Source organism: Gadus morhua, chromosome 16 (assembly GCF_902167405.1).
Source record: "Gadus morhua chromosome 16, gadMor3.0, whole genome shotgun sequence".
Taxonomy (NCBI): domain Eukaryota; kingdom Metazoa; phylum Chordata; class Actinopteri; order Gadiformes; family Gadidae; genus Gadus; species Gadus morhua.
The window spans coordinates 24,164,486-24,452,843 of record NC_044063.1 but is presented as its reverse complement, the minus strand read 5'-3'; the positions used below and the strand labels follow the sequence as shown (position 1 = coordinate 24,452,843).

The following is a 288,358-nucleotide window of genomic DNA, read 5'->3' as shown; positions in this document are numbered from 1 at the left end:
GATCCATAGACATGACTCACAGACCAGTTTGCTAACAGAATACAAATTAGGCTCTAAGAGACACTGTAGCCATGGCCAGTATGTCGTGCAGCTTTATTTCCAACTGTCCTGATGAATCGTCTGTTGAGACATAAATAATGCATTTATTTATAAAACCTTGAAGCCTTGATTGAAGAGATGTCCTGTCCTGATACAGTAGGGCTTTAAATGTATCATGTCATCAAGTTGATTTGTTCAATCAAAGAATTCTGATTTGTTCACTAATAACCTCAGTAAGCTGGCCCTTTTTACTCTATTTTTTTTTTTTAAATAACCCTGCAGACATAGTGAATGGAGATGGGACGAGACGGCTGTCAAAATATAATTTAAGTTAACTTCGCTTTGATGCACAAGCTAATTTAAAGGCCACTTATATTTAGCAGCAATACCAAAATATCTCGCCAGATGCTTTCTCGTTTTCATTTGTTTCATTTGTTGAAACTATCCTTGTCAATATCGCGACAAAATCCAGTGGATCAATTTTCCTTGTGAACCTATGCCCCTCCCTACCCCTCGAGCACAGCTGCCTCTCCATTTGGTCCATGCTGAACTTAAACCCATCAAAACTAACTATGCAGAGAGGAATGTTGGAATGGACTAAACTGATGGACCTTTGGGGATTTTTTAGTCATTGTTAACGCTTATGGATTATTTTAGAAGGAGTCTCTCAGCGACAGCAGATTTCAGGAAATTTATCACAGTGCAACCATTCATCAATATCTGGATTTCCTCTTCCAAATTAAGTGGTTCTCCTAGAAATTTGACATTTTCATTATTTGATAAGTATACCGGGTGGTGAACTTAATATAGCATATTCAATTAAGGTGCCCTTTAAGCAGAAGCCTGTAGCGTGTTCTCTGTGGAATCCCTCTAATGACTAAGTGTTTTGGTTTCCTTCTCCATGTCCCATGTAGTGGGGCTATGTTTCACCTCCTTCTGTGTCATGTGGGCATTTGCGTGTGACACTTTTGTTGCATCAACCCCACATGCTGTGTTTATTTACTGATTTTAACAACTTATCTGAGCGGTTTAATCCTGCAGAATCATGTGCAATATTTCTCATACCTCAACCCTAAATATGGCAAGAGCCATGTGTGTTTTCTTGGGAGATGCTTATTTGTAAATCTTTTCACCAGAAACAGTGCAATGTAATATCCCACAACCATGAATTAAAATAGTGGTATATGGAGACAAGGGCTTCATAACCTTTAAACGTATCACCTTCTGCAGTTTGAATGAACTATGTCTGGATTTCATCCACTTTTTGTTCTACATTTTCTCACTCTGAACCTCCCAACAAGAAGAAGCAGTGGCGGGTTTAGCAGGTGTACAACACAAGAGAACCGGGTGCAATCATATAAAGGGCACACGCCTGCAATAGCAACGCGGCTAGACGATCGAGACATCATCACAGACCCTAAGTTCCTGTCTGGGATACTTTTCCAGAATTATCATTTCTCAGTGCAGACTCCCGGTACGCAAAAAAAATTGTGCAATGCTGCGTTTAAAGAAACTCTTGATTTTAATGTTTCAAAGAAAGAAACGATTATATATACATTGTTCTTTGGAGCCTTTGAATACGTGGAGACGATATAAAAATACTAATAAAAAAATCTCTTACCGCCTGTCAGAAGAATGAATGAATTTTGAAGAGGAAGATTTTAAAACATCAAATAGTTAAGAAGGCTTATTGTAAGTGTGACTGTAGAGGCATATTGTCTTGCAGGTGTGGAGGATGGAGCTTAACGGCTCATTAGTAGATAGTAAAGGTTGGTGGTTGAGGGGAAACTTAAAACATCTTTGCTTTCAGCTCTATTTTTAAGCACATGAAAATGCAGATGAAGTCAATGACCCCTGGCCAGGCCCTTTCGGACTTAACATCGGCAAGGCTTGGAATACGCTATCTCAAACTGGCACATGATTAGAATGCTAGTCTCTCTGCTCTTCCATGGCAATGGGAAGAGGCTTAGAGGTGACCACTTTAAAAAATAAACGCTGTCCCAAGCGCCTTTATTTGGCTGCGCTAAGTGATTTGCGAAGATGAGAAAAGTTTAACTTTTGGGTTTGTTTTTTTGGAACCAGGCTGCAAAGACATGTCTGTCTGTAAATCCTTCCATGCTTTCTGCAGCCATCAAATCAGCCACACATTGCACATACGATGCGAGCCAACATGTGCTCCCTGAATGCGTCGCCTCAGTACAAACTACCCTGCCTCCACACTCACTCACAAACCCTGATATAAGTAATAAAATGCAGTTAGGGGAAGGGAAAGAAACCAGACTCATTTTAAAAGAAAGTGAAACACTTGGGAATAAAATTCATTTCCGTCTGTACCCACTAGTACTGAAAGATTTGTCACAAAGCCAACAGCTCACCTGGAAGGGGAAGCATTTTGGTTCGGCTTCGGTTGCTCTAATATCATCAGTGGAATGCTACTATAATTGCGGAAACGTGTGTTTGGAGAGCCTTTTTACGATTTAAATCACTTGATAGGGACAATGTGCTTATTTGTCACTCTGACAGCTTGCCAGTTTGTCTAGTTTGCCAGTTGTATACAATTTGGCTAACTGCGTTATGCCGGAATAGGTTATTGAACATATAATGCTCTCGATGAGGCCTCTAAGGTGGAAGCAATTCACTAATGTAATGATTAGGGCTTGCGAGTGGGGCTGTACAGATGGACAGAAAACCCATTGCATTGGTACGCTACTGCAATAGTGCCTTCAGATCACAGTAGACGTGTGTGTGTGTGTGTGTGTGTGTGTGTGTGTGTGTGTGTGTGTGTGTGTGTGTGTGTGTGTGTGTGTGTGTGTGTGTGTGTGTGTGTTTGTGGGGTAAGGTTAGTGTATGTGTGTGTGTGTGTAAACCAATTGCAGTGGTATGCTCCTTCAATAGTACCGCTAGATCATGGTCGGGGTGTGTATGTGGGGGTGGGGGGCGGGGGGGTGGTAGTGTGAGTGTGTCTCTTTTTTTCCTCTACGGCGTTGTGCATGACCTGCATGAGCATCTATAGTGTCCTCACAAAATACCTAAAATGCCCCATATGTGTCCAAAGTACCCACTGTCGTAGTGGCAGCGGCAGCCAAAAATAACATCAGCATTACTCTATAACACCGCTGATTCCAGCCATAAAAGACAAAAGAGCCTGCAGACGCATTTAAAGGCATGAAACGGCTTGGGAAAAGAGCTGATATCTGCAAAATAAGCCATGGAGTGAATAAACGAACTCCATGGAGAGTTTGTTTTTCATAAACCCGACTAGCGCTATCGCTCCTTGCTTTTCGCCATCCTGCGCATCGCTGATGCCACCACCCATACTCCTTACATGGACCATTGTTTGTAGAGTATTTTGGTCCACTCATTATTCATCTGTCATTTCCGAAAAATTCTCTGGAACCCTTTTTTATTTTGACCTTGACTAGAACAACTTTCACCTTTACTTGAGAACTGCATATACTTTCACATGAGTAGCTCACACTTTACTCTTAACTCATTCTTCAGTCCAGTTATCAGGGAAAATATCATGCTCCTGATTTCGACATAGAATTCAAGGGCTTCCTGTGACAGAACATATATCAATTAAACCATGCTGGATTTCATCAATTACATAGGTGTCAATTCCGCTTCTAAATATCTCTGCAGCCAACCTAAAGGAGGAACAACAATGCCTTTGGTAGGTTTCATCCAGAAGGATGGCGGCATAATGCCACAACATTCCTGACTTGAGCAGGCTGTGTATGAGAGCATGAATGTGCATGAAGCCCCCCCAAACCATTTTACATGCAACACAGAACAAACTGCAAACCTCGTTAGTAACCAATAGCCTTGGGAATGGGGTCTGTCTGCATGTTCATTGTCACATGATCTACTCTTACCCAAGATGACTTGACCATTCAAACGAATCCCACGGCTCTCCTGTAGCTTTGCTCCATCCCAGGGGAAAGTATATATAAATTGATTCAGCAGTTTACTTTTTCCTGAAAACTCCTGGACAGCCAGCTTTGAAGACAGCATTTCTAAATATATAAAGCAGATATCGACAGCACACAGTCAATAACAGCGCTCCTAATCAGTGAATTGATGTATTGTCACCAAATCAAAGACATTTTGCCAAAGATCATTAAAAAACTCAGAAAATGTGACCTTTTACTGAAGTTAAATGAGATGAATATACATCAACATATATTTTTAAATTCTGGCATAATCTCAGAAAAAAATAAGTTGTTGATTAAGCTTCAAATATAACCACCATAAACATCCATCGCGTAATAATTATGTGTGTTGTAGTTCCTAAAACAGTTTGTCAATAATGCTGTGTTCTTGGCCTTGAAACATTATAAATCATTTGCAATGGTTTTAATGAGTCAAAAAGACATGACGTTTGATATTTGGGGGGTTATGGTGTTCTTCTTTTTTCGTTTTTGTGAGATAAATGTTGTAGTTTTATGTGTTTGGAAAGTATTCAGAAATGTGGATGATTCTAAGTCTTTGAGGCCATTGCGGTACTGTGATACAAGCAGAGCTCACAGAGCTATTTTAGTAGCATGCTCTGAATGTCTCCACAGAAACTCATCCAAAGAACGGCTACAAACTGAAAAAGATGAAACTGCAAAAAAATTTTACTGGTAATCACGACATACTGAACTCAAACCTCAAACACACACACTGACCGACACCACTCGTCACGAAAAAGCACTACTGTCATGAAATCAAATTGTTTCAACTGAAAGGAAGGCGCAATCCAAGTTTAATTTTGTTTTGACAACTTTGAATCGTGGACGTTTGATGGGAGTAAACAGAATACCCAGATAAAAAGGAGCACTTGGAAATGAATTAAAGGTATCCACTAAAAATAATTTGGTATGCTTTTCAAGCTAAAACAGGATTGATGGGCCCCACATTACTAGTAAAAAGCACCTGATGAACTAGCCACAACTAAAATTGAATTAATAGGCCAAGAATTTGGGACAAACCAATATAGTATAGAAGAGACTCCGAGTGAAAGTCACAGCCTTACAAAAGTCCCATCCTTACAAAAAAAGCGATGATGTACTTACAGCGTCTTAAAGAAAAATGACCATTGTCTACCGATGTCACTCTAACCTGGCCTTATCCTTATTTCCCAACCACCTTATCACCACATCGTACCACATCATATCACTGACACTGCCTGAGCTGCTGCCCCAACGACCCGAAAAGTGTGCGAAAAATCCCCGGCAACTGTCACTCTCTGACCTTGGCAATTAGCTTATTCACCCTTGTACCGTCTGTTTCATCATCAAACCCCCGCCCGCCTACCTAATCTCATCATATAATCAATCCAGCTCTCTTTTGTGTGGGTATTCACATTTGAGTCTGACAACTAATCCCCCAGACCCCCCTCCACTGAGCCCTTATGACGTAACAATTGGGCGGGGAAAGGTTCCTATCACGTCTCCACACTTGATCCTCCCCCGCAGTCAAATTCGGTGCAATCCCCCAGCGAAGTGCAAGGCATGCTGCTCCAGAACAGGCCTCTAGCTGTTCTCCCTCTCTCTCTCTGCCCCTATCGCTCTCTTACTGTGACTCATTGCATCTCCCTAGCCTCTGTGTGCTTCTGGGTCTCTTGTCTGTTGTGTGACAGTGAAAACACACACAACAAAAACGCGTGCCCATTCATTCAGCCTCCCTCTGTGTTTCTCTTCCCCAAAGCTGTTTTCTTACGTCCTCGTAAATCCTGCCTCACCGCTCCCTGCCTCCCTCCCCCTCCCTCCCTCCCTCCATCACCCCTCCATCCCTGCCTCCCTCCCCCCTCCCTGCCTCCCTCCCTGCTTATCAATATGCAATCAATCGGAGCTGTCACTAGAGCTGACGTGAGCCGTCGTTTAATCTGACAGTTTAAATTAAAGTGGCGTGATGCTCGCTATCAGCACTGGCAGGCCCCTGCGGTCAGCTCTGCATGCATGCGGCGCGCCACACCAACGACCGGACCAGACAGGTGGTATCAAGCACCAAGCTGCAAAGCGACCTCCCAGAGCCGTAGATGTGTCCTCGCCCAGCGTGTGAGGAGGAATGGAGGAGAGAAGGAAGGAGAGTACCATTTGGAAATTAATATTGAGCAGAGCTGGGAACCTGAGACTGGTACCATGGACAGCGCCAATGCCAACAGCAAGTTTTTAATGAGAGGAAATTTGTCCCAAGTGATTTTCTTTGGTAGCTTTTCGATGGCTAATCTGTGTTTCACCTGTCTTTCTTTGCTCTCATAAATGCTTAATGTGAGTCCGTACATTGTATATATATATGTATGTATGTATCAGAATTCCAATGTATCATTTATCATGCCCAGGCTGAGGGCTTAGTGCTTATCCCGCACTACAATATTTATCACACTTTACTCTGACGTGCAAATTTATGGGTTTTGGGGATAATTTATGTTTGTCTTTCCAGAGTTTTTTGTAGAATTTCGATTTTGTTAGCCTGTGTTGCACTATTCGATGTTAGGGCCTCCGTGTCTGCTCAACAGAGATGTCAAACTATTCGAACCAATTAATTATCTGTAGTATTGCTACCTCAGCTTATTGAACACGAGGGAGTGTACTTTAGGTGCTAGTGGAACCATTAGACCAGACATTTCTAAGTCTTAGGTAATGCATACTTTCTCAAAGGTTAGTTAATATTTCATAATTTCTTAGTTTTTTAATATGTGGAGGACATGGAGTATTATTTTCTCCTCGCTAGTCACAAATTGCTAGAACAAATGAATGAATAACCAAAATCCAAACTGACGGATAAGGTCATTATTACCGTATTATTCCCAGAAGTGATGTCATGGGGTTGATCCGCCGAAGAGCGTGTGTACAGCAGCTCCGGGGCCCTCTCGCACACCATCCCATTGATCAAATTGAGCAAGTAACCAGGATGCTCATGGTTGTGAATGGCTCATTAGCTAATTGGCATTGATAACGCCACACAATTACTCCACCATTGTTACCACGCGGGGGGACTAATGGCACTCAGTGCCCCGCTTATTATACACTACTCCGTGTGTGTGTGTGTGTGTGTGTGTGTGTGTGTGTGTGTGTGTGTGTGTGTGTGTGCGTGCGTGCGTGCGTGCGTGCGTGCGTGCGTGCGTGCGTGCGTGCGTGCGTGCGTGCGTGCGTGCGTGCGTGCGTGCGTGCGTGCGTGCGTGCGCGTGCGTGCGTGCGTGCGTGCGTGTGTGTGTGTGTGTGTGTGTGTGTGCGTGTGTGTCTGTGTGCTCTCGTTCAAAGCCAACCCAGGTTGTCTCACTAGTATGTCGAAGCACCTCTTTTCGATCTTTTCTCTCTCTCTCTAATGGATGAAGTGGTTATGGAGCGCGGCGATGGGAGCAGGGCCAGCGAGGTGTCCGGCACGGCCACTTCATCTGCCCCACATTAGCCGCGTTTACATGGCACATAGATGTGTCCATGTAAACGCGGCTAGCGTTGCTCACATATCCGGGGCGCCCGGGGCCCATTGACCTGGAGTTACTTGGAACTCACCTCAAAACTCCTCCCCCACATTCCCAGACCCGGCTTTTGGATTACCCCTCCTCCTCCTCTTCCCTCCCTGCCTCCCTGCCTCTCTCCCTCCCTCCCTCCCTCAAATCGCTCTCTCCCTCCCCCCTCGATCACCCCTCCCTCCCTCCCTCCCACCCTCACCCCTCCCTGCCTCCCTCCCCCTTCCCTCCCTCCATCACCCCTCCCCTCCCTCCCTGACTCCCTCACCCCTCCCGGCCTCACCCCTCCCGGCCTCCCTCCCTCCCTGCCTCCCTCCCTCCCTCCCTCCCTCCCTCAGACAGCGGTTCAGAGGAAAGCACCGTCTTACGTAACGGTGTTGATGGCAGTGCGAGGATAAACAGCTCCACTGCAACATACACAAGTTGTTTTTGTTTGTTTCTGGTACGCAAGCTGGGGAAGTAGGGCAAATCAAGGTAACAAAATTAGGGGAGAACTTTGCAGTGCTTTGAGCATGGGCTCTGTTTATCTGCTCCCAGAACACTGAATATTCTCTCGTAATCAAAGGCCTTCTAAACAGGAAAAACTAATTTGTGAAATATATTCGTAGCGTCAGCATGTGACACACACACACAGAAACTGTGTGTGTGTGTGTGTGTGTGTGTGTGTGTGTGTGTGTGTGTGTGTGTGTGTGTGTGTGTGTGTGTGTGTGTGTGTGTGCGTGTGTGACTGTACATGTGCATCTAGTAGAGACAATATCATATAGGTGTTATGGTAACATAATATTAACTCGCACTAATTCAAAAATAACAACGCACTTTAGGTCCAAATGCATTCTTCAAAGAAAATGTATAACTAATGAGTTTTAATTATGAATGGTCCATCAAATAGAGATATGAGAGAGAGAGAGTGAGAGTGAGAGTGAGAGTGAGAGAGAGAGAGAGAGAGAGAGAGAGAGAGAGAGAGAGAGAGAGAGAGAGAGAGAGAGAGAGAGACACACGGACAGAGGGCTGGACCTGCTTTGAGTCGCATCTGGCACTTAACCCACCTGCAGACACATTCAGACAAATGGACGACACTCAAGCGCTCCAGCTGGGACAACACTCACATGCACAGCGTACAATGGGATCCAGCAGCAGTGCGGCAGAGTAGGCATGGGGCGCTGATGGCCCCTCTGGTCAGACAGCTGCCAGAGCCCGCAGTCCCGCTGCTGTTTGGCTCAAACTTTTGGCCAAGCAGCGCCGATAACAATAGAGAGATTGTGCATATGAATGAGTTCTCAATAAGTTATTTCTTTCCCCGCTGTTTAATATTCTGTCCGGTCAGGGAAATATGGACGTGTGTATTTATTCAGATAATAATTGGTTCACCGATTTATTTATTTATTTATTCAAATATTTTTGTATTTCTCCTAGAAATAGATAACAAGAGAGGTGAATGAATTACTTTTGAAATAAATATTAATATACATGGGAAATAAAATGTATTCCATTGATTGATACTTGGTTGGACACAATAACAGAACAGACACATTAGATATTGAAGCAAAAGGTAAAGCAAAAAGTTTTATTTCTCTGTAGGGATCCTTCCCATAATTATCTAATATAATATGAGTCTGTCAGTGGCAAAAACAAGCAGTTAAGGATGAGGTAAATCGACTGGGCCCTATTTCCCAAAATTCACGGATGACAGCTGCAGCGTTCTCGCTCAATAGTGGGCCGACACCAGAAACTGTTGTCCACTTTCGTCCCTTAGACCTTAAATGATCGGAAAATAGGGTCCAGGTTGAAAAACCAAGAAGTTCATACGCGCCATGCTTTATAAAAGTGGAAAAAAGACAACGATATCTCCAATGGATTGTTGCACATTGCGTTTCAAGCCTCAAAGAGGCCAGGGAACCCCTTTGCCATGGTAGAGGAAGAGGTCCAAGACTCGGTCCCCAAACCAAAGCAACCTGGATTGCAGGCGCTGGTAACAGAAGCTATCGTGGGAGTGGTGGAGTTAGGCGGATAAGTACCTGCGTGACTTAGCAGTGCCCAGGGAGCAATAGAACCGCGCATTGCACCAGCAGTAAATGGGCCAATCAATCCCCAGCACAGTGGCACGCTTGTGTTTACCACCACACCACAATGGAGCAGGGCTTTTATTTATTTAGCGGTAGAAATATTTATTCTGTGGGAGAGTGTTTTGGTTTGTTTGAATTTGAGTGTGTGGCTGTATGCCAGCGTGCGTGCGTGTGGTTGTTTGTCTATGCGTGTTTATGTGTTTGTCTGTTCATTTATGAGGGTGCATGGGTGCATGTGTGTGCATTATCCGGTTAGGAATACGAGTCTGCACACCAACCGCTAGTGTGTTGCACTTCGTACTGCACTGTTTACTCACACACATGTGGTGGAGGGAGAAAGAGAGTATGTTTTCGATATTCCCAAGCTTCGGTCCCGTTTGTTGAATGAAACTTTAAAGAAATCCCCAACCGCCCACGCCACCGCAGTTACTGTCTCTCTGTCACTCTCCTCCTCTGCTTGTATCATTCCTGCTGCATCAATATGTAACTAGATCACAATGCTAATGAGCTTATTGTCTTCCTCTGGCAGTCATCCCCTGTTTAGATGCCCTGTTTCCATTCCTCTTGTTTCATAGTATTGATATTGCTTTGGGTAAGGGCATAAGGGACTTGTGAGTGCTTTGACAATGTTGAAGTTGTAAGTCATATTCAAAACCTTATTTCAAAGTGAGAAGCTATTACGTATAGTAGTATGCGATAATTTGATTACTGTTCAGTTTCTTTTGTCCTCTGTACCTCAAGGTACGATTTATCACAGTGCATAAAGTGTTCAAAGTCACATTGAAAAACCTTCTCAATGCACGTTGCAGATGATATAACCTCATCCGCCCTCTTGGACTGGGACCAAGATTCAACACAGAGGGTGGATGGACATTCGTTGCGCTAGACTCCCTTTGTTGTCTGAAAACACATTAAAGCAAGGCAAACTAGTTCTTGTTTCTTTTGTGTAAAGAACCCATCACCAAAAAAACATGTTACCTTAACAACTTGTCCTAACTTTCTGGAAGATTGAGTAAAGAAAGAATGTGAATAATTATATAGAATCTGCTAGGGGTTTGTTTACTGCATCTGAAGTTCAAAAAGCTGTTTTAGGGAAATGTTTATTTAACCATTATTTATTTATTAGGAAGTCTCATTGAGATCAAATCTCTTTTGCAAGAGAGACCTGAAATCACGATAAAATATTATAAAAAAAAAAAAGGACAATTATAGAGACATAGAAGGATCAATCAAAACATTCAAAGATATTGACAAGGATTTTTAACATTTAAAAGTCTCTCAGACTAACGAGTAATTAAAGATTCCGAATTTGGTGTAGCTCATTCCAGAGATAAGGTGCTAACGTGCAGGCGGGTGGTACGTCGCAATGATGAGGCTCTGACGCCCAGCCTGAGAGAAGCGAGTGGTTAAATGTGTGCTTCAGGGGAGTCACAGATACATAGTTGGAAAACCACTAGTTTTAGATCGACCGACCGCCGGCATACCTAGTGCCCATAATCTCTGTGCGAAGCACAAAAGAGACAGGATGCACACGAGTTCCCCTCACTACTTAGCGACTGCAGCAAGCCCACTCCGCCCTCGGCTTCTGCTCCGAGGCCTCTGAGCCGGTGTCACAGAGCCTCCACAAGGAGGTTATCACTTCACTTATTAACTGTGACATTAGAGTAGCTAGTGCCATGTGGGCGTTCAAATTGGATGAGTGAGTGTGCCCCGTTGCAATTTATAGCAAACCGCTTCCACTCCTGTACTGTACCATTTAATTCCAGTCGAACTGCTTTGCATAAACTGTGTACAGCTGCTCAGGACCATTCAAGTTGTAGACATTTGGAGTTGCCATGCCGTACAAATTGAAAATCAATGGACTTGAGAAATAGTGAAGCTCGCTACCATCGTGAGTCACCAGCGCCGTCGGAGAATGTGAAGGGTTCCCTGGAGTAAAAACGAAGGATAAAATAATATAATGGCCGGATACAAAATGTAGCAGTTGGAAAAAGACCTGCAGCAGGGGTCCCCTTCTGCTGAACTGGTGCAGCTAGGCCTGACGTGGTGTTATATCATCTGTTGAAAATGGAAATGACTAAATACCTGGAGCCAATGTAATGCATATCTCTGTGACAACACATCTCGTTAAAGTGGGCGGGACTTGTCATCTGATAGTTTTCAGGCAGAAATTAAACCACATGTACCTTTACTCATCCAATTCAACACTGTGACAAGAGATAACAACACATAAGCAAGCGTCCTGGCCTAGCATTGTGCCAGTTGGCAACATAACTCATTTGACCATGAAATCATTTCCATCTCAATGACACTTAAGTGTGCCTTTTCTCAGCAGCCCCTATGACATCTTCACTTAAGTTTGTGTCCAGTGGTCTTTGTGCTACTCTAATAACTCACACATGTTTGGTTGAGGAAAAAGAGTGTATGTGTGTGATATTTCCTAATCTGTGGGCACTTTGTGGAATAAAACATTAACACAGAAGCCCTTAGCAGCCCTTATGAAATCTTCCCTTAAGGTGTTGTGTCAAGGTTTATCCGAAGGAAAACCTACTGTTCCGCAAAGGCTTTGGCCTTATCCATGGTTTCACTCATCTGTTTGTGTAGGCAGCGTGGATAACAACACCATTATAAAGTGTAAACCCCCTGACGAATGGACGTGTGCATCCATACGCTCTGGCCGCTGAGCAGGGGGCCGGCCGACTGGTCTGATTGATAGGTAGAGATTATTAGGTGGCCTGCCGCTGGCACGTTCCGGCTTGAGATACTGCAGGGCTGCAGCTCATCAAGGGGATTGGCACTTTAGCCAAGTCTCTGCGATGTCAACTTGGCATGTCAGCAAGTCTGCTGGATGCCCTCAGAGAACAAACCAACCTCATATCCCTGCATATTTAAGTGTTGACATTGACTCGCTTGTCCCTTCATGTCTCTCTTTCTGGCGGACAGGGAACGTGTTCGTGGTGAGCCTGGCATTTGCAGACTTGGTGGTCGCCTTCTACCCATACCCTCTGGTGCTGTACGCTATCTTCCATGATGGCTGGTCCCTGGGAGAGACCCAATGCAAGGTGGGCGGCAAACACTGACTGCCAACTCAGTTATAACAACCTCTCTTAATCCTAACACTCTTTCCCCCTGATTAGATTGTCTTTTTCTTTCTCTCATTGAGCTATGTTTTGTCTTTGTTTGTTGTTCCCTCCTCGGCAGGTGAGCGGCTTCCTAATGGGGTTGAGTGTCATCGGCTCCATATTCAACATTGCGGGCATCGCCATCAACCGATACTGCTACATCTGCCACAGCTTCTCCTACGACAAGCTGTACAGCTACCGCAACACCCTGATGTGGGTGGCGCTCATCTGGGTGCTGACTATCCTGGCCATTGTGCCCAACTTTTTCGTGGGCTCGCTGCAGTACGACCCCCGCGTCTACTCATGTACGTTCGTGCAGACGGTCAGCACCTCTTACACCATCACGGTGGTGGTGGTCCACTTCTTTGTGCCCATCGCCGTGGTGACCTTCTGCTACCTTCGCATCTGGATCCTGGTGATCCAGGTGCGACGCAAGGTGAAGTCGGAGGTGCGGCCACGTATCAAGCCCAGCGACCTGAGGAACTTCATCACCATGTTCGTGGTGTTTGTGCTCTTCGCCATCTGCTGGGCGCCGCTGAACTTCATCGGGCTGGCAGTGGCCATCGACCCTGAGGCGGTGGCGCCGCACATCCCCGAGTGGCTCTTCGTGGTCAGCTACTTCATGGCATACTTTAACAGTTGCCTTAACGCCATAATCTACGGCCTGCTGAACCAGAACTTCCGCAAGGAGTACAAGCGCATCATCACGTCGATATGGAAGCCACGCCTCTTTTTGCAGGAGACGTCCCGGGGCGGGACGGAGGCCATGAAGAGCAAGCCCTCGCCGGGGCTCAACAACAACGACCAGGTGAAGGGAGACACTGTGTGACCCTCCCAACTACTCCCATCCCCCCTACCACATCCCACCCCCCGACTCCAACTCTTCCTCCCAACTCCTCTTCCTCCACTTGTCTGTCGTAATCTCAGCTCTCTCACATTGTGACTCCCCCCTCCCTCTCGGCCTCTCACTATTGTTTTCCAGCTGCCGAGCTCCATCCCTCTGTCTCTGCACTCGGCCGGCACCACGGACCGCCACTGCTCCACGGTGCTCACAGCTCGCCCAGCGCTCAGCAAACGCTGTGGCTCCAGGAGACAAAGGCAGAGAACTGATGAGACGGAACAGGTGGAGACACAGACTGAGGCTGAAAGGAGTGAAGACTGAGAAAAAAAGACCAAAAAAATGTTACAGACTACAATTACTGTGTTTTTCCACAATTTGAAGAGTGCCATTCATCAAAATATATATAAATATATATGAAGAAATGAAGAAATATATATATATATATATCTATATATATTTTAAGTTATTATACGTATCATATTATTATGTACACCTCAGGGTGCCTGCCTCCTCTGCTGCTTTTGCAATATGCATTCGAAAGTGGAGGCACCAATAGTTTATTTATATTTTTAACACCACAAAATACATGATGTTGGTCTGAAAGTACTTTCACTTTCATTATCTTCCTGGTTTGGGTGTACTGTAGTAGTATTCGGCACCCCAAATGTTGTGTATATTGTAAAACAACATCACATGTCATTATCTTTGTGACATGTGAAGTGTAGGTGAACATTGATTAAAGTAACAGATAAATCTTTAGCAAACTCCATTTCTAGTAAAAGTTTCAAATGCCTCAATTTTTTATGGGCATTTATGTGTCGTTGTTGAAGGTGCCTGATTCTTTGTTTTTTGTATTTCTCTGCTTATCGCCTCAAATATTTTGCCAAAAATGACAAGTATAAAACAAACATATTACAGTGAAAGACTGTTGAAGTATTTTAATGCTTTCTTATCAACATTTAAAACAATATTTTGATGATTGAACATTGTCAGGTTGCATATTACTAGTGTATCTGGAAAGTCTTCTTCAATGGGATTGTTAAGGTGTTGTGAAGCACAACCCACAGAAAATCCCAGTCATAAAAAAGAAAATAGAAAAGCACAATTCAACTGTTTAAACCCGGACAACAGTGTATGCAGTTTATGGAGTTAACAGGTATCTAAACGTTCTCTTAGTAATGACATGAAAATCAATAATACATTCTCTATGCATTTTACACTTCATATCATGACGGGAGGTGTACAAACATACTTAGTATTCTCTGATGTGAACGATGCTACTTTTTTATAAAGTGAAACTTAGTACAAACCGAGCAATGCGGTTCACACGCAGCCCTCTGCCCCGGGCCTGTTGTGCTTCTGTATTTGAATGATGTAAAAAAAATGTGCATGAGATACTTTTTTGTGTGTTTAAGTGTTTATTTTTCTTGCTTTGGTTTATTTTGTTTTTTAAATGGTCGATTGTTACAGCTAATTGTTCTGAAAAAAAAAGTAAGTTGATACGTTTCAGAGGCGAAACACCATCTTGAGCTCTTAAAGTGTTTAATTTGGATACGGCTGCTTAAATGAGAACAGGAATGTTAAAGATGGTGATAATTATTATTATGATACATAGTTTGACGCTGCTCATTATGTAAGTGTGGAGATGCTCAGGAGAAAGATTTATCACTGATAAGCTGCAGTCTTCACTTTTTTGTTCAGTTCTTTTATATTAAATAATACAAAAACACATCGAAAAAAATTCTACAAAAAAAGAATGATATGTGTATTTATTGCTGTGACTTATACAAAAAATATATGAAAACATTACTTTGGAAGGTTGTCGATGTTAATGTCGGGTTAAAACAAAAGTTAATAAAAATTATTTTTAAAATTGTGCTGTCCTTTTTCACAGTATCAAGGTGGTGTGCTACTTTAAATGATAAATCAAGCATTAAAGAAAACCATAGAATTTCTGATGGGTATCTGTTTGAAAACGGGACGTCAAAACGACTGCAGATATGTCAACGTAGCAGAGCATAGTTCTGTTGAAAACAGACGTGTATAAATCCCAACCGTTGGTAAGGATGCTCTCACTCACTACACACACACACTTCGCAACAGGGTACAAACACACTCCCGCACTCCCAGCCCCCGGAGGCGTTTCAATGCACACAGCTTTTGATTCTCCCTCTCTTCAGTGAACCTCGCCTCTCTCCGCTCATTATTTCTGAAGTCTGCTCTGAGGTGACTCCTGCTCCCCCCTCTTCACAAGCTCAATAGTCCCCACCGCCCCTTCAGGGAGACGCCTGGCTTCAGGTCAGTGTTTATGGGAACCTTACAAATGACCATATGTCGGGCCCTGTAGTTCAGTGGTGCAGCCTCTTGTCACGGAGTGAGATGAGCGCTGAAAGGAAAACCCAAAGAGCCACGGGCAAAGGGTGAGAATAAACACAACACTGTATGCAACATATGGATTTTTTAAATGGGTTTAGAGTGAATTGAATGGCCATTTATAGGTGAACCGACAGCCTGGCCCAAGAATGTTTCAATAAAACCCAAAAGCACTTTTCAAAGGTGGGGTCAGGGCTTTTGCTTCCCCTTCAAGGCCTTGATAGGTGCAGTCCCAAAACAACAAAAGCAAACCGTTAACAATCATTATAGGACTTCTTCCTCCTGCTTCCTGTCTTAAATTCTCTAAATGAACTGTAAGTGTGTGTGTGCGTGTGTGTGTGTTGTGGTAACCCGGTTCTATCAGCCCGCCTCCGATCAATTAACAAGAGTCTCTGATGCTCAAACTGCCAACAAGGCACGTTTATTAAGTCCAAAAAACAAAAAAAAGGGGATTCACCCGTCAATGCAAACTATAACTAAAGAGAGTCTGGGCTCCGTGAGCCACTGGGGATGCTGTGGTCGGATCTCACGCGCTGTCCCGGTATCCAGGTGAGGTGGTCCTTCCGTGTAGTCCCGTGGTCTTCTCTAGACCGGGTCCTGGGGCCAAGGTCCGTCCAGGTAGGGAAACTCAGTCCGCTCTCGGCTCCTACATGGGTCACATACCTCCTGCCTTAAGACTACGTCTCAGCTTCTCTTATATAGCCCTCACCAGGGTCTGATTGGCCTGGTACACAGGTGTCTCCCGTTGGCGTTGAGTGGGACCGTGCCAATGCGACCCTTAGTGCCCTCTGGGGGAAAAGGGTGGTAGACTGCTAGTATTACCTGCCCTCTGGGCTTCCAGGCCCGCCGTGTCGGGGCCGGGTTGCCACGGGTTGTGTGTGTGTGCGTGTGCGTGTGTGTGTGTGTGCATGTGTGTTCTCCATCATGGACTGTTTGTCCTGGCACAAGACCCTCAAAAACATTTAATTTTGCTTGCGCAAAAAAAATAATACTAATCTTGAAAATAGTCCCAGAAGTTGTCCAGCGGTCGTATTGCGACCACAGATTGCAAGTTTCACAACGACAGCCGTAAATTGCTAGCTGGAGGAAACTGTGTCTACGTTGTTTATGGTTGTTTGTTGTTGTTGTTGTAGTTGTAGTTGTATTGGGGGGAAAGCTGTGTAATAGCAGCTGTTACACTCTGGGCCCTATTTTAACGGTCTGAAACACAAGTAAGAAGTGGCAAGCGCAAGTAGCTTTGTGGGCGGTGCTATGGCGATGTCACTAGTTTACCGGTGCCAAAAATGACTCTTGCGCCCGGCCCAAATCTAAAAAGGGTTGGTCTTAAGTAGCCTAATTACCTGTAGGTGTGGTTTGGGCGTAACGGGCAATAAACCAATGAGAGTGCCAGCTCCCATCCCCTTTAAGAGCCATGAGCGCATTTGAATCTGACGAGTTGATATTTTGACAGCGCGTCTGCAGTCTCCGAGGCGATAGATGCACATGAATTTCAAACTTCAAATGGCTCAGTTTATGGCCAAATAATATGGCCTAATCCAAACATGGAATAAGGTTTTCTTCCACAACTTCAGAAATACTGAGTCCTCAAATAAATCTCGGCAAAGAAAACTTATATGATATAACATGCTATGCAGTAACTGTGGTTCAATTAAATGATCTACGCAATACATTATAAACATTGTTTCTTATCAGTATTGTATGCATTATCGTTATCAACTTGTGTTCCTAATATGCATGTGTCCCCCCGTTTATATACATTGCCATGGACTGTATTATGCGTGACGTGTTTAGTTTACGTGTGTTTAAACAGATCGACGCACACACGCGCGCCCGCATTCATTAATTATTTTAAACATACACACACGCGCGACCGCATTCATTCATTCTTTTTAACACTCACTCGTGGTAAAACAATGTTTTCTCACGATCAAATACTCATCAATCCTAAAAGTTATGGGCATGTCTGTGTCAAGAAAATATGTGTTTGCTGTATGGTGTTTGCAGATGCATTGATTTAAAAGTAAAACTTATTACCGCTGTATCAGCTGTTCTTTCCCAAATAATTTACCAAGAATGTGTGGCTAGGTAGATGAGAGAAGCAAAGTGTATGCGCGAGGTGCACAAGCAACATTATGCATGCGCCCTTAAAATAGCATCTGAACAACGCGCCACTGACTTTAAATTTCCTGGTTTGTGGCGCAAGTGGTTTCTGATACTGCAAAATAGCCCCAGGGAACATTTGCGCCAGAACACGCCTCCTCCTTTCGCCCAACCGCCTATTGGGGCGCATGATCAATCCCTAATTTACCGACGCGTGGTGCAGGAGAGAAAAGAACGCTCTGCGCCAGTTGCAAACTAGCAACGACACATGCGCCAGTGATTAAGTTAATTGCGCCGGAGCAAGATAGGGCCCTCTGTGTTTTTTGCAGAGCTGCTTATCCTTCACATCATTTGACATGTACAACACACGCATCAGCATCTCTATTGCTTTTTAATGCAGATCAGTTAACACCTGAGAAAACTAAAAGTTGACTCATCTGCTGCTATTATAATTGTTTTCCTTCTGGCTCCCAGCCTCAGTCTTATTAATCAGAAATGAAACAATTTTACGGTGGAAGATGTCATTTACTACTTTTTATTATTTATTTTTTACAATGGAATCAATTATCTGAATATAACAATTTAAGTACAAAAATAAAATAAACTAATCTGCACTTGGTTCACAGTTGGAAAGGCCAGTTCAAATAGTGTAATGGCCATTTTAATTAACACCTTGAGGCCCCCTCAGTCAGTGCTTCATAAATATTTAAACCACAGCCATCGGCTGGCTAGTTTGACTAATAACGACGATCCCTTCTTCCCTTTGGTTTAGTATTGATGGTCAAGGTTTTACAATATATGGTGAACATGCAGTGGCATACACATTATTTATAAAGTCTAGCCCCAATAATCAATAATTGGGCACTGATCCATCAATAGTATAACAGAAATGTAATTTAAAAGAAAAAACCTCTTGCATTTCAAACAACAACACAGCCTCAAATGTTCTAGTTTATTTCATTACAATTGTGGAGCTTTGTAGACCTTTTTATTTGCATGGAAAAATATTTTTCTTTTGTTACTTCTATGTGTTTCGAGAAGTCCCTTCCTTTGTGAGCCTCATATTAGACTTGAGTAGCTCTGCTTTTGCTGCACTTTGCTGTTGCTATTCCTTCATGAGGTTCTGCGAGGACAGATGAGACTTCTAAAGGCAAAAGCTGAAAATAGTTTTAGAAAATAACCTATTTAATGTATGCATACACCAGTCTCCTCTTTAGCAGAGTGAGCCCAAAATTCAGTTTCACAGAGCCATTTACTGTAACACAGTTTCACACCCCTCCTCGCAACGCAATTCCCAATAATCAAAGGAGGGAATGTTTTCCTACAAGACAGAACGGCCTGTGGTCTCGTCAAGCAAATGTATGCATCACCATACATGGTTTTCCCCTTGAAAAGGTTCACAACAAGGAAGCAAGATAACACTAGGAAGCAAAATGGGTGGCTTGATACCAAGCTAAAATAGATGAAAGTAAACAACATATAGATTGTTCATTGCAACTTCCTCCCAGCACAGCAGAACACTTATCGAAACACTTCATCTTTTTTTTTTCCTTGTCGTGTTTGCAATTTCCTGTAATTGTCTTTATGCAGCTAGCTCTTCATTGGGTTGACCTATGGTCATTACAGTCTTGGATGCTGCTTGTTGGTGTAATTGTTTAATGACAATTTTGCCTGTTGTAAATGGCTTTGGATGTGTCTGCTCAATTATTTAATGCTTATGTAATGTAGCAGGCACACCTTAGTACCAAAGGGTTACCTCAATGGCTGGAGTTGACCCACTGCACTGGTGATGTGTTAATATGTGTGTGTGTGTGAGCGTGTTTGTACATGTTTGTGTATCTGTGTATGTGTGTTTATGTGTATCTGTGTGTGTATGTGTGTGTGTGTGTGTGTGTGTGTGTGTGTGTGTGTGTGTGTGTGTGTGTGTGTTTGTGTGCGTGCGTGCGTGCGTGCGTGCGTGCGTGCGCGTGTGTGTGTGTTTGGGGGCCTAAAGGAGGCTGCTCTGATGAAGGTGAGTGAGCAGCAGAGCCAATCTTAATTACCAACAGGTGGACAGGCATGACCTGGCCAGTTACCACTAGAGGGGCGGTGAGGCTCCAGTGTCTTGGGGCTTCTGTCGGGGTCCGCCCCGGGTCTTTACGCTCTGTAGTACTTATCAAGGTGGATGTGTGCTCAGATCTTCTGAGAGCAGCTTCCTGGAAAGTTAAACGGTAGCTAAAACCCGGCTGAGCAGAATAGCAAGCTTCTGCCAACTTCCATTACACTGAGCATTGGGGAGCACAACCTTCATTGTCATCACTGTTTAAACTCAAAAGGTCACAATCTACGTTCTGGGAAAAATGTTTGAAGGTCATTTGTATGGAAGGATAATAGTGCCAAATGTCCCAAACGTAAAATGCCATGTGGAATTAAGAGAATTGAATAAATTTGCAGCGCATAACAAATGCTTGCATTTCTCTGCATTGCAATTTGATGTCTGAATTTTAATGTTCTTGAATTTGGTTGTTAAAATTCCATCGTCATTATTTGGATGGTAATATTCATCCCATTATTTTGCAACGCACCCAAATTCAGGTTAAAATTCATGTTGAAATTCTGCCATAACATTCACACACACATAGGAGGATGAATGATTGGAAATGGCAAAGTGCGCCTTAATAGCATCCAAGCTGACGAATAGCAAAATGAACGTTGTTGTTTCATGATGCTGCTAAGTCTGGTTTATATGATAAACATAAAAGTTTGAATTCAAGTGCCAGCAGCAGCAGTTACGGGATAAGGAAACATAGAAGCTAATGAAACATAAAAAAAACTGAAGACTCTACTCGTACCAAATGCTGTTACCCGCCGACCTTGGACAATACAGCTCCTCAAGACATTTATCTTAATGTCACACAATTACTACATCATACTCACTCATTGGGATTAACATTTTAGGGGAATTTAATTTAATCGAATTTCGCATTTTACGAAGTTTTCGATTAAAGGGTGGGTCCCTCGGCCCCGCCTACCAACGCTTTCTCATATTGTTCTTTCAATATGAGCATGTCCCAGGAATCAGGACAACTGCTTCCAAGAACTTCTTTCAAGATGCTGACCTTTTTGCAAACTCCTAAAAACAAGCACACATTGATATGTAAGCCATCTATTGACAGCTTGCCTGCCAGACTTTTAAGAAGTAATCTTCAGAGAAACCTGTGTATTTCGGTATCGCTACTACTGCGTGAGTAAAGTCTGAAAATAGGGGTTCAGTTAAAGTATTACTGCATACAATACATTTATATATCTATACATTAATTGTCATTGTGCTGCACTTATGAGGCAAACTGCAGAGTACACTGAACATGGTTTAACCCACTATAATACTGCATAAAGAAACATAATTTTCATGCTGCATATAGCCTATACACACTTCTTTATGTTACAATAAACATCATCGTTAAAGTATCTCTCTTGCATGTTCGTACTGCATTTATAAAATCTACTAGAATGAGGGACATATGAAACCTCCATATCAAACAATAACGACTTGTTGCATGTCGAGACACTTTATGTCTCATCATGCAATGTTATGTCATGAGTTGAACAAAATACCAAAAACGAAATTATTATAATATATATTTTCTATTTCCCGAGTAACCTCGGGCTAAAATTTGCAGGAGGATATATTTTTTGCTGTGGCAAAACTAAGGATTATGTTTTGTGCAAATATATTGTTTCAAGATGTGCATCTGTCTGTGGTTCTATGAATTAGCATGCAGGATATGAGGTCGCATCAGCGTTTGCACTTTTGGTGACCTCATAAACTTTCCATTTCTTTGAGGCCTCAAAGCAGAGAGCCCCGCCAAATGTTTTGGAGGGTTACGTCTGCTTGCATGACCACGCGCATATGTTCCCAGATTAATGATGGAGAAAATGTTGGAGTTTGCATCACATTTTAACCCTGCATTTTTCCCTATACCTATCTGTTTCCACGCCGCCTGTAATAAATGCAATCAACAGACTGCTACATTTTCAGTCTCTAATGAGGCATCTCAACTTCCTGCCAAGGACCTGGCTCAGACCTCCTGGCCCACGATGCCACGCTCAGGAAAAGCTTTATGGAGAACCAGCTTCATCAGTCGGCCAGTTCTACTGTAGCCTTGGCAGTATTTTTTTTGGATGCATGGGGCAGATTCATTTTAACTTATGTCCTTCGGCCAAGAAAAGAGAGTTGGCTATTTTATATACTAGAGTTTTCGCGCGCGCATTGTGCTCGCTCAACCTCTAGTTGTAATAAACCCATAGCAATAATGTGGAAACCCCAGTCGATAATGTAACACATTTCTGAGCGCATAATATAATAACATTTTGCCTATAATTTTACAACGTATAACATTCGTTCACCACAAATTAATATTAAATATTTTTTAACCATTCACTGAACAAAAGGGAACAGGCTGATTATCATTAAGGGGGCCACTGAATGACATGCAGAACGGTCATCAACACGCCCACTGAAGTGGTGTGAGAAATACTGACTTTCTACTCCTCATTCACATATAAGGTAATTTACATTTCCTACAGAGAAAATACTACCTCAGGGATGGTACTATTCAGGAGATTTTCAGGGTACAAATGTCAGGATATGTTGTTCACAGATACGGCCCATCAGGAGAATATCAGGACTTACACGTGTTTCTGAAAGCGGCTAGTGTGTGAGCATTTGATTACATTATAAATTTGTCAATTTATGGTAACAGGGGTAATTGTTCAATAGAAAGTGCAGTATACTATGCATGCAAATCAATGATTAAATAGCTTTTGCTGGTATTCAGGGTTGAAAAGTGCATTGACATTTTGAAATACAATGCAACTAATATCGGTTAGTTGAAAAATAATAATCATCATTGTGATTAAACATCTCTTCCAGTGTCCTGGCCAAGACAGGCAGCAGTAGCCTACAGTCACACATAGCATACAGACAAAACATAAGAAAAATAAAACAACTAATACAGTCCACAGGGGGGAGGGGGGACATCAATATCGCAAGACATTTGGGGAGGCTCAAGGAGGAGGGTAATATTAAGTTTGAGCAACAAAGTGTAAAGACATTTCGGAAGGCTCAAGGAGGAGTGCAATATTACCTTTGAGCAGCAAAGTGTAGTCTTGTGGTGGACTTAGACATAATTCACCGTACTGTGTTATTGACATGTTTTCGTTCTGTGTTATAGGGACACTGTCTATTTAAGAATCACGTGAATTCTGTGTTGATATACCTGTGTCGTTGCGATGTTTGAATTTAACGTTTTTTATATGACAAAATTAACAAAATGCCCGTTGCTTGTCATGGTGAGAAATTGTCTCTTCCCTTATTTTATCGCAATTTCTACTGTCTATAGACATTCTGTCTGTACATTCACCCCAAACGCGACGGGCGACAAGATCCCATACAAAGTGAACGTATAGAGACGCGTATCGGGCGAATTATTCGCTAGAGAAAACCGGCGACAAGTTTTGATTTGTCACGCCACACTTTCGCCCTGCAGAGGCTAGCGCGTTCACGAGGATTTGTGGCGTGACAAGTTGAAATATTTCAACTTTCTGTGCGTTCACATCAAACGTGAAATTTGTCGCCCGTTCGCGTTGTCGCCGAAGTTTTGTCGCGCCACACATCATAAACTGTCGCTGTGCAAGTTTTGTCGAATTTGTCGCGCCACAACAAGATAACCACCATTGCATGTCTTTACCTTTTGTGGAAGAGGGAGAGACGTCGGAGGACCCAACGCAGTATATTCATAATATTGTAATGACTACGGAAAAGGCAGTGAATGCAGTATTGAATAGACAGAGATTTATTAGATAGGCCTACCTAATAAACCGTTGGAACACACAAGAACGGAAACATAGCAACGCCGGTAAACAAACCCCGAGAAGCCCAATCCCTATGAGAGCTCCCCCCGCTACGGCCATCCGGAGGCACACATAGCTTTTGGCCGTTATATTATATATACAAATATTATATTATATACTATTATATTATATATAGAGCTCCGGGAGTCGCAAACGGCAACATTCACTTTCTCCTCCATGATGCAGTTCACCCCGGACTGCACTGCACTGAGATTTACGGTTGAACGCTGATTGGCTGTTACGTTACACATGTGACTCAGTGGCCGGGCTGTTGAACGCTGATTGGCTGTCATCACGCGAAAGTCGCGTCAAAGTTGAAATATTTCAACTCGAGCAAAATTTTCGCGCCACAAATCCTTGTGAACGCACTCGCCTGTGCACGGCGAAAGTGTGGCGCGACAAATCAAAATCTTCGCCAGTTTTCTCTCGCGAAGAATTTGCCCGATACGTTCACTTTGTATGGGATCCTGTCGCCCCGTCGCGTTTGGTGTGAATGCACAGTTTGACGCACCATTCGCGTGATGACAGCAAATCAGCGTTCAACCGGCAAACTCAGTGCAGTGTCGTCCGGGGTGAACTGCAGTATGGAGGAGATAGTGATTGTTGCCGTTTGCGACTCCCGGAGCTCTTTATATAATAGTATATAATATAATATAATTGTAGCTATAATATCACGGCCAAAAGCTCTGTGCGCCTCCGGATGGCCGTAGCGCGGGGAGCTCTCGTAGGGATTGGGCTTCGCAGGGTTTGTTTACCGAAGTTGCTATGGTTACTGGTCTTGTGCGTTTACGGTTTATTTGGTATCTAATAAATCGCTGTCTAATCAATACTTCATTCACTGCCTCTTCCGTGGTCATTACACAATATTTTGAATAGACTGCGTCGGGTTTTCAGACGTCTCACCCTCTTCCACAACAGGTAATGACATGCAAATGGTGGTTATCTCGACCATGGTTAAGAATTAATTGGCATGAAGCACAGTTGGCGGGCAAAAGATGTGTGTTAAAACTTGCACAGCAACAGCGGGCGACAAATGTGTCTCTCGTCTTCTCAGCTATGGAATCACAACAATGTTGCAACCTAGGGAGGGTGCGTCGCTTACGTGTACGCTTGTATTACAGCAAACAAAGATAATGTGTTTATCAAAATACTCATTTTAATGAAGGCACAATGGAAAATGTAATTGAGTAAGGAGTAGAATTCTCTTTAATTGAGAAGAGTTGTAAGAGTAAAATTATAGACTGAAAAAAGCAACGTGAAAAGTACTCGTTACCCGAAAAAAAAGTTTGCGTTACTTGTAACGCGTAACTACCCACCACTGTGTGTGTAGCGTGTGCGCATGTGTGTGCGTTTCCGTGTATGTGTCGCTGCCTTTGTGTTGAAGTGCGGTGTGTGCGCGTGCTTCTGTGTGTCTGTGTGTGTGTGTGTGTATGTGTGTGTGTGTGTGTGTGTGTGTGTGTGTGTGTGTGTGTGTGTGTGTGTGTGTGTGTGTGTAATGTGTGCGCATGTGTGTGCATTTCCGTGTATGTTTGTGCGCATGTGCGTGCGTGTGTGTTCTTACCTGCGAGTGTGCCGATGGCGGAGCCGCGTCTATACCTGTGCGTGTGTGTGTGTGTGCGTGTGTCTGTGCGCTTCCGTGTATGCGTCGCTGCCTTTGTGTTGATGTGCGGGGTGTGCGCGTGCTGTGTGTGTGTCTGTGTAGTGTGTGCGCATGTGTGCATTTCCGTGTATGTGCGCATGTGCGTGCTTGTGGTGTATATATGCGTTTGCGCTTGGCACATGCGCACTTGAGTAACTTGAGTAACTGGGGCGACAGGCCTGCTATTATAGTAGTAAGATGTTCAACAAAGTACACAAACAATAAAAGTCCATTATCATGGGATTTCTGCTCTCTTCCTTGTAAACCTGCGTCTGCATAAGGCACCACAAGTAAGGTGTTTTGTCACATGGAGGATAAAACCACATCCCTGCCACTTGACTCCTGAGGTACTCTCCTGTCTCACTTATTTTCATTATATTTAGGACAGCATAAATGTATTCAGTCCGAATATTGTTTGTGTGTAACGTTTGCAATAGGATGTCATAAATGAGAAATGTGTTGCACGTGTAGAAATTAATTACAGCATGAGGTAGTATCCAAATAATTCATCCAGCCCTTTGTATCCTTTTTGTCCACAATTCAGTGAATTTCTTGGCGGGAGGCGTTGCCCCCACCTGGGTGGCAGCCGGCTCTGGGCCGGGCGGCCATCTATCTGCCGGACACACAATGATCGATCTCCTCCCAGTACCTCCCCCGGCCTGCCAAGGAGCTTATTGAAGCTTATGCCAAACCCATTTTCTCTTCTTATAATAATGTGTGTGTGTGTGTGTGTGTGTGTGTGTGTGTGTGTGTGTGTGTGTGTGTGTGTGTGTGTGTGTGTGTGTGTGTGTGTGTGTGTGCGCAAGTGGGTTTGGGCGCAGTGTGTGTGTGTGCGGGTCATGTGTGTGCATGAAAACACAAAACATTTTTGCATACACACTCGCAGATACTCACACACACGCATGACACACCCAAACACGTACACACAGACACACACACACACACACATGTCATTGAAGTATAAATGCAAGACTCAAGGATAATGGAAGATATACATTTTTTTATTGTTTTGTGTGTGTGGGTGTGTGTGTATCTTCGTGTGTTTGTGTGCTAGTGTGTGTGTTGCAATTGTGTGGGTGTTGGAAATATATTGGAATTTAATTGGAAATCTATCTGCAGAAACCTCATTAATTTGCCTATTCGTAATGAGGGCAGAGCTGGTTTCCTAATCATTAAGCTATCTGGTTGACATGCAGTCCTTCAAAACAGAGCAAATGGAAAACAACCAGAATGGATTTAAAGTGCTAACCTACACGGCCTGACTGTGTTCCAAGGAATCTTGATAATTTGCTCTGAATAGGAATATGAAAATTATGACCAGTACCCACATATTTTTTATCTACTGCCAATTTCTCATCCTCTTTCGACCAAAACACGTCTTTATCAGCATAAATTTGAATTTGTGATCTAAATGCAAATGAACCATCTCCCAACAGTTGATTGCCTGTTGGGAATCAGCGGCACCAGCAAACCCCTACCACCTCCACCACCACCAACCCCGCACCTTGAATATCCCTTCAAACCTGAACACCTGTGCGTGCACCGGATCTGTGTCACCTGCACTTGCCCCACCCTTTTCCTCCGACCCCCTAAAGGTGCTGGTTGGACAGCACCTTTGATTAAAGTTTCCGCACCCTACGGACGACGTTCAGTCTGCATAAAAATAACCTACCTCACTATCTTTTTACAGGCATCCTATTCGCTTTAGGGCCGATTTCGTGTCTTTTTTTTATGATGACTTCCGGTGACACAAGCTTTGCGCTTGCCAGACTAAGGGCTTGAGCACCGCCGTGGTTAATACGCTCTGTGTTTAATCAAGGCCCCTAATCCAGGCAGACAGAAAGACGACTGTAGAGCTCTGGCATAACACAGACGATTAATATTTACTTTTTGCTTAACAACCCCTACCGTCAAGGAACTGTCACTTATAAAAGATGTACGGACGCCACCTCCACATCACTCACATAAGTACACATGATCAGACAATGGACCCAAGCAATTACTTTCCCTTTCCTCCCTTATTACAGCGCATGGTTTTTAGGGAAAGTTTTTTTTGATGGTGTGCTTTTAATAATACATTGCCTTTCCTGCTAGGGAAAAGGAAACAGGGTTCCAGTAAGGATGTTGATGTATGTATGAGTACAAGTTGTTATGATGTCATGGGATTATAAATTAAAATTCCTGCAAGTGTGCCTCTATCTCTGAAGCATCTGCAGCGTGTGTGTGTGTGTGTGTGTGTGTGTGTGTGTGCGCGTGTGCGTGTGCGCGTGCGCGCGTGTGCATGATCGTGTGTGTTTATACATGGAGACAGCGATGAAGGCTGCCTGGCTGTTTGGGTAATGCTAAGACCATGGTGCTGTCTCATGCACTACAGGCTGGCTGTGATAAGGAGAGCCAGTCTGCCAGTCAAGGCTGCAGACACTGTGGGCAGGCAGGTCCTCGGGCGGTGACACTAGCACCGTCTCCTTACTAGTCATTTCCAAGATCTTTCAACACCCAAGGCAAGGTGAAACTTCTGTTAGAGTACTGTGTGTTTATTTTCCCCCACTCCATAAACCCATTATAAGTCCTATTTGTGAAGCAAAAGCTTCAGCTGCTGCTTATCTAGGAGTGACCATCTCCAAACATCATTTGGCTAACTAGTTTAATGTTGGTTTAATTAACAGACACTCAGTTTTGAATCAGTATCCAATATGACCTTTAATCATCATTTAGCAGGGAAAGGCTAGAATATTATTTGTATTACATTTAATAGGAGCTGTAGCCTTGAACACTATAAACAATATAGCATGCAGTGTTATTCAATGATTGTCAACCAATCAAAGTCAGCGAGTTAAACTTTCAGTACACCATCTGAAAGTTAAATATGAAACATTGTTAAATAAACATGTGTAACATTGAACACAGAAGGCAGGTATTCACTGATGAATTCCCCTATAGCTGCTATAACCATGCACTAAGAATGAATGCCCTAACACATACAGACTTCAACACCGTTGCAGCTGCAAACAACTGATCCATACCTAAAACCTTGAGACCCATTTGTTAAAGGTCCCATGGCATGCTACTTTATGGATGCTTTCATATAGGTATTAGTGAGCCCCTAACACAGTATTTGAAGACGTTCCCGAAATTCAGCCGTGGTGCAGAATTACAGTCACTACGAGCCAGTCGCACATTGAGCTTTCTCCAAACGCGCCATTTCGGTGTCTTCAGCTTTATTGCAAATGAGAAGGAGAGAGGCGGAGGAAGGAGGAGGTTGGGGGTGTGGCCCTGAGCAGCTTGCGGCCACGGTACCATGCGCACTGTTTACAGTGGATGTATCACAATGGCGAGGCACACACAGCCTTTGGCCGTGTTCTGTAAATATTCTAGAACAATCCGAGTGCTCCAGCGGGAGTCCTGGAGCTCTATATCTGGTATCTAATATCATATTATACATAGATATCTATATCATATAATATATATTATCACGGCCAAAAGCTGTGTAAATATTCTAGAACACTCAGGGTGCTCCGGCGGGAGTCCTGGAGCTCTATATCTAAATAATATCATATTATACATAGATATCTATATCATATATATATATTGTGGCCAAAAGCTGTGAGCGCCTCCAGACAAATCTCCAACGACGCAGTCGTTGGAGATTTGTGCCTTCCCCGCCCAAAATCTCTGGGCGGGGAAGGCAGACAAAGGGGAGGTAACTTGGGCCCTTATGACGACATAAGGGGGCAAATTCGAAATCTGAGCTTTCATTTTCAAAGGCGGCGCTGAACACCTAGTGCTCGTTTTACACTTAACGCCATTTCTAGATACTGGGGGACCATAGGTAGGCTAGGGCAGTGTTGGGAGTAACGCGTTACAAAAGTAATGTGATTACTGTAATGTATTACTTTTTGCTGTAACGTGGTAATGTAAGGCATTACAAAAAAAAAAGTGTCATATTTTACTCGGTACAAATCTCAGTAAAGCGCGTTGCAATGCATTTTTAACCTGAAATTAACTGGTGTGTTGTTTTTATACAAATTCGCCAACACCGCGAGATTCACAGAGGAGAAAAAACCCGCGCAAATGTTTACTTCGTCTGACTGCTAGAGGAGAAGATGACAGCAGCAGCAGAGTCGGACTTCGGACTCTACATTTGCGAGATGGGCATGCTACAATTGAATCCAAAGCTGCGATACTGGCTTCCGTCTCACTGCCCAAGTTTAAGCTGCGCTGAGTGGTTGACGGGGGGGGGGGGGGGGGACCTATGGCTATGACCATAGCCATAGGTCTAGCTATGTCATTCATTATAATGTGAATTCTCTGTGAATGAAAGAAAAGGAAGGGATAGAAATGTAAAAAGGGTTGCATAACTGTGACCATTATATTGTACATTTGTTAGCCTTAAGCCTAGCTCAGTCATTATGCCAACCACATCACCTCCTGCTGTGTAATGAGCTGCATTGAACACAAGAAGATCTATTGAGAACACCAAATCCATATTCCATGTTATTTTGGTGAAAGTAATGCAAAAGTAATGTAAAAGTAGTGTGATGCCTTATAATTCAAAGACAGTAATACTGTATTAATGTGATAATGTAATAATGTAACTAATTACTTTGAAATGACAGTAACAAGTAATAAATAATGCATTACGCTTTTGAAGTAACTTGCCCAACACTGGGCTAGGGGAACTCATATTAATGTTAGAAAACCTCATAAAGTGAATTTTTCATGCCCTGGGATCTTTAAAACACGGGACCACCAGCTGTGGAGCAGAAATGCAGAAGAATACAAAGGGTCTCTGTGGGCAAAAGGCACCTTGTTGTAAAAACAAAGCAGACCTGATAAAGCATGACATGAATGGGGCTTCCACATTGCCTTCCTTTGTGGAAGTTGCATGGCATGGGCAAAAAAAAAAATCCTTTTGTCAAATTTGTAATCAAGCGTTTTTTCTTTTTCTGTTTTTTGTGTAAATGTCAATTCTCTCTTTGGACATTCGGCAACAGTCAACACCGGAGTGGTTTCAACGAATTTTAGTCCGGGAGTTTCACACACAAGACCAGCACACTTTTTTTGAAGTGGATAAATAAAGTGACAGTTCAGTTCTCACTATCCTGTATTTTTTATAAGGCTAGTTATATTAACAGGAATTTAAAAATAACTGACATTTCACTTCATTAATATGAGAATGGCAAAAGCTTACCTGATCTGTATTGGATTGTGTTGTACAAAAGTCTCAAGGCCATACTACAAAGGCACTTAAGTTTTATGAAACCGATTCTCAGAGCAGCTATTAATTACCTCAACTACTTCTGCTTCTGCCTCTAGGTTTTTATTACATTGGGTTTGTGTAGGCCAATGTGATATGAGCTGAACTGATTTGACTAGATTCATTATTTTGATCTACTTTATAGAGCTATGATTACCTTTGAATCTACACTCTGATCATCATAGGGGGTTCTGGACATCTGAATTTCATGTTGAAGCCATATATCACTTGTGCTTTGTGGGTGTAGGTTTTGCGTTTTCTAGCAAACTGCAATAACTCAAATGTATATGTAATGTTAACACTGGTATCCTCTCTACCTGTCTTTCAGTATTTCTATCATCCTCATGGCTAATGTCTGGATCAGCGTCAATCCCAACATCTACAAAGGCAGCTACAAAAGCATTTAAAGGAGTAAGGACTTTTTAACTGACTGTTTAAGGCAGGAATACCCTTTGCGATTGTCACGGTTAGCGGCTGGCAGGCAGGCAGGTAGGACCCAATAGCAGACACATCAGGTGGTACAAACACATTAGAGGAAGGAGCAGTAATCACACAGGAGGGAAACTTGACCGGACATGCAGAGAAACAAGACAGAGACACCAAAGTAAAACAGGAAACACACCAAAACCAGACAAGGAAAAAGACAGACCATGACAATCTTTTAGCAACGCACCCCAGCAGGCAATCACACTCACACCTGATGGTATAATAGGGGCCATTTAAAATAACAGACATTGCTCTGTCAATGCTGATTTACAGTGATTTTGATTGTTTTATCAATAAAATCGCAACCTTTTATTCTAGTTCATGGCACACTGCTGCACAGCCAGTAGAGTTGACAGACAATAGTTATTGGGATTTTTGGAATTCTGAAAGTCTCCGACCTACTAACTGGGAGTATTTCAATCTTACACATTGTGTCTTTAATGTATTATTTACACCATTTAGGCATTAATATAATCATGAAATTATACAAACAAACAATTAACTAACAGTTAATCAACAGTAAAATAATGGTTTAGTCACCAGACTTGAAAAACAATAACAGGCATGCATGAGTCCCCTTTGAATCATGCAGTAGTGTTCCCCAGAAACACTGCTTTAATGGCAAGTCATTCATGTATACTGTCTTAGCCCAACTATAGCTTATGCGTGATAGTTGGCACAACCCAGCCATTGGTTCAATTAGAGAAAGATGTTGAAGTTCCATTCCCCTTTTTGGAGGGGATCCAAGTGCTCCCACACATCATTTCCAAAAGCTTCTCAGACGTTCAGTCAGTATGAAGTGAACTGTGGATTTATTTCAATGTTTCCCTGTCCATGTTGCAATTTAATTTACTGCAGCAATGATGTCAAGAAACAATAAACTGCCTCTTTTCTCAGTGCCATTATAACGTGGGTTTTCTCAGTGCCATTATATCGTGGGTTTATTCCCTTTCATATGAGCAGCATTTTCTTCTGAGAGGATTTGGTTCCATTCCCATATAATTATATATAATTTTATTATATCTAATAGAGTGTATAATATTATTTTCCTACAATTTTACCAGTTATCATTTGCCAATTGAAGTCCAATTGACACTCTTCTCAGATAGAAGTTGGCTAGGCTGGTGTGTCTCCCCATTAAGGTTACTTGGGTCCCATGTTGAATATGCAATTAAATGTTGGCTGCTATTCGTGGCTACAGTTCTTCATTCTGCAGTCTACTGTTCAGTCTGCTGTTGGAGATACATTTAAGGGGCCTCTTAAAGCTAGAATGAGCCTCTCCTGTATAAGGATGGCCAATTATGGAATATATTATTCATAAGTGTGGACAAATTAGTGTATGGATAAAATATTCAAAATACAAATTTGCGTTTTTGTTACCTTAAAATTAGGACAATATATGTATACAGGGAGCGGGTCCTCTACCACAGAGTCTGACACGTTGCAATTCCATGGTTCTCCAGTAGCCCAGAACAAAAAAACTGCATTTTGTCTGATAAGTTCCAGGAAGGAAGGGGGGCAAGTACTCCTGATGGTTATGACCAACGGCAACTTTGTGATACTTTTTGGAAGCACCTTTTGGCAACTTAAACCAAACAAGCCAGTGTATGCCGTAGTAGCTTCGGCGACCTCGTTGGAAAGGGGTTTATTCAGTGGGTTGGAATCGCAGCCAGTTGCCACTAAATTATACACACTGCACCTTTAATCCGAAAGCAGACATAACTGTCAGGAGTCAGGACCAGCGCTGGCGGGGCAGAGGGGACAGAAAGGGATGGGAGCCAAATGCAGACAATCCCTCGGGAAATGTAACAAAAAGGCTTTTAATAAAGAAACTCAAAAAATGACAGTTCCGTAAACTGACAGAAATAAAACCAACAACGAGAGAACCACAATGAACCACAAGGTCAAAGGGATGTGAGAAAAACAATGAACAGAACTTGTATGCATGTGAAGAGATTGAACAGGGAATGATGTGCAGATGGGACGATAGTGACAAGGACACACAGGTAAGGGGAATGAAGTGATTGGAGGCAGATCTGTTTGGGAAAAGTTCCAAGGACATCTGGTAGACAGGTGGAGAAGGATCACTAAACAACATTAATACAAATTCAGACCATAATAACGTGTAAATATATACACATACACACATAGCTCACATGATGTGTTGATTCATTGATTGCTACAATAGTTGCTGCAAAATCTGCATGCCATTCCCCCCCTTGGGGCAATGTATTTATCCATGCGTAGCCTGACCCTAATCTCTGCCGCCACCTTGCAATTAATGTCCCTGAAGTAGCGAAGGATACGTTGGATCACCAAGATGGCCTGGTCCAATAAAACCTTCACTGAGTCTTCATCATAGTGACATGTGGTTCACTCATAATACTGATTATGGGTCCTAGGGTATATTTAAACATAAAACACATAAACTTTCAGTGTATGGTAAATAACTGTTGTTTGGTCAGCATGATAGCCAGGGCATGAAAAACAGGGAGGTCTTCCAAATACATTACAGAGGTCCAGGACAGGAGAAAATAGTGAGAAATGGAGAGAGAACTCAAATAAAATGGTGTCTGTCGTAAGTAGTCTAAGCTAACACATACCTGACTAGCCACTACATTGACAGTTGCATCTGCGGGAGGAAGTGCTCTTGGGTGCCCAAGTGCCAGCAGTACCATTCATGAGCAGCTCTGCACACTAACATCTATCAAAGGTCAGAGAGATGGAAATTGATTCCCTCAGAGGACAGACAATCTCCGACAATAAATTATCGAGACGGGTACGGGTACGGGAATGGCTGTTTGTTGTCAACAGAAGGGTTAGTCTTTGAAATGTAATTCATGTCTCAGTGAGAGTTGTAATTCACTCACCTGACCTGTCAAAGTGAACAGTGTAAGAAGCCTCATAATTGTAGTCGTGCTGATACACTTTTTAAATCGGTTTCAAGTGACCAGAAATCATGGTCACTGAATCAATCTTCAATACCTGAGACTAGTCATTCTCACTGACTTCAAAACCCATACTCATGTTCCATTCATTGCATTTAAATCCACTGCATGTCCCTATTATTCCAGACCAACCTCTTTTAAGCGATTGCTTGAACTGTTTTACATGACAACAACACACATTGACATGTGTTTTTTCCTTACCGAAATATGAAACAAAACTAACTTCAATAATCTAAGTCTGTGTACAATACAGCTAGTCAGAGAGCTTAAAAACAAAAGCCTGCCTTTTGTTATTATGTCAATATGACATTTTGTGTATTTATCCCACTATATTTATTTTTATGAATAATCACAGTTATATATAATCATAAATGCCACCAGACACTGAGATGATGCCTCAAATCCTGGCTCAAGTTTGGTCTCTGTAGTGTGTCTATTTTCCTTATGTCTGTGTTCGTCTCCTCAGACATAGAGAGATGAGGTTAATATCTTCCTATGCAGGTGGTGTGTCTATCACTTGGTTCAACTGTTAACTAGGATCAACTATTAATTAACATACAATAATTGATAGAAAGTGGATTTGAATTGTGCACTCATGTCATAATAAACTTTCCGATGACAACACCTTAATTATAAGTTGTATTTTTACTGTGTATTGGTATGATGTTACATTTAAAGTAACTTCTGTTACTTTGTATCGAATGGTTTTTCTTCTTTTTACTTAATATGAAGCCGACATCTGACGGCCATTTCCCTTGATGGATGACCAAGCACAGCTGAATTCTGCTTGGCTCACTCAAACCTGGACAGTGGACAGCGAACACAATGATCAACAGTGGAGCTCAAATGAGATGGTAGCGAAGGCAAACCGGGAAATGTCAAAACATTCCTTTTGAAAAGCACACATCCGTACATGTATTTCGAAGTGATTTGAACCACTTTGGGGTAGACCGTTCCATTGTATGTCTTTTGAAAGAGAAATATACAACTCTATGATGTTGGCATCTGAAGAGAAGGATGTGTTTGCCACACAGCACCAAAAGACTACTGGACAGTCTGGGAGTATTTTGGCAGGTTGTGGAATTGTGCTTGGCATTAGAAATGGTTGAGTTCCACTATTGTGCATGGCTCACAGTCAATCATTACCCCTGCCAGACGAGTAGTTTTCACCCAATATGGTTGTCCTCCAACTCTGGTGATTAATTCCCCACTCTGTCAGACTCCTGTTGGTTTATAGAGCTGTCGTTGGTCACTATGGCTACCCCTCCACAGCCAATAGCAGTTGTCATCCTAACAGGTGGACTACATAGTCCTACCAGCAACTGCCGTGTCGTAAATGATATAGAACCAAGTTGACCTCACTCATGTCAAGTATACATATCATATCCATCACTCATTAGAATGATCAATAGTCAATTTACAAGCTGTAATTTTTTTACCGAACAGAATTGTCCCGTGTTATACGGCCAGTCGGCATTCACTTCCTTTATGTCAGGGGATCCTGCCAGGGTAGGCAATTGCATTAAAGGGAGCAGGGTGAGTATATATATGAATGAAGTTGTACTGTGTTGTTATTATTTTATGGGATGATGACCACACCTTTGTTGCGTGCACTGGCGGGATGTTGGTTAATTGATTTATAATAACTTGGTATAGCTTAAAGGTGGAGCTTACCAAATGGGTATGTCTATTTAAGCCTGGTTGACTTCATTGGTAGAGAGTGATGGTTGAGGATGGTTAAATCTCAGGTGACTTAGGTCAAGAGTCAGGCCAATTATGCCAGGCTAATGATCGGATTAGCTAGGTCATCCTTGACCTCTATTTGTTTTAACTTAGTTTTTGTCATCATTCTTGTTTATCAGTGCTGCAGTTTTTGTAAATAAATATCTTAATGCAACGCAAACGTTCGGCTTGATCCTATACAATATTACCCTAAGACACTGAGCTATATGCTTGGCTAAGCCAAAAGAAACCTTTGTACGTTTTTTGTACTTCAACACTGTATTACATCTATATGTTCTATCTATATTCATCATAGTAAAAATCCAAGAAATAGTGCATTGATTTAGATCTTTAGGTCAATGGAATTAGGAGCAAGGCGATAGATAACAGGGTTTAGTAAAAAGGGCGTCATGCGGAAACTGTGAATGTGCGTCATGATAACAATGTAAGAGAGAGAGTTGGTCTTCTGCCTTGCTATGGATCAAAACATGATGCCCCACTGCCCTGAAGAAGGTTTTTCCTTGTGGAGGAGCCTTCTTCGCGTGACGCCTCGCTCACAACAAACTAACACAGCTTTCTAATAGTTTATAAGGTGAAGGTGTTGGAGTCATCCTCCTCCTCTGACCTTCCTCTGTGTCCTGGAAGGTTTAACCTACACCCAAGGTGACGTCCCCACCTTGAGTGCAGGTTGTCCTCCATGAACAGAGGAGACCCTCCACGAGGAGGAGCCTTCTTCAGGGCAGGGTGGCATCATGTTTTGATCCATAGCAAGGCAGAAGACCAACTCTCTCTCTTACATTGTTATCATGACGCAAATTCACAGTTTCTGCATGTCTCCCTTTTTACTTAACCCTGTTATCTATCGCCACACTCCTAATTCCATTGATCTAAGGAACTAAATCAATGCACTATTTATGGGATTTTTACTATGATAAATATAGACCATATAGATGTAATACAGTGTTTGAAATACAAAAAACTATAGTAATGTCAAAGGTTTCTTATTCTATGGCAAATTAAAGGAAATTAGGTTGAAATAAAATAGATGTTAAACCTCATGGTGTGTACACATGCAATTGTAATTTATTTTATTGTTGACATTTTCAGAGAGCGGCTAAATATCGTGTTAATCTCAATATTACTTGATGGTTGTTTAACAGTCCGCATACCCGGGTTTTCATGTTGTTCAGTCAATTACCCCATTCCGTGCCGCTCGGCAGCCAGGGCGTATCAATGGAGCAGAAAAAAACAAACAGCCAGGCTAAAGATACTTTTGGCTGTGCGGGCATCAGTCGCATGGGATGTGGCTGGGGTTCTGTTCTGCCGTTTTACTATTTGTATCATTGTTGTGCTTGCTTATTGATGTAAATGTCATGAATATTGTCCTTGGGTATTTCGAATAGCGCGTTTTAATAAAATGGATGAGATTGTTTTGGCTCGTGGCTACAGACTGGAACGTCCAGCACACTCACAGGGCAGCTCTAAAAGAGACTGGATTCAACATGTGCGTCCCAAACTAAACCGAATGTGAAGGTTGGAGCCTCTCCCCCAATTCCATCTCCACCATGGCTGAGATAACCCCTACTACGAGTCTCGTTGTGGAAATACCAGAGACGTCAGAGAACCAACAGCAGAACGTTTATCCAAATAACAAAGTGTACAAAACTTGTGTTACAGTGTGTGTAATCACACACACACACACACACACACACACACACACACACACACACACACACACATGTGGCGCTTGCACGATCATAGCTCACTGTTTTTTTGGTCGGGCCAAATTCTCTGGGCGGGCAAGGCAGAGAAAGGGGAGATTATTTGGCCCCTTATGACAACATATGGGGCCAAATCCGAAATCGGACCGTCTGAGCTTTCGTTTTTCAAAGGCGGAGCAGGATACCTAGTGCTCGTTCTACACCTAACGCCATTTCTAGCTACTGGGACCATAGGTAGGCCAGGGGAACTCATATTAATGTTAGACATAAAGACATAAAGTTAAATTTTCGTGCCATGGGACCTTTAATATAACTTCACACGTAGGCCAAGGTGCAATAATAAATCAGCCCAAAAAAAAGAAAACAAGCAATGTTTAATGTAAGTCTTTGAAACAGCTGTAGGTACGATTTGAGATTTATAAAGAGAGCAGAAAAAAAATTATGGTGTGTTGTTTTTTGTGTGTATGGGTTTTGGCTATGGTTATGTCAGCACAACTCTTACATGTGTCCGGCTTGGGCTGGTATTTTCAATGCTGCAAACCATATTTAGAGCATATGTTGTAGCCTACTCATTGTCTGAGCTCCTTATCTCCAAAATAAATTGGTGTTAAGCGCATATCTGCTGCAGTAGGTAGGATTTGAGAGTTGTAATGGAAAAAAGCAGAAGAGTCGGATTCTGAAAATAATCAACCCTCTCTGCTACCTCCCTTCCTTCACTCCGCCATTGAGAACTGTTTGATTCACGGTGGACAATGATTTGTGCGCACCAATTTCTATGACAGGAAAGACAGATTCATAGAACCAATAAGGGTAAAGATGAACTGATTGATCTGATATTAAAGGTCCCATGACATGCCACCATGTGTGATTGTGATTGGCCGTTACAAGCCGTTTCGAAAATCTGCCCCTTATGACATGACACAGTGGGCCTGTCCACCTAGATGTGTGACGGATAGATGAGCAACATTTGCTACAGTCGACTGGGTAGGCTGGTAGACTGATCTATTCAGCGTACCATGCGGCAGCTTTTCAAAACGGCTTGAAACGGCTAACCACACTCACACCTGGTGGCATGTCATTGGACCTTTAACAGGGAGGGGTCCAAAATGTATATGTTTTCATACAGAGTGAGGCACAGTCACTAGAAGATATATTAAAAGAGCATTTGACTGATGGTTAAAGGGCAGACTCAAATTGTAGCTATTAATCTCACCTCTGACCTCCAGCACAGCAAGGGCTAGATAAATATTTAATTACGTCTGTAATCTCCATGAGTGCCAAGTACTCATTAAACTATATAACATTATATGGTCGTTTTTCTGGTGAGTAATGCGTAGACCACTCAAATACAATAGTATTATTCCCACTTTTTTGTAGCTAAAAAGAGCATGCCAGCCCATAGATACCAATTAATCAGGAAGAGATTCGCTAGGTGTTTTATTACCCCATAATTTAAAGAAAGAAACTGAACAATAACAGTTCTTTATCAAAAACGATATGAAACCAACAAAAAAAGTTAACTTGCATCCATTGCCTTCAAGGAACTATTGAAGCGTCAAAGCATCGCCAGCAGCACCAAACATTGAGAACACTTCTTGATTTGCCGTTCATAAGGCCGGAGTGAATAAATGTTTCTTGACTCCTTTGTTATTTAATCACACATCGTTCTATTGGAAATAGACTGGTGTGAATCTTACCAACTTAAACGCTATGCAGCAAAAATGATACAGCTAAAATATAATACACGTTTGTGGGCTGAATCGCACGATTCATCTAGAGCATGCTCCTCTGGCCAACTCTTCCTGAGTGTTTTCTGTTCCCCAGACGAAAACACTCCATCTTCTTCAGTTTTGTGCCAATAACCCTTGGAATGTTTGTCATAGCCAAGCCTGATGATCCACGTCCACAACCTGGCTCACGTTGGGATAAAGCCGTCTGAGATGGAGGGACGGGCCATACCCTTGTCTGGCCTTCAGCAATGTTCCAAATGAAGTCCGTCGAATGGGCAAGGGCATTCACTTGAATCTAAATTGTATGAAAGAAAAACAAGTAAAACCCTATCAAAGGCGTTGTTCGAGGTTGACCCAGGTGTGGGGAGCAGGGGTGGTGTTTCCACAAGTTCTCCTGGACTCCTGCACACACGGCAGTCGTCTCGTGAACGCTCCTCTGTCTTAACCCATTTTATACAGTCTATGGTCTTGATTGACGTGGGAAGGTGGATTTGGAGCAATATGCAATTTAAGCCTTTTGTTCTGAGAAGCTGCTTCGACAATTGAAACGTTATGGGTTATCGTTATGACTCTTTGACCAAGTTTTTTTTCTACGTGAACATGTGTCCGGTTTTGGGCAGGGTAAAAATAAAATGTTGTTGCATGCTCATTGTCTGAGCTCCTAATCTCCTACGAAAATGTTAAATGGCATTCAGCGCATTGTTTACCTCCACGATGTGACGCATGTTCCATATGAAACCACCTAGCGTGGAATGTAGGCGGAATATGAATATGCATGATATGAATATGAAAATGGTTTGGGATTAGTTTGGATCACGCAAAAGTGACAAAACACCCAATGTAGATGTGTATGACTCCATTGCAGGCTTCATAGGAGGAGGGGAGGGGGGTCAGGATTTTCGGACCCCCCCCCCCCCCCCTCCTCCTATGAAGCCTGCATTAACAGCTGCCAATTTGTTCAGCACATGATCAAATACCTCGGCCTCTCTGACAAATAAGTCAGAGAGGTGCCACCACCACCACCCAGCACACCAGCAGTGGGGTGGTAATTAATTCTGGCATGGCTGTCGCTGAATGAATAGGCGGACGCACCTTCCTCTTTTGCATTGGCCTGTGCAGGCGGCCGTGCTGATCTCTTCCTCGGGGTCTCTGATCCTTGGCAGGGGTTAGTCATTTGTAAAATAAAAGGCACTGAACTCTAAAATCGCTCAAGTTTTCAGGGACTTTATAGGAGAGATAGACTGAGTAATTGTGTCACAGAGGATGAGAGAGAGAGAGAGAGAGAGAGAGAGAGAGAGAGAGAGAGAGAGAGAGAGAGAGAGAGAGAGAGAGAGAGAGAGAGAGAGAGAGAGAGAGAGAGAGAGAGGGATAAAAGGGGTGTTGATTTAACACAGGGACACGGCTGTGAGCCACGCTGATTAGACTTGTAGAATTAATTTCTCAGGAATGATAAACAGCAATTATGTCTTGGTGAATAAAAACTTTACAGTTAGCTGGAGGGGATCCTATTTAGAGGTAAAGATATATAAATATGCCTCATGAATACATGGCAGCTGTTTGATATTGGAGACGCAAGCTCCTGACTCTCTCCTGTGGGCCGCACAAGCTTGTTTTCATCTGACTTAACCCGAGACGCATTCAAAATAGGCTATTTTTACAATGTTGTCTTTTTCAGTCGGTTGTAATCTCCACGGAGCCCTGTGTGTTCAAAGTAGACAGCTAGAACAGTACATGTTTTAGTAAAAAAAGGATGGGAATTGGGCATCAAATGTGACGCTGCTTGCTTCTATAACAACAGGCCGAGGGCCAAGAAAATACGTTCAAAACACAAAGGTAACTGATGCTAAGGCACATTTGCTTTTTTTTCATCAGTATGGGAAGAAACAAAGACAGGGGCTGGAGGTAGGGGGGGCTGCGGTCGGGCAGTGGGTAGGGGGGCTAGCCGCGTCAGAGTATCGGCTCGGTAATCGGGTTAATCTCTTCAGGAAGGATCACAGCTGCCAACTGTCAGATAATGCTATAGTCGTATCATTCCCACAGAAAGTCACCTATGACTCTAATCCAGCTTGGCTGAAAATATCACAATCCATCCTCATCAGATGATTGTGTTAATACAGCCGGGGTACATGCCAGCAGACTGTTTCACTATCGAGATATGGCAGAGGAACAAGCCTTTGATTTTATTACACCCATTAATAAAAAGTTATCCAGAGCGGCCTCCAATATGTGGGAGGAATCACTGTTGTGTAAACGACGACAAAGGTTTATTAATTCTTGCATTGAAGGGCTAAATTCAATACTGCGAAGGTCATGTTTTCTGGCTAGGGAACTCAAATGTAAGAAACGCCTCCGCTCACGATACAAGCTGGCATTCCCTGTCAAAGGAATATAAAGCCCTGATAATGTGGTAAATGTTATTACTAACTCGATATGTGAGAACAACACTCATCTTTGCATGCCCTTTGGGACAATATACATATTTGGTGAAAAAATGAATGCCCATTGCTATTCAAAATAGCTCTTAGGTGAGGGAGCTTCAGGCTGAGGGGGCAAGGTTATAATAAAACAACACCGCACACAGGCACGTTGAAAAAATATTAATACACATTATTTGCTCCTCAGCTTTGCAGGTGTGTATGTATGTCTATGTGTCTGTGTGTGCGTGCGTGCGTGCATGCGTGCGTGTGAATATTTGTTCTTGCGTGTCTGATATAAGTTATAGCTTAGTTAGAAGTCTCATGATGTTATATTTGAAGTGCTTGCTAATAACATCTACTCCACGGATGAATTCACTTTTAAAACTCTTGAAACCTAAACGCACACTATTAAATAGGCAGTTAGTGGGCAAGAATATAAGCCTTCAAGTTTCCTAGGTCTCTCTGGCTTCAGGCCACTTAACATTGGTCTGTGTGTTAAGTATTAATGCAAATGTGGTTCTGGTCAATTAGAATAAATAAAGTTTGCCAAATGTGAGCTATCACTTGTTTATGTTTTTGGCCAGTTTCCCTGTAAAGACTAAATAATTATTATTAGCTTTTTATTAGCACACATTTCTCAGATGACACTGTACTGAAAGCTACACTGCCGTTAATACCAGTTGACTTTCTCTGGATAAGGAGATCTGAGACCACTGCTTGACATTTGAATGGAAATTCGATCATTAAAGCGGCCAGCGTCATTGATACTTACTGTGATTGAGCTAAAATGTCAATATCCCTGAACATTTAGGATGTCACTGTTCTATGAAATGAATGTCCATAAACTATGGAAGCGAAACCTGCCACATAAATAAGGTTTAGTATTTGTCATTGGCTGGACCACTTATGAATCAAACCATCTCTCGATCCAGGGCCTGAACACCTATCCCATTATTTCCAACTGTCAGATAAAGCCCCAGTGACCTACTAGCAGCGTCTCCCCTGCCTCTGGAAGGGAGAAGATATGCCTTCCTTACAGCGCTCATGCTTATCTCTTCATAAATGCTTCTAGTCACAACGTGGGGATGGAAACTATCAACAGTCACAAGGCCAGACGGGCACAGATCAAGCGGCCAATAAAAGGACACATCTGCAGAGGAGGAAGTTACACACCTAACCCTAACCTGTGTTTAGCTTGCTACCGTAGCTTAAGTTCTCTTTGAACGGTCTTGGGCATATTTCTTGGACTGTCTCAATTATTTAGACTGTAGTATGTCCAAATGCTAGCAAAGACAACAGCGTAATACTGGCACTTAAGTTGCCATCCAATTGCCATCAATTTACCTGTCAGCCCTCAGGAACTGCAGATAGCGCTGTCCTAAAAGATTATGTCATCAAGGTAGGCAGATCAGGGGTCGGAGCTGCAATGTGTCTTGGAGACATTTAAACATGTCAGGTGCCGTGCATAACCTTAGCAGAGCTAATAAATACGGAGGGGCGAGGGCGGCGCTGCCTTCCCCTTGGCGCCCAGCAAGAAAAATAAGTAGCCTTAAACAATCAAACCAATCCCCAACTAGCACAGCATTGGATATTTCTCCACTGCATTGGATCTATACCCAACAGTGTAGAACCATAACTAGCCTCGTGACAATAGAGAACATTATACAACTTTCCCTTTGTCCCGATGTGTCACCCTTTGACAGTATTTTCTGTCCTTCTAAACTCATTATTTTGCCAATTTTCTTTTTTGTCCTCTTTTTCTAAATACGAACAATGATTTGACCCGAGGAATGATTATTACACAAGCTACACCAAAAGAGCTGATTACTTTAATGTCCTCCAGATATATGTTGTGCTTTATACCGCCTCCTGGTAGTCGGTGTCTTTAATAGCACAGCTCATAGTATGGGATGACTGTGGGAGGCTGCCGCACTGTCCCAAACAAAACCAAAGCTGCAGGTCGTATCTTCATTACGGCTATTCTTTGGCAAGAACAAAGTTCATATCCAAGAGTGCTCCGTTGATGCTCCACTAGCCGTTCTGGGGTTGTGAAAAACCTTGCATAGCCTCTGCTTCCATTTGTAGTATGAATATCATCAAAAATGAATGAAACTGCTTTGCATGTACTCAGGCGGTGAGAGGATCAAAGTCTCAATTGGTAGATGGAATAAAGTGAACAAAGGTTTTCAGTTTCATGATAACTGATTGTTGCATTAATCATGATACAAAGTCTCTTAAACAGAGACTTTGTATCACAACGAGTGGATAGCAATTAAAAAATGACGATTCATTTAGGTTTAACTCAATATCAGATCTAGAAGATCGACAATGCTAATGCTGAACTTCTGGAGGGAGGCTGAACAGTGCTTGGGCCGGAATTAAGGCGGACTCATACCTCCAGATCTGGACGAAATCCGTCCGTCCGTACCAAACGTTGTCTCCGGTACTGCCCTTCATGCCTCCGTCCGTTTTCAGCATTGTTATGGATGTTACGCAATACATCCTCTAGAGGGTAGTGACTCTTGTGTCGCAAATTACCGGCATCAACAATTGCAAACATGGCATCTGTAGGGATTATTTTGCTTTGCGTCGTCCGAAATCGGCAAAAAAAAAAAGGCCCAAAAAGTGTAGGCCTACGCGGCGGTGGCATGTGACACCCCTCACCATCCCGCAGATCCTGAAAATGTTGCGCCATTTTTAAACGACCAGTTACAACTCATTGCCAAAGCAGGTGAACAATAAAATAAAAAGGTCAGGCATATAGTATAATATAAGTATAAAACATTAAACACAATATATAAATATCAGATATTATACTGCTCTATCTATTTTCGCGAATGGTTGGACTTCTGACTCTATAGGCTACTGCCGCCTCGATTTCCGGTGGTATTGCTCCGGTTCTCCCGGAGCACTCCGGATTCGTAAGCTCAGAGGCGACGGACCCATTTACGGACGAAACACCTCCGGGACCGGACGAAACGGCCGTATCCGTATTTACCGTAGGGTGTGAATGGGCCTTTAAGGGACGAAACAACCTCCGGGACCGGACGAACACCTTGTTCACACTACATGCGTCCTTCGACGGATGGTGGCTTTTTGACGTATCCATGTGTTCTTCCGGGTTGTATTACAAAGGCGATTTCATTGGCCAGTGTCCTTGCATATATTTGCATAACGCAGTCTGATTGGCCGACAGATCCGTCGCTGCCTGAAAAGAACGGACGGACCCACAATGCATTTCGCGAGCGCCCCATGTAAAGTCAATGAGATCCATTGACGGACGCATGTAGTGTGAACAAGGGCTCCTATCCGAATTTACTGTAGGGCGTGAATGGGCCTTTACACAGCTTTCCTGGGTGTATTAGTTCAAAAAATATACAGATTTGTTTCAGAAGAGGTATCAGAAGATCGTTTAATGGATGGAGAGATAAAGAAATAAATAAATAAAAATAACTCCCCTCCCTCTCCGCTCCCTGCCTTCCTACGTTTTCTACCATTGAGAAGTGTCGCATTTCAGGCACCTATGATAGAAGGCAAGATGTTTTCCCAGAACCAAGCACTAAGTCATGCTCTGCTTGATCAGAAATGAGCCGGGTCATACAGAGGCAGGCTCAGTCAACTCTAAACAGATCACCCACTAATAGCTGGCAGATGGCAATGCCATTTCAAACAAGTTACAATCAAATTATAGCTCTCTTACCTACAGCCCCTATTTTTATGTAACCTTTTAGATTTGACACTTAAACCAAAAACGATTCCTGCATGTGAACACGATATGACATTGCATCACAACGGATTTTCGCTATGTATGGTGTCGTTTAGATTCCTCAGTGAGGTAGCGAGCTGAAAAGCCTGACCCCTTGTTCAAATAACGTACGCTTAAAAGACATATTCACAGTTTTTTCACCAATATCCTGAGATGAAAGTCTGAAGAAGATGAAACGTCTCAAGAATTATCCCTGAGGATGTTAGTCTGTGCATTCGCTTTCAGAAGTGTGGTGGTTAGACTTGTGGGTGTAGGTGGAAGGTATCTGTTGCAAACCCCATCCATCCCCCATCCAGTACTCAGAGTTTCCTAAGCTCTAATTGAAAGTTTTGTGCTAAAAAGTATGAGGTGGCCTTTGACATTCAGCAGCCCCCCTGAGGGAGCTCCAGGTTACGGGTTTTGGGTTAGATGGGCCCGGCTTAGATGTAGTGAAGGCCTTCTCTTTCAGATCGGACCAAACACTGGAGGGGATTTTAACAAGATGGATATCACTGCAGCTGTCAGCTCGAGTTGTGTGTGTGTTTGTTTATAAACAAGTTTTGATAAAGGTCTTGAATCTTGAAAGTTGAATATTGATCCTGGGTAATTCACCAGTGCATCTGCCTCAGATTAGCTCCGGCTATGCCACCAGGCAGACATTATTACTTTGAAGACTCCTTCTTACTCTTGAAGGAGGTTCATTATGTTAACCGAATATGTGCCTAGTGCCCTGTGCTGACCTTTCCACATCGGTTCTTAGCTCATTAAATTTCAAGTTGCTCTGTAGATGACGTTTACAGAGCGACCAGTAAGGCTGTTTTTGAATCAATCTTTTGTGGGGGGTCTCTCTCTCTCTCTCTCTCTCTCTCTCTCTCTCTCTCTCTCTCTCTCTCTCTCTCTCTCTCTCTCTCTCTCTCTCTCTCTCTCTCTCTCTCTCTCTCTCTCTCTCTCTCTCTCTCTCTCTCTCTCTCTCTCTCTCTCGTTCTGGCTGTCATGCATAACCCTTACATTCAATTAATAGAAAGGCCCCCTCATCGCTCCCCTGGTGTCGCTGTCCGTCGGCTCACACCCGCTCAAATTAAATCTGGTGGAACTGTCATCATTGTCATCAACCCTTCCCCTCTTCTTTCTCTATAGAGTGGCGAAGCCACGCACCTTCCGGTAGAGCTCATGGGACTTATGAGATCGAAAAATATGAATGGGTTTCAATGGAGAGAAAGTAATTATTTTCTGGTCCCAGTCTTTATATGCCCTGGATTACACATATTGTTTGTGGATTTAAATGATAATGACACATCATGTAAACATAGTATATAAGTTCCAGCAAACTGTTTGCAGCTTGAAGCTGTTTGCTGGAAATAGCTTTTAGGAAAAAGAATCTCACCTACCGCTATTCCCCTGTTTCAGTCCCCTCAGAATGTGCTGTTTCTAGTGTCTGTAGCTTTAATGCAAATGAGCTGCTGCCCATTGACCCATGAGCTGTCAGACTGAACCACAGAATGGAGGAGAAGTGATTGTTCACATTTGCAGACTCCTGAAGCTCTATATCTATATAATATAATGTAATAATAATAATATTATATAATATATAGGTATTTACATAATATTATATCTAATATCAACCCCAAAAGCTATGTGCGCCTCAATGATATTATGAATCATAAAGACTGCGTCTGACATCTCTGGTACACTACTCGTAGTGGCGGTTATATTGGCCAGAATTTGGAAAAGTCAATGAATCATGACATGGAGGAGATAGGGATTGTACTCCGGGAGCTGAGCTGCCCGACTGCCACCGAGCTCCCTCCGCCGGACCTGCCGGACTAGCAGTTCAGCTCCTGGAGTACACCCACCGGAGCTGCCGGAAGGCTTCGGCGGCATTTCAGCTCCCGCAGTACACCGCCAGAGATTTGGCGGCAGTCCGGCGGGGGGAGCTCGGGAGCAGTCCGGCAGCTCAGCTCCAGGAGTACAATCCCTTTCTCCTCCATGACTCCTCCTCTGGACTGCCGCCGAAGCTTTCGCATTAGTCCGGCAGCTCCGGCCGGGGGAGCTCGGCGGCAGTCCGGCAGAGAAAGGGATTGTACTACATGAGCTGAGCTGCCAGGCTACTGCCGAGCCCCCCCCTCCGGAGCTGTTCGTCCGCTGGTCCACAAAATCTTAGCTATGCTCTGATTGGAGGGGAGTGGGGAAGTGGGAGGTAATAATCAAATGTCCCCTACGTAGGAGGGGGTGCCAAAAATGGCTTGCTCGTTTGGTAACTGTAGGCGGGGTACGTCCAGAAATGCATATCTCACTCAAAAAATCATGTATGGACTTTTTTCAAAGTTAGTATGTTTGTATGTGTGGTAGCACCAGAGACCCAAAACAACAACCCAAATCCCAGGAAAAGGGATGTTTTCATAATATGTCTCCTTTAAAACACTGGTGGGTGCAACCCAACTCTCTGCATACCTCCACCATAATAACCTTATGTAGCCTCACCAGTCAGGACAGGCCATCTAAACTGAGTCTGCCTTCCTTGCTGTCAGCGATTCTTCATATTACTAGAACAGCCTCCCTCAGCTCTGCAGTCACTTTGGACACAGGGAACCAATAAGCAATTGGATACTCAGGCTCTGCCCTTGCCGTGTTCACATCCTAGCTCACTGATCGCGCTTACAGGGGAACCTGGAAAGGATTTGGTTCAGATCATTGTGGTCCCACTGCTGAGGTCCCTCAGGGTTCTGTCCTGGGGCCCATCCTCCTTTCTCTCTACACCGAGTCACTGGGTTCAGTCATTCACTCAGAGGGCCTTCGTGACCACAGCTATGCAGAGGACACAGAGCTAGTTCTGTGTATTTCCCGATGTGACACCCAGGTAGAAGCATGAATCTCTGCACTTCTGGCCGGTGTCCCCCTCTCGATGTCGACAGACCACCTGAAGCTCAATCTGGACCAGACTGAACTGCCTTTCCTTCCAGTTAAGGCATCTTTCTTCCACAACCTCTCAATCAGTATTGACGACTCTGTGGTGCCTGCGACTCGGACGGCAGTGTGACATTGAATGATCAACTGCCATTCACTGCCAACATCTATGCGATCACCCACTGCAGATTCATTCTGTACAACATCAGGAGGATACGTCCGTTCCTTGCCCAGAAGGCCACGAAGGTTCTGGTCCAGGCTCTTGTCATCTCACACCTTGACCACTGCAACTCCCTTCTGGCTGGTCTGCCTGCGTCTGCCATTCATCCTCTGCAGCTCATCCAGAATGCTGCAGTCTGACTGGTACACCCTAGCGGGTCTAATATGCTCAAAAACTGCCAAATGGCTCACTACTCCCTTGATACTTCGTAACCTCAGCATCCGCTCAGCAAAGTCTCGATTGTTTGCTGTCTTGGCTCCACAAAGGTTCAACGAGCTCCACACTCATCCATTCAGACTGCATCTTGGACTATGATGAAATGCATCAAATCTCTATCTATCGTTATCTATATTGTGTCTTTCTATGTCTCTTAATAAATGTAATGCAATGTATTAAATATATGTGTGTGTGTGTGTGTGTGTGTGTGTGTGTGTGTGTGTGTGTGTGTGTGTGTGTGTGTGTGTGTGTGTGTGTGTGTGTGTGTGTGTGTGTGGGGGCCTGTATGCATGTGTGCATGCCTATGTGTGTGCTGGTCTGTGTGGTTGCTGCTGGCGTTCACTAGGAACGCCCCCCCCCCCCCCCACTACTCCACATTCTGATGCTGATCAACAATTACAACCCATCATGCCAAATGTCTATTACTCACATGGCCCAAACAAGGAAGATGAACATGCGAAGTGGCAGATAATCCCTTTGCATTTGCCTGGTGTCAAGTCAAGGTGATTTCTACTGCCTTTTATCACAATTACAGTTCGGCGGGGCATCACAGTCCCTCATCCTAATCAGCCTTGACAACTTATGGCCTTAATTCAGTAAAAGAAATCCAGTGGGAAGAGCAGGAAACCATGGGAGGGAGCCACCTTCTCTGACGGTTGGGGGCGGGCACTGAGGACGCCTGGTATAAGACTCTCCGATATTAAAGTAACGTCAAGACAGCTCACCCTGCCTTACATTACAACAGAAGAAAAGTAAGAAAATCTCTCCAGGGAATGATGTGTTGTCCCCCATCAAAGGCAAGGGTAGCATAGAAGGGGGAGAGGACAGTTCAATATCATTTGTACATTTCTTCAATTCCTTCTCCCCTATATTGGACACTTTGCGCCATACAGTACCTTGGTGGTGCCGATGAGCGACAGTGGTGATGGAACCGGCCACTGCTCAGGGATGCAGGAAGAGCTGCAGTCCAGTAGTCCTTGCCCTTCAGGGGTCATTGCCGTGCTCATGCAACATCCTTGCCAAGGTCTCACTGTGTGATTGCTCATTCAATCAACCACGTGCGCACATGACACAGACACACACACAAACACACACAAGAACATACACACCAGAAAAAAGCCTTCCCAGGTGTCATCTGTCCTTCCTGCCAACACTGCAAAAATGCACAAAAGGTTCACAGGTCATCCATCTTCACATCTACACACACACACACACACACACACACACACACATACTACATACATACATACATGCACACACACACACATCTTTGCCTCCATCCGGGAGGCTAAGATAATGGTGTGTGCTGATGTGATCATGTGTGTCTATCTGTCTCTGGTGTCCTATGAAGGTGCCTGGCTATGACTCTGTCATATCATTGATATGGTTGACCCCCTCAACACAAAAACACTCATATACTGACACAAACTCACACACACACACAGTGTTCAACAGTCTTACAAAGATACATTTAGGCAAAAGCAAAACAGGACAAGCTCTTTCAAGATTGGCTTTAACATGTATCGGGTCAGAAGACAGTGCTTAAGTGCGTGTGTGTGTGTTTGTGGTCGGCGTGACACTTTGGTGGAACTGTCATTGCAAAACAGGTCTAGTTTATGGGGTGACTATTTTCTGGGCAAGCTTTGGGGCAGGGACCGCTAATGTTCAAACCAAGTTTAAGCCTTTAACCACGCTTCATTCCTTCTCTGTTGACCTGGTTTTTGTCACTGTACACCTACATCCATGTAGAAAACAGTTTTTATTTGTAATCTAGACTGTGCGTAATATTTTTTTGTATCATACATCTCCTCTGCCATATGCCAGCCAAAAAGCCGAGATTTTAAACACTGTTATAAACAACAACACCTGTTGTGTTGCCATTTCAACGCCACGGTCACAGAGTAACGTGAAAATCTCTCTCTCTCTCTCTCTCTGGTGATCGAGAGCCCACCTCTGCAGCTTTTGCATAATTCATCTCATTATTCCTGGGCATGAGGTTATTAACCTGATATATTTCTCGGTCGACGCTTTAATTGGAGCAATCCTTCCGACATCACTGCCAGCCGTGTGTGACGTGGGGGGGGGGGGGGTGGACGGACGGACAGGGAGCAGGACAGGGAGGGGCTACAGGATTTAGCCGGGGCGGGTGAAATATAGATGGCGTGGCTAAGAATAGTGGCTCGTATAAGCATGCTACTCATTCAGAGGCGGGTGGCGCTCCTTCCATATGCGCACATGCATGAGGCTTTAATTATCCTTTCTTTCCACGTCCATTCTCCATTGTCAATTGGTGACCTATTATGTTCTGTTTAGCAGACAACTACCTCTTTGCTGAACTAACTAGCGCAGAATGCACTAAAGTATACACTATAGTTTGCGCGCCTCTAGTTGTAATTAAACCCAGAGCAATAATATGGAAACCCCATTTGATAATGTAACAAATTTCTGAGTGCATAATATAATACAATTTTGCCTATAATGTTACAACGTATAACATTCTTTCACCACAAATGACTCTTAAAAGCAGTGCCAACATTTAAATATTTTTTAACCATTCAGCGAACAAAAGACAACAGGCTGATTATCATTTAGGGGGCCACTCAATGACATGCAGAAGCGTCATCAACACGCCCACTGAAGTGGTGTTAGAAATACTGACTTTCTACTCCTCATTCACATATAAGGTAATTTACCTTTCCTACGGAGAAAATACTACCTCAGGCGTAGTATTGTTCAGGAGATTTTCAGGGTACAAATGTCAGGATATGTTGTTCACACATACGGCCCATCAGGAGAACATCAGGACTTACTCACTTGTCTGAAAGCAGCTAGTGTGTGAGCTTTTAATTACATTATAAAATTAGTCCATTTATTGTAACAAGGGTAATTGTTCAATGGAAAGTGTAGTATACTATGCATGCAAACCAATTATTAAATTGCTTTTACTCTTATTCAGGGCTGAAAAGTGCATTGATATTTTAAAATAAAAGGCAACTACTATTGGTAAATTGAAAATAATAATCATCATTGAGATTAAACATCTCTTCCAGTGTCCTGGCCAAGAAAGGCAGCAGTAGCTTACAGTCACACATAGCATACACACAAAACCTAAGAAAAATAAAACAACTAAAACAGTCCGCGGGGGGGAGGGGGATATCAATATCGCAAGACATTTGGGGAGGCTTAAGGAGGAGACTTATATTAAGTTTGAGCCACAAAGTGGTCTTGTGGTGGACTCTATAGTAGGGCTGCTCGATTATTGGAAAAATCATAATCAAGATTATTTTGGTCAACATTGAAATCACGATTATTCAAACGATTATTTTTGAGTTTGAAAACATGTTGTATTTATTCAGCATGTCGGCTAAGTAATACAAAAAAAAAGTAAACAAAATGGTCAAAAATAAAATGTTCCAATCTAAAATGATATACAGATATGTATCCCGCTGTCCTGCCCTTTTCTATAAAACCTTTATAAAAAAGAAAAACTCGATCATGTTAATACTGTGATCGTTTGACGCTAAAATCTAAATTGCGATCCAAATTCGATTAATCGCCCAGCCCTACTCTATAGACATAATTCCCCATACTGTGTTATTGACATGTTTTAATTTTGTTATTGCGACACTGTCTCTTTAAGATCACGTGACTTGTGTGTTGATGATATGCCAGCAATTGAACAGTCTATAGACATAACGGCCGTTTCTCAATTCGCGTACTTGTGCGTGCTCGTGTGCTCGTGGACTCGTGAAACATCATCAGTCGTTGCCCGAGCACTGTTCCAATTCGAAGTACGCATCAAGCGAGTACTGTCGTAAAACCCGGAAGTGTTCTTGATGCGTGCTCGATCTCGCCGTTTCACCGAGCATGCATCAGAGGTGGCTCGTGGCTGTATCCCAATGTCAAGGAAGCATGCTCAACGGCCGCCCTTTTAAGGACGCTACGTCATAGAACGCCGACAAGCACTGTTCCAATGTTGACGACACTCGAAAGCCGCGCCATTTTTGCGTCCTTTGTTTTTGAGAATTCCGAGATTTTTCAAGGATGCATCGCTGCATCCTAGACGAGCCAAAACTACCCACAATCCTCTGCGTTCACTGGGCGGGTTCTTGAAAATGACAGAGCAGTACACGTTCAAACGAAGTGAAGTTATATTAGTTTTCAGAAATATTTTGTGCCGTATTGCTTTTTATAGATTCATCATGTTAATGCAAATAATCAAGCCTAAAGACCTGTGCCACTTTTCAAACGTTTTTGCAACTTAATGATACGTTGCTATATTTTGCATGGACGTAGCTGCATGGTGTTAAACACCACTGTCACCAATGTCAATTTACTCGCTCACAAGATTACATTATTTATGTATACCTATTTATGATTGTGTTGAATCGTTTTTTTTAGGGTCAGCCCAGCAAACGGAGGCTTTTGTGCGCCTTAGGGTGGCGCACAAACATTTGTTTACCGGTGGAAGGGATAGTGCCACTATCCAATGTTGTAAAATTAATGCACAACCGATCATTTGCAATGTTTGTAATTTTTAATGAACGTATATAATTGTATTTTATATTATATACTTATGTGTTCAAAGCACTGGTAGATTGTAGGCATATATGAATGAATGAATCAGATCAGTTAAATATATCCAAATAAATAGCCAAACAAAGCTTTTGTGACTTCCCCAAAGAGGCTCCATGCGAAGGAGACATGACCGCATTCATAACAGACAAAAGTCAAATAAATATCGATCAGCTTGATTGCTGCCGTGTTTTATTCATAAGCGTGCTAGGAATTGAGAAACGGCCAGTCTTACCTTGGCAAGTGTGCCGCTGCGGTGTGTGCATGGGCGTTTCCCAATGGCCGTTTCTCAATTTGCGTACTTTTGCGTCAGTTGTGCGTGCTCGTGTGCTCGGGGACTCGTGAAACGTCATCAGTCGTTGCCCGAGCACTGTTCCAATTCGAAGCATGCATCAAGCGAGTACTGTCGTAAAACCCGGAAGTGTTCTTGATGCGTGCTCGATCTCGCCGTTTCACCCATAGATGTCTATGGTTTCACCGAGCATGCATCGGAGGTGGCTCGTTGGTACTTGCAACCGCTATAAATCCAAGAATGCATTTCGCACTCGCAGCAGTACGATGGCGGACAATATGGAGAAGACGCACAACTGTAGCTTAAAGGCATACTGTACGATTTCCAGTGATATGCACTTTTTAATATGTTGTTGAAATTGTTTTTTACATCCTGACAGCAATAAATAACTTATGGGCAATGAAAAAGAAGCGAAAAAAAAACGAAATCTGTATCGGCTATAAACCTGTTAAAATGCTTACCAATTGGAGACATTGTACCCGAATCTAAAGAAGCAATCACAAGCCTGCGCGTTCTCTCCCCTCTGTGTACGAGACTGAGCCGAACTGAGCGCGTTCACGGAGGGCAAAGAAAGCGTTGTTGTCATAGTAGTTCATGACAGTGGACTAGACCTAGTGAGCCTACAACGTCAACACGACGGAAGAAAAAAAACTGAAGTTACCACTGCCACCGTTACTTGCCCCGGTTCATCCTTTTAAAAAGGCAAGAAAAAGAAAGACAGAAACTTAAAAGGCAGCAACAAAAAAGAAGTTGGAGACTGCTCGAGGAAAAACGAGAATAAATATTGGATTAGCTTTTCAGCGATGGCGACAGCTGAGGGAGTTGAATGGCCTGAAAAGTGACGCAATGGTTGCCGTTGAAGTAAGCCGTAAGCAGCAGCAGCGCTCGTGCACGGCTCTGTGTCGAAGGGTGGGGGCAGGGAGTCCTGAAGGGTGGGGGAGGAGTTAAACGGAACTCCGAAGAGAAGCTAATTTCAAATCATGCTAGCTCTCTCACATCGTAAAGTATAGCTTTAAGTTACTCTTAACCTATATATATATTTATATAATATAATAATATAAGATAATATATAAATATTTATATATATAAAGTCGTGTGTGTATAGCTTATACACATGACAGGACACGCATATCTTTTCAATTTTTATTCATTCAGAATATTTACGTACTATTTGAAAATGAAAGAGGCTGGGATTTTGTTTTATATCATTTGTTTATATTGTTCAGTAGTGTATGCCTAAATGAGGCCGTAGCAAAGTTAACGGACGAGCAGAGGTGGTGACGTCATCGAGTCTGCTGCTGTTCCAATTGCAGGTACGTACTCGCGTGCTCGCAAGTCTGTGCTTGAAGTACGGACTTGCCAAGTCCGTACTTGCAAGTCATCGAGTCCGTAGTACGCGTGCTAGGAATTGAGAAACGGCCAATGTCAAGGAAGCATGCTCAACGGCCGCCCTTTTATGGATGCTACGTTATAGAACGCTGACAAGCACTGTTCCAATGTTGAGGACACTCGAAAGCCGCGCCATTTTCGCGTCCTTTGTTTATGGCCGTTTCTCAATTCGCGTACTTGTGCGTGCTCGTGTGTCCGTGAACTCGTGAAACGTCATCAGTCGTTGCCCAAGCACTGTTCCAATTTGAAGTACGCATCAAGCGAGTACTGTCGTAAAACCCGGAAGTGTTCTTGATGCGTGCTCGATCTCGCCGTTTCACCGAGCATGCATCAGAGGTGGCTTGTGTGTACTTGCAACCGCTATAAATCCCAGGATGCATTTCGCACTCGCAGCAGTGACGTCATCGAGTCCGCTGCTGTTCCAATTGCAGGTACGTACTCGCGTGCTCGCAAGTCTGTGCTTGAAGTACGGACTGGCCAAGTACGTACTTGCAAGTCATCGAGTCCGTAGTACGCGTGCTAGGAATTGAGAAACAGCCCCTGAGAATTCCGAGATTTTTCAAGGATGCATCGCTGTATCCTAGACGAGCCAAAACTACCCACAATCCTCTGCGTTCAAACGATGCACGGGATATTAATGAAAATGTCAGAGGGAAAGCAGTGCACGTTCAAATGTAAGCTATATTAAAGTTTTCAGAAATATTTTGTGCGGTATTGGTTTTTATAGATTCATCATGTTAATGCAAATAATCAAGCTTAAAGACCTGTGCCACTTTTCAAACGTTTTACTTAATGATACGTTGCTCTATTTTGCATGGACGTAGCTGGTGTGAAACACCACTCTGTCACCAATGTAAATTTACTCGCTCACAAGATTACATTATTTATCTATGCCTATTTATGTTTGTGTTTAATCTTTTTTTTTAGGGTAACCCCTGCAAACGGAGGCTATTGTGCACCTTAGGGTGCACAAATACAGTGGTAATAAGTTGTATTGAAATCAATGCATCTGCAAACACTGTACAGCAAACACATATTTTCTTGACACAGACATCGTGTACAAGCAAATAACTTTTATGCAGGGCCGGCCCTGTACACCTGGGGGCCCTAAGCAGGATATTTTTGGGCCCTGCTTTGCAGTTGATATAGTAGTTTTGCCACAGAGAACAAGCAACTGTCTGTATTCATAACCCTTACGGTTTTTATCCATACCTCTTTGAACATGATTAGCCGCAATTATTTTACTACTTATTAAGTATACTCACTGAAACAGTCAAAGTAAAGCTTACACACTTACCACATTTCTACATTTACTTTACTGTTTGAATGCCTTGTAAATTTTAATACAGCACTAACTATTTTGTCCACTAGGCTGCTTACAACTTTCAGGGCCCTATCTTGCATCCGGCGCAAGTGACTTAGTCACACACACTGCGCATGTGTCGTTGCTAGTTTACAACTGGGGCAGAGCGTTCTTTTCCCACCACCGCCACTCGCCGGTAAATTAGGGAATGATCTTGCGCCCTAAGGGGCGGTTCGGCGAAAGGAGGAGGCGTGTTCTGGCGCAAATGATATTTTGCCGTTTCTGAATACAACTGCGCCACAGACCAGGAAATACCTGGTTTAAAGTCAGTGGCGCGTTGTTCAGATGCTATTTTAAGGGCGCATGCATACATGCGCATGCGATTCATACGGATTGCTTGTGCACCTCGCGCATACACTTTGCTTCTCTCATCTACACGGACAGCAGTTCCCATTTTTGCAAACCATACATAATTACAAGGAAAATAAAATATTACCACGCAAGGAAAACCATTGTGGTGTCCATAAAGGCAATGCAAGGCAACTTTATTTATATAGCACTTTTCATACACAAGGCAGACTCAAAGTGCTTCACATATAAACATTGTCATACAAAAAAATTAAATAATAGATAAGTAAAAGAAAAACATATGCAAAGAAATGGGTAAAATAGAAAGTTAAAAAGGCATTTTAGTATTAAAATAGAAAATAAAGGCAAAGTTAAAAAAAGCTTTTTAGAAAGTGCAATGTATTTAAGATTTAGCAGAAAGCTATAGCAAACATAAAAGTCTTCAGTCTTGTTTTAAAGGTGCTCAGAGTTGGGGCAAGTCTTAAATCCTCTGGGAGTTTATTCCAGCTATTTGTTGCATAGTAACTAAATCCTGCTTTCCCATGTTTTGTGTTTAATCTGGGGATAATTAACAGATTGGTCTCAGAGCTTCTTAGTGGTCTAGAAGGCTGATGCAGTGGAAGCATATCAGCTAAATATGTTGGGCCTAAATCATGTAGGGATTTACAGGTTAGCAACATGATTTTAAAATCAATTCTCTGACCTACAGGAAGCCAATGTAACGATTTTAGAATTGGTGTAATGTGATCACATTTTTTGGTCTTTGTTAGAACTCTAGAAGCAGCATTCTGAACAAGCTGAAGCTTCCTCAGAGTTTGTTTTGGGAGACCTGTAAGGAGACCATTGCAGTAATCAAGCTTACTAGTGATAAAGGCATGTACAAGTTTTTGTAAGTCTTCGGTGGACATGAGCCCTCTAAGTCTTGCTACATTTTTAAGGTGATAATATGCCGATTTTGTAGCTGATTTGATGTGACTGTCGAAATGTAAATCTGAATCCATGATAACCCCTAGATTTCTGGCTTTGATTGAGGTTTTCAGGGACAGAGAGTGAAGGTGTTGGGTTACTTTAAGCCTTTCCGTTTTAGAACCAAATACAATTATCTCTGTTTCGTCCTCATTTAGTTGAAAGAAATTTCGCACATCCATTATTTTACTTGCTCAATGCACTGGCACAGCAGATCTATGGGCCGATGGTCATTTGGTGATAGCGATTTTGTAGGTAGGACCTGAACCAATTTAAGACGGTGCCTGAAAGCCCCACCCAGTTTTCTAACCTGTCCAGAAGTAATGTATGGTCCACAGTGTCGAATGCAGCACTGAGGTCAAGTAGCATTAGTATTGAGGTTTTGCCAGAGTCTTTGTTAAGACGGATGTCGTTTACAACTTTAATAAGGGCGGTCTCAGTGCTGTGCAGGGGTCGAAATCCTGATTGGAAGGTGTCATAGCAACCAGTTGATGCCAGGAAGTGATTAAGTTGCTGGAGGACAACTTTCTCAATGATTTTACTTATGAAGGGTAGATTTGATATTGGTCTGTAGTTGTTAATAATAGAGGCATCTAGGCTCCGCTTTTTTAAAAGGGGTTTAATAACTGCAGTTTTCAAAGCTTTTGGGAAATTGCCTGACTGGAGAGAGTTGTTAACTATCTGCAATATGTCTACTGCTAGGCAGTCGAAAACATTCTTAAAGAGGTTGGTAGGTATAGTATCAAGGCAACAGGTGGATGGCTTTAGTTGTGTCAGTTTCCACAAGATTTTGAGAGTCTATAACATTAAAGCATGCCATCCGTGCCACGTTATTTTTGCCTGAACAGGGTGGTATTTTTGTTTGAAGTGGAGATATTGATGGCGCGTCTGATACCTTCAATTATATCAATATAAAAAGCTGCAAACTCATTGCATTTCTGCGTGGAATGGAGATCAGGTGGAATTTCTGTTGGGGGGTTGGTCAGTCTGTCAACAGTTGCAAATAGGGTTTTTGCATTATTAGTGTTGGTTTTAATGATATTGGAGAAAAATGTTTCTCTAGCATTTTTTAAGTCTAAATTGTAGGCACGGAGGCTCTCTTTATAGATATCATGATGAATATGAAGTATTGTTTTACGCCAGATGCGTTCAACCTTCCTGCATTCTTTTTTCTGTGCTGTTACAGAAGCAGCTTTTCTCCAGGGTGCCTTTTGCTTTCCAGAAATCGTTTTAACCTTATAAGGTGCAATGACATCTATGACTTTCAAAATTTTCAAATTAAAGTTTTCTACAAGATCATCAGCAGAACATGGGTTTAGAGGTGGTAGCAAGGAGATGGCCTTTTTAAAAAGTACATTAGAATCTTCATTGATATACCGTTTTTTGACTGTTTGATTTTGTCTGTATGTCGGGAATAAAAGATATGTTAAAGGAAACACAAAAGTGGTCAGACAAGGAAGGATCAGTCACAGAGAGATCAGAAACATTGAGGCCCTTTGTGATAACCAGGTCTAGAGTGTGCCCCTTACAATTAGTAGCCTCTTTCACATGTTGAGACAGTTCAAATGTGTCCAAAATGGTAAAAAGTGTTTTTTGCACACTTGTCATTCAAATCATCAGTATGAAAATTGAAGTCACCAGTTATAACTAGACAGTCAAATTCTGTGAAGTTATCGAAAAAAATTGCAGAATATGTGGGTGGCCTGTAAATAATTAATAGGAGAACTCTGGGGGAGCATTTCAATACAGCACTAAGGTATTTGAACGATGGAAAATCACCAAATAACATCTGTTTCCCCTGAAATACATTTTTAAATATAGCAGCAACCCCTCCGCCTCTTTTTCCAGATCTACATGCTTCAAAAAAGTTATATTTGGGAGGAGCTGTCTCTATCAGAACGGTTGCACTGTTATTTTGTTCCAGCCATGTTTCAGTTAAAAACATAAAATCCAGTTTAGTGGTAATAAAATCATTAACTAAAAATGATTTGTTATTAAGAGACCTCACATTAAGTAGAGCCATCCTGATGGTGTTGTTGATAGGCTTTAAGGTTGTTTTTGGTTTGGAGGCAATAGATATGAGATTTGTGAGGTTAGCAGTGTGTCTAAGTTTCCCTTTGTTTACTCTCTTAGTGGTTACAGCATGAATGCGAAAGTTGCCCTGCTTTGACGTAGGCAACCTTGGGTTCAGCAGATTATGTGAAACTTCCTTTATACTGTGTCTACAGCTGAACCCTTTTTTGTCTCAGTAATACTCAGGACTACTATCAGTACAGGGGGGGGGGCTGGGGCGCCATCCTCTTGGGCAGGGGTGGGGAACCTTTTTGTCATCAAGGGCCGGATAAATTTTTGTAACTTGTTTGGCGGGCCGCACTTTTTTTAGGCCTATAAAAATAGCTCATGTCAAACAAAATTGTTTAATATATATATATATATATATATATATATATATATATATATATATATAGGCCTATGTTTAAATGTATATATTTTAAAGCTTATCCTACCTTTGACGTAATCCCAGTAGAAAAGTTAAATCAGGTATCATATCAATGCTCTTGAATAGTTACTTACCATTAACAACCAGTAGGCCTATCACCAGAATTAATCAGGTTATCATGCCTTTTATTTTCCTTAATGTAAAGGCATTTCTTAATATTAATAAAAACACATTTTGTGGATTTTGTAAACGGGAGTTAGCGGGAGACTTCTTCGCCACGCTGTGTCCATTAAGTCTGTAGAATTGTAGGCTACACCTCGACGGTCGTTATCCCTTAATTAGGACTTCTCCCATCAAACAACAAAAGCAAACACACACTGAAATAATAATAAAATTAATAGCCTAACAATAAACTAAGTATACGTAAAACATAGCCTGCATCAGGAATAAATGTGGCAAATGCAGACTGAAATGGAGTTAATGATCAAGGTAGATTTATATTAACATCAGCAATAGAGGAATTGACAAAAAATATTCCAACATTAAAAAAGAACATTACACCTGATTTTAACAGTTTAATTTGATAATAACCCTTGTAGGCTAAATCACAAGCGGTGGATAACAGCATGGATTGGCAGTGGCACGCACATTAACATTAACGCACATTCAGTGCGCAGCTGACTGAGCAGCACAGACGTATTAAATAAAGATACTTAGCTAACTTGTACACTGCTACAAATCATACTAGGCTACTACTAATACTAAAATAATAACAATAATCTTGAATTTTTTTTAATTTATAAAGAGGCGATGCATGAACTGACCCACTTTCCTATGGACAGCCCAAGCTGCTCAGTGAGATGGCTGCAACTGCTTCTGTTTCACTAGGCCTCTGATGTCGGATGGCGATGAAGATGAAGCTACCCGCAGTTGATTTTCGAGGTGTTGGTCTGTTAATCTTGAGCGGAACCGAGATTTTGCTAGAGTCAATTTTGAGAAGAATTGCTCACAGCAGTAGGTTGTCCCAAACACAGACGCAAATCTCAGTGCATGTCTCCTGAGAACAGGAAAATCTGTAGCAGGCACATACAGTTTTATAGAACTCAAGCAGAGGGAGATTGTTGTACTTTGCTTTGAGCTCGTCATTGCTTTGCAGCTCAATGATTTCTTGTTGCAGTTTGTCAGGCACGTCAGCTGGTTCCACATTAAATGGCGTTGCAAAAATTTTGAGTTTGTTTGTCTTACTTTTAATGTCCTGAAACCTCTCACCAAAAGCATGAAGGAGTTTTGCACACTCTGCTGCATATTCAGATGTCACAGCAGGCTTCTGCTCTTGCAAAGTAGGAAAGTGCATGCTGTTGCCCTTTGCCAGTTGCATTTGCCACAGCTTTAGTTTCCCTTCAAATGTCTTCACATTGGAGACCAGAGCACTGAGTAGCTGGTTGGGACCTTGGAGCTTGACGTTCAGCTCAGAAAGGTGTTTGGTGATGTCCACCATGAATGCCAAATCACACAGCCACTTGCTATCTCTGAGTTCATCGACAGGCTTGCCCTTCATATCCATGAATTGTTTGACTTCTTCCCTCAATTTGTAAAACCGTGCGAGCATCTCCCCACGACTCAGCCATCGCACTTCACAATGGTACACCAGATCTCCGTATTCCGACTCAAGCTCACTTAGAAGTTCCTTGAACTGGCGGCTATTCAGTCCTCTGCTTTTGATGAAATTGATGGTGGAAACGACTGTTGACATGACATGACTGAGCTTCAGGGAATGTGCGCACAAATTCTCTTGATGTATGATACAGTGGCATACAACTAACTCACTCGGATCTAGGTTTTGACGGCTCATTTCTCTTCTGATCAATGCGGTTAATCCCTTTTGGCCGCCGACCATGGCTGGGGCCCCATCTGTCGCAAGGCCACTTAACTTTTCGAATGGAAGTTGAAACTGGTTCATAGCTGAAATGACTTGCACAAATAAATCCTCACCTTTGGTCGTGCCATGCATGGCTTGCAGTGAAAGCAATTCCTCTGTAGAGTCGAACTCCGCAGTAATCCCACGCACAAAAATGGCTAATTGGGCAGTATTCGTGATGTCTGTTGTCTCATCACAGGCTAGTGAAAAAAACTCAAAATTCTGTGTTGTGTCCTTCAATGTCTTTTCAATATTCACTGCCATATCCGTAATCCGATCGGAGACAGTTCTTCGCGACAAACTCACACTTTGGAACAATTTGACCTTGTCAGGGGCAAGCAGTTCTGCTGTAGCGACAAGGCACTCCTTCACAAATTCCCCATCTGAATGAGGTTTCAGCTTCTTGGCTATTAAGTCACTCACCACATAACTTGCACGCACAACGTTTTCTTTCTCCAAATTCGGTCTGGTGAAAGCTGCTTGTTGGGCACCCAAACTTCGCTTAAGTGCGTTTATCTTGTCAGAGCGTAACTGCCCCAGCAATTCACTTAGCCTAGCATGTTTAGTACTGTAATGACGTTCCAGGTTGGTCTTTTTCATTACAGCGAGCGACTCTCCGCACACAAGGCAAACTGGCCTGCCCCTTACTTCAACGAAGAAGTAATCATCAGTCCACTTCTCTTGAAAAACACGACATTCACTGTCAACTTTTCTTTTCTTTGCTGATGCCATGCTAGTTGTCAGATTCAGTAGCTGTTACAAATGGAACTGTGACAAGTGGTTGTTTAGGCAACCTCACGCGACCCTCAACATTCCAAACAAAAAAAGAAATATCCTTTTTTTCCTTCATTTCGTACAAACGTTGTCACTTATGCTGGTCATTTGTTAACATTTTATTTCATATTTTATTTTATTTAATATTATAAAAATATACATATAGCCTATTTATGGATTTCTTGCGCTGCTTTTTTTTTTGCCTTGCCTTGCCTCCGCGGTCCGGACGAAAGGCTTTGGCGGGCCGTATACGGCCCGGGGGCCGTACGTTCCCCACCCCTGCTCTTGGGTGTTATCAGCCTGTGGCCATGACGTGGCGATGCTATCATTGACACAGATGCAAGTTTGATGCCAACATATTCCACTTTCTTATATTCGGCTGGAAAATCGCAAAGGGAGACATTGGGGCTGGAGGTCATTGTCGATGGGGGAATGCAGAGGAGGGGGGTGGCCGTTCCTCGCCAAGCCAGCATCAGCGATGGGGGAAGGCCCAGTGTTGATGGCATCGGGCGGGCTGTTGTCTCTCTTCAAGGTCTGTGGGCTGTCTGCTATCTGTGTGTCAGATAGTGGCAGAGTAGATGTGTGGGGGAGGCTGTAGTCTCGCTTCTTCTCAACCTGTGCTCTGATTGTGGCCTGTGCGTCAGACCATGGAGATTTGTGGGAAAGCGAGAAGAGAAGATTGTCCCTCAACAGTTTTGAGCCTAACCTGTTTGGCTCAAACAACATTGCCATGAATCATGGATGTGTCGATGACATTAATGAGAATAGATTAGAGGACTTAAGGAGACGTGATGCTGAACTGCATGTGCCGATGCCATTACGTCCAAATGCCCCAGCAGCAGCACGGGAGAGGAGAGCTCATCTGTCAGAGGAGCTGCATCGTATATAGTGAGGTATGCAAACTAATGACATCTCCGCTCTATTGTTTAGCTACATTGTACAATTATTACCATGCATTCATAACCTTGTGATTCAGAGAAAGTGAGCCCAAAACATCGGAATGTCCTTGAGACATTTTTTATTTGACTTGTCCAAATGTTCGTAGGCGTAAATGAAATAAAATAATACAAAACGAAAAATGAAAAGTTGCAAAGATTTGAAGGAGATTTAGCTGAAAAATAAATTATTTTCTCACTCCTCTGAACCTTTCTTGGCGTGCGCCTGGCAAATCCGCCATCATAATAGCAATCCGCCATGGAACAAGCGCCGATCGCTCTTAAAGGGGATGCGAGAAAACGCTCTGATTGGTTCATTGCACGTTACTCCCAAACCACACCTACGGGTAATTAGGCTGCTTCAAACCAAGCCTTTTGACACTTGCGCCGCGGCGCAATTGTAATTTATCCGCCTGTAAAATAGCGATAGCGCCGTATAACCGCCCACAAAGCTACTTAAAGGCATATTCCGCTGTTTTTTTTCTTCCAATTACTTATTTTTTGTCACTGTTTATTCTATCTTTGCGCTTCCCACTTGCGTTTCAGACCGTTAAAATAGGGCCCTTAGTATTAAAACATCTTCAATAAAGTTGCTGGAGTCTCTTGACCCTTTGAACTGCTTTTTCCTTTCACATTTAAAAGAGGTGATTGTTGAAATTTGTATTTTGTATTTGTATTTATTTCAAGACATCAAGATAATAATAAATTCTACAAGAAAAACACTGCAACACAATTTAAGTTCAGTTAAATTAGCCAAAAGAGCAAAAAGAAGGCTCAATAGTAAAATATATACATAAAACTAATTTGTAATAATTCAAAGAAAGATACAATAATGATTGTCTCATTCTCTACAACATCATCTATCTTATTGTCTCCTCTACTTCCTTCATCTTCTAGATCAAGCTTGAATTACATATTCAAATCCCAAAAAAAATCAACAAAACAATTAACGAGGAAGAAAATGCTATGAATAATAGATGAATGAATAATATATAAGAAAATAATATAAATAAAAAATAGATAAAAAAGAAAACAAAAAAACACAGTCTAAAATGCGCTCATGGCTCTTAAAGGGGATGGGAGATGGCACTCTCATTGGTTTATTGCACGTTACGTCGGGTGCAGGGGCGTAGCCACATGGGGGCCATGGGGGGCCCCCATGTCGCCCGTGTGTGTGCGTTACCATGTATGTTCTTGTGTATGTGCGTGCTTAGGGTGTATGTATGCGTTTGAGCGTGCTGTGTGTGTGTGTGAGATGCAGGCTGCTTGTCACATGCGCACATAACTTACCTGAGTAACTGGTGCGACAGGCCTGCTATTATAGTAGTAAGATATACGAAGGGTGGATCAAGGGGTGTTGAACTATAGTTAGAGGAGCATGGTTCGACAGGGTGCCAACAAATAACCTCCAAATAACGGAACAAAACAGCAAAGCAAAGCTCACTCGACTGGATACTGTGACAGTGGTAGTGGTGGCTTTATAGTTTCGTGTATCTATATTTTAGGTACATTTTGGTGTATTTTTAAGTGCATATTCCAATTTGGGTTTATATGGTTTTGATACATTTTATTTTCTATTTTCTATTCCCCTTATTATGTTCCATCTTGAGCAGGGCAATGTGACCAACAATTTATCTGATTCTCTCTCTCCGAATCTGAGAATTAATAAAGTGAATCTGAAGCTCTCTCTCCTAATGGCAGGAGAGAAAGGCAGGGAGAATGACAATGTCTGTCTCTCCGTCTGTCCTCTGTGTTTTGTGACTTGCATTGTTCCTACTCACTGGTCTCACTCATTGTTTGATTATAACGACTATAATGATTTTAGCTGTCTGCCATTGTGTTTATACTAAGAACAAACGCAAACCTATTAGAGACTAATATAACTTAATCAAACATTATCCATTCATGCTTCCTGATAGCAAAATGTATTAGAGTAACTGATGTTTCGCTGTCGTTGTATTAAGTATAATAACATGTAATACACCAATAATCTGGCTCTGCCAGATTATCTTCTTTAAGCTTCTTTCAAACAAGAAAGTTAGTGGGAGTCATTAGAGATCAGTTTCATTCATCATGCTAACACATAGTATCTCAAACATTTTTAACTACAACAAAAGCGACTGTTACAAAAGCTTGACATTGAACTAGACATATAGATGAATGGCTTGATAAATGAAATCCATACAAAAAGAAAATACAATAAAATGATAAATAATAGAAAGTTACTTTTTTCTTTGGACATTACCTGGTGCTGCACTGCGCCCCCTACTGTGCACAGGCGCATAAATATTACACACCGCTCCCCTGCACAGGACCCAAATTAGGCAAGAGCTGTCGGGGTGAATACAGGGCACGCTTGAAAAGATGTCTGTGTTGCGCAACTATGTGACTGTGAAGTGGAAGAGGATGGGGCGACAGCCACTAATGGCCTATTAGAGCCCTATTGTGGCTCGCACTGGGCCGGTTCTGACAGCTGGATGTTTTTGGCTCAGACTGAGATCATTGTGCTCGAAGGGTCCACCACCATTTAGATGTGTGGGAGGTGCAATGGGTTTAGACCAAGAGGTCAGAGAGATAGTGGTGGAGTCAATTTAAAAAATAAAGACATTTATTTTCAGAGGTCAAAATGGTAGATGATATGTGTAACCGCCGTTGGGGTAGGGCATGTTCACTTGGCAATCCAAGCCCCACAGCCCCACATTTGTAGTCAACCCAGCCCACATTTGGAGGCACTAAGTTTCGCAAACATTTAGATAGAATACATGACCAGATGACTTGGGTAGATTCACTGAGGCACTGTGCCGATACCCAACCGAAATTAAGTGGGAAAGAAAAGGTTATCTCGCCTCTCCGATGGCATGAAGGGCCAAACAGGGGCCAAGCATTCGACCTGGTGTCATCCATGCCCCAACCGACAGATATCCACCAGTGGCTTGCTGGTCAACATTGCATTAGAAATCCTGATTGAAAACCAATGCAGTACAGTCAGTATTGTTCTAAAAAACGCAGACGTAATGAGCACAGAACAATGAGCTTTTATATTGTGGCCATCACAATATCACACACTTACATCCATCCCAATAATTAAACTTGAGATCATTCCCCCTCAGAGATCATATAATATTCAGTAACCACCTCACTGGTGGAAACATGTCACATGACTTGATCATGATTGTACATTGTTTTTCTCCACAGAGAAAGTGTACATGTGTGCACGTGTTGCTTGATGAATGATCATAGCCCCTTTGTGTATGTTTGTGTGTGTTTGCGTGTGTGTGTGTGTGTGTGTGTGTTTGCGCGTGTGTGTGTGTGTGTGTGTGTGGCTGAGCATGAACACACACATACCGAAATTCAATCTGCAACAAAATGTAACTCCCAATATCACGTTGTCCTGTCCTTTCAGTGGAGCCTGCTTCCAAATCAGAGCTGAAAAATAAAAGGCATTTGCGGGAATTGCCGCAGTCGTCCTAATGTGTTGCAGTCCATCAGTTTCCTTGCCTTTAAAAGTCACTGTCATTCTTGTCAATTTCAACTCCACCCTCTGTATCTCATGTTGAGGGCATCAGAAGGAATACATAAACAAATGACGTCTTAGAAATCAGACCCAGAAGGATGACTCATTTGGCTTTGAGGTCCTGTTATTTTTCAGAATAAGGCATAGAGCTATTAAAGGAGCATTTCACCGATTGCATGAATGCATGAATATGTATTGAAATTGTGTCCTATGTAGTCGAATAATAAAATAAAATTCTAATTTGGTGCCGCCTTGACCGAGAAAAGGCAGAAAGTGACTTTTTGGTGCTTGTGGATTGAAGACAACAACTCCCACCATGCACCACGATGCACAGCTTCGCTGGCCACTCCCGCTGATCTAGATCTCCGCCTATCGGACACCTCGCTTTTCCATCTACCAAGCTGATACCGCAAGACTGCTTGAAAATCATTTCACACAACATTTCTAGTGATGATCCAGTACCTTCCGCCATTGTACTTCAGTTTTGTCAACAGCCTCTGTTAGCTTAGCTTCAGACGCTGTGGATGTTAGTTTCTGCTGGTGAAGTCCCACCCACTGGCACTGCTCTAATAGGTCTGTAGCATCAGTGGCTTGCTGGTCAACTACTAGTGCTTGTAGTCTTACGAGAATCCTCCCCTCTTACACTTCCTATTTACTTACACGCAAAAATCGTCATATTGCGTCATCTTAAACAGGAAGTGTTGGAGATCGATACGGATCTCTCCAGTCTCTCCAGAAAATAAGGGAATGATGCACGACCATTCAAAAATATGAGTGGGTTTCTAACGATACAAAGCTTAATGGAAATGTTTGAAGTTTCCCTTTAAGAAATGTTGTGTGTACATATACTGCACTACTGCTAAAATCTGGGTGGGGGTGTTTGTCTAAATATTTTTGTATGTATGTATGTATGTATGTATGTATGCATACATGTCTACGTAATTTTGTGTGTGTGTGTGTGTGTGTGTGTGTGTGTGTGTGTGTGTGTGTGTGTGTGTGTGTGTGTGTGTGTGTGTGTGTGTGTGTGTGTGTGTGGAAGCAATCCGCGGAGATGGTGGTTCTTGGTGACATGATTGCATCATGCATCTGCTGCAGATTGTTCCAGTGCACATTCATCAGTGACCTCCTCCCATCTCCATGCTTCTGTTTTGGATCGAGAGACACTGAGACACTCAAACCATCCAGTCTTGACACCAAATTCCCTCGGAACATAGTTCTGCTATGTTTTATTGATTTGTGTGAACAACTGAATCTCTTCACCGTTGCTGCATGCTAAAATGCATTCATTTGCTGCTAACAATATTTGCACTCGTACAAGCAAGTTTAAAGGTGTGTATGTGTATGGTGTGTGTGTGTGTGTGTGTGTCAGTAAACGGGTGTGCGTTTAGTGCGTGCGTCACTGAATCCTTGATCCAGGATTGGATGTGGTTTAATGCTGTGCCCCCCAAAGGTCCTGTAGCAGGGGCTTAAGTGTCTGCGAGAGATAGAGGGACGGAGGGAAGGCAGGGGGAGAAAGAAAAGAGGGAGAGAGAAAGTGGGCGAGCGAGAGAGAGAGAGAGAGAGAGAAAGTGGGCGAGCGAGAGAGAGAGAGAGCGAGCAAGCGAGAGAGCGAGAGAGCGAGAGCGAGAGAGAGAGAGAGAGCCAGGATAATCCCGGTATACGGTTGGTTTAACTGCAGATTATGGCTGGAGGCCGTCAAGCATCCTCTATGTCTGTGGTCAGTCCGTTTCCATCTGTAAATATATGTTCATTTTCACATGGGTTCTATTTAACTATGTTTTGCTTTCATGCATAGAACATAAACGCATATAATGTCAACATAACGTTTAGTATGTGTACATACGCATTAATTCCTTTGACCTTGAACATAATTATGCATGTGTGTGTGTGTGTGTGTGTGTGTGTATTAATTGTTTCTCTTGCTTTGTTGCTCTACAAACGCAGGCATGTTTATACGGTGCATAATAATGTGTGTGCAGGCTGATGTGATTCATTAAAAGCATCTCATAGGCAGAGCTATGTGCTGGTACGGGCGTGTATAGTGTGTGTGGATGTGTGTGCGCACTTTATGCACATGTTTGTGTGTGTGTGTGTTCTATGATAACATCAAGGCTGATCTTCACCGTTGATGCAAGCAGTGCCCCCCTTAACTCTCTGACTCCACAAACACACACACACACACACACACACACACACACATTTCCTATTCCTAATCCCAGTTGCTCTTGGTCTTCGCTTCCATTGGGCAGGCTGCAGCAAATCAGCTGAGCACAATTCATTCCTAATCCCCTGTGGCTGCCTAGCCCCCCCCCCCCCCCACCAGCATGAATGTAAAAAAAAAAATTAGCAGAGAGTGGGGGAATGCGTTCAACAAATAAGTCCCAAGCAATGCCTTCCTTCCTCTGATCTCCCTCCCCCCTCCCTCTCAACCCCCCCCCCCCCCCCCCCCCCCCTCGCCCCTTTCAACAGGAGCAGCTTTGAAGTGAGCTTTGAGTGTGCGTTTGAGTCGGTGTGGAACACGTGCTGGTGATGCGTGTTTCTTTCCCTCAGTCAATGGCGTGTTGAAAACAAATTTGTATATGAACGAATGAGGTTGATCCTTAATGGGTTTTTTCTGCAGGAAAATTGCCATTCATAAAGGCAGACAAGCAACAGCTCATTTGGATATGCGGCTGTCATCCATTGCTATGCGTTGATTGGGTTAGGGCTATTTGTTTATAATGACACGTTAATGATGTATTCATGTAGGATTACACTTCATGAAACAATATATTTGTAATTTTGTTGTGTAATGTTTCCCCTTTTATGTTAATTTTCATATTGCTAGTCTTTGAAAAGTTGTCTTGCACTAAACAAGTGGAAAATGTTTTGTAACAAAAGCCAGACTAAACTATTTGTGTGAGCAATATAAAGCAAGGCGGCCCCAGTGCTCTTGTTTCTCAAGTACAAAAGGCATGATTTGTCCCCTGAGACTGTTACCACACATTGATGCAAGAAGGGGTTGGAGGGGCTGTGTGAACAGAATTGATTACAGCTGGGAGTTGACATGGCATTATTCCAATTAATATAGAAAAAGCTAAAATATTAACAAAGACATCCCCCCACAAAATGATGGATTTTGCCATGATTTTGTATGCAAGAGGGCAGAGGCCAAGGGTCATTTTGGGCCAGGTCAGCACGGTAAAAGGCAGGTGTAGGATTAAAAAAGGTAGGCACACCAAAAATTCACCATGGCAAATGTGGTAAAAAGTTTGGATGTGTAAAGATGAAGGTAACAACAAAGGACAGTTGAAATCTTGTGGAAGGCCATTTCATCCGTTTTTCCTGTTCCTTACATTGACAGCATTTACATTTTGCCCCCATAATACTGGAGTTCTGTGAAAGCAAAAATGACAGGGAACCACATAAGGTCTCGCCCCTGGTGTCTTAGCTGGTGCCCTGTGAGGCGCTGTGAATGCCCCCATGCTGTGGAGCTGGAGTTTACAGCATCCTGCAGGCCAATAGGACACGACTAGACCAGTTGGACTTGCTCATTAGGGTTATGGACACTGTAACGGGTTCCAAATGAGTGAGAGCAAGCAGAGTTGTCGTCCCTCAGCAGGAGATCGTTTTAATGTCTTTAAAGCCGAACAAAAATACTTAAACTATAACAAAGGTTCTCTCAGAGTATCTCTTTGGTCCGTTCAGGATCTCTCTGGTCCGTTTTCTCCTGGATTCCTTTCTCCTCACTACAACACAAAGCAGGCACATAAGTACAAACACTCCCTGATTGGCCTGAGTGCTGACACCTGCTCGCACTCAGGTCCAATCCCCCCAGCCAATCCGGTGCGCTCCAAACCTGCCCATACTCCCCCTGCAGGCCAGACGTCCCCCCACAGACACGATATATTATCCTTGACTCATGTTTTCTCTTTACAGCTGCTGTAAGTACGATTTTGAGGGTGAGCAGAAGACAGCAACATTTTCTAACTAATCCAACAGAACATCCCCTCACACTCTGCCTATTTATCCGCCATTGAGATGTGTTGATCCTTGGCCCTTTAGGAAGGACCCCATTTATTATGACAAACTTAGTAAAAATTATTACATGACATAATTTCAGCTCATTTCAGGAATATTACTGGAACTCAATGACAGGGAGAGCCAAAGGCCGGAGATAAAGTAGAACAAATAAACAAAATACTGACAACATGAACACAAGTCGAGAGGGATAGGGATAGAAAACTCCAGAATGGGGACTGAGTACTAGCCCCAGTGCATTGCAATAGCCACCAAAGTGTGCTAATAACCCTATACAGTTCAAGCAGCATTGTGGAGCTGAATCCTCACAGCACCCATAGCATTAGGCAAGAGGTTAAAGTATTTCACATCTTTGTAGATCAGAGAAGTAACATACATAACGACAAAACCCAGCAAACAAAGTACCGCTCTTAACTAACAATCTAGGGCCTAACCACTTAATCGTTCTACCATAGGGTTCTTATGTGGATGTAGGGCCCTTTAGAACCTACAAGCATAGGCCATATACTTTGAACTTTATGGCAAGAATATACTGTTGAATATTACATGTATTGCCTCCCTGGGCAATACAATACAAACAAGTTGGACGAAAGATCTGTACTAAACGAATGTGATTGCAATCAGAAAGAAGTACGGTGAAAATAAGGCAGAGAAGTAATTCATTTTAGATCAGAAGAGCAGAAGGACGCCAGTTTGAATGTACTGCAATTTTTCAAAAACAATGCGTCAATTGAGTTTTTAGTATTTTAACATCCCTCTTTTTATCAGCAGTCTAAAGAAACAAAGATACAATAGGCCCATATTTTCTTAAGTAAAACTTACAAATTATTTACACAAATAAAAATATCATCAGTAATAATGTGTTTTTAAATATATATAGATATACAGAGCCTTGGGCTACTTAAATAAAAAAAAATTGGCCTTCTCTTTTAATCCACTAAATTATTAAATTATTCAAATGCAATCGGATCATTATACAGTGCAGAAGTAGCATTTCCTGTAATTGTAATTAACAGTGTTGTTTGCTCCTCAAGAAGAACCCTTTGGAGTGTGTAACCATTTCCTGCTAATGGTGCACTCTGGTTCCTCCAAGGTGTTGCTTTTCATGGCCCGGGGCCTTGTCTCATAGACCTGTTTGTTGTTTGTTTATCGAGCTTCCTGAGGACAAGGACCTACATCCATGCAGACAAGTAGAAAAGCAAGGTCCTAAATATACAGTGTTCAGTAACCAAACATTCTCCTGTTGTGGCTCTAAAGACTATATGAAATACATATAAATATGGGATTTGACAAGGGAAATAGAAGAATGAGGGCACAGACTCAGCCAGTCTCAATTTGCTGGAGGCAACGCTAAGACGTGAATCATTCACCGATTCATAATCTCCCACTTCAGCCTGAAACAAGCGTCATGGTGAAATCTCGAGGGCCATTTCAAATGCACTGAATGCATCTTTAATCCAAACTCCTGCTGCTCCAGCCAACGGAAGATCACGAACAATAAATCGATTATCCTTTTCTTTTTTTATTTCAACCCGAATGCTGTGTTGGGTACTTCACAATGAGAAGTCACACTTTTGAGGGGAAATGTTTTAAAGGCTACCAGGGTATGTCAACCTTTCCATAACAAATATTCTAAGATGTAAGAATTAATTGCATTGCAACATCATAGCTCTCTATTTCACAAAATCCCTGCAATATAATTTACCCAAACATAAAAACATTGCACAGCCTGACCTTGTCCAGCATATTAATTTGAATGCCAGCAGCATATTTTAAATATACATTGGCATTCAACCATTTTTGTATTCATTGCACTTCATTATACAAATGAATATAACACTAGCACAAATAAAATCCCTAGGTTCTCTTTAGGATGAATAAAGAAAATTGAAAAAAACGGCAATCCTGTTTTCTTTATTCTGGGGTGCAAAATGGGATGTACATGTTTCAATAGAAAAGGAGAAGTTGATAGAAGAAAAGTCAGTACTGTATTGGTTTTCAAGGTGATCATTTGGGCTGGGTGTTTAATTATCAATCTTCTAATGTTAACTTACAACAGTCCTTTTTAATTGTTCAAAACCAATGTTCAATTTGTTATATTTTAACTGTATACTGCCTACGCCTAACAAATATTGGAACGTTATTTACCTTGATGCTGTAAATAATGGTTCAGTGTTGTGGAGTGATGAAGGTACTACATAAACTGGTGTCAAAAGATAATTCATTATTAACATCGAGTTCTATCCAGATAACACCGAAAGAAACTTCAAATTAAGTTTGATTTAATTAAGTGACACCGTTTTTAATCATCCAACCATAATCGAATAGGATGGTGCAGTGTGATGATTTGCGCCTTTTCGTCACTGCAGACAAAGGCATTAGATAAACAGATAATAGATAACTGAATCAGAAAATCAACAGAGAATTTACACAGAACACCCCCAGAATACAAAAAGGAAAGAGAAATGCCAAAGGGACTTTAGAGAATAGCCCTCCAAAAAAGTTATTATGAATAAAGCATGAAATTAAATTAATACAACCTGCTACAATACTCTGTAGTTATTGTATACAAACGTCTGATAGGGTAGCTTATAGAAATAATGTGCAAGCTATTTGGTAGTTTAGAATAAAAATCACTTAAAAGGATACTTTGTATCATTATATCATGAAATTAAATATTATAGTTTGCACCATCGTGGCATTCTATATTGAAACATCTATTAGGATTTTTTCCATTAAAATGGTTCATTCCGTCTGCGCATGGCACCTTCTCAGCTCTTAGCTCGTTTCCCCTCAGCCATGCCAACGTTTAGGAGTGCGTAACTACTGTTGACGGCTTTCAACTGCTGTTGACAGCGCATGCGCTACCGCGCGTATATGTCCCGCGCAAATTTTATTTTATTAAAAAAAAAAAAAAAAAAACTTTTTTTTTTTTTTTCTTCTTCACCCCTCGCGGTCGACTTGGGATCTGTCGGCGGTCTACTGGTAGACCGCGATCGACTGGTTGGGCACCCCTGCTGTACATAAAGGTACCTAATATTCTGAGATGTATGTATTTGACCTGTGCTGCATGAGCCAGATCTTCAGCCATCAGGTGGAGGATGGCTGGGGCTCCAGGAAGGTCAACGTGCATCGTTGACTCAATGATTGGCATATATATATTTTTTTAAGATTTATTTTAGCATTTTATGATAGAGTGAGATACAGGAAGGTATGGGAGATAGAGGGGAGGACATGCAGCAAAGGACCACGGACAGGAATAGAACCAAGGTCGCTGCAATCACGACTAGGCCTTAATAAAACCCGCTCTACCCGTTGAGCCACTGGGGCGCCCCCAAAGATTGACATCATTGATGATTTTGAAAAGTATTTAGACACCTCCTCCAGGGACTCCCACTGGTACCCCTCACAGAGGTCCAAAGTAGGAATGTAGTTGGGATAAGACCATTTTCTTCCAACCAGTGGTCAATGCGAGGCATGTAGGATAGACGTCACACTGAGAGATGGCAGAGAGCTTTCTCAGGTCGATGCACATAGGTGCAAGGATCAATCCTTCCTTGGGACATTGATGATGACGGCGCAGCTCTATTCACTATCAGACGGTTTGCTGGTGGTTCATCGCTTCCTTCCAACAGTTGTAAATTGTTCCGCTCAATATTGAGGACATGCCACAGAAGGTTGCTGTTGAGAGATTTCAGGGACAACTGCAAAGACCTCCGGCTCTTCACTCAGGACCCCCTGTTCAGGTGACCCAAGTCCACCTCCCTTTATCCATTCTGGTCTTCCATGACCCCCCGTCAGAAAGGATGCAGGGATGTGCTCCTCAGAGGCGCCTCCTTCCAGGCCTCGAGGAGTCTGAAACAGAAGATGTGCTTCTCCTTGACCTGGTCAGACCCCTCGCTCCGTACGTGGATGGACTTCTTCTGCAAACTGAAGGAGCCCTTCCACACCACCAGGATGCTGCTGGTTGAGGTTTGTTTGGTGCTGTGGACACGTGTTGAGTGTTTTATCATATCACTTAAGCCCTAGCAGGATGAAGGAGAGGTGTGTGTGTGTGTGTGTGTGTGTGTGTGTGTGTGTGTGTGTGTGTATGTGTGTGTGTGTGTGTACTTACCAGCTATCGAAGGATTGGGAGCTCCCTCACACAAGGGTCTCTGTCACATCCCATAGTTGGCCTTCATTTACATTCCGTAAATGAAGAAAGTTTGAATAACGTGTGTGGTAACATTCTCCAGTCAGATTACTGTCTAGGCTGTTCTGTCCTGGTACAGTTGATAGTGTCGGATGGTAAATGGCACCCAGAGGATGATGTGGGGGATGGAGAGACAGAGACACAGACAGACATAAAGAAAATGATTGTTTTTTTTAGAGTCTAGGGTGATTGACAGAGGCGGACAGAGTACACAGCTTCCTTACTTGAGTAAAAGTTCAGATAGCCCTTGCTAAATTTTACTCAAGTACAAGTAAAAGTACTACAGTCAGATGTCTACTTAAGTAAAAGTACTGAAGTACTTGTTTTTAAAATTACTTGAGTATCAAGAGTACAAGAGTACATTTTCTAAATATTGCAATACTACTGCCACAGTGCTTGCATTTATGTATAGAAACGTCGTACATGGAGTTATGAAAAATGTTAATACCTTGAAGAATGTAAAAGGAATTTAAAATAAAATCAAGTAATTTTCATCTTTTTACCATGTTGCTTTATTTAACATTTCTCACTTGCCCACAAGGCAATAGCACAATAGTTTACAGTATAACAGTATAGTCAAGAACATAAAAACAATTCCTCAGCCTACATAAATATGTAATATCAGAAAAGAAAATTCAGCTAACAATTGTATGTATGTGTGAATTTCTCTGTTTTTTTCGTCAATCAAATCAACAATCATCTCTCATCTAAATCTGACCATGGAGTTTACTTTGGCGGAAAACGAAGGTGATTGCTGATAGGCTGAAGGCTGTCCTAATCAGTGGCGCCTGCACAATCCAATCACATTTGAGAGGGAAACAACAAATTGAGGGTTTCCGAGATTTTTCTTTTCTCCTTTTATTTTTTAGAAGAAGTAACGGGTACTCACGGTTATGGATAGAAATGTAGCGGAGTAAAGAGTACAATATTTGCCTCTCAAATTTACTTGAGTAAAGTCATGAGTATCCCCAAAAATGATACTCGAGTAAAGTACAGATCCCTCAAAATTACTGTACTGTACTCAAGTAAATGTACTCTGTTACTGTCCGGCTCTGGTGATTGATAAAAACAATGTGTCTCTTACTTGGCCAATCACTGACTGTCTGGAGCTTCTTTTGACTCATGCATTATTTGTCCTGATATTCCTAAGCAAATTTGTCTCCTGGTACTCTGTGAAAATATAAGACAACAATAGACATTGACAAAGATTTATGTCTCTTTGCAGTCTATCAAGAAGCTAGTTATTTTGCGGCCCAAAACTGAACATCCCTGGTGTTTCAGATTCTAATAAATCTGAACTGAAATATAAAAAACCTGGGCTGCCACATCCTCCGGCAACCCTTTCTGTCTCAAGACCGTAACCATTTTGGAACTTAACACTGATGGATAAAAAGGTGTGTGTTGTGTTGTGTTGTGATAGGTCGAGGATGAGTTATCAAGGGAAGTAGGGCATGGGCTACACCGGATTTGTCAATCATTACCGCCAAACTCTAGTCAGCACTTAACCAAGCTTGGGCCCTGGGTATCCATTACTGTTTCAGAAGCAGACAGCAGGCCTTGGCAGCGATCTGTTATGCAGCCAGAGATGAATGCGACCTGACAACAGTTCTGGATTAAACCTTCTCAGCACACTGAGGCTCTGTGAAGCGCTGCAGGGACATCAGACTCCGTTCTGCTCGGCTGACATGTGATACAATGATGTAGCAAACACTGGGGAAGTTTGGAAACATCAAGGGGTCGCACTTCTCAGTGTTATCATGGTTAGTACGAGTAATTCTGCTTTGATGCTGATGGAGTCTTTCCATTGGAATATGTATATATTTTAGGATGTTAAAACTTAAATAGTGGTTTTAAGCAACTTATTTGGAACCATCTCCCCGATGTTTAAGCTAGATCCTGTCCGGTAGTATTATGCCTTAAAGGTATGATTCCTAATCCCTTTGTTGACATTCTGTCAAGTCCCGTTTGTTCGTTTTTCGTTATTTCATTCTAATAATATTTTTGCATGTAAAATAAACTTCAAATAGCTTCAGATAATGTTATGCGGAGTAGCCCAGCGCGGTTCAGTGGTCAAGACAATCCAACAAAAAGAGCTTTATGAACATTGTTTTGACTTTATAACGTGCCGCCCACATAAGAGTACTCCCCACATATTTAGATTCTACTAAGTGGTAGCCAACCTCTCACCTTAAAAAGGTTCTAAGAGCTTTTTAGAAGTGTATCCCGCTAGCTCTACCACAGTAAAACAAAGGTCAAGAACTGTTGTTGCCAGTGGATCTCCAGGGTGGGTGTAACACACATAGACATAGACAAAGAGATAATTATACAGGTTAAACTGGCTTAATATAGACTATATAAAATGGAATAAAGACTTCTGAAATGTGTACATTGGTGGCTACAAAACGGCTACACACGTAGGCCCGGTTCTACGGGGGTGCATAAGCATGCATTGCACCCCCCAAAAAAATGTTTGCACCCTCAATTGAAAAAAATAAATTAATAATAATAATAATAATAATTAGATAAATATGATAAAAATAATAAAATACTTGCTCACAAAACAAATTGTAATGAAACTTGTGACAATTTCCATTAAATACCGTTGAGATATGAGCATCCAACATCACTCTGACCGCTCAGTGGTGATCTATTTTTGTTGCCGGAAGCAATTTCATTCGTTTATATGATTAAATACCAAACAAATCACAATCTATTGTCAATTATTATTATTAACAGTAAATTTTACTAGTATAACTGTTGTATAAAGCAATATCACACTCGAGGTCGCAATGTTGTCGCTCTATATCAGCGCTGCTGTGATTGGCCGCTGGCCGGCATCGTGTGTCATGCCGGCGTCGTGTGCAAAATGCACGCACCCATATAGTATATCTATGGTGCGCAAGGTAGTGACGTTGAACTTCTTCGGCAGCAACAGTTATTTATCCGTTGGATATCCGTTGGATATCCATTACATGTATTAAATGTATTATGTTCATAAGAACCCATATTTCTTTTTATTGTATTTATTTACAATCGTGTTAACTTTAAGAGTATAATACTGATTACTTTTTGTTCAAAGTTCAAAGTCTGAAAGTGTTCTTTCCTTGTTCAGCTAAAATCCGTTTTATTTTTAAGTGGCAATGTACAATTATTTGTTACGTCAAATATCCTGCCACAATTTATAAAAAATAAACGTTATTTTTGAATTGCAGTCACATATTTTTTTAGAGAATTCTGTTCTTTTTTACACCTCACACATCACACATATCAAAAACCTATCTCATATTCAAAGCTATCTAAGATATCAATAAGCTAATGTTGCAGCTGAAATGTTCTCCACATCACAAGACATGATATGATACCATCTTTTAAGCAGTAATTGTTTGTTTTCCCAACATGTCAGTAGAACTACGCAGAAGTGCTTGTCTATGGTAGGAAAGGCCTGTGTGTAAAAAATCGAAGTCTGAACTGAAGCTGGATAGCTGGTTTTAGTATAGTACTGGTGCACCCCCTTTAATCTCAGATGCACCCCAAGGCATTCTGTTCTGGAACCGGGCCTGCGTAGGACTACTCTTTAAGAGGGTTATGGTTTTGGTATTTCTGAATATTGGTTTGTGGGTTCCGGAGGGATTATATTATTTTCACAGATGCTGTGGTGGCAGCTCAACAATGAAATAAGATGCTTAATTGAAAAGTTAAAAATAATTATGGAAAGCACCATGTATCGCAAATGTCGTCGTTCTCTCGGGCAGATAAAATAATGACCTGCACAAGTAAAGTTTATGCATGGGAAACTCCGCTAGAGCGTAGTGGCTGGTATGAGCCACTTCTCAGTATTGAAATAAATATCATGGATTTCTCTTGGTTTGAACATTGTTGGGTACAATTGGTATAGTACACAACCCCCAAAAATATAGAACTGGTACATAGGTCTGGTCATCTTTAGATATTGAATTGTGGATCGATCACTCAACACAAAACATTTTTAATAAATATAATTTTGACAAAATGCTAACGATACTGCTGACGTTTGGCAGCAGTCGAAAGCATCCAGCTTAACATTTCAGCACTGCTTTAAATGTTGGACTGCCACTCAGTCCCACCCATTGATTTTCTTTCTCAATAACGAGACAACACAACAATTGTCATGCTGCATTTCTTTCGTGTGTGTTCCTTCTGTCCAGCACTTGCAGGGCTTTCTCCTGCTGTCTGTTTCCTGCAGTCAGACAGAATTGGGTTTAAGCGTATTTAAATACTCAGCCTTTGCCACTTTAAAAGCTTTACAGAAAACTCTTGCTTGATTGGTGGATGACTCTGCACTTCACTCACTGAAGTGGCTGCTAAGGTCTGAATAGGAACCTGGGTGTTATTCTGAACCGACCCTCTCATTTCAGTCTACCATCAAATCCATCACCAAATCTTTTTTCTACCACCTCAAAATATCTCAACAATCCGGCCAACGCCCTCAGACTCTGTGGCTGAGATCATCATCCATGCCTTATCCCCTCTCATCTGGATTACTGCTGAGTCCCGTCCAGAGTCTTCAGCAAAGCCCTGGATAGGGTCCAATATCTGCAGAACTCATCTGCCAGGGTTCCCACCCACACCTAGCCCTGGCAGCACATCAAACCACCATACCTCCCCCTTTACTGGCTCCTCTTCTTACCTACAAACCCCTCCATGCCCTTGCCCCCCAGGACCTATCAGATATTCTTCACCCCCATAACCCATCACAGAATCTGTGGTCTTCAGACAGGCACCACCCTACGGACGATTGCATTTCTTTTAAATTACATTTTCCTTATTTACCCTTTCTGTAACGACAACTTTTGAACTTTATTTCTGGCCCCACAATAATTCCATTATTTGCTTCAAAACAATATATAACACCGAATTAAAGCAAAACATATATCTATCGGGGAAATAACGAAGCTAAGTAAGTAGCTTCATTGTATTTATGTTAGTAAGCATGATTTTCGGAGCAGAAATGCATTGCTTTGATCCCCAGGTGTTCGGTCTTAAAGAACTGTTGCACAGCTGGCAGGGGTTTCTTTGATGATTGTGTTTGCAGGCAATAACATTTACAAGATGACCCAAATATGCAATCGAAATGCAGAGGCGATCTGGTGTATTGTACGGTAGGACCACAATAAACACAAAAGGGGCCCATGAGAAATAGTCATTAGGAAATTATATCTATTTGCTTTGAGGGGAGTGCACAAACCCCACATATTTGTTTATTCAGTTAAACCCCAACATTTTATGCTATGGTGAATTGAACGCAATCTACAGCAGTAAGCCAATAAGCAAAGAGAGAAAATCAGATCCGACACCACGCAACAGAGAGATAGGGATGTGTTTTTTTTGTTCATGCTTGAGTGTGTGCCTGCTATGTATGTGTTTGATCAATGGATCTTGAAGTGTCTTGAACTCAGGATTTATAATGCACAGAGATAGAGGGGACAAGGAGAGAGAGAGAGAGAGTTTTTCACTCACCAAATCTCTTGGGAAAAATAGCTATGATTTATCAGTTGCATGTATTCTGTGTATTTGTGGGTGGGGTGGGATGAAGTGAGTTCCATCCGTGGGTTTAGGGTTGGCCGTTATCACACGCTCTCTGTTTGGGGTCGACCCGGTGGGCTCTGTCATGATACTGAGAAAACGCTGAGTCACAGTGTTTCTGGAGCAGCCCTGTACCCGCACACCCCACATTGACTTTTTATTTTTCCTTCTTCGCCCCCCCCTGGCTCATGAGTAGACTGACGGCAGCATTCATCTCAATGCAAACCGCCTGGTGGGATTGATCTAGGGTATGCGATTCGAAAAACCATGCCGTCTAGACGGCCAACAATTTTAAAAGGATGAATGATTTTCTTCTCTGATGAACAGCAGAAGAAACATTACAGCGTCGTCAATGACCTGCTGAGCGGTCGGCTCTGTTCCATATTTTATGAACAAGTGGGAGCGACTTGTTCCGCTCGTGGCGATTTTATATTACCGGTTGTCTCGGAAACACATCGGTTGCATTATGTCTGCAAGAAAATGTCTGGAAATAGTCAATTTTTCAGGGTGATTCCTCGAGCTAAAAATAAGTCAGACGTTTTCTAAGACATGTGAACATATTAATGGAGCACTGACTGCTACTATACTGGTCTAGCGCTGTGCAAAACATTCTGCATGATAATAATATGTATTGTGCTTTGACCAGTGCTCAGAGACCTTTTAAAGGGCCCCTATTTTACCACAAGGTGTGAGTGGGATTAGCCATTACAAGCCTTATCACACACTCACACCTGGTGATAAAATAGGGGCCCCTTCGAAAAATTGGTAGTTGTGATAGAACACGACTGGCTAGTTATGATATCACAACTGGTGCCTATTACAGATGATAATCTGATGGTCTGTGCAGATGACAATTCCACCACTCTAATAATTATCTTAATACTTCAGACTAAGCGATGGCTTGTTGTTCCCCTGCAGTGTCTCTTACTAAAAACAGCCCAACGTTGTGTTCTGCTGCCTCTCACGGCTTACCCAGTCGCCTGTCTGGAAATGTGTGGCAGGGGCTAAATTTAGCACCAAGAAAATCTATTAATATCCTCACGTTCCAGTCACTTGCCAGCCTTGCCTCCTGTAGCTCCCTCCCGTAACCCCGAGCAACACTGCTCTATAACAACTGCTGGCTTATTCTGTTTTTCACCACACAGAATCCTCACCTTGCTTGAAAATGAATGCTAATTGAACATTATGACACTCACAAACAGATTACCACAACCATTGAAGATTCATTCAACCAAAAACGTCTAAATACATCTGCCAACTCGTATCTCCTAAAATATCAAACTTTACATTTGAGTGGCATATAAAAGATCAAATACAGGAAGGTAAGCGTAAGAAAAAATATAATGTGTATTAGCATTAGCAACACCTTATCGGCTGCTATACTCAAGGGGAAAAAAAGTTTGCTTCACTTTCTTATAACTTAACTTCGGTCTTCAGTTAAATATGCAAGAGATGAAGCGCATGAGACGGAGCTGAGTGTGCAACAAAACGCACACCGGGAAACAAAACAAGTTTGTTGTGTCCCACCACACTAACCACAGTTCGGCTCATTATTTAATGACGAGCAAACCCTCACAAACAATACAAAGACTGACATGAACACTGACAGTTACACCTCCCTCTCTCTGTCTCCCCCCTGCTCTCCATCTCTCTCTCCTCCTAATGGCCAGCTTTCCCTCATCTCTCCGTTCATGTATCTCTCTCGTTTCACCTCGCCAAGCTTCTTTCTTCCATTTTCCCTTCCTTCTCTCGACTGGCTTTTTAAAGAACCAATCGTATGTACCTTCAACCCCTAGTTGTTGGTCTCTTTATTTTTGTACAGGCTGATCTTTAATCCTCCTGCTCTATCGTACTCTCCCTGGCTCTCTCGATCCCTTTCCGTCTCTATCTCTCCCTCACCGTGTGTGTCTCTGCCTCTCCCTCTTCTCTCTCTCTCGTTCTCTGGCTGCTGTATCCAGAGTCTGGCATGAGGCCCGTGTGTGTGGCTGCGATGGGTGTCTGTGGCCCACCCCTCCTGCAGAGGGGTTGCCTGATGAGCAAGCAAACCAGTTTTCCATCAGAGAGCCTGACAACATGCAATCGCAGATGAGTGAGAATGAGAGCGTGTGAGGGTGGGCACACTGAATGCAAGATGTCTCTTGGATTGGGTGTTTTAATATTCACCATAAACATTCACAAGCACAGTTTAGAAAAACAGAAATTCTTCACAGAGACATGTGCCAGTGCTTACGGTAATGCCAAATGGGAACACAAACACCTGCATTCAGCCAGTAGATAGGAGCAGCCAAAGGTACAGATTTTGACTTCACCAGTCCTAGTGGTAGAACACCCTCAATGGGCAACAAGAGATGCTGTATTGGGTAGAACTGGACGGCACTAAAACCAAATGCATCATAGGTTGGTACATGGAAACACTGCTCATGGACTGCTTCAGGCTGAGGAACTACAAGCCTGTCCAGAAGGAATGTGGACCTACATGGTCATATAGGTCCATATTCCTCGTGCACAAGTTTCCTGGTGAGCATAGCAAACAAATAGCTGCTCTACTGTGAAGTAGTTGGGAAGAGACTGTGTCGATCTGGGCTGCTTATCAGACCGAAACCGGCTGCTTGTCTGTCATAGCCCTAGCCTAAAGCTCCCCCCAACCATACTACGGGGAAATAGAGACAATTTGTGTGTGCGTGCGTGTTTGTGTGTGTTAACTGTGTGTGTGTTGGGTGTGTTTGTGTTTTTATGTGCAAGTGCGTGTTTGTTTTTCATCTTTGATGAGATTCTATCAGGATGCATAGCGAGCATGCAAAAACTGAAAGGCATGGTTTGCCATGAAGCATGTGTTTGTGCATGCATTACTTGTGGTTATAATTCTGGTCATGTCTTATATTTCATTCATGCAAGCTCATGCAACTCCCTAGTTGCCCCTTTTAAATGATTTATGAGTTATACATTTTCATGCATCTCGTACATTTACTTCTGTTATTTCAACACTACCGCTGCGGCATTCATACCAGTCCCAGATCCCATGCGATGGAAGATATTCAGTTGAACATGCAGGGCAAAATGCAGGGATTTGTGTCCATTTACGAAAACGATGAAGCAAATACCTCCGGGAAACCGGAGGTATTTAGATTCCCATACAGACCGACAAGGGAACATCTATAATAATGATAATAAAATAAAAATTGAATCCATCCTTTTCAAACATTGCACAGATCATCTTCGGCAAACTATGGTGAACTACTTCCTCAGGAAAGTTCATACCAGTTTTGATCCATCTGTACGACTTTTTGAATGATTTGGTCTCGGTTTAAAGAACAAATCCTTTAATATAATAACCGCAGTGTTCTGTCCACCCTCAAAGTCCCCATGAGAGCGAGGGCTGGGTCTCAGAGCTGCCTGGATGGGGTGCTCATCTAGATCCACACATCCCCAGCTGACCTCTCTCTAAAGCTCACTTGACCTTGTCTGAGTCCTTCAGCCATGGCAGCGATCCAGCCCCACACTGCCAAAACGATGTTCTGAAAGTGAAAGTTCTCTCTAGCGAAATGTTGCTAAGACCCAATACAATATCTAATGTGCATTAAGGACGACCGCCTGCACAACCAGCCTACCCCCGTCCCTAACCCACAACCTGCTGCCTTTGCTCATGTGTCTTAACTCTATAGATTTCAATTTTAATAATGGTGGTGGGCTCACATACCTCATGTAAGTCATGAGAATATAGTGGGCGATTGATAAAAGTAACATTGCGACAATTTACACTCCCTTGCAAATATGACAAAATACATCAGTCAGGGTGTAGCAAGACGATAGTTTGAGTGAATCATTATGGAGGATAAGAGTTGAGAAATAGAAGTGGAATGCCGGTCTCAAAGGTTATTAAAAGGAGTGAGTGGTTTAAATTAACATATTAAATGATCCAGATATTAATCTATGATTACATGTAGCAATTAATTTAAATGAAAAAGCACCATGCGATGGATTAAAAGTAATCTATTAGCGAGACAAGTGCATTTTCTAAATATAGGAGAAATTAGTGGACGGAAGCAAACAACATTGAGTAGTGAACTGCGGATGAAAGATGACTAATTCCCTGCCAAGTTACTTATACCATCCATAGTGAACAATCCATCACAATAATCTGCCATGAAACCATCCATCTAGTGGTCCACTACACACATAATCCAACCATGGTCAAAGCAGCCCTGGATGTCATGTCGGATATTTGTGAGATGGTGAAGGGGCCATTTAACACAGTGTGAGGACAGTGGTAATCACTTGTCAATCATCTCAGGCCACGGTCTGAGAAGGACTTTGAGGACTTTGTGCACGCGCACATGAGATGTTCAGAAGGGTAGACTTCAGAAAAAGCTAGCTGGACAGCGACCCAAACAACTCTGCTCTTTGTTATTGCTGGGAATGTATTTCCAAACATTGATATACTTAGTGTGCAATGAAAATTTGGAGTTATGTTTTTGCATGCCTTTTAATCAGTGTGATATACATTTATTCTGAAATCATTTCAGCTATCTGACACATCCAAGCCATTATTCATTAAGATCAACCCATGTTGAACCTCATCTGTTAACAATTATACAGTCATGCATGTCAATTACCAATTGATATATGTTGAATGTTCTGAACTTTTTTTTTTTGTATTTACTCGGAAAGTAGTATGCTACAGCCAATGAAACCCATATTTTTGTGATTACCTTCTGGGTTTGTGTCCATACATTTCCAATTAAACCCTATTTAGTTGCATGAGGTTATGCTGCATGTATCCCACTAGACAGAAAGGGTCGTCACAAGGGAATTACAACCATGAAATGTTTGATGATCACCTCATTAAAATTAATGATTAATGACTATAATCCATCAATATCCAAATTAACAAATGGATGAAAACACACGTGAATAAGTCTGATTATAAATATATTTGAATATGCAAATCCCTTTTGCAAAAAGCATCACAATTATCTCATTAAGTGCTTGATACATAAATTGTTTAAAATGAATACATTGATCATATCATTGCTATGATGTTGACATAACAACTACAGGCTCATAGTGAATCATAATTATCTCAATTGTTTTTATACTAAGATAAGGCATTCTTGGCAAAAACCTAATATTATTTGGATATGTTATTTGAAAGCCTAATCATTTCACCCATTGAATTTTTAGCTCTGGGCTGTTCACTTTGAAGACAACAATCCTATTATATTGTAATCCCTTTAGGTAGACTCCAATGATTAACAATTAAGCTTAAACCAATAACACAGACAAAAACACTACATAATGTCTAACACCAATGTGCATTTAATTAAATCACGTATTTCCCCTTTGTGTAATATTACATTTACATCATTATTTCCAACATGTCTCTTGGTCTTCTTCCTAATCTGATTAAGTCCCCTATTTGTGAGCTTTAAACCAAGTTGTTGTGTTGTGAATTTTCAAAGTTGATGCCATTGCTTATTGTACTTACAGTTGTTGGTGTTCAACATTACAAAATGACCTTGGTTGCGCATTGCGACATTACTGCAGTCCACAGATCTAACATCCAAATATCAACTAGAAATTGTAAGCAGTCCAATTGGGTTGAAGGACTAGCTGCTTAATTGACTTTCTTGCTCGCTTGTACTTGGCGTTAGATATTATGCAAATATAATTGGATTGGTCGTAAAGGCATCAGGTTTCTTATAAAAAAAAAAGAGAATAAAAGTGCCAAAACAAAAATAAAAGAGGGCCAGAAAGAGAACTAAAAAGGATCAAAACGTCTACAAATCATTCTTCAACATTCACACATCTCTATCCTCCTCCACCGGAGACGTTCCCCTGTTAACTTCTGGTCCTCACTTTGACTCACGGATCAGTTTGGCACGTGGATGTGCATGTAGATGTAAAGTTGTGGTTCCTCCCTCTTGCTGTCTTCTCTACAGTGGTGTGCAGCAGCTCATGTCACCGGCGGAGCACCATCTCTACGTATGAATGAGTCTGAGGCTAGATCGGGTAAGATTATCCAGACAGGGTGGAGGTGACAGAGTCGACCCTTGGCCCCTAGCTCCCTGAGGGCACTGGGCCCCAGCGGAACTTTCTTAAGACCTCTGCTCTACTTTCATCGTCAGTTGTTAATAACGGTTCTTATATATTTGCATGTGGTTTTGATGTGTTCGGCAATGACTTAGGAAACTAAATTTTGCTTAATAAGTTAAAAATTGAATGGTTAGGGTTGCGTAATTCCCTCAACAACTCTGTTTTAAGCATCTCATTTATTTATTTGCTGCAATTGACTCATGCCACGTTCCCTTTCTCCAACTCACACGCAACCAACCCTCTGACTCTCGCTTGCTCGCGCTAGCAGGGGTCCATTTTGGGAGGTCAGAAATGCGGCCTTTCTGCTGGCAGGGCATGAGCATCCATATGAATGAGCTGGCATAACGATGCCAACAGGGAGAGAAAAAGGCAAGCACGCTTCCCTTTAAAAGCATGCAGTCAACAGCAACTTGCAAAATGCTGATCATACAATAAGTAGTGAGGCAACTGCATGCAACTCAAATTCACCTTGAGAAGTCTTGGCTCCAATGATGTCAGTCAAAGGGGGGTCTGGCGAACAAGACTGCTCTCGGGAGAACAGTGATTCAGCGATCGACGGATCCATTATGAAAGTCGGTTCACCAAAGCCCCGATCGATGGTGTGATCGGCAAGTGAAAGCCCAAGGTCGAAGACTCACAATCACATGGATCTCGCTCTCTGGACAGTCTGGGGTAGATGATACATCTTTATTATGGAAAAAAGAACACGCATCGGCCCCTCATATGGATTGACGTCTGCAGGAGATGGCCCAAGACAGCACAGTCAGAAACACACACTGATCTCCTTGAACGTGTTAATGCATGTGATTGGGGTGTGTGTGTGGGTGTGTGTGGGGGGGGGCAATTGAGATGTTATAGGCTATTACTGGGTCAGGGAGATTTCATGTGCCGCTCCATGTGAGACTAAACGGCCAGCAGTATTTGTGATTAAAAGGCTACTCACATTATTGAGTCTTTCCCCATCATAGAAACGGAACACTATCATTTTCTCAGACAGTTATATAGCTCTATAACAATTGTTAACAGTAAAAGGTCAGTGCAACAGTATTCCTTAAAGACATAGAGTGGATTGATTGGACTGATACAGTCCTGACCATCCGTTCCATGTCTTCAGTGTGGAACTGTTTTGCCCTCACCTGTCGGAGTCAGCAGTTCTATAATATCCTGCCCAACTGCCAATAGGGTTAGAGAGGAAATATCCACTGAGTAATCCTTGGTAATCGCTCAAAGCTTTGGTTGGAGCCACGCAGAATACATGCAGATTTGGACTTAATAAGAATTGCCAGAGCAGTTTTATGCCCCCCAGCTGTTGGGGCAGGCTCCATGGCCCAGGACAGAGCTGCATGATAGCCTTAACTAACACACACACGGGGGGGGGGGGGGAGTTGTAACAAAAATCTTTGCAGATTCAGAGACTGAAAAAAATCTTGGATTACATTTTTTTGTTCTCTTTTGTTTGCATCGGACAAATTAGGGGTCTGTTTTAGTTATAAAGGTCTATTTTACTGGGAGTAGCTTGTAGTTGTCTGACAGAGGCACAGATCAAACAGCATCGCAACCGATATTGTTCCTCCTGCCCTTCCGCATAGGGAATTCAACAGACATCACGAAAATACGTTTTTTAACTATCTTCAGAAGATGCTGATGAAGTTTCTTTTTAATCTTCCCTTGGTATCTTCTCATGACACGTTTAGAAGTATAACATTAAGATTAAAATGTGTGCTTGCCAAAGTCTCTGCTCTGAGACTGTGCTGTTCCTGCCCCCTGTGGCCATATAGGGGTACAGCGTGTCAGTAATGGATGGATTCAGCTATTCATTCAGTTTTCATCAAGTTACGGGCTTCATTTAAAACTATACATTTTTATATATCTTTAGTTCTATTGCTGTCCTGTACAATGCTGTGACACCCACATTTCCCATCTGAGATGAATGAGGTACATGTTGTCTTTACTTCTTCCTCAAGGAAGTTTATTATGTTCTGCTGTCAATTCCCAATTTTATAATAATCCATACTGATCTGTGCTGATGTTACAACTTAATCTATCCTTGCAGGTGAATGGTTCTTTTCCAAAGAATTTGTATTTCTTCTATTTCAAAATATTTATTTAAAATATCATTAAATGTTTGTATTTTGTTGACCTTAAAGTTAACTTTAAAAGAAAGCAACCATGTCTTACCTCTCTGACCTATAAAATTGAGGCACATTGTTGAAAGGATTAATAAAACATGAATGCGATACACAAAGCATGACCTTATCGCTCTGATTCCAAAATATAGTTTCTTCACACAATGGTTTCTTGTGGAAACAAGCAGCCTATTAATTAAACATACCCATTCTGACATGATAGCAATTATATCCATTTATGCGCACTGACTGTTTTGACAATGTGCCATGTCCAAAATGTTTCAAAAATAGATTCTTGAGAGAAAATGTACCAAGATGGCGAGACAGATACAACAGTTGATGAACAAAGTCGTGTCCAGCCGTCACCATGTCAAAAGGTTCTGCAGTGAAGTCACGGGGGCATTTGAACGTCTGCACCTGAGACCAATCGTTCCTGCAGATGAATCTGTGGAATAATATTACCCAGCATACTGAACAACCCTGCTGCGGGGTCTATACGAATTAGATGTCGACCCCCCCCCCCCCCCGTTGCATTTCCCTAACATGCCTGCTTTCACACAGAGTTTTAAATGGCCTCCGCCTCCGCCGCGCGCCCCCCCCGGTGGGTTTCCATTGGTTCAGAGACTTCTCTAGGAGTTGAGGAAATAGTAAAATATAAAATACATGGAACGTTTTTCTCATGTTTTGCTCTTGAAATCTTGCAAATGCTTAAATACAAAATAAAATATAGAGGATTATGTAATAAATATGTAAAGGGAAAGCTGCTGTCATCATGAGCTAGACCATAGTTTTCAAGTCTATATGTCAACATGAACAGGTACAGCCCGGTTACACATGAGCACAACCCTTTCATACTAAATGTTAGTGAAGCCAACAAGATGATGTGGCTTGTTTAGGCTCATGGACAATTTTATAGGTAGGTTTTGTTGTTTGCCAATTTAAATACCTTTGTTCGTAGGGATTAATAATCCGTAATGGTGAATGACATAAAATAGAAGTACAGCATTTTCCTTCTAGTTTATGAAGACGATCAGATCTTGGGCTCAATACACAATCCAAGTTTTAATGTTTAGAAAATAATGTCCGTATCCTATTTTTGAAGAAAAATAAAAAAATAAAATTCACAGTGTATTTCAGTGATATATACATTTTTTTTAATCAATTTACTTGAATCCTAATGACAACATAATGAGTTATAGCTTGGATAAATAATATTTCACAAAACCCCAAATCAGAGAAAATAACAGTCGTCAAGGTACTTCTTTGCCAGGGAATGATACAGATAGAAAGAGATGTTTCCCCAACGACTGCCATGAAGATGAATGTTCCTTCTGCAAAAGCCGAGGAATAATCTCGGTTTGTCAAACTTGCGTCTGTAAGAAATTTCCTTGGTTTCCACCACAGTGAAGCAGTGAACTATCGTACAGCGCTGTACATATCAATTCATGAGTTTGACTCTTAACTTTACCTATAATCTCTTCAGTTATGTGTAAACAGTAAGGCACAACACACACACATCAAATATGTGAAAAACAAGAAATCAATTGTGTCAAAGGGAAAAAAACACTGTGCAAATTACAAATCAATACAGGTTAAATCTATTAGAAGGCTGTCATTAACACGGGATCTTGGAATACCTTCAAATGAACATCATAGCTCGTTTGCATGCATCACGCTGTGCCCAGCTCCATACAGCGGAGCGAGCCATGGCTCACAATGACATGGACGCATCACAAATGATGACAATACCGTTTTGGGGACGGGGGGTCTGATTGCGGGTGTCAAACAAAGGTCGGTGAAACTACTGATGAGGGTTATGTGACGGGAGTTCGATTTTTTCGCTGGGCGGGTACCGGAAAATTGCATCATAAATTCACCGCTGTGCCTATGTTTTTGATTGGCCACATTGAACCTTAGAAAATGGAAATTAATGCATGTCCCGTATTATCCATGAATAGCCTTTGGGACGATTTGACTGCACTTCAGGGTCGCGGCGTGGAGAACTCTATCGCACGGAGCACCCCGGTGAACAGCAGCGTGATGCATGGAAGGAGGAAACGCTATCGCTCTGTCACTATTATTTCACAAACACGATCAATGTTGCCACTGTCTCTCACAGCTCTGGCATTGAACACTCGTACCGTCGGCTGACAACAAATCTCCAATGCATGTTTCTCGGGGAAATGAATGGCAAGAAAGATCGTAACATAATTCATGAACACGGATTTGTGGAGGACTTGAGTGAGGTTAAATAAATCAGTTTCATTTTAGAAAGCAAATGCTCAGCGGCTTTTTCTCAAGCACTTCCTCTGGACTCTAGAGCGATACATATCCCCAGACACGGCTCCACTACATCTCCTCAGCAGCCAGCGCTTTTTGAGGCCCTTGAAGATTTTTATTTATTCAACCTACAGTAAACCTAACCTAGTGATTCATTGGAATGAATTTACGCAGCAGGACTTGGAAAGGGCTGACATTAGTGACTTGAATCATCGGTTTACCAGTTATTGGATGCTTTCAGTCTCCTTTCTCTATCCGTTCGCCCTTGCACAGCGCACCTGCTCCAGCACCTGTTTCTCTGATGAAAAACTTTATGTGTGAAAGAAACAAACTCACATACACACAGGAGCATCTGTAAGAAGAAAAGTGCCTCTGCCTTCTGAGAGCAGCTATTACGCTGTTGCTATGTTTTGCTTTGCATTTTTTTGTCAGCAAGCTAGGGTGGGTGTAGGTTGTCAAGGGGGAAAAGGTTGATGTGAGAAAATAGTCTAGATTATACAACCTGCACAGACCAAATATACCGCATCATCTATTAAAGCTAAACGGGAAGATATGGCAGAGTGCGCCTTGTGCCACATGCAAACAGATGGGTCTTGACAATGCTTTAATGGGGAGAAGATTGCATTTAGATATCTCCACTTGAATTTGGGTTTTAAAATGGTTTGCCCTTTGGGATTTTGAGGAATATTCAAACCTTTATATGTTAACTAAATTACTTGGTACTGTATGTGAATATTTTGCCTCCTTTTCAAATCAAACGTGGGATATTGGATTGGCTTAAAAAAGGCTTTTGGAAATGTCACACATTCTCCCAAATCTGATTACTACAAGCAATGCATTCAAATGCTGACCAATATTATGCTCCATAATACTGTTTATTAGTATTGCCCCTGTGTTTGTGTCTAGTTGTGAGTGTGTGTTAATTAATCTGCGTTAACATGTACCATTCTTCATCTTCTAATAAAAAATAATCTCTTCACCATTTTCTTTGCACATTGCTCCATTAGAGACTGACGTGTATAGTTGTCATTTTTGCGGGTCCCTTTGTCCCAACCGAAGGACTTGTTCCCCATCAGCGGTATCCTTGGTCCCAAGTGACACCCGACGCCAGAGTCTCCTACTGCAATCATCTCATGGGACTGGGCTTCCCGAACAAAGCCCCACGGTCAATCTCAAACCAGGACCCAGAGGGAATGCCTGATTGTCCTTAGTCTTGCTGTGTGGCTAAGGGTCAATGGGGGGGAGGCGGGGGGTACCTGGCTTTGGGAATGACTCACTTCAATGGGGCTGCTGCGGCTGAAGGACGCCACAGAGAAGCCGGGCGGAGTGGAGTGGAGTCCGGCGGTTTGAGGTGAGGATAAGGGCGTGGAAAAAGGAATGGTCGGGTCGAGGGTTCACCACCCCCATGGACCTCATCGCTCCGGGGCCCCCAGAGGTAGAGCGGCGAGCAGCAATCCCCCCCCCCCCCCCTTCCCCCCGGTCACCGGATGCCGTCCGTCAGGTTGAAGGCCTGAGTGACGGCGGCCAGGGCGACCAGCGCCTGCTGCTCCTCCCCGGCCGGCCCCGGGCCCCCGCTGGGGGACACAATCTCGGCCACGGTGACGTAGGTGCCGGTCAGGAAGCCAATGAAGCCCACCGAGGCGATGAGCAGGTTCTTGGCCAGCATGGGGCGGGACACCTGCCGGCGGTCCGAGTAGGTGACCAGCTCTATGAGCGGCGGGAAGATGAGGGCCAGGGCGCTGCTGCTCACCGCGCCCACCAGGGAGATCACCAGGTCCAGGCGAGGGATGAGCACTGCCCAGGACACTGCGGGGTGCACACACACACACACACACACACACACACACACACACACACACACACACACACACACACACACACACACACAAGGAGAGAGAGAGAGAGAGAGGAGAACTTTACTATGCACACTGAGGAGCTAGAAGGTGAGGCAGAAACCAAGATCAGTGAAGAATAGAACTGTATGAAAAAAAAAATCTTAAAATAACATCTGGTCTCATCAGCTTGTATGGCTGGACTGTCTTATAACAGGCCTGGTAGAAATAAACTTTTCTCCCTTTTTTTTGTATTTATGTCAGAGCACTCGATTTCTTGATTTCTTGAGAATATCAACACAAATTGCAAAAATATACTTATGACATAAACTGCCTACCCTAGCTTTAACTGTCAAATTCATAATGCTGCAGATTAATGTATTTGGGGACACACTTTGACAACCCACTGCTTTGAAGCTAGGTGAATCAATCGAATATGTAGCATATAAATTATGTATTTCAGCGCATTTTTGGTTTAATGATGGAAATTAGTCAGTTGGGGATGAGACAGATTTGCCCCCCTGTATTCTTCCAATACAGTCCTAGCATGCTGTCGATCAGCATCTAAATTCCTTCCCAGCACATACGGGCTATATCTGAGTTGTTTGAAAGCCATTTTGTTTATCCTGCATTTAAGAAACCTCTCCACCTGCATCTTAAGAATGCTTTAGACCTCTTTTCAGCTCTCAACCGCTGAAATCACTTCAAAGCTTTAAACAGTCATCACTCAAAAGTGTTGAAAACATAGATGTCCAAATTAAGCCTAGCCTAATGCTCAACAAATGTGTCACATACAGATTTTGAAGTGTGTGTTTTGCCCGAAAGTAATGGAGTAATCATTAGAATACAGAATTAAAAGAAAAAAGTGCTTTCTTAAGGGCATGTAAACCCAGAAATTGTCAAGTAAGTCCTCTACTTTGTCACAATAAAGACTCCTTTCCTTAGGTAAGAAATAAAAAGCTGATAAACGATGGAACAATAAAAGTAAACAACACTTTATCGAAGAGTGTGATGCAACTATTGTTGAGGACTTTCTTAAAAAATCTGCATTGGTCTGGTTTCTCCAAGTAAGAGGGTATAGAAGGAGACCAAAATACTGAAATTATTTAATGAATACATTTAAAGGAACATACTTTGTCGATGCTTATTACACAACTTGATACCCTTTGATAACATTATTTGCAATAAATATTTGAATTCTGTTACCTTAATCACTTTAAGACATTATTTGAAAATTTGCTGCTTCCAATGTTTAGAAGAAAAGTTCAACCACGGTTGAATGATGTTTGTGCCAAAACGACCCCGTCGTGGAGACGGATCTTCGGCTGGGAGGAACTCAGACACAGGGCCTGGTGTCTAAGTTCACACTCAGCCTGTCCAGCCAGCATTTGTATGGAAACTATGTGATAACGGCGCCAAACACAGATTGGGGAGAGCAGCGGGTGTTATATTACAGAAGGAGTGGGTGAGCAAAAACATCCAGACGCCCCGGGGACAATCGTATTCCCTGCTCGTCATGGCTCCGGCGGCCTATGCTGTCTAAAGGCCCTAACACTGAAGCCCGCTCCCAGCCGCCACATCAGCAGACCGCACAGGCTCATGTTCAGGGTTCGCGCTGAAGGCAGCTCTCTGTGGAGCGCCGCAACATCTCATGTGGTTAGGAAATTGAAATATCTGTTGACGTACGCCTCTCCATCGCTTGGTGAAAAAAGAAAAAGAAAGAAAGGGATGGATTTCAAATAAGAGGGGGTCGCGGCGAGCTGTCTGACATGTCCGGGCTCTGTTCTGGTGAGCGATGGGAGGTGGGGCCCTCACGGAAAGAATGGTAAACATTTGGCTTGGTTGAAGCCCCTGGCCCCCGGGGTTGGAGAAGCAATCTGTCGTACAGCTGAGCAACCGCCACACAATCCTTTTTTTGTTGACCCGGTGACCCCTGTGCAGCTAACTTAAAGCCCCCCCCCCGCCGCCCGTCCTATAACAGGACAAGACAACGTGGGGGCCCTTGCCGACAGCCCTTGAGGTTGGGCCGGGGATGGGGGAAGGGACAAAGGAGAAAGAAGTGATACATTTCTGGGCGAAAAAAAAATTCTTTCCCCTTTAGACTCTGACGACTTTGCTACCATTCTAAAAACAAGAAATAATGATAATGGGTCTGCCACCGCCAGACCCATTAGGAAGAAGCAACACCATCTATACAACGTTTCTCTGTGTATCCGAATACCCCGTTATCACCAAATCCAAAAGTCATCACCCCTTCTCTTGTCGTTTCAACACCCCTGGAACGCGGGGACATTGCGGGGTGTGTTTGTGTTGTGAGTGGGCAGCTGTGTGTGCATGTGGACTTTTAAGTGGAGGCGTCTGTGGGAGTGTGTGCCGGGTGGGTAGGTGGAGGTGGGCGGCAGGGAAAGATGGAATGGTTATCTGGAAATGAAGACAATACCACGAAGAGGCGCTATGGTAGATAAAGGGGCAACTGGAGTCAGTGACGGGATAAGGATAAGAAGCTGCTGTCTAAATCCCAGAATCACCTTGGGTGCTCAGTGTGTGTCAGCCCAAATTACTCTTTGTTCCCCGTTAAAGAAGGAATGCTATTAGGTTGTCTGCAGAGATCAGACCTCAGTCGGCTAAATCCCTGCAGGAGTCGCTAGACTACTGGGCACCTCCGAGGTGTACTGAGGCTCGCATGGGGGAGAAACGGGTTAACATTCTGCACATGTGTGGCCTCGGAGTCAGGCCCATTACAGCACCATGTATACAGCCTGTATACATAGTGAACAACACACCCAATGCACGGGCTCTTTGAAGACATTCACTGACTAAATGTACTTTTTAAGTAGAGAGAGAGAGAGAGAGAGAGAGAGAGAGAGAGAGAGAGAGAGAGAGAGAGAGAGAGAGAGAGAGATAGAGAGCAAGCGCGAGAGGGAGAGAGAGAGAGAGAGAGAGAGAGAGAGAGAGAGAGAGAGAGAGAGAGAGAGAGAGAGAGAGAGAGAGAGCAAGCGCGAGAGGGAGAAAGAGAGAGCGAGCGGGAGCAAGAGAGAGCGAGCGGGAGCAAGAGCGAGAGCGCGGGAGGGAGCAAGAGCGAGAGAGAGAAAGAGCTAGCGAGAGACAAAGAAAGATAACGAGAAGGAGACAGAGTGAGTTGAACTGAGCATGAAATTAACACAGCCAAATGGACTTGTTGGCTTGGTGAAGCATTTAGGAGGCGGCTCATCCCTGCAGGTCCAGATGGTGGTGCGCGATGGATCCAGGTGTCCGGGCTGGGCCCTGCTTCACAGCAGCTTGTTTTGTAAAGGGCTCCCCATGCAAGGCATTCAGATGCCACCGAACCAGACTTCCACAGTTCTGCAGTTATATGGTCTCTCACACTGCTTGTGTAAGCTCCCTATCCCCTTCGCTGTTGCCCTTGGCCAGCCAGACGTCACTGTTGCCTGGGCTTTGCTCTGAGCCAGTCCAATCCATTCCTCTGGTGCCTCCAGTGCAATTGTGTCATCAAATTAGCATTCCATCACAAGCTGAATTACGCTATTAGGAGTCTTGCACACACACCAAGAGCCGCAGTAAGCCCTTGTTAATAACCAGCCTGTTAGTTTGCTCCTGTTAACCCCCCACACTTGTGTGTTTGATGAGCACCGCCACGGGGGAGATGGGCGGACTAGATTACCATCAGATTAGAAATCCGCCACCGGAGAGACAAGTAACTTGCTTCTCTCTTATTTAGAAAGTCAATGCCCTTTTAACTAATTGTGTGTGTACATTTGACAAATTGCCAACGGGCTGTTTGCAGAAAAACTAGCAATTTTGCAGAAGAAGAGAGAAGGGCCTTTTTGACATGTTGTACCGCTCGGGGGGTCATGGGTGATCACAATCAGGCGATGACACAATACTGAAATCCTCACTGAAATGCCAAAAAGCATATGTTAGTAACAGGCTGGACTGACTTGATTTTTTGTAGAATATCAGTTTATAGGATGGGATTTTTTTTTTTTTTTTTTAATTGATCAGCATTGGCTACAGATACAGTCAGGGGATTTTAAGCTTTGAGGTGGTTGACATTTTATGAATTGCAACTTTAAGTGGTGTCGGCAACGTCTTACTATTGGTTAAATTATTGGTCCAACATGGACACGTAAACAGCAATACACTTTCTGTGTAAACAAAGAAAATGTGTTGCTTGCAGGACAGAAGAGATGCTGTGTTGGCATCAGGATCCATGTCCAACCCAGCTTCTAGCTAGAGTTTTAGCTTTGTCACACTTACCCCAACACACCCACCCACCCACACCGACCAACGACGATGGGTGAAGCCACCTGGGGTGCATTAGTTTCCGTGCATGCATTTCGACAGGGCTCCTACTTAGCTGTAGCCGGTTAGGGAAAGATTAATGATTGCCTGGTAGCGCAAGGCACACGAGAGGAAGGGTGGGTTTGGGAGGTGGGAGGATAACAAGCAATAACAAGAACTTACAGCTATTGTGGATCAGCAGCTGGCCACAGGGGCCGTGGACTCGTACATCATATGGTAACGACCGCCAGACAGAGAAAACCGTGTATTACACAACTCAACATATTGCCCCTACAGAGGGGGTTATAGAGATGATTAAAAGGGTACTTGTGTAGTTGAATGGATTACCTTGAGCAAAATGCCTGCCAACACCCACTCCATTTACCCGCATTGGCTAGGTCCTGTCTCACACACCTCATTCATGTCAGTCTTTCGCGGGCAGAAACTGACATGGATCACGCACACTGCATCATCCAAGTCCACCTTCACAGACTAACACACATATATACACACACAGACACAAACGCGCAAATGGGCAGGTAGTCACACACATGCACACACACACACACACACACACACACACACACACACACACACACACACACACACACACACACACACACACACACACACACACACACACACACACACACACACACACACACACACAGGCCAGATGGGGCTCGGGGAAGTGCAGTGGGTGGAGGACAGGGTGCCCTCATCACTCTCCTTTATTTAACTCATTTTATTCTTTCAAGGAGGTCACGATGAGCTTAAGCATCTCTTTTGCAGGACAGACCTGAATACAGCAGAAAAAGTATGAGCCATTTGACTTATATTGCAGATAAAGCTGGGCCAATCAATACACACTCACACCTGAATATTCATGTATTTTCCTACACTCTTGTATTAATGGACACAATTTTATTAAATCTACTTGTGCGTGTCCGGACAGAATCTATGGAGCAAAAGGAAGATGAATGGATCAAGACCAAAATTTACATACATTCTTCCGCTTAACGTTACTATTGAGGACTCCTCATACTTAGCAAGAAAATCCATAAAGGGCCCCGAATCCAGACAGATGATAGGAAAATAAAGTAAAAGGAGAGAAAGGGGGCGGAAACAAATCCGATCTCTTTCTAGGTCCAAACTGAATCACCCAGGGACCTGTTTATTGGTATGAAAACAAATAATAAACCTGCATTGGAATAATTTTCTGAGATAATGAGGTTCATATGGAATGCAGACAGAGAAAAAAAGCTTTTGAGGAGTACTGATTTCAGGTACTTTACTATTTCATATTTAGATTATTTCTGTTTTCCACCTGCTAGTATGTTACGAGTTATTAGCGTTATTTAAGTTTATGGGATGCTGGCCAGCTGATGCTAGTTGAGGAGTTGAGCAGTCCTAAAGCCATGGTTTATGAGGCTCTAGATATGGTGTTATAAATAAGGCACCCCTCTCACCAACAGGATGATCGTGAGACGGGGTTTAACATGCTTTAATCCTAATCCTTGATCCATGCCAATTAAACAATATGGAGTTAGTCAGTGGAAACATTGTGTTTCATTGTTAGTATAAACACATTTTTACGATGAACAATGCCTGCAAATTCAGTCAACTGTGCCTGTCTTTCTGTCTGCTACACATATACATGTATTATATATATATACAAAAGTGTATTTCAATATTTTTGCCTTTCACTATCATCTATTTATCATCAACCTTCTTGCTTGTGGGCCATGGCTTTTTAAAACATTAACTTTTCACATCAGATGGAATCTGTGATAAACCAAAACACTTGACGTCGCATGACACGAGTAAGGATCTACCGCTCACAGGAGAGACACACAGAGGTTTATAATGGCACAGCAGGGTCGGCCGCGGTCGTTCATTTCCCAACAGGGAGACGTGAAAATTAAAATTTCCACAAGGAGCCCCTCATGAATACAGACCATGACCCCGGGGAGTTGGTCCGACGACACTCCTCCATCTTAATGGCTTTTCTCTGCCACAGAAGCCAAGCTCACAGCGGTTTGCATGGGTATGCATGTAAGAGGGTGGGGGTCATAGCGGGAGGGGGTCATAGGTGGACTGGTTAGAAGGGTGGACGTAAGGTATCCAGTACACAACACCAAAGAATGCCAAGAGCGCCTGTGCCTACCGTCTCTTCCTCCTAAGGATCTGTCCTCCCTCAATGACATTGGCCGTCAGCAGCGCTAGGCACAAGGCACTCCGATATAGGCCACAGAAGTCTGTTAGTCATCCTCTACCTCACCTCAGGACACGCTGCAGGGGAAGAGAACGACTGAACGAAGTGAAAACCAATCCTTGGTAAACTCGGCGAGAGCTACATCATCGTCGAAGTCTAGATTAATGGATCACAACAGAAGCACTTAAGGGTAATCAGAAGCGGTTATATCAATCTCCCGTCTCGCTGCAACAGTGTTATGAACAAGCCAAGTGTGTTTTTAGCCAAAGAAACCACACATTTTCAAACCGAGGGAATTGCGAATGGAATAAACGCTCAACTGCAGTAAACAACACATGCAAGCGTCATCACGGCCGTGGAAGCGATGACTGTAGGCCAGGGGGGGATTAATGTTATTATGCTTTGATAACTCCTTGAAAAGCGAGCCCTTGGCGTGAGCGAATTAAACCTTTTGGCGGGTCTGCCGGGCCCGTTAACTGGCTAATTGGCTGGGCAAAGCGCACGCTGGTGCATGCGCGTGACTCATCCTCTGTTTGACTGTTTGTCCCAGTGCAGCGCAGCACAGCGCAGTCTCACCTAGGGGCCAGCAGTCTAAATAACTGAGGCGCATTGGTTAGCCCATGGCCCCTTGGCTCAGGGAGGCGGTAGGTGGGTGGGTTGAGGGCTGGGTTGGTTGGTGGGCCCTCGGAGATCGCTTTCCGCCCACTTATGTCTCAACTCATTAACGCCTGCAAGCCTTATGACTCAAAGGGCGGACAAAAAGACGAAAGCAAGTGCATCAATTTCATTCTTGTGATTGGCCAGCCAAGGCACTGCAGTAGGTTTAGGATCAGACAGGGAATACACAACTAGTACTAAACATCCCCTTTGTTTGCTCCCTTTGACTGTAGAGCGGTAAGGATCAAGAATACTGTGAGCATTCACATATATTCCTATTGTTTATCCTACTTCATTGGTAACACACGTAGCAATATACGATATTTGTATGATTATAAACTTTAAACAATTTTATAATTATTCAACTCAATTACATACCAACATATATAATGTAGTGAACGAATATACAGTAGATTATATTAACCGTTGAGGATCATAACAGTCATATATTGCACAGAATATACTATTCCATACAAACAGCAGCAAGTTATTTGGGGGCTTGAAAGCATCCAGGATAAACAAGCAACTATAATTAATAAATTCCAAAAGCATGTTTGCTGCCTCCGCCGCCCTGTAAGGGGGCCTGGGGCAAAGTCTTCCTCTGGAACCCCAACTGGCCAACCATTAACTCTGCTTATTCTGAGGAGTCCAATTAAGCAACAAAAAGCAGGGTTGCAAGCGGAGGAGCAACCTCTTTCATGCTAGCCACAGGCTGTATCTGCTGAGTGGATTGCAGACTAAGATGAAAGGAGGGAAAATATTGTAGGTGTTTTTTGGCGTAGCGTGTTGACTCTCAATTCTCCCCGTTTCTATTTTGATGAGTACTGACAAAGATACTCTGCCAAGTGCTATGATCTCTCGCAACGAGATGAGTTTTCTCTTTTTTCCCCTTTTACCCAACCATCAGCGCTCGTCTTCCCCTCTGCCAGGGTCTCTGATACAGCCTTGACATTTCCCAGGTACTTACTTCAACAGCAGTTCCATCGCTCAAAATACCTTGCTCCAATACTTCAGCTTGTCAGGTGTATCTGACAGAGCCTTCATCTTCCATTTCCCACGCCTACCCAGTATTCGCAGGATGATCAATGACATTTAGATGTGGAGTTAAAAATAGCTCCAAGAAAGTGTTTTGACGGGACTTGTACTGAAGGGAAGCGGCTCTGTTGACTATGGATGGTGTCAAGCCTGTTGGTGTCCCTTGTAATTTCCCCCGATTAGTCTAGAGCTCCCTCGGACCATAGCCCCTCCGGGAGAAAAAGGAAGAACAAGAACAAAACACAGATCTCTGCTCTATTTCAGCCTCTATAAATACCATCTCAAAAGCAGCGTTTTTAATAACACTAAGAAAAGGCTTCTGAGGAGGGCACCACGTGTGCCCTTTTCATTTAAGATAATTAGCTGCCGCCCGGCTAATTTACAGCGTTGTAGAGGAACATACTAACCCGCTGTGATTCTCATCACGGGGCAAGGAGGAGAGAAGCCTCCCTGATCCCACAGTGAGACAAGAGAACAAACACTGCGGTGACCCGGACACTGCTTTTGCTTCCAGGCCCAATTAAAAGTGGCGCCACTAATGAGGTGGTTGGGTAAATAGACACATATGAGCACTGATCAATATGGGCAATTTTTATTCCGGAAAAAGGCACACAGGGGGTTGTTTGACAGAAAAATATTGCAGCCATTGATCTAACTATAGCTGTTTTCGGCAGCAAGAGAGAGATATTAGATTTATAGATTTAGAGAAGAAAGTTTGTATCAAGAGAAATTACTGATGGTGCATAAATATTCTAATTAATATAACCCTGTCCAAGTTACGCTCTGTTTATTAATACGAGTGATATCTGCGGAAGGACTTTAATGCTGAAAATTTGGACAACTTTTAAAGCCATCTGAGAATATGCATTTCTCAGTAATCTTATGTTCAAACTTTTTGGTCAGAAACCTATTAAAGTGGGTGTCTGTCGACACTGCCTTAATCTTTACTTGGACCGATTTGAGGCCCCTCCGTGAATGAGAGCTTCATGCTCAAATCCGCTGCAAGTCTCCAGGATTAAAATGTGTAATGTGTCAGTCAATCAAGGTTTTTTGTGACGCGGTTTCAGTCATTGTAGTTTAAACTGTTTTTAACATGATTTACCTCTCTTAAACAACTCCAATCCCTGAAATCGGAAGAAATAACACTTACTTTCCACCGTAGGAGCAGCACAAATCAATTCGATGGATGCCTCATCCAGAGCGTGACACTATGACTATATTACACTCTGAGCAGGACTGACCAGAGTGGGAATGATAACTTAGTGACTGGATAGTCACTTGAGGGTTTACCTGGCAGAAATGAAATCCCTATGTGTTGTGTGTGCCACCAATAAGCAAGCAAACTAGTGCAACATAAAAGGTAAGAGGTTAGGTTTCTGAGCATGTGAAAATGGGTGTTTGCCTTGAAGGGTTCCATTGTAATAAACTGATCTCTCTTGGATTCTGCTCAGGAACCTGTCCGGGATCCTTTCTGCATGAGTGTGTATGCTATTCTGGTCACCCCAGGGTTTTCCTCCTCCTACGCTGGTTAACTCTCACTTCACAATACGAAGTGAAGTGCGATTGGCTGAGCTGCACTTTGTTGCAAATGTTGAGTTAGTCTACCATTCAGCACACTGGCACTCCATAGTTGCTGTTTCTTTCCAACTGCAATAGGCTCCAGTACCAATGATCAGAGATGAATAATAGAAATGGATGCGTTTATTAGATATAACGATTTTATCATTCTCAACGCTTAAAGCTAATGTTAATGTATTACGCCTAGCAAAAGCAGATCATGGATAATTGTATTCATGAACAACATCGATCAATTCAGTGAATTCAAAGGTAGGAGAGGGCGGACAGAATATCAGCCTTTATTGTTGTTCGTTAATGGGGAAAAGGTTTTAATAAAAAGCTCTCCACATTGCCTCATATATTTGATAAATAGCACCCTATATGCTAACTTTGAAGCTTTCTTAAAAAGAGAAAAGGAAGCACAAAGAAGTTTATCCGATGCAAGAGTTTCTCATAAATGGAAAACATAAATGTGAGCGTGAGAACAAATCAGGCTGAGACCAACTGCAGCAGTTAAATCCACCAGCGAAAAACAAAAGGGGGTCAGGCCTTTTTCCTTTTCCTGGCTGTTCAAAACAGTTCGGTAGAACCAACATCAAACCAAGCAAGACAAAAGAAGCTACTGTGAGTAAAAACAACCTATAGGCTAACGGGGATCCTTTTTGGCTTGATGACATTAATGGAGACAAATGTAAAAATGGCTTTCTTTGAGCAGAAAGTGCATGCACTACAACAACGCAACCGAAAGCTAACAAACACACACACAACAATTGTGTGAGTGCTTGGAAAACACTGAGGAGCACACAGCCAGTGAGGCTGAGCCTCCTCAAATATTCTGTGCGCGTAGAGAAGAGGCAACATTCCAGTCTCAGAACTAAAAGTGCAGTCAGACTGGAACACACTTGGGATCACTGGCTTAACTGATTGCATTGTGCCGTATCTATTGTTGTGAATGCGAGCGTGCGTTAATGTTTCGGTGTTTGGTGGGTGAGTGCATTGGCATGAATATTTATCCACGTACTTATTTGTACAGCATAAGGGGTTAATGAGGGAGAGATTAACAGCTAGGACGCTCATGTTATGCCACGCAGAATAAATATTTCAAACAAAATCATCTGACATTGCTATTCCTGGAGATTACATTTTTGCTGCATCAGCAGAAAAAGCATTTCCCACTCTAATTGTGTCTAAATGTATCTTTGCGGCGACATGTGCTGCGTCATAAAGAAGACTCCTTTGGATATAAGGACACCAAGGGTATGACATCAGAGACCTGATAAACACCAAGACCTAGAACACTCCTGCACCATGGATTGGCTCAGATCATGTGGCACACCTTTGCTGTCTGCACGGCCATCTATCTAGATCTTCCATACACGCACACACGCGCGTTGTGTCAGTGTGTGCCCTGCGCTGTCATCTCCACCCCCAGTGTGGTCCAGGGCTCTGAATACAAAGGCTGAGTGCTCCTCCAGTAACATCACAGAGAGGGATGGACCTGTCGGTGCAGGCAGAGGAAGGAGAACAGGGGGGAGCACGGCAGGCTAGGAAATGACAGGCACAGAGGGGAGAGGTACTACTTGATGGGCTACTTGACGGGGGGGGTTACACAGTATTGGGATTCAACAGAAGTACCACCATAGTATGGAGGTCTCCAACTTCAACTAGATGCTATTAGTAATGGTGAAATAATAGTGCCATGAAGATTTAAGTTTGATTTGTTGAATTCAAATTGTTATTGTGGTAGGAGTGCAGGTGCCTCACACAATAATAAGGAAGATATTAGTTCAACTGTACTTCAACACTGTCTAGATCAGAAAATTATTTTTACTTTTTAATGTTTTATTAATTATTCTATTAAAATGTTATATTAGTCAGGGGTATGTGCTTGTGTGTTTACTGTACGTGTACAACATGTTGCATGTACGTGTCAATTGCCGTTGAAAACTTAGTCTAATAATTCCTCCTTTAATGAGATGCGCTCTACACCTGCCTCCTTGAGTTAGCCCTAACCTTTAGCCTCATGGTGCTGGTTGGCCACGGTTAACAGCATCAGACACTTATCTAAGCTGGAGAGGGTTACGGCATGCAGTGTTTCAACCAATGGGAAACTACCTAAAAGCTGGACATACCTGCAAGTGGAAAGCACATGTGATTAAGAAGAGTACATAATGTATTTTCTCTCCTATCCCTTGACCTATCCGTTGGAGACCCCACCCTCGGGTCCATGGTTAAGGTCCTTCAAGAATCGAGGATAACGCTGAATAGATTTGTAACTACAGCTCTTAGTTTGCTTTTTAAACTGGGATCCATCAAACTCAATTAGCGTCCGGCCTCGACACTTCCTTCCTTTTGACAAGGTACCTATTTTAATCTCTGCATAACACATCTGTCCCACTAGACTGTGAATGACATAAACCTATAAAGTCAAACATATAGCACAGTTCTTTCTGCTCGTATTCCTAAAGAAGTTATTTTGCAAAGAGTGACAGGTAGTAGATACAAAGCTGTTTTTGTTCACTGCAATAATGTATTGCTGTAAAGGTTCCCCAGCCCTGTGAAAACCATCCCAATTACATCTCTGAATAACAGCTCAAAGATAATGCAATTGTTTACAGGCAACTAATATCCATTTAACACATTTAATACAATTTTCTTCCTCAGGCTTTTCTGGTGGGCAGAAACAAGTGCCTGCAGACATAGTGGATATCCACTCTATTTCCCATCCCCTCTAATTAGCCACTTATCGGGCTAATTACTGTATTATTGGACCCCGTGACCTCCTATCTCACGAGGCTGGCAGGTAATATAATGATTTCCCTGCAGAGAACCAAAAAAGCGATGGAACAAGTGAGCCACTGAGAGGGGTAAGAGGACAGCACTGATGGGTGAGTGGGTGAAGGGTATACAGAGCCCACTTCTGCCAGAAGACAATTGCCGGATGCATGACGCTCTCTCTCTCTCTAGGTCATTAGACTGAGCTGCGTTGGAGACTGAAGGCTCATGCTCCTCACAGACGGAGGATGCGGATACCACGCATCAGTACCTGAATTTGAAAGAGTAATTTCATTTAAATAGACACTCTGAAGGGCCATTTATAAACCAGTCCCCCCTAGGTCGAGTTGATGGAGAACAAAGAAATAAAACCCTTGAACTGGAAAAAAGTTCCGTTCTGGACATTGCCTGTTGACTATCCGTCCATTTGAGAACGATATAGTGTGGTCTACTCTGAACAGAATGTAGTCAGGCTGGGCTTGGTAAGCCAATAAGTTGGTATTTTCCACCAGTAAGAAGAGGACAACCATCTGAACTCAATACCAAAACCCAATGCATAAGAAAGTTACATTTACGCAGAAAAGGGAGAAATGTTTCATAATTACTTATAGGGGGATGGGACGGGGAGTAGGATGAATTGTTAATAAACATAAAGGGTCCTATCTTGCATCCGGCGCAAGTGACTTAGTCACTGGCGCATGTGTCGTTGCTAGTTTACAACTGGCGCAGAGCGTTCTTTTCCCACCACCGCCACTCGCCGGTTAATTAGGGAATGATCTTGCGCCCCAAGGGGCGGTTCGGCGAAAGGAGGAGGCGTGTTCTGGCGCAAACAAAATTTTGCGGTTTCTGAATACAATTGCGCCACAGACCAGGAAATACCTGGTTTAAAGTCAGAGGCGCGTTGTTCAGATGCTATTTTAAGGGCGCATGCATACATGCGCATGCGATGCATACGGATTGCTTGTGCACCTCGCGCATACACTTTGCTTCTCTCATCTACCTAGCCGCACATTCTTGGTAAATTATTTGGGAAAGAACAGCTGATGGAGAGGTAATATGTTGTACTTTTAAATCAATGCATCTGCAAACACCGTACAGCAAACACATATTTTCTTGACACAGACATCGTGTAGGCCTACATGCCCATAACTTTTAGGATTGATGAGTACTTGATCGTCTGAAAAATATTGTTTTACCGCGAGTGAGTGTTAAAAAGAATGAATGAATGCGGGCGCGCGTGTGTGCTCCATTTAAACACACGCAAACTAACCACGTAACGCATAATACAATCAATGGCAATGTCTATTACCACGGGGACACATGTATATTAGGATAGCATACAATACTGATAAGAAACAATGTTTATAATGTATTGCGTATATCATTAAATAGAACCACAGTTACCGCATATCATATGTTATATCATATACGTTTTCTTTGCCGAAACTTATTTGAGGACTCAGTATTTCTGAAGTTGTGGAAGAAAACCCCTTATTCCATGTGTGAATTAGGCCATATTATTTGGCAATAAACTGAGCCATTTGCAGTTTGAAATTCATGTGCATCTGTCTCATCGGAGACTGCAGATGCGCTGTCAAAATATCAACTCGTCCGATTCAAATGCGCTCATGGCTCTTAAAGGGGATGGGAGCTGGCACTCTCATTGGTTTGTTGGACGTTACGCCCAAACCACACCTACGGGTAATTAGGCTGCTTCAGACCAACCCTTTTGACACTTGCGCCGCGACGCAAGCGTCATTTATCCGCCTGTAAAATAGCGATAGCGCCGTAGAACCGCCCACAAAGCTACTTGCGCTTTGCGCTTCCCACTTGCGTTTCAGACCGTTAAAATAGGGCCCTAAGAATACTAGAGTTTTCACTCACACGTTGCGCGCGCTCAACCTCTAGTTGTAATTAAACCCATAATGTGGAAACGCCAGTCGATAATGTAACAAATTTCTGAGCGCATAATATAATAACATTTTGCCTATGTTACAACGTATAACATTCGTTCACCACAAATGAACATTTAAATATTTTTTAACCATTCAGCGACAAAAAGGCAACGGGCGGATTATCAATGAGGGGGCCGCTCAATGACATGCAGAACCGCCATCAACGCGCCCACTGAAGTGGTGTGAGGAATACCGACTTTCTACTCCTTGTTCACATATAAGGTAATTTAATCGACATAGCAGCCCGACACAGTGTAGCCTGCTATTTATTCCAAGGAAAAAGATGAACGCACACAATGAACAAAGATCAACACTGTAGGACGTCCAACAAGGACTGCAAACTTTGTGCGACATTTTCTTCAATAAGCAAAGCTTTCGCAGTGTTCCTACCTGCACGTGTGTCCATGGCGGAGCCGTTATGTTTAAAAAAATAAGGTCTTGCCTGTGCGAGTGCCGCTGCGGTGTGTGCGCGTGCGAGTGTGTTCTAACCTGTGCGTGTGTCGATGGCGGAGGCGTTATGTTTAAGGGGGAGTGTCGCTGCAGTGTAGATATATTATATAAATACCTATATATTGTATAATATTATTATTATTATATTATATTATATTATATAGATCTAGATGTCCAGGAGTCCGCAAACGGCAACAATCCCTTCTCCTCCATGCTGTGGTTCAGTCTGACAGCTCATTGGTCAATGGGCAGCAGCTCATTTGCATTAAAGCTACAGACACCAGAACCAACCATTCTGAAGAGACTGAAAGAGAGGGGAAAAGCGGTAGGCAAGATTTTCTTTCCTAAAAGCTATTTCCAGCAAACAGCTTCAAAAACAAGTTTTCTGGAACTCATATACTATGTTTACTTGTTGGGAAAACACCATAATATGTCTCCTTTAAGGCATGATCCCCCCCTGCTGCAGAGACCTCTCGAATCCCCTTCTCCATTGGCCGCGGATCCACCAAGTTTACGGAGAGAGGAACCATAGGCAGAGACAACAGACAATAAATAAACAGGCATTTTTAGAAGCATTCTGGGGAAGAGCCTCCTTTCATGCCCCCCAGGAGCCCGGACGTCTGCTTGGTGCTCTGCCGCTGGCCTCGTCTCCAGCGTTGTTGCCCTTCAGTGCCCGACTAAAGGCCGTGGAACATAACAGGTTCTAATGTTTAATCACCAGGGAGCGGCCACACGACTTTAGAGGCAAATGGCGGAAGAATAAGTTCTAGTTTAAGGGAGTCAGCCCAGACCAACTGCCTCAATGATCATAAGAAATTATTATAAGTCCTAAAAGTTAAGTAAACGTGTCTAGATTGGAGTAAATACATAAATAAATATGCCAGACATATACAATCTTGGTAGGGTTAGATGGTTTAGATGTTGCAGTCTCTCTGAAACACACATTCACACACACACACACACACTGGGGAGCACAAAATAAAGGGGTACCATAAGTGTTAGGCTGCACTACATTTAACATAAAAGTAAGCATATGTTGTTAAATAAACCACAAAACCTGAATAAAAGGGCAGTACCCGGTGAAGCATCTACCCAACCTTGGATTTTCTTTCATAAATTACTGGTGTCAGACGCGCAGAGACTACTTGGAACAATTCATGGCATTCAATTAGCATAGTGCTTGTTTTGCTAAATCTGAGGACGATTGTTTATCTGGTGAAAGTGTGTGCGCAGAGGCACACACCAGATCAGCTCTTTCTGTAACAGTCCTCTCCGCTAATGAAATCACATTTATAAAAAGTTGCTGGGACATAAGATGCCCTAAAAGGAAACGAAGATTTGATTGTGGAACCAGCCATACTGTCCACCTGGGAAACCAAAAACATTCCTTTCGCTTTCAAACCCCCATTTTTCACACCCCACTTTATTTCTCTGTACACTGCTGTCTTCCATGACCGCGCCTTAAACCACAAAGTCACAGTTTTTTGTGTCTATCTATAAAGTTCAGGGGGGGGGATGGTTCCTGGTCCACCCCCAAGGGGAAACCACTTGTGTCTCAGGCTGAGAGATATTGATGAAATCCACTGACAAGGGCACTTTGAATTTCTCCTCCAATAACCCCTTGTCTACACACTGCAGTGGTGACCTGTCATTGGCCGGCTGCTGGCTGTCACTGCTATCGTGGCAGGAAAGTCCTTCCTGGTCCTCCCGTTAGGCCAGGTGAGCTTCACCAGAGTGGCTGTCAGCGCAAAGGCCCATGGGATAGCCCAATCGATATGGCAGATAACAGGATTTATTGTGAAATGCATGCCACAGCAAACAAAAGAACAACTGTTACTGGTATAAACTTTGCCAGAGGGCCCAAACAACACAGAAAAAAGAGCTTAAAGCACCACATAATTGGCTACATGTAATTTCAATAGATTCGTCGCAATTCAGGGTCAATCGATTCATCTTGTGTTAGGTTACATTTGAGTGCTGTACCCAAAAAGCACAGAAAATGAATTTGCCTACAGGAGAAAAAATGCTGTATTACATCATCGTCATCCTCTTTGCATTTTCTGCATCGTAGCGGGAACGTCCCGGAGATGGTCTGAGCCACACTCCAGTAGATAGACATAAAAACAAACACGTCAGTGGCGCCAATCTTCAGGGATTAAGTGAACAAACAATTCGAGATCCGGGCTCTTAGTGCTCCATGGAAGCAGGAACGGATGCCATGAAGGCCGATGCTGCCGACACAAGCTCTACTCTCTCTACTCTCCTCGCGAGCTGACCTGGAACCGTCAGTGGCAGAAGAAGTGTCACGGTGTGCAGAACGCCTCCAGACAAGCGACCACGCCGGAAGGAACCGTAGCAGTGACTGGGTATTTCCACCACATGATTTCTATTCCTCTCTACCCCCCGGGTATTTCACACTTCTTGTAGAAAGGTGCTTCTGTGATGTTTGAAACGCCGTCTTCTCGAGTCTTCTTCATGTTCCGGCCGCCGGTCGGAAACGGAGCGGAACACAAAGCAGGTGGAGGAAGGCAGAGGAACATGTATGGATGAAGGGAGGCAAGTTCATAAGACAAAGAAGTCAAATAAATGGAGAGTGAAACTGAAATAAAAGCGTCTCGCTGTTCCTAAGAGGAGAGATGAAAAAGAATGAGTTGGTATGCTAGAATAATATACCCATCCTAAAACTATTAAATACAATTACATAATCATTCCAAAGAAAATAAATGAAACACTTGGGGCCCTATTTTAACGGTCTGAAACGCAAGTGAGAAGCGCCAAGCGCAAGTAGCTTTGTGGGCGGTTCTATGGCGATGTTGCTATTTTACCGGCGCATCGATGACTCTTGCGTCCGGCGCAAATCTAAAAAGGGTTGTAGCCTAAAGTAGCCTAATTACCCGTAGGTGTGGTTTGGGCATAAGTTGATATTTTGACAGCGCGTTTGCAGTCTCCGATGAGACAGATGCATGACGACATGAATTTCAAACTTCAAATGGCTTAGTTTATGGCCAAATAATATCACCTAATTCACACATGGAATAGCGTTTTCTTCAACCACCTCAGAAACACTGAGTCCTCAAATACATTTCGGCAAAGAAAACTTAACACACAGATGATATGCGGTAACTGTGGTTCTATTTATTGATATACGCAATACATTAACAAACATTGTTTCTTACCAGTATTGTATGCATTATAGTTTTCAACTTGTGTTCCTAATATGCATGTGTCTCCCCGTTAATATACATTGCCATGGACTGTATTATGCGTTACGTGTTTAGTTTGCGTGTGTTTAAACAGATGGACGCACACGCGCGCGCCCGCTTTCATTAATTATTTTTAACACTCACTCTCGGTAAAACAATGTTTTCTCACGATCAAATACTCATCAATCCTAAAAGTTATGGGCTTGTACACAATGTCTGTGTCAAGAAAATATGTGTTTCCTGTACAGTGTTTGCAGTTGCATTGATTTAAAAGTACAACTTATTACCGCTGTATCTAAGTGAGAGAAGCAAAGTGTATGCGCGAGGTGCACAAGCAACATTATGCATGCGCCCTTAAAATAGCATCTGAACAACGCACCACTGACTTTAAACCATGTATTTCCTGGTTTGTGGAGCAATTGTTTTCTGAAACTGCAAAATAGCACCAGGGAACGTTTGCGCCAGAACACGCCGCCTACTTTCGCCGCACCGCCACTTGGGGCGCAAGATCGTTCCCTTATTTACAGGCGTTTGGCGGTGGAGGGAAAAGGACGCTCTGCGCCAATTGCAAACTAGCAACGACACATGCGTCAGTGTAGAAAGTAAATTGCACCGGATGCAAGATAGGGCCCTTAAAATGTGTTCATTCAAATGTTACATGGCCAATTATAATTACCATTGATATTGTACATACAGCCTTTCAAGTTTAGAATTGGTAGTGCGCTGCTTTTTAAACAATATTGAGATATTAACACTCTGCACATCTCTTCTGTGACTAACTTTTTAAACTTCTGTTCAGGCTTGAAGCTAAGTAAACAGATATTGTAGAAGTTAGCAAACCATTGCTGAGAATAATTTGATTTGATTAATTTGAACACTTCTGAATCAATGTGTTGTTAATAATATGTAATCAGAAAAAGACAGTAATTTAGAGAAACATTTTGTCAAGTCAATGTTTTGCCAGTCTCTGCCAACCGGTATCCGAACGTTACACTGCTCCAGACGCTGGTGGCGCTGAGCTGTGTGTGGATGTGTGGAGCGCACTTCCTAGACCTCTTTGCCCTAAACGCGTTTTCTTTTAAACTCATAGTTTTTAAAATTGTGCTGAAACAGGTGGTTCAAGAACCCTTAAATTATATTTTGGTGACTCATTATAAAACTATTCCTGTCTCTTGCAAACCATTAATTTGTTGTAACACAGAAAGAATACATGTATATTTACTTTGTTTACAAATATCCTCTCATGCAGCTTGCGTACAAACACAAATATAAACAGGTGGCTGGCAAGCCAACAGGCAAGTAAACAAAATCTATTTAGCAGTAGCAGTGTAATGGTAATGGTCATTAAATAAACTGCCCAAAATAATAAGGGACGCTGATAATATGAGTATGTATCTCTTTGTGTGTGCATGAGGGTGTGTGTGCTGTGTGTTGGTGCTCTGTGCGTGCGTGCGTCCGTGCACGTGTGTGTGTGTCTGCCTACCTGCGTGTGCACATGTGGGCATTTGTATCTGGTCATAATGAAGGAATCCCACTGGTTATTATGAATGATTTGCACAGAATAACACTATCATTAATTAAAATGCTTGACCAATGCAAGTCAGAAACAACATGGTGTTCTAATGTGGGCAACATGGTAAGCCTCCACATCCTGTTATGATCACCACGACTGTTTTAACATCTGTCTGTCCCGGGGCAGATGTCATACTCTTGTTTTATTAGCCTCTCAGTGTGTTTGATTCATTTTCCCTTCCTTCTGTTCACACACGGAACCACTTAGATAATGATAATTGATTATGAAAATGCCTCAACGGCTCTCCCATACGGCTCTGCTCTGTCATCATAGCAATCCCACCTCATATTACATATTCAGTTACGATAGGCCGACCCGGGCAGTGTTATTAAAACTATCTTTTACACTATAATTGACAAAGTGTGTTTCTTCTGAAAAAAATATTATACTTAAAAGGTCCCATGACATGCTATTTTATGTATTCTTTAATATAGGTATTAGTGGGCAACTAACACATTATTCAAAGACATTCCCGAAATTCAGCCGTGGTCAGTCGCACATTGAGCATCCCCCAAATGCGCTGCTTTGGTGTCTGTAGCTATAATGCAAATGAGGAGGAGCGAGGCGGGTCAAGGAGGAGGGTGGGGGTGTGGCCCTGAGCAGCTTGCAGCCACGGTACCATGCGCTCTGTTTACAGCAATGGCGAGGCGCACACAGCCTTTAGCCGTGTTCTGTAAATATTCTAGAACACACGGGAGTCCTGGAGCTCTATATCTAAATATTATCATATAGCCTACATAGATATCTATATCATATAATATATATTATCACGGCCAAAAGCTGTGTGAGCCGATATTATGAATCTCAAACGACCGCGTTAGGTTCTCCGACGTTCCTGGTTCTTCCACGTCCACATCAATGTGAAGTAGACTGAACCGCGACAAGGAGGAGAAAGGGATTGTTGCCGGGCAGTGCTTAGGCACCTCCGCCTCCGGCGGTGGTCCCTCGGCAGCGGAAAGCGGGGCTCAAGCGGGAGACATTTGAGCCCCGTTTTCCTCCATGTCGTGGATCATGTTCTTGAGGGAGTCAAAGCCAAAGTTCCTTCCCCCCAATTCATTCTAAACCTTGGCTGAGAAAACCCCCACTACGAGTCTCGTTGTAGAAATACCAGAGACGAGAGTCCGACGTGTTATGCGCCATAACACCAAAAGCAGAACGGTTATCCAAATAACAAGGAAGTGTACAACACTTGCGTTACAGTCCTGGAGCTCTATATCTAAAAAATATTATATAATACATAGATATCTATATCATATAATACATATTATCACAGCCAAAAGCTGTGTGCGCCTCCAGACGATATTATGAATCACAAACGACTTTGTCGGGTTCTGCGACGTCTCTGGTTCTTCCACTTTCACATCAATCTGAAGTAGACTGAACCGCGCGCTGCCTGCTGCCGGCTGCCCGCTGCCGGGCGGTGGTGCTTCGCGGCGATGGTGCCTCGCGGCAACCGGCGGCATGTCGCAGTTCATGTTCTTCAGCGAGTCAAAGCCAAAGTTCCTTTCCCCCAATTCCTTCTCAACCATGGGTCAGATAACCCCCACTACAGTCTCGTTGTGGAAATACAAGAGACATCAAAGAACCGACAAGAAAAACTTGCATTACAGTGTGTGTATTCACACACACACATTTGGCGCTCGCACGGTCGTGTCTCATTGGCGGGCCAACGTCTCTGGGCGGGCCAGGCAGAGTAGGGGGAGGAGCTTAGATGCTTTGTGACGACATACCTAAAGACAGCTAGTGCTCGTTTTACACCAAATCCAAGTTTTAGCCACTGGGGGACCATAGGCCGGCTAGGGGAACTCATATTTATGTTAGAAAACCTCCTAAAGTGAGATTTTCATGTCATGGGACCTTTAACTTAGTTTGATATATTGCCAACTAAATGTTATTACACTAGAGCTCAATGAGAAGGCACTAGGACTCCTAGGTCATATTCTTATATTTTAATTAATTGGACAATCCTATTGTGTGTAGGGGCTTGAATGACATTGCTTTACTTGGGTTGAAAAGACTGATGGCTCACCTGCATCTCCTTCGGGTTTAGCATGGATAAAGATGATCAGGCCTAGTCATATAACAGGTTATAATGGAGCGGTGCTCATAGGCGACCTGAACACTCATTACGGACTGAGCAAGATGGCGGAATACGCAGACCTTAGGGAGCCTTTCTTAAATATGATCCAAATTATTGAATGAGCCCACTTCACATAGAAAGACCTCAGTAAAACCCTTGCATATGATCTCCGATTGACAGCATAAATTCTAGCTTAGCGACCATGGAACCTTTCCATTGGATGGAAGGTGAGCCGTAAAGAGGCTTTTATCCAACTACCTCCATGTTACGTTTTAGGTTTAATTTTATTTTTAGCAAATAAAATGTCTGGTCAAAAGTTTTTGACAGTTTTATCTGGGAGGACAGCCCTTCAAAGCTGTGAAATTAATCAATGAGGCTTCATTGAATTTATTCCTGACCGTTGTTAATATAAAAAACATACCTTGAACAAGAAAATGATTGTTCACTTGTGCAGCTCACCTCTAAGTCAGAGACAAGTGCGAGGGAATTATTTATTGTATTATATAACTATATCATTATTTTGGAATGTCAAAATGAGTGAGTGAGTTTGTTTTTGTGTGTTTATATGTGTGTGCGTATGGACTGCTGAGGCACACATTGTTGCATCGATTTCATCACTTATACAACTTGAAAGGAACTGGTGTATTTAGACTTAATGGGAGGTAGGAGGACCGACTGTGAAGATTCCAAGTGTAAAACATCTCTGGGATCTAAAATCCACTCCAGGTCTGACTTCTACTTTAGAAGCAGAATACAAAAGCTACAAAGTGTTTATACAGCCATGCATAGTTTCTACGTAGTGGGTTAAGAATGGATGTATTCTACCATGAGAGATACATTGGCATGTTGAAGGCTTTTAGTAGAAAACACAATTAATGGATAATCAATCTCATAACCCTCTACCCTCGAACCTGGATGAAAGGCCAAGAATACTAATTCTGGGGAAAGGATGATGCTTGTTTTTGGAACAACCTGCGGTCATAATAAATAAATAGGCTGAGAAAAAATATATATGACGGGAGTGATTTGTTTGGCTGTTTGTGTGTCTGACACCATTCCAACAAGGGCAATCCCCCTGAAGTAATTGAGGGCTGTTTGTGTTTGCATATCTGTCTACAGCTGATCCCTGACTGCATTAGCTTTGTAATGCTCAAAGTAAGCCTGTTACTTATGATGAATCGCACTCAATAAACAATGTAGAAATGGCTGCAGGAGCCAATTCAAGTGTACAACTATGCACGTTTTAAATATTGATATTTAAAAAGATGAATACTTCAATGCATTTATTCATACATTCAAGTATGGCACATTTACATTTATCGGTCCCTCACTGTGTCTTCCTGCCTGCTGTGGCCTGCGTTCTCCCCAGAACTCTCTCTGCTCAGCCCATCAATCTGCCTGGTGAACTCGTACATCAGACGGGTAATAGATGTGCAGGAGGACAAGGGAACTCTCGCTCGTAGGGCCCCACCGCTCCTGTTCCTCTTGAGGAACGGAGGACTTGAGCAACGGAGGAAATTAACAATAGTTCAGCCGTGGTCAACCCCTAAAACACGTCATCTGGGACTCTTGGCTCGGAGAGAGAACAGAGCCCTCTTACCACTCCACACCACCCTGTTGTGTTTAGTCCAATATATATAATATATATTATAGATAGTTTTAATAATCCTTGCCACTCAATCCTTGAGTTTGCAAACTTTCATACATCTATATTTGATGGGGTAAATATGGCTGGTCTATGGTTTATACAAGCAAAGAACTTTTGCTTGTAAAAAAAGGACATTTACATGCACTTTTAGATGTTTAATCTTTCCCATAAATCCTTCCAGCTCACCAACCCAACCCCCAGATTCTAATGTCAAATGTGGACCTATTCTTCAAGTATTCTCCTGTCTAAACCATGGCTAATGTTCACCAATAAACCTCCCTATTATAAGTAACTTTATATTATTTAATTTTGTATAGCCTTTTTGGCAGCGGCAAAATGGATCCGATTGTACATAAATGTTAAGCCGGTAGAAAAACGATTACTTCTACCTTAAGTACACCTACGAGCATGAAAACCAACAAGGCCACTAGGTAAATTAAGTCTAGTGCACATCACTTCATTCCTGGAAGGCGGGATCGCTCCAATGTTATCCATCTCAAGGTTTCTATATTTTCCCTACTGGGTTTCGGGAGTTCTTTCTTTGTTGCCTAAAGATAGGGGGTCAAATCTGGGCCTGTGAACCCCTTTGAAAGGATTTTGAATAAAGGACTAGGGTTAGGGTTATAAATAATCGTAGACCTGAATGCAGAATCATGGGTGTGCATATGCAGTTCAGTCAAAGCCAAAAAAGGGTGTTCAAGGTGTGGTTAAAGTAGAGCAGATAGTTTGTCCTTCCTTAAAACACGTCATTCCTCACAGCAGTGGAGGTAAGACAATAGAATGACCTTATTAGTGTATAATCCCATAAAAATAAGAATCATTGTGTTTTTGTTACCTTAGTTCCCTTAAAAACTGCTGGCAAGGAGCTCCACTCATCTTCACAGACACACGTAGCATTATATATACAATTGTCACCCTAACATGTACAGTATCCACGCTGACTAGGACAAAGATACCAAGTGTGATTGTTTCAACTGTAAAACCTGTAAGCAAGACCCTTAAAGTCCCTTTTTCGCAAACGAAAAAAAATTCAAATCGTCAATCAATCGTGTTCAATGTAAAAGGACCTTTAGAGACTAAAAAACTAAATGCAATTCATAAATCTATCTGAGACCCTTATCATTCATCATCATTGTAGAAGTCTTTACTGGAAACGTACACATTACAGGCCAATACAGGCCATTGTACTGGTGGGAAAGAGTTGGATGAGGGGAGGAATTCAGTTGGTTGCAATCTGAAAACTCAAAGCTAGTGGCCCTGTCACACCAAAATGGTACCGCCTACGTCATCCGCGTTGAAACATTACGTCATCGATCTACGCGATTTTCAGTTGCCAGGCAGGTTTCAAAAAACATTTGCGCTCATCAAGACGAAATAAAATAATACAGATAACCTTTGTTTTTACTTTATATTTGTATTGTATTGAATTTAGCTAGTAAACTGAGTGTTTAAAGTGTATCGTAGTTTATATTTGTATTGTATTTAATTATTTGAATCGAATTTAGCTAGTAAACTGAGTGTTTAAAGTGTATCGTAGTTTATATTTGTATTGTACTTAATTGTTTAATCGAATTTAGCTAGTAAGCTGAGTGTTTAAAGTGTATCGTAGTCTAGCTAGCTTGTGTTAATTTAATTTAGATAAAAGACGTCATCGTTCGACGCGATCGTCCATTGCCAGGCAACATTCAACGCGATCATCAGTTGCCAGGCAGGTTTGGAATTTTCAAAAGCGATTACGTAGGCAGTACAATTTTCGCCCCCGGTACAATTTTGGTGTGACAGCCCCCACCATTTTAAACACTGGAACTTTCAGGAATTATAGAAAATGGAGAATAAATATTTGCCAGCCTTCTGTTTCTTCTCTTTTTGTTCTTCAATCTCCTCTTGAGGTTCACAGTAAGGCCCCTTTTAGGGTAATGTGGCACATGCTTCTTCAAGATCAAAATCATCAGCCAGTAGGCCCATGACAAAGTTGATGCGGTATGTCTGCTACTCTACTACTTGTTTTTGTGTCCCTATTTAAGTCACATCTTGGGGGACAGAAGTTTAAAGGAATACGGAGAGACTTTTATCTTCTTTTCTCTTTTTCAAGTTAAGCCTACACAGAGGCATGGGCGCCAACATGGAGAAAAAGGATGGAAGTTAATCAGAATGCTGATTTACTCCTGTCAGAGTCTGTGCTCCAGTGTCTCTTCTACTTCTCCTTGTATCTGCAAGGCATTTGCAAATTTTATGAACTTTTACACGATCTCTTACCCCTGCTTGATTATCGCTGACTCTGGAAATGCATCTCCGGTAGCTAAGCCGTTGATTTAGTCTATTGTGCTACGCTTCTCAAATTCCTTTCTCCTCATCTGTAGCACAGCCTAATTTGCTCTTTGTCTCTGTGACAACCTGTTATCATTTATCCTCTCATATCTTTGAAGTCTATATTGAATACCCTCCGGTTCCCTCTCCTCCAAACAGACACATTCACATACACACATAAGCGTTCTTGCAGAGATGTTCTGGGGAATGTAGTTTTACATCCAGTGTTTTTATTGAGCCGTGCCCTTTAAGAGTTTCTGAAAGGACCCAAAGCACAAGAGGCTCTAACTGGCCAGGTCGAGGGAAAACATCAGAGATATAATCACTCATTCGGGGCACAAAATGGACGATAGTCACACCGTCATCAGGGCTCCTTCACAAAACAACTCCATTCAAAGAAGTTGGAAGGCAAAATGCAGGTAGCAGAGTGCTTATCAGATGCTGTCTGGGCCCCGATAAAATCAAAGTGTATCGGTGTGATTTATGCCTCCCTTCTGCTCTGGCTTTGAGGGCCTGGTGATCTTACAGCTTGATGCGACCTTGCTTGTGCCGTTCCACTTGGTGTATTTTTTTTTAACCAGGGATGATCTTGTCTTTTGCTCTGTGACTGCAATGGCATGCTACGTTTTTTAATAGTCAAAACCCAGAACTCAATCTCCTCATGAAGACCTGGAATAACATTGCATCAATGAATGGCATAGTTGGCATACACGCATACAAAATCATATTGTGTACCTATATAGAATAAGAATAACAGCCTGATTTCTCTCCCAAAGGATGTGCAAAAGCACTCAAAGCACGGGTTGTGTATCGAACGATGCAGTTTCTTTCGCTGCATAACTTTATATAATGTTTTGTATAAATATATATATATATATATATATATATATATATATATATATATATATATACACACGTATATTTAAGCAATAGATCACGCCAGGCTGTGGTATGTGCTCATTATACCACTGTTAAGGGGCGTTGTCCGGCCCCGACGCGCAGCGGAGGGCCGGCGACCCCCTTCACAGCGGTATAATGAGCACATGCCACTGACTGAAGTGATCTATTGCTTTTATACAACGGTTACTGTTATGGCGAAACAAAAGTCATAGACACACTACATTTAAAAAGAAACCAAGAAAGTCAAAGTAGCCGTTTTATTAAAGACTACCAAAAAGTAGTCCCTCCTGGCTGACGCTATGCATCGACGGTCGCTATGCAACACACTTTAGCGTCCCTCCGAGAGAAGGCACCGATAGAGCGGTTCGCCGGCAATTTATCCTATGGAGCAGTTCACATGCGATTTTAGGCTTCAGTGAACTGTGCTATTGCTTTTATACAACTGTTAAAATTATGGCAAAATTACTCCACACAAACACACTAATAAAAATACGGTTGTATTCTTTGACACTTTCCACTTCAAGGCGCGGAGTGAGACTTTCACAAAATGATTGGGCGTCATAGCAGTTATGTATACGCTCATTATACAACAGTTAGGAACCAATCAGATCGCTGGATTCAGGCCCCCCGTTGTATAAATATATATATATATATATATATATATATATATATATATATATATATATATATACATATATACACACACGTATATATATATATATATATATATATATATATATATATATATATATACATATATATTCATTTACACACAGCAAAGTGAGAAGGCAACCTCCCACCCTGAAATTACGCTAGTCCAACAGAATAGCTTAATTCGCCACATCTGAGAACGCTTCCAATGAACAACATAGAATCTGCACAGTGCACAGTCTCTCAATGGGCAAGTAGGATATCCCATTCATCCATTACGTTCATTGAAAAATCAAAAGCTGACTTTCTCAACAACAAAACTAAAGACAATCTTAAAGCCTGAAATAATATTTTGGCACTACTAAAGAGAAAAAAGTTCACAAATGTATCGACCAATGAAAGGCTTAAAAGAAAGGCTATTTACTTAAAAACATTCAAACATCTTAATCTAAGTTTGAGGTTGATATTTTTTTATTTGTTTATCAATAAACATTGATCGCAAAAAGATTTGTGTCACCACAGCAGTTTTTATCCACAAGATGCGAATGACAAAAATGCGAAAGTAGATCCCCAACTCACACCAAAGTTTTCACAGTAAAACAAGACAATGCATTTGTTGAAAGATATTCACAGATGTGAATAGGATTTTCTGTTCACAAATCTTAACTTACAAGTGTGTAACCCATTTTTTCTCCTCACAAAACTGTGTGGATTTAAGTAAAAATATGAAAGGCTTAAAAGAAAGGCTATTTACTTAAAAACATTCAAACATCTTAATCTAAGTTTGAGGTTGATTGTTGTGTCCTTTCTTGTTCTGTGATATGATACTTGGTGTATAATGCCATTTCTCCACAGGAAAAATACCTCATGGGACATGAGGTCATCCATCCGATAAGATGCACTGTGTTTTATCATCAGACCGTGGAGCCGTGCTGTTCCCATTGTCTGTTTTTACAGGAACCTTGTCCTGCGTTCATGAAGCCGAGTCTCCAGAAGGCTCTCAAAAGGTCCCTGGGAGACATTTTGGTGGGAGGCTTTTTTTTTATGAATTGTACAGCCAGGCTTACCTTCCAGACAGGCTCCTATTAAACAACCTTGCGTGTCCTTTTTGTCACTCTCTACTTTTCCATGCCCCTGAGGCCCCTAGTGGTGAAAGAACAACATCAAACAACCGAGCAGAAGATCCTAACCTACTGAGGGGCTGTATAGACTTCACTCCAGGGCACACACACACACACACACACACACACACACACACACACACACACACACACACACACACACACACACACACACACACACACACACACACACACCTAAATAAACTGCCACTATGGATCTTTTGAAGCCTTAACAACGGTTGTCCAGGCGGACCAGAAGCTCTGGGATTCAAATTGGATTTGCACTAAGCACTTTGTTTTTCTTTCCTAAATCTATAGCTGTTTGTAGCTTTGCCTGAAAACGAGCCAACAGGGTCAGCCACGACGGGGAATCGCCTCATTACTTGTTAGGCTTCCCGAAAGGCCTGCACGCACGCACACACACACACACACACACACACACACACACACACACACACACACACACACACACACACACACACACACACACACACACACACACACACCCCAATCAAGGCTTGTGTTTTCCGTAGAAGGCAGAGAACAAGCGCTCTCTCTGTAACCTGCAGCGTCTGCACCTGTGTCGAAGGCCACCCCATTTTAATTAAACATCCCACTGCGCCTCTGGTTAAACTCGTACCTCCCTAGCGCACACACCCTATCACATTTGACTCATGTTTTTGGACATGCACACAAACACGCACAGAGTCCTTTCCTTTCACACAGCTGTCCCCTTCGGTTATGTCTTTCTCGCTCTCCCTTTCGCCCCCCGCCCCTAGTCTCAAACTGGTGGGCAGAAGATGATGGCAGGGAGGTAGAGTGGCCTGTCAGCGCCAGGCTGAGGGACACATAAAGGAAAGGATGTGTATAGACACTTGTACAGACAGTCGTGGTGAGATGGGGATAGTCACACGCAGATATACGCAAAAGAAAAAAAAATTGAATGGACAGGAACTTCCCCATGGAGACGTGACGGTTAAGGAGGTTGACATGAAGGAAGAGAGCTTTCCGGGGCCTTTTGGGGGAGGGAGGGAGGGAGGGAGTGGTTGGGGGGGGGGGGTCAAATGAGGGTAGAGTCTAGGTGGCCAGGGGAAAGCGATGAAGGGTGAAACAATGAGAGTGTTCGTTTGTCATCGGATTCTACTGGGTTATCTGTCAATGTCATGGCTCTAGGCTAACAAGAAATTGGGAGGAGGAAGTGAGGCATGAAAGTCCTGTGTGGTGCATATGCAAGTGTTAGATAGAGAGACCCGCCCCAGGGGGGAGGTGGATCATCCCGTACCTAGGTACTCTCATGCTATTGATCGCCGTCATTTTTTGGGGTCAAGCACAACAAACAATGCAGACAAAAGGAGAGGTCATCCTACAGAAAAACGTTTTTAAGTTTGTTTCATTCTCTCCTGCGTTTGTACATGAACAAAATAAAAACAGGCCATCGAAAGGACAGGTAACAGACATACATACAAATCTGCCTAATCTGCTTAGCTTCCTAATGGCGTATCATCGCACAAGAACACAGATGGTATGTTAGGATGTATACATATGGGAAAGATGGCGGCGGAAAAGAGAAAAGGCCACCAAACCAGGCGGGAGTGACTCACGTGTACCCCTCTGATTGCCGTCTGTCTCCGTTGCACGCATGCTTGAGTGTTTGTCTATGTGTAGTGCCTTCCAAATGAGTTTTGACAGATGTTTCGGGATTATGGGTGTCTGTCACAGTGGTGTAGGTGTGTGTGTATGTGTGTCTGTGTCTGTGTCTGTGTCTGTGTCTGTGTGTGCTTGCTTCAGCCAAACTATAGTTGAACCACTTGAAGTAGTGATACAAAGGAGTGGCCTTAAGCGTAGGTTGTGGGCAATATAGAAAAAAGCTTTTTCACAATATGGTGAACTTTATAAAAAATGTATAAAGATATTCTTTTGAATTTAAAATACCATTCCGATCATTCTAGTGGGTCATTACACAGAAGTATATAGAAGTTTAAAGAATGCTATTGGAGAAAACATATTTTCACTTTATACTGACATTTCAAACCTCATATATTTGATCTTTTTAAGGGTGGCTTCTTAATGTAATTCATTCAGAGTACATATAGACAACTGGGCATCAAATAAGCCCTTATCTTCATTTCATGACAATGCAATACCATTCAGAGACGTAAAAAATAGTATTGAAATATTGCCCTGCCCTATTTTCAGTGGTTAGAGATACATAATTTTCCAATAAATGGCAATGTAGTATAGCTAATGGCTTGGATACAGAAACAATCTTTAGAATCAGATGCCAATCGGCGGTCTATTGCTTGAACATAAACATTTCTTTCATCCAACTCAAGGCGAGAAACAATGCAGCACATCCACCGATCAGAGTCTTCTGCAGTAGTTATATGAGCTTGTAGCTTTATCTGATTCAATCTAGCATAACAGAACGGCTCCCCCCGCCGAGCCCCTCTCAAACACAGACAGACACCTTGAGTAAAGATGAGGTAAAACATTATTACTGTTGGCTCTCCCCATTGTGCTCACCCATTGATATGGAGCTGCTGCAGCTGTGTGTGCGCGTGTGCGTGTGCCTGAGTAAGATCCACCGAGACTTAATGGCTGATGGCGTAACAACACCTTCATTTGTGAAATTCACAAGCCAACCCAGATAGGCATGCGCACGTACGCACGCCCGCAGACACGTCCACCCACACAAGCACAGTTGTTTGCAATCAGAGACCATAGCTTCATCATGCATTTACATAGGCATGCAAGCATGAATGCGAAAGCAAACACGCAGACAGAAAATGTCTGCTTATCTGTACCAGAAATATCCAAAAAAGAATATTCCACAGCTAGGAATTATGTTAGGAGTCAAGTGTTGATATATATGACTTTGATGTTTGCTGCACATATATTGCATGTAAATGGTCGTCATCATCATAATTTGTCAGTCTATGTTAATTTTACTAAGTGTACAGCTATTTAGAACTGTGACATTTCTGATTTCCAAGACAACGTATGCGTTACATATGATGATCTAAGTGGTTGCAGGCTGTAGCCAGCTTGGTTGAGTGTGCTTATGCCTTCCTCATCCATATTAGAAATATCTGAATTCTAAGACAAACAGGCCCACTTATACTCCAAAGTTGACAACACACGTCTGGCTGAATAAATCACTGCAATTATCAAGTGGAAGTCTCTCCAAACTAGGGGGAATACCAGCCAGATAATGAGATGCTTTTTTTTGCGTTTGATTGCTTCCAAATTCATGAGCGGGGCTCCCTCAAGCGCACACAGAGTACCTTCTCTCTTGAATCCTAATGCCAGCTTCTGGGAAAGCCAGATTTTCTGGCGCATTTGTAACTAAACACGAACAAGGACACAACCCCGAAAACATTTGAAGCCTTCCCAAAAACATTGTCTTGCCTGTGGAGGCGCCATCTAATGACATTGAAAGGACTGCATTTGTCGGTCTGCCGCGGATTCTGTTTGTGTATGCGAAGCAGCAATCTCTGAGTGTGCCATCATGCCTTCCTTTTTTGTCCTGTTTTTGGATGGGCTCAGCGTTAACCTTCCCAAACAGCCGTGCGATCGTGGAGCGGGAGCGGGATTAAAGGAATTTCCAAAACATCAATTGCAATGTATTGTAGCGATTATCATCCCCCGCTGCACTATTGCTTTGTTTTTTCCTGAGAGTTTTATGCATTAATTTCCATATTCTCTCTGCTCTGAACAAAAACGTAGTAGCTCACTTGAATGAGATTTTTTCAACGAACCAAGTGCAAGTGTTTTAGATCCTATGGCATGCTACTATATGAATGCTTTTAAATAGTGGTTAGTGGGCCCCTAATACAGTACTTGAAGACGTCCAAGAAATTCAGCCTTGGTGCAGAATTACAGCCACTACGAGCAAGTCCCACAATGAGCTTTCCACAAATGCGCCGTTTTTTAGAGGCGAGTCAAGGTGGAGGGTGGGGGTGTGGCCCTGAGCAGCTTGCGGCCACAGTACCATGCGCTCGTGTTTACAGTGGATGTATCGCAATGGCGAGGCGCAGACAGCAGTTGGCTGTGTTCTGTAAATATTCTAGAACACTCCGGGTGCTTCAGTGGGAGTCCTGAAGCTCTATATCTAAATGATATTATATACATAGATATCTATATTATATAATATACAGTATGTTATCAGGGCCAAAAGCTGTGTGCTCCTCCAGATGATATTTTGAATCTCAAACGACTATGTTGGGTTCTCCGACGTCTCTGGTTCTTCCACTTCCACATTAATCTGAAGTAGACTGAACCGCGACATGGAGGAGAAAGGGATTGATGCCCGCGATTGTCTCCCGCCGGAGCCCCTCTGCCCGCTGCCGAGGCGATGGGGCCTCGGCAGCGGGCAGAGGGGCTCCGAGGGGCAGCGCCGAGAAGCCATTGCCCCGCGGCGGTGGCGCCCCGGTGGTGCCCCGCGGCGGTGGTGCATCAGCAGGGGGCAGCGGGGCTCCGGCGGGAGACGATCGCGGGCAACAATCCCTTTCTCCTCCATTTCGCAGTTCATGTACTTCAGGGAGTAAAAGCCAAAGTTCCTTTCCCCTAAGTCCTTCTCAACCATGGCTGAGATAACCCCCACTACGAGTCTCGTTGTGGAAATACCAGAGACGTCAGAGAACCCAACGACGTGTTATGCCCCATAACATCAACAGCAGAACGGTTATCCAAATAACAAGCGATAAATAAAGCTGTCACTGTTTACCTGTGTAAGGACATGGTTCCCTTTCAAAATGTCGATAGAAAGGACTTTGAAGAGATGGTAAAAACAGTCGATCCCAGGTACACTTTACTTGCCCGCACAGACTTCAGCCAAATTGCGATGCCAAAACTAATACAGCAAGGTCCGTGAGCAAGTCGAGAAAGAAATCCATATTATTAAACATGAATGTTTTTCCGAGAAGGATGTTACTTAAGAAAAGATTTTGCATTATATTTATGCCGTTTTGCTGCCTAACCAGTATTTTACCCCTTCAGAAGCATTTCTATCGAAATTAGAAGACAAAATGAACATACCCTGATACAATATCGTTACCGTCTATGCCTCAAATCATACCGTGATAGACATTTTAGTCCATACCGTACCGCCCTAGGTCAAATGACGGGTGGCTGTCCATCACTAAATAGAGCAATGGCATGGATCAGTAAGCACTAACCTTAGGAAAAGCAGAATCAACGACAGACAGGTTCAGTTTGCATTCTCCGAGCCACATTCATCCAAAGTGAGCGAGGAATTACTCTGCTATGGCTTGTAGAATTGTAATAATTTAAATCAACGTGAAATCGGGCTTTCAAGCTTTCATAAGGCTGCATTTTATGGCGTTGATTTTTATTATTAAGTCAAATGTGCCACTTTATTGTTTTGAAATGCAGTCTTTTACGCGGTTTTGCCTCAACTCTACACGGTGTTAAAGACTGCAATTTGGACAGCTAATTAACTAGGTAAATACAGTGTATCAAATCAAATGAGCTCCTCTTGATTTTTGCAGCCAGTAATTTGAACCGTCTTCGACCATTCAGCGATAAACAAAGTCAGACCACATAAGTCCACTGCAGATCTTTCAATCAACTGCCCCTGCACCTCACTACACTTTGTAGGCCCTAGGATATCGGGTTCAATTCAGTAATTGACTGTAGACTCAACAGTATTCTCACTCACATCAACATGTTTTGTCTGACTTCATCTCTAAGAAGTAGCGTATGGATCCATGTTTCCGCCTTGTATGACTGGATTCAAAGTGAATTGATAAGTGTTATTGTACTTCTACATTTATTCTCCTTGATGTTCAGTGTGGCTGTTTACCAAAGGGCAATATTCATTGACCTGATATGATCAGGGCCTACAATTTTAAAGAATGTTTTGTTCACATGAATGCTGTCTCTTTCTACCTGTTCTGGTGATATAAGTGAAAACAATGTTTACCTTACAGTGAATGACGGAATTGAACATGGATTAAACAGCTGATATGTAGCCTCGGCCCATATAATGTAGGGAGGTAAATGCACCGCAGCGAACGATAGATGGGTCAGCAGGGACTGGTGTGGTCTGACCTCGGTGGTCGTTGATTGGGTGAAGGAGTGTATGATTACCGGCTACAATAGTCAAGAGGAGGAGCTTATTTGATTCCTACCAAAATGTTGAATTTAATGTGCTATGAAATGCGTCAAACAGTGTGTTAAATAGCCGTCGATTGGGCGAATAAGGTTCATAATTACGGTCTGCGAGAATCTAGAGGAGGTGCTAATTTGACGATCAAAACCCGCCATTTAACGAGCTATATGACTTGCTAAATAGCTGACAAAAACTGTGTCTTTTACGCCGTTGTAGAGTCGAGGAAAGGCGGCGTGAAATGCAGCGTTATTAGAGCTCAAATACAGAATTTGATGTTTCTACAATGAGACGTTGTGGCCTTCCCTATGTAAGTATATGTAAATAAGAGCCGGGGGGAAAAACGTGCGCCAGTTGAGTCATGGATTCTTTATCTGTCAATCAAATCAGCAGCAGTCAGTGAGGAGGTGGCACTCAGAGCCAGTTGATCTGTTATATGTTGGGACAGGCCTGTGCACCGGGGCACTCTGCAGCTGGCCACCTTATGAAGGGAATCTTTCCTAAAATGGGAATTGGCGATAGAATACTGAAAAATACCATCACTCACTTCAAAGTACATTTGCTCGACACGCCCATTAGTTCATATGCTTCAATTTTAAATTGAGTTGATTCAAATGGTACCTTGGATGGCAAAAGGTTATTTTAAAACCATCAAAGAATGGATGCTGGTCCTGAGCCACAGAGCTATTTTTAGCACTTAAAAAAAACTGAAAGTGAAAGATGCTTCAGTTATTCATTACAGAATTACTGACCAAACCCATCACGGGTCCGGTCGCCACATGTCTCTCTTTCATCTTCTTGATGGAATTCCCATTGAAGCAATCCGGGTGAAGAGTTCAGTAATTTACCTTTCCAAGAATTTATATCAGCCGAGCATGAGGCAAACCCCAGCTTTGAGGAGCCCTTCGCAACACGATTTACTGATTTAGCACACACCCAATTACTCAACGCTACCTGCCGTCAGACCAAGGCAGTGAGGGAGTGTGCATGCGTGCACATGTATACAGGTGTGAATGTGACGAAGACACAAAGATGCATCCAGGAGAAAAGCAAATAGAATATCGATAGCACTGCTTAGGGTGTAGAGAAAAACAAGACTCCTAAGCCCAAGGGATCACCTTGTTCTCAGCAGAACATGGAGCAGGGAATGAACTGTCTCACGCGAGCACCAACACACACACTCACACTCACAGACACACACACACACACACACACACACACACACACACACACACACACACAAGCAGGCAGCTGTTTACATGCCATATGTTCCACCCTATGCCATCACATCACCATAATTACATACTCCATAAAGATAACATGATAAAGGTTTGGAGAGAGGAGTGAAAAAATGGTCAAGATAAAAGATGAGCTAGGCTCAGTTAATTCCTGTTTATGGTGAGGGTTATCTGCCTCACATTATGCTGAATGGACCACAACAACATGTATGTTTATTGAGATAACTATGGTCATCCATCCAGCCTGCTGTCCATGGCGTTGCACTGCTGTACATTGACCTAGACGATTTCAACTACTTTTATGGCTATCCTTGAATGCTTTTGAAGCATCTGGAATTCATAATAAAGGCGTATTGAATCCAATCATTAGCGTGCCAAAAAGGGGTGTCCAAGGGCAGGGGATGGAAAAGAGGGCTCTTTTGGGATCATGTTGGAACAAGGTTTTGTGCATGTCTTGACCATGTCCGTGCGCCAAACTAGATTGGTTTTATACTTGTGTGTTTTGACTGTGTTGACTTTATGCTGCATACTTTCTCACAACAAGCTTCTTCAACTCAATAAAAGACCCAACAAACCACTCAGAGGATACTTAGCCCACTCTGTGGTTAAATGAACGCAATGACAATCAATAAGTGGCATCAGTCTTTCAAGATGAGATTCTGCTGGACTGCAAGCTGTTATGCTGGCATTGACAGAGAAACCTGTGTTAAAAGTGATGCACTCAGTCCTAAATGTGTTGAAGTACAATGGATAGAAACAGGGACCAAGTGCATTCAGCCCATTGGAAATCTCCTTGGAAACAGGACAGGCGCAGAATTTTTCACTTCATTTCACAAGAAAACCTTTAAATTGAAAGAATAAGCATGCGCCTATGTCCGATACCCTATGTCCGAAAACTGTAGATGAACTTTATAAAATGTTGACTTGAGAAGAGATATATTTGAACAGGTTCCCTGCCAGCGGAGAGGAGAGGGCTAAAAGTGCTATACGTTCTGCTGTACATCTTCCTGGGCCTCATGGAAGTGGTGGCTTTATTGTAGAATAAATATGGTCTGTCTGAGATCTGACAAATGTGGGATAACGAGTCGGCGACGCCAGCATGAAAACTCTGTTATCTTATTGATTATTACCCAAAGCTGAATTCCAATTTCATGCACATCTCAAAACAAACGAATAACACTGAAAAAGTGCATCAATCTGTATTGGGTTTTTCAAGTGATCCACATATTGGATTGTCACCAAAGGACGCAGAAGTAGAAGTAGTAGAAGTAATCATCAGTCACGATGAACAACCATAAGCATGTGTCTGTCTGTCTGTCTGTCTGCCTGTCTGTACCATGATCAAAGCACCATTTGATCTTTAATGGGCAAGAATCAAAAAAGGAGATTGAGGCCACTGCTGTGTGCAGCAAAGGGAAGTGTCCCGTCATTGACTGTGTGAGACTACTGGGGGGGGGAGAGATCTATCAGTCTCAGGGAGAGACTGATAGGACTCAGGTGCGAGCTGCGCCAGCGTGTCCTGACTTTGATTGGTGAGGGTTAGATGGACAGGCCCTCAGATGTGTTGTGACGGTACTCTAACGGCTGGTGGACAGGTTCCCCTCTACTCGCTTTGCCTCACTTTAAAACCAGTCTGGGAACATATAGTCTGGCTCCCTGCTCGCCACTGACAGCCCTCGCTTTATTAAAGAGGGAATAGTACCTGACCGCCGGTGGACAAACCTCCCCTTCCCACATCTCCTGTATACTCACCTGACAGCTTGGTATTGTGGGGCCGTCCAATTAGGATAGTCTTACCCTCCCGTTTCTGACATGGTGTGTAATCCTTTGGACAAGTAAATGGCGTTTTTGACCTCCACCAATAGGACCACTCGCCTTCCACGAGTTGAACAAAATGAGGTTGAATGGATACTACAATAAGCAAAAGTTGTGCAGAAATAATGCAATTGTACAGGTTTTGGGCTGCTTTAAAAGTTGAATATAATATATAAATGAACATACAGAGAGAAAAACCAACTGCATGACCCCATGTAGTTTAGCACACATTGAACTGTAAGACATTGCAATAAGAGACAAAGTCAAGAGCAATTTTACAGCAATAAAGAAAAACAAATCAGATGCCTGCCAAATTGTCAAAAATATTCAGAGAGCTATTCTGGCTCATTTAATCAAAATGATCCCCAAAATGAAAAGCTAATAACCCACTTGGTTGGGTTATTAGCTTGTTTAATTCTTGAAATGAAAGCTTGTTTAACACTTGGAATGAAATTGGTCGGACACTTGGTTGAACCTTGTGTCTGACCAAATTTAATTTCAAGAGTCAACACTTAGTCACACTGTGGCAAGATAATTTATCACTATGATTACAAAAATGTAATTGACAAAGCAGAAAGTTCCAATTCCAATAAACAAACAAGCTTACGGTACTTTGCTTTTTACAGAAGAAAAGGCTGTTAGGCAATAGCAAAATAAAACAAATGTTGAAAATGCATGAAGTTCCCCTTATGACGGGCTAACAATGGGCAACTTCTCAATAAGGCATCAGCCCTAGGGATACATCAATACCACTTGTTTTGATGCAAGTCTTTCAATTTGGGACAAAAGCGAGCACTGCTTGGAAAACGTTTTATCATCATCAGATGTTCTTCACATTCTGAATGTAACAAATTAAACATACAACACGATTCCGTTGCTGACGTGTGTTCCCATGAATGTTACGCATCTGATGATAATCAATTAGTGCTGATTATATAAGGGTTTTCACTGTACAAGCGCTGCTCTATATGAGAGTCATTGTTGTTTTGTTGAGCCAACGGAAATGCTTTTAAGTTTGCCTTTCAGAAAAGACGCAGGGCATATAAACACAGAGCACCACGCAGTCTAGTTTGGACTAGTTAAGAGTGGAGCAACACAAACATATTTCTGACCCTGTCGATACATTAAGATGTAAAAGAAGAATCTAAAGGAACGTGGAATAATTGAAACATCACTTAAACAAAGGAGAAGTAATCAGTGGGATTACTGTTTATTCAAATGAGTGGGGCCAAAACACCCTCACTCGCTCACTAAGGAACGGAGAAACGGATGATGCCATCGCCTGTATGGATAATACACACCCAACACTGAATCAACCCAACATATAATCACATAGAATCCACTGTGATACACTCCAAATTGACGTATCCAACGTATCCATATGCGCAGGAGAGATAAGGGCCGCTACGCTGTGCTCTGTTCCTTCGACTGCGCGGCAGCCGCTGTGGTAACTAAGCTCTTGACAATATATAATTAGGAACAGCTCCATGTCATTACTGTGTTGTGTGTGTGTTTATAGAATAAATGGCTAAACAGATTTTACTGCGTGTGTCTGAATAGTAAAATGGTGCATTCTCACCCCAGCAATATGCTCTTCCTCCGTCTACCAGCTAATCTGACTAGAGGCCAGTGCCGCGTTGTCTTTCACAGGTGCAATTGTTTAGGGAGAGGTTTCACTGGTACATGAGAAAAATATCAGACAGAAACAGACGACGGGGATCAGTATCGGTGCATCTCATACCAGCGCTACTGAGACTCCAACACTGCATAGGTCATGCGTGATCCAACCCCTGAACGCCAGCCAAAGGTGGTTAAATAGGAAGCACTGAAGACAGCCGTTCTCAGGGAGAGGACAATACACCACAGACATTGACGTGTAGACCCTGCTGCAACCAGAGGCGTTTTTCAAAGCATCAGCAGTGCTGACGTTGGTGCAGCACGCTTTTATCATCGTTCATGAATGACGCAGAATTCATCTCCCACCCCTATTATTCACCCTGTGGTTGTTAAACGTTGATTTATTATTTGTCTCTTTTATTTCCACTTTTAAACAAACATGGTCGAACCCATTTATTTTCTCTATTTCGCCCAATTCTTAAAAGGGTAGGAGGAGTTGGAACATCAGAAATGGGGCTAATTTGAATTGGGGTTGAAGGAACCACGCTTTGAAGTGAGCATGGCAATAATGGCATGGGATGAGAAAGTGGGAGGCCGAGCTGTCGCTGCGAGCCCTTTCATCCTCGGGCAGGAGCTCCAGTAAAGCTGTTCCCATGGTTTGGCTCCATTATATTTGCTTTACCTCGCCCTCGCACACCCACGACACTTCCATACCATAGAGCAACCACACCCCCCTTCAACCCAAGAGAAAATTCCCACAGGATCCATCCAGCCGGACAAGGGCTGTTGCTAAGGGCATTCCTTAAGGGAATAGCCTTCATTGTGGATATTTGAGTGATTAAAAACTTCCAGCATCCATTCTAATCACAAAATAAATCCTTAAAATCATCAAGCACAATCAGTTCAATAAAATTACAGATTTTAACTCATTTGAATGACTTTGATATTACGGTTTCAAGAACAATGATCGAACGATGAAATAAATGTACTGAATTACATTAATTTCATGGATTGCCTGGTATTAACCAGGCGGCCAGCAAAGTGCACAACAACCTCAATGCCAACAAGGATCGAGAGCCCAGTCATTGACGTCAATCACATTTTAGCATGCAGTATATGCACTGTAAATATATAGTAGTTGCAGTACATATGTATAAATAGTACTATATATTGTATATATTTATGCTGTGTCCCTTTGGACCTCTGCATGATTACCTCACTACCTGACAGAGCGTTGCTGGCTTGACCTTGAACGCCGGGAGGCTGCAGAAGACCGTCACTCTGTGCTTTGCGTGGGCCAGATGGGGGCTTTCCTCTGTGATCAAGCAGAAAATAGTCTCCAGGGGAATTGCTCGACGTGACTCATCGCCAGGAGTTGGAATGCCAGTGGGAGAGAGTGGGAGGCTGGTTATGAAACATAGAAGCCCTACCCCTTGAAGAGCCATGCCTGATTTAATAATTGAGCGCCTCCTGACCTACTGCTCGATCGCTCCACCATTTTTCCAGCAAATCTTCTGTGAACAGCTCAATGTGCAGCGCTGAGATGTCACTCCATATTAACACAATTATGTCTGAGTGCCAATCCGTATCAGTGTTTGTTGAAGAAGCAATTTAACAATTAGTCAGGAACTGGGCAGAGGGAAAAAGGACTTGGATTAGGCTTGTTTGCACTCATCCTATTTCCCCTCATCACCTGAACAGCATAAACTGAGCGGAAAAGCTAGGCAATAAAGAAGGCTGCGAGCGATTATCCCAGTTCTATTAGCATCAACTCCTGCTACCCATGCTCCACAATTTACATTTGGTTCTGTAGTTTGCGACTTTATCTTGCACAATATCTTTCTCCTCACTCTAGCTTTCTTTCGGGGTGAGGGACTATCTTTCAAACTTGGGGAGCGATAAGAAGCTTTACGTCGATCTGTGAATGACTTCTTGTCAGACTGTGGGATTAGCGTCCTTGTCACTTGAATGGGAGGGAGGATTACAGAATTTAACTAGGTTTAGGATGGAGTTGGGAGATGGGGGGTGGGGGTCACATGCCTGTACCTCTAGTTGTCCATCAGACCGCCAAAGACCAAAAACGGCAGAGGTCAAGAAAGTGTACTTAGTGGATTAAAATGTCCCACAGAGATCAGCCCTATAGCATTGCACCCCATATGGATCCGACTTGCCAGGCTACACAAATGGTGCTCTTCTGGCCTAACCTCAAGAGCTTTGGACAAATCAGAATCCTATAAAGAACTACCGGATTTATGTGATAGACACTAGGGGCCCTATCTTGCATCCGGCGCAAGTGACTTAGTCACTGGCGCATGTGTCGTTGCTAGTTTACAACTGGCGCAGAGCGTTCTTTTCCCACCACCGCCACTCGCCGGTAAATTAGGGATTGATCATGCGCCCCAAGGGGCGGTTCGGCGGAAGGAGGAGGCGTGTTCTGGCGCAAACGGTATTTTGCCGTTTCTGAATACCATTGCGCTACTGACCAGGAAATACCTGGTTTAAAGTCAGTGGCGCGTTGTTCAGATGCTATTTTAAGGGCGCATGCATACATGCGCATGCGATGCATACGGATTGCTTGTGCACCTCGCGCATACACTTTGCTTCTCCCATCTACCTAGCCGCACATTCTTGGTAAATTATTTGGGAAAGAACAGCTGATGCAGCGGTAATAAGTTGTACTTTTAAATCAATGCATCTGCAAACACCGTACAGCAAACACATATTTTCTTGACAGAGACATCGTGTAGGCCTACATGCCCATAACTTTTAGGATTGATGAGTATTTGATCGTGAAAAACATTGTGAGTGTTAAAAAGAATGAATGAATGCGGGCGCGCGTGTGTGCTCTGTTTAAACACGCGCAAACTAAACACGTAACGCATAATACAATCAATGGCAATGTCTATTACCGCGGGGACACATGCATATTAGGATAGCATACAATACTGATAAGAAACAATGTTTATAATGTATTACGTATATCATTAAATAGAACCACAGTTACCGCATATCATATGTTATATCATATACGTTTTCTTTGCCGAAATTTATTTGAGGACTCAGTATTTCTGAAGTTGTGGAAGAAAACCCCTTATTCCATGTGTGAATTAGGCCATATTATTTGGCAATAAACTGAGCCATTTGCAGTTTGAAATTCATGTGCATCTGTCTCATCGGAGACTGCAGACGCGCTGTCAGAATATCAACTCGTCCGATTCAAATGCGCTCATGGCTCTTAAAGGGGATGGGAGCTGGCACTCTCATTGGTTTGTTGGACGTTACGCCCAAACCACACCTACGGGTAACTAGGCTGCTTCAGACCAACCCTTTTGACACTTGCGCCGCGACGCAAGTGTCATTTATCCGCCTGTAAAATAGCGATAGCGCCGTAGAACCACCCACAAAGCTACTTGCGCTTTGCGCTTCCCACTTGCGTTTCAGACCGTTAAAATAGGGCCCTAGATGTGTTTCCATCTAAAAGGTGATACGAATCTTTAGAAAGTTCGCAAAAAAGTAATTCGAATTAGGTGCGTTTCCATCAAGCGGTTGGAGCGGGTAACTATCCTAGTTCTGCCTGGAGGTGGCACTGTAGGCAAAAAATGTATGCCGATACATGGCTGTAATAAATGGTAAAGTAGAAAAGCTGCAACAAATGTATCAAAAAGCGGTTTGTCCGCCAATAGAGAAGAGTAACAACAAACAACAAACATGGAGAGAGGAATTCAGCAGCAATTGGTTTCCCTTGGGCAAGTCATAACTGTTCTTTCAGTGAAGTTATCATTGGCTATTTTAACTTCCATCCGTAGACAAAGAAATAGAGAAATTACAATGTACACAGCGGTAGCAAGGGAAATACGAGGACGACGTCGAGTGCCGTATGGGTGAGCACAATAGGGTGATGACGTTACACGTTGATGTCGTCAGGGTTGCTATGGCCGGTCGTTATGCGGAAATCGGAAATACTGTCAGTCCTGTGTTCAAAGTTCGCTACGTCACAGCTGTTTCGAAAAGTGTGTTTCCATCTCCCATTTTGAGAATTTAATCTCTTTCGCATTTATTCAAAAACCACCTCAAGCGGGCGGATAAACTTTTTTGCGAATTAGAGGAATTTAATGCGAATTTTGGTGTTTCCATCACATTTACTGATTCGATACTTCAAAGTTCGCATAAAATCAGGGGGATGGAAACGCACCTAGTGATAGACAGATTGTTCATCCAATCACCTGCCAAATATTTTTTCGCCTGCCCTTTTTTCTGAACTGTTTCCAAGGACAACTTCCCAGATGGTTCTCTGTAACAAACCATCTGGCACGTTAGGTTGGAAATATCAAAGTTATTTTAAAGAACTACTTTGGCTTTCACTAACGTTCTTACGAATGATTTCAAATTCCGGACTACCTTTCACAGTGTGTGTTTTGTGTTTTTAATATTTTTTTAGTGACCCTCATAAAGCCTGTTGCTTCATGTCAGAGCCCAGAGACTTCTTGGCAAGGCTGACTGTATCCAGCACCTACAGGGAGAATTTCACTTAGTGTGAAACTTGTCCTATGTGCACAGCTCATTAAGCTCCCGTAGCCTGCCCCCCCCCCCCCCCCCCCCCAAACTCCATCCTTCTGTCTCATGTAAATATACACGCAAATGCATAAACACACAGCTCTGTCAATCCATCTGTTTTTTCTCCTTTTTACACCCCATCGAAGCACATTTAATACTGATTTTGGGTTATAAAGCCTTTTCAGCCAGTTGTAAATTCCTATCTTGTAATAATTTCCTGTCTTTTAATGTTCTGCAGATAGCCAAAATCAGTGGTTTGGATTATTGGATGGCCAGTAAGAACAATAACAAGTTATAGTTAAACTATGATTTTATGCCCTTCAGGACTTTTTGTACATGTATTTAGTGTTTATTTAGGTAGTCATTGAGTAGTAAAATGTAGTAACGTGGACTAGACAAGGCAAGAATAAACACTAGCGCAGGAAACCAATGAATTATATGAATTATCTTAGTTTTTCTTCTCTGTGCCCTGCTGGGCTGACGAATACACTCTTACCAACCCCAAATATTATTCCAAATCTTGAACTGATGCTGGAAACATGGGAGTTGGGACCACAGAATCGGTCCCATGAGAGTGATTGGTGGTGCGGGGGGAGGGGTAGAAAGCTTGTGAATGCAATAGAGCTGCCCTGCCAGGCCTAATCACTCCCTGTCAAGGGAGATCCAGGGAACATAATGACATCAACTCAGCCTTCTGACACGCCACCTCACGTACCTGCATGGTACATGTGGTGGGAATACAGCAGGAAGAAAGATACAGTATTCCCTCATTCAGATTCCTCTTCAGTTGTGAGCATGTATTATTTGGGTTGAGGGTCCATAAATCATTCTCGTGGCTCATTCACAAGAGGCACACGGGTCCAATGTGTTAATGCCTCCAATTTGGACACCCTCCGTCTTTGTGTTGTAGTACAAAAAGCTGCTGGTGTAGACAACATGTAATCATGGGTACGGGGGAATGACAATGAGAGAACAGAGACAAATAACAGCTCATGCTCTGCACAAGCACCTGCTTAAAAAAAACAAAAAGGATGTTGTGGAGATGGAAGGAAATAGTGTTGATGCACCATAAATTAAACCTTTTATGGAGATCCTAAAGGCTTCAGTAATATTTAAGGGAAATTGCATAGTTTTTCTGAATAAATGTTTTAGATGTGAGGGCTCATCGAACCATCAAACAAATGAGGGGGAAGTCATTGCTGTGTTGATTGGAAAGATGGATGTATGCCAGGCTCTCAACAGTATTTAATTATTTTACGAGACGCTGTTTCAAATGCATAAACAAAAGAGCATCAAGTAGGCCTGCAGTTGTTGCAAGGTTGTTGTTGCTATACTGCTACACTTTTGGGTAAAAAACATGAAAAACACATTTGTTTGTGAATTTATTGCCTTTATCGTTTTAGTTATTTTTGTGCCACTTCCTCCCTATAAAGAATATGTGGATCCTTGTTTTTCAATAGCGAAAGGCTTACTGATTACTGTTTTTTACCTTCCAATACCTATCTGCATTTCATTGTGTGCTGACTTTTTAGAAAGACCATTGTGCCTGTGTACCTATTCTAAGGGCAATATAGCTTTGGGTGATCAAACCGTCATCACCTTTTATCCTTGCTCCCCCTTATATACTCATCCCTATCAACCAGTATACAATTGTTATAAATCAATATCGATACTATAAACCTTTGGTACAGCTATGGATTTATACGTGCATCTCAAAATAAGGAAGCGTAGTAACCAGGGCACCTGCCCACATTGGGCTGTGCCGTGCTTGTCAGATCCAAGGTGGCATGCAATAACTCACAGGCTTGTGAGTCCACTGAGGCATCCCAGGGTCTTAAATGGATTACTGGGAGATTCAGGCTGTGGTTTCCAGCCCTCCTGTGCTCTTTGGCCATGTCTAATTCGTCATTTCCCAGCGGAACAAACAAGCGGGGAAATATTTAGAGGGAGCGTATGTATTTATTTGATGTGTTTGTTTGTCTATTTAAATATGTACGATTGAAATATTAAGTGTTAAACAGCTCCATACAGTCGGTAGACACAAAGCCGTGGCAAGGATTGGTTTATTTTAAGAGATGAAAGGCAGGCTGGAATGGCGACGGAGGAATGGCGTGATAACAAAGGCAGAAGAGAAGAAGGAAAGAGATGGAAAGGATCCCTCGAAAAAACTAGAAAAGACTGAGGACGCAGCTGAAAAGCGCTGAGGAAGGAAAAAAAAACAAACGGCCTGAAGGAAACCAGAACGCATTGTTGCAAGTATCAACTCACATAGCCCAGCAGACAGGGGGATACAACTTTTATCACACACACACATACACACAAACAGACATACAAAAGTTGCAGTGTGTCCTCATGACTGTACCATTTCTGCGAAGCTGGTGTAGGTTCAAGTAATTGCTGTTTTCCGCATCGTAACGGCCCCCATTACCTGGAGAACACAGCAGAGCCGAGTGAAGATTTTTGTTCAGAGAAACTGCACATCAGCGGCGAACGCAAAGAAACAGGCCGTGCAACACACCCTTACATGCATAACACATAAGTCTGCCGGGCAGTTGTGTGTCCATACACATGGTTAAATAAAGCCAAAAACGATTGGGCTGATTTCCCTTTTCAAATGACAAGAACATTCACCTTTCTCCCCGTGTTGGGAGTGCCTTGGATCCAATGCGTTGGTGTACATATTGTTTTACTGCTTGTGTACTGGGCCCTGTTTTACCATCCACCCCAATCACAAAGGGTCACCGTTGCGTTGCAGACTCAGCCAGCAGATAAAAGGTTATTGTGTGTTTTCATGTACCAAAAGGCTCATTTAACCAGAGGTACACTAAAGAACATCCAAAACAAAAAAGGGTTAGCCCCAAGTGAAATGTGATTGTCCACCAACAACGATACTCGCACGTCGACTACAACTAGCCCGTATGATTCAAATGTCTCAGTTTGAAGTCAGTATCAATGTCAGAGTATAAACATACAGTTTGTTTTTCTATTTGTTTTTGTGTATAGGTACAGTGTTTATTTGGTTTGGTTTGTGATGCCATGCTAGGTTACACTGAAACTTTTAACAGCAAGCAGCATTACAAAAACATGCATGTTGTTTATATGCTGTACATCTAAGGGCAGAGCAAATGGCCAGAGGGCTTGTGTCGTACTTCTGCGACCATTCATCGCAGGCTACTACTAGGATGGGAGGCCTGGGTAATGAGGCCCTGACAACTGACATACTGTGCAGCTGCAGGAGGTGGCTGAATTGGCTGTAATATTTCTATCTGTAATTAGTTTGAACAGTTACCACAACTGGCAAATGTATTTGCAGGATGCCCAGGAGGCTTTTCAATCTCATCATAAATTTCTCTCTTGCTCTCTCTCTCTTTGTGATCCGGACACAAGCCTTCTCGCACATGGGCTGGATATAGGGGTTGGTAGAGCGTTAGGAAGTGTTCCCATGAAATCTAATTTAAAGGAAAAATTGTTGTTGTAGGCCTTTAGTCTCAATGCTGCCACAACCCCCACTATGTTTCTCGGGACATTTTTTTTTTGTCATTTCGATTTGTATCGCATCCAAGCCATTACAGAGAAAACAACTTTGACTTTTCTAATATTGAAAGTTGCAGAATGTTCATTTTAAACATCTGTATTTGTGCTTTTGCTTGCTGTTTTAGGCCTTTCGTTGTACTACTTTGTCCAATGCCATTTCTGTAATCTCGGTGGGTTATGAAAGAATGCCAGTTAAACAAATACAGTCAAAGATCAAAAATCATACCTGTGGGGAAGACACTGAGAAGTGAATGGATGTTGCACCTTTCTTTGAAACATGACCAGACATGGACATGACATGTTAGCATGCCTTGAGTATGCCTTGATATGCCAAGGGATTAAAAGGAACTTTTTACCCGTAGATTTGTATTCACTTGGCACTTTAATTAATTGAACGTTGTGAAGAGATCATGGTAATGGATCGTACACAAACAACGTTATTTCTGTTTATTGCGAAAAAGCGCCATTTATTTTAAATCACACCATGGCAAATTTTTAAGGTTTAGCCTGCGAAAGAAATCTGTCACCATGGTCACTGTAAATGTTGTAGGAATGTGGTATGAGGAAATTAATTACTAAACAGCCTTCTCAACGCAAAATCAAGTTATTTGCTTCCATAGTAGTGAACTATCTTAGCAGTCGGCGCTACAAGTCAATGTTTACTTGCACTACGATACGATAGTTTACTTCTAATGACATTACAGTGTGCAGTTTTGTTTTGAAGACCAACTTCTCAGAAAGAGTAAGCCAACTTTAGATGTCGAACAAGGAGATGACCTAAAAAATAAACGTCTTCCATCATGGATGTAATAAAGAATAAACACCCACTTATCATAATCCCCCTCATCCGCAAAATGCCACTTGCTACACTATTTTACACTTTGATAGAAAATGTAACTTTATGATAACTGAATCCTTTAGGAAACTTCGGAGAACGGGCGGAGCATAAGCTCGTCCTCAGTAGGCTGTATGAGGTTGGAGGTAGAATCAAGCTTCAATCAAGCTTAATTGAAAATGTGCATATGGAGGCACAGAAAGTTCAAAACAACGTGATTTTGTTTGCCTGAATTATTTGAGCTTTTCTTGCTATTGCGTGTTGTTATTGGTTAAGTGCCTGATGGAAAAATACATTTGCTATTCCCAAACGTCAGTTTTTGCTTTCCAGCAACGTCTTCACAACCTCCGACATCGTCTGTGAAGGGCATCAGCACTTCTACTACGTAACATGATGTTTCCCCATAGTGTAATGATGCAACAGACAAGACAACAGAGAAGCCTTATTGGAACTTTATACGACTCTCTATGGCTCTTTGGGGAGTCCCTCCCCCTATATCTCGCCCACATCCAAACACACATAGCTTCTTACTTCAAGTGCGTGCCTTCTGTGAATGATGAAAAAAAACAGACAACAGGCCAGATGACAGGGTTGGCCCATACGCCTTCAGATTTAGAGGGGGAGAGGGGCTCTGAATCCAGAGAGGTAGATTATCGTCCAAGAAGGGGCTCAATGTTGCTTGCAATGTCCAATTGCTGTTCCATTTTCTTGAAAAAGAATTGGAGAATTGGAGGATTTTGTTTTTTTTAATCTTCTATCTTGTTAATTGTTAGTGTTTAACATTTAATTGTTTGTAAGGTTTAAAGCTGTTTCTTTTTCATAAAAAATAGATATTTTAATGTTTGTGAGCATAATATGTCTGTTTCTGCTTTAATTGATGAAAGAAAAAGTTAATTGTATTTACGGTAGGTTAACTGATCCAAGTCACTTTGTATGTCCAAAAACATATTTTTAACGAAAGCTGAAAAATATTGTCACATATCGGCGTCGCCAAAATGATAACAAATATCAGGATATCATTCTCCCCATATTGTCCACCCCTAGTTAGCAAAACAAAGAGACAAACTCCAACTGAAAACGTCCAATGGTCTGAATAACAAGTCAAGAATCCACAACCTTAATAATCACCATCCGAAAAGCATTCCTTCATTCTTTCCTTAATCCTTTCCTTTATTCCTTTTCATTTAAAGGAATAGGACCATTAAATTAAGTCAATAAAGCCTGCTGGGGTCGTGTGGTATAGCACAGTCAATCAGCAGGGAGGAGGAGGGGGGGGGTGATCTGGGACCAGCACAAATTACATGGCTGCAGGGTCAAAGTTGTCAAGAAGTAGTTTTAATTATGGGAGTAACGTGACTTTTGGACATGCTCTCAGAGTGAGCGTCAGCATCACAATCGAACAACTGAGGAGGCTGACTTTTACATTTACATGATACTTCAAATTAACTCTCTCTCCATACTGACAGTGTACACTTAAAGTTTGTCTCTTGAGTCAAACTCACAAGACATTGTTGGGAGGATTATAAAGCAGAAAGAGCTCCGTGAAGACTTGTCAGGGGTCTCGATTCTCTGCCTCCCCATTGATTCTGCTAAGTGGCACCAGGTACCGTGAAAGTGTGAGGAAAAGGTTAGCGAGGTTTCATTTGATATAGCAGATAGACCTGACATTTTGGCCCTTTGGTTGGTGGGTTGGGGTATGGGATGCTGAAAGGACATAGTGTGCATATCTCAGGGTCGATCAATGCCTGATCCCATGACTTATGGGACAGAAAGTGCTGAATGGTCATATGTCGGTTGGTCCTAAGAACCATGCGATCAAACACCTCTAATCTTGGACAAGAAGTAGCCCCCCTACCTCAAAATAATTGATGATCCATGACCTTTTCCTGCTGCAGCCTGGGCAGAGGGCAGCATCTTCGCTCCATCTTCTGGGGTTCTTGTCTTTATTCCTACAATATAAGCACCCCAAGGCTTCCTGGGGATTCCAAAGGTTTACGCATGTTGTGGATATGCAAGCACCTAATGGGCCTAACCAGCGAGATCAACAAGCTGATTAGGCAGCGCAGCATACACTAATGGAATAATTATTTGCGCAACACAGTAATGTCCTACAGCAACGATGTACTTTTGATTAACCCCCATCCCCAACTCCACACTGCCCCGTGTGCCCACCGGACACACACACCAGTTCCAAATCAAGATGTACCCAATAATTAGGCATGGGCATGGTGTGTACAGAAGAAAGAACTATTCCTCAGATGAAAGCATCAGTTATCTATCTAATTGATAAGCGCCTCATGTCCAGAGACAAGAAAGTGGCTTACACAGACATTTTTAAAAACCAAAACTACAATACAAGTATTTTGTTTTCCTGTTCATATTCTAGGCTAAATAATTTGTGTATTATGGATTAGTTGTTTTTTTTGCATCATGTTTTATATCAATTAAAGTAATCTGTTCCATTTCTGCCCACCTTGTACTCGTAAGAATGTGCTTTTTCTGGGACAGCTCTGGTTAAAAAAAAAACCTAGTCAGTATCTCACTGCAGGCTCCTAAACAGCATAACAAGATGAAGACCAGATTAGATAACATGACATTTTCCAGCTTTTAATACTCCTCAGACCCACCACACTGTTATCTTAAAATCAATGCAGATGAAAGTACAATGTGGAAAATATAGCCAACATCCGATGAAGATACGTTTTTGCACCAAACATGAATTGTGTTTGACAGGATGATTAGCCCAATTTTATGGCCTTCTGACTCTGGTCAGCAACGCACCAATTCTATAATGGTTCTAACTTTTTTTTGGGCCCATTATCCTGTGTTGTGTGATATGCTAAAATTATATAATATGTTACGTTTTTTCCATGAATGGAGGAGAGTAGGTGGGAAGGGGGAACTAGTTTGGACCAGTAGCCTCCCTCCAAACAGCAGGGCAAAGGGAAACAAGACGGAGAGATGGAATAAGATAAAGCCACAGTAATGTCCGTGGGGTTTAGGATTGGGGGACTGTAGGAGTATGTAGGAGTGTACATCAAATGTATTATTGTTTTGACAGAAACATAATGTTTGGTTTGTTTGTGTGTGCATGTGTGTGTGAGTGTGTGTGTTCGTGTTCGCGTGTGCATGAGTGCATGAGTGCATGCGTGTGTGTGTTCGTGTGTGTGTGTGTGTGTGTGGTGATCACAGTAACAACAGGGATCTTTACTCTGAGAGAAGAAGCCCAACAACACCAGGGCAACCCAGATCCTTCTCTGACCTAAAGGAAGCGGGGGTCACTGGTGCAAAACTAAATGACGAGGTGTGTGTTGCTTGTCGACCACGGCGAGCGTGCCTCGTAAAGCCCTTGTTCTCTGTAATGACAGCGCTGTGTCCTGTGGCATGGCGTCCTCTGAGCTCTGCAATCACTCTCCTCTTTAACACAATGAGCAGTAATTACAGCCTCCTGGAAACACTGACAGCGAGAGGACTTCATCCAGAATGAAGAGATATATATATATATATATATAGGTCTTCACCAGACAGGTGAACTGCCAAAGGCTGGAGAAATGTTGCTGGAAATGCTCTTGTACACGCTGATGGCATTGTGCCTATCGTGCACCAACACACACACATTGACTGAATACGGTCAGCCATAAACTTTACTCCAGCCTCCTAAATAGCACACACACACAAACACGCGCAAGCAAGGATCCATAACCCCTTACACAGTCTGTTAAAAAAAATAAAAAAAGATACACAGAGATGACAAGAAAGTCACCTCGAACCTCCGACACTGACTTTTAAACACAAACAAACCCACAAAAGCAAGGCCTAGAAAATCACCCTTGCCCTCGGTCACCCCTTTTAAGCACACACAGACACAGCACCATGCCTGTTGGTGCGTCTCTGTGTGGATGAGCAGGCTGCTGCCAATGAGCCTGCTCAGTCAGCCAGCTGCACGCTCCAGCACCATGGACAGCGACCAGCCAGTGACCGAGAAGCCAGCAAAAAAGACTTGATCAGGGTGTGTGATTATAGTTATACATTATTAAATATTAATCATGGAGCTTAATGGGCCAGTTCATGCAGGAACCAATCAGCGTTTCGTGAAAAAAAACACGTTTGCACCAAGTTCGATTATTGACGGCTCTAGCCTGTGAACAAATCAGTTTAACCGATCACAATCAGCTGTCTTCTTCATATTCACCATGGTCACTATTCATATTGTAGGACATGGCTGAGGCAATAGCCTATTTACCTTTCTCAACACAGTCCTCTTAATGCAGGGGTTCTCAAAGTTTTGACAACTGAGGGCCAATTTAGGAACCCACAATTTGACTGAGGGCCGCCAAAGGAAAAAGAAAAATTGGCGGGAAACGCCGCCAGCATCCCAGTGGTCAAAAAGAACATTGCACCGTGGACCTCTGGGAGTGAGGTCAAGTGAGGTCTAAATCACGAAACTGAGGTTCAGCCTTTCAAAGTAATGTACAGTCGGATTAAAACTAACAAATGTAAAAGGATTTAATTGAAAGCTAGAGAGAATCGACTTTTCTCTTTATAATCATTTATTTTTGTTTAAATTAATATTGATATAATAATAAAAAAATATATATATATATTATTATTATTTTATATAACTTACATAATTATGTATGTCATTGCGGGCCGCCAGGAATGATTCCGTGGGCCGCCATTGGCCCGCGGGCCGCACTTTGAGAACCAATGTCTTAATGCATCAATGGTGCTAAACCTAATTTATAGACTGATATCCACATCTGTTTCATGTATCAATGATTCATCTCAATAGCAATCGGTTTTACAAGACAAATTTACTTGTACTGTGAAACGTTAAGTCATCGAACAGGGAAACAACCTAAAAAACCAACGTCTCTAAAACATGAATGTCTTATACGCTCCACATGAACACCCACTTATCATAATCCAGCTGATCTGCAAATTGCCATTCGCTACACGATTATACTTTTGGATTTAAAAGTGAACTCCATTATAATTGAATCCTCCAAATACTTGGATATGTTGTTGAAAGGACGGAGTTCAGCTTCACTGGCTATGTAAGGATGCGGGCTGAATCCACGGTTCTTTTTAAATGGTGCGATTAAATGGAGGCCGCATACTCAGGTAGTAGCTGATGTAAATAGTTGACGATTTTGTTTGCCATTTTCGTGCCGTTTATTCGTTACGTCTCTGATGTAAAAGGATTTCTACTCTGCACAATGGTCCGCAATGGTATTAAACGTGGTAATATGTCCTATTGATCGTACACATAGTAATCCATGTAATTTGTCACTGTTACCGATATAAGACCTCAATTTAGAAAAAGGGTTTCTACCCAAAACAATTTGTGATCGTTTCACTCTGCTGTTTCACTCTCAGGTGGCGTTTCAGTCGAGACGTCCGAGTGCCTTTCCGAGGCACTCAGACAAACTAGGTATAAACAAGGCACATTCTTTTTTAGTTCTTTTTTACTCTTTACTCTTTTTTACTTTCATATCCAATTCGAGCTGAAACAGGGTTTTACTCAAACTTTAACTCACTCTTCAGCGAGTCCCTTATAGAGTCTAATGATTACAATACTGTACGTGAATAAAACACATTGGTATGCTCGCGTTTATCTCCTTCACTGATGCATGCACTATGGCACAGGGTAAGGAGGAATGTTTAGACTACTGAGAAGCAGAGAAGGATATATCTCTGCTGAAGCCAGTGGCTCATCTGGCCAGGGATAATATTATGTTGTCTATTTATATCAATATCTAACCCTGTTATTCAATGTTTGATTTTACGGTCATCTCTTTTTCATATTTGTCGTTTCTAGCTTTCCCTAGTGACTTTGTACGTCAAAATAAATGTTTTATGACAGCTGAAAAATATTGTAAAATTTCTATTTCCAAAATGATGACTGAATATGAATATTGTGACATAACACCTACTTCTGACACTGAACCTCTGCTGAAACAGTAAACTCAGAAACTTTAAGCTCTAATTTCCTGTGGTCTCCCAGCTGCACAACCACAACCACCATTTTACTACAGCAACACCAACGGTTAATTTCAATAAACAGGATTAAACTTCATAAAAACAAGGGCTGAATTCATGAGGAAGAAACCCTCAGCATGTTCCCAGCAATTGAGGAGCTGCAGGGAAGGCAAAAACCATGATATGCAACGGCTAGGTTTGTCAAGGGGTCAAGAAAATCTAAAATAGGCATATTGTATAAATGCTTTTTTGTGTAACCGATTGTGAAGTTCTCTTAATACTGTAGGCCTGCTGCTGACACAACACACACACACAAACACACTGCCAGAGACCTGACACGCAAAGCGAGATACAACTGGAGCCAACTGTGCTTAAGAGCCACCAGTATTTAATCATCCAACATGGGCTGGGAGTTGCAGGAGGCAGCGTGAAATTGCGTGCAGAGTGCCTCCTAAAGCGGTAATACGGCAAGGAAAACCGGATATCAAGGGCTGGGAAGACATGTAGGACGAATCTCAAGGATTGGATAGGTGCGGGAAAAAAATAAAAAAAATGCGTCGTGAGATGAAGAGTGGAAACATGTTCTGCTATAATTGGTTAAAATGTTAAACCTGACATTCAGCCGTAGAGGAGGTGAGGCTGTAACCATGTACAAGTTGAACTATTAGAAAAGCGTGTTGATCAGGTATACGTACCCTCAAGATGCTGCTGGCCGTAGCATGTAGCCGAGAAACCAATTGAATAAATGTTGGAAATCACCAACATGCACGGCTCTGTCGGCTAAAACAACAGCCGCTTAAACACACATATGGACCCTTTCCCTGCTGTTTGAACACTAACACGGTAGGCCGGGTCAATTGGTGTCACAATGAACCGGCAACAGACAGATGACTGCAGGAAGAGAGCATGTGCACTTAGAGAACAAAGTAGAAGGTTTTGTGAGTGAAGAAAAGGGCCCAACACACTCAAGCAATCAAATGGCCCTCACAGCCGGGGGCCACTTTGCTGTAAATCCAAACTCTTTAGCTGTAATTAAATGGTCTCTTCAGGATATTGGTCTACAGATGTAAAAGAGGTACAAAAACATCTCCAGTGCGAATCAATTAATACCCCATACAGACCCCAAGCCCAATTTAACCAAAGTCCCTTGGATTCTAAATTGCTGGTTAGACTGTAAAATGTGCATTTATTTGTATTCCTTAAGGCCAGATTTCTTCTACTCACTTGTGCATCTCCAAATCCGCACAGCAGTCCTCTATTTCACCATCATGAGGATGTTGAACTGCACGTAAACCCCAGGTAGCTGAGCTACCCGGGGGTGTATTTCCTTGATGAGCCACCAGTAAGACCAAGCGGCAGACATGGATTTCTTGCTGGGTGCTAATTGAGCATGCATAAAATAAAGATGCAGCTCCTAGCATTCACATTGAAATATTGTGAATGAATGGGCACAGAAGGAAGGCCAGAGGGTTTAGATATCTGTTCCTGAGATTTTATCTTGGCTTTATAATGCAATATATCAGAAATTATCTTTCAGTCCATCCACCCACAATTTCATGTTTTACATGAAAACACACACTTTAATTAAGGGTTTTCATTTAATTGCAAGGAGTGATTGTTGCTGGAAATGGGCCTCTGTACACCTATATAGATATTCAATTCAAAATCAGCCGATTCCAGCTAGAATAGTCATCTACCACATTAACAATGTCTAGACTTTCTAGTATTTCTGATTCATTTAATGTTAATAAGGACATTTCTAAGTGACCCCAAACCTTTGAATGGTAGTGTATAACAAGTTAAAACTGAAAACAATGGCAAAAATCAATCATTAGGGCATCTCTCAAATTCAAATCCAATTATAAACTACAATTTAGGTCAATGCTATTGACAACAGAGAAAATAATATCCAGGCATGTAGCAAACAGTGCCACACCATAATTATTATAGTATGTAAAGTAAATTAGTATAACAACCACCCCATTGGTTTAACCTCAGTATGGTTACATCAGTGTTTATGAAAATAATGGGAGGATGGGAACGACAAAAAGACAAAGAATGAAAGTGAGAAGGAGTTCAGTATTCAAATGGCGCACTTAATCCCTGACCAGGCGTTCTGGGGCCGCTTAGCCCGTTTGACTAGAAACACACACCTTTCAGATGTGTTGCAGGGAGTGGGCCGGGGTTAATGGGGGACAAGCTCTGGCAATATTGCAGCTTGGTCGGGAGCGATGGGGAGTGTAAACAACATCCCTCATCCTCAGGTTTTTTTTCAGGAACCTTGTTTAAAAAAACGGTTAACGAGCACTGGGAAGCCTCATTTCACCAGTGGGACGCCGTTACTGTGATTACTTTCCTCCATGAAAATAAAGTAAGGGGAGATAGCAGGTCGTGTGTGTGTGTGTGTGTGTGTGTGTGTGTGTGTGTGTGTGTGTGTGTGTGTGTGTGTGTGTGTGTGTGTGTGTGTGTGTGTGTGTGTGTGTGTGTGTAGTTGCATGTGTGTAGTTGCACTTGTGTATGTGCGCGCCCGTGTGTGTTTGTGCGGTTGAGTCAAACACAACTCTTGTATGCACACACCTCCAGATGTCATTAAATTACATACATACACAACTATGGGCCAATAATTGAATGCCACCCTTGCACAAAGGCATTTGTTAAGCACACTCAGCACAGAGGGGGCCGCAGGATGTGCATTAACACTCTTTTGAGGGGACTCGTCCGCTCAGCCTGCCAACCGGGGAGCCAAACGCAACATAAGAATCGCCCTGAGACCCAGAGACAGAACGACTTTGAAACACAGCAAAAACAAATAGCTTTTTTTGGCTATCAATATCCACTTTAATTAGAGGAATCTCTGTTTGTCTGTCTGTAAATAGGTCTGCCCTTTCATTTTTGTAACTACCGTTAATTCATCAATACCGACTTCACACTTCTATATTGCTTGCATATTGCTGAGGACCCAAGTTGGAGGTTGTTTCGATGAGCGCCTCTCAAGAAGCTGTAAGCAGCAATAATGGAGGCCAAAGCAATCAGCCCGTTCCCAACAATCACGCTTTGAAAGCACACTGCACAGGTATCCAATTATACTATGTAATGGCATGAATGCTGCAGTGATAATTCAACTTCCATTATAGAAATTACTGGTACTTCACTGCTTACCTAAGAAAAGAGACCAATTCACTAATACAGGCTATGAATAAGATAGCATAGTACATTATTATTATTACATGATGATTACACATTACATGCACTGTTGAGAAACCTAAAGCACAAATTTATTTGCTGATTGAATGGTTCATGTAACCTCATCATTATGCTGCTGTCAAACCCTGGTCTTAGTACTGTGCGATACCAGTCATCCATGTGGAAACACCTTTTTTAATTGTCCTGTTGTTTGTGTATGTGCTGTTGTTTGTATTGGTATGTGTATGTATTGGACCATAAGTCTGGAAATAAAAGTTGATTGATTAAAAGTTAATTGATTGATTATGAATATAAAGGTATGAAATAGATAACGGCCTCACTGTTTGCAAGAGAGGGAGATGATACGCAGGTGTAAAAACCAGGCACGGGCGGGAAGTGGTCAGTGCTATCCAGGAAATGCATTCATCAGCACAAACTCAATTATGACAATTCCCCCAGACTTAGCTTCACTTAGAGTCACTTCCTCGTGTGGTTTGTCTGAGCACAGACAGATGCTTTTCATTAAAAAGTGGAGCAATGAAAGCCAAGGAGGATGACTGAGGGATTCAGAGGACAAATTGGTAGACAGGCTATAAGCATGCGGTTGGTGGGGGAAATCTTCCAACATTACAGTCCCTTGGAGGCTCGCTCTGCTTAAGAACCTCATTAATAAGGCGACGCACGATTAAAGTCAGGTAGACTAATATTTATTTTCATATATCGCCTTGTGGGTGATATGGTTCAGTGACCAATTCAATTTATCCAAAAGATGGGTTTTAAGGACAAAACAAATCCCCATCACATCAGATCTGGCACTGTTTTGCTCCCACAATGTAAATCCATCCATCACCGCTTAAGCTTTGGAACGTCTCGGGACGCACAAGATGGTTCCAAGGAATTCAATTACTATTGTTCATCATCTCAACCCCTCTAATGTTGGGGGGTATTGATCAACCGATTACATTTTTTCACTGACTTGAGAATGATTTGATGAAGTAGGGGGTAGTTTGGGAAGGGGGAGAGGATCAGCTGGCCTGCATCAAATAGAAAGCATTAAGAAAATGTTTCTTTCACTATAGGTCCTTACCTGTCGGAGACAGGTAAGGACCTACACAGGGCTGTTGGTGGGTGCAGCTAGAGAACCTGCTAGCTGCACTTTACCACCGAAGCCCTCGCTGCCCACCCACATTTGGTATGCCATTTGGTCTGCCTAACACAGTAACACTTCCACAGCGCTCGTCTTGGGCACCCCGAAGTGAGCAAGAGAGAGAGACAGGGAGAGCGAGGGAGATGCATGGAGTGCTAATGTGCTGTGCCCTTTTTACTCAGTCATGCAATTCATGAGCTTCATTTCCATTAGTCTACTCCACCATTATCCAATTAAAACATTTCCCATCACTGGAGAAGCACAAGGAGTGGGAAAAAAGCGACGTAAAGTAAAGAAAAAAGAACAATGAGAACAGAAGAGAGAATAAACGCATGTGTAAACAAATATACAGGGGCATGGGCATCAAGCAGGGAAAGCTTGGTCCCAGCTAGCGCTTTCAAAATATTGGGAGCTTCAAATAGCGAGATGATTAACAGTAGAGGGACAAACTTCCACAAACTCCAGCCCTTCTTCCTTGCTTGCTAGCTTCCTTGCTTCCTTCATGCAGGCGACAGCACACCCCCTACTTTCCTCAAAAACGGTTGGATTTTGTAAAAAGGGCTACAGGCAAACCACAAGCTGGTTTTCCAGGGCCCCATATCTTAAGTGACTCTGTGGCAATCGTGGGCAGCTTACTGAACCTTACCAATGGGTTCTGCCTGCAAAAATATTGCTTATCTCTGTGTGACATAGACACAAGACGGATGACTGCCTTGCATGGTTTAGCGATAATTCAATATTATTGTTTATAGCGTTTTAGGGGAGTAGTTTTTTGAAAAACATCTTTGGCCTGATATTGTCCCTCAAACCGTGTGCTCCACGGCACAATGTGCCACTGCACAGCTCATGTGTACCAGTTACATAATGAATTCATTTTTCAGGAAACATGATGAAATGTTGATGAAACTGTGAAAACCACAACTTAGAAAATAATTCACAAATCAAAATACTTTCATGAAGCTGTTAAAAAACCCAGAAATGGATGTGTGCTCATTAGAAAAGCTATCAGCGCGGTGGCGTTGGGACTCTCACGGCTCCATATCCCCCCAGCCCCGTAGCCTCAGAGTGACAGGAATAGCAGAAGACTGTTTGAGTAGATAGGGCCGAGGCGGACGTCACACAGAGATTTGTATTCACTATACCTCCTCAGCTTCATTAAAAAAGAAACAAGAGAGCGAGAGAGTGGAAAAGAAGCGAGAGAAAGAGAAGGAGAGAACAACCTAGAGGCTAGGGCATGGGTTCTCTTCTCAAAAAGACCTGGTCGATGCGTTTCGGACGCTTTGGATGAAAGTGTCGTTAAGAAAAAAAAGGAGAAAACAGAAAAAGACGAAGAGAAATAAAACCCCTTTAAAGAGTATATTAAAGTTGTGAGTGAGGACAGAGTTAAACTACGAAATGGGGAAGGTGTACGCACATGTCAGGCAGACGAGCAGGCCTCGGAGCAGCATCTCACAGCCGCCCCTCCAGGCCTCTGGCAGGCGGGCGCACAGCGGGGGCAGCAGGATCTCCGCCGGCACGAAGAACTGGATGGCGAAACTGACGAACACGCCAAACGAGTACAGGATCTTCACCAGCTGATTGGTCCTGGGGAGGGAGGCGGAGCCAAAAGATTAGGGATAGATGATATTAGATAATTTGAGAACACCAATCTACCACAGCACCCCAGACTAATTTGACCAGAGGATGTTGTGATGCAAGGTTAAGGCCTGCAGGAGGCAAATCCATCTTAAGGAGCAGCAATCCCCAGGCATTGCAAAGTAATGCATATAGGCCAGTCCTTCTATTTTTAGCACATTGCAAATGTTACCCATCAATTAAGTGTATTGCTAACTTACGCCAATAGAAGAACCCTTGACAATGTCTTTCAGATTGTATAACATTTTAGGCACTTCTTTTATTTTGCTTGTAAATATCGAGCATCATGTCTCCCCATACGGACATTGGGGTCCTTCTTGTTGATTTTTGTAGTTTCTCCTCCCACCAAACGGCAGTTCTTAGTTCAGAAGGCTGCCGTCTCGGCAGAGTCTATTAACCCTGACGTTCTGTGTGGCTGACAGTAAGAGGGCAGACCATGCATGACGGCTACAGGGTGAAGGGAAGGCGCTTCGTTCTCACCCGCACTCTGCTGCACTTGGGGAGAACGTTTAAAGTAGTAGAACTTTTGTGTCTGTGTTCTTTTTTTTTATATCTTTGAAATGCATGTGGTTTGTTGTGACTGATGTATATTCTTTTTGTACGCTTCTGCTGGTACAGCTGCTCCTATGAAGGTGGAGAGCCAGCACAGGGCTTCTGAAAGCACAGCCAGCAGACAAACCGAGGCGGCCGGGCTCGGCAGCAACACCCCGGGCACTGCTTCTTGAGAAGTGGTTTGAAGAAGAACATGACTCTGGACACGCCGGGACAGAGTTTACTAAGAACAAGCACCACCAACCATGAGCTCAATCTGGATCAAGGTTTCATAATGAGTTTTCTTTTCTTTGTAATTATGTTGTAAAATACGTGCTGAAGATCATCCGAACGTGGTTTCTGGAACGGTTACCAGAACTTAAAAGGGTCTAGGTCAAATAGCCATGTTAAGAAAACAATTATTAAAGGTTGCATCCATTATAGGAGCAGCTGGAAGAAGATGCAAGCCTGTGTTAAAAAAAGCAAACCACTGCTTTAGTTTACCTTTCCTTATTGGAGAGTTGCTCGGAGAAGAACATGGTTTACCACAATTGTATTATTTTACTGCTGAGCATTTTTTTTGTACGATTTATTGTCAATTCCAAAATAAGTGCAAGACAAATAGAGGAATGGTCTTTCATTTGTCTCTGAAACATGGCGCAATAAGTAGAAAAGGATAAGATCAGGTACAAATCAATTCTAAATAGTGCAAAATTATTCTGAATAATGCAAAGGTAGGCAAAACAAAACATTAAACGTCGGATCGAGTTCATCGATTGTCAGATTTGTGCTTTTCTCAGATGGTCACCTTTTATGATCAAAATGCTTTTTAGTCAGCAAGCCAGACCTCCTGTGTTATAAGTTCCAAATTCAGTGCCTTTTTAGTCAGCCAGCCAGATCATCTCGGTGTCTTGTTACACGCTTTATAAGTTAATTATATTTAAATTATTGAGTTATCGTTACATCCTCTCTTGTTCAATCGATATAAATACACAGTGAAAAGGAGTGAGAGGGAGCCATAGAGAGAGACACTGATGAACTGGGGATCCAAGTAGCCTAACTGATAGGCTTAAGAGGCCCATCAGCCCATAATTCTTTCGAACCTTCGTAAAAAATGTCAGTTTTTCCCAAAACTCCTCTTAACATGAACGCGCGTGCACTGCTCTAACAACGTTCATAGGCTTGTAACTGTATACTGACACAGTGCTTAAATAGGCTCTGTAGGAGGGGGAGACGCAGGAATGTTGTTGGAATCAACTATTTGTGCATGGCAGCAAAAAAATATCTCCCCATCAAGGCCAACAGCAGAGTAGCCTACGAAAAGAATAGACTAATATGAATGTTTCAAATATTGAAACACGATTTATTAGGCCTAGGCCGACATATGCTATATCAGTCCTAATCCTGAACGCACCGTGCGTACAATTTTCAGGGCATTTTCCCCCAGACACACGGACAGACAGACAGACACTTTATTGACCCCAAACTAACTTTCATAATCCAGCAGTTACACAATACAAATAACTCTTACACAAATACAGACAGCCTATACAGTAATACAGCGACCACCTCAGCAAAAGGTAAAACGTAAAAAGAAGATATAAGCTAAATTGAAAATGCAGATGCTGTAGCCTACATAAAAATACAGATGCCACATGAAATAGGAGAATAGGATACAATGTATAAATATGCAAAACTAGGATATAACTAGGCTATAATGAGAATACTTGGTTACAGCTGTGCAATGACTATCCTCCTAAATTAAAGTTAATTAAAGTTATATGCAAAGATTTTTGTCTATGGAATGATCCTGTCACTTTACTGCCACACATTGTGTGCTTCAGTAAAGTGATACAATATAGGAGGTAGGAGATAGTGTACATACAATTGTACATACTTTTTAATACATTTTTGATTAATTACAATTCGTTTGATTCGTCACAAGCAGATCTGTGCTGAACTTATTTGGTCTGCTTGTCTTGTTCAGCGATTGGGCACAAACACTTCAAATACATTGGCTGAGAGAAAAGAAGGGCGGAGATTATTAGCATACTAGAGAGACGCCGTATTTTACGTGCGTTGTTATGTGCACAATCTGCGTATTTTACACGTGGTTTGATGCTCAAAACTGTGTTTTTTACGCTCGCTCTTGAAAGGCTTCATTGCGGCGTAAAAAGCGGCGCTTTAATGTGCATAACGGCGTAAAATACGCTGTTTTTCTAAATTTGACGGCGTTTTTTACGGCGTAATGAAGTTGATACGTGACTAAATGAGGGCGCTTTCTGTCGGGGATGGCTTGCCATACGGTATGGTCGTAGACGCGGCATACGCACGTAATGACGCACGTAAAAGCACCAACGCGCCCAACGCACCAACGCGCAAAGTTCAAAAATTTGAACTTTTGACGCGTGACGCTTAGCCACGATAGCCAATCAGCGTGGAGCTTGACCCGAAGTCACTGGCAGAGAGTAATGAGGGACGCATGCTTGCACAGAAGCATATGGCGGACATCTTACACTTTATTCTGGGTGGAAATAGTAACATAGTTACGCCATTAAAAGCGTTTACGTAAACATTTTTAGCGAGAAATGTGCATTTTACTTTCATAATGTTCGCTCTGTGAATGTGAAGGTTGTTTGGTTTGATAGTTAAGACGAAGAGGGAACGCTCCAATCACTTGCATGGATAGCGTCTTTGGTTGCTAAGCAACCTCAACGTCTTGGCGGACTATTTCTCTGCTGATCAACACTACGAATGCTGGAAACACACCAGACACACCATGTGAGGTTATTTAACACGATTATTGTTATTTATATCCGAGATTATTTAATCTAACCCGATCTAAACTCTATCGTGCACCCAAACACGGCGGCGTTTGGGTTTCCTACCTCAGACTCCTAAAACCAGCGCAGCCACAGGTGTGTTAGGCTCGTTTAACCATTTTTGTGACACACAATGATCAAGCGTCAAGTTAGGCACGTTATGCGCGTTTTTTAACACGAGTAACGCGTGCAGTGTGGCCGTAGCATTAGGCGCGTAATGCGCGTTTCTTAACGCGAGTAAAGGCCATGTGCACATCTAGCGGTATTTTAAATCTGCCAGCGCTTGTTTTATATAATATTCCTATGGAGCAGAGCTTTTCTTGAAAAAGTCACGGCCGTTTTTTCAAACACCACTCCCAGCATTTCTTTCTGCCATACGGAGCGTTGAAAAAAGTTCAACTTTTTCAGGAAGAAAGCGGCCGACGTCAGGTGTCTTTTTGGCAACTGACCAATCACAAGCTGTATATTAACACTTCGTCACGAAGAAAACTCTCAACTGTCAAAATAAGAAACAATGGCGGACAAATCACTCGGGAAAGTGCCGGTGGAGCGGTTGATAAAAGCAGTTAATAACAGAACATGTCTAATGGGCTCTAGCCTGGATACATAGTAGGCGAGTAACATCGGATCTAGAATTGGTTCGTTGCTAGGCGATAGAAAAAACGCTCTCTGCGCATTTAGGGTAAAAAAACGCTGCCAGCTTCTTTTTTTTTTTTTATGGTCGGCTCAACTTTTCCCTATTACAAAAAACTCTAGATGTGAACACGGCCTAACGCGTGCAGTGTGGCCGTAGCATAAGTGCTTGGCACAATCATTACTGTACCGAAAGCGCAATATTGTTTTTTTCTCTTTCTTTTTACAAATGTACTGTGCTGGATGAAAGCCTCTGTTAACTATCCTCAAATGTAAGCATTGCATTTAACTTCCAATGGAAATATTTGGGAAGCAAAAACTTAACCGGCAGCTGATCTTACCGGCGTGGTAGAGGCTTATCTAGAATACAATGGGATTCAGTTTGTTGTGTTATATCTCACCCTGGCATAGATCACCCTGCATCACCCCACAGCTAATAGCACGACTTTAAGTGGTTCAAAGTGACTGCATTCTTGTATACATGCTCGATGAGAAATATACATGTTGACAGGGAGGAGAAATCAATGCTGTTCTTGGCGATGTTTTGTCTTTTGTTAAGGTGGAAACAAATCATTATTGGCTTCCCATAAGAATCTCTGTCTTGTTATTAGGCCATTCCATCATGGTATCGATTCTTCATCAAGCAGACGCTATGCACCATACCAAACAGGACCTACGCTAAGTCGGCCAGTTTATCTATTAAGACATGCAAGTGCTGGCCTACTCTATAAACCGCAGTCTGGCAACCACAGAGCACCAAGGACCAATGAAGAGAGATGAACGAGAGTTCACACGGCTGTTAAGACCAGGAGGGCCGTTCCCCTGCAATGACTCCTTCAACCTCCCCATGCTTCCCAATGGCAGGCACAGGAGGATGGGCTGCTAATAAGCAATGGCCGAGAGAGAGCCAGAGAGCGAGTGAGAGAGCCAGAGAGCCAGAGAGAGAGCCAGAGAGAGAGAGACAGAGGGCCCTATTTTAACGGTCTGAAACGCAAGTGGGAAAGCGCAAAGCGCACGTAGCTTTGTGGGCGGTTCTACGGCGCTATCGCTATTTTACAGGCGGATAAATGACGCTTGCGCCGCGGCGCAAGTGTCAAAGGGGTTGGTCTGAAGCAGCCTAATTACCCGTAGGTGTGGTTTGGGCGTAACGTGCAACAAACCAATGAGAGTGCCAGCTCCCATCCCCTTTAAGAGCCATGAGCGCATTTGAATCGGACGAGTTGATATTTAGACAGCGCGTCTGCAGTCTCCGATGAGACAGATGCACATGAATTTCAAACTGCAAATGGCTTAGTATATTGCCAAATAATATGGCCTAATTCACACATGGAATAAGGGGGTTTCTTCCACAACTTCAGAAATACTGAGTCCTCAAATAAATGTCGGCAAAGAAAACGTATGATAGGCTATAACATATGATATGCGGTAACTGTGGTTCTATTTAATGATATACGCAATACATTATAAACATTGTTTCTTATCAGTATTGTATGCTATCCTAATATGCATGTGTCCCCCCGGTAATAGACATTGGTTGCCATTGATTGTATTATGCGTTACGTGTTTAGTTTGCCCAAGTGAAGGAGTTCAAGTACCTCGGGGTCTTGTTCGCGAGTGAGGGTACTATGGAGCGTGAGATTGGCCGGAGAATCGGAGCAGCGGGGGCGGTATTGCGTTCGCTTTACCGCACCGTTGTTACGAAAAGAGAGCTGAGCCGCAAGGCAAAGCTCTCGATCTACCGGTCGATCTTCGTTCCTATCCTCACCTATGGTCATGAGGGTTGGGTGATGACCGAAAGGACGAGATCACGGGTACAAGCGGCCGAGATGAGTTTTCTCAGAAGGGTGGCTGGCGTCTCCCTTAGGGATAGGGTGAGAAGCTCAGCCATCCGTGAGGAACTCGGATTAGAGCCGCTGCTCCTTTACTTAGAAAGGAGTCAGCTGAGGTGGTTCGGGCATCTGGTAACGATGCCCACTGGGCGCCTCCCTTGGGAGGTGTTTCAGGCACGTCCAGTGGGGAGGAGACCTCGGGGAAGACCCAGGACTAGGTGGAGGGATTATATCTCAACACTGGCCTGGGAACGCCTCGGGATCCCCCCGTCAGAGCTGGTCAATGTGGCCCGGGAAAGGGAAGTCTGGGGCCCCCTGCTTGAGCTGCTCCCCCCGCGACCCGACCCCGGATAAGCGAACGAAGATGAGATGATGATGAGAGTGTTTAGTTTGCGTGTGTTTAAACAGAGCACACACGCGCGCCCGCATTCATTCATTCTTTTTAACACTCACTCGCGGTAAAACAATGTTTTTCACGATCAAATAGGCCTACTCATCAAACCTAAAAGTTATGGGCATGTAGGCCTACACGATGTCTGTGTCAAGAAAACATGTGTTTGCTGTACGGTGTTTGCAGATGCATTGATTTAAAAGTACAACTTATAACCGCTGCATCAGCTGTTCTTTCCCAAATAATTTACCAAGAATGTGCGGTTAGGTAGATGAGAGAAGCAAAGTGTATGCGCGAGGTGCGCATGTAGGCATGCGCCCTTAAAATAGCGTCTGAACAACGCGCCACTGACTTTAAACCAGGTATTTCCTGGTCAGTAGCGCAATGGTTTTCAGAAACGTCAAAATACCGTTTGCGCCAGAACACGCCTCCTCCTTCCGCCGAACCGCCTCTTGGGGCGCAAGATCATTCCCTAATTTACCGGCGAGTGGCGCAAGTGGCAAAAGAGCGCTCTGCGCCAGTTGTAAACTAGCAACGACACATGCGCCAGTGACTAAGTCACTTGCGCCGGATGCAAGATAGGGCCCAGAGAGTGAGAGCCAGAGAGCGATAGAGAAGCCTGAAAGTACGATTTAATAGCCATTCAAGAAACAAACAGAGTTATGCAAAAATGTAATAACAGAATAAAGCTCTCTATGGGTGTATGGCTGCTTATGGAAAATAATATACGGTAGCATTGTGCAATCCATGAATGCTAGACTGATTATGTTAAAGAAAGCAGAAGAGAAGACGGCGAGGAGTCGAGCGAGCCAACGTGATGTGCATGTGCAGTGTGTGTACACTGTGACCACACGGTAGCACGGCTGTCTGCCGCTTCCCTTTGAGAGATGGTCTTGAATGACCTTATTGACCGTCTTCCAGGGGCCATCATTACTCTCTGGTGATAGGGATTTAGGGGGCTCCTACTCACATGAACACTGCCATACGCATGCCACGCTGTCCGTAGGAAACCATAAACCTCGGCAGTCACTTATAGGATGCCCCGTTTCAGAAGGAGTGGAGACTTGAAGTTGGTTATCTATGGGGACTGGCAGTATGATCCATGCACTACATTAATACATGACTATTCTACCAGTTGGGGCGGCCCTCTGGCAGCTCGTGGCATTCCTAGAGGTTGATTTATAGTGCACTTTGTGTTAAAGTAGAGCAAGGAGGAGGCAGGAGCTTGGTTAGGACAACAGGGTCCGACCCTAGTCCCCAACAAAACAAAACATTCTCCCTGCCCACTGGCTTCACAGCTGGTTACCCAGCCAGGATGCTGGGTGGTCCTTCACCTCAAAATAAAGATACAGTAATGCAGATATGCGCTTTAATGGCCGTTTTGGTGTTGGCCTTGAAAGAGACTGCGGATCCGTACAGTAAAATCAACCGGTCTTGTCGCCACCCGCACGTGCATTATTGCATTACGCAATTGCATTATATTGTATTTGGTGGCAAGCCCAAACTTTTACTGTGGTTCGGGAGCTAATGACATCTGCAGGGTCATCCATTACGGGGGGAAATTCTCTAGAGATGTCTCTCCTCTGCCTAATTGGATTTGTGGCAGGTGATACACCCAATAGGCACAAACAACCTTTAGCCATTAGGGTGGTATTTAATCCTCCATCATCAACATGGCTGTATAATTGAATACAGGCTAATGTGACTTTTCATGGTGAATGTGGGCAGGTCTTCGATAAAGAAGAGAGATCAGAGATCAAGAGTTAAGAAACACAAGACAGGACTATATATTACAGATCAGAGTACACCTTATCCAATTGAATACATGTTAGTTTATTTTATACTTTACAATAAGGTTTCATTAATTAACCATTAATTTACATTAGTTAATGCATTGAAAAGCATTATTATACAACATTAGCATCAGGGTTAGTGTGCGAGTTAGGGTTAGTAGTTTTGGTCGAGGGTTAACCCTTACCCTAACTGTACTCAATTATGTACACACAAATGCCTTAGTTAACATGAAAAACATAGGTAACATGATGATTTCTAGAACATAAGTTACCTTTTAATTAACTTTGAGTTGATTGTAATGCTAATTACTTCATTAACTGATGTTAATCAATGGTTCATTATTGTACAAATATTGTAAATGTTACCTCCATTTTGTATTGTTCTAAGTTTGACACAAAATGTGTCTCAAACTGAAGTCAATTCAGTGTAATCTTGAAAACCTAACAGGCGTTGATAGCATTAGCACCCAGGCCTACATGAGAGCGTTGTTTCAATTAAAAAATAACAATACTCAGATGTTATTACTGCAACAACCCATCTTGAGCAAGCACTTTTGGTGTTGACAAGGAACGCTGGATTTATTTGGCTTTGTCTCTAATATCATTTGAAACGGGAAGAATGTTTCTTCAACCCTGCTCTGGTGCATGCTGACATACACACTACATGTCTGCTGGTATTATGGAAATGGATTAGCTTTCATTATCACATTCCTCCACCCCTGAGGAGTGCACACACTCCATATGTCAGCTACGCCAACCAATGTTATTGAGCAGGTTTTTTCGTGGTGTCGATACTGAGTGGGAGCCTGTCAACATTGTTTTTGTATGTTATTTTTGGTGCAGCAAGTAGGACTCAACTATTCCTAGAATCCATGATGCTGGGCCTTACGGACCTTTCTAATATGATATATTTGAATGGGGAAATTCAGACACCAAAGACTCCCCACACACACTCTGCTCGCGCGTCTCTCTCTCTCTCTCTCTCTCTCTCTCTCTCTCTCTCTCTCTCTCTCTCTCTCTCTCTCTCTCTCTCTCTCTCTCTCTCTCTCTCATTGAATGGCAAACTTCCCATTCTCTCTGCAAATGGGAGAATTGGAAGATTACACTCTTACACATACCACAATTAAACAGTGAACTGAAGCAGGCAGTTGTTTCTGTGCTACATGGGAGACATAAGGTACAGTGTTTGGAATTAAGTGACATCTTGCAGAACGGAAATGGGATGTAATATTCAGAAGAATGTTTTAATTAATGTATAATACAATGAAAATAAGGATTGTTTTTTTCCCTTTACCGTAGAATAATCCATTTTTATCTACATTGGGAGTGGGTCATCTTCCACATAGCCATGTTGCAACAGCAAGTTGCAACAGATGCCCTGAACGGAGAAACGGCTCTGGAGAGAATACTTTTGAATTCAATCAACTTTCAATAAAAGTGTAATGCCACCCCCGCTATCATCTTTAACAATATGAGAATTAAAATAATGCCATCCCTTGGATGCAGCTATCAAAATAAAATGCTTCCCAGACGAGCTGCACACACACACAGACACAGACACACACACACACTCTATACCTAATTGTGCCAGTTTTCCACTGAATTCCAAATAAATGTGTTGGGAGAGTTCTAGGAAGAAGGTTATCACTATGGTGACGGTAATTCTGCGATACCTTTTTAGTTCCTTAGTTATATATGAGCGTAATAATGAGTGATGTTGAATATGAAATGCGACACTACACTTAAGACGTCCAGGAGGCCTAATCCTCTCTCGGAAGTTCGAGAAGCTTAACTTTCTTTCGGACGCCGCAGTCAACTACTGCCCAGAAAGAGCTCTAAACATCAACACACACCTCGCCGCCAGTGTCCCTTGATCGTGACGTCCTACTGCCTCGGAAAAAGGCACTTCACAAACATCAGAGCAGAAAAAACTTTTGTGGGTTCACTTGCTCTTTAAGTGCCAGGGAAACCTAACCCACCCTCTGCGTTTTCGGGCTCAGTAAGCCAGAAAACATAAAGGCTGCAAAGACGAAGCTCCACAGATCCACACACACCTTGCACAAACAGTAAAGTTGAATGTTCACAAACTGGTAGGCAAAAACTGACAGAAACACAGGATTCAGTTTGCAATCTGTAACCTTACCTCTAGATGCCACAAAATGTAGACACCGCACCTCGAAAGAAAAAGGCAACTCTTCAGAAAAGGCTGTAGGATCCATATAGCCTAGAGCAGGGGTGCCCAACCAGTCGATCGCGGTCTACCAGTAGACCGCCGACAGATCCCAAGTCGACCGCGAGGGGTGAAGAAAAAAAAAAAAAAAAAATTTTTTTTTTTTTTTAATTAAAATACAATTTGCGCGGGACATATACGCGCGGTAGCGCATGCGCTGTCAACAGCAGTTGAAAGCCGTCAACAGTAGTTACGCACTCCTAAACGTTGGCATGGCTGAGGGGAAATGAGGTAAGACCTACCATATTCACCCTGAGTGGGAGGAAGATTATTGATTATTGTTGAGAAGGTGCCGCGCGTAGATGGAATGAAACCCCCACTAAAGTCCGTAGGTTCACGTCCCCCCCCGTCCCCCCCCGCTTGAAGGTAGGTTTGCAATGCTGACACTAGGCTGGTAGATCTCGGGAGGTTGGCTACTTGAAAAGTAGATCTTGGGTCAAAAAAGGTTGGGCACCCCTGGCCTAGAGTGAATGATCTGTGTGATGTGGAATGAAAATTAGTGTGATTTGGGATTGCTGGTCAAGCTGCTGGGAAGTGTGCCCGGCTGTTTAAGGATTGCTGTCCAAATGTGGCATGAGAGAGATATTATAGATTGCAGTTTTTTTTTCTGTCCAACTACACCTCCAACACTAAATATAGGTGCTACAATCACTTTTTCTGATTGGTTTACATCAGTGCCTCTTCCGGATCATGCCACCGTTTATGCGGAAAGTGAGACACCGAGCTCAAATTTAATCAGAAAGACGTAGGTGTGGATAAATGACAACCGCAATCAATCACAACGTGGTACAATCAGTCGCGTAAGATTAAAACGGCAGATGGTGAAGTGGAGCTCATCAAAAAGTTCCTTGGATTAGCTACCGGTGGGTGGGGGGGGGCGGTATGCGCTGGGACACTAACCAGGCATCGTGCGGCAGGTTCAGAGTGATGCTGCCTTTAATGCTGTCGCCAAAGTGGAGGTAGCCCAGTGTCCCCAATGTCACGTAGAGGACGGTCACGATGCCCATGCCGATGTTCAGGGCCATGGGGAAGCGCTTGGGATCCCTCATCTGGTTCTCCAAGGGCAGCACCTGGAGAGAGATACAGCATGTGTTGAGTTTGTGCATTTCAGACAGTATTGATATGTGCATTAAAAAGTCCATAAATAAACATTACTAGGGACATATTGGATTGCCTGGATCATACAGTGTAGGGAAAATTGGGTACCAAAAGGAAGGTTAGTACTCAAGAACATAGTTCGTAGAATAATGACATTTCTTAAATATTTCATCAGTAAGTTTCACAGGAAAGTGCAACGCACAGAATATACGACGAGTATTTTATAATTGCATTGGTGCTGTGGCTCCCCCTCAAGAACGATGACAGGAACCTGGCTGCAAGTATATCTCATGTACAGCAGAAAGACCCCTGGAGAGTGGACCAGCAGCATTATTCATCCCACACCAAACCCACAGTGAAGGTCTGTCCCTGGGGGGATGGGGATCAGCAAGCCCGGGACCAACGGATACAGAGAAAGCCATCGCCACTGCCGGCCACTGCCGGCCACTGCCTCCGTTTAATTTTTCTTCTCATGTAAAAGTCATGACACTAGCTCATGAAACTTGTGCTCAAGGGCAGGGGGGAGCTGTAATTGGGAGTGTGAAAGGGGCTCTGATGGCAGTGTCCCCACTGTCTCATTGCATCCCAGTTCCAGAGCCCTCTTACGGTCCATTGTACTCTTGAGCTATTCACATTCACACCTTAAACAGCCCCGGAGCCCAGAGGTTTAGGGGCATTTCTAAGGAACTCATGCTTGTTAAAAAATGTAGTACAGTTAATTTTAGAATGACATGGAGATGAGGACACTGCTAATCCAGTAGTGGAAGAGGGGCATTGTTTTACCTTGGTAGAAGATCTGTTAAAGGACTGACAACCAATTCCTAGACTTCTTTAGTATCAGCTTCCTTCAACAATGGCAGAGTCATACAATCAAACCTAAAATCCCAACGTGGAGCAACTTTGCTTTATGTGTCGTTTTATTTTAGCTGTAGTCTAAGAATATGTAAAAGATACATGTATTTTTGTAATTTTCATTGGTAAATTAAAAATAGTCAATGTTACCAAAAACAGAAAATACATACTTCTTCTTATTAGAGACTGTGCTGATTGGCTTCTTGCTGTGTGAGTGTTTGACTCTTTATTCTAGCTTTACAAACTGCTGCATAGTGACGCACTTTTAGCATCAGCAAACACCCAAATCCAAACCTCGAGCCAAGTCTGTGAAGAACCTACCAGACCTTACAGTGAAGTTTCATTTATTCACAATATTGGATGTAGTTTAAACTACATCTGTGATAGTGTTTGGTTTAGTTTTCTTGTTCTTTTTTCTTGTTTAGCCATTTATTTTGTTTATTTTGAAAATGTTTCTATTTCTATTCTGTGTTTTTTCTTTAATGTTGCCGCTGAACATACTGAAGTACTCGTTGATTTGTTGCAACTGGTGATAGTTCTCCGGCATCAAAACCGGCATATATAACACAGAATAAAACAGTAAAACGCAGAAAAAAGCAACATGGGTTGCTGCATAGCTGAGAGCAGAAATTCACAGTTGATCTATGATATCGGGTCGGTTTAGCTCAGGAGGTATAGCAGTTGATTTGTAACCGAAAGTGTTGATGTGTTCCTGAGCAAGACACTCAACCTTAACTGCTCCTGACGAGTTGGCTGTCGCCCTGCATGGTTGACTCTGCCGTCGGTGTGTCAATGTGTGTATTAACCCATGTACTGTAAATCGCTTTAGATAAAAGCGTCTGCTAAATGCCCTAATTTATATTGTGATCAAAAGAGTATAAATGTCCTTAAACATCCAACTTCTCCACAGATTAAAAAAAGTCTCTACAGTTTCAAAGTCAGCTCTAGTCTAACATATATTAATATCATATAATCAGTCAGTCACCATCAGAGGTCAGGTCGCGGAATATATATTATTAATAACAATATAATTGTTCATTCGGAAAGATGTAGCATTCCTGCTGTATAGTCCTTTTGTAAAAGGGGGAAAGAAGATGTTGGTTTTTGAAGCCTTCATTTTTGTCGTTTGTCTCGAACAGTTGCTCTCCAGAAGCAGATTGGTAGGGGAATGGGCATTTGGAGGCCTACACCATTAATGGTTCCCGAACATATTTCAGCCTTGCCTATTTCCCAGCTTACTGCATGGCCAAACAATGCAGAAAACACCTCCAAGGGACCATCTTGGGTCACACAATTGGGGCAAAGAATCTGCCCGATATTTTGCTGGATTTAGTCATCCGTCATCGTTTTCTTGATTTGGCTGCCCATCATTCAAAGCGGAATTAATATGCTGATCAGGGCTGCAGCTAAATACTATTTATGCACTCACAAAAGTGAAACAATGCGAGATTGCAAGTGTTAGGGGTAGCTATCAAAAGTTACTAGTCAAACAGGTACTCGTTTGAACCCCCAATATGAAGCTTGAATAAAGTGCACTTGTATATAATAAGATCAAACATGTTGAGCAGCATATCAACTTGGATTTCCCCACCTGGTTTTCTATCAAGTTTTTCATAAATAAAAACACCCCATTGACAAATATCTGCTTTCATTTCTTGTGACTCATTTTGATCAACTATTTTCCACGAGGAATTTATCTTGACAGGCTATTCCTGCAGTGCCATCAAGACCCAGGCTGGACATCGTCGTGATGGAGTAGAGAGCTTCTTGGGGAGATGCGCTTGAGGGGGTTTAAAGGCCTTACGTCTACCTCTACGGCTTTGGGATTCAGGGTAAGGCGAGGGAGTACATCCCTGTTACTGGCCAACAGCCAGGCTTAGTTGAGGTAAATCTGTGCTGTTTCACTCTAATGGATCTCGAGGGACACCTCTCTAACCGGCCGGCAGGGGCTAAAGAACCCCATTTATCCCTGTGAGTTGAAGAGGTGCCCACATCTCTCCAGACCATGCTGCAGGCCAGTCCTGACATGCAAAAGAAAGAGTAGGAACAGTACCATCTCGGGTAAACCCGGGGGTGCTACAATCGCTCATAGTAGGAAAAAAATATTTGTTTTGTGTTTTCCCTGTGATTTTACTTTGATTTATGTCAAACAAAACGGTCATTATGTACAGCTGTCTTTTGAAGGATAGGTCCCACACCATCAACATCTCTTGTCCCCAATCCTCATCAGCCCTGCTGACCTACTACACAACTGCTGCTGTGTTTTCAGATAACACAGAGTTAAGCCTTATCCACGCTTCTGCTCCTCTCATTTACTTTTGATTCGACATTCAACGGCAGATTGGTTCAGAGTGGACAGCCCTCATGCTACTTTGAAGTATGCAGGCATGTGAATCCGGAGGGGTGATTAGGTAAAGCAGCCTTTTGTTGGACTCGAACAACCTTAGGAGTGAACGAACCACCAGCAGCTTGAATTAATTCACCTCTTCTGAAGGGAAAACCGTAAGCATCAGCTACACGAGGACAACTTTGTCACACTAACCAATTGGATGCTTCTGCTGCCCTGCTTTTAACCAGTGGGACGATTATTACCAGAGGCGGCAGTGGACCGCGACAAACTGAGTTGTTAATAAGAGGTAGCCAGCCAGGAAGCAGAGACAAACGGAGGCAGAGAGTATATTAACTATGAAAATTGGATAAGCAGAAATAGTTTAACGAGCCAGTGAACCAACTGTTTAATCTGGAATTTGACATGACATTTAAGAAAATGCCTTCTGGGTTGAGAGTTTTATGAAAGGGGGCGGAATGTTATCCCCATGGTTACGACTAGAACGACGACCACAATTAGAAAAGGCATTGTGCCACATAAGTAACGTTATACTATAGGTGTCCGGGAAGCCTAACCCTCACTCCGATGCGCAGGGTAAATAAACGATGCTGCTCAGACAGAGCTTCACAATCCACACGCAATCTGACGTCATACTATAAGTGGGCGAAAAGCTAAACTTTCTCGAGTCGACCGCTGCCCAGACATGTCCACACACACGAGACCACCGGTGCCCCTTGGTCATGACGTCTGCGTGCTTCGGCACAAAGAGAAGGCACCTGCGTTCGCAACAGAGTGGAACTTTCACGTTGTGTTTGGGAAATTTGGCAAAAACGGCATTGCTTCTATGTTGATGATCATACGAGTAAGATATTAGTTAGCTGTTAAAAAACAGCAAGCAACACTGACACATCCCTGTCACAGTCGACATGTTCCGGTCCTTCTGAGTTTTCTATTAAAATAGCTAAATTAGATTTACCGAAACACCAATCTGCCAAAGTATACCACTCAAAACCAAAATAAATAGTACTTCAACCAATCACCAACAAGGGTTGGGTGTTCTGGGGTTTTGCGCTTGTTTTTCCTGAATGCACGAAACTCGGAAGGGATGGGCGAGCTGGCTCTGTTTGTATGGGATCTCGCTTCAAATACCAACAGAAGTAACACCCAACATCGCTTTAATACAACACCTCAATAGAATATTGTGCATGTGTGTAAATTTCCCATTCATTTTCTCCATTGACTTTCCTAAAATGGTTATGTTAAGAGTTTCAAGCCTGGAACCCAGCCAATAGTTTGTCAAAGTCAGAAGTGACGTCACCCAACATCGCTTTAATACAACAGCTCGACATAATATAAGTGTGCGGACGTGTGTGTGCGTATGTGTGTGCGTGCGTGTGTGTGGGGGGGGGGTTGTGTTTTTGAATATGAGTGTTAATGTGCTTATTGATCATAGTTTACAATGTTTGAATTCTTGTCAAATTTCCTCATTGTAAAACGGACTGATAATATAATATTATTCCATGACAACTAATTAAATCCCTAGCAAATACTCCTCCCAGATTCAGTTAAACTCCACAAAGATGGAGCATTGTACTGGGACAAGTAGCTGAAAGAGAATACATAACAATACTGAAAGGGGCTAAGATAGTCTGATTTTTTCTGTACCTCTGAATGGTCAAGGTTAATTCCACCAGAAAATCCTATCGATTCGAAATAGAAACACGGATTGGTTGAAGCATATTATGTATCAGGAGTGTTGGGTTCGTGATTGAGGGAGGTGTCTCGCATGAAAAACGCTGTGGCAGTTTCAAACCCATAAATGTCTCCCCACAATGACGAATCCTTCCAAAAAACCCTATTGCTACCAAATTAATAACTAACGATGTGACCTAACAATTTACAATAACCTAAAGAAATAATTAAAAAAAAGAACAACTCTATAGCATAGTGATAATGCTGGCATGATTCTCAAGGAATGAGTTGCAAGACATTACAGATTGTAATCAAGTTTTGATTATAATTTTTTCAATTTTCATTAACCTTAAAACCTTCTGAGTAGATACGAGTCTTGTATTTGAATGGGATTACAGCGAATGAATGTATGAGTCAAAGATCTACGATTTTTAATTAAAAAACATTTTCTTATATGCATACTCTGCATGGCTGCAGAGACGTGATGTGCTTTTCGGTCGAAATTTGGAGTTGCTTTGAGTGCTTTGATTTAGAATATTAAAGAGTATGGAGGGTTTAGAATGATTCTGACTGGAGCAACATAAAATGATCTCCACATTAGTGTAATTTATTTAAGGCTCCCAGTTTCAATATTCATTTCAAAGTAACTGTCCTGTGCTGCAATGGGTTTGGTACCCAATCGCGGTACCATTATGGTACCAGTTCTTTAGCGACTGGTACCTACCGGACCAACTTTCAATGCACTTTCCGGTGCCATGCCCGAGCTGCCGATTGAAATATTTATGTTTCAGTGGTCCGCTCCTTCTCTCAATGATCGCTAGGAGCGTGTTTTTTGAGATCTCAGTTCCCTCTCTGTGACTCCCGCCGCTTGTCTCTCTGTGCGATAAGACTTCTTACTTTTGGTAATTTGGCACTGGTCAATAGAGTGCAGCAGTGACCGCTCCCTTTATAATAGCTCTGGTCCCGGAAGTTTATTTCCCATTCATTTTCTCCATAGACTTTTCGTAAAATAGTTATATTAAGAGTTTCAAAGCCTGGAACCAGGCCAATAGTTTGTCAAGGTAGTCGTGACCACAACGTTTGATTCAGGGCAAAAAATTATTTGGAAATGGAAGAAAAGGCAAAAGGTACAAGACTGTGTACATTATTTTTTGTGAAGATGGAAGGAACTACTCATCCCATAAGGCACTGCAAACTTTTCGCAATGATTCCAACCCAATAGTTTAGCGCGTTTCTTGAATCTTACAACCGTTATAATCTTTATAATGTTTATAATGTTAATACAAGTTTTTTTTGTCATATGTTCTGTGTGTGTGTGTGTAAGTTGAGTGTTTCATATATAGTGTATAGCATTGTTATTGACATGGTACGTTCCTTCGCTCCTGACTCGTTTTAAATACGTGTGAATTCGGTCTCGTATTCCAGTTACGTATTCATTCAACATTATGTATTCCTAGCTTTTATACTACCAAAATTACTAAGAAAGCACTGCTAGTGTTATACCATATATCTTTACTTATATTTTTATCATTTAGCATATAGAAGTTTGCACTTCATTATTTTGCTATTATTTATTAGAATTATTAAGGGTTACGGTTAAATTATTGTAGTGTACTTAGGTTTTATTATTTATTTATAAGTATATTGTTCAAGTCTTTGTGCGAATGTGGATTTTTGTTTTACATTTCAAAATAATTTTCACCATAATGCGAGAGGGAAAGAGAGAGGGAGGGAGAAGGGGAGGGACTAAGAGCAGTGTGTGGAGCGCCTGTGTGTGTGTGTGTGTGTGTGTGTGTGTCAGAGTTAATGAGCTGACACGTGGGCCCAGGTGCCGCCAGGCGCCGCCATAGACAGACGGTGATTGGTGAACGAGTGGTCCTGGCGCACACACAGAGGAGCCAGGAATGCAAGATAGTGTGCTCCGCAGCAAGTCCTTCTTACAAGGCCCAACTGCGTACCGATGACAACACAACGCATGCTCCTCACGTTTATGAAATGCCCCTCGGCATGTGCAATGCCTAGCAATAAACACGCATGACCATGTTGAGCACAAATAAATAAATAAGTGCTTTTCTTAACATGCTTCCCTTTCCTTTCTTTCCTTATTCTATACAATATTAGTAAATATAATTAAAATAAAATTTGATTTTTCCATTGGGAATACTGTCTTGCATATTTCATGAAATGGAAAGATTATGATGACGTACTGCATATGTGGTTGATCACAGAACCCCTGTTGTGGAAATATATACAGGCATGCAGACAAACTAATTTCCTGTTTGTAAAACTGCCATGCACTGCGCAGGGCCAGAGCAAAGCAAACACAGGTAGAGGAAAGTGGAGATGGGGAACGTAAGATATGTGAGATAAATGTGTATTGAGAGAAAGACAACATCTTAAAAGATTGAACGAAAAGAGCAAGCACTGTGAAACAATGTTGGAAGTAAATCAGGGAGCGTGCAAGGCTGCTCTCAATAGTGAGAAATACTGTCACAATTGTTTAATGGTATTGCTTTGGAAAGATGCACATATTTGATACGAGGTGCAGAAGACTCAATCATCGTAAAGTATTAATCTGTAAAGAACCGGACAGGACCAACACAGCATTCCCCATTGGAATGGAGAGCATGAAAGCATCCAATGCATTGAATAAGAGACTTTACTCATTACTGCACTACTCTCGCTTCCAATTAATTAACTCTCCATTACTAGTTGATTTGAAAAACAAAGTTAAAGGTCCTATTAACTCCAAGTTTCACATCTTGCTTCCCTAGTCACAGAAGCAAAAGACTGAATTGGATATTGCCAAGGCAAAGGTGAAAGATGAATATAAGCAAGATGTTGCCAATGTTAGAATTCCAAAGATTTGGATTTGTGAATTTAGAGTGACACTATGTGGGACAATATGAAGATTAGAAATGCAAGCCAAGGCGGCTATGGTGCAAAACCTCATCCCTTAATCCTTTTCTCTGGAACACTTATAGATCTATAAATAAATAAACAAGGCAACAGGGATTTCTCTTAAGAAAACCCAAACCCTCAAATAGTGTCCATCTTACTAAAGAAGGCTTCCCGCTGTTGCCAGTAGGACAATAGCAATGTCAAGTCTATTTCATAGACTCAACTATTTCATTTATTTGTTTATTTGCAATGGGCTGCAGCAGAAATGTTCGTTCAACTACTTTTCTCATAGTTTTGTATGATCTCTTCATGTTTCCTGGGTATATCGATGACCAAGCTCAGAACTGAGATGTTGCATGTTCCTCGTCAATGGCCTGCTACTGAAAGGTGGGTCAAAATGTCCAAAGACCTTTACCCAAATGATAATGACCTAATTATGATGATTTCCAATTTGTGAGGCATATTATAAGAAATAGCCCACACCACAAAGAATGTGATTCGTCATTCAGACAGAAAAATCATTACGGCTGTTTCACCGCGTAAAGGTTGAGAGGTCCTGACCCATTTGAGTCAGAACCCATTTGATTTCCCATCTGGTACTACAGCCCATCCCTTAACCCGATTCCCCTTGGTTTCACTGGTTCTGCAGACCCGTGTATGTACATACAGTGTACTACTACTAACAATAGACCTGGTTTATACTGCAATTGCGGGCTTTCCCCCAGATGTGTATCATCATGACTTCAGACAGGGCATTATGGCAACAACGGCTCATCCATTTGCATTTTATAACTATGATATCGTCATGAAATTCTGCCTGCAGGTTGTTGGATTAAATTTTTCCTTGTTTTTCTTTCTCTCTCTCGCTTCAGGAGGGGTGAGGGAAAAATTGACCCGGTGGTCAAGTTGTTGAAGTAGGAGAAAATGACAACGTGCCGGAATCGATACGCACGTGCAGCTTTGAAAATTTGATGAAAACACGAGACCAGGGTGAAAAAGTAATCGCACCAGCACACAAACGCCTCAACACAACACCCCACTCACCCCAGGTCAGCACAGCTGTTCAGAGAGGGGATGGCTAGAAAAGCTAATGAAGCCAAATCTGCAACTCACCAAACTGAATTTTTAAAAGGCACTCAACCTCTGAAAACCTCAAATTCCAGTGGATTACATGTGGAATATATATACTTATGTTATGTGTACCTATGCGCATGTGTCACACACATTCATAAATACCCACATTTATAAAACACACAAACACAACTCCGAATCAGCGAGCTATTAAGGACCTATTGCCTTTCAAACCAGGACAAATCACAAGGCCTAAATAAATTGCGTCGGAATCGAAATGCACTTTTTTGTTGAGGTTGAAAAAAGACCCTTCCTCTGAGAAAAGAAGGAGCTGGAGATCAGCTCTCTGCCAACTCATCTTCCACTCTTGATGTTCGGTTAAAGTGACTGTCCAAAATGAGTGGGGCCGCCTTCCCTTTCAAGCTGCCAGGCAAAGACTTCTGTAAGGGGAGAATATTAAAGCCATGCAAATTTTCACTCTGATCCCCCCGCCTTACCCCAACACAAAAGGAGCCCAAGTATTAAATATACAAATAACCTTCCGAAAAGGGTGAAATGGGTGTCTGTTAAAAAAGAAAATTAGCATTCCAAAAGTTCTTCCCTAATCATCTTCTTTGCTTTTAACACTCGTTCTCTGTAGTTCACCTTGCCTAAGCCCCCCCCCCCCCCCCCCACACACACACACACACACACACCCAGCATTAGAGATAGCAAAACTAGTTCTAAGAGTCTGTTACATCTGCTGCCTCAAGCAAACAAAGCTTTTGACGTTAATGCGGAGACACAGGTTTTGAGAAAGATTCACAGCAGAACTAAAGCATCATGGAAGAGCTGGGAAGGAGGGGTGAGGTTTGCCAGCAAAGACTCGGCATTATCTGAGCGCACCGACACATTTCTCTACCCTCATGAGAGCCGATGGACAGTGGGAAAACACGGGAATTAAAAAGGTTGAGACAAACGCAATGCAACAAGGCCACAGACTTCGACAACTAGCCTCCGGTTCCAAAAGAACAACTTACAGGCCAGACTGTGGCAATTAAAGCTAGAAGAGGGGAGATTCTGAAGGAGAAATGGGGCCTGGCGTGGCATGTCATGCACTGCAGCCTGCTAACAAGATGCCCCTAATGGGAGTTCTGAATACTGTTAGTTGGACGGCTTGTGTCGGTGGTGGTGCGAAGAATTCCTTGTTACCATTGTTAAACCATCAACAAGAGGAGTTATTCCACCTGATTCCATTCTCTACTTTTACTTGGGCGGCTTTTATCACCATGTTTATATTCCTGATGGAGTGTCCCAATATTCAAGGGAAATTGACCCCATTTTACCCAACATGGATCATTCATGTGTGACCTCATCTCATATTTTGTGAATGCTGAATGCTGAATGCTGAATGCTGAATAATGCGGTGCATGGGAGGATGGAGGACGTCTTTATCGCCTCAGGTCCCTTGTGAGATATGAACCCACTGCGACTCGCGGGAGCGTCTCGCCAACCCCGGGAGAGAAATCCCCTCCGTCAGATGAGGTTGTGCCGGTGAATCGCTTACCCCCCCTCGCCACCCGATCAGGGTGGGGTGGGCTTTTGGGGGGGCTAGGGTGATATGTACCTCTACAAGGTATGCTCCTCCAGGCTTATCCGCCCGGGGATTGGTGTGCTGATGGCCACGCACACGCCTGCCGGATAATGATTCTGTCAGCGTGAGCGAGGAGTCGCATGGGGTCGTGGATCATTCCACTGGTTTGGATGGGGGGGGGGGGGGGGGGAAGGAGGAGAAGGAAGGGTGGGTGGGTGTGGGGTGGTGGGATGGGCTTCAGTGATGCAGCGCGGCCACAACTTGAAAGAAGAAAGTTATCTCAACTTATCTTAACTTGGCTAACCTCTTTTTATATTCATCTTCTCCCCCTCCCTTCTGTCCTTCCCTTTCTCTCCCTCTGTCCTCCTCGCCCTCTCTCTCTCTCCCTCTCCCTCTCCCTCTCTCTCCTGACAGAGAGATGGTGCGATCCGGGACCGGAGTAGGCTTTGCTTGGGTCACGGCTAGATGGGTCAGTGCAGTGATGGCCATCTGAGGCTTGATTAATTGTGTAGGGCCGGTGAGTGAAAACTCCTGTGCCCCTCAGTCAATATGCAAGGGAACAAGCCATACATCATCCTGCCCATGGCCACCTCCCTCTCTCCCTCTCTCTCATATCTTGTTTTCATTGAGGACACGCATACACACGCACAAACATACTCTCCTCCCTAGTACCCACGGAGCTTATCATCGCATCTTAGATCTGAATCACTTTTTAAAATCTGAGCTGTGTTTGATTCTTCAGTGTAACTAGACGTTTTGGAGACCTATGGGATCATAGGAGCTGCAACTTGCACACACACATTGGTTAGTAGTGTGGTTGCAAAGCAAGCCACACTATTGTTAGAATGTCCCTTATTATTATTCCTCCGCCTGATTTGCACTAATTATCTCCTCCTACAGTTTTAGAGGTATCATCACCAAACCAAAGCCAAATAATTGTGCATATAGCACTGCAGTTCCCTATTCATATTCACATTTAAATATTTTGTATACTTCTTTTACAATAAATCTTTCGAATATTTTTATTAGAGCTGTCAAGCGATTAAAATATTTAATCGTGATTAATCGCATTAATGTCATAGTTAACTCTATTGAATCGTGATTAATCGCAAATTCTTTTTCTATGCTAAATATCCCTTGATTTTTTTGTCCCATAATTTTGTCCCCTTCTCATTTTAATTCTCTTATCAACATGGTGAAGTGCATCGGCTTGCCTTGTGCAAATGATTTTTTATTGATAACAACATTGGCATATACACTGATCAAAACAGGACGATACAAAAAAAGAGCCTATAGTGCAATTAAACGACTGCTTTGAACAAATGTCATTTGAACATAGCAGTCAGGCTACTGCTTCTTTGTTTTGAGCCATAGAAAAAAAATATAATAATTGCGTTAATCGCGCGATAAAAAATTTAACGCCGTTAAATTTGGTTTGCGTTAACGCCGTTAATAACGCTTTTAACTGACAGCTCTAATTTTTATCTAACATGGCAAGTGAGTGGGGCATAAACTCTAAAATCGACCACTCAAAACGTGAACCCCTGAGAGTTGTCAAATTAAATATATATATTAGTACTGTGAGGTGATTAAAATAGTTAACTCTTAATCGCAAAGAAAAATTATATTCTAAATATCCCTTGAGTCCCGTGGTGAATTCAACCCGGTCCACTTGACATCGGGTAGGTGCATGACAGTGGTAGGCCTACCGTAAAACTTCATTGCCCAGGCTTTCATTTGTATCAATCACTGAACTTTCAAACAAAACTCCTGCTCAGCAAGTGTCACACACACACACACACACACACACACACACACACACACACACACACACACACACACACACACACACACACACACACACACACACACACACACACACAATGGGGGAGTGGTAATCGGGAGAGTCGGGAGAAATCCCGGTGGGCCGTTAACTGTTCGGGGCTGTGGGCTGATTAAAGCAGGATAACAATATTGCGTTTATAAAAGTTCCTTGCAGCGCCGTCCGGCAACTTCAGCCGTGCGTCCGCAAACCTCTCACAAACTGTCAACGTCGCAACCAAGTCGATTTTGTCTAGAGGGGAGTAACTGAGCGGCCCATCCTGAAGTGGTACAGCCCAGGTGGGCCTTGAATTGCGATTGGTCAGAAAGATGTAACAGCTAATGACAATATTGAACTCTCGTGCAGGCTCGAACAGAGTGACACACAAACACACACACACACACACACACACACACTTTTAAGGAGTTTTTCACCCGCTCCGTATCCTCGCTTGTCCCAACAAGTTCCTGCAGCGTGCTTGTTGTTTTGTTTCCGGTGTAGCTGGATCCGGTATGGTGGTGTTGTTTTTCTAACGTGACTAGTTGTTGCTGGACAGCAGGTGAAAAAACGACAACGTTTGCCAAGCCAAGGGAGCGTTAATCGCACAAAACAAAAAAATTTACGCCGTTAAAATTGGTTTGCGTCAACGCCGTTAATAACGCGTTAAACTGACAGCACTAATATATATATATATATATATATATAAATTGAAAGTAAGGAGGTCTCCGAAGAGTCGTTTGGCATCGCTCTGACCACAGGGGGCGCTATTACTCCTGGTCACACCCCCCGCCCTGTTTGCCAAGATTTTTGAAACTTGGTATTCAAGCCCTATTTGACATGCCGAATCGTTTTTTCTGAAGGCCCCAATTACATTTACATTTAGGGCATTTAGCAGACGCTTTTATCCAAAGCGACTTACAATAAGTACATTTGTCATAAGAAGTGCATCAATATATCGCTGTCGGTACAGAAAGGATGTTCATAGAACCAAGTGCAAGTACCACAATCGCTAGGCTAATCAATTCCCCGTATTACAGACATGATAGCAGCAGTTGCAGTTGCTACACAGTTAAGTGCTACAATACAATACAATACACTACTATTAAGTGCTACAATACAATACACTACAATACAGTGTACAATGGTGGTCAGAAGAGGAAAGGTGGCTATGCCCATAAGTTCCGTCTGGATAGATTTTGCTGTACCTTCAAAGTTTTGGACCGACCCACAGATCTGGAAAACTGACCTGTAAACCAAAATGACCAAATATTTGGTACATGCACCTTAATCATGCCAGACCGTAAGTTGATGACTTGTGGCCGAGTTGTGGTCTGGTTATTACAAACTCCATTGGTGCAGGTGGTCACCCAGCTATTTTTTTAATGGAAGTCAATGGGGAAAAAAAATGCTCTACCATTTCGTAGGTGAGCAACTCGGAGTTGTCAAGTTTAGAAAATGGCCGAAGCAGGTCTCAAAAATGTAAAATACTCCTTTGACGACAAGAGGCGCAATAACTCGCAATGAAAGAAAAAAACAATTAGCCTCATTATTCAATCAATCATTAGTCCGCTTCAAAGCGGCCCAGGGTCTTAGCTTTGCTAGCATTAGCATGCTAGCATGCTCACAGAATATTGCGCATGCGACGAGTGAGCTTGTGCAACCACACGCACGGCGACATGTCTGGTTCGGTACTGAAATGCGGTACGAGCCAGACTTCAGAAAGTGGGATACAACAACTGGTTAAACATCATGAGGAAGACTCTGGAAACGGGACTCACCACTCCAATCCCTTCAAAGGCGAAAATGGCCGTTCCAAAGAAAAAAGGGAATCTGCCCACAGGCGCCGTCAGGGGGATGTGCCGGGCGTCTCCGAAATCCTACAGACCAAAAGACAAAGAAAACTTGAAATAATCACAGAGTGATCAACCGGGGATCGACAGAACAGGGTGAGACGGGAGAAGGAGAGGAGAAACACATCAGTCACCTGCATACCCCAATATCCCCACCGCTCAATCCCCTCCCATTAAGAGCAACAGGGAAGGAGGAAGTTTGTCCGGGCAATGTCGATGATGATGAATGTGGAGAACCCATGGGTACTAATTTGGAGAAGTTTAAGACACTAAGGAGGATATGAACACATCAAGGGCAAGATAAGAAAGAAGAGAGAGGGAGAGACATAGACACTGACAGACAGAGAGAAAGAGAGAGAACAGAGACGCACACAGACAAATATCAATCAATTAAAGAGTTTGACGGTGACCGCATAAGGTACCAGGCCACCCCAACCCTACCCCGGTCCCCGGTAGCCACGCCCAACTTAACTTATATTCTAAAGATGGCCCACCTCGTTCTCGCCTGCGCTTACCCGAACACAAAAAGTTGGACCAAAATGTGCTGAAGCAATTTGCTGGCATAGACACATTTATCATTTATCACTTTTATCACAAAAAGCCACATCCAGACACACCATGTATACAAATTATTCAGATAAAACCAAAGTGCAAAGTAGAACAGGAATTGTCCCATTTCCGGGACCATATCTTTGCGGAGCTGTGGATTTACCCTGGGCTCTAGAACTGTACAATATGGAAACAACTTTGAAACTCCCTGAGCTAAATCTACCAACTCAAATGCACAACTAGAACTACTAACCTCTCAACCTCTGACTCCTTCAAACCTGACACGACACAAAAACAAAGAACAAGGAATTCTCAACGACAAAGAGCTACACAGCGAGATGCTGTGTTAACGATTATGATGGCTGGGATATTTGATGCGCATTAGTAATTGAGCTTTAGATTATGCATTGTAATAGCTATTCAAGTCATTGTCATTCTAGATCGATGCTGGTCATTCTCATTCTAGATCTTCCATGGTATTTATTCTTCCAGATCTACGTTTGTAATTGTCTTTACTCTTAGGAAGACCTTGGGAGATATTCAATGGAGTTTGAAGTCATGCTTGCTCTGCCACATTCACGAAAAGAACCAAGGGAGTTGTGACACTCTTTAAAGCGATTATCCTTTTATCGCAGGGTGAGATGAAAACAACATATTTTATTGTCTTGTTGCATTGCTTTTTTTTTGGATACTTCTCACTTTGGTACCATTGTTACAGCATCATCTTTCATGTTGATCGTGAGTAAGCAATGCGATGCAATTGTTTGCACTCGCGCCAGATAAATAGTACTACACAATAGCATTCAGAAAAACAAAGGATACAAGCTTGAACTTGCACATATCTATACACGTGCATACGCTCACACACGCACACACACACACACACACACACACACACACACACAAACACAGAACAGTGATAATCTCAATACAGAACCTGCTGGCTAGTAGAGATGGATGTAGATGAATGTGGTATCTATCAATATTCATGATAACACACATCAATCCTAGGGGTAATCTAAAAATGGGGACGGCAAGGTTGTTCAGGGATACTTTCTGTGAATCCTGTGTCATTTGTTCTGCCAACAATGGCTGAGACACCATCGTTTTCGTTGTCCAAACATGTGGTGAGGGCAGAGACAGACTCCAGGATGGACTCATGGTTTCAAGACAACCAATATCATTACCAAGGATCCAGACGCAGATTTAAAAAGGTACGTAGGGATAATTTAGGTGGTTCTGTGTATAGCGTTGCAGAATTCTTAAATGCCTCCTATACCAAACCCTTGAGCAATGTTGTATTTTCAATGTTGTATAAGTAGATGACGCTAGGGCAGTTTGACTGCTGATCGAAAAGGCTGTGACACTTAACATCTGTAGCGACATCCCTGTGACACAGTATTATTTGCTAATGAGGACAACTTTTGAAACTTTGCAGAGTGAGGGGGTGAATGCAGAGTGAGGGGGTGAATGTCGAGTGAGATGGTGAGTGCAGAGTGTGGGGGTGAAGGCAGAGTGAGGGGGTGAATGCAGAGTGAGGGCGTGAATGTGTGGGATTGTATTCGCAAATATAGAAAAATATTCTCCCAGGTCATCATCAGAGGGAAGGCATAAGGTGAGTGAGTCTACGGTAACACTCAGGTAACTTTCTGCCTGTCCTATATAAGCAGAAAGAGAACTGGAAGAGACCATGGGCACATTGTTTTGTTTTGAGGGTAGATGGCTTTGGGAAAGAAATAGTAAGGTCTATCTCTTGAGTTTGTTTGTTTTATTTATTTGCTTATTCCCTGTTGGACATCTGAACATGTGCATTGGTGTTACAGAGGAGTCTGCTCGTTGTGTGCATGATAAATGCGTTGTGATGCAAGAGCTTTTAGTTTGACACTGACCTTTTACTCATTGGGTTGTGATGCAAAGAAATAAAAGTTTCAGCATTTTATTTAACACTGACCTTTTACTCAACATTACTGCAAACATTCTGTTGTATTATTACAAACTCACGCTTAGGATGTAGAGGAAGATGATCACCACGCTGACGGCCATGCACACGTTGGCCAGGAAGCACAGCACGGCCATGTTGCGCAGCTCCTTCAGGAAGACCAGAACGATGAGGAAGGGCAGGGAGAAGAGCATGTAGAGGCGCAGGTCTAGGTCCCAGCCCCCCGTGGGGGCAGCCCCCGTCGGGTCAGCCACCAACTGGGCGCTGGGCACCGGCGTGGCCGTGACGTTGGTCAGGGTCAGGGGAAAGGTGCTGGCCAGCGTGCTGTTCTCCTGGTATCCCTCCACCACCTGGAGAGAGGCAGACACACACTAATTGGGTTAATGGGGGTGCTGGCCAGAGAGGATCAGTGATACACACGACAGAAGGCTACATGCACAACAAAATGCAGTTGTACACTGGAGTAGAGGACCGATGAGTCACTAGATCAATGACCCATCAGGATTCGTGCAACGACAACCGGCAGTCAAAGCCAAGCGTGACATAAACAAGAGAGAACATATTTAACAAATCAGATCACTAACTAAAGAACTGGAATGAAATGTGCCGTGTATGCTGGCCCGCTGTTATTGTTTATTTTTGCTATTCACCAGTTGAATATTGTTCTCACATTCTCAAACCCTGAAATCTCTTTCTGCTATAATCATAATGGGGACAGTGCATTATCTTGCACAGCAAATAAGGCAGGGCTTCTTTAAATCAGTTTTCATTTAACCAGAGTATATCAGCAAACTGCATCAAATGCTGTGAGTACAGAGCGCACTAAACCGACTCCCATCGCAGATCCAAAATCTGCACACAGTGAAGAACGACAACTTTGAGAAGTGTGGTGGGTGGCTTATCATTAACACGCAGCTGGGAGTGAATTGGACCATTGCACGTCGATAAGCATAGCCCTCTGCCATGAGCGAGAAGAGCTAAGCGTCAAGGAGAAATAATGATCAGAAAATCTTTATATCAATGTCACTGCAGCGGAGGAGGAGGGATTTCAATTTGAGTTTGGTTCCTTTCGGGGGTTTCTTTAGAGGTCAATGCGATCGTCTAGTAAGTGATCCGTTAGCTTCCTGACTCACTAAAATGAGGACTAATGAGAAAATCAGTGCAAAGCTAACCAGCCTCAATGGGGAGCAGATTATAAAGTGGTCGACTGACCATCATCCATCTTTACTCACATTCACATGTTTCATACTGCCTATCCAAAGAATCATTGTGGCAATAACGAGAGTCAATAAGGTGGGTGTTTTGCTTCGGGGGCTCTGGTGGCCTTTTTCAAACCCAATAGGAACTCTCTCGCTGTGTCTCTCCCTGTCGTAAAATCATAACAAATAGGCTGAGGGAGGAGGGACTTGTGTTGGCAATAAGGCCGTACAGAAACCACACGCAGAATGTCAGGTAGACTTCATCAAAACAGTCCCAATGCTCTGTTGGGTCACCTTAGGACTAGTTATATTAAATAATGAACACTGACATATATAAACATATAATCTCCTAAAGAGGATTACGCATTAAATACTGGTAATAAACAGGCTGGAACAGGCATAAGCAAGCCCCTGCAGTGACTGACTGCAGAGCAACCAATCCCATCAGAACCCTACAAAGCACATGCTAGGGATGACCGCTGTGACCACCCGTGTGGGAATGAGCCATTAGAATGAAAGATACTAATGGCAGGTTTCCACCTGAATTATGAAGTGTTCAGGGGTGAGAGGAGGAGATACCTGAGATGCACAAGGTCACCTCCAGATTTACAGATGGAATCTCGGAGCGCTACAGGAGACCAAGTCTCTGGTTCTGCTGGACGCCAAAGGTGTGCTCTTGATCCCTCAACCTTAAAAGCATTAGCTGTCTGAGGTTGGGGTGATGTATAGGAACACGGTCATAAATGAAAGATGATTGTTTGATTGTTAGGCAATCCATTGTAGGCAGACTCCTACACACCGGTCTATAGATATTGTTCTCTGAGGTTTAATTGAGGGAATTTAGGCAGTTGGAAAGCATATGCAATGTTGACATTTTTGTTGCTTTGCTTTGTTTTCTATCTGCATTGTGTACACGTCAAAGTCCTGATGAACAAGGGGGCAAGCCGTCACATTTCCCTACTTAGCAGCCAGACCACTGCTTATTTTGCAATGTGGCGATAAGGGGCTTTGCTCAGCTTTTCACAAATAAACCCTTCTGAACTATGAGCATAATAAATTATAAAATAAATCACATTATCATAAGTCTATAGATAGGCGTGTTGAATGAAGAGTGTTGATTACTGTCTGTGCGTACGTTTGGAAAACCACATTTCTTTTTACCACACAGCTACAAGACCATGATGAACTGCTTTATGTTTTGGCGTGTTTTGTTTTTATTATTATTTCAAACTAACTGAATACATTTCCCAAAAAAGAATTATCGATTTCACTAGATGAATAGCTGCACTGTTCACACAATGTTGATTTAACAGCGCCCATAGGATGATAGATGGCAAGCAGGAGATCCACCCAGAGAGCCATCCGACCGGAGGGAAAGAGAACATTATCATTATGGAATAAATAACTTTTCAAATCTTCTGATTAATTAGGCTTTGAGGTCCCTTTTAGGGTTTGCATTCTGATGTATTCAAGATAGCTCCATCCATTTGTGCCCATATGTAATATGGAAATAGGTGAAGCCTTATCTATGAAACGGGATGAGGAAGAGATGCAATCGGATGCAGATAGGGAAATATTTCAAAAGATTCGGGAGGGGGTGACTGAAAATTCTCATTAGAAATTAGCATTTGTATTTTATATGTATTCAGTGTGTTTATATATCTTTTATATATATATATAAATATATATATAAGCGAGAGAGTGCAAGCGAGGTAGTGGAAGTAGAGTGCTTTGCTACTGGCTTGGGCCAAAGTCTTGCGGTGACATGACTCTACCGCCTTCTAGGGGCCGAGAGTTGCAGCTGCACTCCAAGCCAAAGGCCTATAAATAACTTCACTCGTTCCTTGCTCAGTTCAGACTGTTGGAGCAATGCTTTCATGTGCCCTAAACTCTTGGCTAGAACAATATAACATTAATTAATCAAAGCTCACAGATTTGGTCTATTAAGTTTGATTAAATACTTCATAATGGGTTGCTCTTTACAATACCACTTTTTATTTTTTTACTTTTCCCACCTCACCCTACAGATCGATTTTTTATCTTTTCCATCCGCCTTTTTTCAATACCATACTGTTTTACCATTTAGAAGTTTTTTCTCTGAGGCATGCAAAAAGCTCTCTGAATGCAAACATTTGGAGGAATCATCGTGCCAGAGGAGCTTGTGTTGAAGGCGACATTAACCCCGGCGTACGGAGTAGAAAGAGCAACTACAGTCAAAGCCAACCTTGTATGCATCTACAGTGAACCAGTGGATATGGGAGCTCCTCACTTTTTTCTTGTACATCTTCCGTTCTAGGCCATTTCGAACATTAGCGGAATGGGGAGACTATACTATAAGAAAAGTAAATGGGGATTGTTGGTAATTCATTCATAATTGGTGGCCGTCAAGTGTGTGTGCCTATCTTTTGTCATCATGTTTGCTAGAATTAAGCAGAAAGTGTGCCTCCCCTTGAAGTGCTGGTTGTGCTGAATATCCTATGTATTATTAATGATCAATTTAGCTTTAGAAAAATGTGATTGAAGTGCAAAACCTTCACCCCATTAAGTGTTGCTACTCTCTGGTTCAAAAATTTTTCCCCTGCCCATTGAAAGCATGCCTGTGCTCAGAATGTATAATCCCCCACCTGCTTGATGTTCTCCGCCAGGAAAACGATGTATGTGCTGCAGAAGCCCAGCTGTGTCAGCACCAGGAAGAAGTTGACTACATGCCTGGAGACACGCACGAAAAAACACACAAACACACGCACAGTTCAGAAACAAGCAAAAATAAGGCCGGAAGAAACAAAATAATTGTTTGCCATAACAGTGTGAGGGTACTGTTTGCTAGTTATCATTATTGAAGCTGTTGTGATACAGCAAAAACATCTTACAAACAACAGTTCCTGGTCAAGCGGACCTAATTGTACATGCATCCCTCCAGGTCCATCTTGGATCTGCGCATGTTATTCATGCGTGAATAGAACGTCATTGAAGTCCTAGATTATACTCTGAATAATCTCTGTACTATTACGGCTGAATCATCATGACTTTAGGTTGTGCAAACTGCATGTCAAGAGTTCCCAAATTCCCAGTGAAAACTCTAACATACGATGGCCAATTTATCTTGCAGAAAGAAAGACAAACATCGGATTGCCAGCCCAGCTAGAATCGTTATGGTACAGTAGGCTGTGAATCCCTGAGTGACATAAAAGGAGATGGGAAATAATCGTACTACTATAATAGCAGGCCTGTCGCACCACACACTCAAGTACTCAAGTGCGCATGTGCCAAGCGCGAACGCATATATAGACCGGACGCACCCATATGCACCCACAAACTCTCCCAGGTAAGACGGTCTGTCTAAAGACTATTTAAATTGTGATAAAATAAAGGAAGAGACAATTTCTCCCCTCAACAAGCAAAGGTAGGTCGTTCATTTTGTCACATAAAAAACATTACATTCAAACATCGCGCCGACCGGCATATCAACAAACACGTGACATGATCTTAAAGAGACAGTGTCCCTATAACACAACGAAAACATGTCAATAAAACAGTAGGCTATGGTGAATTAGAGTCCACCACAAGACTACACTTTACCCTCTTCCCTGAGCCTCCCGAAATGTCTTCACACTATGTTGCTCAAACTTAATATTACCAACCTCCTTGAGCCTCCCGAAATGTCTTGCGAAATTGATAACCCCCCTCCCCCCTGCGGACTGTTTTAGTTCTTTTATTTTTCTTATGTTTTGTGTGTATGCTATGTGTGACTGTAGGCTACTACTGCCTGTCTTGGCCAGGGCACTGGAAGAGATGTTTATTCTCAATGATGATTATTATTTTCAACTAACCAATAGTAGTTGCCTTGCATTTTAAAATGTCAATGCACCTATCAGCCCTGAATAACAGTAAAAGCTATTTAATAATTGATTTGCATGCATGGTATACTACACTTTACCCCTGTTAATTACAACTAGAGGTTGAGCGCACGCAACGTGTGCGCGAAAACTCTAGTCAAATTAATAACTCACATGTTCTACTTTAAATTGCTGAGTTTGAGTTTCAAACTCTTCAAAGGAAGAGTTTGTAACTCTCCCTTTGAAGAATCAAAACAATACATTATGTGATTAGATTTGGTGCTTTTTTAATCAAAGATGGATACAGAAGATGCGCCTTATAACGTCACATTATGGCCTTGAACATTCCTTACTGCATTAGGTAACAGTATTCGCAGAATGCCAATTCAGTACCCTTGTCATATTGTTGAATGTGACCAACCAGATCATGATCCATATCCTGTTGATATATAAGGCTCCTAGAAATAAGTAAGTGTGTCTCTTTTACAAATTATCTCTGCTGGCATGGTATTGGGTGATAAAAGAGAACAGACAGACCTGCCAAGGCCGGCGGTCTTTTTGAAGCACTGGTAGGAGCTGTGCTCCATAGCAAAGGCCACGGTGTCGCTGTAGCTCATGGACGGTCTCTTCAACCTGCATTAGAGCAAATAAAGTACAATAATTAGGGGTCCAAAGAGATAGCGGACAACAATGAAAAGTATTATTATTAGAAGTAGTATACTTATAATATATAGCAAGAAATTACACCTAGCTTCTGGTTATGGTTTGGTTAGTGTTTTTAGGAGTCGCAAAGTGCAATTACTCTGGAACCCCTCCGTTAATTTTCGATTTCTAAGGGGCGTCACCAATAGGCGCAGACCAAATGGACTTTGGATGTGATTGGTTGTAGGGTCGGCACAACCAATCATAGCAACGAAAGGGTGTCAAAGCACTGAGCAACGACAAAACATATTCTCAACAAAGTGTAGTTTGTTCTTCTTTAAGTGAAAACATACCATCCATTTTGTTTAATGCTGTCTCGATAGCATAATAAATAGACCGTTCTACATCAGCGGCAGCCATCTTTGTTGTTGTTGATGCTCTTCTGAACCGTAATCGTATATATCCCGCCTCATATTAGATAAACGTTGTGATTGGTCGCCCTATCTCTTACCGGACAGAAATCTTTTTGTATGGGAGGGGAGTCAGACCTTATCTGAGGAGCTAATGTAACATGAGCTTTGGAGATTCGTCTGGTTCCAAGGCGACAGTTTTCCTGAACAACAAGGCCCCACGTGGTGATAAATCAAACATGCATGAGGTGAGGTCAGGTAAGCAAACAGAGAGGAGGAGACGCAGTGCCAGTAAAAACCCTTCCCCAGCTTCCAGAGAGTGGAGGGAAAATGCTAAATTAAAATACTTACAAGGTAGATAGGGGGAGCGTAGGCCCAGATAAAGAGAGTGTCCATGGCATAAGTTACACTTGTCATTCTGATTGATAGTGTGTTGATTGTAGAGGCCAGATCGGATCGCAGACCTAGTGTCCAGAATTTAAAGTTTCCCGCATTTTCTGCAGGAAATGCATTTTCTAGTTCTTTATTTCCTTCTTTATTATTCTCTACAAACTTTGGGACCTATCTCCTTCCTCAAATGTTCACCTAAGGACTCCATTCCAATTTTAAAATGTTCTTGGAATAGAACATTAGAGTAGAGTGGAATAGCGCACTTCTTTCCAGATTTTTGCAATATTTTATACTTTTTAAGATATTCTACTTTGAAAATTCTGTTTTTTACAATGGAAGTCAATCCATTGACTTCCATTGTGACACTTACTACCTCAGACTTCATTTTATCGTTAACCCTTGTTCAAAGGTTTAAAGGTCCCATGGCATGCCACCAGGTGTGGTGTAATCATTAGCCTTTACAAGCCGTTTTGGAAGTCTGCCCCTTATGACATCAAACGTGTCCACCTAGATGTGTGCTGGATAGAGCAGTCTACCAGTCTACCCAGTGGATTGTAGCAAACGTTGCTCATCTATCCGTCACACATCTAGGTGGACACGCACACTTATGTCATAAGGGGCAGATTTCCGAAAAGGCTTGTAACGGCTAATTACACCACACCTGGTGGCATGTCATGGGACCTTTAACAAATCAACACACCTGTATCTTCAATAATCTGAAAACAGAATTTCGATTACCTTTATATTTTTTTCAAAATCACAGTTTAACTTCCATGTCGGCTTGTTTTCAGTTGGTGTCATTGATTTACGCTGAGGTTAAGAGCGCGAGGACGTGCAGGCAATGATGGCAGATTGGGCGATTTTCCTGCCCAATTGTTCTACTTTAAATAACTGGATAAATGAGCATTAGGCAAGTACATATATATTATTCACATTTAGTTCAGCTATTAAATCTTTTTTTTTTTTACTTCTTATACATCATTACACTTTGTATCAACAGATGTAGTTTTTATATTCGATTTTATATTTTTAGTTGGTCACATTGACTTCCATAGAAGTTATAGTATTTCTTGTTTCACTGGGGCTAAAATGATTGATCAATTGGAAATATGATTGTTATCTATCTCAAATGTATTCAAACTTGATCATTAACTCTTCACTTTATTTGTTTTTAACCATTTTATCATTTTTAAATGGTGTGCATGTTTACATTGTTTACTCCATGTAGACCAAAATTCAAATTGAAGTTCAAATCCCTTCATTTGATCCCTTCACTTGCCTTTTAACATTTCTTTACATCTTAATCTATGTGTCTTTATTAAAACATATTTTCAACCTCAGTTTGCACTACAGCATTCACTGCATTTTCTGAAGGAAATGCATTTTCTGAAGGAAATGCATTTTCTAGTTTAATATTATTAACATGAATTGATCCTACATGTATTCCTCTGTGCTCGTGTGTGTGATGTGAAATGGGTGTGTATGTGTGTCTATGTGTGTCTATGTTTGTCTGTGTGCATGGAGCGAGGATGCATACATCAAAAACCAGGGGGATGATTTAAACACACGCTCACACACACGCACACAGTTACATAGTAACATGGTGGCCTGTGCAGAGGTTGACACTAACATTTGCCCGCTTGCCCGGGGCAACTAAAAGTAATATTTGGGCAAGTTGAGATTGATTTCTGGTTGCCCGAACGGGCAAGTGGATTTTGGGGGGAGTTTTCATAGGATGTGTTCTTAGGAAAAAGGTAAATTGTCTTCAATCAGAACACATGTTCTTCAGCGCAATCTAGTGGCCATATGTATATTTGCGAGTGTTTGGCTTAGTGTCATTCGATTATATTTGCCCTGAACTTTAAATAGAGGTGTCAAGTGTCAAAATTGTGTGTCAAAAACCTTTATTTGTGTCTCATAGTAAGACAGCGCTACCAACTGATAGCGACCAACTGATAATTATTTCAGGTGGAAAGTTATCTTCCACTTATGCTGTGTTCCATGGCTTTATTTACTTTAACCAAGTATTATCCACATTGAATATTTCACTTGCACAACAATCTTTTCTGAAAAAACCTTTTCCCCTGATATGGAAAATGGTATAGAATATCGATATTTTTCCAGGTATAGTGTCGAAGTTAGAAAATCCAGTATAGTGACTGACGACATTACTAGAAACGCAATTGTGATTATTCAGTTAGACCTACAAGAAATGTGAAAGTTAAAAAAGACATATCTTTGCTTCTATCTTGGACATTTAGTTATGTACATTTGCATAAAATCATGCAGGTCTACATAACTGGGCAATAGCTTTAATAGGTTGCAACGTTGAACTCAAATCACTTCATGGCACGATGTGACCGTTCGATAAATAAGTAAACAAAGAGAAGTTTGTTATTTTTTAAACACGTGTGTGGAAGCTAACATTCAGCTTCAGTCTGAACTAGGATGAGTTTTCTGATGTGTGAGAATGTGAGAGAGAAAGAGAGAGAGCCAAATGGAACACTGGTTTGTGTGTGTGCGTGTGCGTGTGTGCATGTGTGTGTGTCCTTACCTCTCGCATAACTGATGACTGCAGTGGACCAGGATATGCATACAGTGCACGCACACGACCCCCATCAGCACAAGACAAATGGGTCCCGCCTGAAAGACACAAACACAAGCAAGGTCTTTCAGCATTCGCAGTGAACACAAAGAAACCTAAAAGGGTTAGCCACTGGTCACGGAAAAGAAAACATGCAAACAGTTTTGTTGTTCAGAGTTTGGACTTGTTGCCACTCTCTCGATGCAACAACGCATAGCTGAGATTGCCGATGATGAAACATATGATCCCCCTCATTTGTTCAAGTGAGTGAGTCAAGCAGTTTCATGATGGCCTCGTGTTTTCAAAGCATGCCTTTTCGCAGAACACTCGGACTGTTCTAAGCACTCCTTTCCTCTTCACTGTGCGAGGTAGTAACCATTTGAATGTAGGTGCAACATCTTTGTATATATTAACACCCAGGAGGGTGCCCCTTCAACTCAATAATCCCATTCCTGAAGAGAGTGTGTGTGTGTGTGTGTGTGTGTGTGTGTGTGTGTGTGTGTGTGTGTGTGTGTGTGTGTGTGTGTGTGTGTGTGTGTGTGTGTGTGTGTGTGTGTGTGTGTGTGTGTGTGTGTTGTTTCCTCCGGTCAAACAACTGGAGACAGAGAAGGGGGCATCACCCCTTTAGAACTGGCTACCAGCTGGGGGACCACTGTGGGGGGAAGGTATATCGAACACATTGCCTTACATTTACATTTACATTTAGGGCATTTAGCAGACGCTTTTATCCAAAGCGACTTACATCAGTTAATGGGCCTTGAAATGTGTAAGGGCCCAGCTGGGGCCAGTTGGTTACCAAGGCACAATCGTCGTTCTTGTCTGTACTTGTGTTCTTGACTTGTGAAACGTCATCAGTCACAGCCCAAGTACTGTTCCTTTCAAAAGCCTGCATCTAGCCAAGTACAAAAGTAGTTCAGAATGCCAGATGTGTTCTTTTTCAGAGGAAGCAGAGCTTGCTTCTATTCCTAAACACCCCACAAACCTACCTGTAGTCTGTATGCGTTGTTTTTTGGTTATTGCTTTAAATAGGCATGTCTTATAGAGTACTACACCAAACGCACCTATAACACCTGTGGTTACATATATTTAATTTTCCTTACACAAAAAACTAAATGTCACAAGCTTGATTTGATCACGCTCTCATTTACAAACTGTAATATCTGCGGCACCTGCAGATAGCCCTGAGCCTACGAGACCCAGAGTCATTTGTGTCGCACGATGACAATCAATCGCATCAATATTCAGGGAACAATTTAGATGGTATCCTTTCAGACATCTGGTTACCTGATTTCACAACATAGACTTTCTTGACAGTCCGGATCAGGGGTCATGCCTTCATTGGCATACGGCAGCATAATCATTGACACACTGGCGATAAACGCAAAAAAGTTGGTCTCTGTTCTTCAACGGTCAATTACGGATGGTGCCGCCTCCCGCTCACATTCCCAAATGAATTGCAGTACAGAAGTTCAGCTGCATTAGGTGATGGCCCTAGCTATGAAATCAGAGCACGAAATAACTTTTCAAAGATCAGGCAGGCTATCAAACGAGCCATGTCCGGGTATGGGAATCAAGCTTACACTTTCAAAGTATTTGCCACTGCTAAAAACCATGTTGCCGAAGCCTGCCATCGCATTGCTCAATTCATTGGGAGAAATGGAAAGTCGTTCACTGATAGCAAATATATTAAGGAGGCTATTCTCTGTAGCTCAGAGGTTCTGTTTGAAGGTCTACTAAACAAAAAGACAATCAAATCAAGGATAAAATATATTCCCATGTCTGCTAGAATTGTTGAGCGATGCAACGAAGAAGTGGTAGTAAATATCAAGGCGCATCAGACAACTGCATTAAAAGAATCTGTGGTGTTAAGAGTGCGTGGACGTGAACGGCTCTTCAAGTGCAACGCTGAGCAGTCATAGAGAAAGGAGCTCTGCTGTTTAAAGCCAATTTCTGACACAACAAAAGGTGAGGACATAACCAAGGTGTTTGTGGAACATTTTGAGGAGCAAGGGACTGACATCATGAAGGTCTTTGCAGTGGCGCCCCTGCCATTGTCAGGAAACAGAGGGGAGCAGTCAGATTAACTGAAACCCTCATGAAAGTCCACTGTGTAATACACCAAGAAAACCTCAGTTCAAAGATGTCCAATTCAGGGCTTAATTAGTGCTGGGCGAAACATGAAGCTTGAAACAATCTATATTAGATTAATGCTCAATATTGAAGGGAAACCATTTTTATTTTCTAAACTCCTTCAAAGTTTTCACAAGAGATTTTGTTGCTCTTGCATTTATTTTCCGCTGCAGCGCTCCTGCTTCAGGTTTTCGGCGTAGTGTCCACCCGTGCAGAGAAAGGAAAAGATAGGAGCGGGTTACAGGAAAAATTAACTGAACAAACCACCGTAGTTTGTAAGACTTGTCGGAAAGATGTTGCGACGAAGCCAGGCAACACTATAAATCGGTTCAATCACCAGAAGATAAAGCATGTTATCGAGTACAATGAATGCATCAAGCAGAAGAGAGCTGGCAATGTTGTTAGCAATGTTGCTAGCAGGACTCCCTTAGCTGCTCCAGTAACCTCAACCAAACAAACTTCACCAATGTTCAGATATTCCCGTTATGATAGGATGAGCAACAAATAGAGAGAGATCCATTGAGCTATCTCGTTCTATAGTACAAGGACATGATTCCAATTTATACATTGAAAAATATGGATTCAGAAAGCTAATTGAAACTTTAGATCCCAGATACGAGTGGCCCTTCGCTACCTCCAAGGCTGAAAAGTATGTGCTTGCAGACAATCTATGCACCCAAAGATCATACAGTAAAGACGATTGTGAAAGCCTTAAAGATGCCTTTAGTTTGTGGAAGCTGGACGAGGGGCATCAGATCTCCTTCGCTACAGATAATGGCTGCAATGTTTTCAAGGCAGCTAAACAAATCAGATGGCAAAAACTGAAAACGTTTTGGGCGCAGGATGTGTCTTGCCATCGGTAAAAGAACTCTCACTCAAACACAAACACACATACACACACACAATATAAATGATTACATTAATATCAAGTATAATGATTTATATTTAAAGATAATTATATTTTTGAATACCTGCAGGCAAAAGGTCCTTATTTCTTTGTGACGATTGTAATTGCTATATTAAACTTTCTGGTTTATAGTATAAATAATTTTGTCTGGTTTGGTTTTATATTGGAATATAATTTCTAATTTTTAATACAATAAATATTGATTAATATCGAATATCGACATTAGGCAAAAATATATTGTGATACCAAATATCGGCCATATTGCCAAGCACTAGTCTTAATGAGGTTATCACCATGGTGGTAAAAGTTATTAACTTCATAGTTAAGCGTACTGCCCAGACCCACCGCCAGCTCCTGTCCCTGCTGGAGGACAGGAGCGAACAGAGACTCAACACACAGAGAAATCTCTCTGCAGCCAGCATTTAGGTAGCTAAACTGCGTTACAGTTTTGGAGTTTGTTGACTTCTTTGATTCCATAAATGCCTTCCTGGCTGAAAAATGCCAAGAATACCAAGAACTCTGGACAGTTGGTGATGTTCGACACATCGGCGGCTTTTTATGGCAAGCTATTAATCTTTTCAAGTGATAATTTCAAGTCGCCGCTACGACTTTCTGCTACTTCAGACACTTGAGAGAGCTGTGCTCCCAGCAAACCATTGGCACATCTGAAATATGAATACATTGAGTCAGAGTTCACAACACGATTCAAAGACATTCAGAAGCATGAACTTATGTTCTCTTTCTCTTACTTTCAAGCCCGACAGCTTGATGGACACGAACTATGACGCAAAATATGTGTCACGAAATATGTGTTACAGGTGTCTCTCATGTCGTACTCTGCAAGACTTGCCTAAATTTCTAACAATGTGTTGACATGAGCTCCGCTTGATGGAGCTCTTCCAGGTCAATATGCCCGTGCACGCCAGCTAGATTGGGGTGTGTGTGTGTGTGTGTGTGTGTGTGTGTGTGTGTGTGTGTGTGTGTGTGTGTGTGTGTGTGTGTGTGTGTGTGTGTGTGTGTGTGTGTGTGTGTGTGTGTGTGTGTGTCCTGAGCCTTATGCTAACATCCACCAAACTGGAACAGTGACTAAAAACCATAAATCCAATTTATATAACCACACACTGAGCAGCATGCCTAATTGCAGGTGTATGTGTTCTGGCTGGCATTCCTTGTGCATGTGAGTGTTTCAGTTGAGTATACATTATATTTACCCACACTAAATACTTTATAATACTGCCAAAGGACTAAAATGCTCCACGAATAATTCGTTTACGGCAATTTTCATTTTACTAGCTTATTACAAATATTCAATAAGAACTGGCAACCAAGACAATTAGTCAAACTCATAGCGCAGAGCTACCTTGAATATTATAACAGCGTTGCCAAACAGGATAATGAATGAAAATCCTTCAGAGTTTGAAAAAAAAAGGATACTTCTGAATATTCAAGCACGATTCCATATTCATTGTTATTCTGTGTTATCTGGGCCGGATGGTGAATCAATCAAAAGCATCGATAGGTAGCTCAGATATCATGCCATTGTGTGCTTCTTTTTTCGACGTATGGTATTCACTATGTACACAAACACGCAAGTAAAAGATGTGTAGTACGGTACCGAAACTAGAGTGTTAATTTCTAGGGTCATCTGTAGATGGTTGCAAGGCTACTCTGCACTGAACTAATAGAAAGCTAATAGTTAAGCTCAGCAAAGCCAACAATTGCTCTGACAATGAAACATGTTGCCATGTCAGAGGTCAGCTGACCTTTAATCCAATGTTCTCCTCATACTCAACCCCAACCTACCCATCTACCAAGCTATTTTCAATGCAGATTGCTTTGACAAAATCCCCAAAGAAATGTGATTATTTAATTACACTGCTACGGTTTTAAATGTTACCACACTGCATGGCACAGGGCTAGACGTGTTTGCTTTGATTTGGTGTAGACATCATGAAAACTGTGGAAGTTACTTGTGGAAAATGAGGGGGAAATTAGACAATGGATAACAATAATGTGCCTTGCATCACACTGATGTTTTTTATCCAACTTTTAAAGATAATGTTTGCAGCGTTATTATCTTTTTTTTTTTTCCTGTTTTCAAGGTCTGGCAAAGTGTTCTCATCTCCTTTTTATAAATTACGATTATTGTTTGCACTACAGAGGTGTATATTTGTTTTTGATGCTTGGAGCCTCTGTAGTCTTTGATCATACATGAAACGGTAAGTATAAAGTAAAAATTGTCAGACTCGTCTCTCTTCAATGCTATTCATTTGTTAATACTTTCTGACAAGAGGTAGATTTGTGTCCAAAAGATAACTGGGACCTACTAACAGATTCTATCTGGTCGGATAATTCAAAACAACCACAATCTGCCTTTCTCTACCGGGGGAAGAATCTGGAAAATGACCAACATCCCATTGTCGTCTGCATCAGCTTCATGTCAAATTGTTTAGTAGTTTTATTTAAAATAAACCACTATTGCAAGTCTGAAACTACAATCGCAAGTCCCAAACTATTGGAATGGTGTCTCTCTTTGGACCCCAGGGGTTTGGCAGTTACATCTCTCCACTCCCTTTTATTTCTGAATTCCCTATTCATAATAGATAATAGGGGAGGCCCTGGTATGAATGACAGATGCATATCTTTTCCCCTGGACATGTTGAGCTAGACCAAACAATCTGAGCACTCAACATTTTAGCCTTCAACACGAAAAACTGAAAAACTGGATTTCACCATGAGAATGCTGAGAATGATGGGGAATATAAAGATAATTATACTAACATGGACTTAATTAAGTTCTTGGGGCCATACAAAATATAAGGACATTTTATGTTGCACATAATAATGGCTTACAATGCCACCATACAGTTTGGAAAGAAGTTGATGCACAATCATGCCAATTGATTGCAAGCAAGCAAGCGTTTTGACCAAGTGACATCTAAGTCATCGTCTACCAAATGTAGATTTTCTTTATCATTATGGCATTACATGTGTAATATCTCTGAAACAAAGCAAAAGAAAAAAATCACTATGTGGAGGGTGACTTTTCGTGACTAAAGTCTTCAAATGGATACTGCAAAGTATACTAATAGCTGCAAGGAATGCGAATGGCAGCATAAAACATAACGTCAAGAATGTATTTGAACATTATAGTCAAATAATATTGTCTGAGGCTACAGAGGAACAAAAAAAAAAAAAAAAAAAAAATTAATAAATGTTTCAAATGTGTAATAGTCCCATATTTTTGTACATGACACAGGTAAGTAAAATATATATTTTTTAATTTCGGCTTTAACTGGTAATTGAATGAGTTATTGTCCTCTTGATGTATTTCCCTAATCTAGGAGATATTTATATCAAGCGTTGCAAGGCCAGGACCACCGGCATACTGAAAGACCCAAGCCATCTAGGCTACGGACTATTCTCTCTGCTCCGCTCAGGGAACAGATACCGCTCACTGGCGGCAAAGACTTAGAGACTCAGGAAGAGTTTCTATCCCCAAGCTGTCTGCTATCTTAATGGCACTGATTAAGCCCTTTTGAGTAACTGCACTTATATATTTATTGATTAACCCCCTTTATTCCTATGTGCAATTACCCCATGACATCTTGAATGTATTTACTGTTTTGTTATGTTTGTTATGCGTCTATTTAGCAAGGAGCCGACTGTGAACATTTCACTGCAATGTATGTGTATGTGACAAATAAAATCTGAATCTGATCTATTTCAGTACCATTATAATGTATTATTTATTTATAATACATCTAATAAAATCATAGTTCCCATTGATTTATTAAAATGGGTGCATAGATTAATTGTACTGGCTGTTGCTTTGTTGTAAGTTGTGTGTTACTAGGCTAAATTACACCTGATCACCTGATTAAGACTGATAGCTGAGTTAAGAAGCTAGTCCTGCGTCTGACTCCTTGTTCCTTCCATGCATGCATTATAACAACGGCTGTTTCAGATACCCTGTTCTTTGGGCAGTGGAATAGACCTTGTCGCTGGGAGCATTTTTGAGGAAGTGTCTCGTCAGCAGCACCTACTGGAATATGTGTAAGAGCGGCTGAAAAATCTAATTTAAGGCTATCAACGTAATTCAGGGTGTTTTTACTGCTGATCAAAACTGGTCAGAAATCCGCAGAATTGTATAACAGTTAGTGCCACGTGGATATGACTTATAATAATACCGGTTTCACCGGTAAAGCCTATTCGTCGTTAATAAATCACGATCAACCAATTGGAACAAATAGACTTCATCACGTCATCATCCCATTCGTGACAATCCCAATTCTTGATTTTGGCTTTCACTTGGGCAAAACTACAAAAATTTTGGAATGTGACAATGAAAATAATAAAAAATCATATTGAAATACATAATAGAACAAGTATAGATAACTATGAAAATATATTATATTTATTTGACTATATTAAAATGTTGAACACATGTATTCATTCAGTTTTTCTTAGAAATTTGTGTATTTGTATTATGTTTGTTTTGGTCCTCCATATAAAACGGGTCCCAGATGTAAAGGATGTCTATCTTGCAAGCTTGTTCTCACTTTCAATATTGAATCTCTCTCATTTATATTATTTTCAAGCTTCTCTAGTCCATTTGATAAATGCCAAATCATGATGAAGTGACACTCTCCATTATGGCTTGTATCTCACACACTCACACTGGTTGCTCAAGATGGTGTCATTGTCTAATGCAAGGGAAGTGCCTTTTAACCTCAATGCTTGGTGCGAAATGTATCAAATCCATCTCCTTAGACATGATCAGAATGTTTTGACAGGATTAGACCAATCCCATTGACAAATAAAACATTGTGACCAATGATTTATGTCCAAGCCTTTGTTTTACAAAAGGACTGCACTTCTGGTTAACGGTCACTGTTATTTTATCGCAGACAGTAGTACAGACAGCTTTGTCATTGTTTCATTGATAATATTCAATAAAATTGAATCGCAGCAATGGCAAACTACTCTAACTAACCAGCTGGTAGCTACAATGCTTTATTTATCAAATTCTGCAGATGCTTTCAATACCAACACCTTCAGTTAGATGATTTGCTGCTCTTCGTCATTGCAGATATTTGTAATTAAGTTTTCATCAAGAACATTGGCTGTTCATGAAAAATGTAGCAAGTCATCGATACATTGCACAATATGCATACCCTAAATGGGTAAAAAATTGTTGTTGGGTCATCTTTAGCGTCATGTTCATACTAACAGAACAACTTATTTCAGTCACTCATGAAAATGAAATGCCTGACATTCACGCTTCCACAAAAAAGGCAAACACTACACATTGGTTTTGTCTTAATAGGATTTCCAAAGTATGAATAATGCTGCCTTTGTTAATCCAGATGGCTATGTGCAAGTTTGTGCGTGCATGTGTCAGTGATTCTCATGCTCGTTCAGCTATCTACTTTATTAATCCGAAACAGGAAATTTGGTATTCAGAGTAGAAAGTACAGCAGATTTATAACAGTAATTAACAGTTAAGCAAAATCATAATTCTGCCCACCAGGTGGTCCTTCTGAGAACGCCAGCCATAAGTTTGTGATGGAGATGTGAATGGACACTTACAATTATGCCTGCATTGTGAACGGCCAGAGGCAGGCCTAGGAGGCCCGTGCCCAGGTTCCCCTTCAGCAGGTGGATGAGGGCTTGGCTGAACCTAAAGCAACACAAGAAGGCCACATGAATCAACTACTGTAGGTCAGTCAATACACTGGGCTGATGTTCATACAAAAGAAACATTCATCAGAGAAAGAAAAAAAAGGATGTGTGTGTGTGTGTGTGTGTGTGTGTGTGTGTGTGTGTGTGTGTGTGTGTGTGTGTGTGTGTGTGCGCGTCTTTCCAACAGCCTTGTTTTTCAAATTTGGAAATCGTATTATTAAATACAATGGCATCAATGGGGACAGACTTGGACAAAAAAAGCTTCCCTGTGCGAGTCAGACTGGCTGTAATAATTGCAATTCAATGTGAATTGAATATGAATGACTTCATTTATCCATTCAATTAAATCTTCCGCGGATGGGCGAGGTTTGCGGACATGGTGGAACACCGGCTATTCTGCAATCATCCAGAACTCACAAATAGTCAGTGTGCCCGGAGCACCACAAGCATTGTGGACAGTGGATGGGCCCTGGTTTTAATGACCAAGAATGAACAGCAGTCCATATGTTTATGATCATATAACTTATCTCTACTCTATTGATTCACGTGAAGAATTGTATCTCTACGTTTTACACAAACATTCCTTTGACTCTGACTTGGAACATGACTGAGTTCTCCAGTCAGTAAGCACACTGATCATGCATTAACACTAGTTATTACCTTTAAACGAAGGGAGTTTAAATATCTCACATAAACCTCCACTTCACACACAATCATATATGCCAATGAAATAATGTGAAGCGGTTATAATAAAAAAAAAATGGAATGGATCGAATGGATTCGAAACGGTTACTCCAGGATTGTAGGTTATCATTCATATCATATCATTTGACAGATATTTTCATGGGGTAAGGTGTGGACATTGGGGATCAAACCAACCAGTAACTACCTACACTATCCTGGCCTTGTGGGTCAAATGAAATAACTGCTGAACTAAATTCATTCTGCTGGCAAATGGCTACTATGCTACTATCTCAGAAATATAAAAACTCCTGCGTATTTGACAACAAACAGTCAACTGATAACACAATCAATCCAACCATAAACACAGTGCGGAACGTGCAGCATGCGTAGATATCAAAACATCTCAAAAGAAATACAGGTTAAGTGAAACATGAGCCTGTAAATGTATGTGCATGCTGGGTAAGTGCCTTGTCGGAAGTATTACCTCTTTTCATATCTGTGTGTATTGACTTTTATTGGTCTGATACAGGGGCATAGGCCAAAAAGGCAGAGTACTGGTGCAATGACCTGCATCCACGTATGCATTCATAATGAATGTTGGTATTGTGAAAGAGAAAGCACAGGCTAATTTTTCCATCTTTAAAGGGGACATATCATACCAGCAGGTGTGAGTGTGGCTAGCCATTACAAGCAGGTTTGAAAATGTACAGCATTGTGACAAGGGGACGTGTCCACCTAAATGTACGCTGGATAGATCAGTCTACCAGCCTACCCAGTGGACTGTAGCCAACGTTGCTCATCTATCCGTCACACATCTAGGTGGACACGCCCACTTGTGATGTCACAATGCTGCACATTTTGAAAAAAGCTTGTAATGGCTAATCACACTCAAACCTGGTGGTATGATATGTCCCCTATAAATTATGTGGTTTCAATAACACCAGGTCTTTAACTGAGGTAAACCTCAGATGACTTAAAACAGGTAACAGAATGCACTCTAGGGATGAATAGTGATTCCACGTAAAATACCAGGCAGAGGTGCGGCCGGGGTGGGGAGGGAACAGTGTATCCATGTTAAAGTCCATGTCCACAAGTGATCAGACTATGCCCATGCAGGGGTCCTTACGTGAGGCCCCGGCCGTTGTCCTGCTCATGCTGTGGAGGAGGGAGCAGTTCGTGGTCCTCATCCGAGTTCTCCTCCGAGCCCTGGACAGGGCTCTCGATAAGTGGTGTCATCACCTCCATGTCTGCCGTGCCACAGGGGGGTCAGCACAAATTAAAAATAACACTTTATACGCAAGCACATATTCACTTGAGAAAAATGGAACAACAGATGTTGAAATCAACCAAGTGTAAATGTTGGGCTGTGATAGTCCGGTGAACTGCCGCAACAGTACAGAACAAATAAACATCTGCTGAACTCAAAATGTTAAAGCATCAGCACAGTAATTTAAAGTACAACAGACTTAAACTCTCTGATGGCGCTTTGATAAATGTGACACTCATTATATAAATCTGAAGCCAAGGAGAGGAGCGTGTCGTAAATAACATAAGGAAACACATCAAACCTGCTATGACACTTTTTCACGTTCCCATCCATGAGTCAATCTATCCAGGGAATAAGTAATTTATATTCTGGGGGCCACTTTTACATGCAAGTCCAACCCAATCACTTCAACAATGACTCTCAAACTGCGACTCTCAAAAGTCACAATTTAGTCTGACTACTGTTAATAGTTAGAGAAATTGTTAATAGTCAATAGTGTGAATAGCAGTTAACAATTGACAATTTCGATCAGTCCAAATATCAATATTGACCAATATTGATCCAAAAAAAAAACTTTTCACAGGCAAGGCAACTATGTATCAGAATGTTGACCAGACTTATAGAAACTGTAGATGCTGTCCAGGTAATATAAGTCAGTAGGCAATGGTCAATACATTCAACCCACACAAAACCCACATGTAAGCTACCACCCATCCATGATCTATTGCACGATCTAGTCAATCTGATACACACATGTTTGCTTCTAGTGAGGTATAGCCACCCTAGTAGCTGTAAATGTTGTAAACGTGTTACCTAGTTGCTGCGTTTTCCCCATCCTGCGCCAGGCATTTGTCAGGAGACCACCAGACCACCAGACCCGGAGCTCAGTGATGAGACCCTCGTCCCAAGCCAATGTGCTCAGCGAACGGCGACGCGGTGGACCTAGGGATCGGAGGATTCATATTTATAGATATATAAATATATAACAGACATTGATTATTCAAGTCAAAAGTCCAACGTGGTATTCATTTAGCAAGACAATGATGGGAAACTAAGGTAAGGGGTCCTTTTCAATCCTAGTCCTAGCTAGACAGAACCAAACCCTCTTAAAAAGGACCCGTTGGAAAAAAACGGTTCACTCATTTAATAGCTGAAACGTGTGCATTCAAATATCCTATATAATGAATGAAACTTCATGACGAGTCAAGAGCCTTACCTCACTGTTGTCATTCGGTTCAGGGAACACAGTCCTCCAGAGATGGCTCTCCAAAGACCCAGCAGGCTACAGTAGAGGCTGGTCCCGGAGGTCTATTCTTTAAGTGGCCCCTTTGAAAAACAGGGATAATTTATTTGTGTGAGGTTTTTTTGGCGTGGTCGTCCTGTCACACGATGTTTATATTTGCAGATTATACAGTAGGATAAACCTCTTCCTGATCCGAAGGAGAACGTGCGACACGTCACAGGGTAGAGGGCGGGGCTTGGGTCTGCCAATCTCGAATCACGGGAGACGACGCCGGAAGGGATCATTTGCATGTTTTTGACCAACGCAAACATTAACATCGATTGTGGATTTCTTTTTGTATGATTAATTATATTCATACAAATAGTATATGATTTATTTAAATATAGAAATATGTGAAATGTTTTTTGAATATAAATTGCCATTCTGGATTAAAGCACACTAGTCAAAAATCCAATGGGGTTTTGTTTCAGCCATTTAGATGAGTTGAGTAGCAATAGGGCAAACATATTATGCTCTCCTTTCTGCCTTTGATGAATACATGGAAGCACATCTCATCCTTAGAAATAATACTACAACTATTATGTCTATGTATCTTAATTCCTTTGTTGCTTGGGTTGTCCTCACTTTACAATTTAAATTGCCTACAGCTTATTTATTTTTATATACCATGAGACCCTAGACTGGTCCTACCAGACTCTCGTACTTCATTTAATTTGCAGAGTTTGGAGTCTGGACCTAATCATTAGAGCGGCAAGTGACTTGCCGCTCTAATGATTAGGTCCAGACTCCAAACTCTGCAAATGTTTAAACTCTGATGAATGACCGTCGTGAGACAGGTTAGCCCCTAGGGGGCTAGGGGGTGCTAGAGCACCCCCTAGATTGGCCATAGCACCCCCATAGCACCCCCAAGAAAATAATGGTTTATTTATTATTGTTATTTAATTTCATTCTGAGTTCTTAATAAAATGTATTGTGTGATAATAATATTTTAATCACAAAAGAAAATAACAGATTGCATAGGCGTAGCGGCCATATACATTGGGGGGTACAAGTCCCCCCCAATGTTCAGATATGCCCAAAATGTCCCCCCCAATAAATCGCTGGGAATAGGGATATAGCAATTCAATATTTCTATGGGTAGTAGAACACTTAGGTTTTCCCTGAAGTACACTCCGTTCCCTGAACGCATCTCTGCACAAAGTGCGCGCCGCACACCCTAATGAGGCCCCGTTCACACGAAGCCGATTTCATGGCGAAACCGCAAAGGTCTTGTACGGTTGGGCCTTCCGTACACACGAAGCCGGCGAATCCGCTGACCGAAACCGCAAACTTCTGAAACCACCCACGGAGGTGGTTTCAAATCTACCCGGTTTCGTTTTGGATTCGTGTGTACGCCTGAAACCGAATGAAACCGCAAACCATGACGTCATCGCCCCACCCCTCGACCTCCTAGCCAATGGCTCTTAAGCCTGCGGAGTCTCAGAATGCAGACGAACGTCTCCACCTCCTTGTTCGCCCAAGCAAGCTTTTTACGCGACATGTTAAAGGTTGTATAGGTGATTTGCTTTTTTGGCCATTTTTGCAAAATTACTTGAAATCCTTATCATAACCCGCTTACAGCCACTGAGTTAGAAGTACTGACATGAAAATTAAACAAGTCAATCATCTGTGGAACGGGCAGGGCTCGAAAAACTCCAGCCAATCATTTCCATTGCCACCGAGTTGCATTGGACAGTAAGTACGTCAATCAAACGGTCGTACTGCACTCCCCCTCCCCCGCGCCCCGCGCGCGACCCCTTCGTGCAGTACTCGTGACCCAGAGCTCGTGACCCAGAGCAAGCTCCTGTTTGTTGTTATCCTGCGGTAGCTACTGGAACTAGTTAATCCACATTTGGACCTAGCAGTAGAAGACAATTTCCATGGCAGACAAGACGCCACCATCCCCACCACCACCACCACCACCAGCAAAGAGAAGGAAAACTCTTTTTCAGAGAGTAATTGATAATAAAAACGCTGAAAGAGAAAAACTGAAATCAAGAATAATCCTAGGCGCTGCTTTCGAACGTTGGCGGCAACTGAAGGACGAGAAGGGTCTAAAAACCGATGCTTGTGTGGCGGTTGACCTAGTTTCAAAGTTTATACCGTTTATACTCGGTAATACCGGTGTGGAGACGAGTGTATTACTCGGTGTGAAAATGTCCACACCGCGGCAACCCTAGTGAAAACCAGGACTTCCAATACAATTATATGAAACAAACATACATTTTCTAAAAATAGTAATGATTTATGTGACCGTTTAATGTTTATAACATCTGGTCCAACCATTGCAGCGAGAACGTATTCTCAGCAGGGGGTGCTGGGAAAAAAAAAAACTGCACTAGACTCGCAACTCGTTACATTGATAAAAAAAGATGTATAGCAGCGCAGCTCAATTACACCAGTGCATGCGCGGACAGTTGAAAATCGATCGTTCACATCCAGCTGCTCACAGAACAAGTTTAGCGCACCACCGCTACCCTCACACTTTTTCATATAACCTTTTTTCAGCACTAGGTCATATGAGCATTAAATAAATGCTGCGTCTCAAAATGCCTTGGACAGCAGCGAGGATGACTCGCTTTGCCACGGGCCGAAACAGTTCGGAGCGACCACAGCCAGAGCGAACACAGCGGGGCAGAGGAGTGTCAGGAATAGTCTTTGGTGTACACATCAGTACGGCCTATTTGCACTACTGTTTAGTGGCAATGCAGTGTTTTATTCGATGCCTTTTTATTTTCGTATATTATTTCAATGAATACAATTTATTTATTCATAAAAAACGGATCTGGTCTTCAAATCTTTTTTCCAAATATAGGTCGTCTTACAATGGGGTTTGTGTTTATATTCGGACCAATACGGTACAGCGGGCGCTCACATGACGTTAAGCATTTCCTGGTGCATAATGTGACGCTTCAGAACCTAAAATCCCGTTTCTCCCCGTTGACACGACAACACATAACCGGCGTTTTCAGAAATCTCCACTTTGGCCGGAGTTTTTAGAAATGATCGTTTTCTGTGATAAGACAGGGCCTCGGACAGGGGGTGTTGCAGCACCCCCAGCACTCCTACTTCCCGCGGTACTGGGTGCAACTTACAGCTGAATGTAGTGCCATGTTGTTAAACGAAAACCTACGCTAGCCTGGCTCGCTCTCGCGCATCTCTGTTCGCGCTCGTGCATGATTGCGCGTCCAGGTACTTGGAATGGGTGGAGTCAGAGTCAGCGTTGAAGGAGAGGGGGTAGGACCATTTGAGTTGTGTATTTTCAAAATCTGCTGGCGTTTCGCAAATCACCTACCCAACCTTTAATTGTAAAGAATAATACCTCGAGGCTACTGTTTGTTTGTTTTTATCCCTGCGTCACCCGGAAGTGACGATTCTGTCGACCAATCAACGGAGGGGGGGTGTAGCTAGAATTCCAGGGTACCCTTTCAGGCGTCTGGTCTCGTTTTGGGTACCGCAACGGAGGAGTCCCTAATGCCGCGTTTCCACTGCAGGGTGCGGAACGGATCGGATCGCAAAGGTGCGGTAGGGAGGGGGCGGTATAGCCCAGCTCAGTTCCGAGGTCGCGTTTCCACTGCCGACAGTACCCTTTGTGGTAGGCCGGATGTCGATCGCCGCGGCAGCTACGTAAACATCGTAAACAACGTCTTCCTCCCCAAGAATGCAGACGAACGTCTCCACCTGGGCCCTGTACCACGAAGCTCGCTTAGAGGGTTAGCGAGGTATGTTGAGCTCCAAGCCTGGGTTAGTTGTACCACGAAAGTCGATCTCTTTTAGCGTCGCTGTATCACCATGGTGACTTATGCTCGCAACCAAACCTGGTCGGGAGCAGTTTTTCGGCTTAGTCTAGCCGGAGATCGGCTACTTAAATCGGCGTGCGCAGCTTCCTAGCCCCTCCTCTGACAATGGCGTCACCATTTGTGGGTGTTCCCGTGGACCCCGGCGCACTTCTCCGGAGACAAGGGTTTTACGGGACAGAACCGATCCCTTGGCATTGTCTGACGATATTCAGATTTCAGACTTTATTGTCATTGTGCAAACAACGAAATTGGGGTTCTTCATGAGAGATACAGATTCTCATCAGAGGGTGTTCGTTATTTGATCGTCCTTTTGGACCTTATGTAGACAATGATTACTGTTGCGCATTGTGTCTCAGTGACAGAGTGCTAGAGTGGAGGTAGCGCGTCAGTCTTGAATTTCTGCGCGGGGGGTTCGACTCTCAAGTGGCGCGAATTTATGTGAAGCTTAAAAAGTCCTAATTCTCATGCATATGGAATACTTATTCACTAAAGCTTATGGAATTATATTTTTGTGCTGATTTCGAACTTGAACCCATATTTTCAAGGCCGTGCTGGCACCACATCTATGGGGGTAAAATGCATGATGATAGACCGGCGAATTTGAACCCCGGTCGCTGGCGTTCGGGTCTTGTACTGATCCACTACGCTACAGCCGCTACCTCTCAGCGGTCGAAAACATGCGATACATTTCTTAAATAGGGTGTATTTAAAGTGAATTCCCTAAATGATAGAATAAGGCAGGATGGACGTTGCTTATGCATTTTTAAATCATCATCATTCTATTTGGATTAATGGCGAACAATTCTGCATTTGGCATAGTTATTTTACAGACAATATGCAGAATCTTTTCACTTATACTCATATAGACTGCTTGATCTATCGTAAAGGTGAGAAAAATGACGCAAAAAACGCCCCTTTCACGTGAACGCGCACTGAACCTAAAGCGGAAAACCTGGTTCAACTAATTGAATCTAAAGTGAGCTTTGTGGTACCATTTAACTCTGATTGCGAGTTGCGGCTCTGTCGAGCCAGGTTTTCCCAAGAAAGCCTGGGTATGTTCAGCGAGCTTCGTGGTATAGGGCACTGCTTGTTCGCCCAAGCAAGCTTTTTACGCGACATGTTAATTGTAAAGAATAATACCTCGAGGCTACTGTTTGTTTGTTTTTATCCCCGCGTCACCCGGAAGTGACGATTCTGTCGACCAATCAACGGAGGGGGGGTGTAGCTAGAATTTCACGGGACCCTTTCAGGCGTCTGGTCTCGTTTTGGGTACCGCAACGGAGGAGTCCCGAGAATGGGGCCGGAACGGGTACGGCAAAGTCCGGGTCACGCCCACTTTTGGCGGTGGAAACGCGACCCGACCCGCACCTTTGCGATCCGATCCGTTCCGCACCCTGCAGTGGAAACGCGCCATAAAATGGGGTCGGAACGGGTACGGCAAAGTCCGGGTCACGCCCACTTTTGGCGGTGGAAACGCGACCCGACCCGCACCTTTGCGATCCGATCCGTTCCGCACCCTGCAGTGGAAACGCGCCATAAAATGGGGTCGGAACGGGTACGGCAAAGTCCGGGTCACGCCCACTTTTGGCGGTGGAAACGCGATCCGACCCGCACCTTTGCGATCCGATCCGTTCCGCACCCTGCAGTGGAAATGCGCCATAAGGGCAGCCTTTATGCGCATGCTCGCCTCTTCTTCTTATTTCATTTCTTCTGGATTTCTGTACCAGAAGAGGCGCCCCTTATGGGCCTCGAATGTGTACTACAGCGTTTCTACAGATCTACCCGGTTTCGCTTAGCTTCGTCTTTACGGAGATACTTCGAAACCGGATAGATCGAAACCGTAACGGTTTCGCCCGTTTCGGCTTCGTGTGAACGGGGCCTAACTCAATCCGATTCCATCTACAGCTCTTACAGCCAATGAGAATAAGGCTGTTCGGGCTAGCTAGCCAATGGGATAGATCCATGATTTGATTCGTCCCCGCACGTGCGGCTCGGTGACGGTGACTTGTCACTCGATTGCATTGGTCATCAACCGTCTTTTTTACATGACCACGGAATCAAAAACATAAACAACAGCAAATGAGTGGCGTGTTACGATCGAAAACACAGGTAAGTTATGAAGCTTTTGATAGTGTCTCTCAAATTTTGTGGGTTGTTGTCGCTTCTCTAGCGAGCAGCATCATTAGCTATGTGTTACCTATGTAATAAGCCAGCTAGATGACGTTGGCCCCGGCCTCATTATGCCGACGTCTCAATGTTCCGAAATGTTCCCCATTAGATCTAAATGCATGGGCAGTTTGGTTTTAAATGTGCTGGGGACAGAGATGCATTCGGAAGTGCATTTTGTGTGTGTAAGTGCATCAGAATAAGGATGCACTAGTTTTTCTCTCTTTAGTGCAGTTAATGAAAGGTTCTGAAAGACGGCATACCCATGTAGCTAACACTAAGGAATAAAATGTATACAAAATCTGTCTGGCACGTTTTATGAAGAAAACGTTTCCAAAAAAGTATCGGACATATGACCCACTATGTTCTACTCCATGTATCCAATGTTGACAACGTGACATGACATGGCTAAGCTACCAACATAAACAAGAGGAGCTAGGAAAGGAAATTAACTGCGTGTTCAAGTTCAGAATGGGGCAAACGTGTGGCTACACTACACACAGCACTACAAAAATCGTCAAGATTGTATTTGGTGCTGCTTAGTGTGAGAAAGAGAGCGAGAGAGACAGAGAGAGAGGCCTGATTCACAAATTAACAAATGCCAGTGACAGTAATGGTGTTGGCAAGCTGTAACAAATATGCATGAGCAACCTTTGCTGGTTTAAGTGAATTCACCATCCTCTTTAGGGTAACTAGGCTTGGAGGTTTGGAGAGGGAAAGAGAAGAGCAAATGATTGGGAGTAGGAGAAGGGAGGTAAGGATGATAGTAGAATCTCATGTTAGCCAGGCCTGCCTCAAAATTGGCTGTGTCGCACACACGCACTTGTGTATGTCACCATGGGTGAATCTTTCACATGCACTGTAGGCCTACGAAGTGCGCAACCATTCTCAGCACTCCATTTTAGGAACTATCAATGTTGTACATTGTAACAACAAGCCTGCGTGAACTTTTAACTTGTCTCTCATGATGTTAGTGCTGCTTTTGTTATTTCACAGTCGTCATGAGCAAGAGGAAGCAAGAGGGTTGCAGAGACATTCGGCAATGTTTTGCCTCGTCTCAGAAAAGAAGCAAAGTAACTAAAGAGGGGTGAGAAAATGAGAAGTGTTAACTTATCAGTTGTAGCATTACAGTACAGTAGAGTTAATAGACTACAAAAAACTAGCCACAGAATTATTGTCATTCAGATCAAAAGTGGTTTGTTGACTATCTGAGAAAGGAACAGTACTTGTTATCGTATGAAAGGATGAAAGCAGTGTGTGTCAATCTGGTAGTGACATAGAGGTGAGTAGCCTAAGAGAGGAGTTCTGGAAACTAATAGAGCCTTGGCTTTTCCTATGTTCAATGCAATTTGTAAGTTGGGATAAAAGCGTAAATATTAATGGTTTAAACCGAATTGTGACATTAGAGCAGAATCCTGTTGGCAGTGGCACTGATGTCTATAGTGTGTTTCAGTTGTCTACTGGTAAATAGTTTGCTGATATCTGTGATATTATTCCTTCCATGTTTCCTCTGTTGTGTTCAGAGTAGAGCTAGTGAGCCAGCGGGAGAGACAGAAAGTTTGGAGGATGAAAGCACAGGGAGAGTTTGTCAATCTAGTGGTGGCATATAGGTGAGTCGCCTAAGAGAGGAGTAAATATGAAAGGTTAAGACCGAATCATGTCATTCACGCAGAATCCTGTTAACACACATGTATATAGTGTAGGGTTGTCAAAAAAGATTATACTCGGATACTAATCGATCAAAATTAAAAAAAATAATATCGGATTAGATACTTATGTGCAACATTATCGATACTAAAATCGCTGTCTTCATCATCTTCATCTCTTTTTTTCTCGCCTCCTTCAGTTGACACACAACTCTACACAGCAGCGTTGCAGTTGCTATTATAGCAATATAATAATTATTAAGTCAAGTTTCATTCAAGGTTACAAAACATTGTATAATGTATGTATTCATAGATTAATCCATAACTACCGTAATCAGAAAACATTTAGGTTATGTCCTTGACATGTCTAATTCTTTAACAGTGCACCATTCAATACGGCTAATGGTTTCACCATGAGATTAGCTCAGTGTGCTCTCTCGTGAAACTATCGTGAAACTATCGTGAAACTATCTATGTACTTATTAAACAAGTGGATGAAAATATCAGAAAATCTATATTTTCTGAGGGGTAACAAAAGTTTTGGGGTGACTTCTATTTAGGTCCATGAGAAAGATGCACCTGGGTGGGTTTTACTCAGCATTGGCAAATGTGATGGTTATGCAATAAAAAATGTAATGGAAGTAAGAACTGGCTGGATTTTGTGTCCTTGTTGTGGTGGTGCAGGTGTTTGTTTGTGTGTGTTTTGTAAAAAAGACAAAACATCAATGAATGTAATGTGGAAAAAAAAAGGACTGGATTGGTTGAAATATTGAGGAGCACAAAATGTCATATTTAATTTAAAAAGTAAAGGAAAACAGAGCTCTGAAGTATATGTGTGTCATCCTTTTCCTAATTTCAAGTCTTCCACACTCCCAGACTGCTTGGTCACATCCAGTATTAAAGTGTTTTAAACATCCATCCCTAAAAAGGTCTTCAAAATTAGGTGCAAGGTATTGAGGTTTTGCTCTCAGAGTGCACCTGTTAAAAACTATGTGATGACAGATTCTCTGGTTCGATTGTCTATGATCGGACTATCAATTCCTATAAAGTAAAACACTAGGCAAAGATGCATGTTCAAGATCTTTGCCTCGGGGGGGGGGGGGGGGGCGGACCCCGCCCCCAGGCCTTTGTCCCCCCCAATGTTGAAACCATGGCTACACCTCTGACAGATTGAAATAAACAGATTGTTCACGTAGCACGACACAGACACGTTGCGTGCGTGAACGTGATTGTTCAATGAGTAGTAGGCTAAGTAACAGTAATCCTGGCGATCGGTCAATTTTAAGTCAAGCGTTCACAAAATCACGAAAATGGATCGGTATTTGATCCGAAAAATTCCTCGAGTTGAAGAAGACGTTCAAGAGGAAGAAAAAATGCAAGAGGTAGTGGATTCTGATTCTGATGTAGAAGAAGAGGAACGTCCTGGTCCAAGTCAACCCTTCACCTCTACTGAGGGCGCTGCTAGCCATGATGGTAGCACCCTGGGTGACTTAAGCATGAACGCCAAGGATGGTCCGAAAAGACCAATATTACAAAAATATCCAACTCGGATGTTTGGAGTCCAGCAAAGAAGTTTCTGTAAGAGCTGGATGGAACCATATCCGTGGTTGGAACAACAGGCGCATTGTCCTGTTATGAAGACATAGGTAAGTGAAAGATTTTTCCCGTGTTGTCTGTTGCATTCTGCTGGGTTTTTGCAATTGGGTTTACAATGTGTTTTTCTGTCACATTGTTCTTGTTTAGGTGGAAACTGACACCTGATCTGCTGGCTTGCCTGGATTTTGGTTTTTCTTAAGGATTTTTAAGCATAGTTTTGTGTGCACTTTTTGATACACTTTTTGATCTCTTATTATTGTGGTTTTGAGTGCCTACTGATTGGTTTCATTCATGTTTTGATTGTGACCTAAAATAAAATACTCTTTTTGAAAGCATTTATGACTCTTTGCCTGTTTAAGTTAATTCTATCTGACATTCTAATCTGCCGTCTTTAGTTAGAAGTGTATTGAACTTGGTATGTTTAGTTTAATTTGTCGCTCATGTTAGTGGTGACCTGGTAGTCATCTGGCGCAAACTTTAATCCACACACTGAAGTAAGTGAAGTATTTGGGATTACGTTATCTATAACATGCTGCATCCATTTTGACCGTCGGAGATGAACGCGGCTTTCTGCGCGTCCGTCAGAAGTAGCCTAATGACAATAATAATACGATCGATTTGAATGGCGCTTTTTATGTACCCCAAAGACCCGTTAGAGAGCAAACGTGTAAACATATTTGACGATATGGTGGGGAGGTGTTGTAGTAGAGAAAAATGAGACTCATATGCTATCACCCTAATTTCATAGCACCCTCAGTAAAACGCCGAGCACCCCCATAGCACCACCAGAAAAAAATCTCTGGCACCGCCACTGGGCAAGTCACGCCACTTCCGGTAGAGCCCATGGGACCTAAATCCACAAATAACATGTGTAATCCGGGGCATATAAAGATTGGGACCAGAAGATGATTGCTTTCTCTCCATTGAAACCCATTCATATTTTTCGATCTCATAAGTCCCATGGGCTCTACCGGAAGGGCCGTGAATTTGCCGCTCTGTTGACAAACGTTAACTCACTTGAAGGCAGGGGTCTGTTGAAGTTTAAAGGGGACATATACCACCAGGTGTGAGTGTGATTAGCCATTACAAGCCGTTTTCAAAATGTGCAGCATTGTGACATCACAGGTGGGGCGTGTCCACCTAGATGCGTGACGGATAGATGAGCAACGTGCCCATTTGGCCGGGAATCACGTTACGCGCAGGCTGTTAACAAACCAAACACCGTGCGTGAAGATGTCCGTCAACGAGAGCTGACTTTAATGTCCCTGTTCTCAGACGCTCCCTCTGCTCGCTGATTGGAAGCATGAAATTTGGACGGAGAAAACCCACTAATGCCGCGTTTCCGCTGCAGGGTGCGGAACGGATCGGATCGCAAAGGTGCGGTAGGGAGGGGGCGGTATAGCCCAGCTCAGTTCCGAGGTCGTGTTCCACTGCCGACAGTACCCTTTGTGGTAGGCCGGATGTCGATCGCCGCGGCAGCTACGTAAACATCGTAAACAACGTCTTCCTCCCCAAGAATGCAGACGAACGTCTCCACCTCCTTGTTCGCCCAAGCAAGCTTTTTACGCGACATGTTAATTGTAAAGAATAATACCTCGAGGCTACTGTTTGTTTGTTTTTATCCCCGCGTCACCCGGAAGTGATGATTCTGTCGACCAATCAACGGAGGGGGTGTGTAGCTAGAATTTCCCGGGACCCTTTCAGGCGTCTGGTCTCGTTTTCAGTACCCCAACGGAGGAGTCCTGAAAACGAGGCCAAAACTGGCCAAAACGGGTACGGCTAAGTCCGGGTCACGCCCACTTTTGGCGGTGGAAACGCGACCCGATCCGCACCTTTGCGATCCGATCCGTTCCGCACCCTGCAGTGGAAACGCGCCATAAGGCAGTGGAGCTTGGCTAATGAGACCCGATGTTGGGGTCTTGATGACGATTTGAATCGGATATGGCATCTTCAGATTACATGAAGTTTGTAATCACACAAGTAGACTTAATCAGACTTATTTATAGTCAATAATTACAATTCATCCCATATGGATTGGCCAGTCCTTACCTAGTCCCCAATTCTAAATGACAGATTGATCCAGGTTACACGTATAGCTATACGTGTTTCAGATTTGTAAGACCAGATATTTATAACATTTTGTATGTTTATTTTGATAGATTGTTATTGGGTCAATCGCTGAACATTGAGATTCTGAAAACCTGATTGTGGTAGTTTTCTGAGGCGTAGCCTAATCCACTGATTGCAGAGTAGGCAGCTGAGTTTATACCGTGGCAACTCTGCTTTTCCTCTGGGCTCCAAGGCTTGGGATGCATTGCCTGAGTAAGTAAGGCTTGTGTACTCTGAGGCATCTTTTGAAACTTTAAAAAAAAAAGTAACTAAAACCTTTTTTTTCCGCATAGATCAAATGCTGTTTATAGACGTAATTGAATTGTGTCCTCACAGGCCCGGCGTCATGGGCGGGCCTTAGGCAGCCTGGCCCGCCCTCGGAGTCAGTTGGGCCCGCCCTGGACGGACGGGCCTGTCAGTCTCCCACCAACTCAAAAAAATAAAAAAAAGATTACAGATCGCAATATTTCAGATTTGTACTAGTTTGAAAGAAATAGGCCTACGACGTTTTTTTAATCAAGGAGCACGGAGGGTCATAGACAGTGAAATTCATTGTGAAAGCCAGGAGTGTTCTGAGGAGTCACGGTCACCTGAGGTTGACCACTCTGCTCAAGCCGAAGCTAACCGGGCTACAGACGTTAGCACTAGGCACCAAGGGCCAGCTAACCCTACACAGCCGAGGTCATTACAGGCCTTCTGGGCCTTCTATGTTCAGGGATCTGGGCCTTCTATGTTCACTTACACAGCGTCGGGCAAGGAGTGTTGTGGAGTGTGTTGTTTCTGCTGGGTGTGTTATTTCAATACAAACAAAAATGTAAATGTCTTGTTGGTAACTCTGCGCAAATATTTTTTGTCATAGGCTAAATTAATGAATTTATAACATTTTTGATATTTGTTTAAATCAAAGGCTAGCCTATTGTTGGCTTGTTTTTTGTCTATTCCGAATGAGTGCTTCATCTCTGTTGGATGAGCCCAGTGAAATATTCCTGCAATATGGATCACATCGCATTTTCACTTTAAAAAGGGAAACTGAACGTAATAAAGTTGTTTACAGTTTGCCATAACTCTGATGCAGATTGTACCTTCTTACACAAAGCAGGGATCTAGAAATATTATAAATGTGGCTTTAACTGGTCCAACACAAGTGCTACAGATGGTTGCATCTCCGTTTTCCGAATTCCATGTTGAAGATAGGCTAGGCCTACCTATTGTGTTATATTGAGGGTAAGAGAGCTGGGAGATGTAGAAAATTAAAATATGCAGTAATTATTAGGCTATACTTTAATAGCCTAGATACACACAACTTAGAAGAAGAAGAAGAAGAAGAAGAAGAAGAAGAAGCCTTTATTGTCGTTGCACAGGATACAACGTAATTGGACAGGATACGTTATGGACTCACGTTGGGTATGAGTTGAGTTTCGTGTCCTGCTGGTAACAATAATAAAAAAGTCTCTAGAGAATGTTTAGCCTATACTAGGAGGTGAATGATTCTGTACGTTTTTAAATTCTATTTAGTAGCCTATTATTTGATGTGCATTTAAACTGCGCTCAGATTTATTTAGCCTGCGCTTGCGCTACAGCCCTGCACTTTGTTCACGCGAGTCAGACATGGTAAGATTGCTGCTCTTTCTTTCTCACGTTATAATTGCGTATAGGCCTATTCACAGCTCCTTTACATATATATGTACATATATATACATATGTATCACGGGGGAGAACCCCCCGATTAAATCGAACTATGACTTTACATTTCTGGCCTAAAAACATGTGCCCCCCGCAGGGCAATGCAAGGCCCCCCCGCAAATCTGTGTTGGGCGCCAGGTCTGGTTCCTCAAGGTATTATTTTATCATTTTCAACCTCACCTTTTCCAAGTTAATGACATCTATTATTATCTATTATAATATTATAACTAATGTATAACATATTATTGCTAATACTGAATTATAAATATATTATTATCGTTTTATTTACAATTTACGTCTGTTATGTATAATATACGCAAACACAAATTATTGTGAGCCTATATGCACACATACCCATAAATTATGTATGAACTGTCTGTGAACTCCACATCGCCCCCTTCACTATAACACCAATCTCCAGCTCCTGGGCCCTCAATGCTCTCCTCATGTTGGTCACATGAGTCGCAGGCGCCTGTAATTAACATGGCACCTAAGGGAGAGTTTGGAGCAAACCATAGGCAGCCAAGTGTGAAGGGAGCCAAACTCACACCACTATGTAAATTAGTGCTCTGGCATTTTTGCACCCATTTTACCACATTTCATGTGGTCATGATTTGCATCAAATAATGTATTTTCATCAACCTCAAAGCAATATCTGTTTGATAATTGATTCTGACTTAAAATATTGTGTTGTTAACCATGAATTTACCGGTTTCTACCATTCAATTGTTTGTTAAGTTGTATGTTTCTGTTCAACATTTATATTGTATAGGAGTGTAGCATAGGAGTGATAGTATAGTGTAGTATAGAGTAGCATAGTGTACTTTAGTATAGCATTGTATGATAGTGTAGTGTGTAGAGTAGTGTAGCATAGAAAAGTATAGTGTAGTATAGTAGTCTATAAATAATTAAAAATGAATGTATCAAATCATTTATATTTCTAAATCATTAGTAGTTTCATTGAATCTTGTTAATTGACTACAGTAGGCCCACATAACACGTGAACAGTGTACAGACCATCTAATGTCTGATGCATGATGGGATACTCCTGTAGAGATTGTAGTTGTTTTCGGACTAAGGAATCACAGCATTCCATCAAAATGAATTAAAACCTCTTCACGTCATCCTGCTAGAAGATTATGCTTGCTCGTACTACATATTTGGTCAGATTTCCCTTATTACGCTTAAAAAATAGATACGGCTATTATTATTTTTCTATACTTTTACTATATTTTATTTTCTGGCATAAATAAAGGCAGCAAATACATTGCTATATGCTCAGCTTTACCTGTAGTATACTGTAAAACTTTCCTTGTCATAGCTTTTCATTGATGAAAAGGAAGGCTGGTAGCTGTGTTCTGCTTATTGGATTGCTTTCTTTTTTAAAAGGTATTTTTATGTTTAGAAAGGAAAGTGAATAACATAACACACTTCCAGTTGAACATTAACTGAAAATGCAATCCATATTTGTATATGAATAGCATGTTAGCAAAGGAATACACCTTCCAAGTGTGTAATTATCCTTTTTGAACAGGGGCAGGCCAAAGCATTTTCCTTATTTCCCTCTTTTTGGAACTCTGAGGAGGATTATAGATAACCACAATCAAAGTCTGCCTTCAAGGTCCTCCCTGAAATGGTCATTTCGTTCAACCCAATAGCAAAGCAAATTGAAAATAAATAGGGTATTACGGAGTCCAAGCCAGGTCCAACTAACATCACTGTGGTTTCAAAAATCAACCATGTGATAATATTGAAACGGTGCTACTCATGTTATAACCATTTTAATTAAAGCCAATTTTCTGTTAATTGAAAAATGAAATTCCATTAGCTCAGATATCTGGTGCGTGTCTATCCAATACTCTGACACGCTCCAAAATGAAAAGTGCAAAATGATTCACACTTTTTTCAAATCCCCTTTCATGAGTAACCTAGAGTCACTAGTCAAATTGTTGATCCAGCTTCAAAGTAAAATTATGGATGAGGAATTTTTGGAGATTTATTTAGTGAGGAAATTCTATGGAGAGAAAGCACTAATTGTTTTATTAAAATGTGTTCATGCAATTTTTCAAAAGTCTACTGCCCAACAGCTGGAAATTCTCCTTTTAACATATTTTTTTCTAGTGCAGAGTTGAAAATAAGGGTATCTGGCAGAGTACAAGGCAAGTAATTCATGCTGGAACAAAGTTTGTTTTTACTTTACTTTTTTAACTTAAAGGGGACTGAACTTAATGTCAACATTGTTCAACAAAAGTGTGTCTAGATGGCAATGAATTCAGTCCAGGCCCTTGTGTTTTTGTTAATTCATTATAATATAAATGTACCATATCTTATCTTTCCAGTAGACTCCTATGAGAAGTATGAGAGACTGGTCAGGTTGTGAACTTCTGGGTGTAGTTGGGTGAACTCTGCCACCTTCGTTTTCTGTCTTACATGGTGAACAAGCAAGGTCAAACCAGAAAGTCATCTATGGTGGGGTGAACATTAAATATTATTATGCTTCATTATTATTCATCATAGCACATTATTATTATTAATTTATGGGTATGAAGAAATCCATTGGTTGACAAGCAATCAAATCACTCATTCTTGTATTTATGTGTGCTGTACGGTAATTTAACATTTAGTTCAATAATAGAATTGAATGCTTCCGCTTCTTTTGGAAAACGTTGACATTTCTGACTTTCTTGAGGCCTATCGCATACATTGCAAACTACAAATCAGCAATGATGTGTTGTGGAAACAATTGCCTATGTAGACATTCCAAATCACAAACATGTTACCTAATGTTCGGGTTCTGTCGAGCAATATTCCATTCATGCAGAACACTTTATGGATCAGGATGCCATACTCCCATTTCCATTTTTTTGCTGTTCAACATAGGCCTGCTACATACTTAAATAGTGTGGTTGCAAAGCAAGCCACACTAATGTAATCATGTGTCTTATCTTTTTTTAATTTCTTCCTCCCTATTTGGGGTAATTATCTACTCCGACATTTAGTTTTGTAGTTAGACCAAGGGATGTCTACGTTCTGAGACCAACCCATGCAGAATTTTTTTTAATTTATAATTATAATATTGTAGCCTCAGTGAAGGAACATCACGGGGTCAGATTTCGAAGGTGATCACATCTCTTGGGCCCCGTACCCTGATCGACTCCGAGAGCTGTCTTTTATTTCAAGACACCCAGAACACAAAAACAACAAGGCCTTAACCCAGACCCAACTATCTCGCTGGCGGGGTCGGATTTTCCGCAACTCCACCGCCACCTAGGTATACACTTATTATTGCACCCCACATAATGCCACAAAGGACCGTGGAGGGTGCTAGAAGATCCAACTTATAATAGTCCAAACCCTCCATGGTTCCTTTGTGGCACTCGGGACCGGCCTCCACGCCCACTGTATTTAATATGGAAACTGAATGTGGCAAAAAAGCTCAAATCAACCACTCAAAATCTGAACTCAAATTAAATTAGCCTTCGTAAATCTGAAGTACGGAGGTAACCAAAAAGTTGTGTCTCTATGGCCACAGTGGGCACTAAAACTAGTGGTCAAACCCATATGGCTGTGAGCTGTGCCCCATTTTAGAAAAAAATCTGAAACTTGGTATCTGAGCCTTATTTGACATTATTTGACAAACACTAAGCCAAATAATTCTTAATATTGTCCGACCTTATGATAATATTTTGATTTTATTTATGCAAATACAATTGTTCAACCAATTCAAAGTCCGCTTCAGAGAACCCTAGAGGTGTTGAGTTTGGTGTGCCCATCAAGGAGTTTTGTTTTGATAATTAACAAAATTGTGTCACAGGGTCAATTTCAAATGACCACTGTTTCAGGTGCTGACAAAGCATTTCTTTTGTAATGGAAGTCAATGGGGGAAAAAAACGAATTTGACCATTCCGAAGGCAAACAATTCAGGTTTATTAGCCTCAAGGTATTAGCATGCGGTATGCCCACAGAACATTGAGCACACGACGAGTTGGCACAACCACACGCATTTTCTTCAGAAAATGCACATAACTCCTAATAATGTCATTGATATTCCATGAACACCTCCAGAACCTCTCATGCATCATGGTTTTATGCAAGCATTTTTCCGGTATAATGGCTGTGCTGAATGTGTAGAAGACTGTTTCCGTGGGGAAAACATACACAAATCCGAAGAAATACAATGTTTTAATTTCTCTCCATTTGTGTGGTAAATGTTGATTCAGTTAACTTTGCTGAGCAACCCTATGTTTTATTTCTCAAATTAGTTAATTTTCTTTTGTTCAATCTAAGTAGTTCTGAAAACTTTAAGGGGTGTCTTGAGGATAGTAGCAAATCCAATGATCCTGGTAAAAACATTTTAAACCATCTCTATTCAGCAATGTTCCTTTAAACTCTGGTAAAATAGGCCAAGCTGATAGGTCTATCAAAACGCTGAGGGCCTTCCTCAGTCACCTCCTCAATTTGAGAGCTGTTTTTTTTTATATTTAATATTGTCACGATGTTGCTTGTCCTGAATTGTTCAGACAGCAGCTATCCATTACATTCGTTGAATAAAGCTCAACTTACAGAGAAAAAGGAAGATATAATATCCTCTTCGAAAAAACTTTACTTGCAGGAGCCTTCATATCGGCACGGATTTAATTTGCATTAAGCGCAAAGAAAATAAAAAAGCACGGAGAATGTGTTACACATTATCCTCTGGCGCCCTCTGTTGGTCAACTACGAGAATATTTGCCCAAATTATTGACTGACCTCGATTAGACAGATTATACAATCTTACTTAGGCAAGTAAACATACTTTCAACTAATTCTACTTAAAATAATTAGGTATAATTATGAAAAAACTTGTAATAAAATCTTGGTTCTCAGTAGCATTTTATGTAACTTGTTTATCAGTTTGTCTGCAGGACCATGCCGAACACAACATTGATTGAATCCAACACTGTTCGATGTTTTCAGGGCATGCTGAGCTTTGAATCACGTAGTTGAATGGGTCAGCCTTCTGACATGTATGTTTTCTAATACCGAGACTGGTTACGAAAGTCTGGTAGTAGTTGATATCATACCGCATTAACAGTATGTAATGCAAGTTGTCGGTCTTCAAATGTGCTATATAAATGCAGTTAATTGTTATTTTATTTAAGTCTGACAAAGACCCACTGAGAAGCCGGAAGCAGGATCGTACAGGAACAAACGACTCAACTCTTCTTCACCAACCTCCATCAAATCAGACATCTTAGAATATAGAATAAGAACTCTGTTTAAGATAAATGTCTGAAGGGAAAGTATTTTCTTTTTCTAACATTTTATTAATGGCAATTCATTCTCAGAAGGGTATAAGGCACATATTTTACATCTGCACAGATGTCATGAGGTGATTCCATAATCATCATGGTCGTCAATAACTTAAGAAAGAGAATGTAGCGTTTGGATGGAAAATACACATGGCATCATATTCTGTGGCAGGTTTGTCTACCTCAGTTCAAACACATTCATATGCGTTTCACATCTACATTCACACAGAATCTAGGTCTTAATGAGTCAGAATACTTTTTGTAGTGGGGGGGGGGGGGGGCTATGATTTTGAATATGTTCAGAGGACTGCATAAGCTTTAATTTTACTACTTGGTGTTCCTAACTCAATCATTCACAATACATTCCGCAGACATTATGAGAGTGGTAATCGCTTGTGAATAGGCATTCAGAGGAAAGAGCATGGATCAGCAATACAGTCGCTAAAAATACTTTTTAGGATCTTCCAACAGATAAAAGTACACACACTGTGGCCACAATTATAACACTGTGTAGTTGAACACTTTGGTGAATGGAGATTATTTTTAAATCGCTACTTAAAAACATGAATCGCTCTGTATTTTCAAATACAAAATGACAAAATGTATCCTGGTTTCATCCATCCCACGAAAAAAAAAGAATAGCCACTCGTAATTCAAATGTTTCTTAAAGTTCAAACAGCTTCGTAGATTTGATTCATCCATGCACTCCTAAGTCAAAAGCTGGTCGTTGAAACTGATTCCTGGAGAAGGGAAATCAGGTTGGGAAGAGAAAAAAAAGCAAGAAAGACAAAGTATTTGGTGAGGACAGAAGGCTGGAAGGGTACAGCCATTCTCAAGAGTTCAATTGACAGAAACTGACTCCAGTCATGGTATTGTGTCTCTGGAGGGGCGGGCGGGACCTGGCGTGTCCCTACTCTATTTCTCCTGGCCTGGTGGCCACGTACACAAAGACCACGATGATCATGACCACCACGGCTAACGTGGGCAGCACCACCGTCGCCACCTGCTGCCGCGCCTCCTGCATGGCCTGCTTGCGCTCCTTCTTGTCCCGCGACGTTTCCTTCTTGGCTTTGCCTTTTAGTTGCCTCATGGTGACTCTTCCTCTTCACTCGACGGGCACTGCTCCACCCACCAGTCTGATAGGATCCAAAGCCCACTCAACGTCCTCTCCTCGCTTCCTCTTCCAACTGCCCCCTCGGCCTGGGGATCTAGTTCGCTAATGCCAAGGGGGAAAGAAAGTGAAAACATTGATTTATGTTTAATTTGAGCATGTCTTATTTGTTATCCTTAACATGCATTAATGTCATTGCCATAACAACCATGTCTGAAAATGCCTTTGACACTTCCTGTTCTTAAACATGAATCAACAATTGATGAGTAAGTGTTCAGCGATAAATGTCATCCTTTTTATTAAACCGTTTTAACTGTGACTTAACCTTTTCCCTTACATGAAACTTGAAGCAAAATCCAATAGAACGACCAACTAACTGCCCAAGCTGCCACGAATTGTGTTGAAGGGGAGCAATAATATTACATCACAGAAATGGAAATGATGTCAACCTTTACCCCCCCCCCCCCTATCAACGAGGGGGATAAAGGGGGAAGGGGCCACTGGATGTCTGGGCCTATTAGTGTAAAAGATATATAGATATCAACTAAGGGGGATAAAGGTGCAATAGATCCCTGGATGGCTGGACCTATTAGTGTATAAGACCACTAGATATCAACGAGTGGGATAAAGAGACCCCTGGATGACTGGGCCCCCCATTAGCTCGACCCAAGGAGCAGGGATGTTATGGCGCACTTCTGATTTCATCCTAGGGGTGAAATCCTCATTGTTCCTGCAAAGATCACTATGAAATGCTGTGGCTGAACCCTTAGCATTTGTATTCAGTATTCTCAACACACTGGTTGAGCATCGTGTGCGTTGAGAACCCGGGGCACGGCAGAGCACCAGGATCCCCAGTGGCTAACAGCGACAGTCACACAGACACATCTTGCATACTCCACTATTTGATCTCCTGGTGTTTCACGATGAATAAATAACATCTGCGTTTAGGAAATAAAGAGTAACACATGCTGTATGGGACTCCATGGCGACCGACTCAGGGCGCTTCAAGCTACGTGCACTGACTACTCTGTGCTAGCATGGCAAAAAGTTAGCGCCACTAAAGTAAGTAGAGAAGCCTCGACCGGACCTGGTGCTGTTTCATACCGCAATCTGAGGACCAACACTGAGCCCCTTTATCAAACACAAGTCTTATAAAGTCGGACACTGCCTCTCATCGGGGTCAACGATGACTAGAGTTAGCATGGTGTCGTGAGCACAGACGCTATTTTTAACCCGAGCGTTAACCTAAGTGAACTAGCTCAGTTAGGCTAACGTCAGTTTTACCTAAGTAGTGAACCGACCACTGGCGTTGAGTTCACCCGAAAACTCTCCACAACTTGGACAAGCTCGCACCTTTGATGGCTTTGTGGTCCTTACACACACGGGTGTATTGATTAAAAGTCCCCCTCCTTTTCTGCGCTGCCGTCCACTTTAATGGCGTGATGTTTTGAGCGTCCCGACTGTGTGTTGCTGTGCTTTTCCATCACGTTTGCCTGCTCTGAAACCTACGTGGCATTAGTGCGTCTGCCCCGCTGCGTTTGGGGCTGGCTGTCTGGGAAACATGGTGGGAGTCACGGCGTCTCAACAGCGCCCTCCACAGGGGCAGAGCAGGGTACCGCATAGCTGTCAACATCTCCAAAGAAACGAAATGTTTTTGTCAATGTTATAATGGGAAATAGATGTCCTGCGCTGCTATCAACTCACAGTAGTTTAAGTTTAAATTAGATCATGATTATCCGTTGCACAAAACGACCAGAAGAACCACGGTAGACATTTTGCGAACACATATTCACAAGGGCCGGCTACCAAGTGCCAATATTTTCAAAAGCTATTTTGAAAATATGGGGTTATAAGCAGCATAAGTTATAAGGGTTATAAGCAGAGGAAACATTATGTAGTGCAGTGGTATTATAAAACCTTATCCTACCTCGTTTAAGAATGCTTGATTCTGATTGGCTGGTAGGAGGGCATTAACCCGGCAGGTTGCCCGCTGACTTGTCGGTTGTACTGACTGAGCAGACTGAGCACAGCGTCATCAAATAGTAGCTTTTTTTTTTACATTAAAATTATATATAAAATCACACGGTTGGTTTGTGTTATGTGTAGGGCAGTTAGCTGAGTTAACCCTATGTATTTTGACATGGGTAAGTCAAAAAGTGAAGCCGCATAATAGATTTAAAGCATTGGTTCTCAAAGTGCGGCCCGCGGGCCAATGGCGGCCCGCAGAAACATTCCTGGCGGCCCGCAATGACATACAGATGTAAGTAAAATAAAATATATATTTTTAATTATTATATCAATATTAATCTAAACAATAAATATAAAGAGAAAAAGTCGACTCTCTAGCTTTCAATTAAATCCTGTTACATTTGATAGTTTTAATCCGACTGTACATTACTTTGAAAGGATGAACCTCAGTTTTGTGATTTAGACCTCACTTGAACTCACTCCCAGAGGTCCACAGTGCAATGTTTTTTTTTCACCACTGGGATGCTGGCAGCGTTTCCCGCCAGATTTTTTTCCTTTGGAGGCCCTCAGTCATATTTTGGGTTCCTAAATTGGCCCTCAGCTGTCAAAACGTTGAGAACCCCTGAAAGCATTTATCAACATTAAAAATGTTATAAAATCAAAAGATCTTTTTTTTGACAAAAGAAGCTTTGTGTTATATAGGCAGGCCTTGTTTTAACACATTAAAGTTGGTTTGACACAAATTCGTCTATTGAAGCCAGTGCCAAATAGATTTTTTGAATGTGAGGAAGCGAGAGAAAAGGGGGAGGTCGCGGTTGATAAGGACAGTGTGTGTGGAAGAGGGACGTTTGGGAGTTCGAGAGGGCTAGAGGGAAAATGTCCTTTAAGGCTTATCGCCTTTTTTTGGCGATAAGCAAACCAATGTCCCTGCTCTACCAGAAGGCCTGGGTGTGTGGGTGAAGGAGTAGGCTAAGGAAAGGGCTGCCCATGTTGTTTGGTGTTATCCAAGTCTCAGTGAGAGCAAGAAGCCCAGGCATCGCAAGGAGGCGTAGCAAGAGATGAACTCAGTCTTGCAGAGAGCTGTCAGGCGGTGCCACGCACCCCCTGTGACGTGTGGAATAGAACAATACCCGATACCAATAATATAACAATGTTTAAATCTGGTAAACAAAAAAACAGCAGATATAAAGTAGTCCACCAAAACCAAATAACAATCTACAATGAAAAAGTCAATTAACACCACTACAACAATGTGCAATTATAGTCAGTCTGCTTACACCACTTACACTTTACAATTACAAATATTGGACCCTTATACAGCAGACAGAGCACCGCCATGCAGAGGATGCCAATTAAAGAAAAGCAAATGTACTGATGTGCCTGATCGAAGGTCAGGTAATTGAAGCATGATATCTCCTGAAGTCAAATGCACACAGCATGAATACATTTAGTTTGTGGAAACTATTGGGATAAAGGACAAGACTATTACCATCAGACTCAAGCAGGGGACGATATGAGAGGCAGGTGTTGACACTTCAGTCAACACAGACTGAAGGCTTCACAATGTTATTTAAAGGAGAAATCCTGAGTAAAATGGATCTGGGATATGTTTAGCACGATAACGAGCTGGAATGTTCGTTTGGGAGCAAAATAGCGCATCTAGACGCATTCTTGAGTTGGCTTTTTTTGGCCGATTCTACCAAAACACTATAAACTTGGAACAATGGGGCATGAGCTATGGTAAAAACTAAATCGCTATTTTATACCACTTGCAAGGCTAGGGGCCCTATCTTGCATCCGGCGCAAGTGACTTAGTCACTGGCGCATGTGTCGTTGCTAGTTTACAACTGGCGCAGAGCGTTCTTTTCCGACCACCGCCACTCGCCGGTAAATTAGGGATTGATCATGCGCCCCAAGGGGCGGTTCGGCGGAAGGAGGTGGCGTGTTTTGGCGCAAACGGTATTTTGCCGTTTCTGAATACCATTGCGCTACTGACCAGGAAATACCTGGTTTAAAGTCAGTGGCGCGTTGTTCAGATGCTATTTTAAGGGCGCATGCATACATGCGCATGCGATGCATACGGATTGCTTGTGCACCTCGCGCATACACTTTGCCTCTCCCATCTACCTAGCCGCACATTCTTGGTAAATTATTTGGGAAAGAACAGCTGATGCAGCGGTAATAAGTTGTACTTTTAAATCAATGCATCTGCAAACACCGTACAGCAAACACATATTTTCTTGACAGAGACATCGTGTAGGCCTACATGCCCATAACTTTTAGGATTGATGAGTATTTGATCGTGAAAAACATTGTTTTACCGCGAGTGAGTGTTAAAAAGAATGAATGAATGCGGGTGCGCGTGTGTGCTCTGTTTAAACACACGCAAACTAAACACGTAACGCATAATACAATCAATGGCAATGTCTATTACCGCGGGGACACATGCATATTAGGATAGCATACAATACCGATAAGAAACAATGTTTATAATGTATTGCGTATATCATTAAATAGAACCACATGTTACCGCATATAATATGTTATATCATATACGTATTCTTTGCCGACATTTATTTGAGGACTCAGTATTTCTGAAGTAGTGGAAGAAAACCCCTTATTCCATGTGTGAATTAGGCCATATTATTTGGCAATAAACTGAGCCATTTGCAGTTTGAAATTCATGTGCATTTGTCTCATCGGAGACTGCAGACGCGCTGTCAAAATATCAACTCGTCCGATTCAAATGCGCTCATGGCTCTTAAAGGGGATGGGAGCTGGCACTCTCATTGGTTTGTTGGATGTTACGCCCAAACCACACCTACGGGTAACTAGGCTGCTTCAGACCAACCCTTTTGACACTTGCGCCGCGACGCAAGTGTCATTTATCCGCCTGTAAAATAGCGATAGCGCCGTAGAACCGCCCACGAAGCTACTTGCGCTTTGCGCTTCAGACTTGCGTTTCAGACCGTTAAAATAGGGCCCTAGAAGTAGCCCGACACTTTTTTGGTAGTATAATAAGGGTCTTAACATATAAAACAAGTTATTAAGTGTACAGATCGTTTATTAAAAAATACATTTTATACACATAATACCATCAGTAGTTCACCCGTCAACACCATCTTGTCTTTAAGACTCGATAGGTAGATTGACGAACGCAGAGCTTGTGACATCCGTGAACAAGACCCTTATTATACTACCAAAGAAGTGTCGGGCTACTTCTAGCCTTTTAAGTGGTTTAAAATAGCGATTTAGTTTTTACCATAACACATGCCCCCATCGTTCCAAGTTTAGAGCGTTTTGGTAGAATCGGCTAAAAAAAGCCAACTTAAGAATGCGTCTACATGCGCTTTTTTGCTCCCAAACGAACATCCCAACTCGTTATCATATTAAACATATCCCAGATCCATTTTACACCGGATTTCTCCTTTAACTTCTCCATTTGGCTTCCGTGTTTATGGCCGTGTTGGTTAACTTATTAATAAGTAGCTCAGTGACAGAATCACTGCATTTTCCAACTGCATTGGCCTGCTGCAATCTTATTGTCAAAAAGCATTGGTGAAACCACTGTATATTAACAAAGTAATGTAATAACTGAAAATGCAACAACCAAGGCCCACCCCCCCCCCCCCCCCCCCCCAATTAGCCTAAGGAAGTAGAAATGTCTGAAAATGAAATATACTCATGAAATTAAAGGTCCCATGGCATGCCACCAGGTGTGGTGTGATTAGCCGGTACAAGCCATTTTGGAAATCTGCCCCTTATGACATCACAGGTGGGCGTGTCCACCTGGATGTGTGATGTGTGATGATCTCATAAGAGGAAGACTTCCAAAATGGCTTGTAGCGGCTAATCACACCACACCTGGTGACATGCCATGGGACCTTTAAACTTGAACCGTAAATCCACCCGACTATTGGAACACACTATCCAGAGATTCCAGGAACCAGTCTTTCTCCTGCTACTTGACAATCGTACCACAGTTGAGGAGTTCAAAGATGGCTTACAGACTGGTATTGTGCACTGGTAACAATATAAATTGAAAAAACACAAATCAAACAAAATTAAAACTGATTCTACTTTCGACTGCTCACAGATGCATAATCATACCCTATGTACTTTATGCCCAAATTAACACTAAAGCCGTGCCTTCTTTTCAATCAAATTACTTTTTAAACACTGTAGGATGCACAAGACTTTATTCTTCACACATGTATTCATACTTGACTTCCTGAAGAGACCTCACTCTGCCAACCGTGATAAAGAGCAAGGATTGCCCATAAAGCTAGTTTGGCACAATACATTTTAAGTAAATGGGCCTGTGTGCTTCATTACAGGAACAGAGAACTCCAGACAGTCAAAGCTAAAAGCTGGACATAAGACAACTTTCTGTCAGATAATAATTGTCATTCCTGTCTTGTTCTTTAGATGCTGCGTCTCCCTTAATAACCTTGAACTGTTAACCTTTGTCTTGATTTTCGGATTATGTTATTGCTTTCAGCTTTGATGTGCGTCTTTTCTTTTTTCGCCTGTTCTGGTTGTGTTTGGAGCCATTTTACTAGCCAATGCTTTAAATATGATCTATCCTGAAATGGTGTTGTATCTAATTATAATAATAAAGGGTTTAGGAAAACTTTGCACGCTCGTTTTTTTTATCTCACTTTAACAAATTGGAATTGTTCTGACTTTGTTTTGCTGTTATTGTGTCATCCCAACACATTACTCCCTTTGGTCTCTGCCTGTCCATTGTGTTTACCATTATTTTGTCCCATCTGGGATGCCATTGTTGGTAATGAGCTCCCATATTTAGGTATTAAATGCATGAAGGATTCTAATGAATTCCCTGTTATTACAGGTGTGAAACATCCGAAAGCACTGCGTGCAAACATTGCTCACACCTTTAATTGGTGTTTGTGTTGCTGTAAATATTACATCAGAAAGCCCCACGCAAGAATACTTCAAAGTTAACATGCTGGTGTGTCTTTTTCGAACTTTGAACATAAACAATTATTATTGACCCTTTTTTTCTATAGCACAAACAAAGTTTGCAAAGTGCTTAACAATGAATAAAACAGACAACAAAATACAAGCTACAAAAATACAAATATGTATGTAAAACAATAAAACAAATAAAAAATAATAAAAATAATGTGCAAACGCAATAAAATTTGTTTTTTTTTGATAGATTTGAGAGATTATACTGATGTTGCTGCCCCTATCCTATCCTTTTCATTTTGGACTCTGGAACGGGTTAAAGGGCTCTGCTTGAGGTCACTAGGACTTGGTTCCGGGTGTCAATAGCAGCAACTGCTACCCCTCAATATTCTAAGGTATTACATTTTAGCACATTTTAATGCCTTGACTTACCAATTATTTACCAAATTATAGTCGATTTTCTTTACCTGAAGCCGAGCTGTAATAGCAATAATCATCCCCAGGATCATAAAAATCTGACAATCTCACATTTTTTCTGAATTTTAAATCCAATTTTGCTGGGAGAACAAAAGCAGCACTGTTTTCTTTTTTTACACAAAAATCCCTTGAAGTAAAGTAAACCAAAAGTGCACAATACCCAAGTCAAACAGAGCAATGGTAACCTCATCTAACTATTCAATACACTCTCTTAAACTCCAGAAAAATGGAAAAATGGAATGAATAATAGTGGTGTTAACATATAGTACTTCAATTGCTTCATGGCACAATTTGAATGTTGTTTATGTGGTTTTATGTTATGATGAGTTAATGATACATTAAGGAACGGTATGGTAACCTCATCAGATAGGGTCAAGGGGCAGTCTGGAGGTGACCGTGATGCTTGAATCACAAAATGTTTGGTACGTGGAGCTACGCTGGAAGCACGCCTGAAGTATAGCTGGGGCAGCTCTTAGACGGGAAGTTAAAGGTAGAGAAAAAAGGACAGTGAAATGGCAGATGAACATGCAGGCCAGGAGGCAGTTGCAGTTGCACAGAGAATAGCATTGTCGGGCGCTACAATACGTTTAGAGTACAGCCACCAGAGAGCTTTGATTTTTCCATACCGAAAGAGAGGGCCAAATGCTAGCTCTGAGGATAATCAAATTAACAGTCTGAGATACTGTATTGGATATGAGGCGGACACTGTTTTGAGTAGGCTGACCTTGACTGAGGAAAACAAAGGTTTGAGGCTGGAGTCTGCGATCACCAGGGCATGGCAGAGTTAGGAGATGAAACGCCAGCAAGTACCTGTGTGAGATGAGACCAGGGGATGCCAGGCACAGTTACTCTGTAGATAGAGTGTCCGAAGGCAGTAACAAGGGCAACGCTAAAAATAAGTTTCACCATTATGGCAGCAAGCAAGCTGAGCCACACAGTGCACAGTACAGCAAAAATGAGAACACGCAGTCACACTCAATGCGGTAGCTCCCCATCCCATTCAAAGCGTGATTGTCTTTCTAGTGATGTACAACGGCACTCATGCAGGAGAAGGGGACACTACAAGCAAATGTGCACAGCATCTAAAACGTTGCATGAGATAAAAGAGGATTATGAGGATTGAGTGTTCCTTGGACAGCATCCCAGCCGATGGCGATCCCTGGGCCCCGTTTCCCGATAACGATGGATCCACGCTCGTACGATCATTCTCACGATGGATCTTGGTATCCATCGTAAATTTCTTTGAGGCGTTTCCCGAAACTCCTCCTAACATGAACGCGCGTTCACTGCACTCACGATGTTCGTAGGATTGTAACTGTACCGACACGGTGCTGAAATTGGCTCCGTAGGAGGGTGAGACGCAGGAATGTCGCAGGAAAATGGGGTTAAAAAGCGTTAAAATATCTCCCCATCAACGCCAACAGCAGAGTAGCCTACGAAAAGAATAGACTGCAATAAAATGAATGCTAAAGATTTTAAAACACAATTGATTACGCCTAGGCCGACATATGCTATATCAGTCCTAATCCTGAATGCACTGTGCGTGCATTTTTTCACTGCATTTTCCCCCCTGAAATAATTCCATATTGAAAAAAATCAAAAATAGCAAATGTAACAACTAGGGGCCGACATTTATCGTAATGTGCTCATTTCTGAAGCATGCTTTGCGCAGCAAAGAGAGCTGACTTTAGCCTATCTGATTCCGCATAAGGTTTCATTGATTGCCGGCAGGGCTGGACTGGGACCAAAAAATGGCCCTGGCATTTTTGGCCATGGCAGCCCACTATGATTATTTATTCGACATGCAGAGGCACAAAACATACCAGAGGATATATCCGCATATTGTGCCGTTTCAACAATTAAAATAAAGCGCAGTACATGGAAGAGAGTAACTATGTTAAAAAATTGATACGCTCTTTCACTATACTTGCAGAGACTTTTGCAGCTTGGCCAAATCCCCTCTGAAATGACTAATGCTTATAATATGTATTATTTTATTAAGGCCTAAACTAACTAAAACACAACAAATTATAACACAGTAAGTCAAAGTGGCACCAGAGAGAGAGAGAGAGAGAGAGAGACGTTTCTTCTCCATTTTTCTGTAAGTTAGTGACGTGACTGATTGACAGCCGAAGCCCAAGGGGCGGGACCTCGGCCCTCTGCTGTGTGTGTGATAGGGCCAGGGCCAGGGCCAGCCCAGAACCAATCACAATGAGTTATGGCCTGGGCCAAAGTTTTATTGCACTTTCAGGTTAAGTTGACACCCCGCACGACCGAGAGGGAAGGAACGGACCTCGGCCCTCGGCTGTGTGACATGGCTGGGCCGGGCCGGGTCCATTAAAAAAAAAATATATATATATATATATATATATATTAAACCTCAAGTAAACCTCGTCGGCCCAAAAAGGCCTGCCAGCCCACCGGGCATTGCCCGGTACGCCCGATGGCCAGTCCAGCCCTGATTGCCGGGCACTGTCTAGAATATTTGTAGACATTAAAAATATTTGTAGACATTAAAAATGCTCCATGAATGTTCCATTCATTCATTATCATTCAAACGCAGAGGCTAGGCAATGACACACGGCTATTGCTGACCCGATTAGGAAAGCTTGGTCTAGATCCTGCCCATATTTTTGGGCAGGATGATGTAGGCAATAGGTCTTTTTACACTGCCAAGCCGGTTCGGTCACAGCTTGGCATGCCCGGCGATTTCACCTCCTTATCTCAAGTTTTCTGTGTGAAACCGAGGGGGTCAAATTCCCCGTTCGTCACGGCACAGGCTTTCTTGGTTCACTGGAGAAGGTGGGGCTGCGCACGGAGTCTAGACCTCTTTAGAATAATTATAATTGATAATACTAATTTTTTAAGAATGAAGAAACCCGCATGCAATAATGAGTTCACGTCTGAATGTAGACTACAAACGCGATTAACTATGTTCAGATGTTCGTTACTGTCTAGACACGGTCCAATAAATAGTGAACTTCATCACAGCCTCACCGAAGCGCCTACAGTGCTTAATGCAAACAATCGCAACAAAAAACGCCTGCAGAAATTCTCAGACTACCGCTGGTCTCAGCACGATTCATGTCTAGTATATACAGTAGCCTATGTCTTCTGTCATTGATCGATATGAGGTCATTTTAACCACGATGGTTGAATTAAAATCAGAGGGAGACAGCAAGTGCAGCTCGAAAGCGACCTCCCACACAAGAGTAATGGAATCATTTTTTGATCGTTTGATTGGTGCATTTTGGCTGCGCATGTATTTTTGGAATTTTAAATTGCTTCAATAAATTATGTTGTTCTAACATGTCTCTATCTTTGCTATTTAAATCTAACAGTAGTCTATGAGTCATTTATCAGCGGTAACCACTGTTTTTGGTTGCGCCAGCTGGGCATTCCGTGATATTGGATGTGTTTTAATAAAACACATCCAATACACGGAATGTCCGCTGGTGACACCACTGAGGCTATAGTAGGCTAAGGATGCATCCTAAGAGTACCCCTGGAGGCCTCGTTAGCTACGAGCGTTTTCACAACGTTCGTTACCAACGATGCTTTCGGGAAACGGTGTGAAAACTGTACGATGCTCGTACGACGCACTTCACGATCCACTTAGGCTAACGATGCTTTCGGGCCCTGGATGGTTAACATTGACATCAATCCCAGTCCGGTGCCATTTAAAATATACAAGAGTCATCACACCCTTCGGGCGTTACAACTTCCACAGGCTCCCTTTTGGGATTGCCTCTGCACCAGAACACTTCCAAAACAGAATGGTGACAGAGGTCACAGCTGGCCTACAGGGGGTCGTCTGCCATATGGTTGATGTGCTGCTTAGTGGTGGGTCGTAGGAGGAGCATGACACCCGACTACATACTGTGATTGAGAGGATCCAGAAAACTGGGATCAAGCTGAATGTTGACAAATGTGACCTGTGACAGCAAGCGGTGACCTTTTTGGGCCAAGTAATCTCCAGTAGGGATTTTAGGCCTGACCCGAAGACGAAAGAGGCTATAATGATGATGGGTGAGCCAACCAATGTGAGTGAGCTCGGGGATCTTCTCGGCATGGTTAACCAGCTTGGAAAGGCGTGAATACAAAAAAATGTAGATGATATGCTTTCATCCTTTTACTTATTTTACACTTTAAATAAAAAAAATGTAACCAAATGCTGCCAGACCGACGACCTGTCTTTCTTGGGTGAATTCATGGTAATGAAAACCAGGTAATTTTGACCTCCTGTCTTATAGTCTATCAAATCATATGAATATTTAAACAGAAACTGCAGAGCCTTCAATATTATTATTTTTGTCGTAAGGACAAAAACCCCCACATGGGTTCAGAGGGTTTAAACACTGGAGGATACAAACTTCAATGTTTGTTTCCTAACATCCATGTTTCCTCTTGTTCATAATCTCAGTGTTCTCTTTGCCCAAGGGACACCAACCCCGTACCTGCCTGTCATCCACCCTGTGTGCTCATCTGCCTGCCTACCTGCCATTAGAGTTATCTGCCTGTCATCCATCCTTGCCTGTCCACCTCCTGTTTATTCCCTACTGCTCACAACCTCCCTACAATAAACCTCTGTTTTAATTCAACCTCCGTTGTCTGCGTCTGTGCTTGGGTTCCATCGAACATTGAGACGCAACCGCCATCACCTGATACCCATGTGGGCATATCCGGAGCAGCGCAGCGGAGGGGTGCCAGAGCATCCTCAGTTGGTGATCCAGAACAGAGGTCTGCAGAACCACCAATGCAGACTCTTCCCGATCTGCAATCACCCCTAGAACAAGGTCCGAGAGAGCTGTAGTGAGACCAACAAGATTGGACTCGTAAGCACATAAGCAGGCACAGTGTTTCCCACAGGATTTTTGGAGACTATGGTGGGGTGATTGCGATCTTCTAGGGGGGTCCAGGGGCATGCCCCCCCCGGGAGGAAAATTTGAATAGATTTCATTGAAATGCATCAATCTGGTGAATTTTGAGAACCAAAATATGAAATATCAATTACTGACAAATGACTTACCATCTGCTGGTACTGATATGAATGTTGATGACACAATGTAAAGGGTCATACTTAATGGGGTTGAGGAGTTTCAGAAGGTATTTACGAAAAGATGAAAACAAAAATTACTAAAACACAGTGCTGAGCCTTTATACTACTAGTTTATTATTATTAATATTATTATTATTAATACTATTATATTCATAGATTCTGTGCATACCAAATATTCTCTCACCCCCCCCCCCCCAACACAGACACACACACACACTCTCACACACACAGCTGCCCTTAATGCATACTGCTGGGTTTTAACCAAACAAAGTAACATAGATATGTTGAGTTTGTCTTTAATTATTTATTTATTTTTCCTATTGAAAATATGGCGGCCAAAATCAGACTATGGCAGTGCGCCATAGTCTTGTCAACTAAATACTGCCCCAAAAAGTTGTGGTCCCTGTGGCTAGATGCAAGATTGTTATTGCGTTAGGCCAGAGTCCAGGGAAATGGCCCAGTCGTAGCAGTGGGTGACTCTGTCATCATCTTGATATGATATATAAAGTACATTATGCGAGTAACCACTGAGTTTAACTCTTCAGCTGACTGAGGTAAGCCCGACTAATGCTTTATCACACTTTAAACTACTTATTCTACACCAATATATTTAAATACATTAGAGTAATTGAAATCATTATTAATAATAATAATAATTCATTGAATTTATTTAGCGCTTTTCTAGACACTCAAAGACGCCTACAGTGAAGGGGGGGGGGGGGGGGGGGGGGGACCTCACTAACCACCACCAGTATGTAGCACCCATTTGGGTGATGCACGGCAGCCAAACGGCGCCAGAACGCTCACCACACACCAGCTTGAGGTGGAGAGTGAGGGATGAGGTGGAGAGAGAGGGAAAAGAACATTTAACACTACTATGGACCACATGTAAACCCTATCGACCACATGCAAACCCTATCGACCATATTTAAACACTATCGACCAAATTTAAACATGTAAACCCTATCGACCACATTTAAACATGTAAACCCTATCGACCACATTTAAACCCTATCGACCACATTTGATTATTGGATAATATGTGACTGTCTTTACTAGATATTTTCGGATACACCTTAAATATGACAGGTGGTAGTTCTGACACCTTTTTCTTTAACATTTAGAATGATTTGTCTTATTATGAATAACCCTATTACATCCGATTTATGGCCTGCTAAAACAGTTAATATTACAAAAAAATGACATGCAGTGATGTAAAGACAGTTGTTAGGATTAGCAGAGACATTCAAATTATTATCAGGTTTAACGCCCAACAAGAGATAAACTATTTATTAAGCCCTTTGTCGTAAGTAGTAGCTTGACATGTTGTAGTTGTTCATGAATAAGGATTGTGGCATGACTCGTTTTGCTCTCTGAATGAGGATGTGCCAGATCAATCATTAGGCTTGCGTTTGACAACATCAGTAATTCAATTCTCGTGTCAAATCTGGTATAGCTCTGTCAAATCCTGCATTGATTGGAAGTGCTTGACACATGATGTTTCTGCCTATTATTCACATGTTTCACGTGTGTTTTTCTTCAGGTCCTTTGAATGTCGGTGCCCAAAGCCCTTAATCCCCACCATCAACTGTTTTTCAACATCACTGATGTAATAATGTATTTCAGGTTGCGGACTGCATGACCTAATTTACTTAAACCCTGCCTAACCCCAACATTCCCTTCCTCCCTCCCTCCCGCTCTCTCTCTCATTCTCTCTCTCTCTCTCTCTCTCTCTCTCTCTCTCTCTCTCCCTCTTTCCCCCCCTCCCAGGCCGATGGAGCCGGAGTTCTGCTACGGGAATGGCTCGTGTCTGAGGACGGTCTACCCTGTTGCTGTCCGTGTCACCCTCTACTTGACCCTGGGGTCTGCGGTGGTCCTAACAGTCCTGGGTAACCTCTTCGTGATCGTGGCCATTTCTCACTTCAAGCAACTCCACACGCCCACCAACTACCTGACCCTCTCCTTGGCCATGTCTGACTTCCTCCTGGGGATTCTGGTCATGTTCCCCGGCATGCTACAATCCGTTGAGACCTGCTGGTACTTTGGGGACATGTTCTGCAAGCTATTCACTAGCTCCGACGTTTTGTTGTGTACCGCGTCCATCTTGAACCTGTCCTTTATATCCATCGACCGCTATTATGCCGTGTGCCACCCTCTGCTCTACCCCCATAAGATAACTGATAACACCGCATTCATCATGATCCTGGTCACATGGTGTGTCTCGGCTGTGGTCGGCTTTGGGATGATCTTTCTCAAGCTGAATATATTAGGAATCGAGGAGTTGTACTATAACAATGTGGCGTGTGAAGGAAGGTGTATTTTGTTACAGAGTGGGGTTTCCATCACTGTCTCGTCCATTATCGCCTTCTACATCCCCGGGGTCATCATGCTGGGCATCTACCTGAAGATCTACGTGGTGGCCCAGAGACAGGTACGCACCACAGGCCTTCAGAACACCAGCTCCTCCAAGGTGGACAAGCACCAAAGGAAAGCCACCAAAACGCTGGCCATCATCATGGGCGTGTTTCTGTCCTTCTGGGCGCCATTTTTCATCTGTAATATCATCGACCCCTTCATCGGCTACTCTGTACCGCCCGCCTTGTTCGACACTCTCGTCTGGCTGGGGTATCTGAATTCCACCATCAACCCGTTGGTGTACGCCTTCTTCTACAGTTGGTTCAGGAAGGCATTACAAATAATCGTTTCCGGGGCCATCTTTTGGTCTGACATGTCTGACACAAAATTGTTTGCAGAGTGACAGTTGTTGCATGTTGAAGCCTTCCGTAAGTTGTAGGGCCATCAAAAGGAAGGCTTTTGAACTGATTGGTGGAAATTCTTAATAATTATATATGTTTTCCCCATAACAACTGTTAACATTTAAATTAATATAATATATTTTCTTTCAAATTGACAACATTTTGATAATGATATTTACCTTGGTGGTATTTGGGATCTCTGTCTTCGAAAGTCAGAACACACTGTTTTTTAACCGACTGTTAAAAGTGAATTGAAAATGTTTGTACTGTGGAAGAGGCAATGTATATTTAGCTGTGGTGCCACAAATCAAGCAAAATGTATTTTAAGATGTACCACAAGCACTGCAAAGAAATAAATGTGCAAATAAGTGAAAATGCCTACATGGAACAACAGGCACCCATACAATGCACCCATTTATTACACGGGTCTTCTCATTGCCGTGGAACGCTCCGTTCACTTGCATGGGCCCTTCACAACTTCCGGCGGTAAATTATATTTGATAATTCAATGTTGCTAAGTATAATTAACCGCTGTCAAGGAAAACAAAGAATTTTTTGCCTCTAATGACGTCTTTGGTACCACTCCGCAAGTAGTCCGGTAACTTGTCAAACCCAGCGTCTTCGGTTGCTAAGCGACGTCAACGTCTTTGGCAGACTATTTCTCTGCTGATTGACACTACCAGTGTACCAGCATTGCTGGTAACAAATAAATTGTAGAAAGACACACCATGTGAAGTTATTTTTTAATTTAGGCAAATAGCCGTGTAATAAGCGGGATAATGTAAAGAACGTTGCCGGTCATTATCGAAAATAGGCCCCTTCAGGGCCGCTGAGCGTCGGTGTCCTGTTCGCCCTGTCGGGGCTTATTTTCCCGATAATGACCGGCGTTCTAAACATTATCCCTTCCATAACATCCATCCACATCCACCCACATAACCCATAGGCCTATCATACACCCATATAACATCCATACAAATCCATATTGTCTGTCATGATAATAATTCCATGTCATATAACATATTTTGGGTTATATTGTACGTCTTAGAAATATATATATTAAAGATGGCAACAATTTTAATTTAATAAACAAAATACCTCCCTCACAACATTTAATCCATGCTGTTTTGTGCTCACAAATATGACACATAGAATAAGAAAGCACAAAGAACCCATGAACTACAATTGATTGACATTTTTTAGACTATAATGTATGACAAAGTAAATGTATGTGTGTGTGATGACATTCATGTTGGCAAAGCATTTTGTTAATTGGAGAAGGATGATGGGAAGGCCCAGTGGCAGTATTCACCAAGCATCTTCAGAGAGACAATGGGTATACAGGATCCTTATTGGCAAACTTTCACATAATAGACAGTAGCATCACAACAAAAGACTTAGGTTTAATATTAACGAAACCAAGGTCGCCTCACAATTCCTTAAGCAATCGGAGGGAAATGGCCCCGTCAGAGCAGTGGCTGACTGGTTTGTCCATGTCGTCATCTCTAAATTAGTTTCGTTCTAAAAAGCCAAGGCGTGATTATTTATTTTGGGATATTCTTTAGTTACGATATGTCTCAGACACATAGTATATGTTTACAAAACTTTAATAAAAATAATTTAGGTCTGACAAAACAAAGGTGAGGGGTTTGATGTTTGGGAGACTGTTACGGATTTGTTCAGGTCCATCCTCTTTAACTCCAAAAGTAACCTTCAAACGTTTAAATTGGTTCATGGCTCATATGAAAATTGTTCTCAACTTTTGTAATATAACTCTAGGAATAAATCTATTGGAGATCTGAAAGAAGGTGTCTTTCAATTCCATTAGAAAATCTATCAAATGCTTATGGGCAGTGTTTTTCTTTCAATGTAGTACAAAAATAAACCAAGTCCACTTTTTCCCATGGATGGGAAAAAGAGAGAGAAAATTTAAAATAAAAAATAAAGTTGTGATCATTATGTCTCTCTTTCGCAACACTTCTCTCCCTGTTGTATTTTCCATGTTGCCATTAGCGCCCTCAGAGATTGTTATTGCATCTTGCAACAGAGTCTAGGGAAACGGCCCAGTCAGAGCAATGGCTGACGGCTTTCACCCTGTTGTCCTCTTCAGTGACTGGAGAGGTTTTGTTATGCGTTGAATTTAATGGGTCCCAAGGTGCAAAGGTGCCAATTCTGAAATGATCACATTCAAAGCCTACTTCTGTGATATTTTGTCATTAGTTTAGAAAATAGTAAATGTTCAGAAAGTTACAACTTGAAGTCTAGCATAAGTTGGTCAAGCTTGAAGAAAATCAGGGTGTTTTGACCTCCTTTTAAAAGGTCTTATAGTCTATTAAACAATATTATTATCAAAACAGAAACTACAGAACTTTGAATATTGTTCTAATAATGTTATTTCAAATTACTAAAATTTGCTTTAAACAAGGGCATGTCGACCAACCTATTGACCAACCGACCCGAACTTGACAGCCCTTATGACCTTGGATATTTACTTGTCGAACAGCCAGGCCAACACGCCCAGAGAAGGAAGAAGGTTATTAGTACCAAAAAGACCACTACATAGATTACACATTTCCTCTTCTCTCCCATTGAACCCCATGTTATTCATCGGCCGCCAACACTTCAGTGGAAATGAATGGGAGTCACTGGTGGCTGAGGGTGGAAGGTCCTCCCTGAAGTACGCTACCATGGTCAGTGAATCGACCACTGATTTAGCAACAATCCCCTCTCCCTTCCCCGTTATATATTGGCAACAGGGTTAAGTGTAGCGAGGCTTAAGTTGCTGAAATACTTTGAAATCCCTCATTTTCTCCCACTGAAAAGGTTGCTCTCTGAGGGAAGGTTCTTTCAACCTTTTTAATTATTCCAGCAATGACTTCGAATACTTGAATTGTATAATGGCTAAATGTGAAGGTTGTTCTTGACTGACAAAATATAAATCAAATCCTGGAGTAAATCTATTGGTGCTCAGAAAACCTATGTCTTACTGTTCTATAAATTTCCATTTAAAGCTCTTTATCTTATACCGAAGGTGAATATTTTCTTTTACATTGGCTTGTAATTGTGTTTAACATCGTACATAATAAACCAAGGAGTCGGTGCCTTGACCAATTCTCAATTAAAACGAGAATTATTAGACTAAAGATCTCATCTCATCTCATTTTCGTCCGCTTATCCGGGGTCGGGGCCCAGACTTCCCTTTCCCGGGCCACATTGACCAACTCTGACGGGGGGATCCCGAGGCGTTCCCAGGCCAGTGTTGAAATATAATCTCTCCACCTAGTCCTGGGTCTTCCCCGAGGTCTCCTCCCCACTGGACGTGCCTGAAACACCTCCCAAGGAAGGCGCCCAGTGGGCATCCTTACCAGATGCCCGAACCACCTCAGCTGACTCCTTTCTAAGTAAAGGAGCAGCGGCTCTAATCCGAGTTCCTCACGGATGGCTGAGCTTCTCACCCTATCCCTAAGGGGGACGCCAGCCACCCTTCTGAGAAAACTCATCTCGGCCGCTTGTACCCGCGATCTCGTCCTTTCAGTCATCACCCAGCCCTCATGACCATAAGTGAGGATAGGAACGAAGATCGACCGGTATATCGAGAGCTTTGCCTTGCGGCTCAGCTATCTTTTCGTTACAACGCTGCGGTAAAGCGAACGCAATACCGCCCCCGCTGCTCCGATTCTCCGGCCAATCTCACGCTCCATAATACCCTCACTCGCGAACAAGACCCCGAGGTACTTGAACTCCTTCACTTGGGCTAAGGACTCATTTCCTACCCGGAGTAAGCAATCCATCGGTTTCCTGCTAAGAGTCATGGCCTCAGATTTAGCGGTGCTGATCCTCATCCCAGCCGCTTCACACTCGACCGCCAGCTGATCCAGTGAGTGCTGAAGGTCACAGGCCGATGATCCCATGAGGACCACATCATCTGCAAAAAGCAGTGACGAGATCCTCAGACCACCGAACTGCAACCCCTCCCCACCACGACTACGCCTCGATATCCTGTCCATGTATATCACAAACAGGATTGGTGACAAGGCGCAGCCCTGGCGGAGACCAGCACCCACTGAGAACGAAACTGACTGGCTGCCGAGGACGCGAACACAGCTCTCGCTTTGGGAGTACAGGGATTGGATGGCCCTGAGGATAGACCCCCTTACCCCATACTCCCGCAGCACCTCCCGCAGTTTCTCCCGGGGGACCCAGTCATACACCTTCTCCAGATCCACAAAACACATGTAGACCGGATGGGCATACTCCCAGGCCCCCTCCAGGATCCTTGCGAGAGTGAAGGATGTTCCTCTTCAATCTGAGGTTCGACGACCGGCCGAACCCTCCTTTCCAGCACCTTGGAGTAGACTTTACCAGGGAGGCTGAGAAGTGTGATACCCCGGTAATTGGCACACACTCTCTGGTCCCCCTCTTTGAACAGGGGAACCACCACCCCGCTTTGCCACTCCTTTGGCACTGTACCCGACTCCCACACAATGTTGAATAGGCGTGTCAACCATGACAGCCCCTCAACACCCAGAGCCTTTAGCATTTCTGGCTGGATCTCATCAATCCCTGGGGCTTTTCCACTGCGGAGATGTTTGACTACCTCAGTGACCTCCACCAGGGAAATTGACGACGAAACACCATCAACCTCGAGCTCTGCCTCCAATATAGAGGGCGTGTTATTCGGATTCAGGAGTTCCTCAAAGTGTTCCTTCCAACGTCCGACGACCTCCTCAGTTGAGGTCAACAGAGTCCCATCCTTACTGTACACAGCTTGGATGGTTCCCCGTTTCCCCCTCCTGAGGTGCCGGATAGTCTTCCAGAAACACTTTGGTGCCGACCGAAAGTCCTTCTCCATGGCCTCTCCGAACTTCTCCCACACCCGCTGCTTAGCCTCCGACACGGCAGCAGCTGCAGCCCTTCGGGCCTGTCGGTACCCTGCAACCGAGTCAGGAGTCCTCCAGGATATCATATCCCGGAAGGCCTCCTTCTTCAATCAGACGGCTTCCCTGACCACCGGTGTCCACCACGGTGTCCGAGGGTTACCACCCCTTGAGGAGCCTAAGACCCTGAGGCCACAGCTAGCCACCGCAGCTTCAGCAATGGAGGCTTTGAACACCGCCCACTCCGGCTCAATGCCCCCAACCTCCACAGGAATGCCAGAAAAACTCCGCCGGAGGTGTGAGTTGAAGATACCTAAGGCGGGGGCCTCCTCCAGACGTTCCCAGTTCACCCGCACTACTCGTTTGGGCTTACCAGGTCTATCCGGAAATTTCCCCCATTCCCTGATCCAACTCACAACCAGATGGTGGTCGGTTGACAGTTCCCCCCCTCTCTTTACCCGATTGTCCAAAACATGCGTCCTCAGATCAGATGACACGATCACAAAATCGATCATTGATCTTCGGCCTAGGGTACTCTGGTACCAGGTACACTTATGAGCACCCTTATGTTCGAACATGGTGTTTGTTATGGATAATCCATGACTAGCACAGAAGTCCAATAACAAACGACCGCTCGGGTTAAGATCAGGGAGGCCGTTCCTCCCCACCACGCCTTTCCAGGTGTCTCCATCGTTGCCCACGTGGGCGTTGAAGACACCCAGCAGAACTACGGAGTCCCCTACTGGAGCCCCATACAGGACTCCATTCAGGGTCTCCAAGAAGGCCGAGTACTCTGAGCTGCTGTTTGGTGCATACGCACAAACACAAACTCAGAGTTTTCCCCCCTACAACCCTTAGGCACAGGGAGGCGACCCTCTCGTCTATTGGGGTAAACTCCAACACCGCGGCGCTCAGCCGGGGATTTATGAGTATCCCCACACCCGCCCGCCTCACGCCCTTGGCAACTCCGGAGAAGAATAGAGTCCAACCCTTATCCAGGAGTACGGTACCAGTGCTGAGACTGTGCGTGGAGGTAAGCCCCACCAGATCTAACTGATAGCGCTCCACCTCCCTCACAAGCTCCGGTTCCTTTCCCCACAGCGAGGTGACGTTCCACGTCCCCAGAGCCAGCTTCTGCCGCCCGGGTCTGGTCCGTCGAGACCCCTGACCTTCGCTGCCACCAATGTGGCTGCGCACCCGACCCCAACGGGTCTTCCTACAGGTGGTGGGCCCATGAGATGAAGAGAGGGGGGGTGCCACGTAGTTTGTTCGGGCTGTGCCCGACCGGGCTCCGTGGCAAACCCGGCCACCAGGCGCTCGCCAATGAGCCCTCCGTCATGGCCTGGCTCCAGACGGGGCCCCGGGCTTCCTCCGGGCCGGGTCACATCTCCTCTTTTTCCGATATTCATTGAGGATTTTTGAACCATTCTTAGTCTGGCCCCTCACCTGAGACCACTCTGCCATGAGAGACCCTACCAGGAGCACAAGGCTCCAGACAACACAGCTCTCAGGTTCACAGGGACACGCAAACCTCTCCACCACGATAAGGTGACGGTTCCAGGAACAGATAAGGTGACGGTTCCAGGAGAGGAGACTAAAGATACCACGGCAAAAAGGTGTTGTCCTGTCTCTCTTTCTCAACGCATTTTGCCCTCAAAATTGTCCATTGCCAGCCTCAGCCCTCTCCTCAGAGATTGTTGTTGCATCTGGCCACAGAGTCCTGGGATATTGCCCAGTCAGAACAGCGGCTGACTGTTTTGTTCCTGACGTCATCTTGAAATGTTAACATATATGAAGCACAGTCGCTGTATCCCTTGAGTTGACCAATTCAGCTATCTAAGGTAAGCCCCGAATAATGCTGTATCACTATTTAAACTACTTTTCACCAAGTAAAATTTGAATCATAAGAGTAATGAAAATGGTTATTAAATAATGTTTCTATCTTTACAAAATATTTGGGGATGTTGCTTAAATAGCCATGTTGTAGGTAATGTATTGATATTATTCGTATGCAACCACAATTTTTTAATTTTTTTACCATTTCAATTATTTTTGTAGTAATAAAATACCCTATTCTTTCTGGTTCTATTTTCAGAAGTATATTTGAATAGATGTCCTGCAAAACATTTTTAAATGACTGGCAATATAGAAAATGCAAAGACTGTAAATGCATAATGATAAGGATAAGCATTGACAAGGCAGTTTTTCTATGGTTTAGCACACAGCAACATAAATAAAGTCCATTCAACTTTTAAGTAGTTTAGTTGCTCATGAATAAGGATTTCTTTCCTCATTCAGAGATCAAAAAAACTCATCCTAATTATAAACAACTACAACCTACATATAGTTAACTAAGCTCTCAAGTATGTGATTTAGTGGTTTATTAGGTTTATGGACTGTGGCATGACTTTTTTGACACTCTGAAAGCAGAATGTTTAGCAACTTGTGTAAACACATATGTTGGGTATGAACATCCGGAACATTGCATGTTGTCATAACTGAATAACACCAGACGTTCCAGATAGTATCAATAGTAAATGCTTGCTGTCATTTGTCACCGTAATTTATCAGTGAACAATGGCAAAAACAAATACATTATTTTATTATATATTGCCTTGTCTATGATAGCTTTTCCCAATAAATTACTTAAAGATTGTACATGGGCACTTTATTTATAAATAGAATTAGAACAAAACTAACATGTAAACTAAGAAGTGACAGTTTACTAAAGATTGCATCACTGAATGGATTGGGCTATGAAGAGATCCTGCTGTACCACATTGTGACTCATCAACATGATTGACTCATTTAACCATGTGCCATGAGGTGAAATTATCCAAGCTTGTGTGAAGGCCTACATTTAGCAACATTACAATGTATAACAATGTATTGTCCATTGTAAACGCTGGCAAAATTCTGTCGATCCTCTCCTGATTATGATTGCAGACGAAAGTACACAACTCTTATAATATAACATTATTAAATGTGCTATTATCATCAGAATTGTATACCAGCTCGATGTCACATGATGTTTCTGCACATGATTAAATTGTCTAATGTATGTTTTGCCTCAAGTCCTTTGCAAGTCCCCGTTTACTTAAACCCTGTCACTCCCCGCCGTTCCCTTCCACCACCTTTTCTTAACTTCCTCCCTCCCTCCCAGCCTCCCTCATCCCCCCCATACAGGCCGATGGAGCCGGAGTTCTGCTACGGGAATAGCTCGTGTGTGAGGACGGTCTACCCGGTCGCTGTTCGCATCACCCTCTACTTCGTCCTGGGGTCTGCGGTGGTCCTCACGGTGCTGGGTAACCTCTTGGTGATCGTGGCTATTTCTCACTTCAAGCAACTCCACACGCCCACCAACTACCTGACCTTATCTCTGGCCATGTCCGACCTTCTCCTGGGGGTGCTGGTCATGTTCCCTGGCATGATTCGCTCTGTCGAGACCTGCTGGTACTTCGGGGAGATGTTATGCAAGCTCTTCATTAGCTCAGACGTCTTGCTGTGTACCGCGTCCATCTTGAACCTGTCCTTTATATCCATCGACCGATATTATGCCGTGTGCCACCCTATGCTCTACCCCCGTAAGATAACCGTTCACACAGCAGTCATCATGATCCTGGTCACGTGGTGTGTCTCTGCTGTGGTCGGTTTTGGGATGATCTTCCTTGAGCTGAATATTTTGGGAATTGAGGAATTCTACTATAACAATGTGCCATGTGATGGAGGGTGCGTTTTGTTTCAGAGTGGGGTGTCCAGCACTGTGTCATCCATTCTATCCTTCTACCTCCCCGGGGTCATCATGATGGGCATCTATCTGAAGATCTACATGGTTGCCCAGAGACACGTGCGCACCATAGGCGTACAGAACACCAGCTCCTCCAAGGTGGACAAGCACCAGAGGAAAGCCACCAAAACACTGGCCATCATCATGGGCGTGTTTCTGTCCTTCTGGACGCCGTTCTTCATCTGTAACATCATTGACCCCTTCATCGGCTACTCCGTTCCACCCATTTTATTCGACACACTCGTGTGGCTGGGGTATCTGAATTCCACCATTAACCCGTTGGTGTACGCCTTCTTTTACAGTTGGTTCAGGAAGGCATTTCAAATTATCGTTTATGGTAGCATCTTTCGGTCTGACATGTCGGACACAAAATTGTTTGCAGAGTGACAGTGGTTTCATGTGAAGCCACCTGGAAGATGTAGGGCCATAAAAAGAAAAGAAAAATAACTGATGGGTCGAAATTTAAACCAATTGTAAATGTGTAAATGTAAATTCACAAATCACCAAATACCGTTATTTATTGTGCTATTATTTATCCTGGATTTCTGGCTCTGAAAGTCCGTTATTGTTCCTCAAGACTGTCTGTTTTCCTTATGTGCTTTGGGAAACACAATGTGTCTGTACTTTGTGTGTTTCAATACAAAGTGTGACAATGGTAGCCTGGCTCTGCCCTCCTAAGTACTTCCGTTCAATTTTCATTTCCCTTCAGTACTAAGTCTGGGTTTGCGCAGAGAATGTCTGCGCAAATGGAGAATGAGGAGATGAGGAGAATGGGCACTCGCTGGTCAGTTCCGGTTTTCTGGGCTGGTTGCAGTAATACTCTCTGTCCACGCGGGGCGCTCGCAGGCGAGTCCAGAATGAATGGGAGCCTATGGGGTTTTATCCTCAGAATCCACTTTTCTCACAATGTAATTTTTTTTTTAAATTTATTTGAAAGTTGCGTTCAAAAGGTGGGGCTAAGATAATAAACTCAGCTGAATATTGCATTTTTAAGGTCAAATATCTGTTCTAAAAAGGCGTTAAAAAAATGCGACGACGTCACACATTAGCTGTGTTCGAAATCGTTCCCTATCACAGATATAGTGCACTATATAGGGTGCTCGCCATTTTGTAGTGGTGTTCGAATTCTCAGTGGTTAATTTCATGCACTATGTTGCATATTCTTGAAGAAAGTTGTCCAATCCCGGGTTGCTTTTAACTCACTTCATTTATTAAAGTCGTCGGCATGTTTCGGTATGGTAAACTATGAGGCCTAAGGGAGGGAATTGTATCTAACACGTGTGAGAGGAAAATACCGTGATCTACTTCAAGCCCCCCGGGCTTAGGCCCGGGTGGCTTTCTGCGCGTCTACCTATTGATCTCTGCCTCTGGAGTTCGAAATCACCCGCTAGAGAACGTCAAGTGGGCGTGGCCTAGTGGGCGTGGCCGGGGTGCCGTAATGGCTTCGGCTTCTTCACCTTAACCAAAGGTGAAGCCTTCTGTGGTGGAGCAGCCTTCAATAAGGTCTTGCTCCCCTTGTGGCTATGTGAGGGTAATGCAGCTTCTTAAAATACTTAACAATCCCTCCTTGGTCATCTCAGATGACCATACAATAATATTTTAAATCATAACACCATTTACCACACCAAAAACATATTCAATGTAGGATCAATCATCAACACCATCAACCGTGTGGGAACGACTCTCGAATAGAGAAAAACCACTACGCGCTCATAATACTGAAACGGCATTCACATTGTGGGTCTCATTGGAAATACAGGTCATTGTTTAACAATACAACATTGAACATATATATTGTTATCATACAATCACATGGTCAAAAAGCACACAAACAAAACTATCCATAGAAATCCTGAGCTAATACTTTTGGTTATGTGCTACAAGGTCATACAATTTTCAACATGTGCAAAAGAAAAGTAAAAATTGGTAGTCATAATACAATTTTTAAAAATTCAAGATTATTGATAGCCTAGCATGGATTTGGGTGGTTTTGGGCGTTGTTATTATAGTAGCCATTGTTTCTTCTGTCGCCGTCGGGCCTGTAATTCATGAACCCAAGACTCGTCCCTCCTTGTCAAGGGATCAGCTCACAGAGAGGTTACTTTTACATCATGGGAGCCTCCTAACAGGTTCTCTGTCGTCGTCTTGTCAGCAACAGGTGGCCTGTAAACAACCGTCTCAAAGAAGATCAACAGTACCATTATCAATGCAGCGATTCAGAAATAACGGGTTGCACTCGCAACCAAGCAACACTACCAAATAAGCCGTTATTTGATTTCCTCATGTGACTGTTACTCCTTGCTCGGCGGACGTAGTTTATAGGCTCCGGGTTTGTCTGCATCTGGTTCTGGAACTTTTGTTTCTATTGCAGAAATACAAACTCATGTACAGCAGTTAGTTGTTCAAAAACATATTTCCATTAATTCTATTAATTCTAATTTGCATGTTCAATATCACTTCTGTGTTAACCGTATCTCATAATAACAGTTACCTTCATCATACTACCCGATTGTCCTACACTAACTATGTATATCGGATGACCTAATCTTCATTTATTCCACCTATTGCCCGCATTTGATGTTGTCCACACTTTGATTCACTCCTATGTACATCGCATACCACATCAAACGTGCATACGCCTTATTCTCTGCACAACATCCGATTGCGCCACCTTTTGCATATCACATCAAACGTGCATATGTCTTATTCTCTGCACTTATTTTATAGCTATACATGTCCCGGACACGTCCATTACCATTTCCAAAACAGTTTTTTTAGCTACGCAGGTCCCAGACCTAACTATACCATCACATGAACAGTATTTATTATTATAATTATCTAGAAGTAAAGTAAAACCCAGTTTTATCTTTACTTATTTTATAGCTACACATGTCCCGGACACGTTCATTACTATTTCCAAAACAGTTTTTTTAGCTACGCAGGTCCCAGACCTAACTATACCTTTACATGAACAGTATTTATTAAATAATTATCTAGTTTTTTGTTAGTCAACATCAAATCGATACATTAATTCAACCTTCTGACTTACTGACCTACTTGATTTCTCCCCGTGTGAGCCCGTGAATGACAACTCTCCCGGGGCCTCCCCATGAGCTCCACCGCCACCACTCCCCGTGTGAGCCCGCGATTGCACTCTCCCGGAGCCTCCCATTGAGCTCCACCGTTACCACCTCAGAACACTGCAGGAACGATTAGTCGATTAACGCGTGGCTCGGAGGCTCCCAAGGAGTGCCACAATCCTACGTCTTGACACCTGGTGCAGTCGACGTGTGGCTCGGGGGCTTCCAGGAAGTGCCACAATCCTACGTCTGACACCTGGTGAATCTTGAGCTAGGTCAATCAAAACCGTCTAAACTAGGTAGAATAAAGAGTCATCCAAACTTACAACAATTATGCACATCTGGGTATTAAATATATGGTGATATTCTATAAACAAAACAAAAACTGAACCTAAAAGAAAAATTCAGAAGTTATCGGTTGAAACAAATGTTATTGTAATTGAACTACAGCAGTTGAGCTAACTCCCGCCTTGTGCCCCGGTTAAAGCCATGTGCATCATTTATTAATTAAACATATTATTTTAGCAGTTGAACCCCGTGTCTATTTGAACCATCCTGGTTCTCCAATATCAATGTGCATGACACAACCCGTGTCTATTGCATTCCTGTTTTGATACACAAAACGCATGTAAACAGACAGAAGGGCCCAGCAACCTTGAAAAACATAATGTCTGAGTGTTAGGCATTTGTTACTGCATATGCTGCTATTTCCTGAAGAGAGAGAAAGAGAATATTAAGATCAATGCACAGAGGTAAAAAGATGAATGCCGGGCATCCATCACTGCTTGGGTTGCAAAGGCCTGAAGAGAAAGAATACATTTAGTACAAATGTAAACATTTACAGATCGTTTAAACTATCAATGTTGATGAATCAAAAAACATTGATTACAACCTTCACAGATATTTGCGTGTTTTGCCGATATCAACTAGGGACTGGCTCCCTGTATTTCAGCATCCAGACACACAGACCCTCAAATATACAAACACTTAACTAAATTTACATCCTGGTTCCAACACATGGCTAGGTGTGAGGGTGGGAGGGGGCAAGGGGAAGAAAGAACAATAAGACAAAAACTTCAATTTAACTAACAATAGAGAGGCGAGTGGCTTCTTTAAGCAATATGAATAAGGAAGGGTAGGGGAAGAGAATGTTTGCAGGGACAAAGGGTGGGGAGGGGGGGATCTGACGACCCGGACCTGTGAAGACTGGGACAAAGGGTGGGGGGGGGGGTACTCGTGTGTAGGGGGCCTGGAGGGGGGGCGGTGGGGACTTCACGTGTGTAGGTGGTCAGGGGGTCTTTTACCTTAATAATTCATCGTCTTTAATAACAAAATACCAACAGACTTGAATGTAAAATGAAGCATGCAGTCTTGGGTGGCATTTAGCGGATCGGCAGATAAGATAGTATACACTCCGAATGTCCGCTATGGTGCTACTGCTTAGGAACACAGACCTTGCCTGCCTCAGCGGAGAAGTGAACGATAACTCTCGTTAATATACTATTTTGGCCCGATCTATACAGAGACCGATAGTGGAGGTTTACCTCTCAACCAGTACCAAGAACGATTGTTAACGACGAGCACTCAAAACAACTCAAGCGTAAAGAAGGGGGGAGGGAGGGCCTTCAGAGTTCCTTGCAACCGTTGATCTACACGTGTTGTTATGCTAGGCCTTTGGAGCAGCACGATCGGACGGTGGCTTAAACAAACTTACACCTAAATGTTCTTATAACCAATCCTATTTCAGATTAAATCTTTAAGACAATGAGTTCTACTTACCTCAGACGTGTGTGGCCTGTTGAAGTTGTTTTAGCGTCGCGCCCGCCGGGATTCTCGGGACTTTCTTCCAAACGTCAGGGTCACCAAATATGTTGCATATTCTTGAAGAAAGTTGTCCAATCCCGGGTTGCTTTTAACTCACTTCATTTATTAAAGTCGTCGGCATGTTTCGGTATGGTAAACTATGAGGCTTAAGGGAGGGAATTGTATCTAACACGTGTGAGAGGAAAATACCGTGATCTACTTCAAGCCCCCCGGGCTTAGGCCCGGGTGGCTTTCTGCGCGTCTACCTATTGATCTCACGAAATCTGCGCGTGGATCGGAATGCATTTGCGCACGGATCGGAATGCATTTGCGCACGGATCATTAAGGCGGAAAATGAGTGCCAATAATCACGTGACAAATAAATGTCCTGTGATTCACACTACACAACAGCAGGTGGCGCTGTTGAGTCAGTTTAAGGCCGCCAAGACAATCTTTTTTTCTCCCCAAAATCTTTATTTGATGCCGGCCAACCGTGTGTGGATCCTATGGAAAGCCAAGAAGGCCACTAACTGGCCCTAGAATGGCGCGGTAAAAGTGCTAAACCCACACGGAAACCTACGGAATCCGTGCGGTTTGGCAGGAACAACGCCACCTGTTGTTGTGTAGTGTGAATCACAGGACATTTATTTATATTTTTTTTATATATTTTTTTGTACTTTGTGTAAAACATACTGTATTTGTTTCTGAAGCAAAATGCATTAGTTTGTGAATGATGTTTTGTATTTGCAAACCACACTGAGCGTGTGTGTGAATCATTGTGCGTGAGTAAAACACGTTTTGTGTGCGTGTGAATCGTTATGCGTGAGCAAAACACATTTTGCGTGTGTGCAGGGTTTAGGCATGATTCTAACTCCATAGTACTGCTTTACGGCAGTTTCTGAATCACAATGAATTTCTTGTGTTCAATGTTCAATGTGTTATATACATGGTAGGTACGGTATGACCACCTTAGATAATACAGTCAATATCCCGCTCAATATCATTTAATCTGTCATTGTCTATTTTTCGAAAATAAAGATAGTTTAAAAAAGAAATGCCTCGTAAATGTGCAATGATAAACTGCACTTACAGTGGAAACGGATTGTCCGTCTTTTCGTTTCCCAAGGACAGAAAAGGGTAACGTTCTTGCTTGCTCCTGTATGAATGGTCCTAGGCTACCTGAGGCTTCACCTGGTAAGGAAAGTTCCGCTGGAGCCCGGGTAATATCGCACATGGCTTATTCAAGTTGCGCGCTAGACATTCTCTAAAGTGTCGAGTCGAGACTCAAGCACTTAACTTACCTTAACCGATTGTTCCATACAAATAGTATGGCTGATTATCTATCTTTCTCCTGAAATAGAAACCTGGATTTGAATCATAATTGTAAGACTGGATTAACTTAGTTTACATCAGTAAACAATCTCCTAGAGAGCACGGTGTTTTGTTGTACTCCTCCTCATGCCTCTTCCTTTCTTGATCTCTACAGTTGGACCTTGATGCTGTGACAACGGACAAGTCTTCTTCCTCTGTCCTTTTTCCCTGCCTCTGTTCAGTATGTTCAGTGTTGTTAAATCATTTCTCCTTTTTTTGTTTATTTACTATTAGTTACTGTTCTTATTGTGTTCTTGTTAGTGTGATGTTTGAATAAACTTGCCTGTTGCAATGTTGATATAATGTTTGTATAATTACTGTTTCAATGTGACCTAGACCATATTTCTCATTTAACAAACATGTGTAGCTTGCCTTATAATGTGTTGCAGGGCATAGAAATTAAATTCAATGGCTTAAAACAAACCCATCTGTAAAGATCAGCGAGTGGTGTAGATGGTTTTCTCTCTGTGCTTCAGCTTCAGATTCCATCAAGAGGGGTCTCTGGTCGTAATCAGTCGCAAGTCCGTCCCTGACCAATAAGCATTCATTAGCAGAATGCTAGCGTGCACGTTCAACAATGGCCCAAACTGTAAGAAATCGAAAGGACATAAGTATTCATTCATTTGACTTTTGAGCTATAATCTATATTGAACTTGCGGAATCTACAATAAAATTTGCGATATTTCACCGACAAGCAGGTGAAAGAGATATATTTAGCCGTCTAGCCTCATAGACTCCCATTCAATCTGGACTCGCCCGCGATCACCCCCAGTGGATACCTGATGGAACTACAACTAAGATCGGTACAATTGGGCGCATGGGACGTGCCTAGGCTCTTCGTAGACAGGCTCTGGTTTGCGGTATATTCCTGGGTTTCCTCCGTCAAAATTTTGTGCGTCCAATCAGCGAACAGAAGGAGTGGCTGAGAACAATGACGTTAAAGTCAGCTCTCATTGACGGACATCTTCAGTCACGGTGTTTGGTTTGTTTACAGCCTGCGCGCAACATGATTCCCTGCCGGCCCAAACGTTAGCGATTGGTTATGGCAGATCCAGAGTGGCACTGGGCAGCCGCAGATCCAATAGTTTTAAACTTCAACAGACACCCGCCTTCAAGTGAGTTAACAATTGATTGGGTCCTGACTCTCTGTGCAAATTAAATGAAGTACGAGAGTCTGGTAGGACCAGGCTATGACTGGTATGGTACCAGGCAATTGAGCAAACATCTTGCCAGACCGAATGTCTGGCAAAATGTGAGTTGGGTCTGTCTGTGTCCTGCAAGACGGAGGCGTGACTTGTAGTAGGAGGCGTAACTTGTAGTCGGAGGAGGCGTAACTTGCACTAGGAGGCGTAACTTGTAGTTGGAGGAGGCGTAACTTGTAGTAGGAGGCGTAACTTGTACTAGGAGGCGTAACTTGTAGTTGGAGGAGGCGTAACTTGTAGTCTGAGGCGTGTCTAGTACTTTTCTAAATCGTGGAAGTGATCTGTATGTAGCAGTGGTGCGCGGGTACATATATGACCGCAACTCGGACCTCAAATATTAGGCCTTATATAAAAATAATGCACCCGAACCGCTCATTTAAAAATATGCTCTTGATTGGCTTAATCTTGATATGCTCTTGATTCGATTAATCATAGCCTTACGTGAAACTGACATCCCTGAGTCATATGCATTTAAGAAAAGAAGCCTATTCCAATTTTACAATGACATGTAATGCATATAGCAGTTTAACGTGGGGAACCTGCTTAAGTTTAGCCTACTTTATCCCTTTATACCTTTAACAAAAAGACAGCAGATAAATATTTAAAGACAGCAGTTTAATAATTCAAATAATTTTATTGAATACATATTGAAATTGATCGCTTGCTGCATGTTTTCAATGTCCTGCATGAGATAGAAAACAATGAATTAAACTAAATATTACTGATAGAAACAAGACAAGAACAATGCCACTAACAGGAGGATAGTTATGAGAAAGCCTTCATGTTATAGCGTTCACATCACAAGCCTTAATTTTATATATATTTGCCGGTCTTCAATACATGGATTTCTCAGGTACGTCATCACTGTTGCACTGTGCAAACTCGGGGCAGAAAGAAGCTAGCAACATCTACTAGCCTATTTAGTGACTGTTCAGTGTGCATCTCAAACGTGTGCATCTCAAATGTGGCAGGTCGTAAAGTATGTAAGCATAGCTAGCACCTTAGAAAGCAGCTTTCATCTTAAAGTCAAATAATTAGATAGACAAAGGCTCAAATATCCAAAAGGTATGTTTTGGGAATATGTTGAGGGTGTGTCTGCAAGCCTTCCTGGCTATAGACGGGGGATTAGTAGGCTAACGACAACTAATAAACAATACATTTAAACTGGGCTTTCTGATAGTCATTCTATAATGGTAGATGACTTGCTGCCCCGGATTGGCGTGCCCAGGTGCAATGTTTATAAACAAGAAACAGATGTCACAAATAACACAAACGCAGGAAGCACGTTCAGATAATAAAGATTAATAAAGATCATACACATTCACTGACTGAAGATTATGTAAGGAAAATGTACATTTCTCGCTAGAAATGTCATTAGAAACGCGTTTAATGGTGTATCTGTCCTAAAATATTGCATTTCCCATTCAGATAATAAAGATTAATATAAGCTACGCCGTGTTCCGGAGCCGCGGGGGATTCTGGGAATTGGGGTTGTCAGTTGACAAATGGGGCTTTTGTTAACTTGTTTTGTTGTTAGGATTAAGTGGGGTTAATGGGTTCGGGATGTTATGTGGTTGTGTGTTGTTCTATTAACATTGTTCGTGTGTTCATTGTTGTCGACACCGTCACCGAGAGTGACGTGACCATCATTTCGTGCAGCTGTTCCGTGTTGAAGTCTCGTTCAATAAAAACCAACTCTCGTTGTCGAGCATTCAATAAAAACCAACTCTCGTTGTCGAGCGTGCCCCCCCCTACAAACGTTTCTCCCCCCCCCCCCCCCTCAACAAACGTGTCGTCGTCCCCCCCCTCAACAAACGTGTCTTCCCCCCCCCCCTCCCCGGTCAACAACAGTCTACCTCCCTCCCCCCCTAAACAATCGTGTCAGCTATAGATTTGCTTCCCGATGGAGATTTTTGACAAATTACATGTTAATTAGCATCTACACGTTAAGCTGAGTCCAATGAGATCAAGCTCGCCCTCTTGCTACACCGAGATCATGTCCTAGACCTAGGTGTACCATGTAAAATACATGTTACCATTAGCTAGAGTGTCATGCTTGGTGTCATTGGACTCAGCTCAACGTGCAGATGCTAAATAACATGTCATTTGTCACAATTTTTTATCGGGAAGCAAATCAATAGCTGCTCATTATTGATTAAGGCCTCCAATTTCGACAGCTAATTACTACCATTAAACATGTTCGAATATGCTCATGTGTGGCACCGTTGCAATCGCCTGGAAGCGTAGATGTTGAAGGACACCTTGTTCGTCCTCCTACGCCACCGGGAAGATATTTACATGCTTCTGATTGACTAATGAATTGATTCAGCTATTCCCCCAGAAGTCTGGGGTCAAAAGGTCAAAAGGAGACGGCACCAGCCCCGTTGAAAAAAATAGAATACCACCCAACACACTCAGGAGATTAATGATATTTAAATTATTATGACCATGAAGTCTTTATTTGCATGGGTTTACATTTCGTTCTGTGTAGCATGGAAAAATCGGAGAAACACTCCCATTCAGAATGCATTGGTTTACATTTCGTTCTTTGGAAAACGGTTCTTTAGTAATAATATTTGAGGGAATAATTTTTTGTTGTTGTTTTAGCAGCGAAATGCACCGTGTGCGTGTGTGCGTGTGCGTGTGTGTCTGTGTCTGTGTCTGTGTGTGTCAGTGCGTGCGTGTGCGTGTGTGTGCTTGTGTGTGTGTGCGTGCTATTTTATGTTGAAATGCGACGTAATCCAGTGTTCACGAAACGTACACTGTCAACGGATGCTTTTGGCGACTGGGTTGGCTCTCAGATATACGTGTTTCTAACAAGATGATATCATTAAAAGTTACATAAAGTAACAGTTTAATAACACAAACGCAGGAAGCACGTGAGCTGCTAGTTTAGCGAAAGCAGCGTCCCTATTCCTAACAACCTGACGTCGTTGAAACATGCGAGCGAGCCGATCAAATCCTAATAACTATAAAACTAAAGATCAGACACAATCACTGACTGAAGATTATGCAAGTAAAAAGTATATTTCTCGCTAGAAATGTTATTAGAAACACGTTTAACGGTGAATCGATCCTAAAATATTGCATTTCCCATTCAGATAATAAAGATTAATAAAGATCATACACATTCACTGACTGAAGATTATGTAAGGAAAATGTACATTTCTCGCTAGAAATGTCATTAGAAACGCGTTTAATGGTGTATCTCTCCTAAAATATTGCATTTCCCATTCAGATAATAAAGATTAATGTAGGCTACGCCGTGTTCCGGAGCCGCGGGGGATTCTGGGAATTGGGGTTGTCAGTTGACAAAAGGGGCTTTTGTTAACTTGTTTTGTTGTTAGGATTAAGTGGGGTTAATGGGTTCGGGATGTTATGTGGTTGTGTGTTGTTCTATTCACATTGTTTGTGTGTTCATTGTTGTCGACACCGTCACCGAGAGTGACGTGACCATCGTTTCGTGCAACTTCCGTGTTGAAGTCTCGTTCAATAAAAACCAACTCTCGTTGTCGAGCGTTCAATAAAAAACAACTCTCGTTGTCGAGCGTGCCCCCCCCCCCCCCCTACAAACGTGTCTCCCCCCCCCCCCCTCAACAAACATGTCGCCCCCCCCCCCCCCCCCCCCCCCCTTCAATCGTGTCGTCGTCGTCCCCCTCAACAAACGTGTCTCCCCCCCCCCCCCCCCCCGGTCAACAACAGTCTACCTCCCCCCCCCCCCCCCGTAAACAATCGTGTCCACAATTTGCCGCGAAAGCCGTGAAACCCAAACCCCGAAACCCGCCTCCACAGCGGCACGCGTGGATACTGTAGGTATACCACGCTATTTTTTACGTTGAAATGCTACGTATCCAGTGTTCATGGAAACGTACACCGTAGACGTTTTTTCTTGGCGACTGGGTTGTATGGCGAGCCGGACATATCACATGATATCCACTCTTAGAAAAATCGGAGGCATTTGAATAGCGGTCTAGTGATCTAAATAAACAAGAACCTGGATTCTGGGATTTAGCCTTTATCTGGGGGAAGAGACAGTCAAACAACAAAGCAACCATGAAAACAAACGTGTTTGGTAGCGAGTACGCTAACACCCCAGCAAGCAAGCAAGCTAGAAACATACAGGGCTCACAACAAAACCGTCGAGCTAACACATTTTTACAGAGACTATAGACATGAAGAAGCCACAATACAAAATGACTGCACGACGCGACCGCTTCGCTCAAACTTATGCATTCCTTTTGCCTATAAAGGATTTCCTAGCGATCTGTTTGAGGACAGCGACATCGATTGGGCGAACTCGTGGCATCAATAAGAAGGGAAAAATATTATATGAATGACCATTCTAACAAATGTAAATAAAACACTGAACTATTAAAATGTATCCTGTGTTTTTTTCCCTTCTAAGGAGATCTGCTAGTAGAGAGCAGAGATGCAGAAACTTGCTTGGTGAATTTCTTTCCCAAAACTTCAGGGAGGATACATTTCCGAAAAAACGCTCAGCCTTAGGGATGACGCTATCCCAAAACTCCACGTCAGGCAAAATTCTCTCTATAAAAATGTCATTCTTGTTCCATACAATAAAATAACAGTAGTCTACTTGTAAGATAGAGAGCTGTGCTTGATTTGATAGTAGTAGGCATGTGATCTGATGTCGGGAAACTACTGATGGGTACAATTCCAAATCCGTACCGAAATCTTTCTTCTTCAACGCATAAGGGTCGATGCCACCACACAAACTAACTTTTTGGAGGTATCGCAAACGTGAAATTGTGTCTAAAGTGTTGGTATACGGCCATTTTGTTTTCAAGACTCGATAAGTAGATTGACGAACACAAAGATTGTGACATCTGTCAGCAACACACAAGCTCTGTGTTCGTCAATCTACTTATCGAGTCTTAAACTAAATGGCGTCGACGGGTGATCTACTGATGGTATTCTGTGTATAAAATGTACTTTTTAATAAACAATCTGTACACTTACAAAGTTCTCAATGACTCGTTTTATATTTTAAGACCCATATTATACTATCAAAGAAGTGTCAGGCTACTTCTAGCCTTTTAAGTTGTTTAAAATAACGATTTCGTTTTTACCATGACAAGATGCCCCCATGGTTCCCAGTTTATAGCGTTTTGGTAGAATCGGCTAAAAACAGCCTATTTAAGAATGCGTTTACATGCGCTTTTGTGCTCCCAAACGAACATCCCATCTCGTTATCATCTTAAACATATACCAGATCCATTTTAAACCGGATTTCTGCTTTAAGTTCTTGTATGATTATTTCAAGTTGTAGTTCTACATAAATGTAGTTCTACATAAATGATCATTTTATGCATGACTATTTTGAGGGTTGTTTTCTAGTTTCAATTGATATCACTATCAGATAACACAAATAGAAAACATTGTATTCAGAGTGATTTAGAGTTTTTTTTAACCTTAAATTATTGTATCGACTCGAGTTTATAAAGGACATGGCAAGACATTGGAAGTTGAACTACATTACACCAAACTACTTTTGATACTTAAGTACGTTTGAAGCCAAGTACTTTTATACTTTTATTGAAGTCTACGTTTAAAGAAGGTACTTCCACTTTTACTGGAGTAATATTTTAAACTAGGTATTTCAACTTTTACTGAAGTACGTGGTCACGCTTGTGTATTTTTTATTAATACCACCTGTTCCTGTTGGGGTTTCTTGGACCAGATCAATATTGTAATTAAGAAACTGTTCTTAATGTTGCATCTGCAAAAAAAAGGTTAAAAAATAAAGAAAAAAAAATCCTTTAGTAAAGCATACTTCCCACGGGCAGGGGGGTCCTCAAGAATATGCATAGCCCTGACCGCCATCTAGCTACCAAATGCGGAGACCACAAAATCAAACTTGGTTTCATCCACTGTAATTCCCTTCAGCGCAATCTGGCCTCCGCCTGCGCAAACCAGGGTTGCATGCTGCCATTCCGACATGCTGCCATTCCGACATGCTGCCATTCCGACATGCTGCCATTCCGACGTGCTGCCAGTCCGACATGCCGCCATTCCAACATGCCCCCATTCAGACACCTTTTAGTACCACCATTCCGACATTCTACCAATCACTAGCCGCGTTTACATGGACATTTCTGATCCGATTCGATTTCTAATCGGAGTAGATCTATTCCTATCATGCGATCCGAATGTACTGTATATATAGCATTTACAAAAGCGGTAAGCGTACGTTCCTATGTCTCTCGCGTAAACCTGACACATCTGGACCGGTGGCGACATTTTTATGTAGGCCTATTTGATATTAAAGAAATCCCAGCAGGAGAGAGCCTTCCTCTGCCTGCTCCTTCAATTAAGAAGGAGGACAGCGCAGCGATGTCAATTTCTCGTCCGGTCTTTATATATACCCCCTCCTCCGCCGCAAACAATAGGTATTGGATGAGAGTGCGCAGCCAATACTGTTGGGAGAGATAGAGGGCTGTTATGTAAGGGATAATGCACAGAACGCCGCATTATCGGATGATGGGGGGTTCATCTCGATAATGGGGTTGATAAATTACTACTTAGACTACATAGACTGTTAAAGGACAATTTCACAAGTGGAGACATGAATCTGTAGTGAAAGTGGGTCATATATGTACAGTGTTGGGCAAGTTACTTCAAAAGAGTAATGCATTACTTATGACTTGCTTCTGTCATTTCACAGTAATTAGTTACAATACAATATTACTGTCTTTGAATTGTAAGGCATTACACTACTTTTACATTACTTTCACCAAAATAAAAGGAAATATGGATTTGGTGTTCTCAATAGATCTTGTGTTCAATGCAGCATTCATTAGACAGCAGGAGGCGATGTGGTATGGCATAATGACTGAGCTAGGCTTAAGGCTAACAAAAGTACAATAATGGTCGCAGTTATGGCTCATGGTGCAATACATTTTATAATAGACATACTGTAACTTTAGGTATTCATAATGAAATCAAAAGAGCTAGAGTCTACTACGGTAGATTGTAAAAAAAAAAAAAATTGAGCCCCCTTTCTGGTTTGTCTGATTGACACCGACATTTGACTATTGGTCATGTCTCGGCTATTTGGCTCATTTCGAATCGCCCCTGCCTGCTTCACAATGGCTGGCTATGGGTATTCACAAAACTTTCCTTAAAACAACCCTGAACGTGCGTTTTCAGAAAACTGCAACTCACCGAATGGTTAGTGGTGTTTGTTGATGGTCCAAATCAAGTATTGTAGCGAAATACAGTTTCTGTCTTGTTTTATTTGGCATTTTGTAAATTTATTGATTTCGGTTGGAAGACTCATTGCACCTTGACCGGAAACGTGTAGGCAGGCTGGCTGTAGTCTTTTCGCTCCGTTCTAGTCCTACTGTTGATAAGGAGAACCTAGCAAAAAGACTACAACCAGCCCACCTGGACTCTGCTGCTGCCGTTATCTTCTCCTCTAGCAGTAAGAGGAAGGAAAATTTGCGCAGATTGTTTTCTCCTCTGCGAATCTTACGGTGTTGGCATTTTTGTATAAAAACAACAAAAAAGTTAATTTCAGGTTTAAAATGCATTGTAACGCGCGTTAGTGAGATTTGTGGCGAGTAAAATATTACCATTTTATTGTGTGTAATGCCTTACATTACTGCGTTACAGCAAAAAGTAAGGCATTACAGTATTGCATTACTTTTGTAACGCGTTACTCCCAACACTGTATATGTAGTCGAATAGTAACATCAATTTCTAATTTGGTGACTTCTTGACTGAGGATGTGGTAGAAAATAACCGAGTTCTATCACTTCAACTAACTAAGAGAGCATGAGGAATCGAGGAGTCCGCAGCAAGTATGACAAAAGACTTTATCGCTGAACAAGCAAAAACAAAGCCGAGTAGTTTGCAAAGCACTGCCGATCCTAAGATCCTCTTTTTATTCTCACAAACAAAGCTGTTTTCCATTTGCTATGTCTGCCCACAGCCGGTGAGTCATACATTCCTTTAAGCATGTGGTCAACATCAGCTAATCTAAACACGGTTGAGGTTGAGGTCAGCACGCCTTGACCCCAGAGCCTCTGGCATCTAAAAATCCAGAGGTGTTTTAGATGCTTTCTACTATTAATGTATCTATATGATATATAGATCTAATAATAATCATAGTTTGCCATAAAATGTAACCGTTAATTTCTTCCATAAGAAAATGCAGACAGTGACTTTTTGGCGCTTGGGGATTGAACTTCCACAATGCCAATCAGCGTTCACTCAGTGAGGGACATAACATAACAGCCAATCAGCTTCACTACCTGCAGTCCAGAGGGAACTGCAGCATGGAGGAGAAGTGATTGTTGTCAATGTTCGTTCAAACAGCAGATCTGCTGTTTGAACGAACATTGAAAACAAATTAATTGTTTGGAGTGCAGCGGCAGAATGAATCAAGGAATGGGCGCAGTTAACTTCATATCGGCCCAAAGCGCAATGCGCTTTACAAAGGAGAAAGGTGAGAATATAGCCTAGACCCACCCCTTTCCATGGGGTGGGTGCAGATGCTGATCTGCTGGGTTCGGGTCGGGCGTCGGTATCAATTTATAGCGGGTCTGGTCAGGTGCAGGATGTAATTCGCGGGCAAGGGCGGGTGCGGGTTTGCAAAATAAGACCCATGTATTGATTCACGACCATGGTGGAGAAGGAATTGGGGGAAAAAACGTTGGCTTTGACTCTGAAGTCCAGATGTACCGCGACTTCAGATTGATGTGGAAGGCCTAGAGACGTCGGAGAATCCAACGCAGTCGTTTATTCATAATATCATCCAGAGGCGCACACAGCTTTTGGCCATGATATTATTTATTATATTATAGATCTCTATAGGTCTCCCGCTGGAGCTCCCGGAGTGTTCTAGAATATCGTATAGAACACGGCCAAAAGCTGTGTGCGCCGGATGATATTATGGATAAACGACTGTGTCTCTGGTAGGCTACTACATCATTGCTTCCTTAGAGCTCATCTGATCTACCGGTCACACGGTAACTTCCAAATCCAAACCGTAGCATAAATTCACACTGGTGTACTCTTTAAACAGTTTATACCATACACCCCTAAGTCCCGCCCACTGGCACTGATCTGTAATGTGCTTGTAGTTTTTTATAGCCCCCCCCCCTCTTACACTTACACTAAATGAAGCAAAAATCGTAATTGCACGTCATTTAAAGCAGGAAGTGTTAGAGGTAGATACAGATCTCTCCCGTCGAGAAGACAGGAGGAGACATGGCGACAGCAAACGAAAATTTGGTTGTTTCGTTACGCAGTAATCCTTCCTCGAGGCGTTCGGTGGAGGAAAAAAAAAGAATAAAGGAGCTTGGACCGGAGCAGCCTGATATACAAATCCAGCAGCAGGCAAGTGACAGGGGAAGGAGTTACACTAGAGGCTTCTCCCGTTTGTGTTACACCAAACACAGTTGGCTAGCTGGATGTGGAGTTAGCAATGCTCTCTATTGCTTTCCATGCTTGCTTTTTCAAAGTGTTGGCAGTGGCACTGAAGCTCTGTGGACAACAACTGGGGTCAGAGACCTGAAACATCTCTCTGAAAAATGCAAACGGCATGAAAGTAGCCGTAGCCACCTTGACAACAGCATGAAGCTACAGTTTTTTGGCCGAGTTAGCATTGAAACACCATGACCCAGGAGAGGCTGAATGCACTGGCCATGCTCTCCATGGAAAAGAGACTTGTTTGTGAAATGACAGATTTCAATCAGAAAGTCATTGAAAAATTTGCTGGCCTGAAGGAGAGGAGAGCAAAATTTATGTTCAAGTAGTTTGTTGTGTTGTAATCCCCGCCCGCCAGTGCGCCCCCCCAGATTTTTTTAGCACCAGCCGTCACTGGTCTCAGGGGAAAATTATGGAATGATGCAAGACCATTCAAAAATATGACTGGGTTTCTAACGATACATAGCTTAATGCAAATGGGTGAAGTGTCCCTTTAAGCAAGGGGATGAGCGTTGCGCTCATATGCAATGAATACAACCGGCTACAGCAATTTATTGATATTCGAAAATGTCATTTTTACTTTGGATACTAATAAGTTGGATTGAATAATTTAAGGGTTAAATGGTCCTAGACATATGAATCATAAGCCAAAACGGGCTACATTTGGCTGAATTATAAAAGGTATAAGTAATAAAAGTAATATGAAAAAGCCGTTTCGGAGCCGAAAGAGCCGGCTCTTGTTGGTGAGCTGATCCTAATGATCTGGCTCCCTAAAAATAACCGAAATTCCCATGTCTTTGGCCAAAGATCCACAGCGAAATAGGGTCGGCGACTATCCCCAATAACGAATGTCATTGTAAGGACACTACAGCGCATGAATGGCAGGACGTTTGTATAAAAGTAAAGTACCGCCACTCCAACAATGGGACCAGAAATTGACGGAGTGGAGGGACATTTGAAAAGAATGGAAGTGCCGCCACTCCGACGATTAGACGTCAATGTCGGAGTGGGGGTATGTCGGAATGGAAGGCGGTCCCCGCAAACCAGACCTGCGGCTGCCGCTCCCAAAACTCTGGCAGCTTCAGGGAGACAGCCCTCCCTGGAGCGGCAGCCATGGAACCGTCTGCAGAATCCAGTACCCCAACTTACGTGTCCTCGTCCTTAAAATCCAGCATTTAAGAAAAGTAATCAGGAATAACATCCGAAAAGTGTCAAGGTCACCAATGTAGGGGAATGCGTAGGAACAGAAACTGAGACTTTGTTGCCGGTGAAAATATAAAGGAACCGATTTATTTCAGAAAACAGACTACCGACACAGTCAGAGATGCGTCACATAAATAAAGCGTTGCACCACCACGACCAACCCATTCTCACTTTTTTGGGGCTTTTGGCGTTAACTGCTGACGCAAAGGGTGTCCTTGTGCGTCTTCATTCGACGCAGGGAGTTTTCAACTCATTACAATGTAATCCCTCCACGCGAAGTGCATAACCCTAACCCTTACCACTACTACCCTAACCCTACCCACTACTACCCTAACCACTACTACCCTTACCCTAACCACTACTACTCAAACCCTAACCCATTTCAGTGCCAAATCAAATAACCAATCGGCGGAGAAAAAAAGATTTGCGGGAGCGCTTTCCCTGGGCGTCAGATATTGCCGTGGAGGGATTTGAAAGGGAGTTGAAAAACCCCTGCGTTGAATGATCACAAGGACACCCTTTGCGTCAGCAGTAAACGCTAAAAGCCTTGATTTTTGACGAACTCGGAGTAAGATTGTGTTGCCCCGACATTCTCACGCAACCTTCCTTAAAGGGGACACACATCAAAAGTGAATTACGATTAACACCCGCTAAAACATATTCATATCAAATCAAGTGAACTGGCATATAATAGGAGAGCCCAATGGGGAAATGAGGTGCAGAATGGAAGAAGCTCAGCTGAGGGGAATAAAGCGATTGCAGATGGGAGCGGCATGACCTGTGAAGTGAAGGGAAAAGACTAAGGACATTTGTTGGACAGGGGGAGGGCAAACAGTTAACTTTGCCTGCCTTTCACAAAATCTTGTAAATGAACCAAACCCTCTTTTTAACAGACCCAGTTGATGGCTGGGAGTGAGTTCTAAAAAAACACACTGCATTATAGGTTGCATTGAGTTCTAGTCCCGCAATATGAGTCAGTGCTCTCTGAAAAAGTGATGACAGTGCTTCGGTCAGGTTGACCCCTTATCACTTACAGTTTGACATGGTCCAATCTGTTCTTGCAGATGCTGGGATACCGGTAGATAATATAAACTTGGGTTCCAAGTAATTCATGTTTTTACCTACTTGAGGAACCTTATGTTCTGTAGGTTCTAAAAGCATACTGTGAGTATGAGGGTTAGTAGCTTCTTTCTGATTCGTAGGAAACTTACGCCAAGACACATGGTAGATGAAAGCAAACAACTGCTTTAATCTTCTGCATCTTAAACAGGCAAAGTACGACAACAGTCTAGATAGTCCTTCATCGTACCCTCCGAAGATGTACTCTGACATCAGCAAATGGGATAGGCAGTGTGGGCAACATGGGGGAAAATATCACCAAGTTATGCATTATACCCTAAAACAGAAGTATCAGATCACCCCCCTTCCCCTGTAAACGTTATCACATTTGATTTTTAACTAAACACACAGATTCGGCTTCTGCAGAGCGAGCGGGTCGGTTCTTCACTAACAAAGCGTCAAATGTGTGGCCATAGTTCTGGAGCCCCAGGTTTGGTTTGTACTCGTACTGTTGAATCATACCGATAAACATTACAGTTTGATCTAATACTGATGGGCAGTGTTTTTTTTACATGGTACAGAATGAACCAAGGCAACTTTTTCCCTAATTGGAAGTAAAACAAAATATTTATGGACATAAATTCATATTAATGGGAAATTTTAGAATGAAGATACGGCCCAAAAAAGTAATTATTGTGTCTTTCTTTCTCAAGATACCTTTGGCGTCAACATGGACCATGTGGCCATTCAGGGCCCTTTCCTTAGAGATTGTTGTTGCATCTGGCCAAGAGTCCAGGGAAATGGCCCAATCAGAGCAGAGGCTGACTGTTTGTATGCCGTCATCTTGACAACATACATATATAAAAAACATGCAGCTAGTGGCCACAGAGATTACTTCTCCAGCCAGCTCAGGTAAAACCAAATATGGCGTTTACACACTTTAAGGTATTTAATAAGTTTATATTACATAGCTAAGAGTGGTAAGTATTGATATTATTTGAGTAAAAACATTTGTATTATTATTATTATTATTATTATTATTATTATTATTATTATTATTATTATATGTATTAAACATATATTTTTGTTATATGACTAAACACATTATGTTACCAAAAACATTCAGAAGCATATTTCAATAGATATCTTGCTAAAACAAATGGCAGGACATGCAGAAATTATTTAATTAAACATGCAGGGACTGTAACGGCTGGATTAGAAGAGACATTGGGATAATTATATGGTTGAACATATATAATACATGTTACAGTTCAAATACAGTTAATCAAGCTCTTAAATTATAATGTTGATGTAGAATTGTAGTGTGACTATTTTTGCTCTCTTAATGTGGAATATTAGCAACTTGGGTAAGCACATATTGAGGGTAAAAAGGCTGCTAATTGCTTGTTGTTATGACTGAATGCACAATATGCGACAGAGTCAAAACAGTCAGCCACTGCTCTGACTGGGCCACAATATGCAAGATCAAGTGTTCTGTGTCTTTTGTCAGCTCTGGCATATCATGTATTGTTTAAGGTGGCCGAGGAAATTACGCATCTCTGGTCAATATCAAAGGCGTTATCATGATCAGAATTGTATACCAATTGTATGACACATGATGTTTCTGAATGTGATTCACATGTTTCATGTCTGATCCTTTAAGTCCTTTTCATATGGGTAAACAAACCCAACAGCTCCCCCCCCCCCTCCCCCGGATCTATGTTTGTATATCAATTATGTAATAATGTCTCTTTCAGGTTGCTTGTGGAAAGCATTCTTGATTGACAAAAATCCTGTCTTACCAACCCATCCTTTCCATTCCCATCACTCTCTCTCTCTCTCTCTCTCTCTCTCTCTCTCTCTCTCTCTCTCTCTCTCTCTCTCTCTCTCTCTCTCTCTCTCTTCCCCCCCCCCCCCCCCCCCAATCTTCTCCCAGGTAAATGGAGCCAGAGTTCTGCTACGGGAATGGCTCGTGTGTGAGGACGGTCTACCCCGTCGCTGTCCGTGCCATCCTCTACTTGGGCCTTGGGTCTGCGGTGGTCCTCACAGTCCTGGGTAACCTTTTTGTGATCGTGGCCATCGCTCACTTCAAGCAACTCCACACGCCCACCAACTATCTGACCCTCTCTCTGGCCGTGTCCGACCTCCTGCTGGGGGTGCTGATCATGTTACCCGGCATGATTCGCGCTGTCGAAACATGCTGGTTCTTTGGGGAGATGTTCTGCAAGGTTTTCATGAGTTCAGACATCTTACTGTGTACTGCTTCTATATTGAACCTGTCCTTTATATCCATCGACCGCTATTATGCCGTGTGCCACCCTATGCTCTACCCCCTTAAGATAACAGTTCATACGGCAGTCGTCATGATCCTGGTCACATGGTGTGTCTCTGCGGTGGTCGGCTTTGGGATGGTTTTCCTCGAGCTGAATATTTTGGGAATGGAGGAATTGTACTATAACAACTTGGCGTGCGAAGGAGGGTGCATTTTGTTTTTAACTGTAGTCACCAGCACCGTCTCATCCATTATCTCTTTCTACCTCCCCGGGGTCATCATGTTGGGTATCTACCTGAAGATCTACATGGTTGCCCAGAGACAAGTGCGCACCACAGGCCTTCAGAAGACCAGCTCCTCCAAGGTGGACAAGCACCAGAGGAAAGCCACCAAAACACTGGCCATCATCATGGGTGTGTTTCTGTCCTTCTGGACGCCATTTTTCATCTGTAACATCATCGACCCCTACATCGGCTACTCCATTCCACCAACCTTGTTCGACATACTCTCCTGGCTGGGGTATTTGAATTCAACCATCAACCCGTTGGTGTACGCATTCTTCTACAGTTGGTTCAGGAAAGCGTTTCAAATTATTGTTTCTGGTCGCATCTTTTGGTCGGACATGTCGGACACAAAACTATTTGCAGAGTGACAGTGGTTTCATTTTGAGGCCTCCAAGAAGATGTGTGGCCAAAGAAGAAAGGCTTATCCACTGATGGGTGGAAATTCTAATGAAGTACAAATGTTTGTCCCATTAAATGTCTTTATTCAACATTAAAATGAAAAATGTATTTTTCTTGAAACACAAAATCACCCAATACTGATATTATATGTGGTATTAGTTATGCCCGCTGTGTATTGAGTTTCTCTATACCCTTTTCTTTTTTATGACATCAAAGTCTTCGGTTAGGGCGTTTGCTCTGCTTTGTTGTCGTTTCTTGCGGAAATTCCTGGTGTGCAATCGACTATTGTACTTTACCCACAGTAAGGTTGAAAAACTTCCACACCGCTACAGGTACCACTCACCTGGTAACTCACATTATAATGTGACTAATGTGATACTACTGTTATCATGAGACAAGCTGCGTGTATTGGATCATGTATTTTTGTCCCCTCAGTTCCAGCGTCTGGGCCAGGGTTAGGTGATACCGGTCAGAACGGGACATCCCTAGATCATATAAAATCAATAATGTGGCATGGTTCACTCAAGTGGACTCTCTTTAACCGTATAAACCTCCAGGAAAGTGGAAACTATTCATAATGGTTGACTTCAAATACTTTAATTGGATTACGGCTAAACGTGAACATTGTTATTTACTGAAAAAATATGAGTCTCATCTGGGAATAAATCTATTTAAGATCGGAAAACCTATGTCTTACTCTTCCCTACATTTCCATTCAAATTACATTTCCATTTAAAGCTCTTTATCTTATACTGATAATCTTGTTGTTAAGTAGGACATTGTAAATAATAAACCAAGGCAACTTGTTCCCTTGAGCGAGATGAAAAGAAAAGTAACAATTTCAGGAGAATATCATGTAATATGAGAATTATTAGAATAAAAATAATCCACCAAAAATGTGTGGTCCTTCTGTCTCTGTTTCTCAACACATCGTGCCTTCAACATTTTCCATGTTGCCATTCAGGGCCCTTTCCTTAGAGATTGTTGTTGCATCTGGCCACAGAGGCCAGGGAAATGGCCCACTCAGAGCAGTGGCTGACTGTTTTTACCCTGTCGTCATCTTGAAATGACAATATATATAAAGCCCATCCTGCTAGTATCCACTGAGTCTTCTCCGGCTGACTGAGGTAGGCCCACATTATGCTTTATCACACTTTAAACTGCTACTCTCAAAGTCAAATTTGAAACGGAAATGTTTATTAAGTAATTGTGTTCCTTAACTATCACAGGTTTTGTAGGTAATGTATTGACATTATTTGCGGTAACTTCTTTAATTTTATACCATTCAAATTATTTTTGTTTTATGAATAACCCTACTCTATCAGATTTTCTTTTCAGAATTATATTTTAATGGATATCCTGCTAAAACCACTCATATTACTGGCAACATAAAAAATGCAGGGGCTGTGAAGACAGTGGACAGGATAAGCAGAGACAAGACAGTTTTTCTACTTTTTTCAGAAAAAGTCGTTTCACAATCCTTAATTATAAACAACTACAACAGAAATAAAATCAAGTTAGTTCTTAGTAGCAAATTATATAAGTAAGCACATATGTTGGGTGTGAACAGCTTGAAAATCGCATGTTGTCATGGCTGAATACAGTACGATGTGCCAGATATTATTAAGAGTCAAGCATTCCTGTCATTTTTCTGTGTTGTTTATCACCGAACAATAGCAAAAAAATACATTGTATAATTTGTAGTAGTATATATGGTGTAGTGTATGTCTTGTGTTATCATGATCAAAATTGTATGCAAATTGTATGGCACATGATCTTTCTGCATATCATTCATGTTTCATGTCTGATTTTTTTCAGGTTCTTTGCATAAGGGTACCCAAACCCCACAGCCATTGTTGTTTCTATATCAATCATGTAATCATGTCTCCTTCAGGCTGCGGAAAGCGTTGTTGAATTTACTTAAACCCTCTCTCACCACCAACCTTTCCCATCCCTCTCTCACTCCCTCCCTCTATCCCTCCCTCCCTCACCTCCTCCCAGTTCAATGGAGCCAGAGTTCTGCTACGGGAATGGCTCGTGTGTGAGGATGGTCTACCCCGTTGCTGTCCGCGTCACACTCTACTTGGTCCTGGGGTCTGCGGTGGTCCTCACGGTGCTGGGAAACCTCTTTGTGATCGTGGCCATTTCTCACTTTAAGCAACTCCACACGCCCACCAACTACCTCACCCTCTCCCTGGCCGTAACCGACCTCCTCCTGGGGGTTCTGGTCGGGTTCCCAGGTATGATTCGGTCCGTGGAGACCTGCTGGTACTTTGGGGAGATGTTCTGCAGGCTCTTCCTTAGCTATGACATCTTGCTGTGCACCGCATCCATCATGAACCTGTCCTTTATATCCATCGACCGCTATTATGCCGTGTGCCACCCTATGCTCTACCCCCGTAAGATAACGGTTCACACCGCAGTCATCATGATCCTGGTCACATGGTGTGTCTCTGTTGTGGTTGGCTTCGGTATGATCTTCCTCGAGCTAAATATTTTGGGAATGGAGGAGTTGTACTATAACAACTTGGCATGTGAAGGAGAGTGCGCTTTGTTTACGACTGTTGTCGCCAGCACTGTCTCGGCGATCATCTCTTTCTACCTCCCCGGGTTCATCATGCTGGCAATCTACCTGAAGATCTACATGGTTGCCCGGAGACAAGTGCGCACCATAGGCCTACAGAACACCAGCTCCTCCAAGGTGGACAAGCACCAGAGGAAAGCCACCAAAACACTGGCCTTCATCATGGGTGTGTTTCTGTCCTTCTGGACGCCATTTTTCCTCTGTTACATCATCAACCCCTACATCGGCTACTCCTTTCAGCCCGCCTTGTTCGATACACTCTTGTGGCTGGGATATCTTAATTCCACTGTCAACCCATTGGTGTACGCCTTCTTCTACAGTTGGTTCAGGAAGGCATTTCAAATCATCGTTTCTGGTCGCATCTTTCGGTCGGACATGTCGGGCACAAAACTATTTGTAGAGTGACAGTAGTTTCATGTTGAGGCCTCCCAGCAAATGTGGAGCCCTGAAAATAAATGCTTATCAACTGATGGGTGGAAATTCTAATCAATTAAAAATGTCTGTCCTATTCAATCTGTTTATTCACTATTAAAATATAAAAATATTTTTCCTGAAACCCAAAATCACCCAATACTGATATTATTTGTCATATTATTTATGCCTGCTGTGTTATTGAGTTTCTCTCTAACTTTTTTTTTATGATAGGCAAACTCTTCTGTTGTAGCACTTTGCTCTGCTTTGCAGACGTTTCGTGCAGAAATGTTGTGTTGTTCCTTATTGTGTTTTTACAAATGCTTAATAAAGTGAATGGTGTTATACTGACCACCAGCCCTGACACCCCAGAAACAATTTGACTATTCTACAGGTAGCTTTTATGCGGTAGTTCTTGTTGTCATGTGACTAATTGGCAACTACTCTTTTTGTCATGTGACACGCTGCAGACATCGGATAATATTTTCTGTGTTGTTTCCTGTGTTCTGGCACAGTAACTGCCCGATAAAGATGCTGTGTATCAGGACAGGACATCCCTAGTTCATATAAAATCAATAATGTGGCATGGTTCACTCAAGTCCATTCTCCTTAACCGTAGAAGAATCCAGGAAAGTGAAAAACATTAATAATGATTGGTTTCAAATACTTTAATTAGTTTATGGCTAAATGTGAATGTTGTTCTTGACTTACAAAATATAAGTCAAATCTGGGAATAATTCTATGTAAGATCAGAAAACCTAATGTTTTACTCTTCCGTACATTTTCATGCAAACTACATTTCCATTTAAAGCTGTTCATATAATACTGATAGGCTTGTTGTTTAGTTTGACATTGTCCATAATAAACCAAGGCAACTTGTTCCCTTGAGAAAGCTGAAAGTTCGATTTTCAGGAGAAAATCCTGTAAAATTAGAAATATCAGAATAAAAATAACACACCGTAAAGGTGTGGTCTTTATGTGACCCTTTCTTAACACATCCTGCCCCTCAACATTGGCCATGTTGCCATTCAGGACCCTTTGATTAGAGATTGTTGTTGCATCTGGCCACAGAGCCCAGTCAGAGCAGTGGCTGACTGATTTGACCCTGTCGTCATCTTGAAATGACAATATATATAAAGCCCATCCTGCTAGTATCCACTGAGTTTACCTCTCCAGCTGACTAAGGTAAGCCCACATAATGCTTTATCACACTTTAAACTGCTACTCTCCAAGTCAAATTTGAAATGGAAATGTTTATTAATTAATTGTGTATCTTCACCAAATATTTTGTGATGTTCCTTAACTAGTACAGGTTTTGTAGGTAATGTATTGACATTATTTGCGGTAACTTCTTTAAATTTATACCATTCAAATCATTCTTGTTTTATGAATAACCCTACTCTATCAGATTTTCTTTTCAGAAGTATATTTTAATGGATATCCTGCTAAAACCACTCATATTACTTGCTACACAAAAAATGCAAGGGGCTGTAAAGACAGTGGACAGGATAAGCAGAGACAATTTAGTTTTTCTATGTTTTATCAAAAAAATCGTTCCACAATCTTTAATTATCAACAACTACAACAGAAATATAATCAAGTTAGCTCTTAGTAGCAAATTATGTAAGCAAGCACACATATGTTTGGTGTGAACAGCCTGAAAATTGCATGTTGTCATGGCTGAATACAGTACGATGTGACAGATATAATTAAGAGTCAAGATATCACCGAACAATAGCAAAAATATACATCGTATTATTTGTAGTAGTATATATGGTGTAGTGTATGACTTGTGTTATCATGATCAGAATTGTATGCAAATTGTATGGCACATGATGTTTCTGCATATCATTCATATGTTTCATGTCTGATTTTCTTCAGGTTCTTTGCATAAGGGTACCCATACCCCACAGCCATTGTTGTTTCTATATCAATGATGCAATCATGTCTATTTCAGGTTGCGGAAAGCGTTGTTGAATTTACTTAAACCCTCTCTCACCACCAACCTTTCCCATCCCTCTCTCACTCCCTCCCTCTATCCCTCCCTCCCTCCCCTCCTCCCAGTTCAATGGAGCCAGAGTTCTGCTACGGGAATGGCTCGTGTGTGAGGATGGTCTACCCCGTTGCTGTCCGCGTCACACTCTACTTGGTCCTGGGGTCTGCGGTGGTCCTCACGGTGCTGGGAAACCTCTTTGTGATCGTGGCCATTTCTCACTTTAAGCAACTCCACACGCCCACCAACTACCTCACCCTCTCCCTGGCCGTAACCGACCTCCTCCTGGGGGTTCTGGTCATGTTCCCAGGTATGATTCGGTCCGTGGAGACCTGCTGGTACTTTGGGGAGATGTTCTGCAGGCTCTTCCTTAGCTATGACATCTTGCTGTGCACCGCATCCATCATGAACCTGTCCTTTATATCCATCGACCGCTATTATGCCGTGTGCCACCCTATGCTCTACCCCCGTAAGATAACGGTTCACACGGCAGTCATCATGATCCTGGTCACATGGTGTGTCTCTGTTGTGGTTGGCTTCGGTATGATCTTCCTCGAGCTAAATATTTTGGGAATGGAGGAGTTGTACTATAACAACTTGGCGTGTGAAGGAGGGTGCGCTTTGTTTACGACTGTTGTCGCCAGCACTGTCTCGGCGATCATCTCTTTCTACCTCCCCGGGTTCATCATGCTGGCCATCTACCTGAAGATCTACATGGTTGCCCAGAGACAAGTGCGCACCATAGGCCTACAGAACACCAGCTCCTCCAAGGTGGACAAGCACCAGAGGAAAGCCACCAAAACACTGGCCTTCATCATGGGCGTGTTTCTGTCCTTCTGGACGCCATTTTTCCTCTGTTACATCATCGACCCCTACATCGGCTACTCCTTTCAGCCCGCCTTGTTCGATACACTCTTGTGGCTGGGGTATCTTAATTCCGCTGTCAACCCATTGGTGTATGCCTTCTTCTACAGTTGGTTCAGGAAGGCATTTCAAATCCTCGTTTCTGGTCGCATCTTTCGGTCGGACATGTCGGGTACAAAACTATTTGTAGAGTGACAGTAGTTTCATGTTGAGGTCTCCCAGAAAATGTGGAGCCCTGAAAAGAAATGCTAATCAACTGATGGTTGGAAATTCTAATCAATTAAAATGTCTGTCCTATTCAATCTGATTATTCACTATTAAAATATTTTTCCTGAAACCCAAAATCACCCAATACTGATATTATTTGTCATATTATTTATGCCTGCTGTGTTATTGGGTTTCTCTCTAACCTTTTTTTTATGATAGGCAAACTTCTGTTGTAGCACTTTTCTCTGCTTTGCAGATGTTTCGTGCAGAAATGTTGTGTGGTTCCTCATTGTGTTTTTACAAATGCTTAATAAAGTGTACTAATACTAATACTAATACTTTAATTAGTTTATGGCTAAATGTGAATGTTGTTCTTGACTTACAAAATATAAGTCAAATCTGGGAATAATTCTATGTAAGATCAGAAAACCTAATGTTTTACTCTTCCGTACATTTTCATGCAAACTACATTTCCATTTAAAGCTGTTCATATTATACTGATAGGCTTGTTGTTTAGTTTGACATTGTCCATAATAAACCAAGGCAACTTGTTCCCTTGAGAAAGCTGAAAGTTCGATTTTCAGGAGAAAATCCTGTAAAATTAGAAATATCAGAATAAAAATAACACACCGTAAAGGTGTGGTCTTTATGTGACCCTTTCTTAACACATCCTGCCCTCAACATTGGCCATGTTGCCATTAAGGGCCCTTTGCTTAGAGATTGTTGTTGCATCTGGCCACAGAGTCCAGGGAAATGGCCCAGTCAGAGCAGTGGCTGACTGTTTAGACCCTGTCGTCATCTTGAAATGACAATATATATAAAGCCCATCCTGCTAGTATCCACTGAGTGTACCTCTCCAGCTGACTAAGGTAAGCCCACATAATGCTTTATCACACTTTAAACTGCTACTCTCCAAGTCAAATTTGAAATGGAAATGTTTATTAAGTAATTGTGTATCTTCACCAAATGTTTTGTGATGTTCCTTAACTAGTACAGGTTTTGTAGGTAATGTATTGACATTATTTGCGGTAACTTCTTTAATTTTATACCATTCAAATTATTCTTGTTTTATGAATAACCCTACTCTATCAGATTTTCTTTTCAGAAGTATATTTTAATGGATATCCTGCTAAAACCACTCATATTACTTGCTATACAAAAAACTGCAAGGGGCTGTAAAGACAGTGGACAGGATAAGCAGAGACAATTGAGTTTTTCTATGTTTTATCAAAAAAATCGTTCCACAATCTTTAATTATCAACAACTACCACAGAAATATAATCAAGTTAGCTCTTAGTAGCAAATTATGTAAGCAAGCACACATATGTTTGGTGTGAACAGCCTGAAAATTGCATGTTGTCATGGCTGAATACAGTACGATGTGACAGATATAATTAAGAGTCAAGCATTAGTCAAATTTTTCAGTGTCATTTATCACCGAACAATAGCAAAAATATACATCGTATTATTTGTAGTAGTATATATGGTGTAGTGTATGACTTGTGTTATCATGATCAGAATTGTATACAAATTGTATGGCACATGATGTTTCTGCATATCGTTCATATGTTTCATGTCTGATTTTCTGCAGGTTCTTTGCATAAGGGTACCCAAACCCCACAGCCATTGTTGTTTCTATATCAATCATGTAATCATGTCTCTTTCAGGTTGCGGAAAGCGTTGTTGAATTAACTTAAACCCTCTCTCACCACCAACCTTTCCCATCCCTCTCTCACTCCCTCCCTCTATCCCTCCCTCCCTCCCCTCCTCCCAGTTCAATGGAGCCAGAGTTCTGCTACGGAAACGGCTCGTGTGTGAGGACGGTCTACACTGTTGCTGTCCGCGTCACACTGTACTTGGTATTGGGGTCTGCGGTGGTCCTCACAGTGCTGGGAAACCTCTTTGTGATCGTGGCCATTTCTCACTTTAAGCAACTCCACACGCCCACCAACTACCTCACCCTCTCCCTGGCCGTAACCGACCTCCTCCTGGGGGTTCTGGTCATGTTCCCCGGTATGATTCGTGCCGTTGAGACCTGCTGGTACTTTGGGGAGATGTTCTGCAGGCTCTTCCTTAGCTATGACATCTTGCTGTGCACCGCGTCCATCATGAACCTGTCCTTTATATCCATCGACCGCTATTATGCCGTGTGCCACCCTATGCTCTACCCCCGTAAGATAACGGTTCACACCGCAGTCATCATGATCCTGGTCACATGGTGTGTCTCGGCTGTGGTTGGCTTCGGTATGATCTTCCTCAAGCTAAATATTTTGGGAATGGAGGAGCTGTACTATAACAACTTGGCTTGTGAAGGAGGGTGCACTTTGTTTACGACTGTTGTCGCCAGCACTGTCTCGGCGATCATCTCTTTCTACCTCCCCGGGGTCATCATGCTGGCCATCTACCTGAAGATCTACATGGTTGCCCAGAGACAAGTGCGCACCACAGGCCTACAGAACACCAGCTCCTCCAAGGTGGACAAGCACCAGAGGAAAGCCACCAAAACGCTGGCCATCATCATGGGCGTGTTTCTGTCACTCTGGACACCGTTTTTCCTCTGTTACATCATCGACCCCTACATCGGCTACTCTGTTCCACCAACCTTGTTCGACATACTCTCCTGGCTGGGGTATCTGAATTCAACCATCAACCCATTGGTTTACGCTTTCTTCTACAGTTGGTTCAGGAAGGCTTTTCAAATCATCGTTTCTGGTCGCATCTTTCGGTCTGACATGTCGGACACAAAACTATTTGTAGAGTGACAGTGGTTTCATGTTGAGGCCTCCCAGAAGATGTGGAGCCCGGAAAATAACTTCTTATCAACTGCTGGGTAGAAATTCTAATCAATTAAAAATGTTTGTCCTATTAAATCTGTTTATTCACCATTCAAATAAAAATATATTTTTCTTGAAACCCAAAATCACCCAATACTGATATTATTTGTAGTATCATTTATGCCTGCTGTTTTATTGAGTTTCTCTCAATAAGTTTGTGATAGGCAAAGTCTTCTGTTGCAGCGTTTTGCTCTGTTTCGTGCAGAAATGTTGTGTTGTTCCTTATTGTGTTTTAACAAATGCTTAATTAAGTGAATGGTGTTATACTGACGAACAGCCCTGACACCCCAGAGTCTATTTGACTATTCTACAGGTAGCTCTCATTCGGTAGTTCTTTTTGTCATGTGACTAATTGGCAACTACTCTTGTTGTCATTTGACACGCTGCAGACATCGGATACAATTTTCTGTGTTGTTTCCTGCGTTCTGGGACAGTAGCTGCCCGATAAAGATGCTGTGTATTTGGACAGGACATCCCTAGTTCATATAAAATCAATAATGTGGCATGGTTCACTCAAGTCCACTCTCCTTAACCGTAGAAGAATCCAAGAAAGTGGAAAACATTAATAATCATTGACTTCAAATGCTTTAATTGGTTTATGGCTAAATGTGAATGTTGTTCTTGACTCACAAAATATAAGTCAAATCTGGGAATAAATCTATTTAAAATCAGAAAACCTAATGTCTTACTCTTCTGTAGCTACATTTTCATTCAAACTAAATTTCACTTTAAAGCTCTTCATATTATACTCATAGGCTTGTTGTTTAGTTTGACATTGTGCGTAATAAACCAAGGCAACTTGTTCCCTTAACTTGTTCCTTTCACATAGCAATTTTTCGCAACAGTCCAAGAATTTCTCAACAAAGCACGTGTGTGCATAGATCGTTCAATCATTGGACAAGACGGTCAGGGGCGGGGTAATGCGGGGTAACGCATAAAAAAAAGTAAACAAAGAAAACAAACTATGGAGATTCAGCGTGCTGCCCTCGTTGTGCTTATACTGATTGGTTTCATACAGCTACAAACATTTGCAGTACTTTTGGAGCATTAGAGGCATTTGGCACAACGTAGATTGTATGATGCTATGCTATCCGCGGACCGCGCGAACGCCTTCTCCCCCATCCCGAACTGAATATATTAAAGGCCCACTATGCAACTTCGGGCATTTCTTCGCTGTTTTCTTGGTTTTGGCACGCACATTTCTCTACACAGCGCCTCCTACAGCTTCGTAGTAGATATTTCACAACACTGTCGTAACAACTCGTTGACGACCCTTCCCCATGCACTTCTATGCGAGCCATGTGCATTTGTTTTCAAAGAAGCCGGCGAATGCATTGAGCCATGTCCGAAGTAGATGTTCATAAAGTGTAGGCAAGGTTATACATTTTTAAAAGGGTGTATTTGTATTGCAATAAACATAAATCCATCCTTTTTTATAGTTGACGGGGAGAATTTATATCCTAGATTATAATTGTTTTATCTTAGGTTGAACAGAACAATCAGTGTAAGAGGTTTGGCCAACATAATAATCTAAATAAACAAGAACCTGGCTTCGGGGATTCAGTCTGTATCTGGGGGACGAGACAGACGAACAGCAAAACACCCATGGAAACAAAGGTGTTTATATGGTTGCAACCAAGCAAGCTAGAAACATACAGGGCTCACAACAAAACGGTCGAGAAAACAATTTTTACAGGGCTCACAACAAAATGGTTGAGCAAACACATTTGTACAGAGACTATCAACATCAAGAATACCACGAAGACAAAGGCCACCCAAGGGTACTTTCAATTTCAAAAGCAACACGGCCGAGTCGGCGTCTGATTTGCAGTCTTCTTTTTCTTTCAGTTCACGCTATTCCTGAAAAGCTTGCCCAACGTTTACTCGTGTCTGGCCTCTCTGCCGGTCAGTCTCCCTTTTCTCTTCTTCTGTTCCTCCGACATTTGGTTTCTCTGTCTCTTTTTAGTCGGCTGATCTATGATGAATATAACAATCCCTTAGTGACTTGTGTTTATATCGAGCCGGTTCCGTGTTTGGGGGTCTGTGACGTAAAGCAATTCGTTACTTCGCGAGACTCCCGCGAGAGTGGGCGGCGGGTCGCCGGCAGAAACATAGGCCTATTCCTTTTCTCCGCCAAGATGCGCAAGGGTGAGTCGAAACAACGAACAATCGAACAAAAATGTATAATAGAACCATCGCAATGACTCTTAGCCTGTTATATTAAGGTAAATCAAGCCAAAAAAGTTGCACAGTTCCCCTTTCACTCGTGTCTGATCTCTCTTCTGGTCCATTCTTCTTTTGTTCCACCGACGGTCGCCTCTTGGGTCCCTTATCAGTCGATTGATCCATGATGAATGCAACAATTGCCTCGCAACTGGCTGTTTATATCTAGCTGGTGCCATGTTTGGGTGTGTGTCTGTGCCGTAAAGCATTTTCGAAACTACAATCTGACTACATTTTCGAGGATACTTCCGCTGCGTCACATCCGGATTGTGTCGGTCCGAAGCAAGTTGCATGTGCGCTTTTTCACTGGAGAGGCGACATGGGTAAATGACACACCCACCAATCGACCCAGAAATGGATGCAGAACCATCAGCATAACTCTCAACCTGCATACTTAATGTAATTTTGGCTAAAAAAGTTGCATAGTGGGCCTTTAAATGCATCGGTATGTTCTCCATACTTTATATATTGGCGTCTGCCAAAATATCCAATAGACATTTTTTCTCCTCTTTGCTACATGGGTCTGTTAACGGGTCTGATAACGTGATGCCGGTCTGATATCGTGACGTTGATCTTTGAATTTACCGCGCTAATCAAACAATATAAATAAACAAGCAGCAATGGGAGCCTGTTGCAGGGCTTTTTTCGGACCGAGCGCGGTCGCTTTCACATCTCAAGCGAACCGCAACAGGGTTCGTTTGGAAGTTTGTTTGTGAATATGCCCTGTGTCCCTTTCTCAACACATCCTGCCCTCAACATTGTCCATGTTGCCATTAAGGGCCCTTTGCTTAGTGATTGTTGTTGCATCTGGCCACAGAGTCCAGGGAAATGGCCCAGTCAGAGCAGTGGCTGACTGTTTTGACCCTGTCGTCATCTTGAAATGATAACTTATATAAAGCACATCCTGCGAGTATCCACTGAGTATACCTCTGCAGCTGACTGAGGTAAGCCCACATAATGTTTTATCACACTTTAGACTACTATTCTCCAAATAAAATTGATCTAGAAGACTAATCAGAAATGTATTAAATAATATGTATATCTTTAATAAATAATTTGTGGTTTTCCTTAACTATTACAGTTTGTGTAGGTAATGTATCGATATTATTTGTGGTAACCTCTTTATTTTTATGCCATTCATATTCCTTTTGTGTTATGAATAACCATACTCTATTTGATTTTCTTTTCAGAAGTTTTTTGATTTGATATCCTGCTAAAACAGCTCAAATTACTGTCAATATTGAAATGCAGGAGCTTTAAAGACAGTGGATAGGATAAGCAGAGAGAAGGCAGTTTTTCAACGTTTTAGCAAAATAAGTTGTTCCACAATTCTTAATTATAGACGACTGCAACAGAAATATAATTAAGTTAGCTCTTGAGTAGTATATGATGTTCTATTGATTAAAGATTAAGGATTGTGGCATAATTTTTTTACTTTCTGAATGAGGAATATTTAGCAAGTAATTAAGCACATATGTTGGTTGTGAACAACAGGAAATTTGCATGTTGTCACGACTGAATACAGTACGATGTTACAGATATTATTAAGAATGTATTCCTGTAATTTTTCTGTATCATTATCACTTAACAATATCAAAATTATACATTGATTATTTCTAATATTATGTATGGTGTAGTGTATGAAAGCTTTTTATTATAAAATAATTTAAGATTTTACATTGTACTATAATAGTTTACAAATGATTACATCATGGAATGGATAGGGCCATGAAGAGATCTTGCTGTACCACATTGTGACTCATTGACAATTGATAATTTAACAAGATGATAAAATCTTAGGTGAAGGCCTTCATTCAGCAACATAATAATGTATTGTATATTGTACACACTGGCAAAGCTCTGTCAAATCCTCTATTGATTATGATGGCAGACAAAATGACACAACTCTCATAAAATCATTATTAAATGTGCTCGTTACAAAGCCAAATACTAGATGCCACCTAGGTTGCTCGCACACTCCAGCTAAGTGACTAAAGGCTCCTCCAAACAAGGACACAGGGTAGTGGGGTTGAAAATCCAGTTCATTATAAGTCTGATTACTCAATGTGCAACTAGCGTTTAGGCTCAACCAGCCCAAATCGTACTTGGCCAGGCCAGCTGTTTTTCCAGCCATCATCAACACGCACCCCCACAGCCCTATCATCCTTTGAATGGTATACCGTATATATTTGTAATGTATTTTTGCCTCTGCCTCAGGACCTTTGCATATGGATGCCCTAACCACACCCTTTCACTCCCTTTGCCTCACTCCATTACTCCCCCTCTCGCAGGCCGATGGAGCCGGATTTCTGCTACGGGAATGGCTCGTGTGTGAGGACGGTCTACCCTGTCGCCATTCGTGCCACCCTCTATTTGGTCCTGGGGTCTGGTGTGGTCCTCACGGTGCTAGGTAACCTCTTTGTGATCGTGGCCATCGCTCACTTCAAGCAACTCCACACGCCTCCCAACTACCTGACCCTCTCCCTGGCAGTTACCGACCTTCTCCTGGGGGTTCTGGTCATGCTCCCCATCATGATTCAAACCATCGAGAGCTGCTGGTTCTTCGGGGAGATGTGTTGCAAGCTCTACAACAGCTGTGTTGTCTTGCTGTGCACTGCGTCCATCTTGAACCTGTCCTTTATATCCATCGACCGGTATTATGCCGTGTGCCACCCTCTGCTCTACCCCCGTAAGATAACGGTTCACACAGCCGTCATCATGATCCTGGTCACATGGTGTGCCTCGGCTGTTGTCGGCTTTGGGATGATCTTCCTAAAGCTGAATATCTTAGGAATTGAGGAGTTCTACTATAATAACGTGGCGTGTGAAGGAGGATGCTTTTTGTTTCAGAGTGGGGTGTCCAGCACCGTCTCGTCTATTCTCTCCTTCTACATCCCCGGGGTCATCATGCTGGGCATCTATCTGAAAATCTTCATAGTGGCCCAGAGACAAGTGCGCACAATAGGCCTACAGAACACCAGCTCCTCCAAGATGGACAAGCACCAGAGGAAAGCCACCAAAACGCTGGCCTTCATCATGGGCGTTTTTCTGTCATTTTGGACTCCGTTCTTCATCATTAACATCATAAATCCTCACATCGGCTACTCCGTACCGTCTGCCTTGTTCGACACACTCGGGTGGCTGGGGTATCTCAATTCCGCTGTCAACCCGTTGGTGTACGCCTTCTTTTACAGTTGGTTCAGGAAGGCATTTAAAATTATAATATCCGGGAGCATCTTTCGGTCTGACATGTCGGACAAAAAACTGTTTGCTGAGTGATAGTGGTTTCATGTTGAGGCTTCCAAGGAGATGTGGGCTTATAAAAAGAAAGGCTTATCAACTGTTGGAAATCCAAATGAAGTTGAATATTTTCCATGTTATGACTCTTAATTCATGGAAATTACCATATTTTTCATAAAATCGCAAAATATTGATTTTGTTGGTGGCATTATTTATGCCGGTGTTGTTATTGATCTCTCGTTCCGACAGACATTACACATTTTTTTTTAATCAACTTCGAAAACAGCCATTGGAATTTAAAAAGTAGGACCATGCAATGTATATTTACTTTGTGTGCTGTATCACAAAGTGGGAGAATGCTGTTATGACACAAATGTGCAAATTAGTGCAAAATGGTATAATACACCCGTACAACAGATAACATCCATACATTGTCCGTCAAGATAATAAGTCCATGCAAGATGATACATTTTTGGAAATATCTTATATATTAAAGATGAAATATATATATTAAAGATGTAAAAACTTTTTATTGTACCTCCCTCACAACATTTAATCCATGGCGTTTTCTTTTTTGATGTGCGGTCATGTTTTCAAATATGTCACAAAAATAAAAAAGCTTAACAAACTGGTAAACTTCAGTTTAATGGAGCATGATCATTGGAAGACCCACTGTAACAATACTATTGTTATGCGGTTAATGTTGCAGTTCTGATGTAATTAAGGGTGAAAGACATGTGAGGTTGGTATACATTGGTCTGTGATTGGATCCTGAGTGCTGAGAGTATGTTGGTATAATAAAGCGTCAAGCAGCTAAAATGATACTGTATATCTGTATAGAAGGAAAAACAGCATGAAACATGGTGGCAGCAGTCCAATCCAGAGAAAAGAACCCTGAGTTAGCAGGAATCTGCAACTAGCTAGCTAGAGAACTTGAATTGCTAATAAAAAATGTGCGAGAGAAGAGACCAACAGCGTTAGAAGATGGATGGTTTGAAGCCTCTGCCAACATTGTGTTTCAACTGTAGCAACCTAGCGAACCTAGCGAGTATTAGATAGTACCTGCAACTTTGGAGAAACTAAGGACTCACATATTCAGGATAGAATAGTGTGTGGTAAACAGCTCAGGACTGAGAGAGAGGCTACTAGGTAAAGGCTAACATTGGACAAATGTTTACATTTCTGAAGAGCCACTGAATTGTCATGAGAGAATATTGGAACCATTGAAGGAAATGCAATGGAAGAAATGCAAACAGTGAGATCTGCAGCAGGATAGGATAAGACAAGGACATTGTTTTATGCATTTTCTGTCGGAAAGGGCATGAAAGGAGTAATAAGAAATGCCCAACTTTTGGAAAAAAGTGCAAAAAGGGTGAGAGAGACAAGTCCTTCACTGCCAAATGCAAATCAAAACCGGAGAAAGGGAGAAGAGAAAACCAGGTACACATTGTGACTGACCTGACAGTGATAGTTATGAGGAAATTGTAAGTGTCTATACTACAGAGAGTGATACAATGACTGGGAAAGATGAAAAATACGAAAAAGCCAAGGAAAGACAGTTGTTTGTAGGTATGCTGATGAGCTGGTGAAATTACAGATAGATGTGGGGCTACCTTTCATGCCATTCCAATAAATATGCTTAATCCAGATTCTCAGTTGGAGCCCACCAAGAAGGTTATAGTGATGTAAATGACCAAGTTGCACCTCTTTGCAAATGTAAGGATAATGTCAGAAATCTGAGAAACCAGAACCTCTACCAACTGGAGTTTGTGGTAGTTGATAAGAACTGTAGTTAGTTCCACTACTTGGCAGAAAAGCAAGTGAGGCAATTAAACTGATCAAAGTGCAGTATGTGAACATATTTGCCATACACAGTATAGTGAGTGAAGAGAAACCAACACAGTGTCACTTATCTATGGAAGGAATACAGAAAGAGTATGTTGATGTGTTCAAAGGTGATGGTTGACTACAGGGAGAGTATAAAATATAAATTGACACATGCTTGGAGCCTGTGAAACTCCCTAAGAGAAAGGTTCCAGTGGCCATGATGAAGCTACAGATGGAAGAGCGAAAGGATCTTCAAAGTAGCAAGATCAGCATACCTGTGGAGGAGAGCACAGATTGGATAAGCTGTCTGGTCACAATACAGAAATCAAATGGGAAGCTAACAATGTGTATCGATCTGATACCACTAAACAAAACACTAATGTACAGCCATTTTCCCCATCCTACCATCAATGACATCCTCCCAGACCTGTTTGGGAGATTTAGATGGCTCAGGATGGCTATGGGAATAAGCGCAGTGCCTGACATTTTCCAGAGAAAGTTGACACAATCACTCGAAGGACTACTAGGCATATAAATCCTAGTGAATGATGATTTCATCACCGGAGATGGTGAAACACAAGAGATTTTGAACAAAGACCATGATGAGATGATGAGACAGTTCCTGAATAGATGCAGGGAACAGAATATCAAACTGAACATTGACAAGTTCAGACTGAGACGACAGGAAGTGTCATACGTCGGACTCCTGCTGACAGCAGAGGACTGAAAGTTGACCCGGAGAAGGCCAGAGCAGTGAACGCGATGCCTGACCAACAGATGTGAAAGGGATACAGAGACTCGTGGTTATGGTGAATTATCTCTCAAAGTCTGACTGTTGGAGAGACTATATGGGACTGGACTGAAATGCATGAGGACGCATTTCTCAGACTGGACAATATAGCCAAGCACCGGTACTGAAGTACTACAACCCAGAGGAGGAACAGACAGTGACTACAGTGTGATGCATCGGAAACAGGATTAGGAGCTGCTCTGTCACAAAGAATCACTAAATCACCTCTAGGTATGGAAAGGGTCCTTATTTACATTTAAATTTAGGGCATTTAACAGACGCTTTTTCCAAAGTGACTTACAATAAATATATTTGTCATAAGAAGGTGAAACAATATATATCGCTGTCGGTACAGTAAGGATGCTCATAGAACCAGGTGCAAAGCCCTAACATTCGCTAGGTTAACCCATTCCCCGTACACAACAAAGATAGCTAGGATAAGATGCAACACAACTAAAAGTAGCCGAGCGTTCTGGATTCGCCTAAACTGTAGGAATATAGAAAAACAATAAACGGGACAGGAGACGAGATAGCGTGTCCAGCAGTAAACTCCGCTTCACTTTATTGTACCCGACCGCGAGACACCCACACAACCACATCAGCCGTAACACCCCGCAAACTTCTCCCCTACAGCAACTCAGAGGGACACATCTCCTTTTTCACACATAAGCACCGAACAGTCTGTTACAGTACTATAACTAAGAACAACATACAAAAAGTGCATACATTAAGTGCCAGGACGTACAACATATAATAAGTAGGAGGGGTCACCTTATGGCCATAAGGTGACTATGCAGAGTGATCATAAGCCTACTGAGAGCACCAAAGAGTGCGAGCAGGTGTCAGCACTCAGGCCAATCAGGGAGTGTTTGTACTTATGTGCCTGCTTTGTGTTGTAGTGAGGAGAAAGGAATCCAGGAGAAAACGGACCAGAGAGATCCAGAACGGACCAAAGAGATATACAGAGAGAACCTTTGTTATAGTTAAAGTATTTTTGTTCGGCTTTAAAGACAATAAAACGATCTCCCGCTGAGGGACGACAACTCTGCCTGCTCTCACTCATTTGGAACCCGTTACAGTGGAGCCCAACGTGGAGCTAGAGTGCAGGAATAATGGACCAGTCCCCATTGGGAAACGTACTCGGGCACCTGGCCCAGATGGCGGAGAGACAAGGCCAGCTCCACCAGGCGCAGAACGAGGTGCTCTCGGACCTGGCCCAGTCCTTGTCCGCCGATCGGGCCATGCTCCGGGAGCTCCTCGCCTCCGGCGGACGCGACGAAGGACCCCGAGGGGTGGGACCCGCAGCGCACATACACGTCCCGAAGATGGGCGAGGCAGACGACGCGGAAGCCTTTATCGAGACTTTCCAGGGGGTGGCCGAGGTTTCAGGGTGGCCTCGCCCGGAGTGGGCGCACCGTCTCCTGCCGCTCCTAACAGGAGAGGCGCAGCTCGCGGCCCACAGTCTGCCGGCCGGGGCCCAGCGAGACTACGACGCCATCACCAGGGCCATCCGAGACCGGCTGGGCCTCTACCCGGAGGAACATCGATGGCGGTTCCGGGCGCTGGCCTTCAGTGAGGGGGACCGACCCTTCGCCTTCGCCCAGCAGCTGAGGGACCAGGCAAGGAGGTGGCTGGTCCCAGACCGGAACACGGCGGAGGACGTGGTGGAGCAGGTGGCCCTGGAGAGGTTCGTGGAGGGGCTGCCGGCTAGGACCTCCGCCTGGGTCCGATACCACCGTCCCGAGAGTCTCTCCGCCGCGGTCGTCCTGGCGGAGAGCCACCTGCAGCCACCACCAGCGAGCCAGCGACCACCGACACCGAGCCCACGTACCGGTGCGGCTGCCCCACGGGGGGATAGGCCAATCCTGGTGCCGAGGGCGAGATGGGGGGGGGGGGGGGGGGCGGTCCAGAGCGGGCACATGAGTCCTGGTGCGGTCCGAGGCATTGGTGGAGGCATCGAGCGTTTTGGTGAAGTGTATACACGGGGATGTGCACGAGTATCCTTTGGTCCCTATCGAAATTAGTTGTGGGGGGAAAAAGCATAGTGTTAAGGCGGCGGTTAGTTCGAGCCTCACGCATCCCTTGATTCTTGGGTTGGATTGGGCTGGGTTTCCACAGGCTGTTAGGGGGACTATGGGGGTGCGGGCACGACCGGTAGGGACATGTAGGTCATGTGCTTTGCTCTGTGCCGAGGCGGGGGCGGACGACGCTGCTCAGGGATCGGGGGAGGCAGGGGATCCCCAACCCGAGGTCCCAGCGCCGAGGTTCCCACCGGTGGAGGATTTCCCCCTCGAGCAGTCTCGTGACGCCACACTGAGCTCAGCCTACGACCAGGTGATAGCTATTGATGGGAGTAAGGTCCGGCCAGACGCAGCGCTGACTTACCCACACTTTATAGTGGTTAGGGATAGGCTTTATCGGGTGAGTCGTGACACCCAGAGTGAGGAGGTTGCTACCTAGTTGCTGGTACCCAGGAGCCGCCGGGAAATGGTTTTCCAGGCGGCGCATTATAACCCAATGGCGGTACGATAAAACACTTAACCGGATAATGGCCCGGTTCTATTGGCCGGGGATTCGGGCGGAGGTGCGCAGGTGGTGCGCATCCTGCCCCGAGTGCCAGTAAGTGAATCCCCCGGCCGTCGCCAGGGCTCCCTTACGGCCCCTTCCCCTGGTGGAAGCCCCCTTCGTCCGCGTTGGCATGGACATTATCGGGCCATTAGAACATTCCTCACAAGTGTATCGATCTGTGTTGGTCCTGATCGACTACGCAACCCGATACCCGGAAGCAATTCCATTGCGCAACATCTCCGCGAAGAGTGTTGCGCAGGTGTTGTTTCATGTCATATCGCGGGTGGGAATCCCGAAAGAGATTCTCACTGACCAGGGCACCAATTTCATGTCACGCACGATTAGGGAACTTTACGGGTTGTAAAAGGTCAAGGCCATCCGCACAAGCGGCCCAGCCACGGACGGCTTGTGTGAGAGGTTTAACTGGACGTTAAAGTCTATGATCCGTAAATTCGTACACGAGGATGCTCGGAATTGGCATCAATGGCTAGACCCTCTGTTGTTTGCTGTGCGGGAAGTGCCCCAGGCTTCCACGGGGTTTTCCCCATTTGAGTTGCTTTATGGGCGCAAGCCCAGGGGCGTCCTAGACCTCATTACAGAAAACTGGGAGGAGGGGTCCAGTGACAGCAAGCACGAAATCCAGTACGTCACTTGCGTGCAAAGCTTCACTCACTAGGGGTGTTGTCACGTGAGTACTTGCACCGAGCCCAGGAGAGTCAGAGACGCCTGTACGACAGAGGGAATAGATTACGCGATCTCACTCCGGGGGATAAGGTCCTTGTACTATTGCCCACCTCTAGCACCAAATTACTCACGAAGTGGCAAGGGCCCTTTGTGGTCACACGGCGGGTTGGGGACGTGGATTACGAGGTAGCGCGTTCGGACAGGGGCGAAAACAAGCAGGTCTACCACATCAACCTCCTAAAGAGGTGGAACGATGCGGTCCCTGTTGCGTTTGCGTCGACGTTACCGGAGAAGGAAGAG

General features: G+C 42.6%; 9 protein-coding genes across 9 annotated transcripts in view; 8 read left to right on the top strand and 1 right to left on the bottom strand.

Moving 5' to 3' along the window:
* The window catches only part of mtnr1ba (melatonin receptor type 1Ba), a 47,119-nt gene extending 31,735 nt beyond the window's left edge, over positions 1-15,384 (top strand). Inside the window, exons 2-4 of the mRNA XM_030337295.1 lie at positions 12,502-12,620; positions 12,760-13,488; positions 13,663-15,384. Of these exons, the coding sequence (XP_030193155.1) occupies positions 12,502-12,620; positions 12,760-13,488; positions 13,663-13,842 (1,028 nt within the window). The 3' untranslated portion in view covers positions 13,843-15,384. The remainder of the gene's footprint in view (positions 1-12,501; positions 12,621-12,759; positions 13,489-13,662) is intronic.
* A 74,997-nt stretch (positions 15,385-90,381) lies between these two features.
* On the bottom strand, positions 90,382-202,640 carry slc36a4 (solute carrier family 36 member 4). Its single transcript, XM_030380942.1, has 12 exons — positions 202,384-202,640; positions 201,981-202,109; positions 201,027-201,147; positions 199,124-199,214; positions 190,465-190,553; positions 187,006-187,101; positions 185,257-185,341; positions 181,496-181,783; positions 178,874-178,972; positions 164,658-164,827; positions 153,308-153,477; positions 90,382-93,424 (listed from the first exon to the last, which is right to left on the bottom strand). The coding sequence occupies exons 2-12, from the start codon at positions 202,000-202,002 to the stop codon at positions 93,099-93,101; spliced, it is 1,557 nt and encodes a 518-aa protein (XP_030236802.1). The 5' UTR covers positions 202,003-202,109; positions 202,384-202,640; the 3' UTR covers positions 90,382-93,098.
* Positions 202,641-236,064: 33,424 nt separating this feature from the next.
* On the top strand, positions 236,065-237,048 carry LOC115561589 (trace amine-associated receptor 1-like). Its single transcript, XM_030381737.1, has one exon. It carries the CDS (start codon positions 236,065-236,067, stop codon positions 237,046-237,048), a length of 984 nt encoding a protein of 327 aa, XP_030237597.1.
* Positions 237,049-245,110: 8,062 nt separating this feature from the next.
* Positions 245,111-246,094, top strand: LOC115561560 (trace amine-associated receptor 1-like). The gene has a single exon (XM_030381702.1). It carries the CDS (start codon positions 245,111-245,113, stop codon positions 246,092-246,094), a length of 984 nt encoding a protein of 327 aa, XP_030237562.1.
* A 20,724-nt stretch (positions 246,095-266,818) lies between these two features.
* Positions 266,819-267,862, top strand: LOC115561588 (trace amine-associated receptor 1-like). The gene is made up of 2 exons (XM_030381736.1): positions 266,819-267,101; positions 267,174-267,862. The coding sequence occupies exons 1-2, from the start codon at positions 266,819-266,821 to the stop codon at positions 267,800-267,802; spliced, it is 912 nt and encodes a 303-aa protein (XP_030237596.1). The 3' UTR covers positions 267,803-267,862.
* A 1,976-nt stretch (positions 267,863-269,838) lies between these two features.
* On the top strand, positions 269,839-270,822 carry LOC115561671 (trace amine-associated receptor 1-like). Its single transcript, XM_030381856.1, has one exon. It carries the CDS (start codon positions 269,839-269,841, stop codon positions 270,820-270,822), a length of 984 nt encoding a protein of 327 aa, XP_030237716.1.
* A 2,074-nt stretch (positions 270,823-272,896) lies between these two features.
* LOC115561639 (trace amine-associated receptor 1-like) lies at positions 272,897-273,880 on the top strand. The gene has a single exon (XM_030381793.1). It carries the CDS (start codon positions 272,897-272,899, stop codon positions 273,878-273,880), a length of 984 nt encoding a protein of 327 aa, XP_030237653.1.
* Positions 273,881-275,670: 1,790 nt separating this feature from the next.
* LOC115561647 (trace amine-associated receptor 1-like) lies at positions 275,671-276,654 on the top strand. Its single transcript, XM_030381798.1, has one exon. The coding sequence runs from the start codon at positions 275,671-275,673 to the stop codon at positions 276,652-276,654; it is 984 nt and encodes a 327-aa protein (XP_030237658.1).
* Positions 276,655-281,244: 4,590 nt separating this feature from the next.
* Positions 281,245-282,228, top strand: LOC115561587 (trace amine-associated receptor 1-like). The gene has a single exon (XM_030381735.1). The coding sequence runs from the start codon at positions 281,245-281,247 to the stop codon at positions 282,226-282,228; it is 984 nt and encodes a 327-aa protein (XP_030237595.1).
* Positions 282,229-288,358: the final 6,130 nt, after the last annotated feature.

Bases quoted from the DNA above. Each gene is read 5' to 3' on its own strand.
- slc36a4 (XM_030380942.1), bottom strand. From the start codon at position 202,002: ATGGGGAAAACGCAGCAACTAG. The intron at 201,148-201,980 runs GTAACACGTTTA...GTGGCACGGCAG, and splicing joins GGGGAAAACGCAGCAACTAG to ACATGGAGGTGATGACACCA. The intron at 164,828-178,873 runs GTGAGTCCCGTT...ATCTCTCTCCAG, and splicing joins CCTTTGAAGGGATTGGAGTG to GTGCTGCCCTTGGAGAACCA.
- LOC115561589 (XM_030381737.1), top strand. From the start codon at position 236,065: ATGGAGCCGGAGTTCTGCTACGGGAATGGCTCGTGTCTGAGGACGGTC.
- LOC115561560 (XM_030381702.1), top strand. From the start codon at position 245,111: ATGGAGCCGGAGTTCTGCTACGGGAATAGCTCGTGTGTGAGGACGGTC.
- LOC115561588 (XM_030381736.1), top strand. From the start codon at position 266,819: ATGGAGCCAGAGTTCTGCTACGGGAATGGCTCGTGTGTGAGGACGGTC. The intron at 267,102-267,173 runs GCAAGGTTTTCA...TTATATCCATCG, and splicing joins GTTCTTTGGGGAGATGTTCT to ACCGCTATTATGCCGTGTGC.
- LOC115561671 (XM_030381856.1), top strand. From the start codon at position 269,839: ATGGAGCCAGAGTTCTGCTACGGGAATGGCTCGTGTGTGAGGATGGTC.
- LOC115561639 (XM_030381793.1), top strand. From the start codon at position 272,897: ATGGAGCCAGAGTTCTGCTACGGGAATGGCTCGTGTGTGAGGATGGTC.
- LOC115561647 (XM_030381798.1), top strand. From the start codon at position 275,671: ATGGAGCCAGAGTTCTGCTACGGAAACGGCTCGTGTGTGAGGACGGTC.
- LOC115561587 (XM_030381735.1), top strand. From the start codon at position 281,245: ATGGAGCCGGATTTCTGCTACGGGAATGGCTCGTGTGTGAGGACGGTC.